The 243,793-nt window shown below is 56.2% G+C and overlaps 2 protein-coding genes across 5 annotated transcripts; one reads left to right on the forward strand and one right to left on the reverse strand.

Moving 5' to 3' along the window:
- Window positions 1-54,333: 54,333 nt before the first annotated feature.
- Window positions 54,334-187,441, forward strand: PPP2R2C (protein phosphatase 2 regulatory subunit Bgamma). 4 transcript variants are annotated; one of them, XM_012747682.3, is made up of 9 exons: window positions 54,334-54,511; window positions 124,341-124,438; window positions 126,463-126,628; window positions 128,418-128,530; window positions 134,226-134,403; window positions 152,747-152,911; window positions 169,502-169,671; window positions 173,650-173,741; window positions 184,004-187,435. In XM_012747682.3, the coding sequence occupies exons 1-9, from the start codon at window positions 54,442-54,444 to the stop codon at window positions 184,293-184,295; spliced, it is 1,344 nt and encodes a 447-aa protein (XP_012603136.2). In that variant the 5' UTR covers window positions 54,334-54,441; the 3' UTR covers window positions 184,296-187,435. The 4 variants fall into 4 exon arrangements, with proteins under 4 accessions (XP_012603136.2, XP_075849061.1, XP_012603135.1 ...); XM_075992946.1 differs by lacking the exons at window positions 54,334-54,511; window positions 184,004-187,435 and adding exons at window positions 76,317-78,562; window positions 183,612-183,997; XM_012747681.2 differs by lacking the exon at window positions 54,334-54,511 and adding an exon at window positions 76,321-78,562 and having other exon boundaries at window positions 184,004-187,441.
- A 12,716-nt stretch (window positions 187,442-200,157) lies between these two features.
- WFS1 (wolframin ER transmembrane glycoprotein) lies at window positions 200,158-224,574 on the reverse strand. The gene is made up of 8 exons (XM_012747676.3): window positions 224,452-224,574; window positions 218,018-218,243; window positions 214,505-214,587; window positions 212,562-212,706; window positions 210,167-210,337; window positions 209,645-209,725; window positions 207,271-207,416; window positions 200,158-202,835 (listed from the first exon to the last, which is right to left on the reverse strand). Exons 2-8 carry the CDS (start codon window positions 218,241-218,243, stop codon window positions 201,024-201,026), a joined length of 2,664 nt encoding a protein of 887 aa, XP_012603130.1. The 5' UTR covers window positions 224,452-224,574; the 3' UTR covers window positions 200,158-201,023.
- Between the last annotated feature and the right edge of the window lie 19,219 nt (window positions 224,575-243,793).

Consider the following 243,793-nt stretch of genomic DNA (forward strand, 5'->3'; position numbering starts at 1 on the left):
CTGCAGACACGGGCGCAGTGCGACGGTCACAGGGCTGCAGACACGGGCGCAGTGCGACGGTCAGGGCTGCAGACACGGGCGCAGTGCGACGGTCACAGGGCTGCAGACACGGGCGCAGTGCGACGGTCAGGGCTGCAGACACGGGCGCAGTGCGACGGTCACAGGGCTGCAGACACGGGCGCAGTGCGACGGTCAGGGCTGCAGACACGGGCGCAGTGCGACGGTCAGGGCTGCAGACACGGGCGCAGTGCGACGGTCAGGGCTGCAGACACGGGCGCAGTGCGACGGTCAGGGCTGCAGACACGGGCGCAGTGCGACGGTCAGGGCTGCAGACACGGGCGCAGTGCGACGGTCACAGGGCTGCAGACACGGGCGCAGTGCGACGGTCACAGGGCTGCAGACACGGGCGCAGTGCGACGGTCACAGGGCTGCAGACACGGGCGCAGTGCGACGGTCACAGGGCTGCAGACACGGGCGCAGTGCGACGGTCAGGGCTGCAGACACGGGCGCAGTGCGACGGTCAGGGCTGCAGACACGGGCGCAGTGCGACGGTCACAGGGCTGCAGACACGGGCGCAGTGCGACGGGACAGCCGGGCCGCACTCTGCGGGGGCGTGTGCCCGTGTTGGTGGCAGGGGCGCGGGAGCCCCCGTCCCTGCTGGGCAGAGCGCCGAGGTGCTGGGACGGGCTGAGCCAGCGGGCGCCGCGACACGGGAGGCGGCAGGAAGCTGGGGCCTGGGGCCTGGGGCCTGGCGTGTGGGGAGAAGTAACAGGCGAGCACGGCGGGCGCTCGGCGCGGGGCACGTGGGCGCCAGACTGCGCGGCGGGCAGTGGCAGGCCCTGGGCAGGCGGCCTGTCACCGTCCCTGAGCGCGGAGGCTCTAGCTCAGGCTGAACCGGGAGGCCCCGGGAGGCTGTCGTCGGTGGGGGCAGGGCCCAGTCTCCATTTCCACGGCACCCCTGAGGCAGACTCACCCGCCCCGTTCCCTTCCTCTCCCCTCCGCCCTCCCTCCCGCTCAGCCCTCTGCTTCTCCGTGAGCCGGCTGTGCATGCGCTAGTGCGTGTGTGTTGGCGTGTGTGTGTGTGTTGGCGTGTGTATGTGTGTGTTGGCGTGTGTGAATTGGGGTATATTTTGGGGTGTGTATGTGTGGGATAGGTGTGTATTGGTGTGTAGTCTGTGTATGTGCTGGGGTGTGTGTGTTGGTGTATGTGTGTGTGTTGGTGTGTGTGTTGGTGCATGTGTATGTTCTGGTATGTGTGTTAGGGTGTGTATGTTGGTGTATGTGTGTGCATGTGTTGGGATGTGTGTTGGGTGTGTTTGTGTTCGGATATGTTTGTGTTGGTGTATGTGCTAATGTGTTAGGGTGTGTGTTGGTGTGTGTGTTGGGTGTGTGTGTTGGTGTAAGTGTATGTGTTAATGTGTGTTAGGGTGTGAGTGTTGGTTTCTGCATGTAGAGATGTGTGTGTTGGTGTATGTGTGTGTCTGTTGGTGTGTGTGTTGACGTGTGTGCGTTGGTGTGTGTGTTGGTGTGTGTGTGTTGGTATGTGTGTGTTGGTGTGTATGTTGGTGTGTGTGTTGGTGTGTGTATACGTGTGGGATGTGTGTGTGTTGGTATGTGTGTTGGTGTGTATGTGTGGGATGTGTGTGTTGGTGTGTATGTGTGGTGCTGATGTGTGTGTTGGTGTGTGTGTATGTGTGGGATGTGTGTGTTGGTGTGTGTATAGGTGTGGGATGTGTGTGTGTTGGTATGTGTGTTGGTGTGTATGTGTGGGATGTGTGTGTGTTGGGTACATGTGTGGTGCGGATGTGTGTGTTGGTGTGTGTGTTGGTGTGTGTGTGTGTGGGATGTGTGTGTTGGTGTGTGTTGGTGTGTATGTGTGTGTTGGTGTGTGTTGGTGTGTATGTGTGGGATGTGTGTGTTGGTGTGTGTTGGTGTGTATGTGTGGGATGTGTGTGTTGGTGTGTGTTGGTGTGTATGTGTGGGATGTGTGTGTGTTGGGTACATGTGTGGTGCGGATGTGTCTGTTGGTGTGTGTGTTGGTGTGTGTGTATGTGTGGGATGTGTGTGTTGGTGTGTGTTGGTGTGTATGTGTGGGTTGTGTGTGTTGGTGTGTGTTGGTGTGTATGTGTGGGATGTGTGTGTTGGGTACACGTGTGGTGTGGGTGTGTGTGTTGGGGTCCACACACACCTTGTGGCCCAGGTCTCCTCACTGAGGAGCAGGATTCGTGGCGGCGCCAGCGCACGTCTGTGGACAAGTCGTCGCTCTTCGGACCAGTTTCCTGCCGTGGCACAGGCAGGGCGTGTCCGGGTCCAGTTTCCTGCCGTGGCACAGGCGGGGCGTGTCCGGGTCCAGTTTCCTGCCGTGGCACAGGCGGGGCGTGTCCGGGTCCAGTTTCCTGCCGTGGCACAGGCGGGGCGTGTCCGGGTCCAGTTTCCTGCCGTGGCACAGGCGGGGCGTGTCCGGGTCCAGTTTCCTGCCGTGGCACAGGCTGGGCGTTTCCGGGTCCAGTTTCCTGCCGTGGCACAGGCAGGGCGTGTCCGGGTCCAGTTTCCTGCCGTGGCACAGGCGGGGCGTGTCCGGGTCCAGTTTCCTGCCGTGGCACAGGCGGGGCGTGTCCGGGTCCAGTTTCCTGCCGTGGCACAGGCGGGGCGTGTCCGGGTCCAGTTTCCTGCCGTGGCACAGGCGGGGCGTGTCCGGGTCCAGTTTCCTGCCGTGGCACAGGCTGGGCGTTTCCGGGTCCAGTTTCCTGCCGTGGCACAGGCAGGGCGTGGCCGAGACCAGTTTCCTGCCGTGGCACAGGCTGGGCGTGTCCGGGTCCAGTTTCCTGCCGTGGCACAGGCTGGGCGTGTCCGGGACCAGTTTCCTGCCGTGGCACAGGCTGGGCGTGTCCGGGTCCAGTTTCCTGCCGTGGCACAGGCGGGGCGTGTCCGGGTCCAGTTTCCTGCCATGGCACAGGCAGGGCGTTTCCGGGTCCAGTTTCCTGCCGTGGCACAGGCTGGGCGTTTCCGGGTCCAGTTTCCTGCCGTGGCACAGGCGGGGCGTTTCCGGGACCAGTTTCCTGCCGTGGCACAGGCGGGGCGTTTCCGGGTCCAGTTTCCTGCCGTGGCACAGGCGGGGCGTGTCCGGGTCCAGTTTCCTGCTGAGGCACAGGCGGGGCGTTTCCGGGTCCAGTTTCCTGCCGTGGCACAGGCGGGGCGTATCCGGGTCCAGTTTCCTGCGGTGGCACAGGCTGGGCGTTTCCGGGTCCAGTTTCCTGCCGTGGCACAGGCGGGGCGTGTCCGGGTCCAGTTTCCTGCCGTGGCACAGGCGGGGCGTGTCCGGTTGCTGTGAGGTATAAACAACGCCTACCGCTTTGCGCGTGCAGTTCTGTTCAGGCGCAGACAACATCTTAGAGTCTGGAAGCCCCCGCCCGGCATGGCAGCAGAGCCCAGCACGGGCTGTGGCCTCCGGGCGCCTTGGCAGCCTGGGTCTCAGGCGTGGACGACACCGGCTTAACGCGCGGTCCTGCAGGCCCAGGATGGCCGGTGGCGGAGCTGTGGTGCCGCGCCCAGCACCCCGCAGTGGGTCTGCTGTGCTGGCACCTTCCGTTTTGGGCAGGAGGACAGGTCTTTGCGTAGAGTTACGAAGGGGACTCCCTCGGCACTGGAGAGAGACCTTTTCTGTTTCGTTTTCTTGGCCGCGGGAGGCTGGGAGGCCCCGTGGTTCAGATCGGACCTAAGAGGCTTTGGCTGTTAGCAACCTGGCTGACATTCATGTTTGCTTGTAATCCTACCATGTTCTCTTCCAGGGCAGGGGAGAGTGTGCTCATGATTTCTTTCATTACAGACTAGGACGCCTCTGAATTCTTCAACTGCACCCACCTTTTAGATGTGGGGGAGAACTCCAAAGTCATGTTTGCAGCACAGCTCTCTGATACTGTGTCCTTGGCTCATGCCCAGGGGCTGTCCCTCATCCTCCTGCTCACCCCTGCCCTCGTGGGCGTGCGGCTAATGACCAAGGTGGCCATGAGGACCGAAGATGCCCCTTATCATGGCCGTGCTGCTGCCAGGGAGCCGGAGTCAGTGTCACGGGGGAGCTCAGGGGACAGGGCAGACACTGATCCAGGTGCCACAGCCCCAGATGGCTAACCCCCAGTGCCACCAAAGGGCCAGTCCTGGCTCCTCCAAGGATAACTTGCACCCTAGAAAATGGAATGCATGCTGGGTGCATCCCAGCAAACGCGGCCCCACGGGGTCAGGGCTGAGAAAACCCCTGTCAGTAAGCCCAGGCTAGGGCACCCTGTGTCTGCCAGCTGCTACCTGCTCCTGCCCCTGGGCCACTGACTTCCCTTCCGCTCCAAACGGCCTCACTTGCCCAATGTTAACCACGGCGTTTTTGTCAGCCTTTTTGGGAGAGTGCTGGGGGGAGACCCTGGGCTTGACCTTCAAGTGGACATAGGTGGGAACTGTGACTTCACCCCCAGTGATGACAATAATGATATAATGGCAATAATCTGAGAAGAGCGGTGTTCACGGAGCACCTGCCCTGGCCAGGCATGTGCCAAATACCCCATGAATAGCACGCAGGAATTTGGGGGGAAGTTGTGAAATATGGATGTGATGGACACTATTCCTCACACTCCCGTTCTGCTCCCCCAAGTCCCTCACACAGGGTGTTACCCGGGTGACCAGGGACCGCTTTGTTCCCTGGTTTGTTGCCCGGTCAGAGGTGTGCATCATCCTCACTCGAGCAGCACGCCGCAGCGGCCGTGAGAGCTGCGTGACGCGCGGAGCCCGTCAGCTGGGCAGTGCTTGGTGGCGCCCGGTTGGGAGCCGCCCTACCAGCCTGCGGCAAGGGGCTGATGTCTTGTGTGACATTTAGCAGAAGGGACAGTCTGCGTCGGGAGCAGGCGCCGTCGCGAGGGCTCCGCGCGTCACGCAGCTCTCACGGCCGCTGCGGCGTGCTGCTCGAGTGAGGCGGGAATACGAGGGCGAGAGAAGTTAAGCCCCCCAAACGCCCGGCCTGTTGTGGGGGAGCCAGGGCCCCAGCCCGCAGCGGGGCTCTAGTCACACCCTGCTGTCATGCATTTCCATGGGAAGTGCCCGGGACAGAGCAGCCCGAGCAAACGCGAGCAGGTGCTGCCCACCGTGCTGCTTTCCTGGAGCTTCCTCAGAGCCAGGAGCTGTGCCTAAGACACCAAGGGCGGTTGGCGAGCCGCGGGCACTCACACCTGCCGAGCTGTCCTGCTCAAGGTCACCGTTTACTACAGGAAGAGGACTCAGATTAAACCAGCCAAGGCGAGAGGCAGACGGAGCCCAGGAGAGAGCAGGCGTGACCTTCCGGTTCCCTCTCTTAGTGGTGGCGTGGCCAACACTCGTTTCTCCTGACACTGCTGTGTGCCACAGGGTGGCACATTGGGAGAGTTTTCACTGGGCTCTGGCGCCGGGGTGCCCCATGCCCCCCCGTTCCCCACGTACCGCCCCCCCCCCCCCATGCACGGGAGACATCCTTCCCAAGCAGGGTCCTGCACACAGGCACGAGCTGTCCTCATCCACTGTTCTTCATCCCACATGCATTTACTGAGCACCTGCTGTGTGCCAGACCCTAGGCCAGTCACTAGGGACACAGCCGTGAGCCAGGCAGACCCAGGGCTCCAGGCTAGTGGGCAGAGGGACGTGGATCCTCTCAGCCTCACCCACTTTCCCTCTGGGGACAACTGTGCCGGGGAGGAGGGAAGGAGCATGGGGCGGGGTGGGAATGTGGCTCTCTAGTCCATGGCGCTGGGTGTGCCAGGCTGTCACGGGCAGGTGGCTGAACTCAGGAACCCCTCAGTTTTCTCGTCTGCAAACTGGGAGTGTTAATGCCACCTCGCAGGGCTGTTTGGAGGCTACTGTGAGGTCACACAGCTGGCCTAGCACAATGCAGGGCTCACAGTGTGCGCTTGAAGAATGCAAGTCCTCCCCCCCCCAGCTTGGCTGCCGGGGTGGGCAGCTCCAGTCCGCAATCGGCTGCCCACAGCCTGCTGGCGCCGGGGGAGGAAATCGGCCTGGAGAAGAGATAGGGAGGGGTGCGGGAAAGACGGCACGTCTGAGGTTCTTCGGTGTTTGTTAAATCCCGGGCCCTGCCAGAACTGGCTGCGGGACTTCCCTCGACCCCGAGTAGTAGGGCTTTTGTTGGCTGACTTGGAATTTGCTCTTGCTGCAAATGACAGCGTCTGCTGCTGGGAGTTCAGGCCCTGGGCTGCCCCCGCCCGTCCCTGTGGGCTCCCAGCCAAGCCACCTGCACATGGGGACACGGCCGTGCCAGCTCTGGTCCGTGCTGGACCCTGGTGAAGGCAGGAAATGCAACAAAACAAAGAAGGGTGGCTTGCTGGGCTTTGGTGGCTGAATCTGTCCCTGAGCCTTGCTGGCTGTCGGGACACAGCGGCACTCAGGCACCAGTGTCACGCTCGGTGGGGCTCCAGGCAGTTTTGGTCGAGCGGATGTCAGTCCTCTAATGGCTTGTGAGGACTTTGGGCTGCAGGATCTTGACCTTGGAGCCAGGGCCCTCGCTGCTGGTGGTCGAGGCAGCCACCCTCCAGTAGTTGGGCAGTTGGGTGACGAGCCCATCCCGCTTCGTCAGGGCCTGACTGTGGGTGCTGGCAGTCCCGGTTCCAGGAACCCCAAGTCAAGGGAGGCAGGACAAACTCTCAGGCCTGGTTCACAGGCAAGCAGGAAGGGCCTCAGGCCTGGCCAAGGCCCCTGGGCTCCCTGCACAAGCTGGCCCTCTGGAGCCAGGGTGGCGTGCAGGCCCCGAGGAGGAGGAGGGCGGGCAGCTAAGGGCTTCCCAGGCCTGGGGTACAGGGCACGGAATGGCCCAAGAGCAAGGCAGGCTTCACGGCTTGCAACCAGGGCAGTTTCCCAGGTTCCCACTCAGAAGGGCCGGTGCTGTGTGCCGGTGTTGATGCTCTGTGACCCCCCCAGCCTGAAATTCTTAATCATCTTATCCAGGACTTGGTGTTTTGTAAATGGGGTCAGTGGGGCTGTGGAGCAGGCCCTGGGGCTTGTGATTGTCCCTCTCTGTCCCCTGCCCAGTCCCTGAGACCCTAGGATGGGGCCTCAGCTGCCTGCATGCCTCCCCTGGGGTCCCTGGCCCCTTCTGGCGCCCCCCTGCCCCACCCACCTTCCTTTCTGGGGTCTCAGGAGGGCCTGCACCTCACCATTGCCTTCCCACTCTGCGGGGCTGCCTGCGCCCGGGGAGGGCCAGGGTTGGGTGCTCATGCCGTGGCATTTCAGGGCCGGCAAAGCAGGGCCACCCTCACCCTGAACTGGTGGCCCTGGTATGTGCTTGGGCGACGAGCCAGGGGCAGCCCTGTCCGGGCAGCGATGAGGTCCGGCTCCGAGGTGGCTGTCACTCAGGGGTGGCCAGTCTTTTTGGGACCAGTGGGAAGGGGTCAGCTTCTATCTCCCTGGCTGGGGCCCCACCTTTTGATTTTGCACTGAGACCTGAAAACTGTGGGACCAGTTCTGCCTGAAGAGCCCATGGCCAGAGCACGAGCATGGCAGAAGAGGAGCCCTGGGCGTGGGGCTGGGGTCGTGTGGGGGCAAGTACTCGGCAGGCCGCTGAGGGTTTGACGGGTTCTCATCAAACATGTTGGGGCACTTGCCAGGTCCCTGCATCTTGACTGTGGTGGCCGTAGGGCAGGGAGGTGACTGTGACCATCCTGGGCGCTGGGAGAAAGAGGGGTGTTCTGCCCGCCGCCCTGGTGAGCAGCCCTGCCCGGGCACATCACGCACAGGGCTTTACATGGAGCCAGAGACTGGCAAGGATTGGAGTCGCCTGTCCACTGCATTCCTTCTCACAGGGGAAACCGAGGACCTGAGAGGGTGATAGTCCCCTCTCCCACCAAGCTGAGATCCCTCAGGGAGTTGGTAGCAAACAGCTGGCATTAAACGAGTTCGTTTGGATTTCTAGGCAGAAATAGAAATGCTTCAACAGCACAGATGGAGAAACTGAGGCTCAGAGTGGCCAAAGCTGCCACTCATTAACAATGAGTGTCCTGAGATGCGAACCCGCGGCTTCTGGCACGAGCACGGGCTCCTGTGCTTTGTGGTGGAGCCATGGCCGCTGTCACCTGCACCTTGCCCCTGGAGTGGGCTGGAGAGAACGGGCTCGCGTGGGTGGGGCTGTAACCACACCTACCCATGCGCCTGGCTCCTCTGGGACCAGGCTGATTGCACAGGCAGGGGGTGGGGGGTGGGGAGGTGTTGAGTTTGCGTTTCCTGTGCAGTGGGAGGCCGTGATGCATATTCATTTATGCAAAACAGCCTCCCTTTGCTCCCTCTGCCTTTCCCTCTTCCCGTCTGGACACTGGAGCCTAAAACTCAGGACCCTCTCTCCTCTCGCTGTCCCAGCCCAGATGACAGCCACTGGGAGGACAGGTGCTCCCGCGCCGTCCGCCCTGGGCTCCTCGAGCAGGGAGGGCTGTCTGCCGTCCGATTCCCCCCTTTTTCTGCATTGGGGAAAACCCACATAAAAGAAAACTCACCGACTTACCCATTTTAGAGCGTACTGTTCAGTGGCATTTAGTGCCTTCACATGTCATGCAACTATCATCACTGTCGAGGCCCGAACATTTCCACCACCCCAAGGAGAAACTGTTAAACTAAGCTAGATCTGGCCTGAGATGCCTCACACTCGGGTCCTTGTGTAACAAACCGCACCCTAATGTCGTGGGAACGAGGGGCGCCTGGCTCGCAGAAGGCTCTTTACCAGGCGCCGAGGCGGCAGCCACAGCAGCCAGCAGATTGCAGGCGACCCGCCGACCAGCCCGCGTTCCGGTGAGCCTGCGGCCCTGCCGCCAGCCGCGCGGTCTTTGGCCTCATGGCGCTTTCCTTCCGTCCGTGCTGCTGCCACGTTGCCGGCGGGGACTCTCAGAGCCTGCCCTGGTTCTGAGGGCTGCCCGGGTCTCAAACTGTTCTCTGCTCAATTCGACTCGTCAACTGAACTTGTCCAAGGTTCTTCCTTTTATTAATAACAAAGCCCCACATCCAGCAAGCGGTCACGCCCCGTTCCCGTTCCCGTTCCGCAGGCGGCTGGCAGCCACAAGCCTCCCTTCTGTCTCTGCGGATTGGCCCGCTCTGGCCATTTCACGTCGATGGAGCCAGACGATACGTGGCCCGTTGTGACCAGCTTTTTCCACTCAGCTCAGGGTTTCCGAGATTCGCCTGGGCTGGAGCACGCATCGGTGCCCCATTCTGTTTTATGGCTGAATAATATTCCATGGTATGGATAGACCACTTCTGTTTATCCACTCATCAGTTAATAGATATTTGGGTGGTTTCTACTTTTTGGCAATTCTGAATAATGCTGGTGTGAACATTAGCGTACACATTTTTGTGCGGATGCAGGCTTTCAGTTCTCTTGGGTAGATGCCTAGTAGTGGAATTGCTGGGCCATAGGTTTCACTTTGGTGAGACACCACCAATGCCACTTCACCTTCCCCCAGCAGTGTAGGAAGGTTCCGGCACTTACTACTTTTGTATTTCCATTCTGGCCATCTTAGAGGGTGTGAAGTACCTCACTGTGATTCTGATATGCATTTCCCTAATGACTAATCACGTTGAGCAACTTTTCATATGCCTGTTCACCATTTGGAGAAATGTCTACATTTGAGTCCTTTGACCATTTTTAAATTGGCTTGTTTGTCTTTTTTGTTTTTGTGACAGGGTCTTGCTCTATCAATGAGGCTGGAGTGTAGTGGTGCGGCCACAGCTCACTGCAGCCTCGAACTCCTAGACTCAGTCGACCCTCCCATCTCAACCTCTGGAGTAGCTGGGACTACAGGCACATGCCACCACCCCCAGCTGATCTTTTTATTTTTTTGTAGAGACAAGGGCCCTGCTATGTAGCTCAGACTGGTCTCAAACCCCTGGCCTCAAGTGATCCTCCTGCCTCGGCCTTCCAAAGTGCTGGGATTATAGGTGTGAGCCACCAAGCTGGCCTTGTTTGTCTTTTCCTTGTTTTCATTCAAGAGGAAAACAAGGATCAAAGAGGGCGAGTGACTTGCCCCAGGCTACACAACAAGAAGGAGAGAAAACAGCTTTTGAAACCCTTGTTGGGGCCTTGAGGGGGCTGGATGAGTGGCACCAGCTTCTAAACCACTGCAAGATCCCTGCGTTGAAGCCCCAGCTTGCTGGCTAGATGACAGGACGGGACCGTAGCGAACTAGAAAATCCAGACTCGCTAGAACTAGAAAATACAGAGCCGGCATCTAATGGACAGCGGCTGGTGTAAACAGTGGTTTACGACTAAGTGTGCCAGGAGACAGCACCCCAGACCCTGCACAGCAGGGCTGCCTGGGGGCAGGGGTTTGGAACTGGGTGCTCTATTGGCACGTTAGAAGCACCCCCTTCCCTCAGACCACCTGGAGCCAGGGCACTGGGTTTGGAGTCCATGCCAGCTCTGCCTCTGATGCTGTGTGGCCTCGGGCTAGTTACGTAACCTTTCTAAACCTTACTTTTCAAGTTTCCAGACTCTGCTGATTGAGGGAGTTGGATTTGCTTTTTACCTAAGCGAGGTGATGTGAGCCAGAGAGGCCCCGCCGTGGTAATAAGAATGCCGGACTACGCAGCATTGCACAAAGAATATGGACCTGGGCACACCTGGATCTCACTCCTCATTCTGCCACTTCCCAGCCGTGGGTACTTTGCCTCTCCTGCCTCAGTTTCCCTGTGTGTAAAACAGGCTAATAACACCAGCCTTGAGGGCGGCTGGGCGGAGCACGTGACCCAGCGCTGGCCGGTCTAAGCACTCCAGACACCTCGCGGGCTGTCCAGCTGCAGCAGCTACACCTGGGTCCTCAGGCTCCAAGTCGGGGGCTCTCCTGTGCCCACCCACCCCTTGCATCCTGTCCCCGACGTGGGGTGAGGAGGCCACCGCCAGGGAAGGCAGCGGCAGCTCGTGTCACAGGCCCCACGGACCGGAATCACATGGTGCTGCCAGTGTTTATCTGCGGTGGGTTGTGCGTGGGCCTAGGGACACCCTGTCGTGGCCTGACTCAGCCCCCCCGCCTGTGTGACACGGTCATCTGTCGCCCCGACGGCACTGACAGGGCTGCTGCCGGTGTGGGCGGAATCTACTCCCCTCAAGGCAGCGAGACGTGCGGATGTGGGAGGCCCGAGGACGGCTGCTCTTTTCCTGGGGTGGCGGAACGGCCACTGCCCTGGTGACGCTGGCGGCTGTCGGCTGTGAGGGGTGCTGGGCCAGCGCGCTGCTTACCCTTGCTCACCCCGTCCGTCCTCGGGGTTCCACAGGAGAGGCCTCGCCCCCGGTCTGGCCCAGGCCCCCTCTGAAAGCATCGCGAGGCACTTGGGAACACGGCTTGAGCCGAGGCCCTGCCTCAGTCCTGCGACAGGGCTGGGAGCACGGACCCTGCCCGGCCCTTCCGGCCCTTCCATGGAAGGTTGGCAGAGACGGGAGACTGATCCCCTTTGGCGGCTGTTGTCACAGCCTGGCTGCGGGTGCTGGGCGAGCCGTTTAACCCCTCGTGTTCCCGCCTGTAGAATGGGCGCTCCCGCCTCCTTCTGAGGGCCCTGTCGGGATGGGTGGGGGCGTGTGCCCGGCACCCGGGAAGGGGCTGTGCCGGCTCCGAGGGGTGTCATGACAAGGCGGTGCAGGCGGTGCTTGAAACAGGAATGCATGGTTCCGGAGGCCGGTCTGGGCTCAGCGTCACGGGGCCGTCCCTTCTGCCTCTGAAGGACGGTCCGCCTCATGCCTCCGTCCTGGCTGCTGGTGGCTTTGGCCATCCCTGTAGTTCCTTGTAGTTGTGTCACTCCAGTCCCTGTCCTTGCGTGGTGTCTGCTTTGTCTCATCTCCCTCTCCTTTTCAAATCCCAAGACCCTTAACTTCGTCACATCTGAAAGACCCTGTTTCCAGACAAGCTGAATCCCAGATAAGGCTCTGGGGCTGGACACGGACACATCCTTCCAAAGGGCCACCCGCTGACCCCCGCAGGCCCTGGCCGAGAGCTGCCCGGCTGTGTGCTTAGATTCAGTTTAAAGGTCCACGCTGGCGGGGGCAGCGGGGCCCGGAGAGACTGGGGAGGCCCCTGCCCCGCTGCTTTGGGAAGGGCTGTGGTAGGGCCCGAGGGCCTCTGGGCGACAGTCCGAGGCGTGAGAGAGGGGCAGCCGGGGGATGAGGGAGCTGCTTTTGGGGCGAGCAGCTGAGGCAGCCTCCAGGGCTGGGGACAGAACAGGGGCAGGTTTGGGGGCCGCCCCCGGCTGTGGGCAGGCAGGTCGGTGCCTGTTTGTCCCTGTTGGACGCACTTTCGGCTGAGCAGGACCGGGTGCGCTTGGCCAGTGAGGATCTCTGGAGGGCTGGAGCCCACCCAGAGGCGGGCAGTGCCCGAGCCTGGCAGTGGCCCGGGCGGCTTTCCTGAGGGTAAGGGGCGTCCAGGCTGAGTCCCAGAATCTGCTGTGCCTGCCACCCAGGCCCAGGAGGCCCTGCACAACCCAGGCCTCCTGCCACGTCCCAGGGCTCAGGCCAGGGCGGGACAGAGGCCCCGGGTACAAGGGAAGTGGGCGACTCGCACCCCAGTCAGAGGGCGACGCCCACTCCAATGGAACGGGGGCCGGGTGGCGCCCGACGCAGAGGAATGGCTGGGCGCAGGCAGCCGGGCGTGTCCACACAGCTTGCTGAGTGTCCCCTCCATGCCTGCCACCTCGGCTCTGTTGTCCTCGAGGCTCTTACCCCCAGAGTCCCTCTTCCCCGACCTTGTCCCTGTGAGGCTGCCCTGGGAGTAACATCCAGCCCATGTCTTCACCCCTCTGTCCCCTCTGAGGGCACTGTGCCCACATTTCAAATGGCCAAGTGGAGCTTCGGAGCAAAGCAGCTGCCCGTGGCACCTGGAGACAAGGGCTGAGCTCCCCGCACGGCCTGGCCCTCTCTCGGGCCACACCGCCGCCTCCCTCCTCCTCTCTGAACTGCTGGTCTCCGCCACCACTTCTGGGTCCTTATTGCCCCTCCAGATCCCGCCCCTCCTGGGCTTTGGGGGGCTTGGCTGCTGGCACATGGCATGGATATAGGTAGCCTGAAGTTGGCAGGGCTTCCCGCCCTTTCCTGTTAGCTCCCCTGTCACCCAGCTTGCCTCTTCATTCATCTAGTGAATATTTGCTAAGCTCTCCTTCTATGTCTGGTTTGTTGATAGGTGCTGGGGATGCAGAGTGGGGCTGAGTGAACATGACTTACCACCTAGTAGGTGAGGTACAGAATTGTCAACCGGGCCAGGGAGCAGCAGGTGCAAAGGCCCTGTGGCAGGAGGCAGCATGGCCCAGACGCCTGTGTGGCTGTAGTGGAGATGGAGGCACATGATGGGAGCAGGGGCTGGGGAGCTAGGCACAGCCTGTCCCGTGGGGCCTGGGTGGCCTTTTAAAGATCCATGCTTTCCAGTAGCTCTCCAAAGCATGGAGCCCACAGGGACGATTTCACCTTGCGCCGTGACTTACCTCTTCCCTCCTCTCACCATGGTCACACTCCTTCCTAGAGGCCATGGGGCTGTCATATGACCCCAGACCCAGGCATGCCCTGTAACCTAAGACCCCTAATACTTTTCCTGTTAACACACCTGGGGGCCCAGGTGTCCTGGGGGAGTCAGACGAGTGGATGCCCCTCAGGGGTCTGCCTGCTGTCCTCCCACTCTGCCTTCTGGAGGAGACCGTGGAGAATTGCTGTGATTCTTCCCTGAGTATTTGTTAGAATTCACCAGTGACCCCGTCTGGGCCTGGTGCTTTCTGTTTTGGGAGGTTATTAATTGTTGATTCCATTTCTTTAATAGCTATAGAATTATTGAGACTGCTTCTTCTTGTGTGAGTTTTGGCAGATTGGGTCATTTAAGGTCCATTTAATCTCTTTTTTTTCTGTATTAGCCTGACTATAGGCTTATCAATTTTATCAATCTTTTCTAAGAACTAGCTTTTGATTTCATCAATTTTCTCTATTGATTTTCTATTTTCAATTTTATTGATTTCTGCTCTAATTTTTATTCTTTCTTCCTCTTTTTTTCTTTTTGCTTATTTTGGATTTAATTTGCTCTTCTTTTCCTAGTTTCCTGAGGGGGAAGCTTAGATGATTGATCTTAGATCTTCTTTTCTAACATATGCATTCAGGGCTATAAATTTCCCTCCAAGCACTGCTTTTGCTGCCTCTCGGATTTTGGTGAGTTGTGTTTTCATTTTCAATCAGTTCAAAATGTTTTTAAATTTCTCTTGAGATTTCTTCTTTGACCCGTGTGTTCTCTGGAGGTTTGAGCCCTCTCCATGCCGACTGACTCTGTGTCTCGGGTCTTTGCTTTGTTTACGATCTGCACAATAAGCTCCCTTATGCTTGGGGCCAAATTTGCTGGCTTTACCCAGGGCTGTGCACAGATCACTCAGCTGAGCCTCAGTTTCCTCATGTGCAGAGCAGGGAGCACAGCACCAACTTTGCAGGTAGCATGGACTGAGAGCTTGTGAGGGGAGCTGGTTTGGAAGCCCTGCCTGCCGGGCTCCCAGCCCCAGCACCTCCCTCCCTCCCCCCTGGGCTCAGCATAATGGACCCTCCTGGCAGGTGTCTGTCAAAGTGAAAAAGGAAGGGAAGGAGGTGCATCTGGAGGGCGCATCCGTAGCAGGACTCCCCCGACCGCAGGCAGGGTCGCTTGTCCTTGCCTGTTCCTAGGGGCGCGGGCGGGCCAGCCGCATTGCTCTCGGAACCTCGGTGTCCCCACACGCAGCAGGGATCGCGTGTATCCGGAGACCATGACAACAACAGCGTGTAGCGAGTGCTCTCCCGAGCCGTCTCCCACCTGCACCGTGGCTGTCACAGGGCTCCCGGGAAGCGAAAGTGCTCACTCTCGCAGTCTCCGTTTCAGAGAGGGCGTGAGGGCCAGGGCGGCTGAGTGACCTGCCTGGGCTCTCCCAGCCACGAGTTGCCCAGCCTGGCTGTGGAGCCAGGTAGGCTGACTCCAGGCGACCTGCGGGTTGAGCCCGGGGAGCCGTGTGCCCGGCGTGGTGCCACCCGGGGGACAGGCGCCCGGTGCCACCCGGGGGACAGCCCCAGCGGGAAGGGCGGCCCTGCCCCACCCGGGGGTTGGCGGGCTAGGCGGAGGGGCCGTGCGCGCCAGCTCTGTCTCCCTCTCGCGGCGAACGGGAAGCCACATGCGGTTATTCCTGGGAGTGCGGGCGTCGGGAGGAGCCCTCTGCGGCAGGGCTTTTTAAGGAAAACTCTGCCTTGTCTATAAATATCCCCTGACGTGTTCTGAGTTCTGGCACTCCCAGGACAGCAGGGCAGCCCGGCCCACGCCTTGGCCTTGCTCGCGGCGGCTGTTGAGTGACTTTACGGCGGGAGGGACTCTGAGGTCAGCCAGCGCAGGGTTCCGAGAACCACTGGCATCTTCCAAAGACGCTCGGGGGCAGCATTCTACCAGCTGTTTATTGTGCTAGATGAAGACTAGAAACAGGATCACTAGACACTGTTGTCATTATCAAGTCAGAAAGAAGTGCCGTGCTGATGTCACAACATGCGGAAAGGATATAATCTCAGAATAAAGGGCAGGGCAATATATGAAATATATTTTTGTGAAATGAAAAACTCACTGTGGGGTCCTTAGTGTTGTGATTCTTCCAGAATCACCAAAAACAGCAGCACATGCCCACGGCCTGGCAGTGAGGGGCCCAGGGCCAGAGGCGCAGCTGGGGGAGGCCGGGCCAGGAGCCTGGGCGTTGTGCCGGGTCCCACGGACAGGGGCTGGCAGGACGGCCAGTGCCTCTGAGATGCTGTGTGCTCCCCTGCAGGCAGGTGGTGGTCCCGCCTCGCTAAGCAGCCCTGCAGGTGAGACAAGGTGAGACTCGCCATGTGGCTCTGCTGTCCACATGAGGGGTCCTTGTCATTGTCCCCTCTGCAGCCTGCAGAGCCAAGAAACCCCCTCGCAGCGGTCCTGGAGCCCCTGGGGCAGGGTCTGGGGGTGTGTTGGGGACACCGGGCAGCCAGGAGCACCCTGAGGTACACCCTAAGGACACCTGCCTGGAAAAATATCATGATGCTGATATAAGTCGAATTGTGTCCTAATCCCAATACCTCAGAATGTGACTTTACTTGGAAATAGGGTCTTTACAGACATAATTAGTTGAGATGAGGTCATGCTGAAGCAGGGTGGGCCCTTCATCCAACATGACTGTGGTCCTTCTAAGAAGGGGAGAAGAGACACAGAGACACGGAGATGGCAGAGCTGCAGTGACAAGCCAGGGAGCACCAAGGATTGCCGACAAGTACCAGAATCCAGGGACAGGCAAGGAAGGACTTTCCCCTGCAGGGTTTGGGGGAGTGTGGACCTGCTGGCATTGGATTTCAGACTGCTAGTCTCCAGAACTTCATTACAGCAGCCCTGGCAAACAAATACAAGCGCCTACTTAGTGCTAGCACACAGTCAGAGTTTGATAAATGTTTGCTGACTGAATGATGTTTATTGAGTGCTTATTATATACCAGGCAATGAGCTAAAGGATTTGATGATAGTGAAAATCCACTGTGTGTTTTTACATGTGAGGCATTCTTATAAACATGTTAGAAGTAACCACTCATTTAGTCCACGGGGCAACACCACCCCCAGCCCAGGTGAGTGCTACTGTGGTTCTTGTTTCGTGCTAGAGGAAACCAAGACACAAGACATGCGTTGCTTGCCCAGGGTCATGTGAGCAGCTGAGAGGTGACTCCAACCCAAACGGTGTTAACCTCAGAGCTCTTGCTGGTCGGCACTGCCGTGCTGCCTCCTGTCTGCTGCCTGACATACAGTAGGTGCTTGGTAAACGCTCACTACCCAACACTTATTGATCGCTTTTCCCAGCTGTGCCAAGAATTTTCTGGTATTCTGTGAGAGTCCTCAGTTGTCAAACAAGAGAAGTATTTTGCATTCCTTCCCCAGTCTGCCAGAGCCTCTGGCTTGCTGGTTAGGGTTTACTAAACAAGGGCCGATGTGATTCTACCTCTAAAATGGTCATTTCCTCCAAGAAACCTTCCCTGACCAGCCCCACCTATAGCAGCACCTGTCGTGGGTTGAATCGTGTTCCCTAAAATGATATATTGAGGTCCTAACCGCTGATACCTGTGAATGTGACCCCATATGGAAATCGGGTCTCTGCGGATGCAGGCGAGTTGAGCCGAGGCCCGATAGCGAGGGTGGGTGCTAACCCATGACTCGTGTCCTTACAAGAAGAGACCCAGGCACGCAGGAGACGGCCGCGTGGCGATGGCAGTGACGGCGGTGCACCCGCCAGCCGGGAGCGCCCAGGACCGCAGGCAGCCCCACAGGGAGCTGTGAGGCCATGTGGAGCAGGCCTCCCTAGGGCCCCGGGCAGGGCGAGGCCCTCCGACACGTGGTCTCAGGTTTCTGGCTTCCAGAACTGTGAGAGAATAAATTTCTGTGGTTTATGCCACCCGGTTTGTGGTATTTTTATATGGCAGTTATAGAAAATGAATACATCCCCCAAGCTTTGCCTCGCCTACCTGGGCCCTTTTCGCCTCTGCCCCGCATTCTTTGGGCGTATTCTGGAACCCGGAACTTCCCCAGTGGAATAGTTCAGACCCGGAGCGATCCCCTCATTGCGGGCTCTGTGCTGCAGCAGCGTGGCCCCGAGGGGAAGGGGGGCTCCGGGCCCAGCTTCATCACCGGTGCTGAGACCTTGGCAGCCTGGTTACATCTTTGATCTCCAGTCACCTCTTGCACAGAAGTGGCTGCACCATACTGCCCTGAGAGGTGTGAGGGATGAATGGGAACAGGTGTGAAAATACCAGGGCAGTGACCGATCCTACCTGGTCTTCAGTAAATCTTGCTTGTCTTGAACTTAAGAGAATAACAAATCTTCTACTTGGTTCATTCAGTAAATGAAATTAAATTTCTGTTAGTCTCATAGGTTCACAAAATTGAGAAGATTAATTGCACAATATTTTCACCTGTGATTTAGATACATAGGCAAAGAATAACTCGATTATACTAGGTTTTGTACTTTCTGAAAAGAAGAAAAAGGTCAAATTATTTTCTCCTTACATAAGACGAATTCAGGCTCCTCAACGTGCTTCTGCTTTTGTATTCCTTCCTAAATATAAGAGGCCCAATTTATACACCCCATCTGTATTTGAACATTTTTAGCATGCCTCAAAATTACTGTTGATTTAATTTATTTCCCCCAGAGATTTGCAAAATATTTTTCCCTAAGTTATTCTGAACCGGAGGTGATTCATTCAAAGAGAGAGGGGGTGGTTCTTCAGAGCGGGTGCTCCGGGTGCACACCACGGAGCCAGGCGGGAGGAGGGGCCTGCAGGGTACCTCCTGGCCTGCCCACCCTCCAGGCTGTTGCCCCACGAGCACCGAGCACCGGCTCCTGGAGTCTGCGTGGCCCTGGGGAGGAGGTGACGCCCTTGGCTTGGCCGGGATAACTTTGAGAGCTGGGCCCGCCTTGTGTACCCTCACGCTTGACCCTTCCTGCTCCCCCACTCACCCGGAACCCTCCAGCCCGGCGGGAGCCGCGCACGTGGGCCTGTGTGCAGCCTTCGCGTGCCCACGCGCACAGTGCCTGTCAAGCCTCTGGTTTCCTAGGAAGCCTTTCTTTGGCATGCTTCTCATCCCCTTCCCACTCCAGGGAGGACCCTCCTTGCCGTCCCCAGCCACTGTGCTTCTCTCTGCCTCTGCTTCCGTCCTGGGACCTGCGCACTCTCCTTCACGGCAGAAGCACGTCTCTGGACCGCCCTGGACAGGCCCCGTTGCGCTCTGGAGCTGTGTGTCATGTCGAATCAAAAACCGAAGCCTGCGAAGCTGTGACTGATCCGTTAATATTGTAGGTTCTCAGTATTAAGCAGTGTTAACCGAGGAGATGCTTATTAGACGTTTCTGAAGGAGTGCGTGAGTGAGTGAAGGACCGAGCCAGGTGTCGTCCTTGGTACCTTTTCTAGCTCTGAGATGCAATCTCATTACACAAGCTGCAGCAAGTCTTTTAAAAACCCTCACACTTAGAGCAAAATTAGTCATATTATTAAGTAAAATTCCCCAAGACGCAATAACATGAAGTTCTTTCTATAGTCCTGATACATGGGCCAGCTGATGCTGTTCAATCAGCGTTTTTAATGTGTGGTTTTATTGGATCAGATTTCACTGGGTTTTATCATAAGATCACTCATTTGGTTTTGAACTGAACTGAGCGGAACTGAAACCTGCAGCTATTAGGCACTTCCCACTCCTCGAGCCCACCCTGGGCACTTTGATAGCCGTTGCATCGTTGTGCAGAACGGCCCGCCCAGGTGGGACCTCATCATCTTCATTCCTCGTCAGTGGTCACCATGACCACCCCCACCGCTGTCCTGTGTCACCAGTCCTCTCGCCCTCATCGCCACCGACAGCAGAGCCACTGACATCTGTGCAGCACTTACTCCCCGCCAGCCGCCATTCCAAGCATTTCACATGTTTTTCATGCAAGCCTCACATAATCCCCATGTGATAGGTGCTGTGTTATTCCCATTTTGCAGATGAGGAAATTAAGAGTAGGATAAATTCAGTGACTTCCTCAGATACACAGCCAGTGAGTGCCAGAGCAGCTAGAAATCAGACCAGATGCCCGGTCCCATTCATTCACTCAGCAGATATTTCCTGAGAGGGCCTCCTCTGTAGCAGGCCCCACTGCAGGCCTTGGGGCTGCAGGGCTCAGGAGACAGGCAGGAGGTCCACATTTGGTGTGCAGGTGTGTGGGGACGGGGACACAGACAGTGAAGAGTGAACGAATACACAGGAATAATCTCAGGTAGATATAAGTGCCATGAATAAATTAACACTGGGTGATGGACAGAAGGTGACAACAAGGCAGGAAGAGCCCGAGACTGTATGTCCAGGGAAGATCTGAGTAGGTGACATTTGAACCGAAACCAGGAGAACTGGGGGCAGGTCTCTGGGGGAGGAGCGGCAAGCGCCAAAGCCTCCAGCCTCACTCTGGGAGCAGGAAGAGGCTGGTGAGTCTCCAGGGTCCTGAGCGGGGGTGGGGGCTGGGGGCTGGGGGGCCACTGTTGGAGTTTGGGTTGACACCCACCGCCCCGTGAGATGGGAGGGGTTTTCAGCAGATGAGTGACATGATCCTGCTTAGGTTTTGTAAGGCCATGTGGGCTGCGTGTGCAGAATGCATTGGGGCAGGCGTGGAGACAGGGTGGCCAGTCTGCAGGTGCCTGTCACCATCCAGGTGAGAGTTGTGGTTGGCCAGACTGGGATGGTGGGTGTGGCATCAGAGGAAGTTAGCGGCATCTGGGAGGCTTCTGGAAGTGGAGTCAAGAGGGAAAACGGATCAATTATTCGTGGAGGGTGCAGGAAAAGAAGGGCTAAGGACGCTGGTGACAGTTCTCACCACATGCCACCTAGTGCTCAAGTGCATTGTGTAGAATCAGCCTCACAATAGTCCCTAAGGTGCTGCCATTGTGATCACCATGGAAACCACAGGAGGGAACTGAGGCAGGAGAGCGAAGGTAACCCAGCTATTTAACATTACTAGAAGGTAGCAGACCCAGATTCCAGCCCCGGTGTTCTGCGGACGTTTGCTAACTGGGTGGTGAGTCCAGGGGCGTTGCTCATAGCTCCCCACACGGGCACCAGCCGGTTCTGAGCTCCCTGAAAGGACGGTTTCGTTGCACTAGAGGCAGTCGCCGCCACATCAACGCGCTTGCAGGAGGAGTGGGTTAGTTTGTCGGATTTCTGGGCAGATTCACTAAACATGCCGTTCCCCTGGCGTAAGGCTTCACCTCTCCACCCACTCATTTTTTTGCCAGAGGCTCAATTGATTTTTTTTCATGGCACTTATTGATTTCTAAATGACATTTTGACTTTTCCCTTGAATATCTCTTGTGTTTTAGCTCCTAAATCATCGACACATTGCCCTGGCCCTGTCTCTGGACGGCGGTGGGAAACACTGAGATGCTGCTCGCCGCTTCCCGGGAAGGGCTGAGCGTTGGAGCCTGTAGCTCTTCTCCTTTGCTTTCAAGCTAGAGGGTTTTAGCTTTGCCGCTGTCTTCTCTCAGCCATGGGAAGATACAGTTTCCATACAGTTTGTTATCTGAGAAGTTCAGTGTTTCAGACACTGAAAACAATGGTCTGATTATCCTTCTTAAGAGTCTAATACTACATCATTGTTCTTTTCTGTTCTTTTCCTTTTCCCTTCTTTTCTTTTCTTTCGTTTTTTTGTGGTTTGGTCTCACTGTGTCGCCCAGGCTGGAGTGCAGTGGCCATTTACAGATGCAATCACAGCCCACTGCAGCCTTGAACTCCTGGCTCGAGCAATCCTCCCGCCTCAGCCTCCCAAGTGGCTGGGACTACAGGTGTGCACCACTGTGCCCAGCATCAAATACTACGTCATTGTTTTTTGCTCTAAAGGTCACTGTAACTTTGATTTGTCTTTTAAAGTTACTGGATTTTCAGAGTTGAAAGGTATTTAGCAATCATGTTCAACCCTCCCATTTCATAGTTGAGGAAACTGAGTTCTAAGGAAGGAAAATGATTTGTCTAGAGGGTAAGGACCGATCTTGAGGGAGACCAGTTTGGTGGAGAACATGGGGAGTGGACAGTTGGACCTTATGCAGTGTATCAGTTAGCTATTGCTGTGTAACAAACCACCCCAAAACTTAGTGGTTTAAGAAAACATTCATTTGCTTGTGGTTCTGCTATATGGGCCAGGGTCAGATGGGTGGGTCTTCTGGTCTCAGTGACTTTCTTTCAGCAGTCCTCTGGAACTCGCCTGTGCCGGAGTGATCCGAGATGCCTCCGGCGGGCTGGTTAGAACAGCTGGAGGCTGGTAGAGCCTCTCTGTCCACATGGGGAGTCCAGCAGGGGAGCCAGCCTTTTTTACAAGGTGGCTCAGGGCTGCACGAGGGTGAAAGTGTAAGCGGCATGGGCTCTTAAGTCACACAGGGTCACTTCCTTCTCTTTCAAGGCAAGTTACAGGTCAACCCAGATTGGGATCCTAACAGGTTCCCCAGTAGGAAAACAGACTATACATTTTGGTGGAAAGGGTGGCAAAGTCACTCTTCCCACTCAAACTACAAAAGGGCATGTAGGCCGCCAGGGATTGTTTTGAGGTCATTCATTTCAAATCTCTGGGTTCTAGCACCTCACCTTGACCAGGGCCCAGGCACTGTCTGCTGAACTACACTGAACTGCGAGAGAAGTGGCTGGAACCCAAGATTACCCGACTCCTGTGCAGTGCTGGCTGTACACCTAAAGACCTCAAGGGCGTAGGCCAGACCGCCCATGACAGACGATATCACGTCATTATGGAATGGAAGTCCTAACTCACCCCTTACCAGCTATGTGATCTTGGGCAGGTTAATCAAACTCTCTGAACCACAGTGGCCTCACTTGTATTCTGAGTCTATTGCACCTACCTCAAGGTTGTTCTGAAGGCAAATGGTTTAAAAATGTTCCGTGCTGGCCCATGAACATCCGACAATGATAGCAATGAGTATCAGTGTCATCTTTTAAGTTACCAGAGCTTTGGGATCAGAAGGACATAATAACAGTGGCCAACATTTGTCGAGTGCTGCTCCGTCCTGGCCCCCGCGGCAGGCACTTGCTATAGGCTGTCTCATTCAATCCTCAGTAACCTGAGATAGGTGCTTTTGTTGACCATGTCGATATGAAGAAACCGAAGGTCAGAGAAAGTAAATTCACGCCAGATCATTGGCAATGAAGCAGTTTTTGAGCCAGACACTCTCACAAGGGCCTAAACTTTTAACAACCAAATTCAAATATATGGACAAATTATTTAAGCTCTTTGGGCTTTTGTTCCCCAAGTTCTGTTTAAAAACATAGGGTTTACACATTTCTTAGTGCAGAGCCTGGCTAGAGCATGCCTTGATTTGCTGCCCTGCCCAGCTCCTGCCTCTGCAGCTGGCCTGGGCTGGCCAGCACAGTGAGCTGGAAGGGCAGCGCTGGCTCTCTCCCCACCCTCCCTGCCTCTCCCCACCCCTCCCCGCCTCTCCCCACCCCTCCCCGCCTCTCCCTACCCTCCCCGCCTCTCCCCACCCCTCCCCGCCTCTCCCTACCCTCCCCGCCTCTCCCCACCCCTCCCTGCCTCTCCCTACCCTCCCCGCCTCTCCCCACCCCTCCCCGCCTCTCCCCACCCCTCCCCGCCTCTCCCTACCCTCCCCGCCTCTCCCCACCCCTCCCCGCCTCTCCCCGCCCCTCCCCGCCTCTCCCAGCTGGGAGTGGCTGTTTGAAGTTTTAAGCCAAGGGCAGCTGCTGGAATAATTGTTGTCCTGTTTCATAATCTATTGTTTTTCTTGCTCCTAGACGGCCAGAGTGCTCAGTGGCCGTCTTTGTCTAGGGGAGTTGGCAGCAACGACCTTGGGCTTCGCAGGCAGAGCCCTACATCAAGCCAGCACCCCCTTCAGGCCCTCTGAGGCTGACTCGGGCTGGTGGCCTGAGGTCAGTTCAGAGAGGCCAGCTCAGAGGAACGACGTGTGATCCAACCTTGGGCAGTGTGCAGTGCGGCTTGCCATGGTGTCTCTACAGCAGTGACATGTGTGCCGCAGGCTTGATGCTCCTGGTGTTGTCCGTGGTCAAATAGAAAGGTCCTCCAAGATTCCCCGGGCCAAGCCCTTTAGTTCATGTTTGAGGAAACGGGGGCCCAGGCCCTGTCCTGAGTACCTTTGCTTTTGTTCCCAGCTGTCATCCTTGATCCTCCTCCTAGGACTTCAGAGGCCGCATCAGAAGAGCCGTGGAGCCCTGTCTGGGTCTCTTGAGTTGGCTCTGAGACGCTAACCGCAGGAGAGCCAGCTGCCACGGTGTGAGCATCACAAGCCACTGGAGAGGCCACGTGTGGGTGCTCTCGTGGACTGCCCCACTGAGCTCACAGCTGACAGCCAGCACCAGCCCCCAGCCGTGTGAAAGAGCCATCGCGGACCTCCAGCCCAGCCGGGCCTTCAGAGGACTGCAGCCCTGCCGCTGTCTGTCGCCCGGCGGGACGCCAAGTCGGCGCCAGCACAGCAGACCCGCACACGCCGTCGTCCCGGGGCACCAAACACCTTCACTTGCCTGTCTCCTCACCTGGAAGGTCTTTCCTGACACTTTCATGGCTGACCCCTTCCTGTCACTGCTTTTGCTTCGAAAGTCCCTTCTCACAGAGGCTCTTGCAGCTTCCGATGTGGTTTCTTTTGCAGTTGCTTTGTGTTCTGTTTTCGCGTGACTAAGACCTATTACGGAATGCTGGCAGGGCTGTATTGCAGTAGGTGATGTTCGTGTTCTATCTAAATGCCCAGTAGAGACACGTAGAAACTTTTAGCATTTAATAATTGAAGTATAGGTACATACAGTGAAGTATATAGATCTTAAGCGTACAATTTGATGAGTTTGAACAAATGTTTAACCATCATACAAAATAGATATTGGACATTTCCATCACCTTAGAAAAATCCCTGGCCATTTTCTAATCAATTGTCCAACCCACCCTGAAGAGCCAGCCATTTCTGATTTCTGAAGAGCCAACATATCAGTTTGCCTGTTGCAGAATATCCAGTGAGTGGAGTCGTGCAGTATGTACTGTTGTGTTTGGCTTCATTGGCTCAGCACATCTGTGAGATTGAACCATGATTCAGTATTTCATTCTCAGATTTTCTTTTTTTTAGAATTCCATTTTAATTTATCTATGAGCTTTTCAATCTTTGCCTTGGCATTATGTTTTTAATGGTTGCTCTAGGGCTATACTATGCATCCTTAACTTTTTCATTGTATTCTTAATTTTGTAAGAATAGGTACATGTACTCCCTCCTTCATTCTTTGTGCTACAGTTATCCTGTGTATTGTGTCTATACGCATTATAAACCCCACAATACAATGTAATGATTTTTGCCTTAAATAATCATATGGATTTTAAAGAAATTAAGAGAAAAATAGTATTTTATTTTTATTCATATATTTACCATCTTCAGCATTCTTCATTCCTTCCTAAAGATCCATTTGCATTCAGTCTGAAGAACTTCCTTTAGTATTCTTTATGGTGCAGGTCAGCTGGCAATGAATTCTTTTAGATTTTTTAAAATTTGAAAATGTTCTTGTTTAATCTTCATTTATTGAAGGATATTTTCACTGAATATAGCATCTGGATTGACAGGCTTTTTTCCAGAACTTTAAAGATGTCATTCCACTGTCTTCTGGCTTCCATAGTTTTAGATGAGAAGTCAGTGATCCTCCAAATCATTGTTCCCTTGTTTGTAATGCATCATTTTTCTCTGGCTGCATTCAAGAATTATTCTTTGTCTTTGGGTTTTAGTGGTTTAACTATGATGTGCTTTAGTGTGGTTTTCTTTGTATTTTTCCCTGCTTGAGATTTGATGAACTTCTTGGTTCTGTAAATTTATGTCATTTATGAAACTAGGGATATTTTCAGGAATTGTTATATTTTTCTGCCCCATTCCCTGTTTTGTAACCTTCTTTGACAACAATCACACTCATGGTAGACCTTTTGGTATTTGGTGCATTAGTTCCTGAGGCTCTGCTATTGTTTTAACTTGCTTCCTTTTTTCTTCAGATAGGATGAATTCTATTGATGTTTCTTCAATTTCACTGACTCTGGAATCTGTAATATGATTTTTAGTATATCCAGTGAATTTATTATTTCAGATACTGCATTTTAAGTTCTAGATTATCCATTTAGTTTATTTAGTGGTTTCTATTTCTCTGCTGAGATTATCTGTCTTTAATTATTATGAATGTATTTTCCTTTACATTCTTGAGCATAGTAAAAATAGCTGCCTTTAAATTCTTGTCTGCTAATTCCAACATTTGGGGTCAGTCTCAGGTGACTTTCTTTTTTCTTGAGTTGCGTATCTTCCTATGTGAAGTAATCAAGTCAGAAAATAATTTTGATTTGTATCCTGAGTGGTATGTTGTAGACACTCTGGATTCTGTTACTCTTAAGAATATTGTTGGTTTTTTGTTTGTTTGTTTTATAGGCAGTGAACTTGTCTGAACTCAGACTGTAAGATGTCTCCCTTTTAGAGGGTAGCAGCTAAAATCTCTGTTTAATTCTTTCAGCCTTTGCTGGACCAGGAAGACAGAGATTTAGGCAGAGTTCATACACAGGACTTGGTGTCCCTCATCTCTGCTTTCTGCTCATTCCCCTGCTAGTTTCCAGCAGCGGAGATTTCTCCATGCTCTGTCAACTGCTTCTGAAAGGCACCACAGATTTCTGCCGCAGCTGTAGCAGTTGTGAATGATGCAGAAGGAGAACTGCCCCCAAGCCAAATGCCATAAAATATGGAACCGATTTGGTACCTTTCCCTTCTTACAAAATTAATCTCCTTGAATACCTATCTGCTGTGATTGTCCTTTGGTGCCTTCAGATGGTTACTTTTTTTCTTTTTTTAGCATATAGATGGTTACTTTTTATATTTTGTCCAGAGTTAATGGTTGTTATCTGTGGGAGCTTGGCCTGCTAGGAGCTAGCTCGCATTACTTAGCCTTGCCATTCTTAGTGCTTCGTATTGCTGAGTAGGTTCCACTGAAGGCGCACAGCAGTGTGCTCATCACCCTTTTGTCGAGGGAGGTCTAGGGCACTCACAAGGCTGCGTGAACGTTCACGCACGTGTCTCTGTGTGGACGAGAGTTTTCTTTCTCTTGGGTCAGTGCCGAGGACTGGAACGGCTGGGTCATAGGGCAAGTGTTTCCTGTCACACAGAACAGTCAGGTTGCTTATTTGTGAGGTGTCCTGTGAGCCTCACGTTGCTCCAGGCGTAGGGACGCACTGTGAACGAGACACGCAGTCAATAAAAATGAGCCTCGTGAGCGCCACCTCATGGCGTGAGCAGAGGGTGCGCTGTGGAGAAGCGGCAGCGAGAGACCGCGGCGGGAGTGAGCGGGGGTGGCTTCTACTTCAGACCCCCTGGTCGGGGAGGGCTTTGCTCGCGGGGCGTGGGAGAGCATTCCAGGCAGAGGGAACAGCAGCTACGGAGGCCTTGAGGTGCCGCTGAGGGAGGAGGCTGTGCGGTCTGAGGGGTGCTGGGGCAGGTCATGGGGCATGGCCTGGCGTTCCTGGGTCACTGTATGGGTCTGTAGTTTACCCCAAGCAGGACGGGAAAGCAGGAAGGTTTGGAGCAGTGGTGTAGTTGGGAGGTTTGGACATTATGTCTCAGGAGAGCCACTCTGGCCTGGTGTTGAGAAGAGACAGTGAGGAAGGCCTGGGACATGGGAACTGGACAGGAGACACCTGGGACCTGCAGCCCAGGAGGGGGCAGCTCAGTGGGAGGGCACAGGGGCAGTGACACCAGGCCTGCAACATGGTCTGAAGGCAGAGCCGCCTTGCAGACAGATTAGATGTGGGTGGGAGAGAAAGAGGCACTGGGGACGTCTCCCAGGTCCTGTGGCCCCAGTGACGGGAGGCACTGAATGACGTAGAATAGTGTAAATGCCGAATAGCGATCTAATAAAGTGGTGAGAGACGCTTATTGGCAGGGTGGGGTCAGGAAGTGTGTGCAGTCACTCTGCCTGTCGCCCTGCCTGGTTTTCTCCAGAGTATCTGGAAATGATTCTATTTCTTATTTGCGTATTTATTGCCTTCCCAGCCCACCAGAAGAGGCTCCAGCACGTGGCACAGGTTCCGGCGTATGTAGGAATGTGATGCACATTATGGAATGAAAGGGAAGACGGGTGGCAGAGTGGAAGGAAGCAGGGCAGGGAAGGAGGAGGGAGAGAGGAAAGAAGGGAGGATGGAGGGGAGGAGGGAGGGGAAGTGGAGGGAGGGGAGGAGGGAGGGACTCATCTGTGGCCGGGGCTACACCACAAGCATGGCCTCCGGACACCAGCCAGCGTCTGCTTGTGCACTGTGCATCACCGACCAGAGGGGAGATTTGCTGTTTCTTTTAAAGCAAAGTCCCCAAGGTTTCCTTGGCATAGGGAGAGGCCCCGTGGGCTTCAGGTTTAGGTTCAGGCTTGCCCCTAGCTACGGTCCCCAGTGACCGAGTGGTTCCCAGGCTGAGAACTCTGGTTTCAGGAATGCTTATTCTTAGGTGGAAAAGAAACACGTAGTATCCATTTGTCTTCATCCCCTAGAAAGCCACTTCCCACCCTCTCCAGACCCCACGTCTGCTGCTCTGCGGGGCCCTTCAGCGCCTGGATAGCGACATGTCCCTGAGGCATCTCTTTTCCAGACCAAATATTCCTTGACTCCTGAGTCATTGATTCACTCAGCACATGATTTCTGAGCACCCTCTGTGTGCCGAGCTCTGGGGCCAAAAAGACAAAGATGCCCCATCTTCCTCTTCATGGGACGAGCGGTCTCCATGGTGGAGGCTGGTCCAGTGGTTCAGAGAGCAGACCGATGGCCCACAGAATGGGGCAGAGAGCGAGTCTCCCCAGGCCGCCCTAAGCCTCAGCTTCCTCATCTGTAAAATGGGCCAACAACCATGGCTTCCTCTTGGGACAGGGATACAGCTCCTCTCCCCCACTGCTTCCTCCTCTTTGGGCAGCCCAGTGAAACCAATGAATGGGTGAATGAATGGAAGTGTCAGGAGGGCAAATGGCACGCCGACACACATAAACCCACGCATGCACACGAGAGTCTCCTCCACGGGGCTTTTCAGGAGCACCACGCGCCTCTAGCCTTGGGGGACAGAATCCAGCCCCCATTCCTGGATCATTGGGGCTGATGTTTTCAGGGTCTGCCCACCCCTGGTGCAGACGAGGCCTGTTTGGACTCAGGGTGTGTCCCGTCCAGGCCTGTCCTGTGCCATTCAGAGCAGCTCTGGGGCCCGATTGGAAATTGCCCCATCTGTTCCGGGACTGCCGATTACGTTCGTGGCAGCAGCTGGGTTGGACGGTCGGCACTCGGAGAACAGCATCCCGGGCACGGTGCGAGGGAAATGCAGAGTTTGGGCTTATATTTGTCAGAAAATAGCATCCCAGACCACTGAATAATTTATGGTTAATTATTCCAGCTTTAAAAAGCCTTGGATCACAATGATTATTTCTCCCTCCAGAGTTTCGCGCTCCGTCTCGGCAGCTCTGGCTCTGGCGGGCGGGCACGCTGCCGCCCTGCCCACTGGCGCTCCTGATTCCCGCTGGCCCCGCGGACGTGCACCGTGTGAGATGGCTCCGCGGCTGCGTGGCTAATGTGACCGTTCTTCCCGTGTCAGCTCTTATTACCATTAACAGCCGGCTCCCTCGGGGCCCTGCGGGATTTCAGATGATTCCTTGAATTAGAGCAGTTTGTCCTGGCGTCAGGGCTTTTGAACCATTAGCCCCGCGGTGCCTAGAGGGCGAGCACCACGCAGGCCCCCGGGCACTTTGTCACGGGCGGCCAGGGCCTGATGCGCCCCAGGACTCAGTTCAAGTGCACCCCCCTTTCCTTCCTGGTCACACCCTACTGTCAGACCAGCTCTTTGGTGAGCTGAGGCCTCCGGGGACGGGGACGACCGGGCCCAGCGGGGGAGCCTGGCGGTGAGGGCCAGGTGGGACCATGGTGACTCCTGTCCTCTCGCCTGCGTTCTTCCACTGAAGAATCCTAGAGCACCTTCCGTCGAGGCAGCCTTGATTCCTGTATCGTGGCTGGCGCAGTTCCAGCCTGGGGACACCGCGGCGAAAGACCCTGGAAGTTGCCTCCTCCTGCAGCTCACCCTGGGGGAGGAGACAGACCCGCGAGAACGCTCGCGGTTCCCGCGTGCAGGAAGGCCACGCTGACTGACCGTGAAGCAGAAGGAAGAGAGGAGGGAACCTGGAGGGAGGAGCGTGCACAGTGGCCAGGGGCTCGCCCTTGCGTGGGGCGTCGGGAGAAAGTGTTTCCCGAGCCAGACCCTGGGCGGGCCTGGAGGCGGCTGGGTTAGTCCTTCCTCCCAGCAGCTCGGGCTGGTTTCTCATTCAGCCCCTCAGCATACAGCGTGGGGCCCCAGCCCTGGGATGAAAGCCAGAGTCACAGCTCCCGGGGCCCAGTCTAGTGCGGGCACCTGAGGGCGGGAATAGCCACCTGGCCTGCCTCCCCTTCCCCAGTCCCGTTTGGTCACCGCATCCTGCTTCCCACCTGCCAGCTGCTCTGCCTGGTCCTCTTTGCCTGGAGCTGTCTAACCCACTCAACTTTCCCATGTCGGGTGAAATTCTGGATAATTTTTCTGTCACCCAGATTATTAGGGACCTAGATTTTAGGACACCTGTTTCAACACCAGCCCCACTAAGAAACATGGTGATGTCCCCCTGGGATGGAGAGAGGAGATGAGAGTGATCTAGAGACGGCTCGGGGAAGAGCCCTTGCCCCTGTGGGTGACTGTTGGAGTGGCCTGTGTCCCCATGCAGGGCCTGGCACGGCCCGGGAGCCCACTGGGCTCCACAGGGATGTGGATGTTTGCTGCACAGGGGAACATGCAGTCTGCTCCGGAGGCTCCCGCACTGGCCACCCTGGTCCCCTGGGCCTGCACAGACACTGGCTCTTCGCTAGCTTGGACCGCAGGGTGTCACCTCCATGGTCTCCTTTACAAACTGCTGTCTGTCACTAAGATCAACATGGCTCACCCAATGAGTTATCTCCACCTCACTGCTATTTTTTTAATCCTCAATATTTTAATTTCTATTGTTATGTGCATAAAACTATGACATATTTGATACATACAAAAGAACACATTGTAATGTGTGTGTAGATTATGGTGCATAATAACAAGTCACAGCACCTGTGGACTCTGCTTACTATATAGTGTATTATTAGTCTATTACTATTATTTGGGGAGTGACCCTCCTTCCCAAATCCTCCCCTCCCTCCCCACAAAGGTAGCCACTATCCAGAACATTAGTGCTGTCCTTGCCAGGTTTTAAGGTGTAGCACAAGCATGTAGTCCTAAACCAGCTAATGTTCCCTTGAGATGGCTTTTGGGCTTTATTTTATAAATAGAACATTCTGTGTGTTCAAGAGCTTGGCCGCCTTCCCTCAGCATTGTGCGTTGATGTGTGTGGCGGCTGTGTGCGTGTTTCCGCTGCCCTGTCCCTTGTTTGAACGCACCAGGATGGAGCCACCCTCTCGTGGATTGGGTTGTTGCCCATACTTTGTTTTCGTGATGATGTGCTGCTGCCATTACTGCATTATCTCTTGAGATGTGGGCTCTAGAGGTTTCTCTAGATTGTTTGCTAGAGAGGCGTTGCTGGGGGTTGGGAGCGCACATCAGGGGCACTGCATGCTCACACACACCGTCCCCACCCGTTGCGCTAGGACTGCTGTCAGCAGCACGTGGGCGCGACGCGGCCCCTCCCCAGCCCTCTGCATTCCAGGGCTGTTTGGATTTTGCCAATCTGGTGGGTGTTAATGGTTTTTCATGTGATTTTAATTTCTATTTCCCTGGAGATCTTTCCACATGTTTCTAGGCACTTCTCATGACCTCTTCTAGGAAACACTGTTCTCTGGTTTGTGCAAACATTTTTATTGGGTTCTGTGATTTCTTGTTGATATTTAGCAGTTCTTTGTACATTTTCTCTCTTAATCAGTTGTTCATTTTATATGTGGCAAGTGCATTTTATCTGCATCTATCTTGTCTTTTCGCTTTGTTTAGGGTGATTTTAAGGTAGTAAAATGCATTGATCTTTCGATAGTTTGTACCTGGGACTTAAGAAATCCTATCCTACCCCACAGCCATGCCAACAGTCTTCTATTGTGTCTTGCAAAAGTTTTTAAGTTTTGCTTTTTATGGTCAAACCTTTCATTTACTTAGAACCTATTTTTTGTTTTTTTTTTTTTGAGACAGAGTCTCGCTTTGTTGTCCAGGCTAGAGTGAGTGCCGTGGCGTCAGCCTAGCTCACAGCAACCTCAAACTCCTGGGCTCAAGTGATCCTACTGCCTCAGCCTCCCGAGTAGCTGGGACTACAGGCATATGCCACGATGCCCGGCTAATTTTTTATATATATATCAGTTGGCCAATTAATTTCTTTGTATTTATAGTAGAGATGGGGTCTCACTCTTGCTCAGGCTGGTTTTGAACTCCTGACCTTGAGCAATCCGCCCGCCTCGGCCTCCCAGAGAGCTAGGATTACAGGCGTGAGCCACCGCGCCCGGCCAGAACCTATTTTTGTGTAGGGTCTGAGGTAGGGATCCAAATTTATTTTTTTTCCAAAAGGAAAACAATTTTCCAGCACCACCCAGTGAATGGTCTACTTCTTACTGTTCTGACATGTCCTCTCCGAGTTATGTCACGTTTCCTTGTGTGCACAGTCTGGATGCTGTTTTGTTCCATTGATCTGTGTGTTTATCCTGTGCCAGTGTCACATGGCCTTAAGGGTTACAGTTTTGTGGTAAGTCTTCATACCTGTACTATAGTTAGGGCAAATTCCCCATCACCCCCCCACACCCCCACCCATTCCTCTTGCGAGAATACGTAACTGGCTGCTCTATCTCGGTTCCTGCAGTCGTGGGCACATCCAGCTGCTGGCCAGCTTGCCTTTGCTTGTGGTGCCCTGATGGCTCATGGCTCTCCTCCTTCCTTTGGTGACTGCTGCTCAGGTGTGGACTCAGACCAAGCACTGAGGCTCCTGGGAACTGCCCCTCCTCTGGAGCAGGCCCCTGTTCCCGTGGTGCTGTTGTGCGCCTCACACCGTGGCACTGGCCCTGACATCTCGCACCTGCACCTCCCAGCACCGCCGGAGTCTCCCGCACAGCAGGTGCTCAGGGAACGCCCATCAGCCCAGATGAACTTCCGCCACGACTTGCCTCTTCTCACCCCACCCCCGGCACTGCTTTCACTGCCAGGGCCTGCATGAGCCCGGGTCTGACCCCTCACTCGAGCCTCTCGCCTCACCCTCTGGGCTGAGTTCTGGGGCCCAGCCAGCCGCCCAGCCTCTTGGATGGTCGTGTGGCATTTGCTTCACTGACACCAGCTTGCTGTCCCTTGGGTCATCTTAGGTGTGGCAGATGGGCTGGGCTGTGGGTCGGCCCATCTGTAGCCTCTGGGCTGTCACCCATACTCGTCCCAATACGAGCTGCCATCTTCAAGGACTCAGTGCTGGCTGTGGGGCCCAGGCAGCCCTGCGCTGGGGCAGGCTGAGCAGGTGGGAGAGTCAGGGCCGGCGGCCTGGTGTGGGGGGTTCGGGGAGCCATACCCACCTCTTCCCCAACATGCCCTGCCTTCACGGGGACAGCAGGGTCCTCCCCACTTCCTCCCTGCAGTATGTCCCTGGGCCAAGCCACCACCAGCCTGGCCGTGGCAGCAGCCTCCTCAGCCACCTTCTGCCCTGACCTGGCCCCAGGTAGCCTCTCTACACAGCAGCGGGAGTCTCTGAATAAAACCCTCCTGCTCCGGCTCAGCTCCGCACTGTGCAGTGAGCCCCACACCCCCAGCTGGGCTCCAGCGCGGGGCTGGGTGCTTGGCTCCCCTCTGCCCATGGCTCCTGTTCTCTGTCCCAGGTGCCCACCTGCCCAATCCCTGCTGACACCTTTCTGCTCCTCCAGGAAGGCCTCTGCCCTGCCTGGTCACGCGGCCTGCCTCCTTGTGCACCTGTGTACCCGCGCACTCGCCCGGACATGCCACTTGGCGCCCGGTGTACTTGCCGGCCTCGGCTTGGGCTGGGTGCTCCCTGAGTCAGCAGTGGGGTTTGTCTCGTTCCCTCTTGTAGCCTGAGCATCTGGCACTGAGCCTGGCCCAGGGCGGCCCTGTCTGGGTCGGGGGTCCTGCGTCGCCACATTATGTTATATTCAGTGCCCTCCCCATGTGGGGTACGAGCTCTGGGAGGGCAGGGCCCTGAGGGGGGCTGGCACCAGGCCTGGCATGCAGGGAGTGCTGTGTTCCTGTCTGTTGAGTGACCGAATGAACGAGCAAGTGAGTGAACGAATGTGTTACAAGGGCCAACGTGAGAGCTGCGGGAGGGAGCGGAGTCCCCTGTGTCCAGCCCCTTTGCAGGGCCGCCCCGGGCCCCTGGCTTTAGGGCTGGGAGGAGGTGTCCAGGCTGGACGGATAGGGTCCTGCTGCAGCCATGCCCGGCAAGCCTGCCTGGTCCCGTCCCGGGTGCTGGCCACGGTGCCAAGAAAGCACAAGACTCCCGTGGAACAATTCGACAGACCATGGGGGTTTAACGATGTACAAACCCAGGTCCTCCGTGAGGCCGGGAGGCTGCAGGCGGGGTGCAGCCTCAGCGCGGGGCAAACGAACACGTGCGGGTTAGAAAGGCAGACACCTCTCACAGCCGGGGAGGTTTGCTGTAACATTCTAGCATGTTCTGTTGATTTATGGCTGTTGCTAGGTAACAGTACACCAAGGCTGTTGTGACTTTAGAGCTGCTGCTCCCTGACCAAAGAGTGGACAGAAAGCGAAAACCATTAATCGGGGTGGGTCCTGGAGCGGGTTAAACGCAGCCCAGGGGACCGGGAACTGTTGGAAGCAATTAGAGCGAGGCCGGGCATCTGCCGCTCCGTGTTCACTGTCCTTCAAGGGCGTGTTCAGGGTGATGTGGAGAGCCGGCTGCTGACACGGGCTTCTCCTTCCAGAAGGCCCTGGCGTGAATCCACCCTTTATTTTGCAGCAAATCTATTCAGTGCGTGCCAGGGTCCTAGCGTGGTCCTAGCGTGGTCCCGCAGCACAGCAGGTGCGCAGGGTGGCACCCCACGGTCGGGACTCACTGTGCTGTCCTTGCGTCACACACAGCGCAGCCTCTCTGCCGCACGAGGCTCTTGCTGAGCATGCATTGATGCCACTGTGTACCCTGCTTGGGACACGACAGTGAAGAAGACAGAAGCCCCCTGCCCCTCCCCCGCCCATGAAGCCAAGATTCTGAGTCGGGAAGACAGACAATAAGTAGTCGTGATAAACAAGCGGATTATGCCTCGTGTCGTTCAAAAGAGATAAATGCTGTAGGAAAAGAACAAGCACAGCCCAGTGAGGGGAGCAGGAGCTGGGGTGTGCGGAGCTGCTGGTTGCAGTTGTGGGTAGGGGGAGCCAGCTCGGCCTCATTAGGAAGGTGATACTTGACAAAATCTTGAAGGAAGTGGGGACCACATCTTGCGGCTGTCTGAGGGAGGAACGGCTGGGGGGCGGGAACAGCAGGTGCGGAAGCCCCGAGGCAGGGCCTGCCTGTGTGGAGAGGGGCAGCATGGCCCTGGCCCAGCCCGCCTGCTCAGCCCCCATGGCGGAAGGTCAGTGGCCAGCCTGTGCCACCGTCCTGTGGGAGGCACTGCCGAGTCAGGGACAGGGGCAGGACCAGGCTGACCACCGAGTCGCTTGCTCGCCCCCCCTCATCCATCCATCTACTAACTCATCGGCAAACACGCGTGGCTCCTGCAGCGTGCCAGGTGCTGGGGGTCCACGCGGTGGACAAACAGGCAAAAACCCACCCTTCGCGGAGCTGACCTTATAGCACGGGGGAAAAAACCAAGGTAAGTTGGTAAAATACACATGTTAAGGATATGTGCTAAGGAGAAGACCAAGCCAAGCAGGGGTGTGGACGTGGGGCGGGGACTGGCGGTTTGGACAGGGCAGAGCCCCACACGGCGTGGGAGAGGGTTGAGCCCAGCTCTGGGGCCCGGCTGCCTGTGTACAAGTCTCATGCACTGCTCACGTGTGACCCCCAGAGGCTGCTTAATCTCTTTAAGCCTCAGTTTTCCCATCTGTGAAAGGGAGACACTAAAAGTCCCTACCAGGGGGGTTTTGCAGGAGAAATGATGGATTTGGAGCATTTGCACAGTGCCTGGGGTGTGAGTGGTGTGTCAATCTGAGCTTGTCTCCAGGGCTAACAGTCCCTGTCGGGCCTGACACCTGTGCCCTGATGCTTTCTCTCTCTCTGGACTGCCCCGCTGGCGGGCAGGAGGCTGGGGGGGGCAGACCTCATTCATTCTTGGGGATGTGGCCCGTGAGGTTTGTGATCACATGTACTCATCTGTTGTCCCATCTGGTTGCCTGTCCACCAGCCCCTCAGAACCATGGTTTCCTGGAGACCTGAGGGCAGGAATGGGTGCTATCCATTGGTTTATGATCCAGGCTCTCCTGATGCTTAATTGGTGATGAATCATGTTTTAAATTAATGAATGGTGAAGAAATGCAGTAAGGACTTAGTGATGGCTTCATGACCTGAAGTAATCAAGGAAGGCGCCATGGAGGAAGTGTCACTGGGAAATGCCAGTGGGAAATAAGAATGCCACCTCACTGACGTCGGCTGGGCAGGGCTTCTCCACTGCAGCCTCTTTATGGATGAGGAGCGAGTGTCCCAGATGAGACAGCTCTGCGCTGCCCTCAAGAGGCGTGGAGTCTTATCCTCCTGACGTGGCCAGGCCCAGGCAGGAAGTGGGGCCGCTGGGGTCCCCCTCGAAAGGGCAGGGCCAGCTGGCCGGAGGGACGGGTGAGTGCAGGCTGCGCGCTGGCCAGTGCTGCGGGTTAGTGATCGCCAGCGGGCAATGTGGAGGCCGGGGCTTAATTGCCTCTTTCCCAAATTTCCCCAGGGCTGGCCTCCGGGAAGGGTTAGCTCTGCGCCCATTTATTTTGCTTGAATCCAGTATATGGGGTAAAAGGGACAGCATCCAGTTCTCATTGGTATTAAGTTTGGAACAGTGGACGGGATTAAGTCAGGGGCTAAGGGCGGCTTTTGTCTGGTACCTGGCATGACACAAAGGTGCTGCTCTGTGCACTCCAGTCCATCAAGACTTGACCCACTTGTTTAGGTGGTGGGCTGGCAGTATCTGAAAAAGTTAGGACAGTATATACTCCCTGAGCACCTGTGATGTGTCAGGTGCTAGATATATCCTTTAATTTTCACTGAGACCTCCAAATAAAATAAATGTAACACACGAAAGCGATTAAACAGATGAAGAAACAGATTTTCAAAGAAAACTGTCAAAGCTGGTTGCAAGGATTCTTCCACCCCTGCAGACAGGCAAGGTATGAAGGGGGGTGGGTAGCAGACGGAGGTCTGTGGGGAGCCCTGCCTTGGGGAGGGCTGTGCTGGGAATGGCGTCTCTGCTAAGGGGAGGAGTAGGAGGTGCCTGCCCCTTCCCTGAAGCCCAGAGTGGAGGGGTGACTCCAAGTTTCAAATGTAGCTGCCGGGCTTCTGGCTGAGATAGAATCATAGGGAGCAGACTTACTTCCCCACCTGAAACAACTACAGAATGAGACAAAGCATATGCAACGGTGGTTCTCAAGCAGCTGAACATCAGGCAATGAGGAAAGTGATCACTGAGAGATGAGAAACAAGCACGGTGAGGCCAGGGATCCTCTGGCTTACTGGCCAGTCACTGATGTGACTTGGAGAGGTTGCCCCCCAGAGCCTGCTGGAGCCCCTGAGTTGAGAAGACCGAGCAGATAATCTGGGGATATCAAGGCGGCCAGAGCTCACGGGGTGGACTAATGAAGGGGAGAGAGCTGCAAAGGAAGAGAGCTCCGAAGACACATGGGGGTCCCACTTGGGTACTCAGCTGAGTGCTGATGAGCATGGGATTACCCAGAGTGAGGGAAAGTCTCCTGAAAGGACCCGAGGGAACAATGCTTAGAGCACACATAGACGGAAATGGTGCCTGCTCTCACGAGCCAGACTGGAAAACTTGTAACTCGCAGGGCATTGGGTAGCCTGCTCAGGAAAGGCTTACCTCAGTAGTGCAGAGTAATTAGTCCTAGATTGAGAACTCCTCCAAACATGCCTAGCAAATCATCAAAGCAAGATTTGAAGGGATCAAACTGTTTCTAAATGAGTTGACTACATCTCAGAACAAAGCTCAAGAATAAACAAGGTAAAAGTCACAACGTCTGGGATCCATAAAAAATGAGCAGCCATGTAGAGAAGCAAGAAAATACAACCCATAATGGGGAGAAAAGTCAATCAATTGAGACTGATTGAGAATTGGCACAGATGTTAGAATTAGCAGACAAGGATATCAAAAAAGTTATAACCATAGTCCAAATGTTCTAAAAGCTAGGGGAAAGACTGAATATATGGTAGACATGGAGGATATAAAAAGACCTAAATCAAACTACTACAGATGAAAACTACAATGTGTAAGATGAAAAACACATTGTATAGGATTGATAGCAGAGAGGACATTGCAGAAAAAAGATTAGTTAATTTGTAGAGAGCAATAGAAACTATCCAAAAGGAAACAGAGAATAAAAAGACCAAAAAAAGAAGAATTTAAAAAAGAGATAGAGACTCTCAGTGAGTTGTGAGACAACTTCAATAGGCCTAATATTATATGTAAAATTGAAAGGGAGGAAGGGAAGGAACGAAAAAATATCTGAAGAACTAATGGCTGGCAAATTTCCAAATTCGATGAACACTTTATATCTGTGAGTATATACTTGTACTCACAGATACAAGAATTTTAATAAATGCCAATAACAATAAAAATGAAGAAAAAACACAGTTGAGCACGCCGTAATTAAATTACTCAAAATAAGCAATCAAGAGAAAAATTTAAAAGTAAACAGAAAAGGGGGGGAGGGCGGCAAGAAAGGACATGTTACATACAGAAGAACAAAGATAAGGACTACAGCAAATTTCTTATAGAAAATAATGCAAATGCAAAGGCAGTGGAGCAATGTCTTGAAAGTACTGAATTAAAAAGATAGTCAACCTAGAATTCATACCCAGGAAAACATCTTTCAAGAATAAAAGCAGGCCGGGCGCGGTGGCTCACACCTGTAATCCTAGCATTCTGGGAGGCCGAGGTGGGAGGATCGCTCAAGGTCAAGTGTTCAAAACCAGCCTGAGCGAGACCCTGTCTCTACTAAAAATAGAAAGAAATTAATTGAGCAACTAAAAATATATATACAAAAAATTAGCCGGGCATGGTGGCACATGCCTGTAGTCCCAGCTACTCAGGAGGCTGAGGCAGGAGGATCGCTTGAGCCCAGGAGATTGAGGTTGCTGTGAGCTAGGCTGACGCCACAGCACTCACTCTAGCCTGAGCAACAAAGCAAGACTCTGTCTCAAAAAAAAAAAAAAAAAAAAAAAGAATAAAAGCAAAATAAAGAATTCTCAGTCATATAAAAGCCGAAAGAATTCACCATTAGCAGGCCTTCAGTGCAAGAAGTGTTCAAGGATGTGCTTTAAACAGAATGAAAATGATACTACATAGAAATATGGATCTATGCAAAGGAACAAAGAACATCAATCGTGGTAACTACATAGGCAAATATACAATATTTTCTCTTATTATTTTAATCTCTTTAAAGTATAGTTGGCTCTTGAAAGAAAAATAGCCATGTAGTGTGAGGCTTATAACATATATAAAACTAAAATGTATGATAACTATATCAAAAGGCTGGGAGGGGAGAATGGACACATACTATTGTAAATAAGTTTAAATCTCTTAAACTATATGTGAAATGGTATACTATCACTGGAAAATAGACTGTGATAAGTTAAGGATGTATACTATAAACCTTAAAATGACTACTAAAATAATAAGACAAAGAGTTATAGCTAAGAAGCCACAAATAAAATGGAATAATTAAAAATGCTCAATTAGAGTTCAGTTCTTCCAGCACCGTCTGTTGGAGATTGGCTTTTTAGGCTCTTTCTGAGCGACAGGGTTCCTTTCAGGTTTCCCTGTCGTTCTGCTGAGACCCAAAGATCCAGGAGGAGCTTACCGCTCTGACTAGACTGCGCTGGGCCTCTCAGAAATGCCTGACTCAACCTTGACCCAGAGTCTTACATGCTCACTGAAGAAAATTCTCAAGACAATTCAGAGTCTCATAACTTCCCTGAAACTTTAATAAGGAACCTTAGTCAGTTGACTGTCAGCACCAATATCCGTTCCCCTCCACCAGAGGATTTACCCCAACCCCAACCACTGGCTAGAAGACAAACAGTCTCCCAGGCTATGAGAGGTGGCGTTTTTATGCCTTACAGGAGAAGAGGAGTGAGGACGCTGTTATCTGAGCAGAGAAGCAGGCTGGCAAGACTGCGATATGTTTTAATCAACAGATTTGCTCCGCCTGAAAGATAGCTAGCAGACACTGGACTTAAGGAAACTCAGGGTGAATCAAGAAGTAAACCATTCAGATGTAGGTGTGATTTCTGCGTGCTTCACAAATGGGATCCTTCGGAAAATGCTAGAATAGGGAATTGTGATGACATCATGCCAATTTTACCATGAACCTTATTCTTATGCTTTTCTTTTTTTGCTGGTAATTTTATGAAGCAAGTTGAGAAAGCTACTTTGTTAGGATAGACTGTAGCAATAATCTTGAGAATTATATAATCTATAATAATCTAATTAATCAATAATAACTATGATGAATTCTGATATCTTTTTCTTGTATCTTTTCCCTATTACCTTGATACTAGTAATTTATAAGGGATCTGTGTAGTTTGAATGTATTTGAATAACTCCAGTATACTTTAGCTCTACTTTTTGATTTCACCCAAAGAATCCCCAATACGTCTGAAGTATTCCCATGTGTTTTAGTAACCTAAAGTCAGTGCGATAAAACTCAACATCAAGAATTTGCAGCCATGACTTGTGGGAGAAGAATCTGAAGGAAACATTGGGTAGTTTTGGCTAGAGATTAATTGATTAGATTTTCTGGTTTTCAAAAATTGCAGTGAAAGGAAATTTTGATGTGCTGTATTTTTACTTCCTTTACTTTATTTTTACTTTACTTTATTTTACTAGAAAATAAATGTGTGCATAAGCAATAAAATTGACATTTGAGTACCTTTTAAAAAAATGCTCAATTAATCCCAAAAAGGCAGAAAAAGAGGAAGAAAAGAACAAAGAAAAGATGGAACAAATGGAAGATGAATATCAAGATGGTAGATTTAAACCTAACCATACCGATAATCATATTGAGTGACAACAGTCTAAATATCCCGATTATAAGGCAGAAGATGGTCAGACTGGATAAAAAGGCAAGATCCAAATATATGCTGCCTACAGGCAACCAACTTTAAATATAAATACAGAGGTTAAAAGTAAAACAATGAAAAAGATTGCTAACTATGCTAACTAATATAATCAAAGGAAAACTGCAGTAGCTATATTAATCTCAAAGTAGATTTCACAGTAAAGGACATTACCAGGTTAAAGAAAGTAATTTCATAATATTAATGGAGCAATTAATAAAAGGGCTGTAACAAGCCTTAATGTTTATGCACCTAATAACAGATCTTCAAAAATACATGAAGCAAAAACTGATAGAACTTGCAAGAAGCAATAGATTAATTTACAATTATAATTGGAGATTTAAATAACCCTCTCTTAATAATTGATAAAACAAGTAGACCAAAAATTTGTTAGGACATAGAAGATATGAACAATGCTATCAACCAACTAGACATAGTTTAAATTCTACTCAACAATAGCAGAATAGACATTCAAGAACACACCACAGAACATTTATCAACATAGACTATATTCTGGCCATAAAACAAGTCTCAATAAATGTAAAGGGATTCAAGAAACAAAAAGTATGTTCTCTGCCATAATGGAATTAAATTAGAAATAAGTAACATAAAGAGCTCTGGAAAATCTCCAAATATTTAGAAACTGTGAAAGACTTTTATATAACTGATGTGTCCAAGAAGAAATCAAAAGGGAAATTAGAAAGTATTTTTACTTGAATGAAAATGAAAACACAATGTATCAAAATCTCAGTTATCACTAAAACAACACTTAGAGGGAAATTTATAGCACTAAACATCTATATTGAAATAGAAAAAAGTTCTCAAATCAATGGTTTTGGGGTCCACCTTAAGAAACTAGAAAAAGAAGAGCACATTAAACTCAAAGTAAGCAGAAGAAAGGAAATAATAAGGAAAACAGAAATAAGCAAAGTATAAACAAAAATAATAGAGAAAATAAATTAACCCAAAAGCTGGTTATTTATTGATAAAAAGTTCTCTTAAGAGTTTTTAAATCAATAAATCGATAAATCTCTTGCTAGACTAACCAAGACAATAAAAGAAGACAAAATTGCCAATATCAAGAATGAGAGGGTGACATCACTACAGATTCTGCAGCTACTAAAAGAATAATAAGGGAATATTATGAACAACTTTTTGCTAATAAATTGAACAACTTAGATGGAATGGGTGAATTCCTTAAGAGACAAAAACTATCAAAGCTTACTGAAGAAGAAATAAATATCCTAAATAGTCCTATAACTATTAAAGACATTGAATTTATAATTTAAAACTTTTCCACAACAAAATTCCAGGCCCAGATGACTTTTCTGATGACTTCCACTAAACATTTAAGGAAGAAATACTGCCAATTCCACATAAACTCTTCCAGAGAGTTGAGAAGAGAATAATTCTCAAATCATTCAGTGAGGCAGTATGACCTCGATATCAAAACCAGACAAATATATTATGAAAAAATACCAATATCAATATCCTTCACGAACGTCAATAAAAATTCTTAATAAATTCAATCTAACAATACATAAAAAAGATAATACATCATAACCAAGTGGGTTTATGCCAGGAATTTAAAGTAGGTTTAACATTCAAAAATTGATCAATGTAGTTCACCAAATTAATAATCTAATAAAACACTATACTATCATCTCAACAGACACAAAAAGCATTTGACAAAACACAACCTTTCTTTCTGATAAAATCTCTCAAGAAATGAGGAATAGAAGTGAATTTCCTCAACTTGATAAAGACCATCTATGAGAAAAACCTACAGACTTACTGGTAAAAGACTGAATGCTTTCTCCTGAGATCAGGGACAAGGCAAAGATGTCTGCCCTCATCACTTCTATTCAGCATTGTACTGGAAGTTATAGCTAGTGCAATAAAGCAAGAAAAAGCAAGATAAGATGTTCAGATTAGAAAGGATGAAGTAAAACTGTCTTTATTCACAGATGACACAATGATCTATGTAGAAAATACAACGGGATCTACGAAAAAGCTACCAGAATTAATAAATGAGTTTACCAAGTTTGCAAGATACAAGATCAATTAGAATTGAAATTTAAAAACTACTATTTACATATGAGATAGGGAGGAATAAATCTGACAAAAGATGTGAAAGATCTATGCACTGAAAATTACAAAACATTGGTAACAGAAATTAAAGCAGACTTAACTGAGTGGATATACATGCTATGTTAGTGGGTTAGAAGAGTCAATATTGTTGAGTCAATCCAATATTGAGATGTCAATTCTCCCCAAATTGATCTATAATTCAACACAGTGCAAAAATTATATCTTAACAGAGTTTTTTAAAGAAAGTGGAAAGCTGATTCTATAATTCACATGAGAATACCTAGGATAGCTAAAACAACTTTGAAATAAAGGAACACAGTTGGAGGGCTAACACAATCTGATTTCAAAATTTAGTATAAGATTTCAGTAATTGATACAGGTAGCATTGGTGTCAAGATTAACAGATCAATGGAACAGAATACAGAGTCCATAAATAGACTCACACACATATGGCAGTTGATACAGCTGATTTTGACAAAAGGTTCAAAGGTAGTTCAGTGGAGCATATTTAGATAATGGGTGCTAAAACAATTGGACATATGTAAAAAATGAACTTCAATATCTTGCACCATATACAAAATTAATTCCAAATGGATCACAGATCTAAATGTAAAACGTAAATCTATGAAACTTCTAGAAGAGGAGGTGATAAGCTTTTTTCTTTAAGCACTAAATAGTATTTTAGGCTTGTGGACCATGTAGTCTGTGTTCCTGCTATACAGCTCTGCCACTGTGGTGTGAAAGGGGCCATAGAAAATACACAAATAAATGTGTATGGCTGTATATATAAAAACAGGCAGCTGGTCTGCAGGCCATAATCTGATGATCACTGGTGTTGAAGAAAACAGGATGAAACCTCTCTGGAGTTAGTCAAAGATTTCTTAGATATGACACCCAAAGCAAGATGCCCAAACTGGGAGAAAATCTTTGCAAAGCACATATCTGCTAAATGGCTTGCATTTAGAATATATGAAGAATTCTCAGAATTCAATAATAATTCTTCAGGTCATATATGGTGATAGAAAAAAACAAGACAAAACTCAATAATAAAACAACCAAATTAATAAGTAGACAAAATTCTGAACAGACATTTCACCAAAGATGATATAAAGACATCAAAAAGCACATGAAGAGATAAGCCACACCTCACTGGTCACGGGCAAGGCACTAAAACCACACGAAGTCCTGTCACACACCCGGTGGGATGACTGACATTAAAAAGGCTGACTATGCCAAATTTTGGAGAGGTTGTGAAGAAACTGGAATTTTTATTCCCTGTTGATGGGAATTCAAAATGGTATAACCACTTTGTAAACAGTTTGGAGGAAGTTCTCTATCATATACAAGCTATTCCATAAAAACATAAAAAGAGAAAGTTTTTCAACTCATTTTATGATGTTAGTATAAACTAGCTAGAAAAATGCAAGAAAAGAAAATTATTTACCAATGTTACTTCTAAACATAGATGCAAAAACTCAAAGAAAAGTGTTAGCAAAACAAATATAGCTCACTCAATCTATCTATTTTTAGTTGTTGTTGTTGTTAAGAGACAGAGTCTCCCTTCCTTACCCAGGCTGGAGTGACTACAGTGACATGATTACAGCTTATTGTAAACTCAAACTCCTGGGCTCAAATGATGCTCCCACCTCAGCCTCCCAAGTAGCTAGGACTATAGGCATGTGCCACCATGGCTGGCTAATTTTTTTAAAAAAAATTCGTATAGAGATGGGGTCTCCCTGTGTTGCTCAGGCTCATCTTGAACTGCTGGCATCAAGCAAACCTCCTGCTTTGGCTTCCCAAGTGCTAGGATAATAGGTGTGCACCACTGTGCTGGGCCTGCATGTCTGTTTTATGACCACGTAGGGTTCACTCTAGGAATGCCAGGATGGTTAAAGATACAACTGTTAATTTAACTCACTCCATTGGTAGATTAAAGGCAAAAAGTCATATGTTCTTATTAATAGATACAGCAAAACAAAGCAGCCAGCCAAATAAAAAAGCATTTACCTTAGATAAATGTTAATACTCATTCTTGGGAAACTCTCTCAGAAAACTAAAAAGGGAATATTCTCAACCTGAGAAAGGGCATCTATCAGAACCTGACAGCAAACATCAGTTTTCATGGTGAAACTAAAAGCCTTGCTAGACCTAAGAAAAAGATGCCTTTTACTACTACTGCTATTTAATACTCCCTTGTATTAGAACCAATTGGACCAGACAACAAGCGGGTGAAGAATGCAAGGAAAAGTCAAAATTGTCTTTAATTGCAGACAATATGATTGTCTACATAGAAAATCCAAGAGAGTCTGTTCTTAAACTATTAGAAACATATGACAGTTCAACAAAATTGCTGGACATAAGACAACATAGTAAAATCAATAGCATTCCTGCTGAACAGCAGTACCAACTAAAACCTATAAGAAGGGACAAATATCATTTACAGGAGCAGCAAAATGTATAAGGTACTTAAGATTAAGTTTAACAAAAGATGTACTAGCACCTTATGGAAACCAGTATAGGAGAGTGGTTCAGTGGTTCAGAGCAGACTGCCTGGTTTCAGATCACAGCCCTGCTGCTTTCTGACTTGGGTAAATTATTTGATCATTTAGTACCTGAGTTTCCTCATTTATAAAAAGGAGATAATAATAATATCCACCTCCCGGGAAAGTTGGAAGGATTAATCGAGTTAAATATAAAATGTTTAGAACAGTAGCTGGCACATAATAACTTCTATATAAATGGTTGCTATTATTATTATGACAAAATAATAAAATTTAATCAAAGGACATGAAAGATGATCTGAATAAATATAGATAGGTATAAGACCATTAGATTCACTATCAGAAAGATGTTAATTTTCTCCTGGTTACTTACAAACTAATTGCAGTTCCAATGAAAATTCCAATAGGATTTTTAATGGGATCTGAAAAAATGAAAATTTATATAGCAAAAACAAGGGTCCAGGAATAGCCAAGACAACTTTGCAGAAAAGTGAAGACCATGCCATTTGATGGACTTGATGCAGAAAGACCAATGGAACAGAACAGAGAGTCCAGAAATAGACCCACATGTATATGGGAGCTTGGTATGGAAGAGACGTGGCATTATAAATCAGTGGGAAAAGGATGGGTTATTCAATTAGTGATTTGGGTATTAGGTTCTTTGTATGGAAAAAGTACATAATTAGATCCCTACCTCATCCCAAACAGAACAGCATACTCTAAATGAGCTAAAGCTCTGAATATATGTCTTAAAATGTGAATGTCAAGGAAGGACATTCTGTAGACCACCTTTATAACTCAGAGGGGAGAATAGTATTGACCAAGCAAGATGTAAAATGCAAAATACTTAAAAGATAAATATCAATACATTTCCTACATCAAAATTAGCAACTTCTGTAGGACAAGAGTACCATAAACAAAGTTAAGAGAAAAGCAACAAATTAGAAGAGAATGCTTGCAGCACACATAAACGACAGAGGACAGGTAGATTATATAAAAGCTCCAGAAAACCAGTAAGAAGAAACTCAAGCAACAGAGACATGGGAAATGGGATGGAAGAGGAAATTCAAATGGCCAAATGGAAGGATTCCCAACCACACTGGGAATCAGTGAATATAAATTAAGCAACCATCACATGTCAGCTAGTCCATTAACTTCACATGAATTTACGTCTATTCCAAGTGTCACTGAGAATGTGACACACTGCTGCAGGAGCATAAATTGTTTCTTGATTTGGCAACAAGTAAGAAGTGTGTACATTACATCAGTATGTCTGACCCAGAATGAACAGCCCGGTGTGACCCAGTAGTCTCCCCTCCACCTGTCCTTTCTAGGAAACCCTTACACCCGGGAATGGGGAACTAGGTAAAACGGTGTCACTGCAGTATTGTTTGAAATTCCAAAAGGTTGGAAACAAATATCCTTTCAGCTGGGTGAGGATGGGGTGGGAGAAATAATAAAATAATTGTAGGCTGCACTTTGCTGGTAAATGTTTGACAATCTGCTGTCTAGGGGAATAAAAGCCTTAGTCTGTAGCATTTTCGGGTTTCTGGGATGTGAGTACTCCGCCGTGGCTGGTCTCCAGCTGCCGCTGTGGCAGCACTGAACACAGAGTGGGGAAAAGACACGAATGATCGGCTCCTGCAGAAGGTTCTCGGAGCAGGCGCTGGCACACCGTCAACTGTTTTCTTCCAGCATTCAAGATCAATGAGGAAACTAGGGTATAGCTGAAAAAATAATGCTCAGGAAAAAAGCAATTTGCAATACAATGTGATCAAAATGATCATGTTTATATAAATTTTAAAATCATGTGAAATTATGTAGTGCATGTATATGTGTCGAAGAACAGAACGTGAATGGGAAGAAAACAACAATTGGGGATAATGTTGCCTTTGGAAAGAGAAGAGGAAGATTAAGATGAGGAAGGGATGTGCAGCAACTTCAGTTCTATCTATGTGGTCTCATTTCTTAAATAACAATTGATGAAGCAAATTTAGGTGGCAGCGCAGTGCCTGTAGTCCCAGCTACTCAATAGGCTGAGGTGGGAGGATTGCTTGAGGCCAGGAGTTCAAGGCCAGCCTGGGCAACATACTGAAACCACCTGTCTCTGAAAAAAAAAATTAAAAGAGAAAAGATCTAAGCAAATATGTCAAAGCTGGTAAAGGAATCAATATTCAAAAGGTGGAAGATTATAATATATTATAGCCTTTGTTCATTTGAAATGTCATTAAATAAAATACAAAATATAAAGAAGATATGACATTGATCATTGATTATGTAAAAACAAAACTCTACCTTGAAAAGACCCTGGAATGACACACTCTAAATAAGTTTTTTAGCAAGTATGTTTGGATTCAGGACTAACCATAACTTTTCTATTTTCCTTTATTTCTGAATTTTCTATCACAAGTAAGTATCATTTGTGCAGCAGCAGAAAGTCACCACCCTTGTGAGTGTTGGCCCAGATCATGGCTCTGGCCCTTCCATGCAGACTTCATCATTTGCTGGGTCTCGCCACAGCTCAGAATTCTAAGGCACTCTCCATCCAGAGCCGTGGGGACCTAGCTTGGGGGAGGGTGGGTATGTTTTTGCTCTTTTCTCCCTGGAGAAAAGATCCACTGCACGGTCTCGGCCAGCCTCTATGAGGTAAGACAGATGGCTCCCAGCGGTGGAACGAGCCAAGACACCCACCTGGAAGCTCAGCCCTGCGACCTGGGCGGTCACGGAGGGGAACAGTGGCAGAGAAGTAGTGGTATTAGTACCAGACAGTGTGGGCTGATGCTACAAGCCCTGGATTTGCAGACAGAGGTAAATCTCCACGCTACCACTTGTGAGCTGGGTGACTTGGGAGAATGACTTAGCACTTGTGTTTTCATTTACAAAATGGGTACAGTGAATGGGACTGTGTTGTTGTGAAAAGTATTTGCCTTGGAGGAAGATTGTACTGCACTCCATTGAGGTCATGTGGCCATGTGACCGAGAGTGTCTGTCCCTGGCTTTGTTGAACTCATGTGACTTGCTTGGGCCAATGATGCTCTGTTACCTCTGCTGAGCCCAGCAATGTCCAGATCTAGGGCTGCTCCATCAGCCTGGGTCCTGGAATGGGGATGACAGGGATCAGAGCTGTAGCCAACATGCGATAGACATGCAGCAGGAGTGAGAAATGGGCTTTGTAAGCCACTGGATTTGGAGGGTCATTCCTTGCTGCCCTATAGCCTAGTTCATTCTGGCTGAGACAGATTTCTCATGCTTTGAGGACAAAATGGGATAACATATGAAGTGCTCAGCCACCATCTGGCACAGAGGGATATGGCAGTCAGGATAGGGGAGGGTATGCTGCAGTGACAAACCACCCACAAATCTTAGTGACCAAACACATTACATGTTTGTTTCTTGCTCACCCTATACATCTAATAGGGGTGTCTGTTATCAGTAGTCATTTAAGGATCTGATAGAGGATCTATCTTACTGGGTGCTTATTCAAGATCCCAAGTCAGAAAAAATAAAAGAATCCAGCAAACCATATAGTGGCCCCTAAAGCTCCAACTCAGAACAGACACTGGTCACTTCCCTCATCTTTTACTGTTCAAACCAAATCTCATGACTATGTCTAATTTTAAAAGGAATGGGGAAGTGCAAATCTACCCTGGGCACAGAAGGAGGTGAGAAGCAGGATATGTGTGGTGTGTACTGATGAACTCCCCTGTGGCCATTCAATGAATACTAGCTGCCACCCTAGTCATCGATAATCATGACATTTAGGCTATTTCCAAATGGAGAAACGGTGGGACACCGGGATGGCATTCCAGGTGGGAAGACCAGCATGTACAGATGCACAGATGCACGGAGTCTGGAAGGGCCTGCTCTGCTCAGGAAAGTGCAGATGTTCAGGGAGGAACCCATGGGGCACACAGGGAACTGGCTGGAGACACAGGTGAGGCCATACCGTGAAGACTTTTGGATGTAGATGATGGCATGTGGAGGCGGAGATCTTGGACACGGAACATGGGCCGCGTGAGGGTGGGCTGAGCCCCTGAATCAGTGGGCTGAGGAGGCTGGATCGAGGAGGGGAAGGGTACGACAGCACTGTGTGAGGGTGGATCACCAAGACTGGCAGGTGGACAGGCTGTGTGGGGTGGGGGCGAGGGAGCAGCGGACGGCGCCTGCCTGTCCTGATTGCTGATGAGAGGGGGACCACCAGGCCCAGTTTCCAGGGAGGATGCTGAGTTCAGTGCTAGAGGTGTCGAATGGCTAAAATCACAAACAATGACAATGACAGTACCCTCTGTGACCACCCAGGTCCCAGGGCTTAGCTTCCAGATGGGTTTCTTGGCTCATTCCACCACCATGAACCGTCTGTCTTATCTCATAGAAGCTGGCTGAGACCGTGTACTTTTCTCCAGGTAATGACAAGAAAAAGAGGTTCTGGAGCAACAAGAACTCTCTTTCAGTACCTCTTCGGTAAGCTGTTTGACATCCGTTACTAAAGCTAAACACACACAGGCCGCCCTCTCGGCAGCTCCTGGAACTACATCCACGTGGTGCTGAGACAGCAAGTGCTGCTCACAGCGGCCTCCAAACTGAACACGCCGCCAAATGTCCACCAGCAGTAAGGGAAATTGCAGTGTATTTCTACAGTGAAATATACAACAATGAAAATGAACAAATTACAGCTACATATGTGTATAACGACATGAGTGAATCTCCGAAATGTAACGTTGAGCCAAAGAAAGCAGATACAAAAACATTCCTACCTTGTGATTCTATTTACAGAAAGTCTCTAAGTCAGTAAGATCAGCGTGTTAGAAATCAAGATGGGGCTTATCTTTGGGATGATGTCTTCGTCAGTTTGGACTGCTTACCAACTGTAGACTGGCCGTCGTAGACCACAGTCAGTCCTTTCTCACAGTTCTGGAGGCTGTGATGTCCAGGATCAAAGGACCAGCAGATCTGGTGTCTGGTGAGGGCTCACTCCCTGATTTGCAGACCGCCGTCTTCTCGTGTCCTCACGTGAGAGACGTGGGTGGGGGTGGGGAAGCAAGTTCTCCGGTGTCTCCTCCTGTGAGGGCATCGCTAGTCCTCGTTACAAGTGCTCCACCCTCATGACCCACTCGCCTCTCAAAGACCCCTCCTCCAAAGACCATCATGCTGGGGATTAGGACTCCAACACATGAATTCTGGGTGTCTGGGTAGTGAAGGAGAGTTCAAGAGGTTGGCAGTTACTGACTTAAGTGGCAGTTATATAAGTGTTTATTCTATGATAGTTCTTTGGGTTGAACATTACACTTTTGCATGTATTAGTCTGCGTGGGCTGCCATGACAAAATACTATAGACTAGGTGGTTAAACAACAGAAATTTACTTTCTCACAGTTCGGGGAACTGGGAAGTCCAAGATCAAGATTCTGGCCAATTCAGTTCCTGGTGTGGTTTTTTTCCTGGTTTGCAGGTGGCCACTGCCCTGCTGTGTGCTCACGTGACCTTGTGGAGAGAGAGCAAGCTCTCTGGTCTCTTCTTATGAGGGCACTAATCCCACCATAAGGACCCCATCCTCATGACCTCATCTAACCCTGCTCACCTCCTAAAGGCCCCCCACACAAAGGTTAAGGCTTCAACGTATGCATCTGGGGGTACAGTTCAGTCCACAGTGCCCTTTTCTGTGCTTGTACCGTCTGTCAAGTAAAACACATTGGGGGACACAGAAACACCGGGAGACACACCACGGCAAGGGCCATGGAAGGAGCAGGTCTCGTATAGCAACTGAGAAGCAGCCGCAGAGCAGTGGGCTGGCTTCCAGGGTGGAAGCTGCTGAAAGGCCAGCTAAGAGAGGGGGCCTGTGACAGGTCTGCTGGTTCCAGGAATAGGAAAGTCATTCTTGCCTCTGGTGAGGCCAGAGTTTCCGATTTTAGGAGGAGGGATGGGATGTGGGGAGAAGCCAGGCTGGAGGCTCTGGCAGGCAGCCAGGAGAAGAGACCGAGGAGATGGCACATGAGACATGTACTTTTGGCATTTTGGTTATGAAGGGGAGAAGAGCAATGTGCTGGCAGCTGGAAGGGACATGGAGTGGGGACAGTTTTTAATGTGAAAGAGACTCAAGCAGACTTATGCTGCAGGAAGCATCCAGAGTGATGCCAACAAATTCCCTTGCCAAAGAGGTCCTCTCCACTCGCCTGTATGAACAGACACTCCCACCAGGCGTCTCTATCCCTGCGCTCCACTTTCTCTTCTTCACCCATCATGACCACGTAACACATGCTCACTCTGTATTGTCCATCTCGCCCCCCAGGAGGTCATGCCACGGGCATGGGGAGTTTCCCACTCTACTCCAGTGCTGGGAACATGCCTGCATGTAGCAGGTGCTCCATAAACACTCCTCACGAATGAAGGACAGGACAGGAAGAGTCCACACAGAGAGAGGCTGCAGGGGACAGGGTCCGGAGCTTAGGTTCCCACGGTTGCGGGCAGGGATGTGTGCAGAGACAGATGAGGAAGCAGGGACTGCGTGGCTGAGTGGCTGTGGGCAGGGGTTAAGGGAGGGGCCTTGGCTCTGATTGGGGGGTGTTGAGAAGAATGGAGGAGACAGTCCAGAGGGGTGTAGGACACTGCTCTGGGGTCCTCGGCCCAGCTCAGAATCTGGAGAAAGAAAGGGGTGTGGGCTGTGCCGTGGCAGTGTGGGGCTGTTTTTACTGTGGTCCAGGCATGTGACAGGTGAGGTTGATGCCAGCCTGATGTGGGGTTTGGCAGAACTGACAGATGGGGAGGATGGGAGAGGGGATCTCTGCAAGATCATGATGGCACCAGTAAGACTTTGGAGACGCCAGGCCCTGCCAAGCACATGAGGCCACACCTGCCATCACGCCCATTTTAGGAATGAAGTTGTGCTTGCCCTGGCCCCCTCGCTGTCAGGAGTTGGACCCAGCGTGTCTCTCAGTGTCAGAGGCCGAGCCATTTTGTTCTCCTGAGCTAGAGAGGTGAGGAGGGTATGGGTGCAGTGGGCTGCTGGGTCTAGGATGTGAGGTGTGGGGCATGTGAGCAGGCCAGGTGGGAGAGAGAGAGGAGAGCATGCCCGGCAGCTGGGTGGGGGCTGATGTGCATGTCAGTCACCTTCCTATGAGGTAGAAGTGATGCCCAATAAGCACAATCTGTGGGCCCTTGCATTTACCTGTCCTTGAATGGAATCTGCACGCCCGGGCGTTATTGGCTTGTTCCCCAGAGAAAGGGCTGAGTCTGGGACAGGTCAGGTGCTTGTCCTGGGCTACTCAGCAGGCAGGTGCTGGCAGAGCCCCCACGCCTCTCCCAGGTCCAGCCCTTTCTATACCTTCTGCAGGTGCTGGCAGGGCTGGTGGGGGTGGGCTTTCACCACCTCGTAGGTCCATTCTGGGCATTTCTATGGAATGAAACACAGCTCTGGCTGCAAAAACTCCCTCCCACTCACCAGCGAGACACTTCAGGGGGCATCCACATCCGCCTTCCCCAGTCTTTCCCACAACCCCACCTTCCCTGCCCCAACACCTGCTGGACTCTCCTCCCTCCACTGCAGTTTGGGGAACTGCCTGCAGTCCCCCAGAAACCAGCTGAGAGAGGTGGAGGGCATTACAGAATTGCAGAACCAAGGCACCCCACTAACATCTTGGATCCAAAAGCTCCTGTAGCCTCTGTGACCCCTGCCCTTAACCCGCCCAAGGCAAGCTCCAGCCTTCCTCTGCCCCTTCCCAAGCAGGTTTTGCTGAGCACTTGGGAAGGCCTGAGGGTCCCTCACCGCCACCTCTGAAGCCAGCTCTGGGGCTTCTGCTCTAGGCTGGGGACATGAGATTCATCAGGTAAGGGGTCATCTTGGAGGAGGTGACGGCTTGACCAAAGAGGCTGCAAATATTTTTTGAGGGCCCCCCTATGTGACAGGCACCATGTATGATGCAAGGGACACACTCATGACTAAAGGAAGGAAGCAGGGGAGGGACAGAGGGAGGGACAAGGGAAGGAGGGAGGAAGTAAGGCCGGTTCTGCTTGGCAGAAGCCCTGGGCTTGGAAGGGAGGGAGGTGGGATGTGCACTTCTAGCCTGGCTTCGGATGTACCCAGTGCTGTTTCTCCAACTTTATCTCACCTGTTCAGTGGAGAGGTGGGCATGAGGGGAGATCCTGGAGCTCTGCCTGGGAGAGACGGCCTCACCTGCAGCCATTAGGGTGCTGATGCCGCCCCCCCCCACCGCCAGCTTCTGCATAGGGACCCAGCTTTGCATTGGGAGGGGGGGAGAACTCGCCCTACCCATCCTCTTCTACTAATGAAGGGGCCCACTGTCCTTCCCCCTTGCCCCCCAAGTCTCCCATTCTCCAGGTGTGCCCTGTCAGCTGCCCCCCTAGTCCCTTCAGTCCCTGCCTTCTGCCCTCCTCCTCCCCCATTTCTGGGCCCCTTGCCGGTTGCTCATCTCTTCCACAGTTAGAGCACCTTGGCACCCAAGGTACCCTCCCCCAAGCTGGCGGTCTCCTTTCTCCCTCCCGCGAGGCGCACCCAGGCACCCAAGGTGCCCACCGCTAGGGCCGGAGCGCGGCGCTGCGGCCTCTGTTAGGGAGCCGGCTCCACCTGCAGGGTGGCTCGGCGGCGGCCGCGGGCCGCGGGGGCGGAGGAGCGGGCGGCGCGAGGGAGGGGCCTGCGACAGCGGCGGCAGCGGCAGCCCCAGCCCGCGCAGCCCGGCTCGGCCCCGGCTCGGTCGGCGCGGCGCAGCGCGCGTCCCCTAGCCGCCGCCGCCACAGCCAGGCGCACCGGCACCAGCCGCCGCCGCTGGGCGCACGGACGCAGCGCGCACAGGCCGGCCGGGATGCGCGCCCGGGCGCCGGCCCGCCCCAACCCACGGCCGCCGCCCGCCCGCCGCGCGCTCCCCTGAGCGCGGCGCCCGCCGCCGGCCGCCCCCCAGTCCCCCGCCGCGATGCCCGCCCCCCGGGGCCCCGGCGGCCCGCGCCCCTGCTAGGCTGCGGCGGCATGGCCCGCGCGCCCGGCGCGACCTCTGCGGATTGCATCGGTGTGTGGCGGCGGGGCATGCCCAGGGCACCGGGCACGGCCTTCAATGGGCGAGGACACGGACACGCGGAAAATTAACCACAGCTTCCTGCGGGACCACAGCTATGTGACTGAAGGTAACGTACGTGTTGTCTGAGACCCCTCCGGCCCGCCGCGGCGTGGGGATGCCGTCGCACCGAATGCCCTCCGAAGGTTTGGACCGCGCGATGTGTGTCGTGCCCCCCCTCCCCGGGCCCTGCAGGGAGGGAGCCCGAGGGCACCGGCCCCCAGTGCCCAGCGCCCGGCCAGGGCAGTGCCCTCCTCCGAGCCGCCCTCTGGGAGGCAGCTGTCTGCTCCCTGGTCGGTGGAATCCTGATGCGGCCCTGGCCATCATGTTTTCAAAAGCCATGCTGTGGCTAATCTGGTGAAGAAATGCTGGGGAAATGTAGTGGCTTAAAATCCTGGATTTGCCATTTAAGTTCTGCCCAAAGCCCGCAGAATTTTCTAGGCTGCCCACTCCCTGAAGAATAGGGGCCCAGAGCAAACACAAGCATTGCCAGATGCTCCTGAGAGGCTCGCCTGCCCTGGGCCCCTCCTGCGCCCCCAGAGACAGGGTCCCCTGGTGGGAGGGAGAGGGCGGCTGGTTTGCGTCTGGCCTTTTATTCTTGGTGAGTTATATTGGGGCAGGAGCAGCTAGGCTAACTATCAGGATTTCCACCCAAAAGTGGGAGATGCCACCCCTAAATTGGCCCTACAAGCCCACCCCCATCCCAAGGGTGGTGGTACCCACAGGGTCAGGGCCCCTCTTACAGGCCAGAACTTCGGGGGTCCCTCTGCTCAGCCTCGCTCAGGGAGCACTGGGGACAGGCCCGTGCGCAGGGCAGGTGGGGCCCGCACGGTGAACCCCGAGGGAGGGCGGGCCGGGAGATCTGCCGCGGAGTGTCCGCGAGCCCGTCGGCCGCCGGTGCTGCAGCCCTGCCCAGGGGTGGGGACAGGCAGCACCTTCCCCAGGGGCTGCCGGCCTGGCAACAGAAGTGTTTGTGGCTTTTTCGCAAGAGCTCGCCCAGGTGGGTGGCCCCGTGGGAGGAGCCCTGGGCACTGCGTCCCGCGAGGCGGCGCGTGTGGGCGCCTGTGCCGGGAACCCGCGTGGGCCCGGCGGCCGCAAGGCCGGGCTCCGCCGGAAATGAGGCCGAGCGGACCGGAGCCCGCGGAGGCAGAGGCCGGGCGTGTGACCGGGGACGGAGGCCGGGTCCGCGCCCGCGCCCGCGGGAGAACCGCTGAGTCATGCTTCGCCGGCGTGCGCGGGAGAGGGGGCAGGGCCCGCTGCGACGCTCTGCCCGCTGGGGGGCTGGAGCGGCCCTTTGTCGCGCCTCGTGAGGCTGGGGAGGGGTCGCGCGTCCGGTGCTTTTCTGCTCGCAGCCTGCCCGGGTTGAGAGAGGCCCGGGCTGCTGGCAGGTGCCCGAGGCCTGGCTCCGGCGCGAGCGGGGCTTGGCGGGGCTCCTCTGGCTCCGAGGACGCCGCTTCTCATCTGCGCCTTGGGGAGGAGGGGTAGGGCGCGGGCTCGTTCTTGACTGGAAGTGAAAAGCCCGCGGTGGACATCTGCGAGCGTTAATCCGGTCCCCACCCTACCCACCCCGCTTTCGCTGTCATAACGCGCCGGCTCGCAGCGCGGCGAGGGCAGGTGCGGTTGCGGGGGCAGAGTTGTAACCCTCTCCGTCCGTTCACCGTTCACCGAGTATTTGCTGAGCACCTGCTGCATCCCAGTCACCGTTATGTCCCTGGGGCTGGACAGAGGGTCCCTGCTCTTGTGCAGCCTGTGTTCTACCGGGGAGCCATGTGACCTTGAGGGGAGTATCCTCTCACCACATCTCAGTTTCCCCGTCTGTAAAATGGGAGAGACTCCGGCCTGCAAAGGCCTGGGCCTCCTGTGAAGACCAGGCGGGATGGCGATGAAGAAGCGACCTCGGAACTGTCACCCTAACGCAGCCAGAGGGTGTTGAGCGCCGCCTGTGTGCCGAGCCTCGGGCAGACCTCGCGCGCTCCCTACCCTGCTTTTTAGATGAAGAAGCCGAGGCTTGGCCTTGCGCGGCCCAGAAGGAATGCCAGTGAGTGTAGGGCAGAGGGCTCAGCTGCTAGCCATGCAGAGAACAAGATCAGAAGGGGAAACACCACCAGTAATTATTATAATTAGAATATATGAGAATTCTGTCCTCCCTGAATAAAAACAGACTTCCACACGGTTGCATCTTGACTGCATCTTATGCTCAGAGCCACAGGGTAGGTCACATATTTGGATGTCAGGCAGACCTGTGTTAAAATTTTGCTTCTGACCCCTCACTTGCTGTGTAAATTCGGACAAGTACTAAACCTTCCTGAGCTCCACTTTCTTTCTTCATAGAGGGAGAAATAATAATGGCTGCTCATGCAAAGTTGTTGGGATAATCAGTGATTATGCTAATATGGAAAGTGCCCAGCGCAGTGCTTGGCTTATTGGAGGCATTTGATTAATGACACGTATAATTTAAAAGTCTTATAACTGGAAGAGCCTTATGAGCAAATAGTGGATGCTAAGACTCAGTTTGCAAAAGACCTAGCTGCACAAATTCCCATTGCACCTGGTCCTTGGGTCCATACTCACTTCTTGTACCCCAGCTGCTCCTGTCTACTGCCTGTTCCTTAAGTGGGTGACTTCTTCCCTGCCTCAGGGCATTTGCCTGCTGTCTTCTACCTGGAACACCTTCCTCCTGCTTTTCTCACGACTGACTCCTTCTCACCCTTTGGGTCCCAAATCAAATGTCATCTTTGCCATTGGGAGTCCTACTTGAATTCCTAGGTCTCTTATAAAATCTCAAATACCTTGGGAAGAGTTGAGGTTTTGTTAGCTGTTCACATCTTGGGGTGAATTAGAGCAGCTTGGGATTTTGGGGGGATGCTGACTCTTGGCTGAGCTCAGCTGTCTTGAGGGTTGTGATTATGCGGTGTGCATGCAGGCCACCTAGGGCACAGAGAACTTTGCAAGGACAGGGACAGGGTGTTGAGAGAGCAGTGCCATTGACACTTTTAGGACCATGGAGGGATGCCAGGGTTGGGAGGGTGCCAGAAAGTCTCTGTCTGTTTAGGCAGTTCTTAAGAGCTAGACGTGATTCTTGAAAGGACTTTTCCTGGCTCTGTTCTCTTTCGCTGTAGGCCCCAGGACTTCTGAGTTAAATAGCTGTTTCTAGGCTACACTGGACATGCAAAACCCATGCACCCTTCCTTCACTGAGCACCATTTACCAAGCACATCCTTCTCTGGGTCTGGCTGAGGCAGGCAGTGATGGCCCAGACACAGGAGCTCGGCTGAGGGGAGATGGCAGAGGCTGACCGAGTAGATCTGGCAGTGACTGTGTCTCTGTGGGAATGTGCCTGACAGGTGAGGCACTCAGGAACCCATTTCCCTGCTGGGACTGGAGCTCAGCTTCCATTCCCTGGAGCATCTCAGCCACCAGCCTCTGTCAGACACATGTGCCTCTTGCATCCGTGGAAATGAGGCAGTTTCCCTACCCCCATCCTGGGGTGTCACACCCGATTTCAGACCAGTCTCTTTATCTCCACAGAGTTGTCCTGATTTAATGGTTGAGAAAATGCAGGGGAACTCCCACCGCATGGAGTTGTCTTCGGAGTCTGAACTGGTTGGCTCTGGAAACTGTATGTTTTCCACCCAGGCCTAAACCGCAGCGGAGAGCAGGTGTGTCGTGGGAGACCCAGCATGCAGTGAGATGTGCACTCTCACATCGAATGCTGCAGCCGGTCTCTCCAGCACCCAGCCTCCCTTCTCCCATGGAGAACACACGTGGTTCTGGCAAGAGCTCTCAGACCGCTTCTAGGTCTGAAGGTACAGGGGTCATCTTGTCCCTGTGCAGTGACTGGTTCCAGCATGGAGCGAGAGTCAGTTCTGGAGGTCGAGTGGGAATTAGAGAGCTGTGGCTAAGCTGGTCCCTCTGTTGTGATGGGAACGTGGATGTCCCGTGGTTGCTGGCAGCTGTCCTGGCACCATGACAGGCAGAGGGTGAGTGAGAACTGGGTACTGTGGGCGACATTCAGGCCTGATGTCCACCCCAGCTCTGGGCTCCCAGTCCATGAGCTGGTACCTGTCCTTGTCGCTACACACTCTAAGCCTGGTCTGTCACCACAGCATCGGCACCGGCTCCCACAGCCTGTGCTGCTCACCGAGAACCAGGAGGCTGCTCTGTAACTCCCAACCAAGAGCCCGGGACACAGCACTGAGGGGGCTTTTTGTTTGTTTGCTTTCTGCTGTAGGAATCCTTTTTCATCTATTTTTTTTTTTTTTCACTCCAGTCAAGGATGCCGAGTCCAGTTTTCTCTCCGCGGTTCAACTGAGGGCAGATGAGAGAGCCTAAGATCTTGCATGGGAGACCTGGGGCCCTGGCGGGGTCTGGGTCTGGGTCCGTGGTCTTGGCAGGCCACACAGTCTCTCTGAACATCGGTTTATTCTCTGCGGCGTTGCTTAGATCACTTGAAACAGGTATACGGCTGTGTGATGTCTTATCTTCTCCGTGAACTGCCCACCTGCTTCTCGGAGGGAATGGCTCAGGAAGCTCCAGGGAGCTGAGGGCACATGCCCGGCCAGCGCCTGGAGCACAGACAGCACTTTGTGAATGTTACCCTAAATGATGATGTCCAGGGCCAGAGTTAGACTAGCCCAGAGAACTATCAGACTGGCTAGCCCATCTCCCACCCATCCCACGGGGAAACTGAGGCTAGGAAGGGGGAAATTAGTTGGTGGCACTGACCACCATGGGGAGAATGGGGGAGCCAGCTTTGCTCTCTGAAATCCGGATGTGGACCACTCTGATGCTTTGTTCCTTGCTTCCATTTGGGAATGCCACTTGCATAAGCTTCCCTCGGGCATCACAAGCCAGTGTGGGCTCCGTTTCAGGGGTGGGGGAAGGCAGCTGAGGCTGGGCCTGTTGGGTGTCCTCTAGCCAATCACACCGCCTCTCTGAGCCTCAGTTTCCTTGCACAGCACGGTGCCCTGGGTTGTCGCAAGGCTGTGTGGACACTGAAGTTGCGTACTCTTGTCCATTCCGCACACCTTTGTGTGGGCCATCCCCATGCCCGCTGCAAGCGGGAGGCTCCTTTATTTTTAATCAACCCTATCTTAAAGCTTGGTGCAGTCACGGAGTAGGGTTTTTCTCATTTTCTTTCTGGAGGATGGAAACCAAATTCTAATAAAATGTTTCCACTTCATCTCCTTGTTGTTGTTACTTGCCACAGCTTTTGGTTTTTATCCTTAAAGCTCCAAGAGCTAAGGGATTTTTTTGTAGGAGGCATTTTAGGCCTTGAGAACTGGAGCCCCTGCGTGACGCTGGGGGCTCAGTGGAAGGGTCACAGGAGAGCAGCGCAGTGAGAGGAGGACCACCAGACAGATCCACGCTGGCAGCCACTCGTGGTATTGCCGTCCAGTCTTTTTTTAATGCCCGTGTCTGTTTTTAATAAAAGCCACATTCTCTCTGTATAAACAATTTTGAAGGCACTTTTCTAGTTTAGTGTGAGATTATTAGAACTTTCCAGAGTTTTGTGGGTGTGTAACCTGCGCAGTCATGTAGGGACCCCACACTCAGACGGCCCCTGGCGTGGGTTGACTCTCTGCTGCTGCCAGCTTGAAGATTGTGAGCATTTCATCTTGGAGCTCATGCTTTGTAAGCGGAAGCGGGCTGGGACAGCAGAGCTGGGGAAGGAGCGAAGAACACATGCAGCAGGCGTGTCCGTGCTTCTTGGCGGCAGCTCCCGGAGCTCACTTACCTCGTCCGCTTGAGTGTCCCTCAGCTCCCAAGCAGGGTGGGGCCACCCGTGTTCCCTGGCAGCACGTCTGTCCTGCATAAGCAGGGGCCATCTCTCCACTGATGCTCCAGGGCACTGCTGTCCTAAGGCAGCGACTTCTGAGAAATGTGAATGACCCAGACCCAGGAGCCCTGTGGTACCCTTTCTTCTTGCTGTTGTGCCCCTGTATGAGCCAGTCACCGATGCTGAACATGGTGACACAGAAGGAAAGGGAAATAGGGCAGCATAGTTCCTTTTCCTGTTAGTCCTTCTTTATTTACCATCGAGCCCGGCTAGAGAGCATTGGTAGAACGTGCACATGTTCAAAAGTGAAATAAACACAATTGTGTTAGTTTCCTAAAGTGTCCACTGCCCTGGTAAGAACAAACTACATACTACGCAAAATACGAATTATGCATCTACATTCCGGTTAAATACTCTGATGTTTACATTTAAAATTGGAATTGCACAATTGGGTGATGAGTGATGAAATGAATGCTAAGAATTTAAATTTTTCTTTTTTTAAATTTCAATTGACATTAAATAGCAAATAACACCATGACAAGATATGGAAGACATAAAAAAGTATTTCAGTATCTTTAATGGCACTTTCCCCTGCTTTTTGGTCAAGGGGCTCTGTGTTTTCATTTGGACTTGGCAGCACAAATTACACTGCTCTTCCTATCTTGAGGTAACTCTGGGTAGGGTGGACCCTTGGCTCTGCCTCCCATCCCTTTGGCTTTTGTGATTGGTGGAAATGGTGAGGGCCTGCCATCCATTGGGCTACTTTTTCCTAGGGGCCGGGGTTATAGTATTTAAAGGTTCCTCTGGCACCCACTGGGCCCCTGCAGGGCTCCTGACCCCCACCCACTGGACCTCTGGCTCCACAAGCTGTTCTACAGTTCTCTTATTTTATACTTTAAACCTCCCACTCCCCACAGGCCCAAGGAGGGAAGGTGGAGTATGGGTCCCTAACTCACTTTTTCCACTAGGTTTACGATTAATAGAGCAGATTTTTTGGCTCCTATCTTGCCCATCTTTCCAGTGTATTCTCAAATCCTAGCAGGGAGGAGGGGTAGCTGGTTACCTGAGCCCCTTCCCCAAACCCCACAGTAAGATATTTAGAGCCATCATTTTATTGGTTGCATGATAGTCCTATGATAGATGTGTCATAATTCAGTAGTTCAATTAACCACCTTCTTGTCGCTGGACATTTAGGTTGCCTTTCTTTATGTCTTTTCTGCTTTCATTGTGATCGCTGACCTTTGTGTGAAGCTGTTCCCTAATCCCATTCTCCCCAGCTTTGTAATAATGTGCTTAAGAGGGGGTCTTATGCTTGTAATTTGATGTAAACATTGTGAATGTTTTTAGTATTCTTGACACATATCACCAAATTATTCTTCGGAAAGTGTCTCTGTTTTACCACATACTGATTGACATTAGGCAGTCTAATTTGTTTGACCTTTGCAAATATCATAGATGAAAAATATTTGTTTTAATTCATGTGTGAATACCAATGAGGTTGGACTTTTTTTCCTTTTGTTCAAAAGACATTTACTGATCCCTGTAAGTGCCAGGGTGATGTTAGTTGCTGGACATGCAAAGTGGAAGAGCAAGGTCATGACCTTCACTCATTCATTCAACAAATATTTCTGGACCTCCCATTATGTGCTAGGCCCAGAGGAAGCCCCTGTAGCTGGAGCTGGGAGAGTGAGGGTGGGGGTGGGAGTTGAGGCCGGAGCCCCGAGGTTCACTGGCATCTAGGGGAGGAACAAGGACAGACAAGGAACACACCTGTGGCAGGGACAGAGGGAAGGGTCGGCGAAGTAGGAGGCAGACGGGAGGGCTGTGGAGTCACAAACCCGAGAGAGTCCCAGGAAGGGACTGGGAGAGAGGGAGAGAGGACAGAGGAGGGCGGGGAAGAGGGTGGGTCAGCAGCGTTCAAGGCTGCCGCACTGTCGGCTACAGCAGCACCCGCATGCACCACCCAGGCTCTTCCGCAACCTCTCTGTCCAGGTACGTGCCCCTCGGGCAGCCAGGCCCTTGGGCTCTGCTTTGGTGATGTTGTCTTTCCACAGGCCTAGATCTCTGTCTTCACTGCCTGCTCCCTCATCTCCTTGCCCAGCACGTTGTGGACACCAGCCAGGCTGTGTCCGTCTTGGAATGTGGACTCTCCTGTCCCAGGGTCTTGGGTGCCATTGAGAGACCAGGCTGTCTCTGGAGAGGGTCTGGCGTTGCTGGGGGAATCTACACGCCCCACAGCACCCTAGTGGGTCCTGTTAGTTAAATCAGGCCCTGCAGAGGTGGACACCTCATCAGTCTGCCCTCAGGCAAAATGACCCATGTGGACTTTAGGATTAAATAATTGTAAAACATGTGCAATGGGCATCACTGTGATTCAGCATTTATTGGGTACATACTATAATACTGTATGTCAGACATGAGGCTACATGTGTCTTATTGGATACTCACAAGACCTGATGTGTGTATTTTCTCCCTATTTTACAGAGGAGAAAACGGAGGCTTGGGTACTTGCCCAATGTCACATGGTTTGGAAGGGAAGGAGTTTGGCAGGGTTTTGAATGCAGGCCATCTGCCTGCAGAACCCACATTCCTGACCACCACTTTGATTGGCTGGGACCCACAAGGCAGGGACATATTAATAGTTCTGACTATATGCTGAGCTTGGGAGGGTTTTGGGATTTGAACCCAGACTGCCTGGCTTGGTGCTCAGCCTGGCTGTGCAGCAGCTAAAGGCAATTAGGATGTGTCAACAGGAGAGAGCGGCCCTCTACTGCACAGGTGGGTGGTGGTGGTGGCCATAGGCGGTGGTCTGCAGAGGACAAGTGGTTCAGGCACTGAGGGTGGAGTGGTATTCCCAGGCCATGGAGTGATGGTGTGTTTGGATGTGGCATTCTAGTGCATTCTGGGCAGGAGGAACAGCGTGTGTAAAGTGACTTAACGCTTGTCCCCAGGCAGTGTCTAGAGTGCTCTTCCTGAGCCCAGGGGCAGTTCCTTGCTGGCTGGCCTGGAATGAAGACACACCTGGGAGCCTGTGCCGGCCCCCTTGCACAGCCAGGGCCATTGTCCTCCTGGGCCCTGGGCTGAATGGTCCATTGAGGCAGAACAAAGGCTGCTCAGAGGTTCCCAGTGGGGGTGTGGGCTGCCCCAAGCAGGGATGGGATCTTCAACTGCAGGCCAGGGGCCTCCTCTGGCCAGGCCTGGCCTCCTGCATCCCCTCTCCACCCCTCCTGAGAACAAGGGCGGCTACTGCTGGAGGCCTGAGGTCTGGCGCTGGTACCCGTGGTACCCGTGGTATCCGTGGCAGCTTCTGGCCTCTGAACCAGCTTTCCTGTCTACAAAGCAGGGAGAGAACTAGAGCTACATTTACTATTAGCTTTTGATTGTTTTTTATAATTTCTTTTTTTTTTTATTTTTATTTTTTTTTATTTTGGCATATTATGGGGGTACAGATTTTAAGGTTTCAATAAATGCCCATTTCCCCCCTCCCCCCAAAAGTCTGAGTCTCCATCATGACCATCCCCCAGATGGTGCACATCTCACTCATTATGTATGTATATACCTACCCCCTCCCCCCTCCCCCCTCCCACCTGCCCAATACCCTATTACTGTAGTACCTATGTGTCCACTTAGGTGCTAGTCAGTTAATACCAGTTTTCTGGAGAATATATCTGGTGCTTGTTTTTCCATTCTTGGGATACTTCACTTGGTAGTATGGGTTCCAGCTCTAACCAGGAAAATATAAGATGTGCTATATCGCCATTGTTTCTTAGAGCTGAATAGTACTCCATGGTATACATATACCACATTTTATTAATCCATTCTTGGATTGATGGGCACTTGGGCTGTTTCCACAGCCTTGCAATTATGAATTGTGCTGCTATAAACATTCGAGTGCAGGTGTCTTTTTTGTAGAGTGTCACTGGATCATTTGTTTTTTATAATTTCAAAAAAGTTTTGATGAATACTTTCAAATATGTACCAGAGTAGAAAAAGTAGCATATTGAATTGCTCTCAATCTACCCTCTGGCTCCAAGTGCCATCAGGATTGCGCTGCACTTCATCTATGCTGCCCTGCTTTGGCTGATGAGCTTTCAGGCAAATCCAGGATGCCTGTCATTTCACGTGTCTCTGAATGTGAAGGGCATTTCTTATCCCACCTAAAATATGAGTACTAGCCTTGTTATCTATATTCTGATCCATTTTATCAGCGTCCTCAGTTGTCTCACAAATGTCTTTTATGGTTGGCTGGTTTGACCCAGGCCTCAAAATCCTGCACCTGCATTTGACTGTTCTCTCACTTACGTCTTCCCTGACCTAGACCTGTCCTCCATCCCATTTTTAGACCCCTGACTGTTTTATGAGAATTGTTATTGTTCATGAGGATTACAGTGTCACCCCACAGTCCCTAACCTGTGCCTGGATCCCAGTCACCTGGTGGGTCTGGGAGGCTGACAGGTGGGTGCCGGGACTCTGCCCCACAGAGGGCGCCGTGCCAGCCTCACCTCTTCCCAGCTGAGTGATCTCCGGCAGGTTGTCCAGCCAGGTCACGCCTGGTGACCACGTCTGAGATGGGGTGAGCGTGGCAGCACTGTCCTCTCAGGGCTGTGGTAAGTGTTGAATGAGATAATTAATGTGTGTCCCATGAGTCCCTGTCCTGCTCCCCATGACGCGGATGGGGCAGGAGCCGTGTCCTGCTGGGGACACTCACCCCGGGCTGGCCACTGTGTACAGTGGGGCGAGCAGTTTCTGAGGAAGAGGATGTTCTCTTAGGTGGTTTGGATGCTGAAGACCATTTGTTACAGCTGCTGGCAGCACTCTGATTACTGCTAGTTACAAAGAGCACCCCAAGTCCCAGTGATTTAGTACCCCGACGTTTGTCTCCCTGTAACAGTTCATGGCGGGTGCTCCTGTGCGGTCGGCAGTCTCCTCCACAGAGACGCTGGGATCCAGGCCCTTCTCCTATGCTGGCTTCTCTCCTATGCTTCTCCTGCGCTGGCTCCCCCATGCTCGCCACCCTCTGGGAAGGAGGGTGTGGGAAGGCACACTCCCTTCTCAAACACACAGCCCAGAAGTGGCATGTGCCGCTCCCCTCAGGTCCCGTTGGCCAGAACTAGTCTCATGGCCCCACTGGATGCAAGGGCAGCTGGGAAATGTCGCCCCTGGCTGGGCAGCCGGGGGACAGCTCTTCCGTGCGCAAGAGAGGTCGTGGATCTTCTGGTGTGGGACTCAGAGGGGACAGTCACACGCTGGCTGGGGAGGTCGGGGTGCCTTCCTGGGAGAGGCGATGTCTGACCCAAGTCCAGAAGCCAGAGGTCGTGCATGGGTAGATCAAGTAGGAGGGGCATTCTGGGCATCAGCCTGGGGTAAAGGCCGGGCCTGGGAGAGGACATCCTTTGTATGGAGTGGCTTTTGCGCCCTTGAGACTTAGAGGGGTCGGGAGGGGCCAGGGCAGGAGCGAGATGGGAAGAGGGAGGGAGTACCGTCTGTGAAAGGCTTTGAGTGCTGAGATAAGGAGTTTGGATTTTATCCCACTGACAGTGGAGCCATGCAGAAATAAGGTTTTTCCTTCCTTTGTTTGGAAGTATTTTGATTTCTGTTAGCTTATTGCCTCGCTACAAAAAATACATGCATCCATTCCAGAAACTTCAGAAAAAGAGATTCCTACCACTGAAAATCTTTTGGTATATTTTTCTTTCTTTGCACGTTTGTATACATGCTATCCAGGTACATACATGTTCCTAAGCAATTTTTCATTCACTGAAAAAAAAGCTTTCTGAGCAATCTATTGTGCAGATTTACGACACTTGAAAGAAGGAATTGGCCAGCAAAGATGGTGTTCGTCAAAGACATGAAAAGTGACAATGCTGGGAGTGAGATTTGGATTGAATATAAATGGAGTTATAGGACAAACTGATGCTCCTGGGAGTGTTGAAGCTGCTGCCCTTTGAGATGCCCGTATGCAGCCCGAGGAGCTGAACGAAGGTGAACTTATCGATATAAACAAAGAAAGGGCTGTGCCCAAAAGGATGGAGATGTCCCAGAAGAAGTGACACTGGGAAAACACTTCACATTAAAGGAACTCTTGGAGATGTTTCACAATGTTGAAAGCAGAAAGGATAAAGTCTTGGAAGCTGATCTGAACTCAGAAAGATAATTCTCCGAAGCTTAGAAAAGATGCTTTCTCAGTATCCTAAGGCATACAGTAAGCCAGGGGTCTTTTTAAACAGGGGGCCAGTTCACTGTCCCTCGGTCCACTGGGGGGCTGGACTATAGTTTTAAAAATCAATGAACAAATTCCTATGCACACTGTACATATCTTATTTTGAAGTAAAAAAACAAACGTGCAAAACGCCCGCATGTGGCTGCGGGCCGCGGTGTGAGGACACCTGCTGAGTAAGCAGGAGCAGCACTATTCAGACTACTCTTGATGTCTTTTATACAGAAACAAAACACTTGAATTCTCAATGCTTCTAATGTTTTAAATTATGGTGTACTAAATAAATATTTGTTTTGCTATTTTTAACTTTCTCTGTACGTCTGTAACCATTGGTAAGATAGTTTTTAATGTCTTGGCAAATTTTAAAGGTCACAGAACCATTGTCATTTCCTCATTGATTATTAAGATGGCTTTCAATGGTTTCAGCCTGCTTGGTAGCTTCGTGGCTCCACACTGCTGTGCAAAGCGAGAACTGCCTACACTCCTTCCAAGCGGGCAGTGTCGGCACTGCGTGCCACCCCGAGGGCAGAGCCACGGCGGTGTTCCAACCTGGCCACGGGCTGCAGTCAGTGTCCTCCCTATTGAAGGTGGCAGCTCAGGAATATTAAATAACTCACATTCCTCCAGGAAGCGGTTAGGCAGCCCGGGGCTCGCTGTGAGAGGAGCGCAGAGGTCTCCCGCCAGCCTGTCTGCTTCGCGGCCAACCCGTCATGGAATGAACCGGCTGAAGGAGTCAGGAGCTGACGATAGTGGTTGCTGTGCCGGCTTGCAGTGTGCGAGGTGGCAGAAATAACCCTGAATACTCTGTAGCCCAAGGAGAGGTAAGGCGCTTTATTGAAGCTGTGAAAATACAATCCATCATCATAATGTGCCCCATATTGTCAAGACTCTGGGAGCTAAGTTGTGTGTATGTTAACGTGCCCTTTGCAAGAAGATTTGAATTTTACTTCTCTATTTATTTCATCTCACTACAGAAATGTTGGAAAATGCAGAAAGTAGAAAAAGAGGGGAGAAATAACATCCTTGACTTCACTACTCCAGAAACACTGTTCACATTTTGTTATATTTCCTTCTAACTGCCCCCATCCATGCTGGAGATTCTAATATAGTTTTGTGCACTTTAAAATATTGAACACATTGTAAATGTTTTCCTATATTAACTTGCAGTCTAAATAAACAATTTTATTGGCTGCATAATATTCCACCTTGTAGATGTAATTATTCATTCAGTAACTGTGTACGGATTCATTCATCAGATTAGTGTCTATTATCTATGGCAGGTGTGTGGGTGGGGTAGGGCGATTCAGGAAGGATGAATAGAGTGCAGCCCCTCTCCCCAGACTTTCTGGGGCCAGGGAGACATGGCAGATGGTCTTAACCCAGTGTGAGGGGCAGGGATGCAGCGGGCCCTGCCAGCCTGGGAGCAGGTGGCAGAGAGGGGAGGCTGTGGCGGAGGGGCAGTGGGTGGTCCACAGTGGCAGGAAATAGGGGAGGGGCGTTCCAGGCAGGAAGGACATTATGGGTGAGGCGAGGACGTAAGAAGCAACGTGGTGTGTTCAGGGTTGCTGGAGCGCTCACTGGCAGGGCTTACAGATCCTGCAGGCATGGTGACCTGTCCCGGCAGGGGAGGAAAAGGGAACTGTCCGTGGCCAGAGGTCTCCGGGGGTTTGGGGGGGCAGCATAAGAGATGGGGTGTGGGCGCTTCCAGCAGAAATGAGAAAGCTCCCAGGGAGGCGCCCAGAAGTGGAGATGAAGGTTGTGGGGTGGAGAGGGTGTCCGGGCAGGCTGGGAGCGGGGAGCCACCCTGTGTGCTGGGGAGGCTGGGTCTCCTGTCTTTGGTAAAGGCAGGATGGCAGGAGTGTGGCCGAAGGCGGGAGGTGCAGGTGGTGGTGGGCGGAGCGCAGAGAGAGCTTCTCCCCACTGTTGGACACCGGCAGTCCTGCCTTTTAGTGTTTGAGATTAGGACGGAGGAGCGTCCTTGTGAGTGTACTTTGTTCTGTGTCTCTGATTATTCTTGGTTCTGGCTATCTAGGAATGCAATTTTTTGGTGTAAGGGTAGGAGTGTTTATTTATTTATTGATTTATTTTTGAGACAGAGTCTCACTTTGTTGCCCAGGCTAGAGTGAGTGCCGTGGCGTCAGCCTAGCTCACAGCAACCTCAATCTCCTGGGCACAAGCGATCCTCCTGCCTCAGCCTCCTGAGTAGCTGGGACTACAGGCATGCGCCACCATGCCCGGCTAATTTTTCTTTCTATATATCTTAGTTGGCTAATTAATTTCTTTCTATTTATAGTAGAGATGAGGTCTCGCTCTTGGTCAGGCTGGTTTCGAACTCCTGACCTTGAGCTGTCCACCCGCCTCGGCCTCCCAGAGTGCTGGGGGTAGGAGTGTTTTTAAGGGCTTGAATAAAGATTTGAATATGATGTTGTCTACTAAACTAAAAAACAAATTTACCGAAAAATTGTTTGGGTGAATTTTAAGAGTAAGTCCACCTGTGCAGTGCAGGGCTGGAGTCGTCTGTACGTTACAGCAAACCCATCAGTCTCCATCTCTCTTGCTTAAAAAAAAAAAAGAAAAGAAAAAGAAAAAGAAAGATTGATTTCAGCTCCAGCGCGCGGGTGCCTGCTGTGCTCCTCGTGTCCGGACGGGTGTCTGAGGGGCGCAGGGCGTTGGCTGTGCCAGGCAGGAATGGTCCTGTGAACCTCCTACGTGTGCGGGCATGACTGCCGTGTCTTCATGGTGAAGTGACAACGGCGATGGTGACAAGGAGTGACGCTGCCGTGTCTTAACTGCGATGTGTAGTGACAGGCTTGGGGGCTCGTTAGGACGCCATCCCGCCCTGGGAGGAGGTTCCCCATTTGCACATCAGGACACGGAGCCTCAGAGAGCTTGGGTCCTTTGGCAAAGGTCACATGAGAGTTACGGGGCCATTACTACATAATGAAGGACCCTAAATCTTAGTGATGTGCTGACAGCCATTCTATCCTGTCTCCTGGATTCTGTGGGCCAGAGGCTCGCTGGGCAAATGCTCTGCTCTGCACCGCAACCGCTGAGTCTTCCAAGTGGTGGGCGGGCCGGCCTGGAGGGACCAAGACGGTTTCACTCGCGTGTTTCCTGCGAGACAGGGATGGCAGGGGGTGGGGTGGGGTGGGGGGTGGGGTCCAGCATGGCAGTCTCAGGCCTCATGGACTCTGGAGGCCTCTGGCTTTCCCAGACCACGTGTCCCAAGAGAATCAGGCGGGAACCACGTGGCCTTCCCTGACTCCCTCTGATGTGTCGCAGTGTCGGTTGTGTCTCGTCTCTCAGTGTGGTGAGTCAGAGGCTGGCCCAGCTTGGAGGGGAGTTAGACTCCACCTTGGACGTGGGAAGGGCCCAGGCTGCAGAGGAGCAGACGGGACAGGAGGTGGTGCTGGGCTCCCGCTGAGAAGTGCAATCCGCCCAGATGCCTGGGCGGGGCTGGGACCCGCACTGGGCTCTGTCTGACCTGGGAGCCGTGGCCCCTCTCCTGAGCCACACTCTCTCCTGGAGTCCTGGACAGTCCGAGCCAGCACGGCTCTCCGTCCATACTACTGCCTGTCCCAAAACAGGGAAAGCACCCCGTATGTTTGCTCATTTAAACACAGAAAAAAGGAGGTGAATGACAGCTTTCTCTAGGGGGCAGATTAGATTCGCAGCACGCCTGCCACCCCATGTGCCCCAGGTGGAGATTATCCGTGCAGTGGGATCGGGGTGGGTACAGCCTGCCGTGCCCCTCTGCCCATTCTCCTCTGCGGGTGGTTTGGAGGTGCCCACATCAGGGAACATGGCTCTGGGTGGAGCCATGCTTGCCTTCTTGCCAGGCCACCACGGCGAGGGAGAGGAGGGAACAGAAACAGGTGAGCTGGGCTGGCTTTTCTGCTTGGCCAATTCGATGCAGCCCGACTCCAAGAAGGCCAGTCATCCTATTTGTTCAGCTGCACAGAAGTGGTTTTATTGGAAGCGATTACAGCTCCGGTGTACTCTCCGCCCAGGGATGACATGCATTGCACTCCCCTGCTGGGGAGTGGGGACCATTCTCTGTGTGACTATGGTGGAAGGGAAGGAAGCAGCCCTTCCGTTTGGTGACAGCCCACCGTGTGCCTGCTGTTGGGCAGGGTGGCAGGTTCCAGGCATTGCCTCTGGGGTAGGCCCACCTGGGGGCTCCCCTGCCAGAGGAGGCATAGCTGGGGGCACTGGGCTACGACTACCGACACCTCTCCTTCCTCTTTGAAGACTGCACCCCACACTTTGTCCCTGCAGCTTTCACATCTGCAGGGTGGAGGGTGTAGGGTAGAGAGGGACTCAGACCACCTTGGGGACAGCCTTCCTCTGTGTCACTGCTAGTGTGCAAGTGACCTACCGTGGCCCCTCTGGCAGCTCTGTAGCTTTGGCTCTAAATTAGGGACAGGAATATCCTCTGGGAGTCTCTTCAGGGGTGGACAGAGGTAAGACATGTGCCTGGTGCTCAGAAAGGCTGAGCCTATGCTGATCTTTGTGCTGAGCAGTGGGGCCTTGGATAGGGGAGCCACGCACATCTGTCCGCGCTCTTCAGTGTCAGAGGGCGGGGTGCTCTGGGTGTCGGGGTGCTCTGACCCACCCCATCCCAGCCTCACCCTTTAACCAATGGGGTGTCCTGCAGTGCAGCCATGAGGAGCTGGAGCCCGGGACGGGGGCAGCCCATCCAGATGGCAGGCGGGGGCGGGGGGGGGGCCTGCAGGCTGGCAGAGCACAGCCAGCCCAGCCCCGTGGTCTCCTGCAGTACTCTGGTGTCCTGAGGAGGGGCCTGCACCACGGAGCTGGGCCAGCGTGGTGGGTGTATCTCCAGGAGAGCGCTGGGCTGGGATTCCTAGCAGGACAGAGCTGCCCCACGGACCCATGTGGACTTCCTGCCAAGGACTCAGTCTGCTTTGCTTCCAGGCTTGCGGCCGAGCTGGGAGTCCCAGGTGTGCCTTGCTGACGGCACCTTCCGGGCAGACGACCCCATTCTCACAACCCTACCTGGGATGCCATCTGGCCACATGGGCAGGCCCGCATGGGGACGGTGGGGGTGGCACGTGATGGATCAGGTCAGTGGCTGAAGACCTGGTGGGGGTTGCTGTAGTTGTATCACACTTCTAAGGGCACGTGGAGTGGGCCTCTCTGGGTCTCAGTTTCCCCTGTTGTGAAGTGGAATGAGGACTCTGTCTTGGGCCACACAGCCAGTGTTTCTGGAAGAAACGACGTCTGCGGAAGGCAGCGGCACGCAGACGAGAGCAGGCCCCAGGCGGGGCCCCGTGAAGCCTGGAAACCCATCCAGAAGGATGTGGACGGGCGGGGGCACGCCAGGTGGGGGTTGGCCTCGAACCTGAAGGGAGGAGGGTCCAGCTGTGCCCTGAGAGTGAGGCTCCGTGTCACATGCTCTGGGTCTGAGGGCCTGCGAAGTCACTCTGAAGGGAAGGTGGCCCCAGGCCAGGAGAGGTGGCCTGTGTGTTTTGCAGCCTACTTGACACCAGAATGCCCCTGGCGCCCACTTCCTGTTCAGGCCGCCCGGCCTCCTCCCCAGCCCTCTCCTCCCTGTGCCCCACCCCATAGGCTGCTCCGGGGGCAGAGGAGGGTGCTTTGATTGGTGGGGTTGGGAGAAGTTGGAAGCATAGTGGATAGGCCTGGAGGGGTGAGGGTTGGGGGTGGGGACGGGCAGGGGGTGGTGACCGCCCGCGCCCCATCCTGTCTCAGGAGCTAGGGCTCTACGGAACCCCCCATTTGCGAACTGCACATCTGACCCTCTCCTCTTCCCCCTGGGGTTCAAGCTCGGACAGTAACAGGGTGTCATTTTTATTGGGCCCCAAACAACCCAACCACGTCCCTCAGAGGACTGAGGCTGGGAAGGGGAGAGTGGAAGGGGAGGGGGCTTGCTGCACTTGGAGCGTGCAAAGGATTGAGCCTGAGGAGGGTGTTCCCTTTGTCCTCCTCCCTCCCTGGCCCAGGCGGCTGCCCAGTGGGTGCTGTGTCCGTGGCCCATGGCGTTCCTTGGGCTCCTCCCCATCGCTGGCAGTGCCTGTCCCCTGGACGCCTGATGGCCGAGCCCCTGACGGCCGGAATCCCCCGAGCTGACCCTCTGTGCAGATCATTTGGCACTTTCCTTCTAGCACTTGGTGAGCTTTGAGAGTGAGGGGAACCGTTGCTCGATTTTCTCTGGCCCAGATGAAGCACTGAGTAACCATTTGCCCAATGGGGGAGAGACCCCATGTTCAGGGTAAAATGAGGCAGTTGAGGGCCAGCAAGGGGAATAGGTGCTGGACGCTGGCCAGAAGCACCACCGTCCTTATCTCTGCCACCATCTGCAGTTGCTGCCGTTGCCCCTGCCCCCACCAGGCAGAGGAGAGACCCGAAGCCCAGAGAGGTCAGGCTGCTTGCCCAGGGTTGCACAGCCAGCAGGGCTGGTGGAATTGCGCTTTGCCCCCAGCCTTGTCTGACTGCAAAGCGAATGCTATTTCCGCCATACGCATCGTCCCCCAGAGCTAATTTTGCTGCTGGGACTCCGTCTCTCAAAGCTATCTAGGACAGGCAACCTGATGGAAGAAAATTAGGAGGGAATCCCGGAAAAGTGGGGCTCGGCAGCCTTCGGGGAAGACCTGAGAGGAGGCGGCGGGGAAGCCTCTGCCAGCCCACCGGGGTCGGCTGTCTTCCGTCCTCTCTCTCCTGGCGTTTCAATCCCCCCCTCCTGGGAGCCCCGTCCCCCGCCCAGGACTGGCTGTTTCTCCGGAGACTGTACCCACCAGCGTTTGGCTTCTGGTGAAAAGAGAAGACTCTGGCCCCTCAGAGAGGCGCTTGGGGGGACGTGGCCCATTTCCCCAAACTCCCAGGGGAGGGGACAGGCAGCTGGCAGCGGCACGTGACCTGGCACTCGGGACTTAGATTCCTCACCCTGCTGAATGTCTCGCCCTGTCACGCCCACTTTGTGCAACTCGCCGTACTGCGCGGGCTGCGGGGCGAGGCCGCCCAGACGCGAGCGGGAGCCCCACGCCGGGCGCTGGAGGCCCGAGGTTGCGGGTGCGAGGTCTCACGCCAGCACAGCTCTGTGTTTTCATTCCTCTCCAGTCCATATTTAGTGGCAATGAACCCATTTTATTATTAAGAATTAAAGTCCTGTATTCATATGGTATGAGCTATCAAGAGCATGGCAGGGGTCAGGTGAAAGAATGGTTCTTTCTGAGTTGGCTCTTCAGGGCGTGCCCATTCTCCGTGACAGCTGCGGGCGGAGCACAGCTGGTGACACCAGTCACCCACCGAAAGACTAGGGTGTGTCTGGCGCTGGTTTCTCCCTGTTTCTCATGAGGTGCAGGTTGATGCTGGTGCCTGTGCGTGAGGTGGGCGCTGGGGAGTGGCGGTGTCGTCCTGCTTGTGCTGGAGTGCTTGGGCAGGGCTTCATGCTTCTAACCCTTACAGAGCCTTTCCTCCTAGAACATTCTGGAAGCCCCTCAGTGCCCACCAGGTGTGAAGTCCTGAGCAGAGTGTGACCCAGTCCCTGCCCTCAGGTGCGTTGAGGAATCAGGGTTTCCTGCTGTTGAGGATGGAGCCAGTGATTTGGGGGCCACAGGGATGTGCCAGGCATTTCTATGTCAGAGAAAATGGGGGCTCTGAGAAGTCCAGAGGCTTGTTTGAACCTGGCCAGGGTCCCAGAGGACACAGCCCCCGGGCACGGAGATTGGCCAGGTGGCTCCTCAGGCCGCACCAAGGGCTCTGAGTGGGAGTGCCATTGGTCCCCGCCACCTCCTGTGGTCAGCCCCGGCCCACCCAGGACTTCAGCAGGACCTCAGCGAAGGGCCCTCTCCTTGCATGGGTGGCCTCTTGCAGCATGTCCCTTTGGGGCGGTGGCCACTGGCTGCGACTCCAGGTGGTGGCGGTGGGGAGGTGAGTGGGCTCTGGGAGTGGAGGGAGAGAAGGCTGATCCAGATGCCAGAGGCCTCCTCAGCCCCCCGCCAGTGACGTGGGGCCGTGGAGTGCTGTGCTGACCTGAAGGGCCCGTTTGGGAGCTGACCTGAGCACTGGGCGGCAGCAAGGAGCTTGCAGGGGTGGGGCCAGCCCAGGCGGGGGCAGGGGGGCGCCGAGCAGCCTGTCAAGTGGGCCTTGGACAGGTGCCAGGAGGCCTGGCCTGCCCTCCGTGCGACCTCTCAGTGCCGCAGTGTTCGCAGGAGTAAAGCAGGGATGATGGCAGGTCTCAGACGCGAGGGTGGCTGTGAGAGCCACGTGAGGACGTGGGCGGGAAGGGCTTCCAGCGTGCCTGTCACGGGGAATGTGTCCAGTGCGTGTTCGCCGTCACGGTCGTCCTCACCACCTGGACGTCCTCGGAAACCCCTCTCAGCCGTGGTCTCCTCACTTGTCCCTGTGCGTGGGGACCCTTCACACCTGGGGGGGCTACCACTGGGGGTTGCACAGGAGCCTCCCCTCCTCCTCCCGTGTGGGAAAAGGGCTCAGGAGATGTTTGCGGCGGGAACCACTGCGCGAGCCGAAGAACTTTCCCGTGAGTGCAGTGCGTGCCGTCCCTGCTGTGGCTGACGGAGCCGGCCATCTCGGCCCGCAGGGGCCAGGCCCGCCCGCTGGGGGCTCCCGGAAGCTCAGCGGCTTGTCAGGGTCTGCTGCTCCTGTGAGGTGGACCCTGGATCTGACCCCGCACCCCGTCCCTGCCACGCTTGCAGCCTCCTCGAGGGAGGCGGGTGCTGCTGCAGATGTGACTGCCGAGGGGGTAGTCGTGCCGCGCCCCAAAGCGGGCGGGAGGGGATGGAGGTCGGGCCGTCGTCTCTGTGGGGTGTGTGCGTGGGGTGCAGCTGGGGATGCGAGGCTGGCCGTGGGCCTTGGCATTTCCAAATTTCTTTGGCTTCCGGGTGCCGTGCGCACTGCCTGTCTCCCTCACGTGTGTCCCAGCCCTTCTCCGCGCTGGAGCGCGCAGCGCCAGGGGCTATTTCAAGGGGGTTCCCATGGAAACGGAGAGTGCGAGGTTCCTCTCAGCACTTGTGCAATGGAGTTGGCCAAGGGGGCAGCGTGTTCCGACTGAGGGTGCCAGGAACCACCTCTGCACCGCAGGGGGCCTCAGAGTCACCAGCCCTCCACGCCCCGACCTCCCTGCCCAGCTCGAGCCCCCAGGGCTCCTTGGTGCCGGCTCCAGGCCTGGCCCTCGCCTGGGCCTCTCTTCTCCAGAAGGTCTTGGGCTGCCGCCAGCTTTGGCTTCCCAGGTTCTCCTGGGAAGAACTCCGTGCCCGGAGCCACTATTCCTCTGCCAGCCCCTATTCCTCTTTCTCCCTGCCGGGGCCTGACTGCATCCAGCGCCCTCAGTTCTGCGCGGTGGCGCTCTCCTTCGTCCACCCACTCCTTTACCCAGCGGGTTTTCCCACAAGCAGAGCCTCGCCTTCCTCACCTGGGAGACGGGCCGGTGGGGCCTGCCCTGCCCGGCTGGTGAGGACCTGAGCAGGAGCGAGAGGGTGGGCCGTGGGCAGCGAGTGCCACGCAGGCCTCATCCATGTGTCCCCAGCTCCTGGGCCAAGGGCTGATGGACAAGTTCTCGGAAACAGGGAGGCCATGCGGGACCGCAGAGACCTGCCCATGTGCCCTGGGACGATGGAAGGTGGCAGCCCTACACGCTGCACCCAGCGTGTCCCAGTGGCCCCCCCCATGACCCAGTGCTCGCCCGGCGTGTCCCAGTGCGCGCCCGGCGCGACCCAGTGCGCCCCCGGCGCGACCCAGTGCGCCCCCGGCGCGTCCCAGTGCGCCCCCGGCGCGACCCAGTGCGCCCCCGGCGCGACCCAGTGTGCGCTGGGCTTTCCTGGGTGCAGTTTTATTTGATCCTCATGCTGGTCCGTTAAGGCCAGTGATATTCACCCTCATCGTACAGGTGAGGAAACTGAGGCATGGGGACAGTGTGATCTTTGCCCACGCCTGGAAAGAGGCAGAGCTGGGTTCAAACCCCGGTCTGGCTCTAGCTTCAGTGCTCTTTGCCAAGATCCAGCTGTTCCCCGACCTCCAGCCTCTGCCCCGTGGCCTGGCTGCCTGACCTGGCAGTGGGGTGGGGTGGGAGCCACAGAGGGAGAGAGATGAGTCTCAGTGCGGCTGGGCTGAAGCGTGACAGCAGGTGCTCCCCAAGTCAGGGTGTGCTTGGCACGTGGGGATGCAGTCCTTTTGGGTGGTGAGGGGCTGTTGAAACTGCAGGACACCTCTGAGTTCTAGACTTTCAGAGTTACAACTAATATTTCTAAGTTCCTGGGTGTTAGGCACTGTTCTTGGCACTTTAATCTTAGACATGGCCCCAAGGATAGGTGCCATTGCTACTGGCTCCCTACAGATGAGGAAACTGAGGCACAGAGAGGTTATCTAATGTGCCCAGAATCACTCAGCCTGGATTTGAACTGGAGCCCACACCCGTGAGCGCCAGGAAACACTGGCTCTCGGGCCTTAGAGAGCAGGCGGGCCGTCGCCGGAGCTGGGAGACCCTGGGCTTGTCTCAGGCCACGCGGCCACTCAGGGCAGGAGTCCTTCTGCATCCGGTGCTGGGACAAGGGGAGGAGGTGGACGGCCCCAGTCCCCTCAGAATGTCATGCTGCTGTGGGGAGGTTGGGAGCAAGCAGTGTCTCAGTGCTTAGAAAGCGCCTCTTGAGTCACTTGGATTAGTAAAAGTTATACGTTTAAAGCTCCCTTTTTGAAAAACTTTAACTTTGCAATCTCATCAGTCGATTTATGAAGCTGTGCCTTTGTGAGACGAGAGCAGTCACTGTCACTTGCTCTTTGAATATTTAACAGGGAAACAGCCTGAAATCTCTTTGGCAGTCCATCCTTCACGCCTTGGTTAAATTCCCTCAAATGGGTTCCGGGAGGATTAATTAAATACCTGGCTGCTGATACGTGTGTGCAGATGATCCCAGCAGGTCGCACCTTAGCTGGTTAGTGAACACGAGGATCTAGAATATTCTTAGCTGTTGCAGACAGATTACCAGAAATCACTCTGAAAAGGCTGAGAGGTTTTGGTGCACGGGCAGTGGGTGAGGGTGCCCGCACAGAAGCGGGCTGTGCAGTCTGCTTTTCTGTCCAGTGGACGTTTCTCTGATCTGTCAAGATCGATCTTGAGTGCGAGGCCGTCTGCCCAGCGAGTCATCACCCGGAGACGTTTTGTTATTCTGCACTGTGATTCTTTCTGTGTGCAGCTGCCTTGATTTAAAAGAAATTAAGAAACTAGTCCCCCCTTTGTAGCCCCTGAGCGCACAGTCGCTGTCTTTGAAGCCGTGGTGTGGAGAAAAGATGGGATCTGACAATTTTGAGAAACCTTGGGGGATTCACGACTGGGCTGTGTGAGGACCTGGCGTGCAGAGTGTGTTTGGAATGCTCAGTGGCCTTGGCGTTCATATCCAGGGGACCTGGGGCAACTTACATGATCACTCTAGGTCTCAGTCTTGCTGTCTGTAAAATGGGAGGAGTCACAGCTAGGCGTTGGTGTTGTCAGGAAGACTGAATGAGATAATTGGTGTGGCAGTGGCTGTCATGGTGCCTGGCCCTCCCTCTCCCCTAGGCTTACCGTGTGGTCCAGCCACCCTGGTCTGTGCCAATGCAGACCTCCTGCAACAGGTATTGGGCCCTTCTTGTTCTGTTTATCTGATTTTTATTCCTGGGAGACTATTTCTCGCCTGTGTTTGGCACGTGGTGTCTATCCCATCAATCCTTGTCAATTACTTGGTTCCAGGCCAGAGTTTTCCTAATCAGGCGTTTTACCTGATTGGGCCCCAAACTCTGTCATAGGCAAAGGGCTGCAGGCAGCTAAATACAGGCCCAGGGGTGGGTCGCTGTGCTGCTGTCGTGTTGGGCCAGCCCTGCACTTGCCTGTCAGTCCCCTGTGGGGCTGCGTGGGCCGAGACAGCCAGATAAGATGGACTGGGAGCCATCTGTTTGCAGCCCTTGGACCAGATGGTCTGCAGGACTCCTGGGGGCGGGATGGGGAGGGAATGCATTTGCTGAGCACCCAGCATATTCCAGAGCCTCCTTACAGCCCTGCCAGCGAGGCGCTGCCATCCACGCTTACACAGACCAGGAACACGGGCACACAGTGGCTGAGTCACTGGCCAGGGTCACACAGCCAGGAAGTGGCAGAGGTGAGTTTGACCCCAGGGCCTCCTGACTCCTAGGCTTGTGTTCTTCGCACCAGGCTGCTGAGATTCCAGCTGAAAGCTGCGGCCAAGCAACTTCTGAAACACCACGCATGGAGGGTGATTCACGCAGGCATGAGCTGGGCCCTCTGCATGACGACTGATGGTCCCAGGGCCCTCTGCATCCTCAGGGTTTGCCCCGCAGTCTGGACTGGCAGGTCGTGTCTGGAGAGCACCCTGTGTGCCCCACACGGTACCCTTCGCCTATAAAACCTTCCTGATGAAGTTGGTGAGAGATGGAGGAACCAAATCCAGTTTTCAGAGATGACAGTAATCCTGTTAAGGTTGATGCGGCCAGAGCCGCGTGGAATTAGTCCTGCCAGGAGGCTGCTGGGGGGCACCCGCTGGGGAGGCTGGTGGGGGTCCTCCCGAGAATGGCGCTGGGCCTGGGGAGGGGCCTCATCTCTTCTGAAGTTTAGAAACTGGGGCCACTGTAGGACGTTGTTCTCCAGGATGCCTGGGCTGGAGCACAGGGTTTCCCACCGTGTGTGAGAATGGGACGTGGATGATGGTCACAGAGCAGGGAGGCAGGAATGTCCAGTGGCTGAGGACTCGGGCTTTGGAGCCCAGCTGGGCAAGCCCTGCAAGCTGTCTGAGCCTTGGTCTCCTCACTCGTGGTGGGGGTGACAGGTGCCTCCCTTGGGTGACTCCTGGGACCTGAACTCATTACACAGGCACCAGGCAGCCTCGCAGTGTGAGCAGACTCTGGAATCAGAGCACATGCACCAAAGCCTCCTCACCGTGCTAGCTCTGTGGCCTGGGGTGAGGTGCTTAACCTCTCTGTGCCTCAGTTTCTTCATCTGTAGAATAAGGGCAGTAAAACTATACCCACACCCTGGGGGTGTTGGAGGCTGAAATGCGCTGGTTCACGTCAAACACTCAGTGAACACCTGGTACGTGGAGAGCGCGCAGTTTATCTTGGCGCCCGTGGCCATTGCCATAATCATCACCATTGTGACCACGCCTCAGCCCACTGGGGTGGTGCTGTTGGTGGGGCCCCAAGCCACCAAACTAAACTGCACCGGATGGTCAGTAGGCCACCGTGGCCATGGGTTAGAGTCCCTAGGGGCTGAGCAGGTGGCCAAGGCTGGCTTTCCCTTCCCTGTGTGTCTAGGTAGGTTGGGCCTGAGCCCGGCCATGGCCCACTCACCTGCCCCTGCAGAGAGCGGGCCCGGGCGGCGCTCCCGTCCAGGCAGGAGGGTCATCTGCAGCCCGTGGCTGCGGGAGGCCAGGCCCGCTGCTGGGGCACAGATGGTGGGGAGCTGCAGGCCAGGGCCCTGAAGCCAGGGTGGAGACGGCACATTAGGCACAGTCTGGTGGTCTCCTCAGAGCTCAGGCCATGCAGTCCTCGCTCTGGGTCCACCCAAGCTGCTGGCAGTTTCCAAATCAAGTCAGAATGTGACAACCAGAGCCTAGCAGCCCAGAGAACAGGATGGGTCCCAGAGTGTCGTCTTGGCCAGCTGCCTTCTCCCACCCATGGGCAGTGTATGGCACTGGCTGGGCCGTGTCCTGCGTCTGACCCAGTGGTTAGGCGCTTCTACCGCGCCCGGTGGGATGTGCAGAGGGGAGTAGTAGGGTGGAGAAGGAAGGGGCTACTGGGGGCCCAGAGCCGCCACTCGGCAGGCATGTAGTTCTGGCAGCAGTTCTGGGAGGAGGGCCTGCGACCCCCGAACAGATGAGGTGCCGAGATGCAGGGGCCATTGCTTGCCCAGAGACACGCAGTGCAGAGTGGAGTCATGGTCTCCCGTGGGTGCGGGTGGCTGTCTCCCCTCTCTGTCCACAGCACTGCCTCTTATTTCTTACTGAGCTCGCCTCTGAGGTCCTTGGCTCCTTGCTGGGACAGTCACGAGGGAGCAGGGGCCTGGGGTCTGGGTGGGGGGGTGGACCGGATGCAGAGTAGAAGGTGCTGCCGGAGCTGCCAGCCCGGTGGGCAGGCCTGGGGAGGGCCGTCCAGGAAGAAGCCACAGCCTGCACAAAGGCAGGGCAGGGAGAAAGCGCATGTGGGGACACAGGGCGCAGGTGCAGGGGACAAAGGCAGGACGCTTGTCATAGGCAGGCTGGTCGGGGCTTGGCTCTGCCCTGCTGCGGGAGGGGCCGGGGAGGCTGTGAGCTGCCCAGTGAGAGAGCAGGGCGGTTTCGGCGGCCCTGTGGCGTCAGGGTGGAGGGGCTTGAGGGCTGGGGAACAGGGGTAGGGACACTGCCCGCGCCCCTTCGCTCTTTCCGCCCTCGAGACCCGAGCATCCTCTCCCCCAGAGCCTGCGCTGGGTCCCTGTCCGGGCTGCCTCAGGCCGCGGGAGCCCACCTGGCCAGTGCCTGAGAGCGGGAAGTTCCCGTCAGGGCCACAGGCGTGGCGGTATGAATACCCCAGCTCCGTCCCTCTGAGCGGGGCGCTCCGAGGTGTGCCCTGCACCGTCCTCAGAGCTCCCGCGGGCTTGCGCCCAGGTTGCCCCCCTCGGGCCTTTCCTCGGTATCGTGCCCCATGCATCCTTCCTCTCTGGCCGCGCCCTTCGTGGCTTCCTGACAGCCCTTCCTAACCGCGTCCACACACGCCCTGCCGCGAGGCGGCTTCCAGAGGCGCCCCTCGCAGAGGGCATGAGGGCGCCGAGGCGCTGGGAGAAGTACGGCAGCTCTGCCCCTCCACCCGGGGGCTCCCAGGGCAGAGACGGGCGGGCAGTGCGGGGGCCACAGGCCAAGCCCGAGTGGGAGGTCAGCACCCAGACGGCGCCCAGGCCGCTCGGGCCATTGCCTTGTGTCTCGCATCGGCTGGGCCTGTCACATCCACCTGTCTACCTACCTGCGACTGAAGGCCTCTGGTTCTGCCACGGTGCCCGAGGAGCTTGGGCCTCCCTTAGGGAGTCGCCAAGTCCTGTGACGGGACGGGCATCTGGCCCCACCTTGCCAGGACGCGGCACTGAGTGTGTGGGCGCGAAGCTCTAGAGATGGATCCCTTTTCTGAGGAGCCCCAGGAAATGAATTCACGGAACGTGTGCTCGCCTGTGCTCTGTCCGCCGTCCGTCCAGCGTGCATTGTGTGCAGGTGTTTCTTGGCCCCGTGCTAGGTCCCCATGGTCACCTGCGTGGAGGGAGATCCAGGTGGACAAAGAGACAACCGTAATGTCATTGTGGCCCATTCCAGGAAAGAGTGGGCCGCAGGGGCGTGGGCCTCTGTGCAGTGGCGGAGGGACGAGGAATGGTGGGGTGTCAGGGGGCTTCCGGAGCCCCGCCTTGCGCCTGTCTTGGAGGAGAGCGGGCTCTCCGCACGGCGAAGTGCGGCTCAGCAGCAGGCTGGCGTGGGGCGGCGCCTAAGGGCCGAGAAAGGGCACGGGCGCAGCAGGCGGCTGCAGTGGTCTGAGCTCGAGTGCCGAGACGAGCCTCCGCACGGGTTTGGTGAGTGAAGACTCCGGGAAGGGCCTAGCCCAGGCACACGGACGTGCCCTGGAGTACAGCCGTCCAGCAGAGGCGTTTCCGTAGGAGTGTGATGCGGTCAGGTCTTTGATTTAGGAAGCCGTCTCTGGGCACAGTGGGGAGCGGATGAGGTGAGGGGCCCTGGAGGCAGGAGGGCAGGGGAGACGTGCAGGACCTTCTAGGAGACAGGCGGGGGCGTGGCCCGAGGCCTGGCGGTGAGATGCTGTTACCAGAGCTGTCCATCAGCCCCGATGACGTTTTCCTAATTTAGAAGAAAATGAGAGGAGAGGTCCTTTTCATCTCTGCCTCTTCTGGGGTGGAAATGAGCTATTTGGAACCATGCTAAAGCTAGATTTCTAATTTTCCTTTTAATCTGTGTCTCATTCAGAGCATTAGAGACTGGAACAGCATCCCCGCATGAATGTAGTGCCATAAATCAGTGCTCGACACAAACAGCACCACGTGTCATTTCTACAAGAGTGCACAGCCTTGCATTTATAATAAATCTAATTCTTTATCTTTTTAGGCTTCTGACTAGAGTAATTAGTCATTTCTGCTGATACTGGCAAAGCAACGCTTGCTCAGGGTTATTGGAAAGCAAATTTATTTGAACTGCTCTTACTGTCGCTTGTGAGCATTGCTGTGTCTCTTCCACCTGTTTCCAGAGGGGAGACAGCCTTTTTATTTCATTCCCGCCCTTTCTAGAAATAGGCGGTAGTAACAGTGACAAGCAGCATGTGTTGGGTCCTTACCACAGCCCTGGCACTGCTGAGAGATCCGTAAGACGGACCCTTTGTCCCAGTGGAGTCTGCCCTGCGTGTTGAGTCCTTCGACTGACCCGACCACATCCGTCTTGTGCCCTGGGCACATAGGGCCTCACCGTCTGCCTCCTGAACTCTCAGTCGGGCCACCTGTATACCACTCATGTTTTATTTACCTGCGAGGTTTCTTTAGAAGTTGGCCCTTTACCATAAATGGAAAACCAGCAAATCAGGCCCAAAGCAGAGGTGACTAAAGAGAAGTGCAGGAGTTTCCACTCTGATGCGATACAGGCATTCCTGAGAAACCTCTTTATTGGCAAAACCCCAGGGCTGATGGACAGAAGGTGGCGGGGACAAACCACTGGAACCCTGTGCAGTGTGTCACCAGACACCAGCAAAAATAATAACACTTCTAGAAAAATCTGGCACAGTCTTTTAAAAAAAATGTCAAATTCCTGATAAATATTCCAGGAATGAAACAATCTTATCCTGAAATAAAAGGTGAAGGTCGTTTGATGGAAGGGGCTGAAGTGCAGTTACGGACGTGGCCCAAGTGCGGGGGAGGGCCCCGCAGCAGACCCCTCAGACCTGGGAGGGCGCGCTCCTGGCGGCTTGCGGTGTTCAGCTGTTGGGCGATTCGTGTTCAGCTCCATCCCCCGGCCGGCACGGACATCCACACGCCGAGGACTGTGTGGACCAACCCACAGACGTCGGCTGTGCGTGGTGCCGGATTGAGGGAAACGTACGTGAGGCAAGCACGTAAGACGCGGGCGCGAAGTTAAGACAGGGAACTCGAGGGGCAACGGAGCGGCGGAGGGACAGGCTGTGTGGCGGGAAGTGTGCGGCGCCGAGCGCACGGTAGGAGGCTGCAGGGTGGGACTGGGGAAAGCAAGGCAGACTCACGGAGAGGTGATGCGATTACAGAGAAAGGGACGCAGGGGACAGGCAGGGACCCGCGCACACAGAACAGGCATCCCAGTGGGATAATTAATAAAACAATTTCTAGGTATAAGCAGGAGCTTTCTAGAGAGAAGGTTTGAATTTATAGGTTGAAAGGGAGCGCGGTGTGTGAGAAAGGTCAACACAAACACGTGCCACAGGACTGGTTTCCCCGCCCCCACGTGCAATAGAAAACTGGAGGATGTGAGGAGACGGCTCACGTAAAGGAAATACAGACGCCTTGCAAATACGCAAAGGCCCAGCCTCGTAACGAGGAGCGCGGGTGGGAGTGAGTGTCCCGTCTGCGGCGGGCGAGGACGGGCGTCTGCTGGGGCTGCGTGGAACTGCCGCCTGCGGAGCGCGCACGGTGAGAGCACCAGCGGTCCAGGAGGGGCTGCGTGGAACTGCCGCCTGCGGAGCCCCTGCCGCCTGCGGAGCGCGCACGGTGAGAGCACCAGCGGTCCAGGAGGGGCTGCGTGGAACTGCCGCCTGCGGAGCCCCTGCCACCTGACGGAGCGCGCACGGTGAGAGCGCCAGCGGTCCAGGAGGGGCTGCGTGGAACTGCCGCCTGCGGAGCCCCTGCCACCTGACGGAGCGCGCACGGTGAGAGCACCAGCGGTCCAGGAGGGGCTGCGTGGAACTGCCGCCTGCGGAGCCCCTGCCGCCTGCGGAGCGCGCACGGTGAGAGCGGCAGCGGTCCAGGAGGGGCTGCGTGGAACTGCCGCCTGCGGAGCCCCCTGCCGCCTGCGGAGCGCGCACGGTGAGAGCACCAGCGGTCCAGGAGGGGCTGCGTGGAACTGCCGCCTGCGGAGCCCCTGCCGCCTGACGGAGCGCGCACGGTGAGAGCACCAGCGGTCCGGGAGGGGCTGCGTGGAACTGCCGCCTGCGGAGCCCCTGCCGCCTGCGGAGCGCGCACGGTGAGAGCGGCAGCGGTCCAGGAGGGGCTGCGTGGAACTGCCGCCTGCGGAGCCCCTGCCGCCTGACGGAGCGCGCACGGTGAGAGCGGCAGCGGTCCAGGAGGGGCTGCGCCCTCGGCGGCCATGCCGCAGAGCGGACACGCCTGCGACCCTCACCAGGGCGCTGCTGGCGTAACGGGCCGCAGAGCGAGGGAGTGGGCCGTCGCGGCAAGAAGGTGCCAGCCGGCGTGCGTCCGTCTAGAGTAAGGTGCAGGGTAGTGGGTGGTCTGTGACGCCATCTGTGATTAAAATAGGGCCCACCGGTTGCTGTGTGGGGATGCGTCTGGTAGGGCGGAGCGCCTGAAACCCCCAGTGTCTGCCACCAGGCAGGAGGGCAGGGCAGGCGTGAGGAGGGCCTCAGGGAGACTTATTTTCACTGTTAGCTTTTTGTGCCCTTTGCATCTTATACCCTTTGCTTAGCGCAGCTTGGGGAGGTTATGACCAGAAGCTCTGGAGTCGCCTGTCCAGACCCAGGCTGGGCCACCGACGAGCTCTGTGACCCTGGGCAAGTTACTTCTCCCCTGTGGGTGTCACAGGTGTGAGATGGACACAGCAAAAGTGCTGGCCTCGCAAGTTATTGAGGATTAACTGAGTTAATTCAAGTGAAGCAGTGAGGACAGACAGAACCTGGCACAAAATGAGTACACTCAAGTTAGCTCTTGTGATCGCCATGTGCACGGTTGAACCCAGGTCTGGATTCAGAGCCCAGATCCCTCTTGGCCTGGTGGGGGGGCAGACCTGGCAGTGGAGCAGCCACGGCCAGGTTGAGGGACACGGGGAGGGTGTCGGGAGCTGCCCGGGGGTGGGGTGGGGGCGATGCTTACTGCGTCTTAAAGAATGCATGGGAAACTAGACGGAGATCTGCAAACCCTTGATGCTTCACGATGCCCAGTGCACGCCGCAGCTGGGGAAACAGAGGCGCATAGATGCCACCGCTGGATGTGGACCGGAGAGCAAACCATTGTCCTTTGCCAGTACCTAGAAATGTTAACAGTGTCCAAGGCCCACCACCCTCTGTTCCCCTTCTAGGGAAGGAAAATAGAAAACCTTGCAGCTGTGCACAGAGAAACCCATTCAGCAATATTCTAAAATCCAGAAGCCTCTGAAAGCCAGAATATTTTTCCTAACTTGTTTGGCAGCAAAACCAGACCTAAATTGCTGAGAAGCTACTTATAGTCTTTATTTATCCCTGTAGTGTGAATTTTCATGTTTTGCTACAGAAATGTAAGTGTGTTTGCATGCTGCTCCTGGTCTTCTTGGGGTGATCTGGACAGATGACCGCGTGACCTATATGACTGTCCTACAGTCTGAACACCCCCGCCCCAAGGGTTTTGGGTAGTGACTGGAGACCTAGCATGTGCTCAGGGAGGCAGGGAGACTCAGTGGTCCTCACACACCCTGCTAGGACTTTGGGTGCCTCAGAAATGTGTGTTGAGTCGGTCAGGCAGCCTTCAGCGCTCTGTGAGTGTGGAAGGCAGGGCCGCGGCCCCGTTTGACTTGGATCTCAGGAAGATCACTTGGCAGCCGGTGAGCACGGCCCAGAGGAGGCCGAGGGGTGGGGGCAGGGGACAGGGAGGAGGCTGGAGCCATTCACTGGGCAGAGACGCAGCTGCGGGGATGGGGAGGGATGGGGTAGCTGGCAGGTGGTCACCAAGGCTGGGTGCAGTGGTCTGAGGTTCACGTTCCCCCAAATGCTCACGTCGAAACCCCCAAGGTGACGTGTGAGGAGGTGGGTGCACTGGAGGTGGTCAGGCTGGGAGGGTGATGGCGTTTGTGCCCTCACCACAGAGAACGCGGAGCTGCTCACCCCTGCCATGGGAGGCTGCAGCGAGAAGATGGCCATGGCCCCCACCAGACACCAGATCTTCCTCACCTTGGCTTGGCCTCCCAGCCTCCAGGACTTTGAGAAACAAATGTGTGTTGTTCAGAAGCCCCGAGGCTGTGGGGTTCTGTCAGGGCAGTGGGAAGGACCGAGCCCCACCCAGCCTCTGCCCTGGAGCTGCACACCTGGGAGGCGTGCCAGAGGTGGGTTTGAGAACTTGGGGACCCAGGCTCTCTGGGCCCACCAGGCTCCCCACAGGCAGGCACTGAGGTGAGGACCAGAGCACAGTAGTTTGTTGGGGAGGAGTGCTGGGAGCCAGGGAGGAGTGCCCAGGGAGCCAGGGAGGAGTGCCCAGGGAGCCAGGGAGGAGTGCTGGGAGCCAGGGAGGAGTGCTGGGAGCCAGGGAGGAGTGCTGGGAGCCAGGGAGGAGTGCCCAGGGAGCCAGGGAGGAGTGCCCAGGGAGGGAGGGAGGAGTGCCCAGGGAGGGAGGGGGAGCCAGGGAGGAGTGCCCAGGGAGGCAGGGAGGAGTGCCCAGGGAGGGAGGGGGAGCAAGGGAGGAGTGCCCAGGGAGCCAGGGAGGAGTGCCCAGGGAGGGAGCACCGCATGGAGCAGTGTCCCCTCCACGGCTTCAAACTCAGCCCCTCGGGGACACAGGCCAGGCTGGCGCTGGGGGTACGAAGTGATAGGGTGGGTGCTGGCCTATCCTCTGGGGGGCCCTGGTCCCACCCTGAGCTCCCCCTTTGAGGAGGGTCCTGGACACCTGGGGCCTGTGTCTGGTTTTGTCCTGGGAGGCAGGTCCATCCAGTGGTGTTCTGGAGGCAGCTCTATTGCTTGTGAGGCCAACTGCTTACTTTCTAGTTTCACCAGCCAGTGGATGTCTTGCTGGGAATTTGAAATTGGCCAGCGTAGGAGTGTTTACACCATGGAAATTGGCAGGTGCTGCCTTTTGGAGCCCTCCTTCCTTCCTCCAGCTGCGGGGAAGCTGTTACCAGCATAGCACAGCTGCTTGTCAAGCCTTCCCCTCCCCAGGCACCTCCTCTCCCCGCCAGGCCATCCTGACCCTTGGGCTTGCAAACAACCCCTGTGCCACCCACAGTCTCCCCAGGAACCCAGACCCAGAAGCGGGTTCCCGTAAGGGCATTCGAGTGCCTCAGGGTTATGGGAAGCCACTGACAAATATCCTCCCCTTTTGATTTTTACATTAAAACATGTAGCATTAGGCATCCACACAGTTGTTATTTGTTGAAAGGAGTGAATAGATTACAAAATTGGCCTGATTCTTCTAAATGACTGTGCCAACAAATGCCCTCTAGATGAAATGATCACTGCCGCTATGGCTCCAGCCCTGTCTGGGGTAGGAGTTCACGCTCCTCTGAGGTCAGTGGACCATTGGGAACCTCTGTCTCTCCGTCTTTCGTCACACTGAGACTCTGCAAGCCAGTTCTCCTTAGCACTCTGGGGTGAGGAGGTCCCACAGGGAAGCCACCTCTCATCTTGGACCCCTGGCTCCCTTTGGACCTCTCACTGATACAAGCAGTAAAGTGGAGCAGAGAAAACAGAATTTGGAGCCAAATGTCTGTTGCAGGCTGTGTGGCTTCAGGTAACTTTCTTCACCTCTCTGGGCCTCAGCTTCCTTCTGGAAAATCACAGTGCTCATGCCAGGGTTTTGTGGGGGTCAGGTGAGACGTGCAGGTGGCAGGTGTGAGCACCATCTCGTCAAAGGTGCATTTGCGGCTGCACTCATTCATCTCTGAGAAAATGCTGCCTATTTTCAAGGAAAAGGAAATGGATTTGTGTGGCCACTCCTTAAATGGGAATTAACATCCCCAGGTTTGATCTTGGCCCATATACAAGGTGGTGTGATCAGTTGGGCTCTGGGTAGCATCCTAAGATTATGACACTGGAGCATTCAGGTAGGAGTAAGACTTCTGCTGACATGCTCTGTGACCCTGGGTGAGATGTTTGTCTTCTCTGTGCCTCAGTGTCCAGCTGGGGCAGGGCACCTTCCAAAGGCTCTTTCTTAGACCCTTGTGCTGCGGCCGGGTGCAGCTGGCCCTCATCCACACCTGGCCTCAGTGGCAGCTGGCCTGCGTGCTGAGACCCTTTCCTCTCAGGTGGGACTGGGCACCTGCTTATCTCTGATGGTGAAATGCCGTGGACCAAGAGTTGGTGGCCATGGTGTTAGTGCACAATAAAGCTTCTAGAACTGGTTCAGCAGTGTGAATGGGTCATACCTTTAGCTTTTCATCCCTGCTAGAGCTTTCTGATTACAGAGGATGAGAAGCAGCGCGGTAGATTCTGCTTCATTGGGAGACTCGGTCTGCCTGGAGTCTTATGCTGCACCACATCCTGGGGACAGTGCTGAGTGGACGATGCCAAACTCATTTGACAACCCAACTGCCTGCTTTTGGTTTCCTAATATAATTGGTGTTTTAACTATTTTTTTATTTCAGCATAATATGGGGGTACAAATGTTTTAGGTAACATGTGTTGCCTTCCCCCTCCTTCCCCCCAGAGTCAGAGCTTCAAGCATGTCCATCCCCCAGATGGTGCGCATCACACTCATTATGTTTGTACATACCATCCCCTTCTCCCCTCCCACCTGCCGGACACCCGATAAGTGTTACTCCTATATGTCCACTTAGGTGTTGATCAGTGCAACCAATTTGCTGGTGAGTACATGTGGTGCTTATTTTTCCATTCTTGGGATACTTCACTTAGTAGAATGGGTTCCAGCTCTATCCAGGAAAATACAAGAGGTGCTATATCACCATTGTTTCTTGTAGTTGAATAATACTCCATGGTATACATATACCACATTTTATTAATCCACTCGTGTATTGATGGGAACTTGGGTTGTTTCCACAACTTTGCAATTGTGAATTGTGTTGCTATAAACATTCGAGTGCAGATGTCTTTTTTATAGAGTGTCTTTTGTTCTTTTGGGTAGATGCCCAGTAATGGGATTGCTGGATCAAATGGTAGATCTACTTGAATCTCTTTAAGGTATCTCCATATTGCTTTCCACAGAGGTTGAACTAGTTTGCAGTCCCACCAGCAGTGTAGGAGTGTTCCTATCTCTCTGTATCCACGCCAACATTTATTGTTTTGGGACTTTTTGATAAAGGCCATTCTCACTGGAGATAAGTGATATCTCATTGTGGTTTTGATTTGCATTTCCCTGATGATTAGAGATGTTGAGCATCTTTTCATGTTTGTTGGCCATTATTCTGTCTTCTTTTGAAAAGTTTCTGTTCATGTCCTTTGCCCACTTTTTGATAGGGTTGTTTGATTTTTTCTTGCTGATTTTCCTGATTTCTAAATAGATTCTAGTTATTAGCCCTTTATTGGATGTGTAGCTTGTGAAAATTTTCTCCCATTCTGTAGGTTGTCTGTTTGCTCTCGTAACAGTTTTCTTGGCTGTGCAGAAGCTTTTAAATTTGATCAGGCCCCATTTATTTATTTTTATTGTTGCTGTGATTGCCTTTGGGGTCTTCTTCATAAATTCTTTGCCTAGGCCAATGTCTAGAAGAGTATTTCCAATGTTTTCCTCTACAATTCTAATAGTTTCACACCTTAGATTTAAGTCTGTTACCCAGAGTGAGTTGATTTTTGTGAGAAGTGAAAGGTGTGGGTCCTGTTTTAGTCTTCTACATGTGACTATCCAGTTTTCCCAGCACCATTTATTGAATAAAGATTCTTTTCCCCATTGTATATTTTTGTCTGTTTTGTCAAAGATTAGATGGCTATATGAGGATGGTTTTATATCTGAGTTCTCTGTTCTGTTCCACTGGTCAATGTCCCTATTCTTGTACCAGTACCAAGCTGCTTTAATTACTATTACCTTGTAGTATAGTTTGACATCTGGTAAATTGATACCTCCCATTTTGTTTTTATTGCCTAGGATTGCTTTTGTTATATGGGGTCTTCTCTGGTTCCATACAAAATGTAAACTTAGTTTTTCTGTATCTGTGGAAAATAATGATATTTTAATAGGGATTGCATTGACTCTGTAGATCACTTTCAGTAGTATAGACATTTTAACAATGTTGATTCTGCTGACCCACCAGCATGGTATGGTTTTCCACCTGTTTACGTCATCTGCTATTTCCTTCCTCAGTGTTTCATGGTTCTCCCTGTAGAGATCTTTTACCTCCTTAGTTAAATATATTCCTAGGTACTTTATTTCCTTTGTTGCTATTGTGAAGGGAATTGAGTTCTCAGTTTGGTTCTCAGTTTGACTGTTATTGACGTATATGAACGCCTCTGATTTGTGTGTATTGATTTTGTATCCTGAGACTTTACTGAATTCATTTATCAATTCAAAGAGTCTCTTGATTGAATCCTTGGGGTTTTCTAGATATAATATCATATCATTAGCAAAGAGTGAGAGTTTGATCTCTTCTGCCCCCATTTGGACGTCCTTAATTCCACTCTCTTGTCTAATTGCAATAGCAAGGATTTCCAGCACTATGTTGAATAGAAGTAGAGGTATAGTGGGCATTCTTGCCTTGTTCCAGTTCTAAGTGGGAATGCTTTCAATTTCTCCCCATTCAGTATGATGTTGGCTGTGGGTTTGTCATATATGGCTTGTATCATTTTTGGGTAAGCCCCATCTATGCCTATTTTGTCAAGCGTTCTTATCATAAAAGGGTGTCGAATTTTGTCACATGCTTTTCCTGCATCTATTGAGAGTATCATATGGTCTTTGTTTTTGCTTCTGTTTATGTGGTGAATTACATTTATAGATTTGTGTATGTTGAACCATCCCTGCATCTGTGAGATGAAGCCCACTTGGTTGTGATGGATTACTTTCTTGATAAGCATCTGGATTTGGTTAGCTAGGATTTTGTTGAGAATTTTTGCATCTATATTCACAAGGGATATTGGTCTGTAGTTTTCTTTTTTCATTGCATTCTTTCCTGGTTTTGGTATCAGGGTTATGTTGGCTTCATAAAATGTTTTGGGGAGACTACCATCCTTCTTGATGTTGTGGAATAATTTCTGCAGGATAGGCACCAGTCAGTTCTTCTTTGTAGGTATGGTAAAATTCAGGTGTGAAAACATCTTGTCCGGGACTTTTCTTTTTAGGAAGGTTTTTTATTGCTGTTTCAATTTCAGTACTTGTTATTGGTCTGTTCAGGAAGGTTTCAACATGCGGATTTTGCAAGGAGCAATGGTTCAGTCTGCGATAGTACTTAATTAGCCTTTCCAACACTAAGCTTTAGAGGTGGTTGCTGCCAGGTTCATAAGAGAAGACACATTGTCAGCTCCAAGGCACAAAAGCACTGGGTTGGGAGCCTTTTGCAGCACTCAGGTTGGGGTTCAAACCCTCGCCCTGCCCTTCAGGAGCAGAGTGACTTGGGCATTCCTTCATTTTTATTCAGGCACACAGTGGCATCTAGGGAGCACCTGCTGTGTGCCAGGGACATGTGAGGAGCACCTGCTGTGTGCCGGGGGCATGTGAGGAGCACCTGCTGTGTGCCAGGGTCGTGTGAGGAGCACCTGCTGTGTGCCAGGGTCGTGTGAGGAGCACCTGCTGTGTGCCGGGGGCATGTGAGGAGCACCTGCTGTGTGCCAGGGTCGTGTGAGGAGCACCTGCTGTGTGCCGGGGGCATGTGAGGAGCACCTGCTGTGTGCCAGGGTCGTGTGAGGAGCACCTGCTGTGTGCCGGGGGGGCATGTGAGGAGCACCTGCTGTGTGCCAGGGACCTGTGAGGAGCACCTGCTGTGTGCCAGGGACGTGTGAGGAGCACCTGCTGTGTGCCAGGGGCATGTGAGGAGCACCTGCTGTGTGCCAGGGACATGTGAGGAGCACCTGCTGTGTGCCAGGGACATGTGAGGAACACCTACTGTGTGCCAGGGACATGTGAGGAGCACCTGCTGTGTGCCGGGGGCGTGTGAGGAGCACCTGCTGTGTGCCGGGGTTGTGTGAGGAGCACCTGCTGTGTGCCGGGGGCGTGTGAGGAGCACCTGCTGTGTGCCGGGGACGTGTGAGGAGCACCTGCTGTGTGCCAGGGACATGTGAGGAGCACCTGCTGTGTGCCAGGGGCGTGTGAGGAGCACCTGCTGTGTGCCGGGGGCGTGTGAGGAGCACCTGCTGTGTGCCGGGGACATGTGAGGAGCACCTGCTGTGTGCCAGGGACATGTGAGGAGCACCTGCTGTGTGCCAGGGACATGTGAGGAGCACCTGCTGTGTGCCGGGGTCGTGTGAGGAGCACCTGCTGTGTGCCAGGGACATGTGAGGAGCACCTGCTGTGTGCCAGGGACATGTGAGGAGCACCTGCTGTGTGCCAGGGACATGTGAGGAGCACCTGCTGTGTGCCAGGGTCGTGTGAGGAGCACCTGCTGTGTGCCAGGGTCGTGTGAGGAGCACCTGCTGTGTGCCAGGGGCGTGTGAGGAGCACCTGCTGTGTGCCGGGGACGTGTGAGGAGCACCTGCTGTGTGCCAGGGGCGTGTGAGGAGCACCTGCTGTGTGCCAGGGGCGTGTGAGGAGCACCTGCTGTGTGCCGGGGGCGTGTGAGGAGCACCTGCTGTGTGCCAGGGGCGTGTGAGGAGCACCTGCTGTGTGCCGGGGGCTTGTGAGGAGCACCTGCTGTGTGCCAGGGGCGTGTGAGGAGCACCTGCTGTGTGCCGGGGGCGTGTGAGGAGCACCTGCTGTGTGCCAGGGGCGTGTGAGGAGCACCTGCTGTGTGCCAGGGGCATGTGAGGAGCACCTGCTGTGTGCCGGGGGCTTGTGAGGAGCACCTGCTGTGTGCCAGGGGCGTGTGAGGAGCACCTGCTGTGTGCCAGGGGCGTGTGAGGAGCACCTGCTGTGTGCCAGGGGCTTGTGAGGAGCACCTGCTGTGTGCCAGGGGCGTGTGAGGAGCACCTGCTGTGTGCCGGGGGCGTGTGAGGAGCACCTGCTGTGTGCCAGGGGCATGTGAGGAGCACCTGCTGTGTGCCAGGGACATGTGAGGAGCACCTGCTGTGTGCCAGGGGCATGTGAGGAGCACCTGCTGTGTGCCGGGGGCATGTGAGGAGCACCTGCTGTGTGCCGGGGGCATGTGAGGAGCACCTGCTGTGTGCCGGGGGCGTGTGAGGAGCACCTGCTGTGTGCCGGGGGCGTGTGAGGAGCACCTGCTGTGTGCCAGGGACATGTGAGGAGCACCTGCTGTGTGCCAGGGTCGTGTGAGGAGCACCTGCTGTGTGCCGGGGGCATGTGAGGAGCACCTGCTGTGTGCCAGGGACATGTGAGGAGCACCTGCTGTGTGCCAGGGACATGTGAGGAGCACCTGCTGTGTGCCAGGGACATGTGAGGAGCACCTGCTGTGTGCCGGGGACGTGTGAGGAGCACCTGCTGTGTGCCGGGGGCGTGTGAGGAGCACCTGCTGTGTGCCGGGGTCGTGTGAGGAGCACCTGCTGTGTGCCCGGGTGCATGTGAGGAGCACCTGCTGTGTGCCGGGGACGTGTGAGGAGCACCTGCTGTGTGCCGGGGGCATGTGAGGAGCACCTGCTGTGTGCCGGGTGCATGTGAGGAGCACCTGCTGTGTGCCAGGGGCGTGTGAGGAGCACCTGCTGTGTGCCAGGGGCATGTGAGGAGCACCTGCTGTGTGCCGGGTGCATGTGAGGAGCATCTGCTGTGTGCCGGGGGCGTGTGAGGAGCACCTGCTGTGTGCCGGGTGCATGTGAGGAGCATCTGCTGTGTGCCGGGGGCGTGTGAGGAGCACCTGCTGTGTGCCGGGTGCATGTGAGGAGCACCTGCTGTGTGCCGGGGGCGTGTGAGGAGCACCTGCTGTGTGCCGGGGGCGTGTGAGGAGCACCTGCTGTGTGCCGGGGGCATGTGAGGAGCACCTGCTGTGTGCCGGGTGCATGTGAGGAGCACCTGCTGTGTGCCGGGGGCGTGTGAGGAGCACCTGCTGTGTGCCGGGGGCGTGTGAGGAGCACCTGCTGTGTGCCGGGGGCATGTGAGGAGCACCTGCTGTGTGCCGGGTGCATGTGAGGAGCACCTGCTGTGTGCCAGGGGCGTGTGAGGAGCACCTGCTGTGTGCCGGGGACGTGTGAGGAGCACCTGCTGTGTGCCGGGGACGTGTGAGGAGCACCTGCTGTGTGCCAGGGGCGTGTGAGGAGCACCTGCTGTGTGCCGGGGGCATGTGAGGAGCACCTGCTGTGTGCCGGGGGCATGTGAGGAGCACCTGCTGTGTGCCGGGGGCATGTGAGGAGCACCTGCTGTGTGCCGGGGGCGTGTGAGGAGCACCTGCTGTGTGCCGGGGGCGTGTGAGGAGCACCTGCTGTGTGCCGGGGGCGTGTGAGGAGCACCTGCTGTGTGCCGGGGACGTGTGAGGAGCATCTGCTGTGTGCCAGGGACGTGTGAGGAGCACCTGCTGTGTGCCAGGGGCGTGTGAGGAGCATCTGCTGTGTGCCGGGGACGTGTGAGGAGCACCTGCTGTGTGCCAGGGGCGTGTGAGGAGCACCTGCTGTGTGCCAGGGGCGTGTGAGGAGCATCTGCTGTGTGCCGGGGGCGTGTGAGGAGCACCTGCTGTGTGCCAGGGACGTGTGAGGAGCACCTGCTGTGTGCCAGGGGCGTGTGAGGAGCATCTGCTGTGTGCCGGGGGCGTGTGAGGAGCACCTGCTGTGTGCCGGGGACGTGTGAGGAGCATCTGCTGTGTGCCAGGGACGTGTGAGGAGCACCTGCTGTGTGCCAGGGGCGTGTGAGGAGCATCTGCTGTGTGCCGGGGGCGTGTGAGGAGCACCTGCTGTGTGCCAGGGACGTGTGAGGAGCACCTGCTGTGTGCCAGGGACGTGTGAGGAGCACCTGCTGTGTGCCAGGGGCGTGTGAGGAGCATCTGCTGTGTGCCGGGGACGTGTGAGGAGCACCTGCTGTGTGCCAGGGGCGTGTGAGGAGCACCTGCTGTGTGCCAGGGGCGTGTGAGGAGCACCTGCTGTGTGCCGGGGGCGTGTGAGGAGCATCTGCTGTGTGCCGGGGACGTGTGAGGAGCACCTGCTGTGTGCCGGGGGCGTGTGAGGAGCACCTGCTGTGTGCCAGGGGCGTGTGAGGAGCACCTGCTGTGTGCCAGGGGCGTGTGAGGAGCACCTGCTGTGTGCCAGGGGCGTGTGAGGAGCATCTGCTGTGTGCCGGGGGCGTGTGAGGAGCACCTGCTGTGTGCCAGGGGCGTGTGAGGAGCACCTGCTGTGTGCCAGGGGCGTGTGAGGAGCACCTGCTGTGTGCCAGGGGCGTGTGAGGAGCACCTGCTGTGTGCCAGGGGCTTGTGAGGAGCACCTGCTGTGTGCCAGGGGCGTGTGAGGAGCACCTGCTGTGTGCCAGGGGCGTGTGAGGAGCACCTGCTGTGTGCTGGGAGCAAGTAGGCGGAGGTGTTGGTCACTGATGCTTGGCAGGCGGCTCCCCCTTCCCGGCTCCACCCTCCCCTCCTGTAGGGTGGGGACTCTTACCCACCCTGCCGTTCTCTCTAGGGGCCAGTAGATGAATGGTTACAGCCCCCGAACACCATTTATCAATAAATACCCTGTTCCATCCTCTCGCCTTCCTCCTGCCTGGTTTTGACTGGCAAATAGTCACCACCTCTGAAGTCATCTAGAGAACATCTTTTCTAACTTTATGATGACACCATTGAAACTTACCTTTTACCAAAGGTGTCTTTTTGTGAGCTTGTCATCCAGTGAGGGTTTGCTGGGCTCCTGTGAGATTGGTCCTCCCTGGAGCCAGGCCCCGGGAAGTCGGGACACTGCTCGGGAAGTGTTTGCTCGTGTGAGACACAAGCTTCTAACAGGCGTCCTCAACCTACGGCCTCAGCGGCCAGCCAAGGACGTTTATCCGGCCGCCGCTGCCTGTCCTGCTTAGCAGCCCACTGGTCCGGGCCCACGGTGCACGTGTGTGGAGTGCGCCGCGCTCTCCCACGGCCCTCCAGCGTCTGAGGGACAGTGAACTGGCCCCCTGTCTAAAAAGTTTGAGGACCCCTGTTCTAGAATCTCAGGGACAAGGGAGACCAATGCCTAATTGGTGCTTCAGTCTCCCTCTACAGCATTTTCTACGAGGGAACCTGCACCTTCTGTTTGCACACCTAAGGTGACAGGGAGCTCACTACCTCTTTACCATTCTACCTTTAGCTTTGATTGTTAAGTTTGTCCACAAACTGAGATGCATTCGTCACACTGAGTTACCACTCACTGGGCTGGCAGGCATTGCCGTTGGCTGCCTAGGGCCTGGACCACTGGCTGGGCTTCCAGGGAGCTCAGACACCACCCTGGGCGGCGAGTTTCCACTGAGCCTATGAGTCAGCTGCACTCCAGCGAGTCTTAGGCCAAGGTGAGATTTTTTTGTTTGGTTTGGTTTTGACTTTCTCCTTCTTTATGTGCATATATTTTAAGCAGAACTGTATTTTAAAAATAAGAGTTCTTTATAAAATAATGCCTTAATTACACTCCCACAACATAGCCATTATTTTATTATATAGTGCCAGTTAACCTGTATTTGATGTAATAAAGTAGACCGATGGCTGCTACAGAATGCTGGGTGCCACGGGAACATGGACTGCTACCTTCCCTTGGATCATTCCTTTTAATCCCAACCATGGCCTTCTCTGTGTGCTTCTACTTTGTTTGCCTAAATCTCTATGCTCTTACCCTCTGGGGTGGTGAATAAAATGCAACAGTTGGCAATTTTTTTATGTTAAAAAACCCAAGAAGTTTTTTTTTTGAAACAGAGTCTTGCTCTGTTGCCTGGGCTAGAGTGCTGCAGCAACCTCAAACTCATGGGCTCAAGCAATCCTCCTGCCTCAGCCTCCCGATTAGCTGGGACTACAGGCATGCGCCACCATGCGTGGCTAATTTTTTCTATATATTTTTAGTTGTCCAGCTAATTTCTTTCTATTTTTAGTAGAGACGGGGTCTCACTCTTGCTCAGTCTGGTCTTGAACCCCTGACCTCAAGCAATCCTCCTGCCTTGGCCTTCCAGAGTGCTAGGATTACAGGCGTGAGCCACCGCGCCCGGCCAACAAGTATTTTTTTCATAAAAAAATCTTAATATTTGTAATCCCTAAAAACAAAGGCCTTGGGATCCTTTTGAGGACCTGAGACAGCAACACCCCTGGCAGGCTCCCTGTTCTTTACCCACCAGCATCTTTACCCACTGCCCTTGGGCTTCTCAGGGGGACCCCACACAGCTCACTCCATCCCACCACCTTGGGAATCTTTCCTGCTCCACGGCCAGTGGGCACCGTCCAGATTCCTGGGAGAGAAATGTGATTGGATCAATTCTCTGGGTGGCTTGGTGATTGGCTGCCGCTAGAAGGGGGTGGCTACCACTTGATCCAATCAGCAGAGGACAGCGTGGGGGTGTGGTCACGTGGTGAAAAGAGGCGGTAGCTCTAGGGAGTTGTGGGTGGGGGAAGGGGACAATGAGAAGTCACTGCTATTAGTATCAGTTGACCTAACATCTGGCCTCTTTTGAGTGGTTTTGCATCCTTTTGGGGATCCTGATCTCTTCTGCCATTTTGTTGGCATTTTAATTTCTTGTTAACCAATCAGAGGGCACATACATCTTAATTATTAATTTCCCAATAATTACCAGATTTTCAGCATCGTCTAAATCAGTGCTGGGCAATGGAGATGTAATGAGAGCCACATGTGTAATTTAAAACCTTTTAGTAGCCATGTTATGCAAGTAAAAAGAAACAGATGAAATTAATTGTAATAGTTTGTATATCCAAAATATTAAGAATATATAATCAATATAAAATTATTAATGAGATATATTAGACAGATATTTAACAGATATTATATTATATATTATAACGGATATTATATTCTGTTTTTCATATTAAATCTTTGGGATCTGGTGCGTTTTTATGCTCACAGTACATCTCAGCTCAGATTGGCCACATTGCAAGGCCTCAGATTGGCCACCTATGGCTGGTGGCCACCTCCCTGGACAGTACAGCTCTAAGTGATGATTTTGCTTTATAGCCTTGGGGAAGTATTTTTGAATCTATTTTACTACTCTTAAGTAGTTTAAGTCCAGTCCATTTGTCTAAGGGTCTTTGACTTCTAAATGTTGGGTTTCCACCAGTAAATGCTCATAAAACCTGCAGGAGTTTTGGAGGATTAAATCCATTCATCCTGCGTTGCAGTGTCCTGTTTTCCTGGGTCATTGTTGACTCTCCTACCTTCCCACCCCGCAAACGCTTTAAGGTCCGATAGCCCACCATCAGCATTCATGTCTGGTTAGTGAACATATTAGTTTCCTCTGGCTGCCGTAATGTGTTGCCACACATTTGGTGGCTTAAAAATCAGAAACTTAGTCTCTCACAGTCCTGCAGTCCAGAAGCCCGGTCACAGTGTTGGCGGGGCCGTGCTCCGCGGTGGCCAGTCGGGCGGACCCTCCCCTGCCTGCAGGCCGCCAGCATGCCTTGGCTTGATGGCCACATTGCTTCAGCCTTTGCCTCGGTTTCCACATCACCTCCCTCCTCTTCTGTGTCTTCTCTGTGTGTCTCTTATAAGGACACTTGTCATGGGATTTAGGGCTTTCTCGAGTAATCCAGGATGATCTCCTCATCTCCAGAGGCTTAATTACATCTTCAAAGATCCTTCTTCCAAATAAGGTCAAATTCAGAAGTTCCAGGGATATTAGGATGTGGACATATCTTTTGGGGGACATCATTCAGCCCATGACAGTGAGTTATTAGTATTTTAACAGGAAGTCGAGGTGAAGAAGGTGTCAGTATGTTATACTTCTAAACTATGAAATGGTAGTGGATGATGAAAGGCTGACTTCCCAGTGGAAAGGGCTGGGCCGCATTGGCTGGGGTTGGATCCCTCCGGTCAGCACTGGACGGGAGTTAATTTGATGAATGGGCACATCAGGTGCATTCAGGAAGATAAACCTAAAGACAACAGAAAAGCAAGAATGTCTTAAATTGCTCAAAAGTAAATATGTTAATGCTTGTAACATGCTCAGAAGAGGGCCAGGCTCAGCACAGCACTTCATAAATGCTAAGTTTCATCATGATAATTGTAATTATAATTTTTATATATCAAAAGCCATATTATATACCTCTATGTTATTAAGGAGGATGATAATAGTTAAACTAAGGGGAAAAGAAATAGCTGCCAGGATACAAAACAAAGAATTGAGCTGAATCCATAAGCCACCAAATGGGTTTCCACGACAAACCCCGCCTCTATGCACTCTCACCGCTCCTCTGTGGCGCCGGTACCCACAGTCATGCCTGTTCACGGCCAGCTTTGTATGCCCGTCCTTCTCTTATGTGATTATCAGGCTGGCGCTGATTTGGGTTTGTGAATGAGGTTTTTGTGATGTTGTCATGTCAGCATCTGGCTGCAAGAGGGGCTGCTTCCCAGCCCCTGACCTTGCCACGGGGAGCAGGCCCAGCCCCTCCCCATCTAATCTTCCCCAGGAACCTGGGGCTGTGCTCATGGGCCAGGAAGCCATCAACAGTAATGAAAGTGCTGTCGCTGCACAGCATGGGCTTGCCCCTGGGTCCCTTCCTGGTAATTAAATTGGGAATCCTCCTGCCTTTGAGCTGGAAGAGAAAGTTTATCCTCCCTGTGGTTCATTCATCCCTTCATCCCCCATTCATTTGTTCACTCACTTATTCATCCGTTTATTTGTTTATCAAACTATAGTTGAATGCCTGCTGAGAACCAGTTTAGAGCCCTCACTTCCCATGCCCCACAGGCCAGAGGGACAGGGGTGGCAGCGGCAGTGGGAACAGCAAAGCTGGCTGGGGTCCCTCGGAGTCCCAGCTCGGGGGAGCTTTCTGACCTGGGGAGATTCCCTTAACCCCTCTTGTGGGGCTCCCTCATCTGCAAAACAGGGAGGGTCAGGTAACACTAACAGTTGCTACCTCCCAGGGTGGCTTCGAGCTTTAAAGGAAGAATGGATAGCAGCTCATGCACGCTGCCTGGCAAAGGGCAGGAGTAGCCACGATAGAGCCCCAACTCTATGTCACGCTTACTTTGTGCTGGGCGCGTTCTGGGCCCCTTACCTCTATGAACTCATTTAATTCCCCCAGGAGCTCTATGCAGGAGGTCGTGTTCCATGGGTCTCACTTTGCCTATGAGGCAACCGAGGCATCCACAGGCGCGATGACTTGCTCCGGATGGCTCAGGCAGAAGGGTACTCGTCCTGGGCAGACATGACCCCAGAGCTGGCCCCCCTCTTCCTGCCTCTCAGTGCACACGGGACTCCCACTCTCCTGGTCTGCCGCCTCCGTGTGGGACCCCCACTGCACTTGGTGCCCTGACTCCGCCTGGCTCTTCCATGCCCCCACCTCTGTGCTTGCAGGAGAGCCCCGCTGCCTCCTTAGGGCCCTCTTAGAGCCCGATAGATACAGATTCCCGGGCCCCACCCCAGGCCCCCAACTCACAATTTCCAGGGCCCATCCTTTCCTAACAAGCCCTCAGGTGATTGCTTTCTCCGCAGGCAACTTAAGGCCGACCTCTAAGTCTCCGGGTTGATGAATGCGCTTCCTGGGTGCTTCACGGTTGATGGCACCAGCGTTCACCCAGCACGGGAAGTGGCGCTCCGGTATCTGCCGGTGCTGTGCAGATGGGTGGGTCCGGAGTGGCTGCTGGTGCCGCAAGTGAAGTGTCTACACAGCTGCCTTCCTGGCTGTGGAAGAGCAGGTTCAACGTGCACTTACAGGGTGTCTTCCGCGCGCCTGCTCCTTGCTGTGCTCAGGGACGTACGCTGCAGGGAGATCGAGGCACCTCCAGCCAGAGCTTGGGGAGCGTGGATGTGGGGAGCAAGGACCTCCCCTTTCCCAAAGAGCTCCCAGGAGCCTGTGCCCAGCACCCTCCCACTAGCACCTCAGCCTCGTGGTTAAGTTCGGGAGTCCCCGCAAGTCCCTTTCCGGGGACACCAGCTCCCCTGGCAGAGACAAGTGCAGAGCCCCTAAGCAGGGTGGTGGGCCCGCAGCAGGCTCGGATCCCAGCTCTGCTGCTTAGAGTTACTGAGCCCCTCGGAGTCCAGCTCCCTGCTGGCCTCGAGCCACTTGCTCCCCACTGCCACGGCGGCCCGGTCGTGGGGTCAAAAGCGCGTGCCTCCTGCTGGGCAGGGATACACGCTGACGCTCCAGCCACCACTGTCTCGGGGAAGGAGCGCCCGGTGGGGTCGCGCTGCACCTAGCTGTGTGGCCTTGGCTCTCGTGCTTGACCTCTCAGGCCTTTGTGTGGCCATCTGTCAAGTGGGTGGGGTGGCTGGCCTAGGAAATCAGAAATTCTGCGACTTCACAGTTTCCCGAGGTACCCAGGGACTAGGACTGACAGATGAAAGACACATCTCCCAGTAAAATTTGAATTTCATGTAAATAACCAATCATTTATTAGTATGAGCAGATACCAAACATTGCACAGGACATACTTACACTAAAACATTTTGTTTTCTGAAATCAAATTTAACTGGGCATCCTGTATTTTTATATTCCAAATCTGGCAACTCTACCGGGACACAACCTACCCTGAGCAGACCGAGTAGTGGTCCCACCGGGGTGGGGGGTGTGGCGGGGGGGGGGCAGGGAGTGCACGGCGGCCGGGCAGACTCTCCAGGTCAGTCCCTGCGCCGAGACCCCCGCCGTCACCGCCCAGCGGCGAGCACAGCCCCGGGCCGCCCGGCTGTCCTGCGCAGCGCCCGGGGCCGCGTTGGGCTCCGTGGTAAAGATGAGGGAAGGGAGGCCAGGGGGACCTGTCGAGGGACCTGCCCAGGCTCACGCAGCCGGTCCAAGGCCAGAGTTTCTCCTCAGAGGGATTTAAATACAATTTTGTTTTTTTCTTTTCTTTTTGCTTTTTCTAATCAAATGAAACACTTGGGGAGCGGGAAGGGAGGAGCCATGGGAGAACGGGAAGGAATTCGTGCTGCTGTTTATTCTTGCTGCTGAACCAGCCCCTGAGCGCGCTGCTCGAGGGTTTCTGTCCCCCACGCTCTGGCCCCACAGATGAGCCGCTGCCCGGTGCAGCCAGACGAGAGCTGCTCCGGCCCCACCTTTCCTTAACGTTTCGCTCGGGAGCCACACCGCGGAGGCCGCAGTCCAGTCATCCCGCCAAAGTGGGGAGGCGCCGTCTTGCCGCGTGTGTAATCGAAGTCCTAAAACTGCTCGTGGTTCTCATTAGCCCAGAGTGGCTCCTTCTGCCCCCCCCCCCCATCCCACCAGCTGGGCCTTGAAGGCGTGAACCAGACAGGAGACACGGGAAACACGCCAGCATTTCCTCGGCCGAGTCCATCTATCCGGTGGGTTTTCAGGGCCTTGCAGGGGGTGGCCTTGGAGGCCCCTGTCTGCCGTCAAGGCCCTGCCTCCCTCCACTCTGCCACCACCTCCATGGGGTGGGTACTCTAGCCATGCACACGCGTGCCCCTTCCCGCCCAAATGCCTCCCACCTGCGGTGTCTACTCCTGCTGATCTTGCAGGGTGCAGCACCGCCTCTTCCAGGAAGCCATCCCTGATGGCCAGGACACACCCACAGGGTCCCTGTGCCTCCTGTCTCACAGCACTGACCACAGCACCTGGTGCTCGTTACGTGGCTGACTTCTGGTGCAACTAGGAGCCTCTAGGGGCCACTTCGTGTCTCAGCCACTCCTGCCCCAGGGTGCCGGCACAGTGCACGTCTGCTGAAGCGCAAGGAGCGAGGGTGGGAGGGAGGGAGGGAGGCAAGGAGGAAGGAAAAGGGAAAAGGAAAGGAGAGATGGGAGGGAGGGCAGGTAGCACTGTGCCCATTTTGCAGGTGAGAACGCTGAGGACACATAACCTGGGCATGGCAGAGCCAAGCACACCCCTGCTAGCTCACCATACTTTCTGTCCAAAACAGCAAGGAGGAGCTTCTGTTTGCTTTGGTGAGACGGGGCAGCTTATATGACGGGCCGTAGGCAGCGTGGAAAGTGCAGGGGCTGGAGGTCAGAGAGGGTGGTGCAAAGCTTACCTGAGGGTACCACTTACCTGCTCTGAGAGCTTGGGCAGGGCTTGCAACAGCGAGTACAGCAGCGCCAGGAGGTCGTTGACACTCGCCCAGTCATTAAGCGTAACGTACAAATGAGGACGCCAAGGCACAGAGAGGTCGAATAACTGCCCCAAAGTCACACAGCTAGTGACTTACAGAGTCAGGATTTGAAGCTGGGTCCTTGGCTCTGAGATCAGTGTTATCGTCTTCCCTGCTCCACTGCCTGAGGCACGGGAGCGCCCACTCCAGTGTCTGGCGTCTTGTGGGGCGTCGGCGGAAGTCCTGTCATTGTCATCCCTGGCACCTTCCACGGCACGTCCCTACTGCCGAGTCTGTCGAGGTGGCCGACGCCGCCATGGCTCCTGCTGTGGGGCACTGGAGGACAGGCGCTGCTTGTCCCCGTCTCACTTGTGACTTTCCTCGGTGAACTTGTCACCAGGGTGCTTCGGAGCTGATCCGTGAGCACCACACCCTGGAGCCACTTGGGAAAAGTCACGATGACAGAGGGCTGTCGGGCTCACAAGACCACACAGAGGAGGGTGGGGTTTGAAGCCCCGATCCAAGGGGTCTATCTCAGACCCGACGCACCAAGGTTGGGGCCTGGCATCCTGCTGGCCCCAGCTGCTGTTTTAGGCCCTGGCCTTCCCTATGGTCTCCGGAAGGCCGAATGGCTGCGTGTTCTTCACCCAGGAACTGCCCGGGATCCGTGATTCTCGGGGCGCGGGCGTGGCAGTCACAGCCGTGTGCAGAACAGCTTCCTGGACAAGCGTGCGCAACGATGCTAAAGTCGGCACATAGACGCGGAAGGCAGTTTGAAGACTGGTCCCGAGCGTACTCAAACACCTGCGTTAAGCACTGGCCAGAGCTGCCATTTGTAAGGTTGCTTTGGTGAAACTTTGTCCTTATTCGAGGCCAGGAGATGGACGGAAAAGTCTTCACTCTGATCAGTTTTTCTTAGCAGAGCGAGAGCTCTATAATTTGAGTACTAAAATTTCTAATAAGATGAATGATTAAAACATTGGAAAAACTTCAGACTTGTTTTCACGTTCACAATCATAATCTGGAAGTTCTTTCTATGATGTCCTCATAGACGTTGTATTTGTGCAGTGTCCTGCCATGTGCCATTGGCCAGAATGTGCCCAGGACACGTCTCTGCCCTTGCCGGAGCGTGTGTGAGCTGAGGCCACTCCCGGCGTGGGGCCCCTCACAGCCCTTGCCCACGGCCACTCCCGGAGCAGAGGCACGGCCACGCGTGTGGCTTCAGTCCGATTCTGGGATGTGTGTGCTCAGGGCTCCCCTTGGCAGACTTTAGCTCATCCTTTGGGTTCTGGGCGTCTCATGACAAGTGGCACCAGACTCAGCACAGGAGCGTGCTCAGTGGCTGAGCTCTGAGCACGAAGGAATGTCGCTCAGGTCAGCGAATGCGTGGCCAGATCAGCCAAGCCCAAATTGCCCACCGTGCTTGTAGGGCAGCAGTCACCGAACTTTCTGGTCTTAGATCCCCGTTTTATACTCTGAAAAAGTATCGTGGCTCCCAGAGAGCTGTGTGTGTGCTCTATCCTTCCGTGCTTGCCATATTGGAAATTAACACTGGGTAGTTAAAGAGATCTATATATGAATTCATTTAAAAATAAATATAGGCCCATTACACGTTAACATAAAAAATATTCTTTGCTGAAGAATAACTATGTTTTCTGAAAGAATTAGAGAAAAGAGTGAGATTTCTGTAAGCCTCTTAAGTGTCTGGCCTAGCAGAGGACAGCGGCCCCTCCCATCAGCTTCCGCACTCAGGCCCCGTGACACAGCGTGGCTGAAGTGTCGTGGGACACCTGGCGTCACAGATGTGCAGTCGGAAAAGGCAGAACCCCAGGAACCCCTGAAAATGTCCTGGGGACCTCCAAGGGGCCATGGACCACAGTCTGTGGTCTGATGTTGGTGGTTTATGAAGCTCAAGATGAAGACAAAAGAGAAGTCCTGGTACGCCCAGGTGACTTCTGGCACTGACAGGGAATCTCAGGGTCTTTGACCCTAACCAGCGAGCCAGTGTGGACATGCAGCAGGAGACACCGCTCGGCAGGCCTGGCTGCGGGCTCCCTCAGACCCCAGCCTGTGGCTGAGCGCCCCCAGCGGTTTCAGCTGTGGCCTTCTCCTGACCGCTGGCCCGGACACGTGTGCAGCAAGCTCTGCTGCTGGAATGCCCTTTGCTCTGCCCACCCGGCCCCTAATGCCACGTCTACACGGTCCTCACTCTGCCTCTCCTCTGCCCACCCTGCCCCTAATGCCACATCTACACGGTCCTCACTCTGCCTTTCCTCTGCCCACCCAGCCCCTAATGCCATGTCTACACGGTCCTCACTCTGCCTTTCCTCTGCCCACCCGGCCCCTAATGACATGTCTACACGGCCCTCACTCTGCCTTTGCTCTGCCCACCCGGCCCCTAATGCCACATCTACACGGCCCTCACTCTGCCTTTGCTCTGCCCACCCGGCCCCTAATGCCACATCTACACGGCCCTCACTCTGCCTTTGCTCTGCCCACCCAGCCCCTAATGCCACGTCTACACGGTCCTCACTTTGCCTCTCCTCTGCCCACCCGGCCCCTAATGCCATGTCTACACGGTCCTCACTCTGCCTTTCCTCTGCCCACCCGGCCCCTAATGCCATGTCTACACGGCCCTCACTCTGCCTCTCCTCTGCCCACCCGGCCCCTAATGCCACGTCTACACGGTCCTCACTTTGCCTCTCCTCTGCCCACCCGGCCCCTAATGCCATGTCTACACGGCCCTCACTCTGCCTTTCCTCTGCCCACCCGGCCCCTAATGCCATGTCTACACGGCCCTCACTCTGCCTTTCCTCAGCATCCGGGAATGTCCTGTAAAGGGCTCAGTCCGTGGAGTGGGGCAGCCTCGGGCCTGCTCCAGGGTCAAGTCAGCTGCCCCCGCCGGCTTCTGGCTCCTGTCGGCGTGCACCTGGGAGAGTGAGGCGACGGTTAGTTGGTTCCACGTGCAGTCAGTGAATTCTCCCACATGCCGGCGGGACGCATTTCTCATGCCGGGTAGGATCTGACTGCCTTGGACATACCTGGCTGAGTTTGCGTCTTGATGAACAACCCTCGTTGATGAAAAATGCACTGAATGTTGTTTCCCTTGATGTGATTGCTGGTGGCCGAGCCGATTGCCTTAGGGGATCCCGTCGGCAGTTGCTGGAGGCTTCAGGCAGGGCAGGTAGCTGCCGTTGGCTTCTTTTCCCCCTTTCCCCTTTACTGCGAACTAAGACTTCTTAGAAACTTTATTAGGTACAATAAACTGCATGCACGCAATGTGCAGGGTTCCAGTCTTGACAGCTGCGTGCACCAGGAAAGTCACCACCGTCAGTCAGGCTCAGGGCATGGTCGTCACCCCTAAAAGTTTCCTTGACCCCGTGTGGTCCAGTCCTGTCTCTCCCTGCACTCTGGGAAACCACTGATTTGCCTTCTGTCACTGTAATAGTTTGTACTTTCCAGAATTTCACGCGCACGGAGCGCACAGTGCATGCGTTTTTGGTCTGGCGTTGGTAGGCATGTGCTTGTTTTACCTCCTTAAGAAACTGCCGAGCTGCTTCCCAAACGGTCTCTGCCATTGCGCCTTCCCAGCTCTGTTGCTCTGTATCTGCAGCAGCCTGTTTGCCATTCTGCTGGGCGTGCACTGGTGTCTCATTGTGATCGTAATTTGCACTTTCCTGATGACTAGTGATTCAGGCATCTTTTCGTGTGTTTACTGGCCATTCCTATATTTTGGTTTGGGAGGTTTCCGTTCATGTCTTTTGCCCACTACTAATCAGATTGTGTTTTTATTATTGAGCTGTGAGAGGTCTTCACACATTTTTGGATACAAGTGGTTTGCTAGGCACATGTATTGGGAATATTTTCTCTCATTCCATACCTCACCTTTTTGTTTTCATAACAGTTTCTGTCAAAGAGCAAAAGTTTTAACTTTTTATGAAGTCCAGTTTGTCCATGTTTTCTTTTGTTGTTCATGCTTTTTGTGTCTTGTCTAAGAAGTCAAAGTTGTAATGATTTTTCTTCTATTTTCTTCTGGAAGTTTCCCAGTTTTAGCTTTTATGTTTAGGCAGATGACTCATTTCAACATAATTTGTATATAGTGTAAGGTAAGAACTGACGTCATCTTTTCCCACATGAGTGTTCATTTATTGAGAAGATCATCGTGTCCTCACTGAATCGCCTGGTGCCTTTGACATCAGTCGACTGTGGGCTTGAGGTCTAGTTCTGGATTCTCTGTTGTGTTGAGCCAATGTCTGTCCTCCGATAATACCACACTGGCTTTATCACCATATCTTTATAGTAAGTCTTAAAATCAAGTTGGGTTAGTCTTTCAACTCTGTTCTTGTTTTGGTGGAGTTATTTTGACTATTCTAGGTCCTGTCCTAACAGGAACACATATTCACTCACTTAATCTTTACAACTCTTAGAGGCAAGTGTGAGTATTAAGCCCATTTTACAGGTAAGGAAACTGAGTTCAGAGGGATAAATAACTTTCCCAGATAGCCAAGAGAGGGAGGGAGCATTGCACTGGGCAGGTCTGGCTGCAGCACCTGCTCTTAAGCACCAGGCTGTCCCGCCCCGTCTCTGGGCCACCCGCTGCTAGTATGGACCTTTAGCCCAGACCCTGTGAGGCTGAAATGCATGTATTGGTTTCCTTGTCTGTCTCGCTCTGAGGCACGGACCCCATGAAGGCAGAAGGGCCCAGGTGGCCCTTGCTGAGGGTCCAGCTGGGAACTGCTGTGCTGGTGAGGAAGAGGAGGCCGAGTCCTACGACCTGAGCTGGCAGAGGGCCCCAGGGAGGGCTGTGGCTCTCCTAGGGACGCCTGGGTCACCAGCATCGGGTCCTGTCTGGGGGCTGGCCTGCTTGCCTCCTCTGGCCGGCGCTGCGCGGGCTGGGCGGGCCAGGGCCTCTGGAAGCAGCGGGCACAGGTGTCCCTCCAGGAGGGCAGACGAGAGGGTGCAGGCTCCCATCTGCGTCTCCTCCAGCTCCCCACTTCCTGCACAAACCAGGGCAGCCCCGGAAAAGGAGGTCGCGCGGGACCCCTGAGGCCGGCTCAGTTACTGCTGCCTGCACCCGGCCGGCAGGTGCGCCGGACGCTGTCCCAGTGCTGCTTCCCAGGCAGTGCCGTCTGCCTGTGCGGCCAGGCTCCCCGGCCTGGGCGAGTCTCTGCGCGCTGTGCGGCTCTGGCTGAGCTCCCGTCCTGGCTCTGCAGCGCGGCCTGGGTGGGGGCTTCTTCTGTCACAGGGTCCTGCGGACGGACGGAGAGGTGGCCTTCCCAGGGGCCAGCTGCCCTCGCAGGGTGCTGGCGGGCCGTGGGAAGTCTGAACTCAGAGGTTGAATGCTGGGATTTAGACCCTGACTTAAGGATTCCTGCCAGTATGAACCTGGGTGACTCACTGGGCACAGGGTGAGCCAGAGCTTATGTCAGTGAGTGGGAGCCAATTGTTAAATTTTAGGAGTTTTTTGAGCCAGTTGTTAAACCATGGGTGGCTTGGAGTCAGCCCTGGCATGGATATTCATACCATGGACTGGGCAAGTGCTGCAAATTAGGGCCCTCTACCTGCATCCACTCCCACCCCCACCCCAAGACCCAGTTGTTGACTGTACATCAGCATACCACTGGCTCTGCCTCCTGAAGCCTCAGTTTCCCCATCTGTAAGTGGGGGAGAGTAAAGCCCATCCCTAAGGGGTTGCCCTTAAGTGATGTTGCAGGTGTGAAACGCTTGCATGTGGTCTGAGCACAGCACCAGGTCTGAGGGTGCTCACTGCTCCCCCCTCGCCACTGCCATCCACACAGTGGAACCTGGGTAGCGTGCCGGGCTTGGAAGTTTGTGTCTCCAGGAAAAACCGGGGAGAGGATCCTGAGAACCCATGGGCAGCAGTTGGGGCAGCGAGGGCTCCATACCTACAGTCTCTGCCAGCCCTGTCTGGGCGTGCCTCGGTTTGCTCATCTTTATAATGGGCACAGTGATCCCCAGGCAGGAAGGGGTGTGGTGTGGTCAGGGGCGCAGGCTGTGGGGTACAAGGTGTGGCCTGAGGAGACTGCAGCGCCGTCAGTCTCCATGGCTTAGGTGCACGGCTGTCCTGAGGCGCAGGGACCTGGGCCGGCCTGACCCACACCCCACAGTATCAGGAGCACGGGCCCTGGAGTCCCCAGGTGAGGGGGAGCCATGGTTTCCGCACGTGGAAACGGCAGAATGCCGCACACCTCCTAGGGCCGTGCGGAGGTTGACGCGCACTGCGTGTGCGGCTCCCGCGTGTGCGTCTGCCCGCTGACCTCGGGGTGGCTGGTGTGGAACCAGGGTAGGGACATCTCCAAAGCCACTTCCTCGTTTGCTGCCTGGCGGCCCAAGCGGATGTCTGTGCCTGCAGGGTGCCCAGTCCGGGAGGGGCGCCCGGGAGGCCGGGACTGGTTCTGACACAAGGCCGGGAGGCTAGTGGCCACAAGATGCCCCGCGCCCGAGAAGAGGGCCGTCTGGAGAGCAGCAGAGTCACAGTCAGAGAGGCTGCCGTGTCACAGGGAGGAAACCGAGTCCCTGAGCGGGCTGAGCTGCCAGGGGCCACACAGCCAGTGCAGAGCTGGAGTCGGCCCCACTGTGCGCGCGTCCGCCCATGCTCAGCCCTCCGCACGGTGTGTGCCCCCCCCCACAGGAACGGACTGTCATCCAGAGGCTGGGACAGGCCTGCCAACCAGGAGAGAGGAGAAGGGGCTGGAGACCAGCTCCGTCCTATGCAATGTGTGCTCCTTGCTGTGCTTGTCTGAGACGTGCCCTGCCTGGTCAGACCGGCCTGGAGGCCTGGACATGCCCACGTGGGCCTTCTCTAAATTCTTGTTGCCTAGCATAAGGCCTGGCACTTAGCAGGTGCTCAGTAAACACTTCTTGATAAATAAATGGCCTCCTTTGGGGAAATGAAGGATGCCGGCTGGCTACAGGGAAGGGGAGTGGTGGGGATGGAGAGAGAGAGATGAGCCAGACAGGTGAGGCCTTTATTTGAAGGGCAGTGGGGAGCCATGGAAGGCTTTAGGGAGGGTCGTAGGATGAGGTTTTAGTTTCAGAAAAGTCCCTCTGGCTGCTGGGTGGGCGGGGCCTAGAAGAAGACCGCAGCCCAAGTAGGGGCGGCTGCAGTCTTCCCGGTGAGGTGGGCGGGACAGTGGGTGGAGGGGCTGGGCTGGCTCTGCCAGCAGTGACCTCAGCACCTCAGCGGGGGGCAAGAAGGCCAGAGGGGAGGCAGCTGGAGCCTGAGCCCTGCCGGAGCAGCCGGCCGGGGGCGCTCTGATGGGCGCTGATGTGATAGGACTTGAGAGGTCTTCTTGTCGTGGGGCCTGTGTGGCCCCACCTTGCCCGCCTGCTGGCTGGGGTCTAAAGAACTGGCTGCAGCCTGAGCAGAGGGGACAGGGCCCCTGGGACCCCAGGTGTTGGGAGGACAGAAGCCAGCCCAGGCCAGCTGGCCTGGCCAGACCGCGATCTGTGTTGTGTGAACCAGTGCCAGGCCTCTCCCCCTCTCCTGGCCGCTGCAGCGGTGGCTCTTGTTACCATTTTGCAAATGGGAAAACTGAGACTCAGGGATTAATGACTTGCCAGGACAGGTGACATTCGAAGCCTGGTCCCCTTGGCAGCAAATTCACCGCGCCTCAAACCCTTTCTCTCTCTCTCTCTCTGTCTCTCTCTGCCTTTTATTAATCTTTCTTTCAATATCCGATGGTTCGCGATTTGGCTGCATGCATAACAATATGTACTACTCATTGTGGCCAACTATTTTTAGCTGGTTCCAGGCATTGCTATCTTTGTTGCCTCACTTAATCCTCACCACCAACCCTGAGTGTTATACCCATGGTAGAGATTGGGAAACTGAGGCTCAGAGACTGGATGTAACTGGCTGAGAATCAGGCAGCCTTCCCGAGGCGTGGCCCTCTCGCTCCCAAGCCTGCCAGCACTTTGCCAGTGGTTCTCCAATCTCAGCACACTACAGGGGAACCTGTGAACGTGCAGATTCCAGGCCCCAGCGATTCTGGTCCAGTCAGTCTGGGCAGGGCCTGGGAATCTTCACCTTAAGGAGAGAATCCCAGGCGATTGTCAGGGGCGCGTCCGAAGCCTGTGCTGCAAGAAAGCATGCAGGAAGCAGAGGGTCTTCTTCAGTCCCCTTCACCTTGACCCTGTCCCAGGGCCTGGCCGCAGGCCTCCTGGCCACCTTGGAAAGCCCAGCCTGGCCTAGAGTCAAGCAGCAGCTTGACCGGATTCTACTGACCGAAGGCGGACCCTCAGCGCCCGTGCACCCTCCGCCAGCCCATCTGCCTCTGCCCCCGCCGTGCCCACAGACACTGCCAGGCGGCCCCCGTCTGGCCTGGGCAGGGAGGAGCTGGCAGCCACAGTCCCTGCCTCCCTGTCCCCTGTGCCCTGTGCAGTGCCCGTGGACGGGTGGTGCTGTCCCTAGCAGCAGAGCTCAGAGGGCCAGGGGCGGTCGTAGGCTCACGCCTGCCCGCTAGTTCTCTCCTGGGGACTGGATTTCTGCTTAAGGAGAAAGGGACCAGTCTTGAAAACCATCGTGGTTAGAATGGGGTATTAATTATTTCAGCTGTACAAAGGAAGGAAGTACCGGCATGCACCGCCACACGGATGAACCCTGAAAACCTTCTGCGAAGGAAAGAGGCCAGACACAAAAGGCCACGAGTCTTGTGATTCTATTTATATAAAATGTCCAAAGTAGGCAAAATCCTTGGAGGTGGGAAGTGGATTAGGGGTTTCCAAGGGCAGGGGAGGAGGGACGGGGAATGGCTGCTGGGGGTGTGGAGTTTTTGGGGGGTGACGGAAATCCTGGATTAGGTAGCAGCCAGGTTCCCCTGCACAGAGAACACTGAAACACTGGCGTGCGCACTGCTGCTGAATTTTGGGTTATGTATGTTATGCCCCGACATAAAAGATGCTAAAATAAAAACAACAAAGTCATTGTGATGCTGACACGGGACCGAGTGAAGCCCAGAGAGGGAAGCCACGTCAGGCAGGTGAGTGGCAGGGAAGTGGCAGGTTCCTTCCATGCCGTGCTCCCCTCCAGCACTTACTTAACAAGCCTCTCCCGAGAGCGCTCGTGGGCGAGGCCCTGGGCTGGGCGCGGGGCGTCTCTGTGCCCAGCCCTGCGAGAGCTCATCCGTGCGAGAACATCAGGTCAGCTCACTTGGAGCAAGCGCCAAGGCCTTCCCCTGGCCTGCCAGATGCAGGGCTGTGGCCTGGCCCGCCTCTCTGGGCTCATGTCCTGCCCCATCACCCTCATGCACACACTGGCCTCCACGCTGGCCTGCAGCAGATCAACCCACTCTGCCTCAGGGCCTTTGCATGTGCTGTTACGCCAGATACCGTCATGGCTGCCTCTCGCACATCCTTAAGCTCTCTGTTCAAGTACCCTCCTCCAGCAAGTCCTCCGGGAAGTCCTCCCTGACCTCCCCAACTACAACAGCCTCTCCCACCTTCCCATGCACATTACTATACTGTATTTCCATCTAAACCCTTACCTCTGCCTCCAGAAGTATTTCCGTGAAAACGTGCTTGTTGTCTGTCCGTTCCAGTAGAGAGTAGGGAGCCTTCTGCGGGGAGTGTGCACTGCTGAATTCCCAGCGTGTGCAACAGTGCTCGGAATACAGTGGGTGCTTAACTAATGTTCTTTTTTTCATTAATTTTTTTATTGTATTAGAATAAATGTAACATAAAATTTACCATCTGAACCATTTTTACGTGCACAATTCAGTGGTGTTAAGTACCTTCACACTGCTGTGCAACCATCACTGTTTCCAGAACCTTCTCGTACCCATCAAACAAGACCTCCCCACTCACAGATATTCTCTCGAGTGAGTGAGTGAGTGCGCGTGCTAGGAGACGGGCCAGGACCTTCCGACCCCGCCGGGGCTGTGTGTTGCCATCTCTGTCCCACAGGAGGACAAGGCAGCTCAGAAAGGCGAAGGCCAGGGTCACACGGCTGCCGGTAGCCAGAGGGGATTCCAAGGCAGGTCTTCCCCGTTCTCCGGACAGCGGCAGTTCAGGGATTGACTGCGTGGTGAGGGCACAACCTCTGGCAGCTCCTGGCCGCTCGCCTCACCCTCGGGCCTCCTCTGCCATCTCTCCTCCCCGGTCACTGTGTGGGCCAGACGTTCCTGGTGTGCTCAGCTCTGGGGACCCTTTCGCCCGGCGCTCGTGGGGCGGGCGCGGGATGATGGCGTGCTGCCATGGAATTCTTTTCCTCAGCCGTGGACATGAGTCAGTGCCAGGCCCAGCTTCAATGTTTGGGTAACTTCCGTCTGCTAGCTGTCCTGCGTGGGTTTGCTTTTCTCTTACAGACCCAGGGAGGGAGGGTGTTGAGCCCAGGACTCGCCGGCCGGCCGTGGAGAGATTCAGGGAGGTGGCACGGGCAGGTTCCCAGGACAGTGCCGGCCCTCGGGGCTCCTGTGCCTGCCCCCACCTGCCTCTTGTCCGCTGTACCACGGGAGGAGGCGCAATTTTGTCACACCTCCTTCATGGGTGAGGGTGGGGAGGCCCAGAAGTGGAGGGATGGCTTGTCCAAGGGCACCAGCCACAAAGACGTGGGACCACATCCCACGTGTGGGCTGGGACCAGGCTCCGGTCTGAAGGCAGGGCGGCGTCTCCCGCCTGTGGGCGGCTGGGCTGCACGCACGCCTCCTGCCCTCGCCTGAAAGCTGCCCTGGCAGGCAGAGCCTGGGCGGCCCCTCCAGGCTGCAGGGCCGGGGCAGGTGGCAGCTGGTGCCCACTCCACGGAAACCCCCAGATAACGTCCCACAGCCCATCACTTTTCCCTTTAGCCACGGGACCCCGACACCCCTGGGGAGGCCTTCTGCCCTGGCCTGGCCGCAGCGTCCCTGCTCTCCCCGCCCGCCTCTGGCCACAGGCCGCGCGGCCCCATCACAAGTTCAGGCTGCAGGAGGGAACTGCTCACCAGGCCTCTCAGGGGTGGTGTTATGAAGTGTGGGGCTTCCGCAGCAAGGGTGAAGTTCGGTAGTAACGTGACCACAGCTCCCAGAGGGTGCCACGATGAGACAAGTGCTCCCAGGGACAGTGGACCGCCGGGACCTCAGCATGCCTGTGGTCTGTCTCCCATTTTCAGAAGACCCTCCTCAGAGAGGTCCCCTTCCCCGGCCCTGGGTGAGGTCCCACCCTTCTGATCATGCATGGAGAGCTCAGCGACCTCTTGTCGTGCATTCGGTAATGACATCCAGACCTAGTGACAATCAGCCTCTGACCAGACTTGGCATTTGCCCCCTGGGCACCCCAGGACCTGCTCCAAGCCGGAGGGCGGCCGTGGGGAAGGGGCCGGCCACCTCCAGCAGCTTCAGCCCCTGCACTCCCACTGGCTGGGCAGGGAGCCGGGTGGGCCACCTCCCACCTGTGGTGGCTTTGCCCTCTCTGGTGGGCCCGGAGGGTGGACACAGCTGCGCGTTTGGTACTTCCTGCAGAGCCTCCTCTGACAGCTCTCACCTGTGGAGGCCCAGCTGCATGGCCAGTGGCCAGTGGCCCCCGTGGCTTCCCCCGACCCCTGGGCACCATGCTGCCCACCTCCCTCTGCTGTGTCCTCCTCGCTTCTCAGACCTGAGATGACCCTAGGAAGCTCAGGGAGGGAAAAGCCTCATTCCCGGCGGAGCCAGACCCCGGCCTCTCTACTCGGAGTCTCAGGCCGGGTCTCCCCACTTTAGGAAGCAGTTTGGGGCTCTCTCGGGTCTCCCTCAAAAGAGGTGGGTGGAGACTCTCAGGTTAGCACCTGCTTCTCCTTCCCTAGCCCTCCAGCCCTTCCTCCACCTCTGACCCCTTTAAATGTCTTGAGAAGAACCAGGCCAGGGGCCAAGTTCAAGGACACAGGAGCCAGCCTGCCTGGGAATAAATCTCCACTCTGCACTCACCAGCTGGGCAGCTTTGGGCAAGTTACTTAGCCTCTCTGTGCCATTTTCTTCCTCTGTAGAACGGGGGTAATAAAAACACTTCAACAGCAACTGGAGTTGCTAAAAGGACTGGATGATAGGTGTAAAGTGCAGAGCAGGGCCGGCTCCCAGGATGTGCCAGGAGGGTGGACTGCTGTAACCTGCTCTGTTCCGGGGGGTCCAAAGCCGTGAAGGAGGTCCTCAGGCCACTTCCTTTCCAGTCCTGATTCCTAATCTGTCACCCACCCCTCTTCTTCCCAGCTCCACTCCGATGCGCGTCTGGGAGGCCCTCTCGGATCCCACCCTGCCCTGCCAGGCCACCTCACCTGCCATGTGCCCCCTGGTCCTGGGGCGCCCCTAGGGCAGGCGGCCTCCCTCGTCTCCTTATGCCAGGGTGGGCCCAGCTCCTCCTGTAGAGCCCAGAGAAGATGCCAGATGCCGACCTGCGGAGCCCCTTCCTCCTCCCAGCCTCGGCTCGGCAGCAGGGGACGCCTTGCTCCCCACCTCCGTCCTTACCGGCCCTGCCACCTCTGACAACTCTGCTAGACGCAGCAGTCGCCTCAGGAGGACCAGGCTGGGCTCGCGCACGGCCCCCTGCGCCCTGATGCCGGCTGGATCACGGTGGTGTCGCCGCACTTATGGAGACACGCGGGCAGGGGAAGTCCCTGCCAGCTGGGGGGACGTCCCAGACAAGCTTCTTAATCTCCTTCCTGTTTGCAAGCCTGGGGCAGAGTTTCCAGGGAATTTTCTGGTCTGCAGAATCATTTGAATTTCACATGCGCCCTGGGAGAACTGGGTGCCCTCCTAGAGGCAAGGATGGCATTGCCCTTTCGTGCGTGAGGCAGTCTGGGCTCAGAGAGCATCTCACAGCTAGTAAGTGACGGGGCCACGACTGGGACACCGTCACCTTGATGAGAGCCATGGGGGCATCTTCGAGACCCAAGGCAGAGCCTCCCCCGCCGCACGGTGGGGAAGAAACCCAGCAAGAGCCACAGGCCGGGGTGTGGCCGTGTTCTTGCGGGCCGGTGCCCGCACACCTTGTTTCGGCTCTGTGTTAGTTTTCTGGGGCGGCCATGACAAGGTGTCACAAACTGGGTGGCTTAAAACATTGAAATTTAATCTCTCACAGGTTTGGACTAGAAATCTGAAGCCCAGCCGTCGGCGGGCCCACTCCCTCCGATGGCTCCAGGGGAGAATCGTCTGGGCCTCTTCCTGGCTCTGGGTGGGCGAGGCGAACCTTGCACCCCACCGGTGCCTCGCTCTAGTCGGCCTCCGTCACCCTGTGGCCTTCTCCCTGTGTCTGTGTGTCACCGTGTCTTCATATGGCCTTCTTATTAGGACACCAGTCATTGGGCTTAGGGCCCGCCGTGTCCGGTACGGCCTCATCTTAACTTGGTCATCCGCAAAGACCCTATGTCCAAATAAGTTCATTCATAGGTACCGGGGCTTAGGACTTCTGCGTATCTTTTGGGGGGACACAGCTCAACTCACCCTACCATCTTTGACTGCCTGTCTCTGGCTCTGGCATGCAGGGACCTGTCACTGGGATGGTCACTTGGGACACCTTCTCACTCCTCCAGGCGGCCACTGCTAGGTCTGCTGTGCCTGGCACCAGGTGGCGGCTCATGCCCCTTGTCTGGCGGTCCCTGCGTGCCTTCAAGGGGCCCCTTAACGCTGCCTCTCCACCTGGAGGCTGCCCCAGAGCTGCACAGAAGGAAGGCCGGCCTCACGGGGGAAGGACAGCATGGGTTTTCGCGGGCTATCTCGTCACCCGCCGAAGTGACTTGCAGACCGCATGCAGGGGCTGGCCTGGGACCCTGAGCCCGAGGATCAATGCCGTCAAGGCCCCGCAGGGCGAGGGCACCAGCGAAGGCTCCGCCACCCTGTGGCTCTGGCCGGTTTGCCCAGTCTCCGTGCCTGTAAACAGCGATGATCGGACAGTGGGTTTTCCTGAGATTAAAGTGCTGGCCCACAGGGGACCTTTACCCGAAATGCCTTTATCTGCCCTTCATTCTTGAGGAATATTTCCACTGAATTTAGAATTCTGAGTTTACAGTTTTTAAAATTTCCCTTTGGCACTTTAAAAGAGTCTTTTGGACTCCATTATCCCAGCTGGGAGGCCGGCCGCGCTCCGCCTCCGGATCGGTGTTGCTTCTGCTCTAGCTGCTCAGAGCGCCCTCGCCTTCTTTCAGCTTTCTGCAGTGTGCAGGCTGGCCATGGCGGGCCTGGGTGTAGTTTTCTTTGCGTCTCTCGTGCTTGGAGTTAGGTGACCTGCTTGCATTTGTAAACTGATGTCTTCTACCAAGCTGGGAGATGTTCCAGTCATCATTTCTCCAGTTTTCTGTGAGTCTGTTCTCTCTGCTCTCCCTCGGCAACTCCGATTGCCTGTGTAGACCTTGTGCTGTCCTCACACAGATCCTTGAGATCTGTTCTTTTTCTTTATCAAAATGTTTTCTGTTCTTCAGATAATTTCTGTTGAAGGTTATCTTCAAGTTCATTAACTTTTCTGTTATCTCAAATTTTCTGTTAAGCAATTCATTGATTTTTCTGTTTCAGATATTTTATTTTTCAATTACAGAATTTCTAATTTGTTCTTTTATTAATGCTTTCTATTTCTCTGTTGAGGTTTTGTTTCGCTAGTATGAACAAATTTTCTTTACATCTTTTAACACAGTGATAACAGCTACTTAAAAAATAAATATCCATTTGCTGATTCCAGGAGCCGGGACATTGCAGGGTCAGTTTCCATTGACTACCTTTTACAGTAAGTGCGGCTGATGTTTTCCTGTTTCTGTGTGTATCTCCATAAAAGCGTGCATCACACCCTGGGTGTTGTGAAAGATAACATGACAGCGAGACTGGACTTTTATGGCTTTCCTCCGGAGATCATTTTGCCGCGCTTTGTGTTTGGAAGCGGCGGCTTGGCCGGACCGGCTGGACGCTGGCCGCGGAGGCGAGGACAGCGGCGGCCGTAGCTGCCGCGGCCGGGTCTGTCCCGCGCGTCTGTGGCGTGGGGTCAGGCTGGCGTGCGGCAGTTTCTGCGCCACTCTGGGGTCTCTGTCCGTGGCTCTCCCTCCCAGGACTTGCTCTCTCCTTTCCCAGCTGCCGGATTTCCTGAGGCTCCGTTTTGTGCTTTCCGGGCGGGAGGCGCTGTCTGCGCGCCCCGGAGCCTGCGCGCCCCGGAGCCTGCGCGCCCCGGAGCCTGCGCGCCCCGGAGCCTGCGCGCCCCGGAGCCTGCGCGCCCCGGAGCCTGCGCGCCCCGGAGCCTGCGCGCCCCGGAGCCTGCGCGCCCCGGAGCCTGCGCGCCCCGGAGCCTGCGCGCCCCGGAGCCTGCGCGCCCCGGAGCCTGCGCGCCCCGGAGCCTGCGCGTGACGCAGGAGGGGCTTGTGTTCAGGCTGAGAGCCACGAGCCAGGAAGCCCCTGCCCCCTTGTACCTGCGGGGTGTGCCTGCGTTTCCTCGCCCTCCAGTGCCTTCAGGCGGTTTGTCCTGCTGTCCTGCTGTCGGGGTTCCCATTCTACGGCTGTCACTCCGTCGAGTGCCCAGGCTGTCACCAAGCGTGTAGAGCAGGGCCTGGCAGCGCGAGCGCTTCGGAGCCGGAGTTGTCACGATTGACCACAGTGCTGCGCGGCCTGCCCTGGCCAAGGCTAGAGGCAGCGCGGACACGGGCAGCCCCATGCAGCAAGTGCTCAGTACCCTGCAAAGGGCACACAATGACCCCAAGACCATAGTTGTCGGAGAGGCCACTGAAGTGGGGTGAGGGGAAAGGGGCAGTCCAGGAAAGCTTCCTGGAGAAGGCGGTATTGGGGCTAGAGATGTGTCGAACATAGAGGATAGACTTTATCCACAGAGGTGGCCACCAAAACAACTGATTTTATGGCTTTACTGATGGGAACTTATGGCTCTGAGGGGAAGCAACTTTGTCTAAGGCAAACCCTGGAGACACTCACTTTAACAATGAGTTAAGCATCCACGGGCTCCAGGTATGGAGGCTTGGGCTTGTAGTCCCAGCTACTCAGGAGGCTGAAGCAGGAGGATTGCTTGAGGCCAGAAGTTGGAGGCTGCAGTGAACTATGATTGTGCCACTGCACTCTAGTCTGGGCAACAGGGTGAGATCCTATCTCTAAGAAAAAATTTAAATACGAAAAAATTTTAAAAAGCATCTACTCACCCTTTTCTGGGCCTAAGGAAGCAATGCCTGGCCTGGATAAGAAGAGCTGTGAAGTCTAGTGTTGACTCTGTGAATATTTGCAGATGGAGACTGGAGGGCTGGTGGTCAGGACAGTACACCAAGGCTGGACCACAGATCCGTCTCGCATGCTTCCGAGCTGGCTGTGCCAGTTCTGTGGAGGCCAGAAGCAAGGGTGGCAGAGCACTGTAGCTTTCTGCCCAGCGAGTGTTGGCAGTCCCTCTGTCCTCAGAGTCCTGGTCCTCACCCTCCCTCTTGAGCCCTTTCACCCCCATGTCTCACTTGAGCCTCTAATCCCAGGAAAACGCCACCATGAGCATGCTATAGACGACAAAATTGAGGCTCAGAGAAGTTGTACAATTTACCCAAGGGCACACAGCGGGGTCCTTGGAGCCAAGACTCCTACCAGAACTTCTGACTGTCTGCAAAGAGCTCATCTCCTGAGGAGAGAGCCTCCCTGTCTTCAGCTGCCACCAATAGTCATGTCCCCCCAGGGCCTGGTGTGAGGTTCAAAGGAGGCAGTGGATATAAATGGCATATAAATTGTCAATTTTCCACAGACATTAGTATCTGTTACTGTGGTAACCACCAGCATTTGTGGACTGCATTTGCTCTGGATAGCAATAGTTATGTTGGCATTTTAATTTAATAGCATTGTTATATTCCCATCACAAAAATCATATACATTATGCATATGTCCAAACTCATCACATTGTGTATGTTAAATATGTGCAGTTTTTTGCATATAGATTATACCCCCATAAAGCTATTAAAAATAATATACCTTCATTTCAGAAAATATAGAAAACACAGAAAAGTAGAAAGAAGACTAAAAATTACTTTATTTCAACCTAAAACGATTAACATTTTGGAGAATGCTTTTCCAGCTGTTTTCTTCCTCTCTGCCCAGTTTGTTTGATTATCGAACATGGCTAGGATCACTGGCCTATATAATTGAAAACATTTGATCCACACTTTTATAGCCTGTTCTTTCTTTCTGGGGGTTTTAATACTCAGCAGCAAAAGCCAGAGTCACCTCTGAGACCCCAGCTCAGCTGTGTTGTGGTTGTGGCTTCAGCCCAGAGGTGTTTGGGTATCCCTGGACCAGGGTGGGCTGCCCCATGGAGGGTCAGTGTCAGGGCAGCCAGGACATGGTCCCATTCCCAATTCTGTACCCAGTGGGCACTTGCATGTTCCCGTAGAGCAGATTTCCTAGTCTTGTCTTTTAAATGTAATGAAAGGTGCGTCTGTCCTGGAGTTGGAGGTGTCCAACCCACCGTCCTGCTCCTACCCAGCTTCTGTCTCTCCTCTGTTGCTATCCAAGCTGGCATGTACCCACGGGGGCTGGTGCAGGCCAGGAGCAGCCTCTAAAAGGTGTGGACTGGAACAAGAAAAGCATTTGATGGGTAGATACCTATGGTGTGCCTGCTGCATGCAGCACCATTCGGGGGCTTGCGAGGACAGCCATGAATCCACAGGACCAAGACCTTATCCCTGTGGAGTGCACCCTCTGGCCAGGGGAGAGAGCCGACTGGCGATAAAATCCCTACAGAGAAGCACCGTGGGCGATCAGGGTGTTCCGTATGGGACAGCGGGGTGCAGGTAGCAATTTCAACAAGACGGTCCAAGTCAGGTGCATTGGGAAGACCGCAGTTGAGCAGAATGGAAAGAACAGGAGGAGCTGCGCTGATATCTAGGGAAAATCACTCCAGGCCGAGAGAATCGGTCTTGGGACAGAAGGGAGCCAGAGCTCTTGAGAAAGGGCAAGGAGCCCCGGGTTTGGAGGGGAATACACGGGTGGGAGGCACAGGAGGCTGTGGGAGGGGCAGAGGATATGAGTTTCCTGTTGCTGAGTTAGAAACAGGAGACTTCGACCTCATGCATGTAACAATAAACATTTTTATCCCACATGGGCAGATTCCATGGTCCAGACTTGGCTGGGCTTGCCCAGCTCTGCAGGGCCCCACTAGAGGCCGGACCTGGTGGGGACAGCTTTACTCTGCTCTCTCCTCCTCCTCCCCGGGGACCACAGGCTGGCCCGGGCAGGTCCTCCTGGCAGCGGCAGAGGTGCAGGACGGCACACCCTAGCACATCAGTCCTTTCTAGTCCCTGCTTGCGGCTTGTCCAGTTGCCGTCCGGCAGGCCACGGCAGATCACAGGAACAAGCCCAGGGTCAGGTCAGGGGTGCCGGGGCAGGTTACCCTGCCCAGGGTGGGAGGCACTGCCGAGCTCCATGGACAGGTCACAGGTGCGGGGAGGGAAGGGCTGGCTGTGGGCATGGTCTACCTCCAGGGGCCGTTCAACTCGCCCACTCTTCTGAGGCCTTCACTTCACGCTGGGTATAACGTGGGCAGCGCCGGGGCTCTGAGCAGGGGAGTGAGCGATCGGTCCTGGGTGTCACCGGCTCCCTCCTGGCTGGATTGCAGCTTCCCCGGAGAAAGCAGGAGCCCTTAGGAGACTGGCACAGTCACCAGGTGAGAGGGGAGAAGTGGCCGGCCCGTGCACCTGCTGTGAAGGCCACCCAGCAGGAGTGGATGTGTGGGGAGAAGGGGAGAGAGAGAAGAGAGTCAGGGTGACTCCAGGGCTTGGGCCTGTGAAAAGAAAACCCAGAATGGAGACGTGATGTTGCGGATTCTGGCAGGAGCTGGGCGGGCACGCGGAGTCGGACCCATCACCCACACATCCATGTGGAATGTGGCCTGTGGGACGGCCAGACCGTAAAACCAGCTACATTGGATTGAGCTGTTTATAGTGGGCCTGGTCACAAACTGGATTGATCCGCAGATGTCCTAAGCCGCCAGCCAGCCATCCTCAGCCGCGGCTGCGCCAAACCCTCCAGGACGCGCGAGCTCCGGGGGAGGAGGGGGCCTTTGCAAGGCCTTGCCCAGCCTCACCCGGCGGCGGAGTGAGCAACCTCTCGCAAGATCCGGGTCTCCGAACTGCAGTCCCTAAGACCTGGATTAAAACGCCTTTCCTTTTTCCCCTGCCTGAACTGTTGGTTTTATTTCCTGTTCGTTGACGGGCCGAGCAAGGGAACGATGGAGCCCATCACCTGAGACAGGGCAGTGGCAGAGGAAGGGGTGAGGAGGGATCGGACTCCAGCCTGGGGGACCAGTGGGGGTGTTCGCGCAGAGAGACACGCTAAGACTCGGGACTGTAACCATCACCTCGGCCACTGTCAGAGCAGAGTGTGGGGCAGAGAGGCCCTAAGTGTCCTTCCCGGACCCCAGGGGGTGGGGACCGTGCTGGTCAGATCTGCAGTTTGTTTGAAAGTAGGTCCATTCGGCTAAAGCAGGGATCAGAGGATCTGGAGGCTACAGAGTCCAGGCCGAGAATTTGAAGAATGACAGAACAGGGCTGGCCCTGTTCCTCTGCTCCTGCCACCCATTGCTGCTTGGGCATATGGGGACCATGTCCTAGAACCTTCCATGTTTCAAGACATACTGGAAATGCAGATTTTTGTATAGGGAATCTTTCACTTTTCAAATATTAGGAATGAATTCAAATTAAAAATAAAGATCATTTTGGGGTTCCAAGAAAAGTTGTTAGAACTTTGTTGGTAGAACAGTGCTCAGGCCTTGGGTCAGTGAGCTGTCCTCCCGAGCAGCCCCTAGGTCTCCTTCTCCCAGGCCAGGTCCCGTCCTGGCCCTGCTCTCCCCTCCCCCTGGGGGTGGCCCTGGAATGTACAGGCCAGTTGTCTCTGTGACTCGTAGGGCCTGAGAACGTCGGGGACGGAAGGGGGTTCCTCTTGTTCCCAGACGCAAACACTGGGCTGGAGATGGGGCTGTCATTTCTCTCCAAACACTTGCCCGTGCAGGAGGGCCAGCCCCGGGTGCAAAAGACTCCAGGTATTGCGGTGACCCCATGAGGAAAAGTCCCCGAGTACCTTAAGGAAACGTGATTGAGAAGGACAGGGAGATCAGGTGTCAGGAGTGTGCAGGGCTGGGCTCAGCTTCGAGGAGCACAGATTGGGGCGAGATCCTGGAGGCCTGCCTGGAGGCAGGGCACCAAGCTGGGCTCTGAAGGGGAGGGCAGAGTTCACCCCCACCCTTACTGTGTGTGAAGCCCTGGGAGGCTCATTTGTCTAGAGAGTTGCTGGGGTGCACTGGCCAATCTGAGGTTGTTGGAGCACAGGGGCCCGGTGGGGGTTGGAGACAGGAGGGAGAGGCTAGATCCAGGTGGCTTCAGGTGCCATCTCCAGTCCCTATGGAGCACCCAGTTACCTAGAGTCGGCCAGCCATTGTGGTTGCCCCCAGGCCTGGGCCAAACCCTGCCGTGTGGGGGTCTGTGACCTCCCTGTCCTCTGCCAAGGTCACTGCCTTGGGCAGCCCAGCCCCAAACCCGCCCCTCTTCCTCTCAGGGGCCTTCCCCCAGCCCCACATCTGTCGGGTCAGGGCCTGTGTCCCCCAAGGGGATCAGGCTGCCCCCAGCCCTGGGCGCCCTCCTCAGCGGGCCCCTTTCCCAGGCTCCACCATTCGCCCCCACCCCAGCCTGGGGATGTCCCCCATGGGCCCCAGGCCTGGAACGTGACCACCTGCCTGTCCCAGGGCCGTGGGCGAAGGGTGGCTCCAGTGAGTGTCAGATTTGACCCCTGCTCAGCGCCCGAGGAAGCTTCAGACTGCTTCTCGAAGGAAGGGCAGCGGGGAGTGTCCTGCAGCCAGGGCGGGGCAGGAGGGCTAGAGGGCCGCGGCCGGGAGGGTGGCAGGCTGCCTCTGGGCAGCTCCTGCTAACCGCCTGCTGTCTCGCTCCCGCAGCCGACATCATCTCCACTGTCGAGTTCAACCACACCGGAGAGCTGCTGGCCACAGGCGACAAGGGCGGCCGGGTCGTCATCTTCCAGCGGGAACCAGAGGTGCGAGGCCCAGGGTCTGGGGTGTGGCAGGGTGGGGGCAGGGGCAGGTGGGGGGGAGGGGTGGGTCTGCTGGGGGGCGGGAGGTTGGCTGTGGGGACTGCAGCCCAGCCTGCAGGGGCCTTAACCCACAGGTACCAGGATGGCAGCTCTCAGGGGAAGCTGCCCCAACTCCACCACAGCACCCTGGGGTGCAGGGGCAGGGGTGTTTCTGCTGGGCCAGGGCTGCGAGTCCTTGGCATGAGCCGGCAAAGCCTGTCTGAGCCCCTCCACTCGGCGCTTCTTGCACATTGCCCTGTGGGCACGCTCTGTCCTAGAGCCCGGACCGCCAGGACCAGGGAGCCAGCTGCCTCCCGTTAAACCTTCCTCCGCCTGGGTGGCCTGGCGTTGTCCTGGCCAAAGCAGGGATGGGAGGGGGTCCACTCTTGTCTTGCTGTCCGTAACCCTCAGGCTGGGCGTGGCGGTTTTGCTTGGCACGAGTCCTTGCCCCCACCCTGCACCCCCAGCCCCACCCTGTGGAACACAGAAAGAGCCTCAGGACCAAAGCACCCTGACTGCACTCGGACGCCTTGTTAAGTATCCTACGTGCTCTTCTCATTGACTGCTCACTGCTCACTGTGGAGGGTGAGGGTCCTCACCCATTTTACAGATGAGAACACTCACAGAAGCCCCCCAGCTAGGGACCTGCAGACCAGGGATGGAACCTGGACCTGCCTGACTCCAAGACCAGGGTCTGTAACTTACACACCACCCGGCTGCAGAGGGGCGTCTGCCCGGCACGCCATGGGGGATTTGATGCGAGGATATCCCTGAAACCAGGGAGGGGCTGGGAGAGAAGAGGTGGGGGAGGGGAGGAAGAAGGGGAGGAAGAGGGGGAGGAAGAGGAGCTGCAGGATCATCTCCCTTCGTTCACTTCCGAGCACGGCCCCGAGGCTGAGCCTGGACCCTGACTGTGCCTTGGTCGCTCGTGACAACCCTGTTGGTGCGGTTAGGTGCTGTTACTGTGCACACTTTATAGGGGAGACAGAGCCGGAGGGTTCCACAGTCTGCCAAGGACCCCTGCTAGCAGGCAGCTGGCTGCTAATCCGTTAGCTGGCGCGTGTGGGTTCACACGGTGGACCAGGGTGTCTCACTGGGGAGGCCACGCCTTCCTTTTGCCAACTGCAGAAAGAAATTAAATTGGTGGATGCAAGTTTCCCAGTTTTGAAATTTTCTCTTAACCTTTTTTCCTTCATTTCGGGCCCACTGACCTTTGGCTTAGCAAGAGCTCGTAGGAGATGGGGTTAATTACGGGCAAAAAAATATTGAAGAACTTTAAAGCTTTTCAAAGGCAAGACAAAGACAGGAATATAAAAGTAGATACTTTTAGAAAATTAAAAACTTGAAATTCTGCTTTGTTGAATGTCTTCACTTGTTCCTGGGTGTAGTTTCATGTTGTCGTGTAAACTTGAATTGTCTCCCAGGAAACGGCTGCTGGTGCATGTGGTGGGCCCAGCACCGCACGTGTTTATTGTAAGGGGCTCTGCTCCTGACCCAGGTGCCACTGAGCAGAGTCGGGAGGTGACATTCTAGCCCAGGTCTGACGTTTGCGGCGTGTTCTGCTCCGGTGTAAAACCTGCGCATTTGTTCTTCGAGTGAGGCCTGAGTTGTACCGAGCAGTCATGGAGGCCACGTCCCCTCTGAGCCTTTGCTTGCCCGTCTGTAAAGTGGGTGAGTCACGGTGCCTGCCTCGAGGCCTGGCGCGGCAGGAGCGGTGGCGCGGCGGCACCCGGCCCACGCCGGGCACAGGGCGGCTCAGGGGACGGCGCCGGCCTGGACCTCGCTTATCGGACTGACGGGAAGGCGGAGCTCGGCCGCAGCTGTACAGCGTCCTGTGGGCCATTTCAGGTGGAGACTGTCCTTTGAGCCTTGTTGGATCCACTGGCACTGCTGGCACCTGGTGGCCAGGGCTGTGCCGGCCCCCCAGGTGGCAGCCGCGGCCCTGGCCTGTCGCGAGCTCAGGCCCCTTCTCTGCGGTTCCCTTGCAGAGTAAAACTGCGCCTCACAGCCAGGGCGAGTACGACGTCTACAGCACTTTCCAGAGCCACGAGCCGGAGTTCGACTATCTCAAGAGCCTGGAGATAGAGGAGAAAATCAACAAGATCAAATGGCTCCCGCAGCAGAACGCCGCGCACTCGCTGCTGTCCACCAACGGTGAGCCGCCCGCGGTGTCCGCCCTGCACAGGCGCCGTGCGGCCCGTGCTGCCGCGTGCTCGTGTGGGGCTTTTCTTTTTTCTTTCTTTCGTTTTGTTTAGAGACAGGGTCTCACTCTGTTGCCCAGGCTAGAGTGCAAGTGATCACAGCTCATAGCAGCCTCAAACTCCTGGGCTCGAGTGATCCTTCTGCCTCAGCCTCCCGAGTAGCTGGGACTACAGGCATGCGCCACCATGCCCAGGGGCTCAATATGTCGCCCAGGTTGGCCTGGAACTCCTGACCTCAAGCAATCCTCCTGCCTCGGCCTCCCAAAGTGCTGGGATTACAGACAGATACTTGGTTTAATACGTCACTTATCTTTTTTTTTTTTTTTGAGACAGAGTCTCGCTTTGTTGCCTAGGCTAGAGTGAGTGCCGTGGCGTCAGCCTAGCTCACAGCAACCTCAAACTCCTGGGCTCAAGCAATCCTCCTGCCTCAGCCTCCTGAGTAGCTGGGACTACAGGCATGCGCCACCATGCCCGGCTAATTTTTTCTATATATATTAGGTGGCCAATTAATTTCTTTCTATTTATAGTAGAGACGGGGTCTCGCTCTTGCTCAGGCTGGTTTTGAACTCCTGACCTCGAGCAATCCGCCCGCCTCGGCCTCCCAGAGAGGTAGGATTACAGGCGTGAGCCACCGCACCCGGCCCACTTACCTTGTGAGCATTTTCTAGGTCTGTGGAACTCCTAACAAATAACATTTGTGCAACCTGTAAATCCCATCAAGTGCCTCTGCCAGAGTTTCCTCACTTCTCCACATGGCCGGACTCAGGGCTGTCCCTGACTGTAAGCGGCATGGCCATGTCATCTTTGTGAGCACTTTTCTTTGGGTGAAGGGAGCTGGATGTTCCCAGCAAGGGGCGAGGTCAGTGAGCATAGTGGTCTGGCCTCTCGATCGCTCTGCCCAGGGAGGGACACGTGCCCCCGGGCCCCAAGCCAACTTCCTGTGGTCTGTGGTCTGCTTTAGGGAGACCGTCCTGCTTGGCCAGCAGTGGGTGGCAGCCCCCACAGCCGCTCCTCGGCCCCTCGCCCTCCCCACTCAGCCCCTGGTCAGAGGAACTGGGCTCAGGCAGGACACACCTTCTCTGACCTCTCTGCCCAGCCAGGGGGCCCTGCTGTGGCATTCTGGCTCCTCTCACCAGGCACCCGCCCTGTGGTGTGTGCTCCTTGAGGGCGGGTCCGTGTCCCTACGTGCCTGGTGCCGGCTGTGCCCAGCTGAGGAGCCCACAGGGCGCCCCCTGTGCGGGAGCAGAGGCGGTGACACGCCTCCCCAGCGACAGCTGCCTGGGCAGGAGCCTCTAGTGAGTGCTGAGCCCCACACGCTTTTAAAAAAATCATTTCAGAGGGACGGTCACTTTCTTCCTGCCTCTCTGGAAGAGAGGTCGTCTTCTGGAGCTCCCTGCACTGCCTGCGCACAGCCTCCCACCGTGGTTTTGAGTCCCGGTCCAGCCTGTCCCGGTGCCGCGGGCCCCGGCTGTGTCACCCACACACAGCCTGTCTGGGCTGCTGCGGCCGCCAGGCTCTCCGGGGAGGCAGACCCGCGGGGTGTGGGAGACGGTGGGTGTGGGCTCGGCCCGCCCACAGTCCCCGGGGCGAGGCTGGGGACCCCGAGAGTTGCAGTGGAGGCCCAGGGCGCCTGCCGGCAGCACCGCTGTGTGCCTGGGAGGGCGTCGCGCCCTGGCTGGGGGCGCACTCTCTGTTCCCTCTTCTCTTGGGTGATTGTGTGTCTCTGTGTTCTGTTTTGAAAGATAAAACTATCAAATTATGGAAGATTACCGAACGAGACAAAAGGCCCGAGGGCTACAACCTGAAGGATGAGGAGGGGAAGCTGAAGGACCTGTCCACGGTGACGTCACTGCAGGTGAGAGTGGGCACGGAGGATGCGGCAGGCGGGAGGCGAGCTTGTGCTCTTTCATTAATGGTGAGGATTTTAGGACTTGAAGGGCCTTTGAGATTTGAGCCAGTGTCGGTTCACATCTTGGCTGGCTGGGCATGGGCACTGGCCTTGGGCATTTCCCTGCCTCAGTTTCCTCACCAGCACAATGGAGGCGGTCATGTTTCTTCTGGGCATCTCGTGCACAAGAGGCCTGGTGGTGCCTGTCTGTGAGGTGCCCTTCACCTGCGGCCGAGGGTGGAGAGCAAGTCACATAATCCTGTGGTATATGAAGGGGGAAACTGAGGCCTAGGGAGGAACGGACATTCACCGAGAGGCACGCAGCTGCGTGAGGGGCAGGGCCAGCAGGAGAATTGGTCAGCCGGGCGCTGTGGTTCCCTTCGCAGAGGGCCGGCGGCCTGGGACTCCTGGGCCTTGAGGCGTTGGCGAGGGCCCCGCTCCAAAGATTGCAGCGGATATAAAAGAGCCAGGAAGGTTAAGTTGCAGAGCCATGCCGAGGCGAACTCTTGTCCCCAGCGGCATAAAAAGGCAGAAGGACTCGCGCTTCTTCGGTGGAGAGGCTGAGACACAGAAGAAAGAGTCCTGGAGTCACTCGGCCTGGGTTCAGATGCCGCATGTGCCACTTACTGGCAGCGTGGCCGGGGCTGTCTGAACAAGGAGGAGCCTGTGTCCTCCCAGCACTCTGGCCAGGACGGCTCATTTCGCTCTCCCACGTGGTTCAGAGCGGGCGCTGCCGCCGCGCGTCCCCGCGAGGAGACTGGGAGCTGGGGCCGCAGCCAGGAAGGCCTGGCTCCGCGGAGGAGAGCGCGGGGACGGTGAATGGCGTCCCCTGTGCAGACTGAACTGGGTCCCTTGCCTTCCCCGTCAGGCAGGAGCCACCTGGCGCCTCCTTGTCCATCCCTGGCTTCCAGACTGTGCCTGGAGCATGCGCTTTGCACGCGTTTGTCAGGGGGCCCGCTGGGGCCCGGCCAGTCACTCCGACCGAGCGCCTGTGTGCCCCACTGTGCTCTAGGCACGCGGGCCTCGGGGGACAGAGCCCTGTGGCCCTTGGGGGCAGGCCCAGGTCCCGGTCTTCTCGGTGCCCGTGCTGGGTCTGGCCTGCTCAGAGGACATGAGCCCGGCGGCTCTGAAGGAGCGGGGCGAGTGCGGGAGCCGTCGTGCTCCCGCGTCCTGGTGCCGGCGCAGCGGCCAGGCCCACGGCCCGCGGCGAGCCGCCTCTCCCAGGTGTCCCTGGCGGCGAGCTGCTGCTCCCGCCCTCCCATCGAGCGGCGGTGTCACCGATGGGGCGGTGCCCCCGCGCCTCCCCAGGCTCTCACACAAACTGCTGGCAAATGCACGCACTGCCAGTGGCGTCTGTGGCCGGCTCCCTGCTCCGTACCTCAGTTTCCTCACCAGCGGAACGGAGATGATAACTACTTCTCTGAGACAACTTGGCAGGCTCACACAGTGCCCAGCCTCACGTGCCCTTCCCTGAAGAGGTGTAGCAGGCGCACACGCTGAGCATCCTGCAAGTGGTCATGAATGTAAGCGGTGGTCTGTATTGTTCCCGAGAGGAAATAAATGTGCACACACAGCGGCCTCTAGGTGGCCGGCAGTTGGCACAGATCAGTGCCGAGGGCGTGGGGAGGCCAGTTAGCTTCCAGGTGGGTGACGAAGGGCTGGGCCTCCGCCCCAAGACAGCTTACGAGGTTTCGCTAGGAGGGACGTGGCGATCACAGCTTGATCACCTGGTGCTGGAGGCACAGCCAGCAGCCCGTGGGAATCCTGTCTATTTCCCTCCCAGCACTGGGGCTTTTTCTCTGTAAGTCACTCACATCCAAAGACACTTAGCTATAACTGAGCTGGAAGAGACTCGGGAAAAACTGGGGTGTCCTGGTTTGTCCTCTTCTTGCTCCTCCCTTGTTTGTGTCCTGTTTTACCTGAGCTGCCCCAGTTCTGCACAGCTTTCTGCCCAATCTGTGCAGTTAACACTGGAGGAAGCTCTTATTTACTGAGGAGCTTTGCCGGGCCAGGCCCTGGGCTGGGTCCTTAGGGTCCTAGAGGGGAGCAAGGTAAAGCTCAGTCCCTGCCCACCAAATGTTCCTGGTCCCCAGGGAAGCAGACATAGAATCACCAGCACAGTGCTGTGAGAGCCGCAAGAGGACTTTCACTACCTTCTCATTTTGGTGAGCTCCTATTCATCCTTCAAAACCCTACTAGTCTTCTCCTCTTTAGAGCCTTTCTACACAGGCCAGAAGAAAATCACTGTGCTTCCTCAGTGCACTCTAGCCATTTGTATCCAACACTGTTCTGTCCTTAGTGTTTATGTGTCTGTCTTCCTGCCCTCACCTTGACTAGACTGTGGCTTCTGGAAGTGTGGAGGGCACATGTTTTATTCATGAAACCGCAAACCTTCCAGGCAGGTTTCTTTTCAATCTTTCACTCTTTCTCTTTTTTTTTCTTAAAAAAAAAGTCTCTGAAACCTAGTTTGGGGGCAGCAGTGAATGACTGCAGCACTGGGCGAGCCGTCCCAATGCTGCCAGGAGAAAGCAGTGTGCTGGAAGGAGAGGGCAGACTGCAAGGCCGGGCCTTTCCCAGCGGCGCTCTGACTCGCTCCTCTGTCTCCGGAGAGTCCAGGGATCCCAGGGGCAGTGGCTGCTCCCTGAAGGGAGTGCGGGTGAGGAGCTGACCTAGAAGCTGACACACAGGGATGTGCGCAGGGAGGACCCCATGCAGGGGTCTAGACACACCAACACCGACTTCCAGTCATGCGGCCTAGAAGCACACAGACACAGAGACAGCAACACGAGGACCCCCTAGAGCCAGGTGGGCTGCACGTTGATGCTGCATGCACACTCACATCCACTGATGCGTGCGCACACATATGCACACGTGTCATTGCACTCACACATGCACTTACACAAACGCACACTCACACACTCACATGCACCAATGCATGTGCACACGTATGCATGCATGCACATGCACTTGCACAAATGCATACTCACACACTCACATGCACCAATGCATGTGCACACGTATGCATGCATGCACATGCACTTGCACAAATGCATACTCACACACACATTCACTGATGCATGTGCATGCATATGCACGCATGCACATGCACTCACACATGCACTTGCACAAATGCACACTCACACACTCACATGCACCAATGCATGTGCACACGTATGCATGCATGCACATGCACTTGCACAAATGCATACTCACACACACATTCACTGATGCATGTGCACGCATATGCACGCATGCACATGCACTCACACATGCACTTGCACAAATGCATACTCACACACTCACATGCACAATGCATGTGCACACGTATACACATATGTGCATGCACTCACACATGCACTTGCACAAATGTACACTCACACACTCACACACATGTGCTGGTGCTCTGGTGCTTGGGAAAATCCAATGTGGGCTGCAGAGCTGCAGCTCTGCCAGAGGGGCTCAGTGCCCGTTGCTCCACTGCAGCATGGAAGCTGTTACCTCCCATCTCAGCTGTGCCCCGTGAACTCAGGGACTTGGCCCACTCATTCATTCACTCACCCATTCACCCATTCACTGGAGGCCATTTCTTTGCTAGGCTCTGGCCTGAGTACCAGAGAGCCAGAGAGATACCCCAGAGAAGACAGGTCGTGCCCCTAACCTGGCCCACTGGGGACACAGACGGGAGAAGACAACAACCCCAGGGTTGGTCAGGGCTATGACAGGGCAGTGGGGGCTCCAGGGGCCTGCCCCAGCCTGAGCATGGCCTCTCCTCTCCCTCCGAGAGGAGGTTCTCTTCTCCTGGGTCCCATGTCGCCCAGGCGCTGCCACACAGCCCATCGCAGCCCCTTTTCGTGCCCCCTCTGGCCCGGCACCAGCCCCTGCTTCCCGAACCTCAGCTCCCACCAGGTGTGTCTTCACATGCCTATGGCCACCTGAGGTCTCTCTCTCACATGTGTGTGTGTGTCTGTTGTCTCTCTCCTCGACTTCAGTCCAGGCGGCCAGTCTGCTGTGACCTGCCCTTGCCCGGCTGTGGCTGGGTTCCCAGGGTCCTGTGTGGTGACTGCGGCCCTGTTCCACCACCCTGGGCTTAGCCGACAAAGGTCTGAGCAGCCGAGCCCCGGAATGGCCCTCCGCCTGCCCCCGAGGCTGGCCTCACAGCCTTTCTTGGGCTGTGTTCCCATCACCTTGCAGCACCCTGCCTGGGCTCACCAGGTGTCAGGGGCCTGACCAACCCAGCCACCGCATGGCCCCTCACGTGGACGGAGAACTTGCCACGTGCCGAGAGCTGTTCTGCACGCTTGAGCCGCATCTACTCATGATCCCTCTAAAAGCCCCTGGACAGGCACCATCATTACCCTGTTTACAGAAAAGGAAACTGAGGCCCAGAGAGGTGAAGGACAGTGGAGGTGGCAGCTGGCAAGAGCTGGAAGTCAGGGTTGGGACCCAGCCCCTTTCCACCATGACACCCTCGGGTGGTTGCACCTGGCAGCCGTCCTGGCTCTGTCACTTCCTAACTGTGCAAGTCTCCGGGTCTGGTACCCCTTGGCATCCAGTCTTGTCATGGTGATGTGGGCATGGCATTGCCAGCCTCCATTTCCTGAGCACCCAGGCCAGGCTCGGGAGAGATCAGAGGCTGCTGTCTGTCTGTCTGTCTGTCTCTGCACCTCCGAAGACCTCCCGGTTCACTGGGGCGGAGAGCCGTGGCCGAGGCACACTGCAGTGCGTGACGGGAGCCCCAGCAGAGATGCGTGCCGTGTGCGGGGGGGAGCAGGCCGAGGGACACCCCTGCCAGGCAGGCTGCACCCCAGGGGCTGCCGCCTCTGCGTCTTGAAGGAAGAGTCAGAGTTCAGTGGAGTGAACGAGGGAGAAGGTTCCGGGCAGAGGGTGTGGGGGAAGAAAGGCGCGATGTCCCATGCTGTCGCAGGGACCCCTGCGCCAGCTCTCCCAGACGAGTCTGTGTAAGGCAGGCCGCAACAAGCAGCCCTGCCTCCGGGGCTGCACGCGGAGACGCATTTCTCGCTGTGGACAGGTCCAGGGCCGTGTCCTGGTTGTGCGCGGCTCTCCTGTGCCCTCCCCGTCCCGGGCGCCTCCGCCCCTGAGGCTTGGGTCCTCGCCTTCCAGACGGGGAAAGCGAACCCCCTGCCTGACTGCCACCCACAAGCACCAGCAGTGCCTTGCTCACATTCCCACCGGTCAGAACTGGTCACATGGCCGCACCCAGGTGCAGTGGCAGCAGGGAAGTGGGGTCCCCACCCGGCAGCCACTTCCCAGTGACAGCACTGTATCACGGGAGGGAGACGCTAGGGTTTGAGGGACAGTTGCGGCCTTTGCCACGGGATCTTTGCATTCCATTTCAGAGATGAGGAAATTGGGGTGCAGAGGGCCCCACTCAATCACTCAATCAGAGACACACTTGTCCCTGCCAGGGCCCAAAGCAAGCCCAGGAGCCTGAGCTAAGGAGGCGGCCTTTACCGCAGGGCGAGGTGGGCCGTGGACGGCCACCCGCTGCCACTGCCTATCTCAGGCCTGGCAGGCTCAGGGCTGGCGCCCACGCCAGTGCTCCACCTCTAGTCTGCGTGCCACTGCCCGACGCTGCCGCCTGGCCCCGGCCGCCGCGCCGCCTCCCTGCGCGGCCTCCGCTCTGACCGCCCCTCCTGCGCAGGTGCCGGTGCTGAAGCCCATGGACCTGATGGTGGAGGTGAGCCCCCGCAGGATCTTCGCCAACGGCCACACCTACCACATCAACTCCATCTCCGTCAACAGCGACTGCGAGACCTACATGTCGGCGGACGACCTGCGCATCAACCTCTGGCACCTGGCCATCACCGACCGGAGCTTCAGTATCCTTGGCTGCGGCCCGCGCTGCCGTCTCCCGCGCAGGGCGGCTCCGGGTGGGGCGGGTGGGGGCTGCTGGGCTGTGAGCAGGCTGCTCTGGGGGCTTCTGTTTCGCTTCGCTTCTTCAATGAGATGCCTGCTGGCCCCCGGGGTGCGAGGCCCAGGTCTGGGATCATACGTTGCGTCTCTTTCTGAGAACTTTAGAGTCAGGGCTGCTGAGTGCTGTGTTGGGTCCGCTTGCCTCTCCCGCTGGCCCGGGTCCCTGTCATCCTGGTGCCTCACCAGAGGCCAGGAGGGAGGTGGAGCCCTGGAGGAGGGACAGCTGACACCCCTCAGACAGTCGGCCAAAGGCTCCTCGGGACCCTCTGTGGGGCCCAGGGCAGGCGCTGCTGAACAGCATTGGGGTCCTGCCTAGGGCTTGGAGTGACAGCAGGGTGTCGGAGGCCCAGCTGGATCGGGGTCCCAGGGCCCCGGCTCAGAGGTCCCTGTGTCAGGGCCGGCTCGAGACAATAGCACTGATGAGCCCCACTGACTGGCGAGGAAAGAACTGCTGACACAGAGCACTGGCCTGCGATGGGCGAGGCCTGGCCCCGGGAGCTTCTGCGGACGGCAGGGAAGGCAGGCGGTTGACATGCCACCACTCTGCAGAGCAGTGATGACGATGGTCACAGCAGTATTCAGTGTGACTCTGTGTGCCACAGCTGTGCCTGATATCAGCACGTGTTAATGTTAACTCATTTCATCTGCACAGCAACCCTGTGAGTCAGGTATTGTCACGATCTCCCTTTATAGATGAGGAAACTGAGGCACAGAGAGCCTGAGGTAACCTGCTCAAAGCCCACAGTCTCCGAGTGTCGAAGGTGGCTTTCAAACCCAGGCCCTCTGGCCCCGGAGCCCGCTTCTGACCTCTGCACCCAGCTGCCTCTGTGAGGGGCGCTGCCCGGTGTGTGACGGGGGCGGGAGGGCCCCCAAGAGCCTTGTGCCATCAGACGCCTCCCGCCGGGCGGCCCTGGCACTGGAGCTGAGCAGCTCCTGACAGTGGGGCGCCCGCCCGCTGCCAAGACGCCCACCAGTGGCCGCAGCCCTGGAGCAGCAGCCCGGACTTGCGGCGGGAGTGCGGAGCGGGGCCGTGGGGAAGGAGGGAAAGGGTCGCGGATGGCTTGGGGCTGGAGCCAGCATGGCCAGGGAGACCCAGGAACTAGAGGGAAGGGCCTGGGAAGGCTGGGAGCACAGCCCCGGCTGCGCCACGCCCGGCACAGGGCGCTGGGCAGACGCGGCTTCAGAGCCAGAAGCTTCTGTGTGAGTCGGCCGCACCCAGCAGCTCCATGACCTTGCGGTGTCTCACCTCTCTGAGCCGCGCCTTTTCGGCGCCCTTGCCTCGTCACGCGGGAGGGAGTGTGCGTTGTCGGTGAGCCCCATGTGCCGCGCCGCGCCGAGCCGCACTTGGCGCTGGGAAACAGGGCATCGTCTCCCGTCTCCTGCCCTCGAGGAGCGGCCCAGAGCCCGGAGGCGACCGGACGGGGTGGGCAGGGAGGTTCGGGACCGGCTGAGGCCAAGCCCAGATTTGCCTGGATGTGGAGGGCCGGGCCGGGCTAAGGCCTGAGCCCGTGTCCTCAGCGCCGGAGCGGAGCATGGGTCGGCCAGGACTTGCTTTGCCGCAGGGCATTTACGGACTTGCCCTCAGGGGAGGGCTCCAGGCATGGCTGGCGGGCGGACTGCTCCCCGCGCCACCTCCGTCCCCGCTCTGGCCTCAGTCTCAGGCTCCATGGGGTGGTCAGCTGGGGCCAGCAGCTTGGGCCCACCCTCTCAGAATAAAGTCCAGGAGAAAAGCGACAGTTCTCTCCGCTGTCCTGCCAAGACCCCAGATGGTGCCCACAAGCTCTGACTGGGCCTCGGGGCGCCCTCTGAACCCTGTCTGTGCGTTGCCGGGAGGGGGAAGGCGGTGCCTGATGGGCCCGGCTGCACTCGCGCAGCCTCCCTGCCCCCAGCATGGTGTCTGAGTGCAGGGCGGGGGGCGGGGGGCTTTGGAGGAGAAGCAGGTGCTGCCCAGGAGCTGGCGGCCTTTCTGTGGCTGTGTGAGCAGGTGCCCGCTGCGAAGTCCCAGGCTGTTGGCTGTGTTCCTGGCAGAATAAAAGGCAGGGCTCCAGGTCTGCTGGTGGGGAGGGGACTCACAGGGCTTCCTGGGCAGTGTCCTGCAGTTTACAAATCAGGTGCCACTCAAAGACAGTGGTAAGGTTATTGTCACCCTGGTTTACAGATGAGGAAATGGAGGCCCCAGAGACATGGGGCTGCCTAAATCCCCAGCTGCGAGGGGCAGAGCTGGGACTCATGCTCTCGGGCCTGCACCACCCTCCTCGAGGGCCGGCCTCCTTCCACCTGCCCAGTTTCTCTCTCTGGGCTGCTGTGAGGGCTCGATGACACTATGGCGCTGAAGCCTGTAGGGCCCGGGAGTGCACTGTAGGGCCCGGGAGTGCGTAAGGGGTGTGATTCCGTCGTTTATTCAGCGTCTAATTCCTAGCGCCTCTGCTGTCCTGGCTCGTGGGACGAAGGACAGAAACTTGGCCGTTCCCTGGAGGCCTCCAGGGCTTCCGGGGCCACGTGGGCTGTGTGAGGGATGCGGTCCTCGCTGTAGCCCAGGGTCCCCGCAGCCGCCGTGGGCTGCAGGGCGAGAGTGAGGGGGCGGGAAGCAGCGTGGGGGCGGGAAGTGTGAGGGGCTCCCTCCTGGGGCTCCGGACTCACAAAGCTCCTCCGCGGCTGTCACTGCCTCTGCGTGCCATGTGCTCTTCACCTCACTTTTCCTACTTTTTCTAATTTGTATTTTCTTTCCGTTACTTTATTTTTGCCTAAATAACTGTCTTGTGAAAGGGAGTTTAACTTCAGTGCCACGTGCTAAAATTAAGCGCACCACGTGCCGTGAGCAGGAGGCAGCTGTGATGGTGAAGGCCATGACAGCGGCGACGCTGACAAGAGCCATCCGAGCGGCCCGGCGGGATCCGTGCGGGCGACTGCTCGCCCTGGCTCTGCGCACGGCTGGGGCTGGGCAACAACTTCGCCCAGCTAATTCAGTTTTGACGGATCCAGACTTCAAGTCAATTAAATAGCCACGCATGGCTAGTGGCTGCCAAACTGGGCAGCTCAGGCGCTGCGTGCTGCCTGGCAGGCCCGGGCGGGTCCTGTCTGCAAAGATGGAGGCACGCATGCGCTCGGGCATCAACGGCGGGCGTGTGCGGAACGGTGGCCTCCTCCCTCTCCCCTCCCTCCCTTGTCAGAAGACTTGAACCCTTGCTTGTGTGTGTCTGCGTTTTGTGACTGAGGGCTGTGCCGACCTCCCACCTGACTGCTTCCAAGGAACGAAAAGCATTGTAAGCAGGGGGGCCACCTGCCAGCTCTGGGGGGCTACGTGTGTCATGGGTAGATCGGGTTCCAGGGAGAGAGTAGGAGCAGGGCCAGGCGTGGCCATGCACAGGAGGTGGTGGAGGAATGAGATCGTGAGGACAGACTTTGTAGATTTGGGCTGTATCATAACTGTTTTGGGACCAGCGTGGCCACAGGACATTCATACAGGTTAATCGTGGACAAGAAGAGAGGACTGATCCATCCCAGAACTGCAGACACAGTCCTTGCTAGTCACCACTGTCAGCCCAGCCTCCTCGTGCCACCCTGAACACATAGCTTGTACCCTGTCCACGTGTTGGAGAGCACGCCATTCACTTGCAGATATTTACTGAGCACCTACTGTGTGCCAGGCCTGTGTTTGGTGCTGGAACTAGATAGATACTGGTACTGCCCTCCAGGGATGGACAGATCAGAGACCATTAGTGGCGTATCCGGAACTGGAGCAGGTGATCAGTGCGGTGGAGAGTGACGGGGACTTTCTGTGGATTGGGGGTCGCTGGAGGGCCTAGGGGACTTCCCCGGCTGCAGACCCTGTAGTATACATCTGTGTCAGACCTCCTTGTACCTTCCAACTTTGTGGAAATGAATTGTTAGTTGATCAAAATATAAGCCATCCTGGGCGTTCGCAACAGGGAATGTGTATAGAACCCTGAGGATTCGGAGCTGGGCTCCTGGCAGCCCGGCCTGCAGACGTAGGGGTTCAGGGGTCTGTGGTTGTGGAACCTCTCCTGATTGTATTAATTCACCGGGAACCGCACTGCACCTGGCTGTCCCCACGCCTGCTGCTGCCTGGCCACAGGAGCGAGCAGACGCCTGGAGACGCCTGGAGCAGAGGCACAGTGCACGCCGGCGCGCAGCCTGCCTTGGCGGGCAGCAGTCGGCACGGTGGGCCGCAGGTGCCGGGCGGGGCTGGGAGCAGCTGAGTTATCAGAACAGGCATTTCCTTTCCGACTGGGAGGAGGCCAGCAGGCAGCTGTGGCTCCGCGCAGGGCTGGGGACGCCCTGAGTGTTTGAGGCCCCCTCGAGTAAGCCCCGCTGCCGAGGAGGAAAGCGGGCTGGGCCTGCCCGCAAGCAGAGGGAAGGGAGGCGTGGCCGGGTCGCGGGGCTCGCACTCTCAACGCTGGCCCTCCGGCGTCCCACCCGTGGGGTCGGGAAGGGCTCTGCTGCGTGACCATCTCCGCACGCCCAGTCAGCAAAGCTTTCCATCCCAGCAAAATCGGGTTTTAACAGCTGTGTCGGGAGAAAGGAAATGTCTGTAGTGAAGGAGACAAGAGGCAGCGTTCTGACTGTCTGACACAAAGAAAGGACTCAGAGGGCATCTCTGCCGTCACCCATGGCCGGCTGTCCCGAATCGAGGATCTCCGTGCTGCCCGGGCGCTCAGTCTCCAACGCGCAAACACCAGGACCCTCCCGGCTCCTTCCTCGCTCTCATCCGCAGGATGGGAGGAGGCCCCGAGCCCCGGCCCTGGCCCCGCCCGGCCAGTTGGCCTCTGCAGAGCTGCCAGGCGGCGGGTCGGGGCGTGTCAGCCCTGCCGCAGCTCTCAGAGGCCCCGCAGCCTGCGACGGCCTCGCCCAGCGCTCAGGTTCCTGCGCAGGGGATTGCGCGGGCGGGCTGGGTTCCTGTCTCGGTGGGGGCAGAGCCCCGCCCTCCCAGGCATGGCCACCGGGCGCCTCTGACCTGCCCTCGCCACACCCCTCCTAGGCTGGTCAGAGCCGCTCTGGGCTCCTTGGCCTCCCTCTGGTCGCACGAGTTTTCCGGCACTAGGAAGCCTGCCCGTTTTCTGGTGGAGGCCTGTCCCTGGCCCTGCCCTCCATGCGGGCCGGCTCACCCTGGAGGCTTGTGACCGGTTGTAGAGGGACAGGCTGGGACTTCACCTGTTGTGTGGCCCTCAGGATATAGATCCCCTGCTCCTGTCGGTCTGGCCTCCGGTGGCTTAGAGACCCTCGAGCCCAAACACCAGCGGGCGGGGAGGCCTGCGCTCGGCCCCACTGCGCAGCTCCTGGGCCACCAGCGTCGAGTGTGGGACGGCGGAATTCCTCATCATGAGGCCATTCATGAGGATTTGGGAATCCGTCACTCAAAGGGCCTGGTACCTGACTCTTAAATAACAGCCCTTCAAATATTTAAGATGGTGCTCATAAAGCCCCTGCTTCTCTGACCTAGCGGCCGAGCGCTTTCTCCCCAGCGCTCCTTCAACACCTGCTTAAGCAGCCTCTCACCTTTCCCGCCGGCGTTTCGACTCTGTTACGCAGTGCTGAGTGACTTCTGTTGAGTCCGATGTGTCTTAAAGGTGACAAACTGCACAGGAGGCCTCAGCCGATGGACCTCTGCTTTATTTTTAGCACTGGAGAATTTTAGAGATGGTTCAGTTGATCCCCCCACCCCCGAGCCATCTCTCATGGTGGAAGCTGGTGTCACTTCAAGCTTCAGCCGGGAATGAGTTCCTAATCCCCTGTACGGAGCAGGTCTCCGCAGCCAGGCGGGCTGGAGGGCTGTAGCGAGCGGCTGCTCAGAGCCTCGGCCAGCACACTGGAGCCTGCTTGTTCTCTGTGTTGGGAGCAAGGGGGGCCCACCAAGGCCACTCCACCTGCCAGGCCTGTGCTGGGCCAAGGAGCCTGGAGCCCGCGGTCCACCCATGTCTCTGCCACTGGCCCTGCCCAGTCGCGCAGGCTTCCTGGGCCTCACTTTTCTCATCCACGTGATGGGAGGTGCCTTCTGTACCAGGGCTGTGAGGGCCAAACGGCCTGTGAGAAGGGGGCCTGATGTGGTGTAGACCTGTGACCCTCACCCTCAGGCACCTTACAGGCTGCTTCCTCGTCCCACGCACAGGACCAGTCTGTAGAGAAGGAGACTGGGATGCACCTGCCCGGAACGCTCCGTCCGTAGCTTATTGGACAAGAACTGATGGTAAGAGTGGTGGCTGTGAGTAGGGACTCCTGGTGCTAGTTCCAGCTCTCCTGCTACCTGCCCACGGTCCTGTGCACTCATTCGCTCATGTGACAGTATCGACTTAGAGTCTGCTTTGTGATGAGCATTTGACTAGGTGCTGAGGACACAGGCAGGGTGTCTGCTGGGGCCTGCAAGCACAGTTGTATAGGTTGTGCACTGCGCGAAGGAGGTGGTGAGTGGGGGCAGAAATCCAAGCCAGGCATCCTGGAAAGAAGGGCATTTTTTTGCTTTTCCATCCTGCACAGAGGAGTTGACTTTGCGTAATTTGCACAGAGGCACCTTTGAGTGCATGAGGATCCTGATACTTCCCTCGAGGGCTTTCTAGTTGAGCAAGAAGATGGGTGCTGAGCAAAGCAAGCCTCAGTGAGCCCTGCGGCCCCGTGTCCTAGTGCATCCAGAGCCCAGAGGCCACCATCACTCTCACCCTGATGATGGCAGTGACCTACCTGGCTGCTCTTCTTAGTCTAGGAGCCCAGACTGCCAGGTCAAACCTTGCCCCAAGACATAGTGACTCTGTGTCCTTGGTCTGCCTACTCGGACCCTCTGTGCCTCAGCTCCTCACCTGTACAACGAGGAGGAGCCCTGCATACACCACAGGATGCCTCGGGGACTGGGTGTCACGACAGTGTCTGTCAAGCCTGGCAAATAATCGACCCCCATCATCACTGTCATTAGCTACGTGTCCCCTCTTGTCTCCTTAAGGCTTGTTGTCCAGCAGCAACAGCAAATTTCTTTTTTAAATGGGGACCAGATCACGTCACTCCCTGTTCAGAATCCTCCAGCAACTTCTGCCAACTTGGAGTAAACTCCTGTCCCTTTCTGTGGCCTCTGAGGCCCTGCACCCCTTCCCCCCTTGCTTCTTCCTCCTCCCCTTGCTCCCGGGGCTCGGCCTCCCAGCCCCCCACCGCTGCTGAGCAGCCTCCTGCTGCAGCGCACTGTGCCCTGGCTGTTCTGCTGCCCGCGAAGTCTCTCCACCCAGATGCCCTCAGCCGCTCGGTGCAGAGACAGTGCACCTCCTCAGAGAGCCCTTCCCTGCGCAGCCTGCTGGAGCTCGCCTCATGGGGTCCCTTGAGGTCCCTGTCCCATTATCTGTTTATTTCCATGTCTCCTTTGTGGGCTGCAGCTTCACGAGAGCAGGGACCTTGTCTGTGCTGCCTGGGACGGCGCCTGGTCCAGAGTGACGCTCCAAGAATGAAACAAGCGCAGCAAAGTGTGATGGGTGTTGGGAGGAGGGAGGAGGACTCTAGCCCTGCTAGAAGTCTCCTAGACAGACAGGCATTGGTGCTCGGGCTTCCGTCCTGGACCTGCCGCCTGGGCCCCTGGCAAGTGGCTTCGCCTTCGTGGCCCCAGTTCCCCTCCTTAGCCTGGCTGGCAGGCCATCTTTCACCTCCCAAGTCTCTCTTGGTCTGGCCAAGTGCGACCTGTGTTATGCCAGCCGCATGCTGCAGCTAGCTTACACCAGCTGGCAAGAGCCAACTGAACTTGTCTCTTCCCAAATCCATATCGTGGACATCACTTTTGGTAGCTTGAATTCGGCCATGGTGGTAGTATTTCCAGATTTCTATAAGCACTGCAAAATTGATTGGTTCCTTCCTTCCTCGTGGAGAGGCCGTTGTTCAGGTTATCAGCACACCCCTGCTTTGGGGCCTTAACAAGGCCAGGCAGGTGGGGATCCGTCTCCACGTGACCAAGCACCTCCTGTAAGCAGAGTCGTGTCTGTGGCGTGGACCCCTCGCCAGCCAGTGCTGCCTTGGGGGCAGCATCTCTGCCTCCCAGGCTGTTGTCACCTTTGCTGAGCACTCAGTCTGTGCCACACAGTGTCCTGAGCACACTGTGCGTATTAACTTACTGCATCCTCCCAACAGCACCATGCCGTAGGCATTAGCAGCGTCCCCCTTTGACAGATGAGGAAACTGAGCCACAGAAAGGTCAAGTAATCTACTCAACATCACACAGCTGGCAGGTACCAGGGCTGGGATTCAAACTTGGGCTGTCTGGGTGCAGAAGCCATGCACTTAAGTGTCTCGCTACACTGCCCCTCGTCATGGTAACAGCCCCTGTGACAGCCACTGTTTATGGCGCGTTCCAGTCTGCCGGGGCCTGGGCTGAACGAATGCACAGCGCAGCTAGTTGCATTTCACTCTCATGGTTGTACATTGGGGTGGCACCATCATGCTCCCCACTTTGCAGATGTGTGTTGGGAAAATATGATTGATGAATTAATGAGATGTAGCTCATAAGACCATTATTTTATTGTATCACCCTATATTATTATATTAAAGACAGAAACAGGAGTTTGCAGGGTTTTGCCCTGAAGGAATGTGTGGACTCAATGGTTCACTTATTAGAGACTGCTATCATGGAAAAGCTCTCAAATCTCTGGTAGGGATGTTTTCCAAAAAGGCTTTCTGGTATCTCAAAATCTATAAGCTTCCCTATGTCTTGAAAGACAAGACAAGGCAAATATGGCCCACAGGATGGGAGCCAGAGACAATGCTGAGTGCACTTTGCCCAAAGATGCGCCCCGGTAGTTATGAACAACCTGTTTATTAAAGATGGTTTCCTGCTCTCTCCTGTCTGTCTACCTTTAAGTTCATAATAACTAGATCAAAGAAATGTAGAGTCACTATGCCTCTTATGTTATTCCTTTGTTAATTGACAACTACCTCTTAGAAATTAGAAGTTAGCCCCTAAAAGACTTTGTACCTGTTTGTTCACCTAGATAGATTAGAGGCCCCTTGAGAGGACTTTTGACCCTCTTTGAGCCTCTTTTCAGTAACCCCTATGCTCAGAGCCCACGCTCCCCACGCTGAGCTGGCCCAGCCTCTCCCTCCCCTGCTGCCCCTCTTAAGTCCTCCTCTCCCTTCTGCACAGAGCCCAGCTCCCTGCGAGGCGCACGGGCCCCCCATCCTCCCCAGCCCAGCTCCGCCCGTCCACCCTCCTGCCCTCGTGCTCCAGCCACCTGCCCTCTCGCAGCCGCTCTGAGCCTGTGGTCTGCAGAGACGCCCTCCCCGGCACACGGCAGACACCCCCACAGACTCCGCTGGGTGACTGCCCCTTGGCTCAGGCCTCAGAGGACCCTTCCCTGACTCTCTGGCAGCTCAGGGCCTCGTGAGAACCCCCTCCCCACGTGCACCTGTGTGTCGGTCCTGGAGCATGGACCACGGCACTAAATCTGGCTCCCCTGCTGGGCTGGGTGCCCCAGAGGTCAGGACGGGCCTGGCCTGCCCTGCTCGGTGCCCTGGGCCTGCACCTGCCTGGGCGTGCGTCCGGCGCTGCCGCCCTTGGCTTCCCCTCCCGAGTCTCAGACACCAAGGCTCGCACTTCACAGCCCTCCACAGCCCTCCAGGGCTGACAGGCATTGCGCCTCTTGCAACCTGCTTAGTTTTAATTTTTTTTTCAGAGGGAGGGAGAGAAAGACTCTGATTCTTGATTCTGATTTAATTACCTTTAGCTTTAACCACGTGATTAGGTCTTTTGATACGTGTCATCTCTTGAAATCCTCGTTAGAACCCTGCAAAGCGGAAGGCGTCAGCCCATTCTACAGGCTGAGTCTGAGAGGTCGCCCAGGTGCTCGGTGGCGGGGCCGGCCTTTCAAGCCCTGGTCTTTGAGGTTCAGAAGTCAGCGCGTTCTTGCCATTTCATAGCTTGGCGGTTTCTTTCTAAGCACTTAGGAATCACGTAAGTGGTGGAGCCGTGTAGACTTGCGCGTCCCACGGAGAGAGGGCGGGGCTTAGTGGGCTTGTGCAGTGGGCCGTCACTGCCCCTCGCCCGTGGCCCCAGCAATCTGGGTTCCCCTCCCCAAGAAGGATCGTACCATCGTCAATAGGATGCTCTGAGCAGAGAAGGAAGGAAGCTGTTGCAGGCTAAATCGTGTGCCCCCTAAATTTATCGTGTTGAAGCCCTAACCCCCAGAACCTCAGAATGTGACTGTGTTTGGATACAGAGCCTTTAAAGAGGTGATTAAATTAAACTACAGCCCACAGGAGGGGCCCTGACCCAGTCTGACAGGTGTTCTTACAAGAAGGACTCGCAGGCGGCAAGGCGGCATGCACAGAGGAAGGTCTCTGTGAGGACACAGCACGGAGGCGGCCACCTGGGAGCCAAGGAGCCAAGCCTCGAAGGAACCAGCCTGTCGAGTCCTTGATCTTGGACTTCTGGCTTCCAAAACTGTGAGAAGCGAATATGGTTCAAGCCACTCAGCCTTTAGGGTTTTGCTGTGGCAGCCAGGAACCCCCGTAGCGCCTGACGCGTCTTGGCCTGGGTGCTCGCAGCCAGGTCATCTTTTGGAGAAAATCTGGTTCTGAAAATAAAAGCAGGTTTTCAAGACTGCCTGTATGCAGGAGGCCTTCCAGGGCACCTCCCCGTCCAGCGTCCCTGGTGAGCCTGTGTGGCAGACCTTTTGTGGCGTGGCCATTGGCAGGGCCGCCTCCATCCCTAGCTCCAGCTGCTTGGTTGCCATGGTAACGGCCTCCTCCATCCTGAGAACAGGCTCCTGCCGAGACCTCTGGATGAACCATGATTTGCTCAGTTAAATCAATGGAGTCCGAGGCTGTAGCCTTCCCTTTCGTGGAACCCTGGTCTGCACCAGCACCTGCCTTCCTCAGGACACAAACCTGTCCAGCCAGCCTCAGCCTTCAGACCTTAGGGGTGCTGCCCCGTGGGGAGAGCTGCAGATTGTGTTGCAAATGCATTTACTCCAGGAGAGTAGGAGGAACACTGGCTGGAAGTTCGGAAGCCAGGCTTCCAGTCCTCACTCTGGCATGGTTCCCCGCGTGGCCCTGGGCATGTCACTGCCCCGCCCAGGCTGCCTTCCCCTCCTGGGTGGGGTTGGAACTCAGGCAGCCCCTTCCTGTAGGCCGGGCTACGTGCCTGGCGGTGTGCACGGCTCTCTGGGTTAGTACCGTGTCTCAAGCTATGTCCTTGCAGACTAGTTTGCTGTGGTGTCTCCACTAAGACCCGTCATGACCTCCGAACTTGGCAGCGGTGCGTGGTTCTGGCGCGACCCTGGCCGGGCTTCAAGAGACCAGGTAATGCCCTTGGCAGCAGATGAAGGAGCTTCTATAAAAACCTCTGCAAACCTGATGACTGTGCAGACCTGTACGGATTATGTTTCTGCGTCCTTGACAGGGAGAACCACAGACCTCGTTCTTAGGCAGGACAACCCCAATTTCTGAGGCTTGTTGACTCCCCCGGGGGTGGGCTCTGAGCCCGAGGGACTGGTACGAACAGCTGAGGGCACTGGCATTTCTACTTGGCAGGGCGAGGGGCTCCTCATACTGGGGGTGTGGCGTGGACAGGACCCCACCTGCCCCTCCAGGGCTGCGCTCGCTCCATCTGGCACTGACGTGGGGGCTGCACGTGTGCAGAGGGCTGTGGGCCAGAAGCAAGATTGCTCTTTGCTCTAGACCTGGCTCGGCAAAAGTCCGCCCAGCGTGGGGGCAAATCCACCTACTTATGACGTTTTCTTGGCATGCAGGCATGTCCCATGTTTACATATTGCCCGTGGCTGGTATTGTACTACAGGAGCAGAGTGAGGGAGTTACAGTTGCCATAGAGAACTTGGGTCTGGCCAAGCCTGAAATACTCACTTTCTGGCCCTTTATAGAAACATTTGCCAACCACTGGTTGAGAGGCCATACCGGTGAGTGTGCACTCAGCCACTGAGAGGAAAAGGGGTTTCACTGTAAGACATGGGGACTGGGTGCAGACAGCTGCCAGGAACCAGAGGCACCCCCCAGGCCCCTGGGCCCTCCAGCAAGCTGGTATCCCTTCCCTGCCCACTGCCCCACTGTTCCCATCTCATGCTGACAGCTGTGATTTTCCTCTCCTGCTCCCTGAGCTGCAAGTGACACAGAGTCCAGGGAGGCTGAGTCACTGGCCCGAGGCTCCACAGCAGATCATAGGCAGACTTGAGGCTCTCTGGCAGCAGTCAGTGTGTGCCTGTGTCAGGCAGGTGTTCATTTGCAAAGCACCTGCTCTGTGCTGGGCCCTGTTCCCAGCATGTCACATGAACTACCTTAATCCTTACAACAACTCTAGGAGGTAAAGAATACAATGACATCCTGAAGTTGGGGAAACTGAGGCCCAGAGAGGTTCAGAAACTTGCCCACGGATACACAGCTAATAGGTGGTAGCACCTGGATTCACCCAGGTCTTCAGTGGTTAGTGATCACGCTCCTGTGTCTTGGAGGGTGCATTGCGCACTCTGGAGGCCAGCTGACATCCAGTCCTGGTCTGGACCCTTCTCTGCTCAGCCCTGAGCCTCCATTTCCCCATCTACAGAAGGGGTCACAAGGGGTGCACCTCTCTCCACAAGAGGTGGGGGATTGAATGAGCCACAGATTCGAGGTAGCCGTGCACAGGCAGCCTGCTGGGCATGTTAGCTGCAGGCAGGTACCAGGCGCTTGACTGGGCTTTGGGGATATAAACAGGAGCACCACCCAGACAGGCCTGCGAGCACATGCAACCTGAGAAGACGGTGCTGGCAGGCTTGGGAGCAGAGTGCAGTGGGGCCAGAGAAAGGAGTGTGGGAATCGGTCCTTCCCGATGAACTTCCAGACGCCAGACAAGCTGTGTGCTTCCTGGTCAGCAGTGCTCTGCATTCGCGTGGCTGCAGGAGGACAGCCCCTGCCAGTGGCCTGCGCCAGTGACAGTCCATTCCTGAAAGGAAGCCCGTTCGTGCCCTGGCTTCAACCTTGCTTCTCCACTTTAAGGGTCCCACTGTTTGAGATGGGTTTGCAATGTCTGCTCCCTGGCTCCTGATCAGAGGGGCCCACAGTGGGCCCACAAGTGATTCATTCATTCGGTCAGCAACTCTTTACTAAGCACCCACTATGTGCTAGGCACTGAAGGTACAGCAAATAGACAAGTCCCTGCCCTCACTGGAGAGGTGGCAGTAACAGATAAGCCAATAATGTGATTAACGCTTGCAGAAATGTAAAGCAAAAATCATATATCCTAAGCAACATAAAAGAAATAGGTTTATTTTGGGGGGAGGTGCAGTTTAGAGGAGAAGGCCACGTCATGAAGGAGCGTTTGGACAGAGATCTGAAGGACATAAGTGCAAAGGCCCTGCGGTAGGAGGGAGCCTGTCACACCCTGGAGTGATGGGACGCTGCCTCAGTGCGCTCACCCTGGCCGTGGGGGCTGGGTGAGGAGGAACCCAAACTGGATTTGCGGCCATGCAGGCTGATTCAGATGCCAGCTCTGCTGCTTACCAGCTGTGGGAGCCCCGGAGCCTGTCTCCTCCCCTAAGGAAGGCCAGGGTCGCACCAGCTGGCCAGGCGGGGTGGGGTGCGGAAATGCCTGTGAACAGGAATGCTAAATTGGAAGGCCCGTGCCCGAGGGAAGGCTGGGTCCCCTCATCTGACGTTCCTTCTCAAGTCTCGCAGCACACGTGCCCCAGCGCAGCTCTGGGCAGGCCATGGGGTGGGGCGGTGGTTGGGGCATGGAGGTGAAGGAGATAGGGTCCCTGCCTTGGTGCCACCCGCCAAGAGGGAGCGCTGGGCACGTAGGTGGCGTGGTGACACACGGGGGGCGAGGTCTGTGGGTGAGCAGATGGGTAAAGCTCACCCTGCTGTTCAGGCAGAGACCACCACGCCCTTGGGATGTTCTTGAGACTTCAAACGCTGGATGCGGCTGAGGCGGGGGGAGACGGGCCGGGCGGCATGCCGCGCAGCGTCTGCGGCAGGGAAGGCCTCGCAGGGCAGTGGGAGTTCAGCAGCTGTGGGGGAGCTTCGCTCCAGCTGGGCCTGGACACGGACTCCCTGGGGACAGAGATGATGGGGGCAGGGCTGAGGGGCAGAGCAGGAGGATCTGGAGATCGGGGAGCCCCAGCTCTGTGACACCGGTGACGTACGGGAAAGACTTAGAGAGAAGGACCAGGAAGCTGTCTCGATTACTGGGGCTCAGGGCTAGGGCTGCCAAAACAGGGAATTTTAGGGAAAAGCCCAGTCTGGGTGGACATAAAGACATCCGTGATACTAGCATTATGTCCCTGTTGTCATTTCCCAGCTCCCAGGGAGCAACCGGGGCTATCAGTGTCCGGTGGCTGCCGTGACAAATTGCCACAAACTCTGCGGCTCCAAACAACAGAAACGTATTCTCTCGCCGTCCTGGAGGCCAGAAATTCAAACTCAAGGTGCCCGCAGGGCTGTGCTGTCTCTGAAGTTTGGGGAGAGGGTCCCTGTCTCCTCTGGCTCCTGGTGGCTCCATGTGTCCTGGGCTTGTGGCCACATCTCTCTAGTCTCTGCCCCCGTATTCGCATGGCCTTCTCTGGTGTCTGGTTTCTCCTCTTCTGTCTCTTACATAGACACTTGTCATTGGATTTAAGGCCATCTCAAATTCCTTGACCAAATTTGGAGAGATCGCTTTCCCAGCTAAGGTCACATTCATAGTCTCTGGAGGTCGGGACATTATGGACCGCTGGTCCATAATGGGGGCCATAATTGGGGGCCGCTGGAGAAGAATAACTTGTGCTCTGCTGAGGCGTCTGGGGTTTGAGAGTGATGTCCCTTCTCTCTTCTGTCCTGTCTCCGGCATGCCTACCTGTGTCTGACAAGCTTTCCTGCAGAGAAAATGATTCTTAGCTGCCCAAGTACAATTGAAAGTTAAACAAAAGCCCGCCAGACAGTCGGAGTAGAATTAGAAAGAAAAACAGAATATGAATAATTCAGCCAGCTTTGCCGGGGAGGGGACTCCTGACTGCGTCTAATTATGCTTGTTCCCAAGGGAGGCTCGTCCAGAAATGAACCTTGTAAAGCACAGTTTTATGAGTGGGATTTATGTGGCGATTATGAAGCAGAGGACAGGCCACCTGGGGGTTAATCCTTGAAAGGGCACTCCGGGATCATGCCCATCCCTTTGTTTTGCAAATGGGGAAACCAAGGCCTGCAGCAAGGAAATGGTGCTCACAGGTGGCACAGCACACTTCAGAGAGAGCAGGCCCGATGCCCCGCCCAGGGCCCCCAGCTTCTGCCCTGGTGCTGGTCCCACCAAAGCTAAAGCTGCTGCTCATGGTCACTGTTGGCCAAAGTCTTAAATCCACAGGTGCGCGGCCGCAGGGTGTGAGCCGACGACTTCGCAGGGTCTGCGTTTATGGCATGATCATTGCGCTAGGGAGGGCTTCTCCACAGCTACTTCCCTCACCAGGAATCTGTCTTTAGGCTCCTGTTCTATTACAGGTGGAGAGAAGTCCAACGGGGACAGCCCCACTCAGCAGTCCCTTTAGCACACCTTATGGCACCAGCCAAGGGCCAGGCAGCGGGCCCAGGCAGGTCCTGTGGCCAGCTGAGCCAGACATCCTGCGGAGGCCATCCCAGGGACCGAGTGACCACGGGCCTGGTCAGATGCCCAGGCCCCGAGGGACGCTGCGCTGCCCCAGGTGGCTGGCAGGGCCTGTGCCCTGGGACTCAGAGGTGCAGACTGCCTGCCAGGCCCAGGGAGCTCCTGCCAGTGGGGACCCTGCTGAGTCGGCCATGACCATGACTGTCTTCCTCTGCCACGGTAAGGCGGGGACAACCTCTGTGTTTGACATTACTGTTTACCCAGCAGCCACTGTGTCCAAAGTCCGTTGCTGGAAACAGCAAGGGAGGCTTCCCGAGGGTGCTGAGGCTGTGGGAGCCAGGACTCAGAAAGCACCAGGCCTTTCTCCCCACTCTGCCTTTCGTGCTGTCTGCCCTACCACTATGGGCCTGGGCTGTTGGCAGCACCCAGGTTTGGGGGACTCTCTCCCCACAAACCGTACACCAGGCCCTTGACTCCTTTGCCTTTGGAGACCCTGTCTCCCCAGCCTGCACCCAGGCCTTCGATCTCTCGTCCTTGTCCCGCAGCCAGCCTGGGTCGCCATGTCGGGAGTGTTTGCACAGAGGGCTTCTCTGTGTGCCTTTAAACGTTGCAGAGCACCCCGAGCTGGGAAGGCCAGCGCTGGGCGGCCGCGGAGCCAGTCGGGAGGGCCGGTCACGCTGCAGTGACACCAGCCTCGGGGTCTCCGAGGCTTCAAACAGCCCCACTGGATTTCCCCTCCTGCCGCGAGCACGTCCTCAAGCTCGGCTCTGGCGCCGTCTTGCTGCGAGGGAAGAGCGAGGTGGCAGACCACATGCGGCTCTCCAAGTTCCATCTCGGAGCCACGTGCGTGGCTTGTCCCCTCACTGGCAAAAGCGGCGCGTCCTTGTGTTCAGAGAACCCCCAGAGGCCGTCCTGCCCCGCCCCGGAGTCATGACCCGAGGAAATACAGCCAGAACGAGTGTCCCACAGTGACACAAGCAGGACCCCTGTGGGACCGGCATCCCCAGGGCACTTCTGTTTCCAGCACAGCTTCCTTGGCTTTTGTTTGCTGCTCAAGTTCCGCAGAGCCGGTTTAGTCCCTGCCTGCCCTGACCCTTCGTGCAGAATGTTGAGCAGGTGCCGCCGCGCGAATGTGCGTGACATTCCGTACGTGACGACCGTGCTTTTCCTCCAGACGCCATTGCGGTGACGGTCAGTCAGGAAGCGCAAGCCGTTCCCAAGCAGGCAGAGTGTCACGGAGAGGCGCCTGCAGCACGCTAGCCCTGAAGCATGGGTCACCAGGGGGCGTCGATGACATTAGCAGGAGCCTGCCACTTTTTCGAGCGTTAGTATCATTTTTCATTTTTCAACCTCTGCTGCTTTTCACACCAGAAAACCGTAGTGACCTGGGAAGCCAGCCAGGCATTGGTGCCTCCGCTCGTTTCCCTGCCTCTGCGCACGCGACTCTGTTGCTGGTTAGCGCCGCTCCAGCAAGCAAGACCTGCGTGTGACAGAGGCCCTCCTTGGCGCCTCGGACTGCACAGCCGTCTTTCCTGGCCGTTTGTCAGCTCTGTGTTGACAGAGGTCAGAAAGCACTTTCTCACGGAGACAGGCAACAGCGCGGGCTGCGGGAGGGGAGGGCCAGGGGCTCACAGCAGGTGCGTCTCAGAATTTCAATCAGTATTTTCCAGATAATAAAAACAACAATAATAATAATGGCAACTGACATTCATTACACTTTGCAATGAGTCAGGACCTTGGGCTTTGCCTCTGTTAATCTTTACAAGAAAACTAGGAGGTTAGAACTGTTGGTCCATTTTGTAGATGAGGAAATGAGTCCCGGAGGGCTGGGGAACTCATTCGGGATCACATTGCCAGGAGGTGGCAGTGCTGGGATCCCAACCCCAGACCGCAGACTCCAGGGCTCGCATGCGTGGGCAGTCAGAGGGAACAGGCTGCGCAAAGCCCTCTGCAGGGCTGGAGGGACCAGGGACCAAGGCTGTCATTGTCAGAGCCCTTCAGGCAGGGTGACTGGCACGTAGGGCCTGGAGCTGGGAAGCCGGGCGGGCTGGTCTGCAGGGCTTGCCTGTGCCGAGGGCTCTGGTTTGCTGCTGGACAGCAGGGAAGGGGCGGGCTTTGGAGCCTGGAGGTTGTGAGGCTGGATCCGGCTTGACCGCCCACCACGGGTTCCCCGGACAGGTTGCTTGCCCTTCTGTGGTCCAGGGTATCTGTCAGGGACACTTTCTTTGTAGGCTATAAAGTTCTTGATGCTAAACAAAAGCTGGAAATTTATTGGCTCCCATATTAACAGTCTGGGAGGGTGGCTTCAGGTTCAGCTTGGTCCAGGATTCAGAAGTTAACACCAGGTCTTTTTCCCCACTCTGCCTTTCGTACTGTCTGCCCTGCCCTCAGGCCCGGGGTTTCCGCTTGTCACAGCAGCAGACAGAAGCCCCTTCTTTCTACACTGCTGGCCCAGCAGGGAGGACAGAGCTGCAGCCCAGAGCCTTGTATTCCAGGTCCCAGGAAGGGACAGATCGGAGCCCAGGTTGGGCTGACCGGAAATACAAAACCTTTGCCCAGACTCTCTGGGCTGGGTGTTTGGGGGTCCTGGGGGCAGAGCAGGGGCTCACACATCAGGCTAGACGGCTTTGCCTGGGCGAGGGGTGGAGAGCCCCAGGGGAGGCAGAGTGGCAAGGGCGCCTCCTACTGCCCCGTCCTTGACCGCGCTGCCCCAGACATCGTGGACATCAAGCCAGCCAACATGGAGGACCTCACAGAGGTGATCACGGCGTCGGAGTTCCACCCGCACCACTGCAACCTCTTCGTCTACAGCAGCAGCAAGGGCTCTCTGCGGCTCTGCGACATGCGGGCCGCTGCCCTGTGCGACAAGCACTCCAAGCGTAAGTGCCCACACCCGGGACCGTGTGGCCGGCGGGCGGGCGGGCGGGGAGGCGCCCGCCTTCTGCTGGACGGCAGGGGATGCGTGAGCCAGCATGTCCTAGACTGGCCAGGGCGGGTGATGCCATGCTTCTTTGGCGCTGGCGGTCGGCGAGCCTGGTCTTGCCTCCTGCTGTCCCCCAGAGTCCCTGCACAGCTAGGAACTGCGCAGCTTCCAAGGGTCGGGCCACTAGGATGAGGGTCAGGGGACCTGGAAGCTAAGGGGGCACCAGGCTTAGGTGTCACCTCCGCCGGGAAGCCTTCTCTGACTCCCAGTTGAGTCAGGACCCTCCTGTGTACCCCCATGGCCCCCAAAGCTTCCCTTTCTCACAGGACTGGCCACACCCTGTGGAACTTCCATGGACTGCCCCACTTCCCCCAGCAGCTGTGAGCTTCCTGGGGCAGGGTCTGTAAATGTCACCTCCTCGTCCTAGCACCCACCATAGGGCCTGCCATGAGGGCTCCCACGGGGGTGTGTGGGGAGGTCGGGGCTGAACGAGGTCCAGGGACACATTCTGCCTGTAATCCCAGCACTTCAGGAGGCTGAGGTGGAAGAATTGCTTGAGGCCAGGAGTTCAAATCCAGCCTGGGCAATAGTGAGGCCCTGTCTCTACAAAACATTGGCCGGGTGTGGTGGTGAGTGCGTATAGTCCCAGCTACTCGGGAGGCTGAGGCAGGAGGATCGCTTGAGCCCAGGAGTTCAAGGCTGCAGTGAGCTGTGATCACACTCCAGCCCAGATGACAGAGCGAGACCTTGTCTCTGGAAAAAAAAAAAGAAAAGTCTGGGTGCAGGTGGCAGAGGGCTGGTTGGGAGTAACAGGCCACATTCTTCCCCTGGGCAGTGGTTTCGCTGGGCAGTCAGAGATGGGGTGCTACACCAGGCCGGGCCCTCCAAAGCCGCTAGTTCCTCCTTCCTTGGCCAAGCCCTGGCCCCACGCCCCACCTCTCGTCTGCCCGGGGGCTGCCCATGCTCCGCGTGTCACGCTTTGCTGTCCAGGCCTTCAGTGAGTGCCTGTTCCCAGCATGGGGACACAGCAGGGCACGCCCAGGCAGAGGCCCTCCCTCGAGGAGCTTATGTCTGCGGCGGACAGGCAGTGGGCCTGTAAGTAGCCGATGTGATGCCAACAGCACCCCGGAACCGGAGCAGGGGTGGAACGTGTCAGGGAGGGTCGTCGAAGAGATCCCTGTGGAGCAGACACCATGAGGGGATGAGCCACGCCAACGTCTGGGAAGAATGTTCTAGAAGAAGGATACTGCAGGGACAAAGGCTCCTTGTGGCTAGAAGTGGGTGGAAAGGCAGGAGCCACGTCAGCTGGATGAGGCGGATGAGTAGGCCACTGCCCACAGGTCCAGGGAAGGAGCGGGTTTTTCTGAGTGAGCCGGGGACCTCGGAGGGCGCTGCAAGGCGGCATGAGGGTTGGGGACTTGGGAGCGGAGAGGATGCCCAGAGGCGTCCCCGTGGAGGGGTCGCAGGGCTCCTGCAGGGGCGCACTCAAGGAGCGATGGTGACCTGGGAGGGACAGGAGGCGGGGCAGAGTCTCCTGCTGCGCCCAGATGTTCCCTGAGGGTCGAGCTGGCCCAGTGGCGTGTGGCCATGCAGTGAGGGACTCTGTGGTTTGGTTTGGTGAAGAGGGCCATGGCCTGGGACAGCTGGGAGCAGGGTGGGCCAGAGGCAGGCTTTGGGTCCCTGCTGGGCTCTGAGTAGTGGTCCGGTGGGCAGCTGACTTGGGGTCTGGAGTCCAGCCCGGTGCCGATGAGCGCCTAAGGTGAGGCCCAGGTGCCCCGGCTGAGACGCCCTGGGTCGGGGTGGCTGGGGTATCCCCGCAGCCAGCGCCCAGGGCTGGAGCCATGCCCTGTGGTTGCCAGAGCAAGTGGCCACACACTCGGTGCTTTAAATGACGCTAATTTATTCTTTTGCAGTCAGAGGGCCAGCACGGGGCTGCAGGGCACCTGTCTCCCTGCCTCTTCAGCTTCTAGAGGTCTGTGTTCCTTGGCTCATGCCCCGCCCCACCCTGGAAGTGGACGTCAGCAGCAGCGGGTGGAGCCTTTCTCAGGACTCTGACCCTCCTGCCTTCCTCTTCCATTTATGTAGTCCCTTGTGACCACACTGGGCCTGCAGGGATAACCTAGGGTGATTTCCCGTCTCAAGGCCAGCTGAATTGCACCCTTAATTCCATCTTTGACCTTAATTTGCCCTTGCCAAGTAACAGCATATTCATGGGTTCTGTAGGGTGTGGCCGTTGCTAGGGGCTGTTGTTCTGCCCACCACGGGGCACTGCCCCTACCACCTTATGCCCACCACCTGTTGACTGAGGCCACTCGTGCCCCCAGGCTGTGCCTGTGTTGAGCTCTGGGTCAGAATGGCACGGATTAAGAGTGGGGAAGAGAGGAGAGGCTGGGTCCTGCTCCTGGGTCCAGCCCTGACCCGAGGGAAGAACGATGAGGCTTCATGGCACAGCCTTCTTTGCAGGGGTGGAAGTGTAGGGGCACCCTACACGCGCAGGAGAGACAATGGCAAGTCAACATTGATGACACCCATATAGCAGAATATTGCTCCATTGTTTCAAATATTGTTTTAGAAGATTCTTTTAATAACGTGGAAAAATTGCTATGCTAAAAGATTTAGTGTGGACACAAACCAAGGCAATGACTACCCAAAAATGGAAGTAAAGAAAACTCTGGAAAGAAATATGACAACATGTCCCTGCATGGTGAACTGTGAGAAAGGGGCTGATATTTTCTTTACGTTTCTCTGGGTATTTGTATTTTAATAATGGATTTAAATGGCGAGCCGGAGACCCGTGTGTGTGCAGGCAGGATGAGTGCAGGGACTCCCGCGCAGGACAGTTTTGTGTGCCCCACGGTGTCTGCACGACGTGCCTGGGGGCTGGAGGGAGAGGTCCACGCCCCTGGGCTCCTACAGCGCTGTCATCGCGTTCTCCAGCCCCCACATGGGCCATCACGAGGACCTTGCACACTTCCTGAGTGCGGGCACAAATCCTGGCCACGTAATTTCATGCTCCTGGTGGTGTACGAGCCACAAGCGAATCAGCCCACAAACTGAAGGGTTCGAGAAATGCGTGTTTTCGATGGCTCCGTTGTCATTCCAGGCCCCCATCTTCCACAGCTGCGGCGAGCATTGACTTCGGGGCGTTGGCGGGGTCCCCCTCTCCCCAGATTGCACTGAGCGTCCAGAAGGCTCTCGCAGGTGCTGGGGATGGAGGGAGGGGTGTGGGGTCTTCAGAACCTCCCTGGGCTTTTGACTGTGCCTGGGTGACCTTGGGGTCAGGTCTCTTGCTGAAAGCTGCCCAGGCCCCTTCCCTGGCTGCCTGGTGACCTGTCTGGGAGCTTTGACGGCGCTGGCTACGCGCCCGAGCCCGCCAGCGGCCCCGCGCCTGCAGACGCGCTCCTGCGCTTTGCTGGTGCTTTGTGGAAGCTTTGTACACGCGTGTTCACAGGTGGAGTTGGCCTCTGCTGTTCTTTTCCTGGACTCTCTTTGCCCAAGTTTAAGGTTATTCAACTCTCCTAAAGTGAGCTGGCAGATTTCTTTCTTTTCTGGAACAGTTAATATGGTACACCTGCTTCTTGAACTGTTAGTAAAACTCGTGTTTTACTAAGTCTATTCGGCGAGAAATTTTTTAAGCTGCCAGTTTAATTTCTTTTTTGAGTAAGGGTTTATTCAGGTTTTCTATTGGAGTTATTTTGTATTTTAAATTTTTCTAGAATGTTTTAATTCTCAAATTCAATATCCTGTATAGAAACTTTCTCTTTAATGTCAGTAAAAAGACTGTTTACCTGGCTTTTAACAAGCCTTTACAGCATCTATTTTTTCTCATTTTGATTAGCCCCAGATAGGCAGTGAGCAGTTGAGGTTCTGTCCCATGTGCTTTGTCCAGGCCTTGCTTGTTCTTGGTTCCCAGGAGGAATCCAGGGACCCCAGTCGGCAGGTGGCGGTGGCTGTTTTTAACCTGAACACATGGCTGTTACTCAAGCTGTATTCTTTTAAATAGACTTGGAGATTAGGGTTAGTTGTTGCCCACTTTCTTCCATTTGTCCCGTTACTGCTCAGAACTCAGGGAGCGGTTGGTAGTGACACCCAGAGGTGAGTGTTCACAGCGTCGTTTTCCTAACAGAATAAAACCGTGATTTCCTCTCTGCTGAGTGAAGCGCTCCCTGTCACAAGGGAACGTTCATTTCTGCCGTTGGACAGGTGAGGAAACTGAGGCTCTGCGGAGTGAGGCAGCCTCCCCAGACCCCGCCCCGTCAGGGCGCAGCCGGGGCACATGGGCCGCTCTGCTTCTGCCACGGCTCCCCGCCGCTCTCTGAAGCACTAGAAATCCAGGTCTTTTGTCTGCTTGGCATCATGACAGGGTAACCATGGAAACGATCATACATGGGTTCTCAAAATAGACAGTTATTTCTGCTTTTGACAGCGCGGAGTCTGCTGAAAGGACGGGCTGTGCCTGGAGCACAGAGGCGCCGTAGACTAGGGCAGTGACAGCAGAGACCCTTCGTGGGACCTGGCCATGTGCTGGGCCGGGCTGGGCGGAATGACAGCCATGGCTCATCCACTGAGCACTGAGGACACGCCCGTGCCGCTCTGAGTTTGCGTCTCATTAAGTCAGCAGCACTACGCGTGCTGGAGCCACTACATTATTTATTGTACAGATGAGGAAACTGAGTACGGTTGACCCTTGAACAACGAAATGGGGGGGTTAGGGGCCCCAACCTTCCCAGGCAGTTGAAAACCCATGTATGACTTTTATTTTTTGTAGAGTCAGAGTCCAAATATTGCCCCTGCTGGTCTCAAACTCCTGGCCTAGCCTCAAACGATCCTCCCTCCCTCCTCAGCCTCTAAAAGTGCTAAGATCACAGGCCTGAGCCACACATGTAATTTTTGACTCCTCCAAAAGTTAACTACTAATAACCTACTGTTGTCAGAATCCTTGCTGATAACGTAAACAGTCAATTAACACATTAACAGACTGGTATCTACATATATAGTGTGTGCATTTATGACATACTTAGCTTTTTCTTTCTTCTTTTTTTGATATTTTTATGCTTTGTGGTTAGTCTGAGAATTTTTTCTAATTGTGGCAAATCTCCAAGAAATTTCCAATATATTTATTGAAAAAAATTTGCGTATGAGTGGACCCCTGCAGCTCAAACCCATGTAGTTCTAGAGTCAGCTCTGTGTCCACTTCCTATTGCTGCTGCAACACGTTGCCACAAGCTTAGTGGCTTAAAACAACCCAAGCTATCACGGCACAGTCCTGCAGCTCAGAAGTGCAGGGTCGAGGTGCTGGCAGGGCCGGCTCCCTCTGGAGGCCGGGGGAGGCTGTCCCTCACCCCTCCCAGCTCCCAGGGGCGCCTGCTCCTTGCTGACGGCCCAGGCGTGCGCGCCACCTCTGCTCCCGCCAGCCCCTCTCCTGCCCATGTCTCTTTCCTTCTGCTCGTGAGGCCAGGCCTGCCCTGCCGTGCGTCAGCCCATGCACGTGGTCCAGGGCTCCTTCCCATTGCCACCCGCAGCTTGGTCTCAGCCGAAAGCCCTGTTGCCATGTGAGGTGACACGGGCACAGGTGCCGGGGAGTAGGGTTTAGGCTCCGGTAGGGTCGCTGTTGTCTACCATGGTGAGGCACAGAGAGATTAAGACGCTTGCTCAAGGTCACCTGGCCAGGGAGAGCCAGGTTAGAGCCTCACAGTCTCATGCCACAGGCCTGAGCTCTTTCTTAATCTTCACAGAAGCCTTGAGAACGAAACCCTTCTGGGAATTGGGGGTGAGCCAGGCTCACACAAAGGGGCCGTGTGGGGTGACTCCCAGGGCTCACCCTGGTGATAGGTCTGTGGCAGAAAGACCAGACCCTGCCCTGTCTGGGGGCAGAGCCAGGACAAAGTCCCCGAAGCGGCACAGCCAGTGCAAAGGCCCTGTGGCCGGTCCCCCGGCCGGATCCGAGGCCGAGCGCAGGAGCAAAGCAAGGGGGAGGCGGGGGCGGGGGCGGAGGGGCGTGGCTGGAGAAGGGCCTTCTCAGGAGGTGTCACGGCAAGAGCTTTGGGTTTATTCTGGCAGTGACGGGCACCACGGGCTGCGCGGGGAGGCTGGCAGTGTTTTCACAGGACCCCTGTGGTGCGAATGCGGGGCCAGGCTGGAGCACGGCCGGGAGGTGTGCGTGTCAGCTCGGGGAGCGACGCTGGCGGGAGCGGCGGGCACGCGGTCCGCACGGAAGGTCGAGCCACTGGGTGTTTGGCCACCCTGGATGGAGGCGGGGAGAGAGCATGGGCATGGCCTCGCGGGCTCGGGGGGAGGCACCGGGAGCAGGCGGGTCCATGGGGGAGTGCGGGGTGGCGCCTCTGTGCAGGGGTCACGGCTGCTCTGATGCAGTTGCCCTTCCGGGGGTCAGGAAGGCTCCTCTGAAGAGTGAGGGGCACCTGGGCACAGGGCGTGCGGGTGCCCCACGGGCTGAGAGGAGCCGGCTGGTTTGGGGGACGGTGTGGCTGGATTGGGGTGAAGGCTTTGGGGTGCAAAGACAGAGCAGGGGACAAGCATACTGGGCCGTGAGGCCACAGCCAGGGTTGGGTTTTGTTTTGTCCAGCAGGGTCCATCCCATGGGGCCCAGCAGAGGGCAGTATGAGCAGGGAGTGACAGTTGCCAGCTTCTCGTCAGTGAGCATTTGTTGTGTCCACCGGTGGCCTTGTAGGAACTCCGGGCCCTTCCCAGCCCTGCACAGCCCGGGGGGAGGAGGCCAGGCAAGGGCCCTCCCCAACAGTGGCATCCAGGCCTAACCCTAACCCTGGGGGCGGCTTGCCAGGGCTCCTGTGCTCGCTGCACCCACGCGGAGGCCCTTGTGCCACAACAGAGTGGAGGAGGGGCCCGTTGCCAGGGCAGCCAGGAGTCTGTCCCTCTGCTCCTCCAGGCGGCACCACCACCGTCTTGTCTCTCCCCACGCCCATCTCCCCCCCCACCGCCCTCTCCCCCCACCGCCCTCTCCCCCCACCCCCATCTCCCCCCCACTGCCCTCTCCCCCCCACCGCCCTCTCCCCCCCACCCCCATCTCCCCCCCCACCGCCCTCTCCCCCCACCACCCTCTCCCCCCCACCCCCATCTCCCCCCCACCGCCCTCTCCGCCCACCGCCCTCTCCCCCCCACCCCCATCTCCCCCCCACCGCCCTCTCCCCCCCACCGCCCTCTCCCTCCCACCCCCATCTCCCCCCCACCGCCCTCTCCCCCCACCGCCCTCTCCCCCCACCGCCCTCTCCCCCCACCAATGCCCTCTCCCCCCCACCAACGCCCTCTCCCCCCACCAACGCCCTCTCCCCCCACCAACGCCCTCTCCCCCCACCAACGCCTTCTCCCCCCCACCAACGCCCTCTCCCCCCACCACCGCCCTCTCCCCACCACCACCTCCCTCTCCCCCCCACCAACGCCCTCTCCCCCAACAACGCCCTCTCCCCCCACCACCGCCCTCTCCCCACCACCAACGCCCTCTCCCCCCACCACCGCCCTCTCCCCACCACCAACGCCCTCTCCCCACCACCAACGCCCTCTCCCCCACCAACGCCCTCTCCCCACCACCAACGCCCTCTCCCCCCACCAACGCCCTCTCCCCACCACCAACGCCCTCTCCCCACCACCAACGCCCTCTCCCCCCACCACCTCCCTCTCCCCACCACCAACGCCCTCTCCCCCCACCAACGCCCTCTCCCCCCACCAACGCCCTCTCCCCCCACCAACGCCCTCTCCCCCCACCACCTCCCTCTCCCCACCACCAACGCCCTCTCCCCCCAACACCGCCCTCTCCCCACCACCAACGCCCTCTCCCCCCACCACCGCCCTCTCCCCACCACCAACGCCCTCTCCCCCCACCACCGCCCTCTCCCCACCACCAACGCCCTCTCCCCCCACCACCGCCCTCTCCCCACCACCAACGCCCTCTCCCCCCACCAACGCCCTCTCCCCACCACCAACGCCCTCTCCCCCCACCACCGCCCTCTCCCCACCACCACCTCCCTCTCCCCCCACCAACGCCCTCTCCCCCCCACCAACGCCCTCTCCCCACCACCAACGCCCTCTCCCCCCACCAACGCCCTCTCCCCACCACCAACGCCCTCTCCCCACCACCAACGCCCTCTCCCCCCACCAACGCCCTCTCCCCCCACCACCGCCCTCTCCCCCCACCAACGCCCTCTCCCCCCACCAACGCCCTCTCCCCACCACCACCGCCCTCTCCCCCCACCAACGCCCTCTCCCCCCACCAACGCCCTCTCCCCACCACCACCGCCCTCTCCCCCCACCAACGCCCTCTCCCCACCACCACCGCCCTCTCCCCACCACCACCTCCCTCTCCCCCCCACCAACGCCCTCTCCCCCCAACACCGCCCTCTCCCCCCACCACCGGCCTCTCCCCCCACCAACGCCCTCTCCCCCCACCAACGCCCTCTCCCCCACCAACGCCCTCTCCCCCACCAACGCCCTCTCCCCACCACCAACGCCCTCTCCCCCCACCAACGCCCTCTCCCCCCACCAACGCCCTCTCCCCCCACCAACGCCCTCTCCCCCCACCAACGCCCTCTCCCCACCACCACCACCTCCCTCTCCCCCCACCAACGCCCTCTCCCACCACCAACGCCCTCTCCCCACCACCACCGCCCTCTCCCCCCACCACCGCCCTCTCCCCCCACCAACGCCCTCTCCCCCCACCACCGCCCTCTCCCCACCACCACCGCCCTCTCCCCCCACCAACGCCCTCTCCCCCCACCAACGCCCTCTCCCCACCACCACCGCCCTCTCCCCCCACCAACGCCCTCTCCCCACCACCACCGCCCTCTCCCCCCACCAACGCCCTCTCCCCACCACCACCGCCCTCTCCCCACCACCACCGCCCTCTCCCCCCACCAACGCCCTCTCCCCCCACCAACGCCCTCTCCCCCCACCAACGCCCTCTCCCCCACCAACGCCCTCTCCCCACCACCAACGCCCTCTCCCCCCACCAACGCCCTCTCCCCCCACCACCGCCCTCTCCCCCCACCAACGCCCTCTCCCCACCACCACCGCCCTCTCCCCCCACCAACGCCCTCTCCCCCACCAACGCCCTCTCCCCGACCAACGCCCTCTCCCCACCACCACCGCCCTCTCCCCCCACCAACGCCCTCTCCCCACCACCACCGCCCTCTCCCCCCACCAACGCCCTCTCCCCCCACCAACGCCCTCTCCCCACCACCACCGCCCTCTCCCCCCACCAACGCCCTCTCCCCACCACCAACGCCCTCTCCCCACCACCAACGCCCTCTCCCCACCACCAACGCCCTCTCCCCCCACCAACGCCCTCTCCCCACCACCAACGCCCTCTCCCCACCACCAACGCTCTCTCCCCCCCACCAACGCTCTCTCCCCCCCACCAACGCCCTCTCCCCACCACCAACGCCCTCTCCCCACCACCAACGCCCTCTCCCCCCACCAACGCCCTCTCCCCACCACCACCGCCCTCTCCCCCCACCACCGCCCTCTCCCCCCACCAACGCCCTCTCCCCACCACCACCGCCCTCTCCCCCCACCAACGCCCTCTCCCCACCACCACCGCCCTCTCCCCACCACCACCGCCCTCTCCCCCCACCAACGCCCTCTCCCCCCACCAACGCCCTCTCCCCCCACCAACGCCCTCTCCCCCCACCAACGCCCTCTCCCCACCACCACCGCCCTCTCCCCCCACCAACGCCCTCTCCCCCCACCAACGCCCTCTCCCCACCACCACCGCCCTCTCGCCCCACCAACGCCCTCTCCCCCCACCAACGCCCTCTCCCCCCACCAACGCCCTCTCCCCACCACCACCGCCCTCTCCCCCGACCAACGCCCTCTCCCCACCACCACCGCCCTCTCCCCCCACCAACGCCCTCTCCCCACCACCACCGCCCTCTCCCCCCACCAACGCCCTCTCCCCCCACCAACGCCCTCTCCCCACCACCAGCGCCCTCTCCCCCCACCAACGGCCTCTCCCCACCACCACCGCCCTCTCCCCCCACCAACGCCCTCTCCCCCACCAACGCCCTCTCCCCACCACCAACGCCCTCTCCCCCCACCAACGCCCTCTCCCCCCACCACCGCCCTCTCCCCCCACCAACGCCCTCTCCCCACCACCACCGCCCTCTCCCCCCACCAACGCCCTCTCCCCCACCAACGCCCTCTCCCCCACCAACGCCCTCTCCCCACCACCAACGCCCTCTCCCCCCACCAACGCCCTCTCCCCACCACGACCGCCCTCTCCCCCCACCACTGCCCTCTCCCCCCACCAACGCCCTCTCCCCACCACCACCGCCCTCTCCCCCCACCAACGCCCTCTCCCCACCACCAACGCCCTCTCCCCACCACCAACGCCCTCTCCCCACCACCAACGCCCTCTCCCCCCACCAACGCCCTCTCCCCACCACCAACGCCCTCTCCCCACCACCAACGCCCTCTCCCCCCCACCAACGCCCTCTCCCCACCACCAACGCCCTCTCCCCACCACCAACGCCCTCTCCCCCCACCAACGCCCTCTCCCCACCACCACCGCCCTCTCCCCCCACCACCGCCCTCTCCCCCCACCAACGCCCTCTCCCCACCACCACCGCCCTCTCCCCCCACCAACGCCCTCTCCCCACCACCACCGCCCTCTCCCCACCACCACCGCCCTCTCCCCCCACCAACGCCCTCTCCCCCCACCAACGCCCTCTCCCCCCACCACCGCCCTCTCCCCCCACCAACGCCCTCTCCCCACCACCACCGCCCTCTCCCCCCACCAACGCCCTCTCCCCCCACCAACGCCCTCTCCCCACCACCACCGCCCTCTCCCCCCACCAACGCCCTCTCCCCCCACCAACGCCCTCTCCCCCCACCAACGCCCTCTCCCCACCACCACCGCCCTCTCCCCCCACCAACGCCCTCTCCCCCCACCAACGCCCTCTCCCCCCACCAACGCCCTCTCCCCCCACCATCGCCCTCTCCCCACCACCACCGCCCTCTCCCCACCACCACCGCCCTCTCCCCCCACCAACGCCCTCTCCCCCCCACCAACGCCCTCTCCCCCCACCAACGCCCTCTCCCCACCATCACCGCCCTCTCCCCTCACCAACGCCCTCTCCCCACCACCACCGCCCTCTCCCCCCACCAACGCCCTCTCCCCACCACCACCGCCCTCTCCCCCCACCAACGCCCTCTCCCCCCACCAACGCCCTCTCCCCCCACCAACGCCCTCTCCCCCCACCAACGCCCTCTCCCCACCACCACCGCCCTCTCCCCCCTCCAACGCCCTCTCCCCACCACCACCGCCCTCTCCCCCCACCAACGCCCTCTCCCCCCACCAACGCCCTCTCCCCACCACCACCGCCCTCTCCCCCCACCAACGCCCTCTCCCCACCACCACCGCCCTCTCCCCCCACCAACGCCCTCTCCCCCCACCAACGCCCTCTCCCCACCACCACCGCCCTCTCCCCCCACCAACGCCCTCTCCCCCCACCAACGCCCTCTCCCCACCACCACCGCCCTCTCCCCCCACCAACGCCCTCTCCCCCCACCAACGCCCTCTCCCCACCACCAACGCCCTCTCCCCCACCAACGCCCTCTCCCCCCACCAACGCCCTCTCCCCACCACCACCGCCCTCTCCCCCCACCAACGCCCTCTCCCCACCACCACCGCCCTCTCCCCCCACCAACGCCCTCTCCCCACCACCACCGCCCTCTCCCCCCACCAACGCCCTCTCCCCCCACCAACGCCCTCTCCCCACCACCACCGCCCTCTCCCCACCACCACCGCCCTCTCCCCCCACCAACGCCCTCTCCCCCCACCAACGCCCTCTCCCCCCACCAACGCCCTCTCCCCCACCACCACCGCCCTCTCCCCCCACCAACGCCCTCTCCCCACCACCACCGCCCTCTCCCCCCACCAACGCCCTCTCCCCCCACCAACGCCCTCTCCCCACCACCACCGCCCTCTCCCCACCACCACCGCCCTCTCCCCCCACCAACGCCCTCTCCCCCCACCAACGCCCTCTCCCCCCACCAACGCCCTCTCCCCACCACCACCGCCCTCTCCCCCCACCAACGCCCTCTCCCCCACCACCGCCCTCTCCCCCCACCAACGCCCTCTCCCCACCACCACCGCCCTCTCCCCACCACCAACGCCCTCTCCCCACCACCAACGCCCTCTCCCCCACCACCGCCCTCTCCCCCCACCAACGCCCTCTCCCCACCACCACCGCCCTCTCCCCCCACCAACGCCCTCTCCCCACCACCAACGCCCTCTCCCCCACCACCGCCCTCTCCCCCCACCAACGCCCTCTCCCCACCACCACCGCCCTCTCCCCCCACCAACGCCCTCTCCCCCCACCAACGCCCTCTCCCCACCACCACCGCCCTCTCCCCCCACCAACGCCCTCTCCCCACCACCACCGCCCTCTCCCCCCACCAACGCCCTCTCCCCCCACCAACGCCCTCTCCCCCCACCAACGCCCTCTCCCCCCACCAACGCCCTCTCCCCCCACCAACGCCCTCTCCCCCCACCAACGCCCTCTCCCCACCACCACCGCCCTCTCCCCCCACCACCGCCCTCTCCCCCCACCAACGCCCTCTCCCCCCACCAACGCCCTCTCCCCACCACCACCGCCCTCTCCCCCCACCAACGCCCTCTCCCCACCACCACCGCCCTCTCCCCCCACCAACGCCCTCTCCCCACCACCACCGCCCTCTCCCCCCACCAACGCCCTCTCCCCACCACCACCGCCCTCTCCCCCCACCAACGCCCTCTCCCCCCACCAACGCCCTCTCCCCACCACCACCGCCCTCTCCCCACCACCACCGCCCTCTCCCCCCACCAACGCCCTCTCCCCCCACCAACGCCCTCTCCCCCCACCAACGCCCTCTCCCCACCACCAACGCCCTCTCCCCCACCACCGCCCTCTCCCCCCACCAACGCCCTCTCCCCACCACCACCGCCCTCTCCCCCCACCAACCGCCCTCTCCCCCCACCAACGCCCTCTCCCCACCACCAACGCCCTCTCCCCCACCAACGCCCTCTCCCCCCACCAACGCCCTCTCCCCCCACCAACGCCCTCTCCCCACCACCAACGCCCTCTCCCCACCACCAACGCCCTCTCCCCACCACCAACGCCCTCTCCCCCCACCAACGCCCTCTCCCCCCACCACCGCCCTCTCCCCACCACCAACGCCCTCTCCCCCCACCAACGCCCTCTCCCCACCACCAACGCCCTCTCCCCCCACCACCGCCCTCTCCCCCCACCAACGCCCTCTCCCCACCACCACCGCCCTCTCCCCCCACCAACGCCCTCTCCCCCCACCAACGCCCTCTCCCCACCACCAACGCCCTCTCCCCCACCAACGCCCTCTCCCCCCACCAACGCCCTCTCCCCCCACCAACGCCCTCTCCCCACCACCAACGCCCTCTCCCCACTACCAACGCCCTCTCCCCACCACCAACGCCCTCTCCCCCCACCAACGCCCTCTCCCCCACCACCGCCCTCTCCCCACCACCAACGCCCTCTCCCCCCACCGGTGTGCCGACCTGCTCTCTCGTCCCTGGGGGTGTGGCTCAGGCCTGTGCCTTTTCTGCCATGGAACCCTGATGTCCCCTCGCGTGGCCCACCGCCCACCTGCTGGGACAGACTGGCCGCTTGCTGGCAATGGCAGAGCAGAGCGGGGCGGGCCCCTCAGAGGGACACGGCGAGTGCTGGAGCGCTCGGGCCACTTCCGGCCGGGGAAGGCTCGCGCTGCGCTGGGAACTGGGGTGAAATTGCATTGGGTTGCGGAAGGAGAAGTCAGGAAAGGACGGAGGGCGACGCGGGCAGCACCCGGAGGCCCTGTCTGCAGGGTGCCCGAGACCGGTGACCAAGGCGGGATCCTGCCCAAGGGCGCTCGCCGCCACATGGGGCGGCGTGCCCCTCGCCCACGCCACGGAAGAGGTTGTCCGGGGCTCGCAGGCAGCACACGAGCATTTGATTTGTCTGGAGAGCATCTGAGCGACACGCTCAGAGAGCAGGGTGTGCAAGTCGGGGTTCTGAAGTGTATATAGGAGTTAGCAGGAAAGATGGGCTAAAAATGGGAAAAGGAACTGCAGGAAGAGAAAATGAAAATATGAAAACATAACTCGGAATACTATATGGTTTAATTGAGCAGCTACTCCGAGTCCCACACTGGGCCGGGTGTCTGCAGGTCTTACCTCTGGAGGTCCCATCATTTTTGTTCTCCAGATGAGGGAACTTGGGCTCAGAGAGGTTCAGAGACTCTCTTGGGGTCACACAGCATGTTCTGCTCTGCTCCGCTCTGCTGTGGCAAGGCAGGGGCTGGGGGGCCCCCCGTGGGCGAGGCGCTGGGCTCCCCCGTGGGTGAGGCGCTCTGGGCTCCCCCGTGGGCGAGGCGCTCTGGGCTCCCCCGTGGGCGAGGCGCTGGGCTCCCCCGTGGGCGAGGCGCTGGGGCTCCCCCGTGGGCGAGGCGCTCTGGGCTCCCCCGTGGGCGAGGCGCTCTGGGCTCCCCCGTGGGCGAGGCGCTGGGCTCCCCCGTGGGCGAGGCGCTGGGGCGCAGGGCCGGGGCGTGGGCGGGAGGCGCTCTGCGATCAGAGGCGAGGCGGGGCGAGCTCTTCAGACCCGCTCAGGAGGGAGGGCTCCCTTCCTTCCTGCAAGGATGTTGTGGACCCCGGAGGACAAAGGCAAGCACAGGAGCCTTTTCCTGCCCTGTAAGCAGCTTCCCTCCCCTCCCCACGCCCAGGGGCCTGGGGTAAGGACAGTGACGTCTGCTGTGCAGCCCTGGCCCCTCAGTGGCTCCCACCTGCCTGACAACGGCGTTCTCACCCCTCACTGTGGCCAACAGGGTCCTGCATGGGGTGGCCCCTGGCACCCCCCTCCCCTTGCTCACTCCTGTCTCTGCCTACACTGGCCTGCAGTCTGTCCCTGCCTCAGGGCCTTTGCACGTGCTCATCCTGCTGCCCAGAGTGCTCCTCTGCAGGTGTCTCCACTGTTCTCTCTCTCACTTCAGATCTGTGCTCACACTTCACCTGCCACCGGTGCCCGTCTAAGTGACCAGCCCCCACCACTCTGTCTCCTCACTGGCCCCAGGTCACTTCCCTGCACCGACACTGCCTAGCCGTGTAGTTTGTCACTTAGTTTTATTGTTTGTCTCAGTGACATGGGGGTGGCGGTTTTGTGATGGTCACTGTGTCACCCAAGGGCCTGGGACAGGGTAGGCAGGCACTCAGAGAGGACCGTCCGTGAGTGAGTGCGTGGGCATCTGTGGGCATCCGACGGGCGCGGAGTGTCTCCAGCCGCCCTGCGGAAGGGAGCTAGACAGGAGTTACACTAATATTTCTTGGAAAGGTGGTGGCCAGGAACAGCGTCTGCCTTGGGCAGGAGGGATGACGGGTGACAGGCCCCCACTGAGGGGCTGGGACAGGCCTGGGAAGCAGGACACGAAACCCCGTGACGAGGGGCCAACAGGGAGGGGCTCTCGGAGCCCTGGGGAGCTGTGGTCAGCTCCGCCTCCCCATTTCAGGCCAGAGACACAGAACAGGCCACTAGGCCGGGCTGCCCCCAGCTGTTTCCAGGGGACACCGGACAAGTTGTCAAATGTTGAAGTCCTTCCAGATTGGCTGGTAACTGGCAGCCAGCCCACCACCCATCCTCCTCCAGGGGTCCCTGGGCCCAGCCCACCACCCATCCTCCTCCAGGGGTCCCTGGGCCCAGCCCACCACCCATCCTCCTCCAGGGGTCCCTGGGCCCAGCCCACCACCCATCCTCCTCCAGGGGTCCCTGGGCCCAGCCCACCACCCATCCTCCTCCAGGGGTCCCTGGGCCTCTCCCTGGCCCAGATCTCATCCCCACCCCCCACCCCCGGCCCTAGTGGGACAGACAGAGACAGCACTGCTTGTCCCCTGCGTGGGGCCCTCCCAGCTGAGCAGGGCCGGGCTGTCGGGGGCAGCGGGGCCGGGTGCTGCGCGGGAGCCCTGGCTGTGCGTGGCCCGCGCAGCTGCCCCTCGGGGCAGCAGACTTGCCTTCGGGGGCCAGGTGAGCCACTTCCCATGTGGAGCAGCTGGGCCCAGGTAACAGGAGACGGTGGCAGGCGGCAAACAGGACACGCAGTGGCAGTGCAGTTTGGTGTCATTGATAATCGTGTGGCTGCCAGGCCAACCTGCCTGTGCCCAGGGTACCGTGAACTGCCCTGCTGGCGGGGTCCCAGGACTCGCCAGGGACACCGTGTCCAGCACGTCCGAGAATGCCAGGCGCCCTCGCAGCGTGGCACCCGCGCCGCCGGCAGGCGGAGGGCAGCACGCCGCGGACAGGCCTGGCTCCCATCTCCGCCTCCCGCCCTGACGCCGGCGTGGGTCTGCGCTGGAGCGGGAGCCGGACCGACGGGGCCTGCAGACGCGGCTCCGCACAGAGGAGCCCCCCAGCCACGCTGCCCCCGGCCTGGCGGGAGGAGGGCTGTCTGGACAGCATGAGCCCCGGAGGACGGGGCGTCTGTCGTCCCCACCCTGCGGGCGGGGCAGCCAGTGACCGTCATTGCTTCTCTGTCCCCGCAGTCTTTGAGGAGCCGGAGGACCCCAGTAACCGCTCCTTCTTCTCAGAGATCATCTCCTCCGTGTCGGACGTGAAGTTCAGCCACAGCGGCCGGTACATGCTCACCCGGGACTACCTCACGGTCAAGGTCTGGGACCTGAACATGGAGGCACGACCCATAGAGACCTACCAGGTGGGTGCCATGGCGGGAGCCCCCAGGTCTCCCTGCCCTGTGCCGAGGCTCCGTGCAGGGCCCACACGCCCGTCTGCAGGAGACAGTGAGGCTCAGCCCGGCCCCGCAGGGGCATGGGGACAGGGCAGCGCCAGGCGGTGCGGGCGCTGGCGGCTGCCCTCCCAGGAGCCGGCGTGCACGGTCTCTCCGCCGAGCGTCGAGGCTTGCCCTTGGTGGACACGAAAACAGCGCTTGGGGAGGGACTGCGAGCCTGTCACGTTGCTGGACCCTCAGCGCGGCTCGTGAGCAGGCACAGGGGACAGCCGGGCACCTTCCTGGAAAGTGTTATTTATTGTTTTCTGTTACGATTCCTCCAGACGTGTCAGGGGTAGAAAAGGAAAGTCGTGTGATCTTAACATAAAACACGGACTAGGAAGGACCGTGGGACTGCTTCAGCGCTGGTCCCAGTCTTGCCTCTAGCCGGGAGATCAGGGAGGCTTCTTGCAGGAGGCGGCATTTGTGCTGGGCACTGAAGGGTGAGCAGGACCTGGCCATGCAGAGGTGGGAGGGGAGGCACCACCGGAGCAGGGCCACGTGCTTTCCATCCCAGCTCCACTGCTCGCCGGCCTGTTGGGTGGGGGCAGAGTGGGAGCACTGAGCGGTCCGGATACGAGGGAGCCGTCTCTCAGCTGGGCAGTGACACATTCAGAGCCCGGGCTCAGGTCCTGCACGTCCCTTCCCTCCAAGGCCGGGGTGCTGAGCCTGACCCGGGCCAGGTGTGAACGTGCGCTCCTGGGAGCCACACGCCCACGAGGGTGCCTGCTGGCGCCAGCCCTGTGTCAGACGCCTGTGTTCGCTGGAGCCCTGTGGCCCCGCCCTCGGGCCCCTCCTCACGCTGTGCACCCCAGGCCGGGATCAGTCCCTCCTCCGTCCCTCTGGAAATGGCCCAAGACTGGGGCAGGAACAAGTAACCCTCGCTCAGGCCTGCAGGAGTGACTATCTCGCTGCCTCCGGGGGACAGCTCAGGGCACGACTGTCTCCGTGCCCCCAAAGCCTCAGCCTGTCAAGTCCCTTCGTCCGTGAAGGCTCATGAAGCCTGAGACCACTCGAGCGTTTCCGTGGGGCTCCGTGGGAAAGGCTGTGAGCCTTCAGAGAGTCTTCCGAGGGCCCAGGAAGCATGTGAAGACCTGGCAGGTGACCGGGGAGGGCGAGGCCCAGAGCCAGGCGCCTGGCCTTGGCCCGGCTGGCCTATTGATTCTAAGGCAATAATAATAATCACATGAAAGCAACACGCAGCTAACATTTTGGTGACTTATTATGTGTAGGAATTGTGTATAGCAGGGCTATGTTTGGTCTACTTGCCGACTTAAATTAGGGCTATTTTCTTCCCATCGTGAGGAGTCTGGAGGAAGCAGCCCAGGAATGGTGAGTGGCTCCATGACCTCATCAGTGTCCCAGTGGTTCCTTTTGTGTTCCAGTCCACCATCACTCGGGTGTTGGTTTTCCACCTTCATGTGTGGGACCTCATGGTGGGAAAACAGCTGCCACATCTCAGGCACTTTGCTTGCATTCCAGGTGGGAAATAGGAGGAAATGCAAAAGACCACACCCACTGGGTCTGTTGCTTATTATACTGGATCAAAAAGCTTCCTCAGAAGACACCCTACAACTCATTGGCTAGAATGGGGCTGGCTGGGAAAGTGAGTTTTCCAGCCTCTGTGGCTAAGGCAGGCGGGTGAGGGATGGCGACGGGTGTTGAGCGGGCTACACTGGGCTGAGTCTCTGGCATACTTGCATCACCAGCTGTCCTTGGAGGTGGGATCAGCATGCTCCCCAGCCCATTTTATTTGAAGACAACTGAGTCAAATGGCATGTGGAGACAAAACTCGCAAGCAGCGGACCGAGATTGGCGCAAAACGACAGAACACATTCTCTCACGGCTCAGGAGGCCAGCGGTCCGAACTCAGCCTGCCTGGGCCAAGCCGCGGTGTCAGCAGGGCGGCACCTTCTCTGAAGGCTCTAGGAGGATGGGTCCTTCGTCCCTTCCAGCCTCTTGTGGCGCTGGAACTGACGCTCTTCCTCACCCTGCCACCAGGGGGCAGGCGCCGCGTGGTCACCGGAGAGAACGGCGCCGTGTTTGGGTGTGTGCGTCACCAGGGCTGCTGGGACCAAGCAGGTGGACGGAGCAGGCAGGAGGGTGCCAGCACTTGGGTGTCAGCGGTCACACATATGCAGCGCGAGGTCCCCGGCCTCGCCACAAGGGTCCCAGACAGGCAGGAACCCAGCGGACCCAGCGTGGGGACCCGCAGGCCAGGGCCGAGGGCCGGGCACAGCCCTGGGGAGGGGTGAGCAGGGCCCGGCCCGGGGGCTGCGTGGCCCCTCCCGCGCCCGGCCTGCAGCAGACAGCAGTGGGCGCGCGCCGTCTTGCCCGGACTCCACCGCCCGCCGTGTCCCTGCCGCGGAGTCGCGCTTGGGCCAACGGAACCAGCAGGATGGGGAGAGGGCAGGTGAGGGAGGGAGGGAGCGATCTTAAGGAGTTGGCTCCCATGGCGAGGTGTGGCATGTGCGAAATCTGCCGGGCAGGCTGGCGACCCGGGGCAGTTTCAGCTCGAGCCTGAAGGCCGTCCACTGGCCACACGCCCTCCCCAGGGAGGGAGGTGAGTCTTTGCCTCCTCAGGCCTTGGACTGACCAGAGGAGGCCCAGCCGCACGGTGGAGGGCCGTCTGCTCCACTCAAGTCTCCTGATTTCAGTGTCCATCTCATCTAACAAATACCTTCACGGAAACAGGCCGGGCGCGGTGGCTCACGCCTGTCATCCTAGCACTCTGGGAGGCCGAGGCAGGAGGATCGCTCAAGGTCAGGAGTTCGAAACCAGCCTGAGCAAGAGCAAGACTCCGTCTCTATTAAAAAAATGGAAAGAAATTAGCTGGACAACTAAAAATATATAGAAAAAATTAGCCGGGCATGGTGGCGCATGCCTGTAGTCCCAGCTACTCGGGAGGCTGAGGCAGGAGGATCGCCTGGGCCCAGGAGTCTGAGGTTGCTGTGAGCCAGCCTGATGCCATAGCACTCTAGCCCGGGCAACAGAGTGAGACTCTGTCTCAAAAAAATAAAAATAAATAAATAATAAGAGGAAAAAACAAATACAAAATAAATAAAAATGCCTTCACAGAAACATCTGGAACAGGGCTTGGCCAAGCATCTGGGCACCGAGGCTCAGCCGAGGCGACGCGTGGAATCAGCCGTTGCAGGGCCTCACATTCCCTGCGACCGCCGGCCTTGCCCCCCAGGCCCCGACGTCAGGAGCGGGAGCCAGGCCCCTGCGATGCGGAGCGGGTCCCGGCAGCCCCAGCCTCAGCAGAGCGGCACGAGAGGCCCTCGGCACAGAGCTCGTGGGGTCGGGCTGCGGCCAGGGGCGCAGGGCCTGGGCATGCCCGTCTGTCTTGTGGCGCCCGGCGGTCCTGGGCAAGGGCCTTGCTCAGCCACTGACGCGCTCTACGGCCTTGGGCCAGTCACCTAGCCCTTCTGAGCCTTGGTGCCTCACGTCGTGGACGGGCCGAGTCCCGGCTTTTGTGAGGAGCCCTTTTCTTGGTGAGGGCTGCCCTATGTTCACGGCTCCGCACAGTTGTCACCCTCGAGGGCTGACCCATGCCGAGCACTGTCCCGCACTCGGGCCCAGGGCAGCCCAGGTTTGCTGTCGGTGCTTCAAAGGTGAGGAAACAGAGGCTCAGAGAGGTGAAGTCACTCGTCCAAGATCGCACAGCTGGGGAGGGGCGGCAGGTCCTGGCCCTGTGCTGTGAGTGTTCCCTTTGTCACGGTGTATGTAACAGGTGCTGTCCCCTCTCTGGCCACAGCAGAGAGGTTGGCGGTGTGCTGTGGGCCCTGCGGGTGAGCAGGGCCCTGTGGGATGCCACCCAGGCCCTGCTGCTCTTCCAGACCCTGCTCTCGGAGGGCAGGGCAGCCGGCACCCTGCCACTCACGTCACCCCTTCCTTCGCCAGGTCCACGACTACCTTCGGAGCAAGCTCTGTTCGCTGTATGAGAACGACTGCATTTTCGACAAGTTCGAATGCGCCTGGAATGGAAGTGACAGGTAACCCCCAGGCTTCGGCGGCCCCACCCTCCGCACGGTAGGGAGAGCTTCTGCCCCCAGGAGCCTCCCTGGTGACCTGGGCACGGTGCATCACGGGTTAATAAGCCTTGATGAATCGAGGTAGCGAAATGGGGCGCACCCCTGCAGTGGGCGCGGCGGAGTGGGGCGCACCCCGGGTAGCAGGTGTCCACTGTCCGTGCTCTGGTTCAAGGTGCAGGAAGTGGAACTTTCCTCATCTGTAACTAGACAGAATGCTTTGTGGGTGGCAGTGGGAACATGTTCAATCGGTTCGGAGTCCCCACCGATGTGCCCTCCCCAGCTCGTCAGAGGTGAGGGCTGCATCCCAGCACCTCGTTCTCCATGGGGAGGAAAGGATTTGTCCCTTGGCCACTGTCATCTGTCCCCACCTGTGTGCCCTGAGCCAGCCTCGCTCTGCAGACATTGGCCCACTGCTGCGCCTCCTGCAGTCCAGCTGCGCGCTTCTTTCTGGCGGTGGCCCTGCTCTGCGCCTGGGGCCCCGGCTCCGCACAGCCCTGCCCTCGCTGGGCTGCCGTGGCCCACAGGCCCAGCTGCTCTCCCAGCCCAGTGGCCTGGGGCCCAGCCCTCGCCACCTGGCGTGTGTGCCCGTGCCCCTCGCCTGGGCTCAGCCTCACCTCTGCGTGTCTTCTCCCCGCGCAGGGACTTCTCTGGCCTGGAGGCCGGAAGCCCCTCCTTGGCCGTCCCTTCCAGGCCACGGCAGCTGCTGCTCCTGCCCTGCAGGGCGTGGGGTCCGAGCACGCAGCGGGCTCCTCCGGAGCTCCCAGCCGAGGGGCTTTGGGGCCTCCTCCTGCTGCCACCTTGAGGCCTGGACGCCTCCCGGTCCGGCTGCCCGAATCCAGAAGGGGTCTCCAGGTGGAAAGGCGGCGGAGCACAAAGACCACACTGGTGCTGGATCAGAAGATCCCCCACCGCGTTTCCTGCAGAGGGGCCGCTGGCGTCGCCCCCGCAGTCGGTCCGGCCGGTGGTCAAGGAGGGTGGGGTGAGGGCTGCAGCCCTGACTCAGGCGCCACCAGCGTGTGTCTGCCCTGGCGGCATCAGTCAGCTGACAGGCCTGGGCTCCCGGGGACTTCTGAGGGTGGCCGGTGCTGCCGTGGTCACGTGAAAGCTGCCACGCTGTGGTCCTGTGGCTTTGAGCAGCACACTGGGACCGTCAGGGTAGCGTGTGGGGGAGGGAGGGGCCAGACACGGGAGGGCCAGTGGGAGGGGCCGCTGGGGCAGGGCTGCGCCAGGTGGGGCCAAGCTGTGTCCAGGGACGGGGGTCCCCAGAGTCGCGCCATCCTAGCGTTCCCCAGACCCGTGGGGTCTCCACGCAGGGCCGTGCTCAGCCAGCGGGGCCGCCCTGCTAGCCACGGGTCCACTGAAGGTCACTCAGAAAACCAGGGGCCTGAGACTGGGCCGGCACGGCTGCGTCCTCCTGGACAGGACGCCCTCCGGGCGGACGCCCCGGTGAGGCTCCGCACACTCCTGAACTGCAGGCCCCGACTCGACCGGGCCGGCGAGCAGTGGCCGTTAGAATTGCAGGAGAGGGACTAGCTGGGACTAGGTGGTTCCAGCCAGCTGCTGTGGGTCAGCTCCCTGTTGGCTGGGACTCGCTTCCTGGCCTTCCTTCAGGTAGCCACCAGGGGGCGCCCGGGGCCAGGCAACGCCTGTTCCCAGCGCCAGGAGAAGCGGCCGCCCTGTCCTGCCTTTCGCGGGCCACCCCGGCCTCGTCCTCCCAGGCTCTGTTCTGCCCCCCAGCACACTGCCCGGGCACACTCCACCTGACTTGCCTGCCATCACCTCCTCCAGGAAGCCTTCAGGTCCTCTCTGCCTCGCCCCAGCCTCCTGGGCTTTCCTCCCATGCCCTGGCGTCGGCCGCGTTTTCTCCTCGCCTCTGCCTCCCCACAGGGTGGGGTGGCCTCTCTCAGGGCCTGAGTGTCGCGTGATGGCTGTTGACATCTCCGGGAGGCGTAGACGCCTGCCACCACCTTCCACTTTATTCTGAGCCTGGCGCCCCGTGGACGGGGATCCCAAGATAAACAGGCCCTGGGCCCTGCCTTCCAGGAGCTCAGAGGCTCAGGGCAGAAGCAAGTGGTGCCCCGCACCCCACGCCCTTGCAGACAAAGCACGCCTTCCGAGCCCTGACCGGCTCCCGGTTGGCTCCCATGTATGTCCCCGTGGACGGCGGCCCTCACCCGACTCCGGCACGGCGGCTGGGGCAGCCTGGCGGGGGAAGGGCAGCTGCGCTGCGCCAGGCCCCTCAATTTCTGGCCCACATTCTACCGTCTCCCCGCTGTGTGCTCCAGTAAGTCTCTGGGCCTCGCTGTCTGCTTACCTGGAAAGTGGTTCTAATCAACTGTGACCTTCGTGGCTGTTTTGAGGAAGAGAGAGAGTGTGTGAAGCCCTTGGCAAGGTCCCGGTCCACACTGGCAGTAGGTGCTCCGGTGCTTTTGCCCCTCCCTGGGTACCCACCTGACCCTCCAACACCAGCTCCAATGGCCCCTCCTCCCTGAAGCTCTCCTCAACCTGTCCTCCTGCGTGGAAGGGTTTGTGCCAGCTGAGCATCTTCAGTTGCAGAAGGGAGACAAGCCTGAGCTTGTGCCGAGAAGTCCCAGCCAAGGACTCACACTGTCTCTTTGGGGCCATCTCCTTCTCTCCGTCCTTTCCCATCTTTGATCCTCCCTGCTTCTCCTTATGCACTGGCCTATCCTCACCCACTGCAGATGGCATCCCCTCCGTGCTGGGATGATGGCCCCAGAGAAGTCCACTGTCCATTATCCTCAAAGCCCCCAACCCCGCCCTCAAGTCTACGTAAAACTCTCATGGAAGGATCTGATTGGCTCTGTTTGGGTCATATGTTCACTTTTTAAGCCAATCAGCATGGACATGAATATCACATGCCACAGGTGGCCAGGCCAGGGGGTGGGGAGAGCACTGTGATTGACAGTCCACAGGGATGGGGCAGGAGGCTTTCCCCAAAGGAAAGAGGAGAACTGGGTACACAAGCGGCCGGCATTGTGACCCCCACATGCAGATGGGTAAAGCGAGGCTGGGAGAGGTGAAGCAGCCTACCCAGATGCAAGCTGTGGCAGGGCTCCCCTTTTCCCTGTTAAGGGGACCTTCTGGAATTTAAGAGAACATTTATGAATATGAGAAATGGGCCGTCTTTTCCTGGCGTGGGTTTGCAAGGTGCTGGGCCGTGGTGTTGCACCATGAGAACAGGCACCTGTCAGCCGAGTCTGCACCTGAACGCCCGGAGGATGAGTAACTGGGCTTGCAACGACTTTAATTATCTCACTTTTTCCACTAAATGGAGCAGAAGAGCCAGCATTGTGCCAAATCACCCGGCGTCAGGCTTTGTTTTGTGGACTGTTTCCTAAAGAGCAAAAGGAGGGGACGCCTTCCCCCTTCGCTGGGTGTGGGAGGGACTGTGGCCTCCGAGCCAGCCCCCAGTGCCTGGGCAGGGCCCTGCCCCGAGAGTCGTCCCTCTGTCCACTCTCTGTCACCCACTCGCCTTCCTCCTGCTCCCCTGTCTCCTCTCTGAGTCACAGCCCACTCGGGCAGGGCCGCAGGCCACACACACCATTGGAATCGGGAGTACCTATTGGCACTCAGTAGAGGAGGGAGAGATGTCACGAGCTCAGCACTGTCCGTGCTCACCGGGGCTGGGCTCCCTCATAGGCCCAGCTTTTATAGATGGGAAAACCGAGTTTATAAAGTGCGGGGTAGGGCAGAGCCCGAGGTCTGACCAGTCCATCTGAGCTCAGTGTGAGCCTTTGTCTTTCGGCTCTGAGCAACAGGCAGGCAGAGCGGTCTCCATCCTCATTTTAACAGTGAGGTCAGCTGGGGGAGTAAGCCAGAGAGCAGATGCCAGATCAGATGGCCCCGAAGCTCAGGTGGGCCAACGCTGCCCAGCTGTGGGCCCTTCTGCTCCGCAGCAGCTACCTGGGCCGGGGAGGGAAACCTGGGCCTGTGGGGCTTTTGACAAACATAGCTGCTCCACCTGCAAGCTACTAAGTCCACAGCCTGGGCCCGGCCAGTGGGGGCCGTGGACTCCTCAGGTGAGAGCCCTCCTGACCACAGGCTCTGGGAGGGACCACTTCATAAGGCCATCATAGAGCTGTCCCCCAGTGGAGGTCACAAGGGAAGTCTGAAGGGGAGAGGGCTGCATGCCCTGCTGCTCTGGGCTGTCCACCTCTGCTGCTGCCCGTGCACTGCGGAATTTCAGCACGTGTCCTGGGCCTGGCCCTCCACAGATGCAGGATCCGCCCTCCGACAAAACAGGCTGCAAGCCTCTGGCCCCGGCAGCACTACCACCCATGTGTGATTTCCCCTAGGATCCTGGCAGGTGTCCCCCACCCCACCCCTAGGACAGAGCCGGAGCCCAGTGGATGCTGTTGAGAAGCAAAGTTGGGGCCGGGGCATCTGGCAGTCTCCAGACAGGTCCCCGCCTGGCAAGCTGCTGAGCCGGCAGGACTGATGGGGTTGTGCCGCCGCCAGGAGGCCTGAGCTCATCCCAGCTGGTGGCCCTGGGTCGTCAGCTGCCTGGGGTCTTCAGATTTAGGTCCCAGCATCCCTCAGCAGAGATGGGACCCGGTGCCTGCCCAGAAAGACCTGTTTGTGGGGTGCAGTCCTGTGAGGCTGGGCAAAGGGAGCTGGCACAGAGGGCAGCCCTGGGAGGAAGGGAGCGGGTGCGGCCATCCGTGGAGGGGCTTGGGGACAGCCTCCTGGAAGAATTTTCCCAGAGAGTGGAAGGGCATTCAGATAGAGGGAACAGCATGTCAGAAGGCTCTGAAGTGAGGAAGAGTGAGTGATGTGGCCACAGCTTCGTGCTGAGGCAGAGGCAAAGTCACAGGGTCAGTAAGTGCTCCTGGCCTCCCCATGGGGTGCGGTGAGGGAGTCCAGTGTGGGAATGCCAGGCTGAGGGGCAGAGCAGAGAGGCAATCAGCAGGCGAGATGGTGGTGGTGCGGACAGAGAGGGTGCAGGGAAGGGCTGGCAGGAGGAGGGCCGTGCACGCCTCGGGTGGAGCTCCCCGCACTCTGCACCCCGCCGTTGCCCACGACGCCGCTTAGGATTCCTTCTAAACAGTTGAGACGTGGCCGAGCGGGAAGGCGCTTTACCCTGGGAAGGCAGGGACAGGTTTCTGGGGCTTTCTGCCTCGGCGCCCCACCCACAAAGCTGTGGGTTCGCAGGAAGTCACCCCTCCTGCGCCTGTCTGCAGACTGGGGACACTGGCAACGCCCCTCCATCGAGCTGTGAGCCGCAGCCTGGCCCCCTGCCACCCTCTCACCCTCCTCAGGAACCCAGGGTACAGGCGAGGAGCTGGGGAGGGAGGGGACTCCCGAAGGCTGGAGGCCCAACCGTGTGCTCACCCGCAGGCAGCTGCTGGGGGGCCTTCCCTGAGCCCCACCCTGCACCCCCAGTTCTGTCTCCATCTGTCTATCACTGCTCCCTCCCATCCTCTTCCCTGTCTCCGTCTCTCCCCGTCTCTCTGCCTCTCTCCTTCGCTGTCCTTTCTCACGCACCCCCTTCGGCCTCTCCTGCGCACCTCACCCACTGAACCCATGAGCCCTGTGCACATGACCCCCCGACCTCCGCCTCCTCTCTCCGTGCACCTCCGGGAGACGCCCGTGTCTGCTGCCGCCCACCTGCTCCGGCTCTCTGGCCCCACCTTCCTGGCTCCGCGCCCGCCCGTGGACCTGTTTCCTCCCTGGGTCGTGCCTCCCGTTACCTTGGGGACAGGAACGGGGAAACCTCAAGGCCTCTCGTCCCTCCTGGTCCTGACCAGGGCACATTGTTTAACCCTCCAAGCCTCAGCTTCCTGCCCTGCACGCCTCCCTCCCGGCGTGTCAGATCCATGTGAGCACGCACAGTGCTGGGCCGGCGTGTCCATGTGTGCTCCAGATTGCCAGGGCTAGCCTGAGGAGCCCTGTGCCTGCAGCGCCTGCTTCCCTGGCTCCACCGTGCCCAGCCTTGGGACGCTGCGGGACACGGGCGGCCTGGGCGGCAGCGGCACCAGTCCGCAGCTCTCTCCTCTCACAGAGCCTCGTACGGGAGCGCCGGGAGCTGCCAGCGTGGCGCCACCAGTCCCAGTGGGCCGGACAGGATGTGGGCGCCCTCATGCTGGGCCATGTCATTCACCCTTGAGAACAGCCTCGTGCTTCCGTGTTTGCTGTGGGCTCCTTCCTTTTCGAGGCCTGGCCTTGGTCCCGAGCTGCTGATAAAGGTACAGGGCGCTTGACCTGGCCAAGGGTCTCAGGAGCCCAGGTGGCAGCACTGGGGCACACCTGTGAGGCTGGGTTTGGGCTCGTCCCGGGTCCTCCCTGGGACAATGGCTTCAAGATGCCAGATGGCCAGTTCTGGGGCATTTGTGGGCTCAGCCCATCCTTGCCCCTGTGCCGAGTGCTCACGTTGTAGTGAGGTCCCCTGTCGTGGCCCGATTGCAGAATGGAGGATGGACACAGAAAGACACACAAAAACACACAGACACAAAAGACGGTACAAGACTACAGCACTTAAAGCACCAGTCGTTTTATTTTTATACTGTTCAATTTGGCAAGTGTCCCTCAGCTACTTTCTCAGCTACTTTCTGGTACGTGACTTCCCACGGGCCAACAGCACCTGTTCCTCTAGACATAGCACAAGAGATGCCCTTCACCGTCTGGTGCCATTTGCAGGATAACAAGGCGCCTGGCTTGCTTGCATAGCACAAGAGAGGAAGATGTTTGCATCCTGTCCTTCACCGTCTGGTACCGTTTGCAGGATAACAAGACGCCTGGGTTGCATGCAATTCCACAGGTCCTTGGCCGTTTGCCCTGAGGAACAGTTCTTTCTGCACGTCCTGCTAATTCTGGGAACAAGCAGTGTGCTCCCGTTCTGCTGACCTTGGGTCTCGTCCAGTCTGACCCAGGACGTCTCCTACCTAGGTCATAACGTAGGTGGCAGTAGACCCAACCCCAGCCTGCCCCAGGATGAGCCAGTGTCGAGGACAGGGCCAGGTGGGAAGGCAGGATGCAGCGGGGCGCTCTCCCCGTCGCCCCTCACACCACCTGAGCGCGCCGGGCCAGGCTGGGCAGGGGCTCCCCACGTGCCATCTAACTGGCTCTACAGCAAACAGGTCTGTTCACAGGAATTAAGGTTTTAGATGCGGACTTTTAGAACAAAAGAATAGAGCTGGAAAGTACATTTGAATTCTCCACACACCCCCTTCACCTCCAGGGGTTGGGCAGGTCTCTTCAGAAGGCAGAGCTGCGGGACGACCCCCTGTGGGCCGCCCCCACCGCTCCCCCAGACGGCTTCAGGGAGGCCCACTCCGGTCTCGGGCCCGCCCGCCTCAGCCTGCGCAGGATCATCTGGGGCCTCGCTGAGATGTCCGGTGGCTGTGTGTGACTTCCCACGGCATCCGTCCCCGTTCACCGCTCCGGCACCTAGAGAGCACCTGCAGGGGACGGGCACCTGCGCCTGCAGGCCCAGCAGTGGGCGAGAGAAGCTCCAGCCTCCAGCCGGCCGTTTCCGAACCAACTGTCGCGCGGTCACGGGGGCCAGAGCCGCCCTGCCGGGCCGGGCTCTGCGCCGGGGTCCACTCACAGAGCACTGGGCCACCGGAGGCCGAGCCGGGCTCTGCGCTGGGGTCTGCGGGGCTGCCGCTGGGGTCCCCGTCCACTCACAGAGCACTGGGCCACCGGAGGCCGAGCCGGGCTCTGCGCTGGGGTCTGCGCGGCTGCCGCTGGGGTCCCCGTCCACTCACAGAGCACTGGGCCACCGGAGGCCGAGCCGGGCTCTGCGCTGGGGTCTGCGCGGCTGCCGCTGGGGTCCCCGTCCACTCACAGAGCACTGGGCCACTGGAGGCCGAGCCGGGCGGGGGACACAGATGGGGCGGAGCCGCAGGCTTGGCGAGCCCTGTGTGGGGCAGCGCAGTGCTCAGCGTCTCCCACCAGTCGTCATGGCCACCGGGCTCCTGCCCCGGGCGTCTGGCTGGGCCCAACCAGTGGGGCCACAAAGGTGCTGGGGTGGCAGGGGAGAGGCCGGCGTCCGTTCCTCGCGGTCTGCTGCCTTGGGGCGACCGCAGCCTCAGTGACAGCTCCTGATGGTGGCCTCGTCACACGGCGTCACCACTCTCTCGCCCCTCAGTCTCTCTCTAGCTCTGTCTTTCTCCCCATGTCTCCCCCTCTCTCTGTCTCTCTCTGTCATCTCTGTCTGTCTCTCTGGTAACGCTTCCCTCCCCTCACCCCTCTGGTCTGGGGTTGGCGGGTGACAGAATCCTCAAACTTACCAGCCCCAAGGCATTGCACTTTCCCTTGTGGTTCCCTTAGAACCTTCCAGAACATTTGTAAGTAGCCTTTTCATGGCGCTCTTCTGCAACCGCCTCTGGCGTGCGCTCCCTGCCCTGATGGGCTCCCTCTCCCTTGCGAGCCTGGGAGCCCCAGACGCCCAGAGAGCCCTGCTGGAGGGTGTCTGCCTGCCGGCACCCCCCTCCTAGAGGGGCCAGCGCTGCAGACCGTGGGCTCCAGGGACCACACGGGCTGGGCAGGAAGCCACCAGAGCCACTCTGGGCCAGGCTGAAACCCTCAAGTCACCTCAAGGGACTCTTGGCCAAAATTTGCCAGTCCCCAAGCTGAGGAGAAGGTTCTTTCCATGAGGAAGTGAGCAGGCCAGAACTCTGAGCGCGGACTTGCCAGCAAGCAGGGCGTCTGGGTAGGGTCCTTTCTTTTCGCAGCGCCGTGCCTTCAACCTTGGGAGATATTGGCCGTCACCCCACCCTCTGCCGGGGAGACGACCGGGGCGCAGCTCCGCGAGCCGGGCGCAAGGCCCTTCCCAGCACGCCCATCCAGAGGGACGGCGAGAACCGGCCCACAGGCGGGCGAGGGGCACCTTCCCAACCCCCGCCCGTCCTCGTCCTCGTCCTCCCGTTCCCCAGAGACGTCCCAGGCGGGGCCTTGGGCACCACGCTCTCCTGACGCCACTCCTCCCACGGGAGGAAACGCCCGTTAAGGACACAAACGTGCCGCCAGAGGAGCAGCGGGTCTGCGCTCCGTGCGCGGTGGGGCTGTTGTCAGCTGCAGTTTATTGTATATTTCAGAGCGGCTGGGAGAAATTTGAAAGGTTCCCAACACAAAGAAACGGTAAATGTTCCAGGTGATGGATGTCCTACATACCCTGATTTGATACACTCATTGTTCGCCCCATGAATATGGAAAGGAAACCTTGTTACGAGGGAATGTGTCCCCTGCAGCCTGTGACAGGGCATCGTGCAGTTTCCCCGGAGCCGGTCCTGGAGCATCTGAGCCCCGCAGGCCCCAGGTGCCTGATAAGATGCCCTGTCCTGTCCAGGTGGGCCGGGCCTGCTCCCCCGCCGTGCGGTGTGGCGCGGGTGGCGCGGATGACGCGGAAGCCTTGTCAGCAGTGACCCTTGGAAACCCAGACCCACGTGGTCCTGTCTCCAGCAGTGTCACCCCCAGAAGCACAGCTCGGCTCCAAAGGAATAAAAGGATTTCCACTTTCTGGGGACCTCTGTGAAGCACCTTAAACAGAACCACTTCTTCACCCTCATTTTTGCTTTCTGGACCCCTCTTCCTCAGCCCCCCCAGGTGCCTTGCACCCCACAGCTGCTCCGGGCCTCACAGGGGTCACACCCCAAGACCCTTTGGGCGCAGGCCCCCTGGCTGCATGTCCTCTCCTGCCCTTGTCGTGCACATTCGCTCACCCTTTCTCCTTGGGAGAGGAGGGGAGAGGCGGGACGGGGAGTGCACAGGTGGGAAATCCTTGGTGGGGCGGGGGTCTGCGGCCACCTGCACGCGAGTGCCCCTCTCCACGGCAGTGCACACTCACGGCTCACCCATCTGCTCGGGCAGGCGAGTCCTGGGTTCCTGGAGGGAAGGACGGTCCCCTGGACCCCGAGGCCTGCCCTGTGTCCGCCGCGGAGCTTCTGTCCCGGTGACGCCTGTGTCTGCTTCCCCGTGTGGTCGCACAGTCTCTGAAAGCCGGGGGCCGTCTCTCCGGGGCTAACAGGGAAGTACAAGAGGGTCTTTTTATCATGTGTGGGGCTGAGCATTAAAGCTGTCTTAGCTCCAAATCCGCGTGGTGATGGCAGCTGGAACGTGAGGGCACAAGGGACCGAGCGGCGGGCACCGAGGCGGGGTGGGCCCCTTCCAGGCAGCGATGGCCCGAGGGCTCTGGGGCTGTTTCTTGAGAAGAGACAGGTGTCTATCGTCCTCCCGCCTGATGCCTGTCCTTCTCCCGCCAGCGTCATCATGACAGGAGCCTACAACAACTTCTTCCGCATGTTCGACCGCAACACCAAGCGGGACGTGACCCTGGAGGCCTCTCGGGAGAGCAGCAAGCCCCGGGCCGTGCTCAAGCCCCGGCGCGTGTGTGTGGGCGGCAAGCGCCGGCGCGATGACATCAGCGTGGACAGCTTGGACTTCACCAAGAAGATCCTGCACACAGCCTGGCACCCGGCCGAGAACATCATTGCCATCGCGGCCACCAACAACCTGTACATCTTCCAGGACAAGGCGAACTCCGACATGCACTAGGTGTGCAGAGGCGTGTGCCCTTGTCCCCGACGCGGCCGCGCGACCCCGGCGCGAGGAGGGGAGGAAATCCGAGTGGCGGTAAGGACGGTGGCAGAGGTGGCAGTGTGCGGGCCTGGGAAGCTTGGGCCTGGCCCCGCCAGCTTCTCTGGGCCAGCACTGCCTTTGGCAGTGGCTGTCTAACAAAGAGGAAAGGCAGGGTCCACGGCTGCAAATCATAAAATGGACTGTCGAATCTTGCAGTTCAGGGTTCCTTCATTCACGTGCCCTCTGACTCGTCTGCGGCCCCATATCCATGGGATTTTTACATGTCCAGGTTAACGTTTCACTCCAGGCCCTTGGGCGGCCGGTCGGGTGGGTGTGGAGCTGCTGGAGCTGCCCCCACGCGCCTCGCAGGTCAGGGCCCCGTAAGGAAGCTCAGCCAGCCAGGGCTCTTTGGATTATACATGGGGCTGTTTGCCCTGTCTCAGAGCGGATTTTGTCACCTTTGTTTTTGGATGGTGAATTCACGCTGAGAAGTTGCAGCGGCGATGCAGGCCTCTCGCTCAGGTTTCCGAATGTCTTTCAGTGTCCCAGGGCCCAGGACTGGTACGGTTTCCTGAGAGGAAGGGTAGAGAATGGCTCGGCCAGCGTGGCTGTGGTCCTCACCCGGTTTCACCACCATTCGCTGAGCCTCTGCCAGGTGCCGGGCAGTGCTCGGCCTGGAGCGGGTTCACCCCACCCGCCGCTCTCTGCAGGAGCTCTCCCGCGGTCCTCAGCGCTCACTGGGCACCTTCCGGAAGCTGACCCCGGCTCCCGTCCACCTCTGTGCAGCCCTCTCACGGCCATGCGGTGGGCGTCCACTCATCTCCATGCACACCAACCGCTCGCTCCTGCCAGGCTCCGGGCCAGTGCCAGGGCAAGAGGCAGACACTCCTTATCCCCTGCCCACGTGCGGAGACCAAGGCTTTGAGCAGACAGACAAGTTGGTGGGCAGGCACCAGCCGCTCGGCGGAGTCCAGAGCCCTGCCCAGGTCCTCGCACGAGGCTCTTCCCAGTCCAGCACGTTGGTGGCTCATATTAAAGCAACATTATACGGAGGGTTCTGGAAGCGAAACGCTTCCTCCTCTTGTGAAGTGCAAGGGTCCTGGGAAGCTGGAGAAGACCCACAGGTGGCCCGTCTCCGGCTTGGTGACGTCAGGAGTTCGGCCCTCTCTGGGACTCCTGGCTTCGCCCGAGCCTGCCCCGGTGCTCCTTTCTCAAATGCACTGAACTGCGCCCGAGAGGAAATTGCATGTTAGGGTATTTTAGGGTATGTTTTCTTTAAGGACCACGTAGTCCCAGAGGGTGCTGTCGAGGGGGAGCTCTTCCCTCTGACACGGAGGGCCACAGAGAGTGTGGCTTTTCCACAGTAGACCCTCATGTCCTGGTAAGACCAGGCCACCCACCCCGTGTCATCTTTGCTCGTGGAATCTCAGCAGAACCACCTGGCCTGGCATTTTGATTCGGAAAGCAGAGTGCAGAGGCCTGGCAGAATCCAGCTTATTTTATTTTATTTTTTTTACAAGATGAAACATAACCCAGGAAATAGACCCAACTGAGAATGTTCTCAGTGGATCATGGCATGCTTTGTGTGTGTAAAAGCACACAGCACACGTCCACTCACTTCCGGCCACGCAGCACCCGCACAGGGAAGTGGATCCATTTTTTTTAATCAACATGAATGAAGAATGTTTGTTTATATATCACTGTAAAATCCAGGTGACCTGGACAGTATTATATGTACATATCTATTCTAATTAGATTTAACAATCAAAGGATTGGATCAGTTTTTTCCCCATGTAAAGAGGTTCAAGAATGTGGTAAATTGTATAGAAATCTGTTGAAGCCAAAATCCAGCTCTGAGGGCCTTACACAATTTCTTGGATATTTGGCATGGTCATTTCCCTTTGTGAGTCAGATTTGTTAAGAGAGGAAATTTACATTTGCAGCTAGAGGTTACTGTCAAATTGTAGATTTAACATTTATCATCTTAAAAGTACAAAGCTCACAGTCTTCAAAAGGAGTTTCTAGTTCCTTACTTCTGTTTTAAACTTTGGGTACCAAACCAAAAAGGGAAAAGAAAAGAAAGAAAGAGATCTTCTCTGAAGAAAAGTATGTCTTTGGACTTTGGACTCCTGGAAAATACTGGTGTCCAAAGCAAGCTGCGAAGATCAAACGCTGCTGAGAGAAGACGTAGGGGGGCAGGCCTGGAACTCGGGAGGGCCGGTATGTGGTCGCAGACTCCGCATCGCACACTGCTAAACTTCCCAGCCGCCTGGAGCCTGCGGGCGCTCGCAGGGTCGTTGTGAAGTTGTGGGGTTTCCTCGTTTCTGTTTTAACTCAGCTGGCCCCAGGATGGCGCTGTTGGTGGTGGCAGTGGGGGCGTGGCGGCAGGGCTGTCAGAGCCCGTGGTTCCGGACCCTACCTCCTAGGTGCATTCTTTTTTCTTTGATGTCTCACGAGTTATTCAACTGTTGAGTGAAACTATAAATATGTTAATACCAGCTTTTTCCAATAAAATAACAAACGTTCCGTCTGCAGTGAGGCTCCGAATGCTGCTGTTTTCGGTGCGGCACACCGCAGGGGCGCGCGGAGTATGGGGCGCATGCTGCCTTTGTCACTGAGAGGCTTGGCTCACATCTAGGCTTTGCCACCTGTGGCTGCTGGTGCAACTCACAGCCTTTCTGAGCTCTGAACTCACACCTGAAGAAGGGAGCTGACGGTCCCCCCACCGCCGGGTCTGGGGTTGGGCGCGCAGGTGAGCGTGCCTGGCACCGCGACGGGCACACAGCAGTCCGCAAGCAAGCGGGAGCCGTGCTGCTTTGGAGCGGTGAGCAGAGCCCACCGTGCTTTCCCGACACTGCACCCTCCACGGGGGCACGGCCCCGATGGAGACGCTCAGGTTCAGAGAGGGTAAAGGTCACACGGGTAGGACTAGCTGGAACCAGGGCATTTCCAGCTTGGGCCGGCTAACCCTAATCCAGCGCCCCACCCAGCAGCACCACCATGCCATGCCTGAGGTCCCAGGGAGTGGAGGTCTGGGAGGGGACACCGGGGCCCTCCGGACGCCAGAGAGGCCCAGCCTGGCCACCGCTGCTGCTGCGGGTGCGGCTGTCGAGGGAGCAGGAGAGGGCGTGGGGACGAGCTCTGCACACCCGCAGCTTTTCCCAGACCTTCCCCAGAGCCAGGCCCTGCCTCTGGCTCTCACGGGGGCGTTTGGGGCTCAGGCTCCGCAGCAGGATGGCAGGAGCTGTGCTGGCAGCCAGCTGGCAGGGGCCTCTGCCAGCCCTCCGTCCCCCACAGCCCAGCACGGGCAGGAGGAGGCCACCTCTTGGCTGCATGACCTGGGACACTGATCAACCTTTCTGACTGCCTGTATCCATAGAGGGTTCACACTGCTCAGCGTCACAGGGTGACCCGCCAGGTCACGAAGCCCGCCTGACGGGGTCACGAAGCCCGCCTGACGGGGTCACGAAGCCCGCCTGACGGGGCCACGGCGCCGCCCGCCGTGCTGGGGGTGACACGGCCTGTGCTCACCGCCCCGTCCAGGCTCCGTGTCGTCCTTTCTGCAGCACGTGGGGCAGCACTGTCGTTATATCCATTCGACATATGGAGACACTGAGGCTCAGAGAGGTCAACTTAGCTTATGCCGAAGCCCCAGGCACGTGGCCGATGCTTGGAGGGTGGGCGCTAGGGGGCCTCAGCCCCGGCATCCGGCTGCAGCAGCGCAGGCAGAGCACGGCCCTGGCTGGGGTTTGCACGCGCGATGGAGCCGCGGACTAGACGGGGAGACAGAGCACCCCGACTCTCCAGGTGGGACCCATCTAGTCACACGGGTCCTTGAGCGTGGAGAGCCATTCTGGCTGTGCTTAGAGGGAGATGGAACAATGGAAGAAGGGTCAGGGAGACGTGATGTGGGAGTGTGGGGACTGGCCCGGCCACGGCTGGCTTTGCAGCTGGAGGGAGGGGCCGGGAGCTGAGGGGCGCGGGGCCCCTGGCCGCTGGGGGAGCTCAGCTGCCGGCACCTTGTGCATCCCAGTCAGTGGGACCCATGTGGGACTTCCAGCCCACAGGCTGTAAGGGAGAAGATATGTGCTCCTTTAGGTCACTAAGTTTGTGGTCATTTGTCATGGCAGCCTCAGTGTCCCTGAGCACCCGCATTGTGATCTCACGGCTGCGGCTTCAGGTGGGGAATGGGCCCCATTCACCGACAAACACCTGCCTGGGCCCCGAGGCACATCGCGATCAGCACAGGTGGGCTGAGCCCCTGGGGACACCTGCCTGTCTCGAGGGTGGCAAGGTGGGGCTCTTTCCTGCGGAGATCCGGCAAGACTTAATGGGCTTCCGGGGGACAGAGGAGCAGCAGCCAGGTGTGGCCAAGCAGGCAGGCAAAGCTCCTGGAGGGCAAGATGCAGGCGGCTCGGAGCCCGAGGTCAGTGGGGAGCGGGCCTCTGGGTGGGGCGGCCAGAGCTGCTCCAGCCAGGTCCACACGCGGCAGGGGCCCCTGCTGCGCGCCAGACCCTAGCCCCACAGCTGCGCCGGGTGCCAGAGGGGGCGTCCAGGTACGGTGGGCTGCATGAGATGTTGCCCAGGTTTTGCCTGCCTCACCCGGGCCTGTCGGGATCTCGCCTCTCCCCAGCCCTGCGAGCTCTGAGGCACCGACACCGCCAGGGCTACGGCCAGGCCTTGTCCTGGCATGGGCCCCGCGGTGGTGGCCCGCCTTCCTCCACGCACATCATTACTAGCATCAACAGGGGCCGCTGCTGAGCCGTGGCCCACACTGCGCATCCTCTCCTTCATCCACAGTCACCCTCTGAGAGGGCACTGTGGGTCCCCCAGTTTATCAGTAAGGAAACTGAGGCACAAAGAGGAAAGTGACTCACCCAGGGCCAGGCCTGTCAGTGCTGGGGCCAGGATCCGCGCCCAGGCATCGTGTCCCCAGAGCCCAGCGTGTCGGGGACTCCCTGGCCACCTGCACAGCTCCGGGTCCCTCCAGGCCGTGTTCGGGGGGTGTTCCAGCCGCTGCGCATGTGCTTCCCGCCTGGAGCCACTTCCACACCCCGTGTCCCCAAGAGACTCCTGAGTGAGTCCAGCCTCCCACCCTCAGCCCTTGCCCCCCGCCGCCGCACTGGCCCCTGGTGCCAACACTGACAGGAGCATGGCGACCATTGTCCACTCACTGCCGAGTGCCCAGGCTCCAGCACAGGCCTGGCCCTGACTCCGTCTTTGGGACCCACTGGCTGAGTGAAGCCTGTTTGGACTAAATATTGGGTTCTGTGCAGGAGCCCAGAGAACCCTGGTAAACATCGTAGACCGAACGCCCTCTCACCCAAGAGCCTGCTGAGGTGTCAGTAAAAGGTAAAACACAAAAACGCACGGAGGCAGAAGGACAGGACGTGGATCGCGTGGCTCTTGGGATTTCGGAAGCCAGAGGTAGATGGCGCTGGGAACTGCTTGGAGCCTAAGGCAGCAGGGCTTCACTCAGCGAGTGGTTCCCAAAGACGGGCACCCACAGGGAAACTGGTGTGCGCCGTGGAACCCAGGCGGTCTGCAGCTGGAGGCACTCGCCTCTGAAGAGGGGGTGCAGACAGGGAGAGGGTTGCGGGTTTCTGAAAGTCTGTCCCAGATGCCATGGGAGCAGGTGACACCCACCCGTCCACACCAGGTAGACGACCAAAGGCTGCCTGACGAGCCCAGAGAAGAGACCAAGACCCTGACGCTCGGAGGCCCTCCAGGACATGGCGGAGCAAGGCGTCCTACTGGGAAGCTCGTCGTTCGCCAGGCAGCCCGCGCCGCCACTCACGGCTCCTGCGGCCGCGCCCAGCTGCGCCGACACACCGGCAGGCAGCGAGGACCCTGGCGCGGAGGACGGCCGAGACCAAGACGGGCAGAACGGGAAAAGGCTGGAATCTTCAGACACAGCACAAAAATGGAACGGAGTTTTTAAAACGTATGTTAATGAATGTCTGCACAGAGATAAGAGGATATGGGAAACGAGAGCCCTCAGAGAGTAAAAGGAGACCCTGGAAATGAGAAGCGCGACCACCTCCTCTCGGCTGGCGCCCGCCCGATGCCAGGCCACGCCTTCTCCAGGGAGCGTTTCTGCTTGCTTGCGTCAGGAGGCTGTCCCCTTCCCGAGGCTATTTGGATCTCAGCAATCGTAATTTCTTTCAGCAGAAAGCAGCAGAAATTTCCAGGCAGGCACTTCTCACAGGGGAGTAAAACACCGAGAGGTGTATCACCCACTCTGTTCCCAGGAGGAGTTGAGACTCAGGTTATCGGACAAGCCTTCCGAAGTCCGGTGACAGGTGCCTGGTGGCACCAAGGCCTAAGCGGCACCCAGGCCGCCCTCCAGCTCCCCAAGCGGGGATCAAGGAGCTCCAGCCCAGGACAGACAGGGATGAGAGTGCACAGGAGCTCAGGCCAACAAGGTGACAGCACCACAAGGCCGTTCAGCTCGGCTTCACTCTGGGATGCCTGAAAATTGTTGCAGCCCTGGACGCAGACAGTGGCCGCCGCCCTGAAGCTCCTTAACCACTTCGGTACGAGCGTGGACTGTAGTCGACAGCCACAGGTGGACGCGCACAGCGACTGTAGCCGACAGCCGTGATGTGAAGGCGCAGCCGAGCGCCACTTTAGCTGACAGCCGTGATACAACTTTTCTAATCTTTCATTTATCAAAATAAAATTGTGAACACTTAAAAATAATGTAATGAAAACATACATGTATATGTTACCTCTTCTGATTTACATGACAAGGAAAGCTGCCTGTGAAGTACAACAAGCTCTCGGTGCTTTCAGGCTTTCCTCGTCACACGAGAGCAAGACCGACGCGCCGTCAGTGCGCAGCGCAGGCCCCGTGCGACTGTGGGTGCCGCCGTGGGCGAGGCGTCGCGGTGGGTGAGTGCGCAGCGCAGGCCCCGTGCGACTGTGGGTGCCGCCGTGGGCGAGGCGTCGCGGTGGGTGAGTGCGCAGCGCAGGCCCCGTGCGACTGCGCGTGCGGCTGTGGGCGAGGCGTCACGGTGGGTGAGTGCGCAGCGCAGGCCCCGTGCGACTGTGGGTGCCGCCGTGGGCGAGGCGTCGCGGTGGGTGAGTGCGCAGCGCAGGCCCCGTGCGACTGCGCGTGCGGCTGTGGGCGAGGCGTCGCGGCCGGTGAGCGCCGGACCGAAGTGGTTAAGGCAAGCAAGTCGGGAGGGATTGAAGCATCTGCACAAGCAAGACTGATTCCAACGGTGGCGTGTCCTCCACAAATCTGACAGCCTTGCAGACTTCCCAGAACATCCCAAGGCTCCTGGAGACTTTCAGAGGGGTTGGGGAAAGAGTCCTCAAGGGCCACGATGGCTGGCCGAGTGGGGGCCAGGAGGGGATGCAGCAGCAGAAGACCTGGGCTTAATCCCAGCCTTGTCCCTTACCTGTGTTGGGACTCATCGCTTATCCCAGGGTTAGCAGCTTAAAGCAGCACCGTCATCTCTCACGGGTTCTGGGCGTCAGGAACCCAGGCGCAGATCAGCCTGGTGGCTCCAGCCTGGGGCCTCCCACGAGCTGCAGTGAGGCTGTGGCTGCTATCTCACCATGTGGCTGTGGGCTTATGGCCCCTCATGTCAGTGCCAACAGGACAGAGGGCAGCCAAGCCAAAAGCCACAAGCCTTGGAAGTGGCGTGGCAGCACTCCCGCCACTTTCTGTTGGTCGCACAGACAGATCCTGCTTCGGTGGAGGAGGAGCAGCAGGAAGTGGTGGGGACCCTTGTGGCACCGTAGGCAACACACTGCCCTGCCCTGTGCCGCAGGTCCCTGAGTGTCTCATCAGCCTCACGAAGTTGTCGTGAGGCTGAAGAGTGACGACACCCAAGAGCAGCCCGCGCGGCGTCCGGCGCGGGGTAGAGGCTGTGCGGGAGGCGGCCAGTCAACGGCCCCCCTTCCCCGGGGCAGCTCCCTGCTATGGCGAGCTGATCTCAGGGCTCCATTCGTGCAGCTCCTGCAGGTCCGGGGCTGGGGGTGGAGTTTTGAAACTCCCCAGGGGACTCCACTGTCTTAGAAGGGCAGGTTATTCTGTGAATTAAATGGGACCAAAAGGGCCTTTCTGGCTATTTGTAGAAAAAGTAAATTATCTAGTTAGTTGGAGAAAAGTTAGAAACAGTGAGTTTGGTCAATGGATCTTATCACTTCTGGAAGGAAGAAGAGGGAGGCCGAGTCTTCACACTGCAGAAGTTCAACCACTTGATGAGAAACTTTAACAAAGGTCCACCAGCCTCCGGGGAGTGGTTTCCTAGCAACAGGGAAGTGTTTAGAGCTGGAAATAATTGCTGGAGTCCTGAGCGATTCAAACAGTCCAAGGTCCTTTTTAAAAACACAAAGCACCTCTTTATCTTTACCTGGATGCTGTTAGAATTACGCAGGGGCCTACAGTCAAGTGACATGATGACTTTCAGAGAGGGACCGAAAATCTGCGAAAGACAGAAACATTAGGGGGAAAGTAAAAACGAAAACTGTAAGGACCCCATTACTAAATCTATGCCTCCCAAAAGTCCAAACATGCAAAATAGAGACGGCTGTTTGGAGAAGTGAGCTTTCACTTACTGTATTTGCAAAGCCTCAGAAAGATCACCGTTTACCTTTGCAAATCTGCTTGCTCGTCTACTCAGTCAACAGAAGTTTTCTGAGCGCCTGCTCTATGAGTGGCAGCACCCAGACTCAAACCCTGGCTTTGACACTCAGTGTGGATCTTGGGGGTCAAGGTTACCTGACATTGTCATGCCCCACTTTACGCATTGCCAGAAGGTGGGGAATACCAGCACCGTCCTCGTGGTGCTGTGTGGATTAAACAAGGTAATCCTGCACCCACTGGATTTGGCCACTGTGACATGGGCTGCTCCCGGTTCGGTGGCGTGCACGCCTGCCAGATGGCTCTCCCATGGATAACAACTACACGCTCAGGACAAAATGCCAAGCCATGGCTTCCTGCAGGCACTGGGCAGGGGGCAAGAGTCAACGCTTGGGGATATCCAGGCTCAGCCCGATGGCAGGCACAGCTGTGGCCACAGGGGCAGCTGAAACTCCAAGCAAAGGCTGCCCGGGGGGGGGGGGGAGCAGAGGCCCGAGGCGTGGGCCCGCCTTGAGCTAGAGGGCCACACACACGCACACACACACAGGAACCACTGCCTTGGAGCCTATGGGTGTCAATGACCTGCCCAGAGGGGCCCTTCAGACCTCATGCTGTGGCAAGACCTCCAAGGGGGCAGCCCCTCCTTGATTGGGGCAGGGGCGGGTTTTGATAAAACCCCACTTTCAGGGATAAGAGGCTGAGAGCAGGAATCCAAGAGTTTTCCGGGAGGCACCTCCCAGAGGGCCCTAGCAGCCCCGCAGCGGGGCAGTGGCGTGGGGGTCTGTGGGTCCGGGACTCTGGGCCTGGCATTGGCCCAGTCTGATACCCTGTCACTCCGGCCATGGCGCTGTGATAAGATGAGAACTGTATATTTGGTCTCTGCCCCTGGTTCCTGGCAAACAACTCCTAAGACCCTTGGAATCTCTAGAGTGATACGAGAGCCTTGTGTGCTAGTGAGACAGCTGGGGACGGCTGACCCCTAGACAGCATCAGGATGGGCTGTCACCCAGAGAGACCAAGGCAGGACCAGAGGCTCGGACTTGCAGTCTCCAGGGAAGAGAGGGGCTGAAGGTTGAGTTGCTCACCAGTGGCCAGCGGTTTAATCCACCGTGGCATTACGCTAAAGCCACGGTGACGGCTTTCACACAAGGAGGTTCCTGGCGGGTGGTGCACCCGGAGAGGGCGTGGGGGCCCGCACACCGTCCAGTGTGCCCTGCCATATGCACCTCTTCATCCGCTGTTCGTCTGTAGCCTTTGTAACATCCTTTTAATAAACAGGCAGACATAGGTGAAGTGTGTCCCTGAGCTGAGAGCCACGCTAGCACATGAACGGAACCTGGCTGACCCGGTCTGGCAGGAGCACGGGGCTCCACACCTGCACTGGCGTCCACAGCGGGGCGTCCCGGGGGACGGAGCCCTCGGTCTGGGGGAGCTGAGGCCACAGCCGCAGACAGTGTCAGAACGGAATTACCTGGCAGGACGCCCCGCTGGCCACCGCTGGGGACTGCTTGGCTGGCGTGGGGGGGACTGCTCCGCTGGCGTGGGGGGACCAGAGGTGACGCGTCTGTGCTGCCCACGCAGGACGGGGCCAGGGACCTGGGCCTGTCTCATCAGAGCAACAGGGCGGGGGAGGCGGGAGGGAACAGGGACTCAGGGATAGCCCAGAAGTAAAAAGAAAAGCAGCAGGAGCGCTGGCCCAGGGCAGGGGAGCAGGTGCGGACGCGCCTGGCATGAGAAGTGGGCCCAGGCAGAGGCGGCGGAATGGCAGCCCCACAGCGCTTTCCTCGGCTGGCTGCGGGTGGGGGCAAGGCCCTTGCTGGGACCGGTGGACCAGGTGGTGCTGCCGGGTCGGGAGGCAGGGACTGGAGAGCCAGCCGGGCCCACCCAGGGCTCGTGCTCTGCCATGTGGGGCGTGGAGGAGGAAGGGGTGGGGGGAGAGGGTGGAACAGCGAAAGAGCTGCGGTCTCCTGTGTGTGGCGGTAACTTGGGCGGGCGCTGCTGCGGCAGTGACAGCACGCCGTGTGTGACGCCGGGGGTGTGGGGAGAGGCCTGACTCAGCCCCACCGTGGGACCGCCGTGGCTCGGGAGGCCGAGCCTGCTTCTTCTGGAGGACCAGACTGGCTCTCGACACTCGTGCGCTGTTCCTGGCCGTCCTTCCCCAGTCCTGGCCGAACGTCTTACCTGGCTCAGGTGTGTGACAGGGAACCAAGGGGATGTTTTGGTCCAGGCTTAGGTCAGAGAATTTGAAGGGATAAAAGTTCAACAGCAGAAACTGGCCAAGAAGACAGAGCACTGTGAGCAGCAGGTGCAGCGTGTGGGACCCCGAACCCTCCTGGAGCCTCATCCCACACAAAGGAGAGTTCAGGTGTGTTTTATTTTTAAGACAGTGAGTTAAATTCCCAAGGATGCTTTTTAAAATTTGGGTGGTTGGGTGTACACACAGGTAAAGATTATTTGGTACTTCTCTTCCCAACATTTTACTAGAAAAATGTGATTGAGTACCTTTTAAGAATATCCTTATATATTCTTTTCTTTCTAAAATTGATGACTGTCCAGGCTTTCTCACCTATTCGTCTTCTCACATCACGCACGCCCCATCCCACCCTAGTGCCAGGAAAGGTCAGAGGCCCCTGAGACTCCCCGCTCTCCGGGCACCTGCACCAGGACGCTCCGCCCCCACCCCTGCCCCCTGCCCCTGCCACGACAGTCACGGCATCTCAGGAGACCAGCTCCAGCCCCTCGTGTTGACAGGCTATAAATGTGCACTCCAGCTTCAACTGAAAAGAACGAATTTTGGCCAAGGTGGAAGAAGTTCGAGACCAGCCTGGGCAACATAGTAAGACCCTGTCTCTACAAAAAATTTAAAAATTAGCCAGAAATGGTGGCACACATCTGTGGTCCCAGCCACTCGGGAGGCTGAGGCAGGAGAATCCCTTGAGTCTAGGAGTTTGAGGCTACAGTGAGCTACAATGACACCACTGCACTCCAGCCAGGGCAGCAGAGTGACACCCTGTCTCTTAAAAAAAGAAAGAACTTTGGGCTCCGTGTCAGCAGGGTGGCTTGGACCGCACCCCCATCGACACTGAGGTGTCTGGTGTTGGGAGAACACGGCCCTCCCCACACCCATCTCATCTGTGCTCACTCCCTGTGGCTCCTCTAGGGAGTGACCACACTTAGCAACTCAAACCAACACAGCTGTATTCTCCTAGCAGTTCCAGAGGCCAGAAATCTGGCGTGGGCCTCACTGGGCTCGGATCCAGCTGCCGGCAGGGCTGGCTCCTTCTGGAGGATGCAGGGACCATCTCCTCGCCTCTCCCAGCTCCCGGCGGGGCCTGTGCTTCTCGGCTCACGGCCAGCAGTGCGGCGTCTTCTGGTCCCTGCCACTCCGGCCTCCTGCCTGCCGCCGACAAGGACACTGGCGACCGCACTGGGCGCTCACGGACAGGGGAGCCCGGACCCCCTCCCCACCGCAAGCCTGTTAGCTGACTCCATCTGCAGGGGCGCTTCTGCCATGCGGGGGACACTCACGGGCTCGGGTCAGGGCGTGGCGCGTTCGGGGCTGCGGCTCTGCCAGCCGCACTCTCTGAAATGGACCTTCCTGTCTCGCAGCAGCGCCGCGACGGATAGACAGGAAGACGCTGTGGCGTGTCCAGCGTCCTGCAGGCACCCACTGATGTTCACGTCTGGACAGGGCATCCAGAGTGTTCGCGACGGATAGACAGGAAGACGCTGTGGCGTGTCCAGCGTCCTGCAGGCACCCACTGATGTTCACGTCTGGACAGGGCGTCCAGAGTGTTCCTGGGAGACACCTGGCACTTTTCTCCAGTCACTTACTGGCTGATGGCCCAGGTTCCCAGAAACAGCCCCCAGGGAGGGCCCCGCCCTGCCTGCTGCCGCATCCTGCGTCCTGGGAAAGCAGAACACGCAGCAGGCCCTCGATAACTTTAATGAACGAGTGTTGATTTTCTTTGCATGGACAGGAAGCACCAGCCACCAGCCAGGCCCGGCCGCCGAGGCCTGCTTTCCCAGTGCCTGATGGGCTGGGAGAGGGACGGTGACTGTTTGTGTAATCCCGACACCCCACTCTGCAGGTCAGCAGGCGGGATGGTTACAGATCTGTCTGCAGGTGGCCCTGCATGGTGGGTGCCTGTAGAAATGAGGGCTTCTGTCACTTGGGGTGTCCTCGCATGGTGCGTGCGGGATGAAGTGGCAAAGCCCGTGTCGGGGCCCGGCCCCCGCACAGCTGGTGCGGAGAGCACGCGGAACAGGTGGGCTCTGAGAACCCACCCCCCAAAACGGATGGTGCAGGCTGCGAAGAGCCCTCTGGGGTGCTGGGAAGGGCACTTCCAGAGGGTGTGGAGACTGGCGCCAAACCACTCCGGGGGTCGAGATGGCGCCACTCAGCGGGGTCCTCCCTGAGCCGCTCAAACACTGCCACTTCACGGAAGCAAAGTGAGATTCCCACACGTACCGCAGACCCTCCCTGGGCGGCCCCGTAGCCCCATGGGGTAAAGGCCCAGCCCAGGGTGCCCAGCACCTGGTGTCAAATGATGGCTGTCCTCGAAGACAGCAGGTTCTTTCCTGGGAGGTCCCCGAACAGCCTCTCTGTAAGACCCGGGAAAATGTTGATTTCTTCATGTCCCGGGAGAAAGAACAGGTCCCATCCCAGCCCTGCCACCTCCCAGCCATGTGACTCTGGACAAGTTGCTCACCTCATGAGCCATTAGGAATCTTCATTTGGAAAATGCCAGGGACCCAGCTATGAGGGCCAAATGACCCAACATAAACAAAGTGCCAGACCCAATGCGTGCTCAGGAGCCCATCCCCCCTCCCTGCGGGGCCTGGCGTCGTTCCTGGAAGCACAACCAGGGAGGCAGCGGCCTAGAGCCCAGGAGAGGACGCCGCAGGAGCAGCACAGGGCTGAGGGCACCGCCCCACTCACTGCTCCGTGGAAGCTGCCGAGAGGCCGTCCCCGAACCTCGGCTCCCAGCATGTTCCTCCCCGGCTCAGCCCTGACCTTCCCAGGGCCCTGGTTTGAGTCTACAGGACAAAGGCCAAATTCCTTACATGCCTCCTCAGCAGCTGGCCTTAAATACTAGACGTCCTCATCCTCATCACCCCCCACCAGGCCCCGTTCCCCCCTGGCTCCTCCCTGGTACCCCAGGCCAGACATCTGCTCCTCCTCTGGGCTCCCCCAGCATGTCTGCTCTGAGCTAGGCCGTGGTCCTGTCTCACCTCCCCACCCCACCCTTGGCTGTGATTTTCCTGAGGCTGGGACCTGGTTTGACTCACACAGGAATTAGTGTCTTGGTAAATATTTGTTCCAGGACAGCAGTGACCGCATTTGAGGCTGACTAGTCAAGGTAAACAAGGAATGCTTCCAATGCCAAGTCCCAGGTGCTGGCCAAGCCTTTCTGCACGTGCAGCCTCCAATTCCTGATGCAGGTGAAGGGCAGGCCCGCTGCGTTCTAGGGTGCAGCGGGTTGAGTGGACACCACAGCGCAAGACACCCAGCCCTGTTTGGACTCAGCCACTCTGATCGAGATCGGTTCCAGCCTAAATGGGATTGTCATCACAAAGTTTAAGTTCTTCCACAGCTAGCAAGGACTTTACAGTTCTTCTGGGGAGGGACCGACCAAAGGTTCTTAGTTAGATCCTAAGTTCCACAAATGCTTTTTCAAAATTAGCAAACGTTTATTGAGCATTTACTAGTGCCAGACACTGTTCTTACCCCCTCATTTATCCTCAAAACAACCGATGAGGTAGCTATTATACCCCCATTTTACAGGTGAGGAAGCTGAGGCCTGGAAAGTGGGGACTTGCCCTAGGTTACAGAGCTGGGAAGGCACAGAAGTGGCAGATTCAGATCCAGGCAGCTGGACTCCTCATCTGTGTACGCTGCACTTAACAGCCCTTTTCTCCAACAGACCGCAGCTCTATACGTTTCGTTTCTTTAAAAAGGTGACACTGCTAACAAGTTTTGAAAACCACTGACCCAGCCCAGACTTCCCACTGCACTGAGGCGTGGGGACGGGTGCTGAACGGTTCCTGTCAGGCAGGGGTGTGTGGCAGAATGAGATTTAGAGGCTGGCCCCCATGCTCAGTCCAGGCCTCTCCCCATGAGACTGCAACACGAGAGCTCAGGGGGCAGAGTAGCAACGTGGTGGCCCACCCTGGCCCTGATGCTAACGGGCACCGCTCCGGACCTGTTTCCTCCTCTGGACGAAGCTGTCAGGCGCCTCCCTCCTCTCTGGACGATCAGTGAGGAGCCCAGGGCCGAGGGCGGGGGAGAGTCCAGTGGTGACCACCATTCATGGCCTCAGGTCTACAGGACAGGGAGAGGGCATCGGGCTGAACTTTAACCTCATCTTGTTGCCTGGGAAAGAAACCCAGGAGCAAACACACAGCACAGAGTGATGACATCTCCTGGCACCCAGCACATGGGACTTCACACAGACCCCCCAGGCAGAGGGGTAAACCAGGATGAGTGAACAGGGCGGGGTGCAGCTGCCACCCACCAGGTGCTGTGAGTGACGTCCGAGGAAAATGGAGACAGCCACATGCTGAATGGTCAAGGCAAGGTGGCCAACTGCAGCAGTGTGTGACAACCCTAGTTTCCCAACCACAGCAGAAAAATGGGACCCACTGTGGGGCAGCCAGCAGGGGGGGGCGGGGGGTGGGCCTTATCCTCACCCCAGGGAAGAAATTGAAGAGCTGAGCGCCTATGGTGGACACACATGCCCCCGAGAGGCGAAGTCTGCTCAGGTGCCCCCAGCTGCTCCAGCTCCCCCCAAAACAAGTTCTAATTGTAAGTCTATAGGGTCACCACCGTACGCTCTGACTGAATGCAGGACACGGCTTCATAAACACGTTTCTGTACCCCGTGGCAGCCCCCAGCTATGGATCACCACGATGGTCCGTTTCATTAGTGATTAGAATTTCAAAAATTGTGACTATGTCCTTCCCATCCAGTAAGATCTGAGTCTACAGTGGGGCTGACTGTCCGTGGTCACCTGCAGCACAGATGTGCTGGCACAGGCAGCCCAACGGTGAGGGCAGGCACCACAGGCCCCTCGAGCTGGAGACGGAGGCAGGCTCTGCCCTCGCAGGGCCAGCTATGCGAACGGCAGTCCCGCTCTTCTGTGGCTCACACTATACTTGCATTTCATTCAACTGTGTGTAGACAGCATTGATTCTCATGCATGTACAAGAAAGCCTTCTTTTAAATAAATAAAAGAACTGTAGATTTCACCAGAGGCTTTTATTTCGGCCACTTTAGGAGCCTGACTTTCTGCTCTGTGGCACGGAACACGTAGGCTCCTCTGGGCGCTGGAGAGACGCCCAGGGTTGTTGCCCGAGCCCTGGTGGGCTCGGGCAAGGCCCTCACAAACGCACCCTGCACGCAGCACAGGAGGCCCCAAGATGGCCGGGGTGCCAGAGCTCAGCTCGGACGCACTCTCAGCACCCAGAGACGACCCCTCCGGCCAGCAGGTGCGTCCTCACACTGCAGACAGGACAGAAGTCGTCGATGCACCCAGAGTCCGTCACCCAGCCTCCAACGGGCAGGATGGGGCCAGCCCTGGACCACGTCACAGGCTCGGGCAGCTGTGCACATCCCCCGGGAAAGGCCAACAGTTGTCAAGGCTTAGCAGTGACCAAAAAAATAAATGCTGCCGTGCAGTTTACACAGATGCATATTTGGTTCTTAAAAAAACCCCAATCCAACACAGGAGTAAAGAGGGACAGCAGAGTGCTCAGAGGTGGTGGGGAGGAGGGAGAAGCTTGTCTGTAAAGTGCTTTTTGGGACACAGGAATCTTTCTAGCCTAGCCTGGCACACCTGCTTCGCTCGGAAAGGTCGGGGTTGGGGTGGAGACTGCATGCACTTCCCAGCCACGCCTGGTGTCCAGAGTGGACAGCTAAACAGTGTCACCCTTCACTGGTGGGGTCTGAGCAGTCTACACACGAGCAAAGGTCTCCGAAGCCCTGGGTCTGCACACGCGAGCACACACACACAGCATTAGCGTGCTCCCACTGGCTGGGGCCACACTGGGGAAGTCCTCACAGCAACATGCACTGGGACAACCCCCTCTGGCCAGCAGGTGCGTCCTCACACTGCAGACAGGAACGGAAAGAAGAAGAAATCGAAAGCGAACTTGATGGCACCATGCACAGTGCTGCGCCAGTCGTGCTCAATTTTCACGTGCCGCTTGGCTGGTGAGAGCTGGGCCATGCAGTTGAGACAGCTGATGGCCTTGAGCTCGAAGACGGGCCACTTGCTACCCAGGCGGCCCTCGAGGATGGTGCTGAACTCGATGAGGCTGCCCTGGCGCAGGTTGAGCAGCACGCTCTTGAATTCGCTGCTGGCCCGCAGCACGATGTCCTTGGTGACGTCATCTTCCTCCCGGCTGCGGCTGCTGTTGGCAGCACTGCTGTAGGGCATGCCCACGGTGATCTCGAACTTGTAGCGGTCAAACCTCTTGATGTGGCAGGGGTGCTTGGCCAGGAGCTTGAGGCGGCACAGCTCCTCCTCCGCCGTGGAGGCGTTGCCAGGGCTGCAGACGGGGTAGGCCTCGCCGTAGAGGCAGCGCATCCAGTCGCCAATGAAGAAGGGCAGCATGTTGATGGCCGACTCAGCGCTGTTGTCGATTTCAGTCACCCGGACATACTTGAAGCGGCCCGTCCATGTGACCCTGTGGCCCTCCAGGTGGCTGCAGAGGATCTGGGTGCGGGCCATGTTGGTCTCCTTCCAGGCCCGCGGCCCGCACAGGGCGCCGTACTGCTGCCAGGTCAGCGTGGAGTTGTAGACCTTCATGCCCTCCGAGCGGTACACGTAGAACCAGCAAAAGAGCACAATGGCCGTGAGCCACACCAGGATCAGCTTGACGATGGAGCTCCGCGTCAGGGACTTCACCATCCCCACCACCGAGAAGTTGGCCTTGGTCCACCAGCGGATCAGCAGGGGGACGCTGCAGACGGCCATGGTGACTGCGATCTTGGTGAGCTCCAGGGACACGAACCACCGGGCGAACTGCAGCACACCCACAAGGGTCAGGCCGGCCACCAGGATGGGCAGGGCAAAGAGGAAGAGGAAGTAGCCGATGGATGCTCGGACCAGCCCTAGCGCAGTGGACTCCAGCAGGATGACCACGGAGAGCTCGCACCACATGAAGCAGACCAGGTAGGGCACCAGGTAGCAGTAGGTGCCCTTGAAGTTCCGCAGCTGGGCCATGCGGAAGAAGAGGTAGAGCAGGTAGACATACAGCAGGCAGGGGACGCTGATGTTTAGGACGACCAGGTGGCCGACGGGCACAGTGAGGAAGGTCTGGCCAAGGACCTTCAGATAGTGCCCGTCCAGGGGCACTGAGGGCAGCAGGGACAGCAGGCCGGCAGCCACCTCGGTGACCAGGGCCCTGCGGGTGTAGGGCTCTGCGTGGGTGCTCAGGCTCAGGTAGCTGGTCACGGTGAAGAAGGTGGCGATGACGGCCAGCTCCGAGCAGGGGATGCAGTCCTTGCTGGCCAGGGGGAAGGAGAAGATGACGAAGAAGACAGACAGCAGGAAGTGGGCATAGGGCTCCAGGTGGTTCCAGCCAAAGTTGACCTCGGCCTGCTCCACGTCCAGGTTGGGCTCGAAGCGTAGCAGCAGGTCCGTGAGGGTGCGGAAGTTCTCCCAGGCCTTGCTGTCCTGGAAGACCTTGAGGGTACAGATCACCATGGAGATGAAGGACAAGTAGAAGACCACCAGCGGGATGAAGAAGGCGAAGAAGTCGATGGTCAGGTTGCTGATGATGAAGAAGAAGATGAGGGCGTTGATGTGGTGCGTGGGGACAATAGTGGACAGCCAGTGCATGCCCGCTCGGGAGGCCACGTCGATCAGGTACTCTTTGACCTCCATGATGGCGTGCAGGGGGTACTTGACCACCTGCAGGGTGCAGATTGCATTGGAACCAGGCTGGGACAAACTGCACCCAGTCGTGTTCAGCTGCCACCCCCTGCCACACGCCTCCCTCCAGCCACCCTGGCTCTGGGGAACATGGACCTACCCCTGTGTCCCCCCAGTGCCAGCCTAGTCCCAGTGATCCACTTGTCACACCCTTCCCCAGGTGGCCCTCCCCATGCTCTGCAGTCCTTACAGTCCTTCCCTCAATCTACCCCACACTGCAGGTCAGCCCACCCACTTCTGGGCCGGGGACCTTCCTGACCCCTCCCCATGCCTGGCTCCCCACCTTCTGCCAGGGTGACCAGGCTCACATGTGCTTGCCTCCAGCACCTGGAGGGACCCCCCAGCTTCCCGCTTCCCTCCCCTCAGGGCCTCTTGCTTGAAGAGACAGCAGAACCCCAGGCTGCCTGTCTGGGAGCCGGCTTTGCATCTCAGCTGTCCACCGCAGCAAGGATGTCACCTCCCTGGTGACCATCACTGCACAAGACTAGGCTGGACTCAAAGAGGGGCAGCTGTGAGCAGTCCCAGCAGGGGAGGCAGAGCAAGCACTGAAGGAAGAGTTCAGTGCAAACATGGACAGAGTGAGGGATGCTTTGGCTTCTCCAAACAGGGCAGCTGGATGAGCAGCTTTCACTAGAGACGAGAAGCAGCTACCCACCACCGCCCATTGCTACATGCACATGCACGCTCACAGGCACACCCATCCCCCCCCCACACACACACCCTACATGCATGCACATACACACAAGCACACGTCCCCCATACTACTTACAATAGACACACAACCCCACACAGCTGCGTTCAAAGGCAGCCCTCCCCTCCCCACCTGTGAGTCCCCCTGCCCACTCTATAGGCTAAGCAAAGGTCATTACCATGGCAAAGGGGGACGAGGGACTGCACAGAGCAAGAGGGAAGCAGCCTAGGAAGGAGGTGGCGATTCTGCATCCAGGGCAGCACCCAGGTCCGCATGGTCTGTGCAGAACTCTGGGGACCCTTGGCCCTGCCAGGGCAAGGGGGAGATGGGGAGACTGGAGGGGTGAGATAAGAAAGCAGCGGTGGAAGGTGCCAGTTGTCATGCAGTGTGCTGTGCAGTGCAGGGCTGTGTCTTCAGAGGGTCAGGAGCCTGGAAGGGCTGACCCTCCAAGCGGAGGCCTTGTGCACCTGGAGCCCACCGAGGGGCTATGTGACAGAGCCGGCTTGAGCATTGAGGCACAGGAAGTGGCAGCCGGACACCCTATCAGTGCAGGGCCAGGGGCAGCGGCCTCTCCCATCCCTTGGGCAGGCTCCCTCCACCCAACAGAGGGCCAGGAGGAATTTCAGGTGAACGGTAGCCGGGTGCACCAGAATGTGGCCTCACCTGCCAAGAGCCCTGGCCACCAATTGAGACGCCTAGAATCCCTGAAAGCAGCTGGAGGACTGGGTTTTCTGGAGATGAGAGGGGCTGGGCTCATGAAGACCGAGATGTTTAGGGATGAGTGTACATGCACATGTCTCCACACACGTGTGGCTGAAGAGCTTCGCTGCTTCTTGCATGCAATCCACTTAATCCCTGCTTCATAACCAGCAAACAGACGACTGGACCAGCTAACGGTGCCCCAGCTCTCTCTGGGGCCACCAGCCTCCACAAGCAGAGCTGCGCACGCTGCGGGGTGTTGATGAGAACGAACTCCTCCAGCGTTTCTGGGGGGAGCGCCTTGGCCCTGACGCCAGGTCAGACGGCTGAGACCCACGGCTACGGAGTGAGTTAGTGCGCGTCAGCACCGCCCCCTCGGTCAATCCCTGTGGCAGGGGCCTTGCTAACGGCAGGACAACCAGACGTGCGCCCGGCCTGCTGTTCAAGTTGTCTAAAATCCTGTCTGACTCAGAGCTGTGCGCCATTTTGACTGTGGGGCCACATAATCATCTGATTAAAAGATGGAAGATAGCAGAAAACTTGGTTCCTTAAACAAAAAGATGAAAAAAAAAAAAAAAAAAAAGATGGAAGAAAGCTTCCTTTAAAAGAAGAAAGCTTCTAGAACATGATGCCCAATGGCATCCAGCCTGCTGGACAGAGTGGGGCCGGCCCCACACCTGGGCTGGGCGGCCAGGAAACGGTCTCCTTTGTAAGGGCCCAATCTCTGCACCCTGCGGCTTCCACCCAAGCCCTGCACTGATCTGTGGGACTATAAGGCTTTGTCCCCTTTCCTGCAGAGAATGTCCAACAAATTAAAATAAACTCTTCTTTGAGATAGAAGAAAAATGAAATTAAAAGAATCTCAATAAGGAACCTGGCTCCACAAATAGAACAGTGAAGAGCAGTCTGTCTGGGCCGGAGGTGACCACCCCTGCCGCCACAGGAGACCGGGAACAGTGTCACCGTGGGCCGTGATGCAGGGCCTGTGGCAGCCACCACCGGGGCCGGAGACCTAAGCAAGATGCTCCCAAACCTGTTTGCAAAATGCTCACGTTCCATTTTCCAATAGTTTAATGTAAAAAACATCAGGATTTTAAAACATTACTGAATTTATTTCTCAGAGGGTTTTAGCTGTCAAGGCACCTGTACTTCAGGCTTGAGAAGAGAACTGCCTGCAGTCTAGAACATTCTCTGTGGGTGTAACGTCAGCTCGCTAAGAGGCGTCTGCCGTTCTTCACTTGGGTGAAGAGACCTCTCAGAAGTGTGTTCCCTGTTCTTTGATCTCGGGGCTATTACAAGCTGAAACGGCTTTCCGCTTGGGAGACGCTTCTGATGATTCTTTATCTCCCTTTTGCAAAAGTCTTTTCATGAGATGAATTGCAAAATGGATCAGAGTGCTCTGACAGCTTCAAAGACTGAAACAGAGCCTTGTTTGTTTCTTGTCATAATACTTTAAGTCTCGCCCTTCTAAAAAGGGCTTTCAGGTATTTCACGGCGCTGAGCTCCTCGCCCGTCAGTGGGTGACACGGACTTTCCCTCCACGCAGGGTGCGCCTGAAGGAGGCAGAAAGAGTACGAGCGCCGGGGTGTGAGGCGACACCGGGGCCACGGCCTCGTGCCCAAGGGTCTTCTACGACTACCCTTTCACCTTCGGCCTCACTGGCAAGCGGGGGCGCCTCCTCTCTGCTGACAGCCATGGCAAGGCTGCAGCTCCCTTCCCTCGAGCTGGCGAGGAGACGGCGGCACCTGTCTGTGGGCGCGCCTGCCAGGGCCAGCTCAGAAGGGACCATCGGTGGCGTCCACCAGCTTCCTGGCTGCAAATTCTTGGCCTTCCCGGCTTGCGTCTCAGAACCCCACGACAAGGCCAGTTTCTCACCCTGGACACGGCTGTCCCCAGGGGGAAGGCGAGGCTTTCCACTTTTGCTCTGGGGAACTCAGTTTTGGTCCTCGGCCAGGCTCCGAGTCCCGGCGCGCGGCGTCACGCCTGCTGCTCCGGGCTGCAGCCCTTCCCGAAGCACTTTGGTTCCTGCCCTGCCCACGGCAGTGCGGCCTGCCTTGCCCCTCTCCACACTCCCGGCTCTGGCACGGTGCCCTCTCAGCCGACTGTCCCAACCCTGACTCACGCGCCCCATCAGACACTGACTCCAATTCCTCCAGGGCCTCAGTGAGTTAAGAAAGCAGAGGCCATGGGACGCCTGCACGACTAACGCACAGGCGGCGTGACAGCTGTGTGCTAGGGCCCCTGCACTGGCCTCAGCCTTCTTGGCCACAGTGTGCTGCCGCACCTGTCTGGGTCGGGCGGCCGAACCTCTGAAAATCTTGGTGTTCTCCAGAGTGAGACAGAGACGCAAAATTCCTCCAGCTGAGCTGAGCTGGGAACTTGTGAGAGGCTGTGGGGCCACATCACGTGTCTGCACCTGCAGCCCAGCCGCACAGCCAAGAAGACAAGCTGGCGGGCCTGGGGCAGGGTCTGTGCCCTGGGCATTCTGCTCCTGCCTCACTCCCGACCTCACGGCTACTCATGTCCTCCAGGTGCTGCCTGCCACCTCCCCACACTTGGCCTCTCTCGCTGCGCCCTCACAGACTGGGGGCAGCAGGCGCCTCCACATGTCCTCCCAGGCCTAAAGGACACCAAGCACTCTGTTTGGGGTGAAGGTTTCTTTGAGGCACTGACCTCCACTCTGGGCCATAAACAGGTAATTTTTCTAAGTGACAAAGTCCAAATCAAAGTCTGCCTCTGATCCTCCCAGCCTGACTCCCACGCTGCTCTCGTGGGAAGATCAGAGGGCCCAGTGCTCAGCACCCCAGGTTTCTGGGCCTGACTGTAAGAAAGGCCCCCTTCCTGAGGACGTGTCCTTACATGGGGACAGAGGACGCCTCGAGGGACAAGAGGCACAGTCCAAGATGCTCTCTTAGGCAAGGACCTTCCCACCCACAGCTTCCAGGAAAGCCCCAGGGGTGCTTGGCGGGGACAGGTGTGTGCATCCGGGAGGCGAGGGCTGGCGCTGGGGTCTCACCCACTCACCCTCAGGCGCAGCGGCAGGTCCTCGGGGCTCTTCCCTGCCAGCTCGTCGTCATCGTCGTCCTGCAGGAACAGGTTGGTGGGGATGATGCCCTTAGCATACTTCTTGGTGATCTCCACAAAGTCGTCCAGTGCGACGTAGTTCTTGGCTGAAGCACAAGAGAAACAGCGTGGGGTTCCCCCAAGCTGCGAGCCCCCTGTCACCACCACATGGATGGATGGAGTGGGGAGTGGGTTCAGACCAAGCTAAGGAGAAGCTGAGTGAGTTCAGGTGGAGGAAACCTGCCCTGGGTAGCCTGATGGAGGGAACCAGGCTGGCGGGGAGGGAAGGGGCAGGTCTGCCAGGCTCCAGCCTCTCCCCACATCCCCAGCCCTGGGGCCCCACCTCCAGCGCCCCTCCCTCCCTGGCTACTGTCACCTAGAGCCCACCTGCACCTTAGCCCAGCCCCCCTGCCGAGCCTTCAACAGCCTGCACCTCCAGCGCTTGCTGACACCCATCTCTCCCTCGAGATAGCCCTGGCGACAAGCTGCCCTGCTGGCCAGCCACCTGCTAACCCCTCCACCCAACATGATCCGCCGAGGGCCTACTATACGCCCACTAACTCTTCCACCCAACACGATCCATGGCAAGAGGCTGTCCCAGAGGGCCTCTGTGGGAAGGCTGTGGGGGTGGGGGCGGGGCAGAGGGACACCAGCAGGGAGTGCGGCAGAAACCCTGGGAGAGGCCACAGGCTGGGTTCACGGCGGTGGCGGTGATGAAGGGGAGCACATGGAGCTGACGGGACCTCCCGAGGGACCGGGCTAGGTGCATGCAGTACGCAGTGCCCACAGACAGGCACAGAGCCTTGGGGCCCACTTGGGTGGCAGGTGTTGGGGGAGGCCTGGGCGGGGCTGTGTGCTCAGGTCTTGTAGCTGGCACCAGACACAGAGGACTGGTCACAAGGCAGCAAGTGTGGATGTGTCCCTGGGGCGGCACCCACGTCCAGAGGGTGAGGAGACAGGAAACTGGTCTCAGGACACCGAGGAAGAGCAGCCAGCATGACAGCAAGGGCCCTGGGCCAGGGAGCCTGCAGGCCAGGTAGAGAGGGCTTTAAGGAGGAATGGTGGCCTGGCAAGGAGGTCACCGGTGGCTTGGTCAGGCCGTGCAGTGGGAGGGCAGGGGAGCCCAAGCGAGTGAGGGAAGAGAGACTCTGAGGGGTGACACAGACGGCCCTTCCCGGCATTCACTGATGGCAAGGCCAGGGACACAGTGACAGCGATGGAAACGCCCCCATCAGGGGACCGACTGGGGTGCTGGAGCCACGGCTTGAGCGCTGGCCCTGCCACGGCCCTGCCACGGCCCTGGCCCCGCAGAGCTGTGACCTGGCTCATCACACGCCCCTCGGGGCTGGGATCCAAGCCCAGCCTCCAAGTGGCCCCAGGACAGGAGACGCCTTCGCCTCAGGCTATTTCAGCCTCCCCGTCCCTCTGGCCCGTCAGCCACAGAGCCCGTTCCACATCAGCGCAACCTGTTTCTTGCTCCCCAAGTGGAGCAAGAAAGCAGCAGCCCACACACCCCGCCTGCCCACTCGGACTCGAAGTTTGACTGTGCTGTGACACTCTGAGGGCTTCCTCCTCGGCCCAGAGGAAGGTGGGGTCTGTGTCCCTACCTGGATGCAGTGCCCTCCCGCATCTCCCCCGCCCTACCACAGCAGCTCCTGGGACGGGTGGGGTCCTTTGGTCCTCTGATCTGACCAGCTCACTGTTTAGAAGGGGAAACTGAGGCCCAGAGACAAAAACAAGACCTGCTCAAGGTCACAAGAAGAGTCCGTGGCAGGCCTGGTCTTTGCCACAGCTCCCCTGTTAATGCTGAGTGATCCCTGAGTCCCCCCCACCCCCGTTCTCTTTGGGATGGGGGCCCAGAGTCCCCTAGACCACTGCACACCCCACATGGGCGAGCGATGCTCAGGCTGGCAGCTGCACATGGAGGGTGCGAAAGTCTCCTCTAATTTTTTGACCCCAGACATCCCAAAGGCCGCCAGTTCATTGTGCCCCAAGCCTCTGTCCCCCTGACACATGCTCCGCCCTTCCAACCCCTGCCCACAAAAACCCATGGCTGTGCTCCTGCCATTCCCTCCACCTGCAGCTCCTCCCCTTGCCATCCAGGGAGCCAGTGCCCCTCCCCAGCATTTCTCTGCCCAGCAGGGACTGTCACCCTGTGGTCTCCCATGTCTGTCTTCCCCTCCTGTATGTGCACTCCCAGCAGGCCAAGCCCAGACCCCAGCACGCAGAACACCGACACCCAGATGCACTGAGACCCTGGCGAGACGCAGGCCTGGGACACACAGGAAGGAGCAGACACTGCGTGGGTGGCGGGTGGGGGTGGGGCTGGACTCACACTCGCTGCTGACCAGGCGCTCCAGCATCCGCCTCTGTTTCTGCAGGCACTTGGGGACAGGGCCTGGCTGCGCCCCTCCATCTGCAGGGGACAGGGTAGACTGAGAGTCAACACGCTGATCATGCCCTCATTCTGCCCTGCAACCCACCAAAAACTGGACTGTAGGCTCCTAGGGCGTCCTGAGTTCTGGGGGCCACAGGCCTGGGGCCTCCACTGCATCCCTCGGCAGTGCGAGGCCACACCTCTGTGCCTCCAGCCACTACGCTGGATGCAGTGCCCGCTGGCTGCCCCCACTCAGTGACGGACACAGCCCGTCCATCTGCGGGTGTGGTCAGGGCAATGGGCACACCACCCTCTTCGGTTTCTTCAGTGAATGAGCACCTGGGCCAGGCTGATGCCGCCCTACTGTCAGTGACAACCGCCCGGCTCCCTGCAGGGGCCCAGTCCCTGTGGGAAGGGCCTGGTCATCACGCGAGGCCCTGGGACCCATGGGATGGCGTGCACCGAGACGAGGCTGCGTACCGTGCTCGTTGACCTGACCAACGTTCTCCAGCAGCTCTGACACGGCCACCTGCTTCTTCTTCTTGGGGTTGAGCTTCCAGTACATGACCAGGGCCGCCTTGCGCACGGCCCTCTCCAGGTCAGTCTCGGACGAAAGCTGCCGCACTTCCTGCTCGTTCTCAGACGTGATGCCTGCCAGACAGGGGCGGTAAGGGCCCCGCCCCCCGCCTGCTGCCATCAGTGCTGCTCCCCGTCCCAGCCAGCTCTGCCTGGAAGGACTTGGGAGGGCAACTGATGAGAGGTCTGTCAGGCCCTTTCGTTGCCAGGGTAGGATGGACATTTGACCCAACAGGACCTCTGTGCAAAGCCCCTGCCGGTGCCCACACCTCAGGCTGGAGGCCCAGCTGGCCTTGCAGCAGGCGCCCGTGCGTCCACTGAGTGCAACGTGTGCGAGACTTGCTGTCTCTTCTGCTCCTTCCCCTTTCATCCCCATGGGACCCTCACAGGAGCTGCGGCCACCCCCAGCGTGCAGGTGCAGACACTGGGGCACGGTGGTGGACTGGCTCACCGGGGCCAGAGGCAGAAAGAGGCTGTGCTATCTGCACCTGGCCCAGTCTCACTGCAGTGACCACCCAGTGCAGTGGCAGGGCTGTCCCTGTGCCTCCCGCGCTCCAGGGGCTTGGGCCCGCCACACGGAGACTGGCCACGGGGGGAGAGGGGAGCAGGGTCTCAGGCAGGCCTGCAGCCACCTTCCTGGCTTCAGCTCCCAAGGCCTGAGGCGTCAGCACAGCTCACCCCAGAAGGCAGTTAAGGCCTGGCACGGAGGACTGGATGTTTTTCTCCTTTCAACATCTTCCCTAATTTTCCATATGAGCTTAATATTACTTGTTTGATCAGAAAGCGCTCGACTTAAGAGTGTGGGGCTGTGAGGAGCATGTGAGGGCCTGAGGGCTGCCCTGCCTTCCCCCTTGTACTCTCGGGCCGTCTGCCTGGCACCTCTGGGAACCGCTGGCTCCCAACTCCAGCTGGGAGGGCCGCTCCAGCCAGCGCCACGCCACTCTACCTGCCGCGGAGCCGTGCGGCTGGCTGGGGGAATTCTGGCTGATAGAATACAACTGTTCTCTTTCTTCAAAAACATCAGTATAATTTTCAGAGAAAGAAGATTCCATGTAATGAATGTAACTCCTAAAATATTACGATACAAAACCAGCAGGAAATATACCAAAATATGGAGAGCTCTTCTCTGGCTTTCAAGATTATGAGTAATTTGTATTTTTATGTTTTCTATATATTCCAAGTTTTCTATGATAAGCATAAAAGACTATTATAATCTGAAAAGATATATATCATTTAAAAAAAAACATACCTGGGTAACAAGCACTTTCATCTTTCCCTGAGGCTTGAAACCTTAAGGAAGCACAGTGCTCCTTGGCCCCAGGGACGAGCCACTCCCTTTGGGCAGGATGATGTCATAACTGACTGCATGTGGCCCGGGCTGCATCCCCCCACCACCCTGTCCCCTGCCCTTAGTCACCCACTCCCTTTTCTTCCTCCACCCACTTTTGTTTTTCTTTTTTTTTTTTTTTTTTGAGACAGAGTCTTGCTTTGTTGCCTAGGCTAGAGTGAGTGCCGTGGTGTTACCCTAGCTCACAGCAACCTCAAACTCCTGGGCTCAAGCAATCCTTCTGTCTCAGCCTCCCGAGTAGCTGAGACTATAGGCATGCGCCACTATGCCCGGCTAATTTTTTTTTCTATATATATTAGTTGGCCAATTAGTTTCTTTCTATTTATAGTAGAGACGGGGTCTCGCTCTTGCTCAGGCTGGTTTCGAACTGACCTCGAGCAATCCGCCCGCCTCGGCCTCCCAGAGTGCTAGGATTACAGGCTTGAGCCACCACGCCCGGCTGTCCACCCACTTTTGAAAGGTCAGTCCACTTCATTCCACGGTGAACACACCTGTACAGGTCTTTGTGGGCCCTTGGGTCTGGTCTGCCCAGACTGGATGGAGAGCCAGCTCCAGGGGATCAGCCACTGTGACAGCAGGCCACACCAAAGTTCCCAGCTTTACCACTGTGAAGCTGACCCTCCTCGATGGCTCTGGGATCTATTGCTCAGTTTGGACCAGAACCCAGCAGAGAAAGGGGCTATAACTTCTTGTGTTGGAGACACCAACACAAGCCAAAGAGAATGAAAATAGCTTAGTTTGTTAAAGATCCCACGTTAGGCCCTAGAAACAGTATCTAAAATGACAGAGCCACTAGCAAAACAGAGAGTGTGCTTATTTCCCAACAGCATCACCAGCATTAGGCTTTCCTGTTGTTAATATTTTGTTGTTGTTCAGTGAGCAAGTGGCATTGTTCAATGAGCAAGGGCATCCCTCAGGTGGCTGCTCTAAGTAAGCCTCATGCAGTCCTACCTTTTCTGTCCGCCAAGCACCGGCGAAGCAGCTTGACGGCCTCCCGCCGGCCCTGCTTCGCAGCCATGATCAGCCAGTCCACGGCAGTGCAGTTGTTGAGTTCTTCATCTGCATCGTTGGCCAACTGCAGGTAGTGTTTCCCCACCTGCAGGCCAGACACCGTTCTACCTCCAGCTTCACAGACCTCTCCTGCCCCTGATCCCAGCCAGTCCACCTCCTTTCACCCCCCACCCTGTGTCACCAAGAAGAAAGGGGCAGGAACGGGGTCCCGCTGGGCATCTATATTGGGCTAGGCCCTACTGAGCCTCCAGACACTTGTTCTTCCTTAAAGCACCGTGGCGCAGGCGTGGCCACCCCCTTCCTCAGAACGAGGGGACTGCAGGCTCCAAAGTCTACTGATTTTCTCCCTTCAGCGGCTCCGCCCACCAGTTGCTGAGGCATACTGCCAGTGGATGGAAGTAGCTACAGCAGAGACAACCTAGAGTCCAAATATGCACCACCTGGCCCTTTGCAAAAAAACACTTGCTGACATGGTCCAATCCTCTCGTTCTACAGATGGAAAAAGTGAGGCCCAGAGGAAAGACAGAACCCACAGAAGGGCTGTGCTCCAACCTCTGAATGCCTGGGCAACAGGCTGTAGAAGGAACTTTAAAGTACAATATGGCCATAAGGTAGGAAAAAGAAACTTTTAATTTATGGTCTTATAGGAAACCTTCCCCCTCCTTAGGAAAAAGGGAGGGCAGGAAATTGCTCCAGATGACTGTGGTCACCTGCTTGAGCCACTTATACAAAAGGACAGAGTGAGGCAGTGAGAAACAGCTGCTCAGGACCTATCTATACAGCCTCTGAGCCCCTGGACAGGGGCATGGTCACCTCCCCAGGCTGGCCCTGCAGTGCAAGCAGAGGTGGGACGCAGAGGCACCAGGCACAACACTGCTGTCTGGAGCTCACCCCTTCCTCCTCCTGGGCCTCAGGTTCCCCATGTGCCACATCGGGGGGCTGGACTCTGGGGTCCCCCCACCCCCTCTGGTACTCTAGGCTATAAGCTGAGAAAGCAGCAACAGCTCTGCACACTGACACGGCTGGAAGGCAGTGCCAGGGGCCAGCCTTAGTTTCATCCCAAAAGTGGGCATAGTAATTATTGCCTCAAAGACACACTAACGGTGACACGATGATGACTGTGCTGAGGTCAACATCCATCCCTCCCTCCTCCCATGCACTTGGGTTCCAGAAACCCACCGAGGGCCCCCTGCCTAGGCCTCTGCCCTTGACTCTTCTGTCTGCCCAGGCGTGCAGGGTCAGCCCTCGGCTGGGATGGTCCCCACAGAAGGCAACAGGCCCCCTGCCACCTCCCGGCTCGGTATCCTGTGAGTTTCTCTCCTTAACATAATTTAGCATCATTTCATTTATGTGTCTGTTTACCTGGTGCTGTCTGCCTCTTCCCCTAACCTGTCACCCTGTGAGGACAAGGCTCACGTCTGTGTGGCTCAGCATTGCATCCCAGCACTGGCACAAACCCTGGGCCCTGGCAGACACCCAGGTGAACAGTCCCTGCCCTGGGGCCCTGTGCACAGAGCTAATGCCCAGGTGAATGGACACCCAGGGAGACAGGAGTGTGCAGCATACACAGTGGCAGGGGTGTGTGCACCGAGCAAGCCAGACATGGGGAGGACAGGCAGGAAGCAGGGTGGGTGACCAAGAGGAGGTAATGCCCAAGACGAGGTGTGAGCTGAGCAAGGGATGAGCACTGCTTCCCCCAGGGCTGCAGGGAGAAGAAGCAACAGAGCGAACACGGGACCCAACACGGAGCTCGGTGCACTGTGGCCACACAACGCTCCCATCTCTGCTCCCAGGCACTGACTTTTCTGTGGGCTGCAGAGCTCCTGCCAGGCCCGCCGTGCCTGGGGCCAGTCCTGAGTTTCCTGCTGACACCGCACCCTCACCTCCGTCTGCGCCTTCGAGTCGCCGGCCTTGGCCTTCTCCAGGACTTCTTCAAAGGGGATTCCCGCATCTCCCCTTCTAAGCCCTTCAACATGGAAGAGACAAACACGATGTCACAAGCCAGACCTTGCCATATGTCAGAGGAGTGGCGGGACAGCAGGCGGGGTCTCCAGAAGCCCCGGTGCTGCTTCTCCTCTAAAGTCCAGGCCAGGAGCACGAGGACAGACACAGGGACAGAAAAGATGCCTAGAAAGCAGCCGCCTGCCTTCCAATTTACAAACAGCCCCAGAGCAATGACAGCAAATGCTACCCAGGTTCCGCCACAACCCAGAGCTCTGAGGGTGGGAGGCGTGGGAAGGAAGGGCACAGACCCGAGTCCCACACCACCCCTGGGCTTAGACCTGTTCCAACCAGGGCTCTAGAAAGATCCAAGGGCTTGTTTGAAAGCCCATAACCGAAGTAATAAGAACCTGCATCCAATGCCCAGCACCCCAACTAGTCAAGTTTATGTTTCCAGGACTGTGTTGTTGACAGACATGTTTTTTGGAGGTTACAATCAGCGTACGTACATCTTGATATTAACAGTTTTTACTTAAGAGTGGACGTCTTCATCCATTCGGGCTGTTATAGCAAAAGCACCGTGGACTGGGTGGCTTAGAAACAGCAGAAATTTATTTCTTTCAGCTCTGGAGGCTGGAAGTCCAAGATCAAGGTGGCAGCAGACACGGCACATGGCGAGGGCCCACTTTTGCTGATGGGGCTTCTCGCTGTGTCCACACACAGTGGGAGGAGGACGGTGCCCTCTGGGGCCTCTCTTTTAAGGGCACTAATCCCAGCAAGAGGGCACCACCTCGTGGCCTGGTCACCTGCCAAGGCCCTGCTTCCTGGCACCACCACACTGGGGGTGAGGATTTTGGCACATGAACTGGGGGAGACAAACGCCCAGGCCACAGTGGCCAACTGTTCCCAGACTCCCACGCCGCACTGCAGCCGGCTCGCCCGCCCCGAGCCCCACCGGGCGACACAGCCGGCTGCCGGGCCTTTCCCCCGACAGCCCTCCTGCTGTCCTCAGTAACCCCTTACTTTATAAAATGGTGCCACAGCCATTTTGTGTGCACACTTTTCCTCTGAGAAGTTATTTCCTAGCATAGGCTCTCCAGCTGGATTACTAAGCCAAGCACCCAGTATCATTATGGCCCATGCTCTATTTCACTTTCTAAAAAGTTATCCCAAACACAAAAGCCTCATACAACCACACCCGTTGCACTGACCTTACTGACAACAGGAAATGACATATGATCCCCAGGACCAACACACCAGGAACCAGCCTTCTTTGTCCCACTCATCAATGGATTTCCCAGAACCAGCCTGTGCCAGGCTCTGAGCCAGACTCTGCAGCACCAACCGGCACCTGGTCCCCACAGGGCAGCCACGTCTATGGGACACAGGACTGCAGCGGAAGGTGGCACGGGAAGTGGCTGGGACAACACAAGCTTGCCAGGCTCAAGGCAGAGAGGCAGGTCACATCTGCTCTGTAGACGGCAGAGGGAGGCGGGGCTGACTCAAAGGTGCAGGCAGCAGGTGAGGCCCCACAGGTAAGGTGTGTGTTCGGGGAGGAGGAATTCAAAGCATCCTTCACAAGCCCTCACGGGTGAGGCACACATACCCCGGCCTGGGGACACCTTGCCAACAGGGAGGGGTGTCAGGCTCGACTTCCTTGGACATTCCTGGGCGAAGACTTCAGGGCCCACAGAGTGGCACTGAGGACACCTCCCCTCTCAGTGGCCCAGTCCTTGGTGCTGGTGCTCCCAGCCCGTCAGGCCAGGTCTCCCTTGGCTGCGTCGTCCCCAGCCCCTTTGCGAGCCTCCTGGCCACGGGCTTGGCGGCAGGCTGGCGTAGCCGCAGACTCAGAGCCCCCGGGCACCGAGCCAGGGGAGGCTGCTCCTGTGGGCTCACCGAGGGGTGTGTGTGTTCGAAGTGGCACTGACACACTCGTGACTCCACGTGTCCGCTCAACGGGAAGGTGCCGCGTGACCTGGCACAGGTCTCGTCACCACTCTGGAGCAGTTCCAATCCGGCGGTTGCCGCCAACCCGACGGACGGTCTATGACGGAACGAGACGCTCTGAATTAGGCGAGGGCTCTCCCTGCCGACCTCGCTCTCAGCCGCCCCCAGGGCTGCCGCTCCTCTGGGGCTGTACGTCCCAGGCCTCTCACGAGTTCAAATCTCTTTTCTTAACTAAATTCGTAAGTCACATTATTTTTTTCCCTTTTTTAAAAAAGTCAGAATATAAGATTCAAGCCTACATCTGTTGGCTAAAAAGATTCTTCTAGTCCGTGATTAATTTTTCACAGAAGTTATTCATAGCCTGACATTTCCAGAAGTCTCCCCAACATGCAGTATCTCTGGGACACACACAACACCTTCTCTGTTATTCCAGCTTCCATTTGGCGGCAGCAGAAATGTGTCTACAACCACTGGTGCTGGGCTCCTGCCGCAGGGGAGGTCGAAGGTCCTGGCTTTTCTGCCCATGTGAGCAGGAGCCTCCCCGTGCAGCAAGCCGAGGTCACCTCCTCAGTGCCAAGGTCGCCTCTAGACGCCGCTGAGTCAGTGCGGACCACTAAGGACCACGCAACACACACTTTACGTGCCCAGCCTCCACTCCTTGATGCCCCTCTAGGGGAAAGCGGAGGATGGCAGAGGCCTGGCTGAGCTGCAAAAGGTGCCAAGGAGCTGTCCAGGGCAGGGGGGCTGAGATGCCCCTCACTCAGACCCACCACCCACTGCCTGGGGACAAAGCCTCCTGTCGGCCAGCCTGTGAACACCAAGGATCACAGCGTCTCACCTGCAGGTGGGGTAAAGGACACCCACACGCCTCCTTGGGAGAGAAGAAATCCAGCACCGAGGACTTCACCCAAACCAGGCCTTATCCCCAAAAGTGCAGCTGTCTTCTTTGTGGCCAGCCACCCTGGCCAGGCACAGCCCAAGGAATTCACTCCACAGCAAACGGAACACGGCCTCAAGCAGAAACTGCGAGGCCTGGCACTGTGGCGCACGCCTGTAATCCTAGCCATCTGGGAGGCCGAGGCAGGTGGATCACTTGAGCCCAGGAGTTCAAGGCTGCAATGAGCTACAATGACGCCACTGCACTCTAGCATGGGTCACAAGAGAGACTGTGTCTCAAGAAAAAAAAATAACCCAAACACCAGACACTATAAAGTGCTGCACAGGAGCCGGGAGGGGCTGATGGGGGAGGAGGGGAGGAGAGGTGCCTGCTCACCAGACTCGGGAGAGTCTACCGGTGCCCTGAGGAGCTGCACCTGCCATGCAGGTAAAAGGCGAAAGGCCCTGAGGAAAGCGGGTGGCCCCACAGCAGACCCTGATCATACTTGCTAGGAGCTACAAAGCCCTAAAATGCAGGGGACCCGGTGGGAGGAAGACGCAGGGTGGCTGGGCTTCTTCCCACCCTGCTTTCCCTACACAGCCCTGCCTGGGCTTCCCGCCCCACCACTTACCAGTTGCTCTGTCTCGGCTCCTGGTGCGCTGGGCCTGGGGCTCGGCTGGGGCAGCTGCATCTCCCACACCTGGGCCAGGGCCAGCCTGGGCCCCAGAAGCTCGGGGTGCTTCGCTGTCCTCCTGCTCCACTGAGGCAGTGGCATTGAGCCGGGAGCGGGCCTGGGGCTGCGAGGCTGGTGGGGCCTGTGGTTGGGAGGGGCCCGGCAGAGGGGCGCTGGAGTCCATCTGCAAGAAAAGCCATGGTCAGACACAAGCCAGGGCTAGCAATGGAGCAGGCCAACCAGCTCCAGCTCTTGCTGTTTGGTAAAGAGAGAGGAAGCAAGGGACCACTCCTACGGGATCTCACGTGAGCCCACCGCAGCCCGTCCCCAGGGCTAGCCCCGCTGTCCAGATGAGGAAACCAAGGGAGGACACTCACTCACTCAGAGCACCCAGCTAGACAGATCGCACGTCAGTTATGGTCTCAGGCCCTGACATCTCGAGGCCTGGAATCCCTGCCTAACTGGACAAGAGCCATGTGACCTTGCTTTGGTGTCTTTGAGAAATGTGGATGATGACAACGCCCACAGGTCATCACGTGGAGCCCTGAGCACAGCGCCTGGCTGTGGGGGGCTGAAAGGGGCCCCCAAATGATGTGCCAACCAGTATCTGTAAGCCTGACCATATTTGGAAAAGCACGGCTTTGCAGATGTATTAAGGACCTTGAGATGTCGTCGTCCTGGATTAGGGCAGCCCTAAATCCAGTGACTGGTGCTCCTGCACGCAGAGGAGGGAAGCGGAGGCAGGGAGAAGGCCGTGTGAGGGCTGGAGTGGTGCAGCTGTGCTGGCGGCTGCCCGCCACCACCAGATGCCAGACAGAGGAAGGGACCAATCCTGCCTGCCTACACCTTGATTTTGGACTTCTACCTTCAGAACCATGAGAGAATAAATTTCTGTTGTTTTAAGCCACCAAGTTTCTAGTAATCTTATGGGAGCCCTAGGAAACGAATACACAGGTGCAGAATAAAATATAAATGTGAGAAGGGGAGGGTAGACTGGGGGAGAGGAGGCTGGGGGAGCCAGGGGAGCTGGGCTGGGGGAGCCAAAATCCAGATCGGCCCAGTCCAGAGCCCTCCACGCCAGGCCCAAAACACAGGACAAAAGTCACAGAACTTCGATGCCCCAGATATCAATATATACTAAAAAGCAAACTAAGGCACACAGTGCGTTGGGTTAGAACAGACTAGAGTGCACAGAGATTCTGACACGTGTCAGGACAGGGGAAAGGGCTTTGTTTTATTCAATACAGAGCTCTCACGTGCTGCTTAGCAACATGGAAAAACACCACCATCCACCTAATTTAGGGCAGAAGGGCAGCCATGGGCCACAGACCATGCAGCTGACAGCTCTGGAGGACCACAGCCCCAGGCCCCGATGCTCTGTGTGGGGGCAACCGTGAAACTGTCGGACCTCGCGCGTGCTGTGTGGGCACAGGAAACTCTTCCTCAGATTCCCAAATGACCCTCCCCAAACTCAAGGCTATGTCCATCCTTGGTGCTTCAGAGAAGGGGGAGACTGGAAGTTAAAAATCTGCTCCTAGCCCCAACGTGCCACGAACCTGTGCCCGCCAGCTGTGTGGTCCTGACAGGCCTCCTCCCCCTCTGCCCCTCAGCTGTGATGGGGACCATCACTCCCAGGGGCAACGATGGTGAGCCTTGAGACCAGGGACCATGAGCTGTACCAGGGAGCCAGGGTGCTGGCCACCTCTGAACACCCAGACCTAGCACCAAGCCTTGCCCCAGCAGGTGCCTAAGGGACGTTTCTGGGGACCGTGGCCACTGGAAGAACCAGGAGCGGCCCCAGGCTCCCTACACAACAATTTCTGCTCCATCCTAAATGGGCCCTAAAGATCAGATCTGTGTCCACTCAAGGACTCTGCAGATTTCAATCTGGACATTCCTCCCTCAGACGGACTCAGCCCTTATTTTAAAACATCGCCCAGATGCAAACCAAAAGCACAGCTGAGCCTTGTGAGCCTCCCGGTCTGTTCACTCCACAACACTGGCCACTCTTCAGCACCACGTGCCACTGCTGACTACCACACTTCTGTCTCGGTGCCTTCTGCCCTCCTGTCTCCCTTCCCCAGTCCAGAGCCTAAACACCCTTCAGGTCAAGAGCTCAAGAGACACCTCCTTTGCAGGAGTTTCCAAGCTGCCCATCTAAGTCCTGGGGGTCAGGTAAACGCACAGCACTCAGGCTGTCACCTCCCCACCCCCACCCGAGCCCTCCCTGTGTGAGAGGTGTGTGAGTACAGCACCCACCTGGCCAACAGGAGGCAATTTTACAGCCAGAAGCAACATGCGGAGTGAAATACCCCTTACTAGTAGCTCCTGGACCTCACTTTGTTTCCCCACCTGTGAAATGGGGACAACACATCCCACTTAGGGGTGCTATGAAATTAAGGGCATGATGGAAGAGAAAGCAATTGGCAAACTGTAAGGTGTTAAAAAAAAAAAAAAAGCCCTAAGTCAATACTCCCAGATGCTAAATAAAGGCATGCTTAGTTGCAAAACACTTCATAAAAGGAATTTTAGGAAAACAGATTCTTTTATAGCTGGTCTGTTGGGCTAAGTACTATGCTCATCACCCTACACTCAAAATAAAACTGTTTAAAGTAAAATCTCTGGTTAGTAAGAACAGATGAATACAGGAGGATTAATTTTCGGGCTCCCTGAGGGTTGGCCAGGCCTGGTTTGGATCAAAGGGCTTGTTATTTCAGAACAAAATGACTCCTGGCTGTGGTTAGTCACAGGGACAACAAAGATTAGAAATGGGCTCCCCGGCAAGGGCTTGCAGGGTATCTCGTCCTGAGTCCTGCCTATGACATGGAGACCTGAGGGCAGGGCCTGCATCTCATAATGCCTGCTACCTTGCTGGGCACATATTAGGCACTTGATGTGTACAGGGTGGAAGGCTGAGGCAGCCTGGCCTAGGAGCACTATCTGGGGAATGCTGCTGCTGTGTGACCCTAAGCAAGTCCCTCCCCCATGTCACCGCATCCGGCATACCTGGCTGCACCCACGCTCTGCACCTCCCCACCCCAGCGCCCCACTCGCTGGGTCAGCCAGCCCCAACTGCCCCCTGACGACCAGAGCAGTGACTTGGAACCCATCATCATGTAAGATCCAAAAAAGCAAAGTGGCCAGCATTCTTTCCCCATGAGCACCCACACGTATTTTTATCCCATCCAATCACAAAGCCAGAACCGAGAAGCTTGGTTTGGAGGCTGCCACCCTGGGAGAGAGCTGCACAGGCCACATATCTGCTGAGGCCAGAAGGAGAATGACCTCACGTGGCCTTCTGTCCAAAGCCCTGACCCTCACCCAGGCCGACCCTGTTCTGCTCTTCTGGGTGCAGCCCCACCTCCCAGCCAGCTTCTCAGAAATAGGCCCCCGAGGGACGCCGAGATGTCTTTGGCAGGATGCCAGCCTAGGGGAGTCACCAGAGGTGCCCTCAGGGCTCGCACACAGGGTGACCATCACAAGGCACTTGTCAGCACTGTCCAGAGGGACTGGTTATAAAGCTTACCCCTGCAGGTGGCATAATGCTACACAGCTGTTAAACACGATCTTTGCACATGAATGTTTAAACACAAGGAGCATGTTTGTATAACACTCTTAAAGCAAGATTTAAAACAGCCTAAGATACTATCCTGAGTCTGTTTAGGATGAAAACAAAAGTTATCTGCAGAAGAAGATGGGAGAAAAGGCCCCCCAAGAGATACTTCCTGTCTCTGAGTAAAGATTATGGGTGGTTTTATTTATTTTTCTTTTAAATGTATTTCCCTAATTATCTACAGTGAGTGTGTAATGTTTTTGGAATTAGAGCAAAATGTTATTTTAAAACCCATCTGTGACCAAGCCCTAAAGGAGTGGGACCCAGTAGGTCCTGGGCCTGTGATGGCTGCTCTGGCCTGGCCTGACCCAGCCCCCTGGCATTGGGCTGCTCCTCAAGATAAGGGCACAAAGCTCTTGGTGGCTTCCAGGTACCTATTTTTGCACAGAGTATTAAGGGCCAAATGAAGGAACATTCCAGCTCCACTCATGTTCACATTCCTTGTGGCACATTAACAGAGGGAGTCGATCTGGGAATGTCCCGGATAGCAACAGTGACAGCCGGCATGGCCAAACCCCTACTGCACACCTGGTACCTGCTCCATGCCCGGACTGAGGGTCTATCTTGTGCCAGGCACTGTACTGGTCACCTCGTCCTAGAGAGGACTCATCCAGGGCTGGCCTTTGAGCAGTTTGGTCTAGGCTGAGAGTGGGCAACACCCAGACAGACACCCACATGGACCAGCGGAGAGGCCTCACTCAACCGAGCAAGGGGCAGGCCAGGAATTCTGCAGACCTCGACCAAGCCTTCAGGACAAGCAGGCAGCAGCAGGCAAGGGCCAGGGGGAGGCATCTGGGCATTTCAGCACAGAATGTGCCCAGAAGAAGTGGCAGAGGGACAACGAGCTAGCAATGTGGTTAGGAAAGTGCAGGTGGCCAGGACATGACCACTGGGGAGGGGACACAGGAAGGAGAGAAGAGGCTGAGTGAGCCACAGAGCAGGTCCCCAAAGGCCAGAACTCGTGCCAGCTTAGGAGGCAGACTTGACCCTACAGGGCAGAAGGAAGTGGCAGTTAAGGAACCATCAGGGCTGCGTGGGGACAGGAGAAGGTTGGGGAGACCAGGGAGGGCTGGTGGCCCTACAGGTCTGAACAAGAGTAGACAGCTGAGTGAGGCTTGGGAGCCAGGGGAGCCAGGAGAGCACCTACTGGATGTGAGGAATGAGGAGTGCAGGGGGTGGCCTGGTTTGTGGCTGGGGGCTGCAGTGGTGGTGCCAATTCCTAAGGGGGGGAATGGGAGGGGAAGGTGCTTTACAAAGCATAAAGCCCCTATTAGGATGCTCATCACCAACATTATGGACAGGTGTTTCGGGTCCGTGCTGCAAAGCAGGTGTTTCTGGCATTCTCCTCTGGGACCAGCCTCTAAGGCCTGTCCAGCCGTGGCTGGGATGGGCAAGAGAGACCCAAGTCAGGGAGCCCCCACCACCCCTACTCTCCCATCCTGAGGAAGGAGGTGAGATGGGTCTCTCAGCCAACCTTTCCTGTGCCTGGGGGAGGACAGTAGGGCAGGCAGGAGGAAAGGGGCTGGAATATAGAGCAACGTCACCCTAAATCCTGGTCAGACACAAAGGGGCTCATGTGGGGATCACAGCCCCCTGGAGACAAAAGTAAACAGGAGGGGGCAGTGGAAAGGGTGGTCTCTGAGCTTCCCGTGGGGTCCCTCATGGCGCTGCAGAGAAGAGGCAGCCAGCACACGGGGTACCCAGGGCACAGCTCTGGGAGTGAGTGATGGATCCTGGCAGAAGGGAAAGCCCTTTACAAACTGTGAAGCCCTGGGCCAAATGCCAGGGGTCATTGTCCAAGGTGAGGGGAGGCGGAGCACTCTGGGGAGAAGGGAGGCAGAGGTTTGGCACCAGGCTCTGCCAGGACAGATACGTGGTCCTGGGCAAGGACCAAACCCCGCTGAGCCTCAGCTTCCTCAATAACTCCTACCCCTAAGACTACTTTGAGGGTTAAATATGGGGGTGGGGGAGTTGTGCGAATGCTAGTTCCTTGGAATTTCATAACATCAACTACAAAAATTGGGGTGGGAGGACCGGACTCCATCGCACCGGAAAGGGCTGGGTCAGACTCTCCAGAAAGTTTCCATCTATCAAATCAAAAATTAACGATCCCCAGGGCTAGGCTCATCTCAGGGCGGGGTTCACACCAGGCAGGGTCTAGGGGCTGCACCCACCCGCCATACTGAGGAGCCCAGAGCAGGGGAGGAACTGTCACAGAGCTGCTAAGTGGGCTGTGCGGGTTCAGCGTGACTCAGAAGCTGCCCTTCGGGTGGGCCGGGTCTCCCTGGGACTGAACCCCATCCCCGCGCTGCCACCTGGGGGCCAGACACCTCCCAGGGGCACGGCGGGCACAGGGGAAGGGCAGCCCTGGGTTCCGATGGCCGTGGGGGAAGGGCATGACGGCGCACCTGGCAGGGCGGGCGGGTGCTGGGGCGCGGGAGGGGACCGGCCTGCCACCGCCGGCCCAGCCCGCCGGCTGCTCGCCCTCAGGGCCTGCTTCCCGCCCGCACGGGGCTTCGCGCCGAGGCTCGCGGCTCGGACGTGCTCGGGTCGCGGCGTCCACGACCCCGGGCAGGACCCGGCCAGGGGTCTCCCCGGACGTCGCGCAGCGAGCCGGACCCCCGGCCCTCCAACTTCGGGGAACTTGCCGAGGGCTTCGGGACCAGCCACTATCAGCTCAGAGGGGAAACTGAGGCCCGAGACGGGCGGCAGCTTCTGCCCAGCCCCTGCGCGCTGCCCACAGCCGCCGCGCGACCGCCCCCGGCCCCGAAGTACTCACCGGCCCGCGAGTGCGCCGCGCGCGGCCCCACGACACCCTCGGGCCTCTCGCTCGGGAGCCGCCGGAGACACCGGCGGAGGAGCGGCCGCGGGAGCCGAGCGCGGACCCGGGCGCGCGGGCGGGGCGGGGCGGGGCGGGGCCGCCGCTGCCGGCCACTCGGGACTCGGCCCCAGGACGCGGCGCCGGCTCGGCCCGCTGAGCGGCCGGCGTGCCCGCCAATCACCGCGCCCCCGCCAATCGTGGTGCGCCTCGCCGGGCTGCGGCTCGCTCGGCCCCTGCGCAGCGGGCCCGGAGCGGCGGGGGGGCGGGGCGGGGCGGGGCGAGGGGCGGGGCGGGGCCGCCCGCCCACAGCGGAAGTTTCCGAGCGGACTCGGGCGCCGGCCCGCCCCGCCCCGCCCCGGGACGACCGGCCGCTTGGAGAGGCGGGTCGCCGCAGCCTGCAGCAGGTGGTAGGACACGGGGACAAGCCTCTGGCCTTTGGCCGGCCACTGCGCCCCAGGGGCCCCAGATTCGTTCCGCTAGCTGTGGTATTATTAACGACACGTTAGAGCGCCTCCTGGGTTCCGGCGCTGCCAGAGGTACAGAGGGCTCCCCTGATAGGCAGCAGGGATGGAAAACTTGGCCCATCTAAGTGTGTACCTGCAGCCAAGTGCTGCTTCGAATGCACAAAATCAACGTAGCAAGCTTTTCACAGGGTAATTGTGGGATTCATTTAAAAGTAGATGTTAGCCCAGGCAGTGGTGCAAGGCTCAGGCAGTTTGGAACCCTCTTCTTTCTGTCCTGTTGGGGTGCCTGAGAGGCGTGGTTTGGAGATGAGAGTGCACGTCTATCCTGTGACTTCAGGCCCTGTCTGCTATATCTCTGGTCCCCTGGGGAACCTGTCCTAGGTGTCACTGCAGAAACTGCAGCTCAGAGTGACTGCCAGGGATAGCACTTACTAACATGTTGGGAACAAATATTCCAGAGGTTTTGGAGGATGAGTTCTGTCCACTGTACACACTACCTTAGGGACTTTTGTCAAAGTGGCAGTCACCTCATTTGATTGTCCAGCTGCCTCCACAGCCCCTTCCCCTCTTCCCATGTAACTCTGTGAGGCTCACAGAGGGGGAAGGAGTCCAGCCCTGGGCAGCCCCAGCTTTGCCAAGGTTGGTTTGAGCACCTTCACATGTTTCACACATCCAGGTTTTCCATTTCATCCCTAGCGACCCAAGGAGGCAAGTGGCATTGGGCTCATTTAATTGATAAGAAAATTGAGGCTCAGACATAGTTATTTGCCCAAACTTCGAAAAGACTTCTTTCCACTCAATTGTAAAAAAAAAAAAAAAAAAAAAAAAAAATGGAGAATTACAGAAAGTAGAAAGAAGAAAAAAATTCACTCAAAGATTGTCACTGCTCACATCTGGGGGGCCTATGCATATTTAAGAAAGGGTTTCCAAAAGTCAGTGTGAGTACACTTGTATGACTATGTCCTTAGGGCGAGTCCCAGAAGCAGAAGGCCTGGATCCTAGTGGCTTTTTCAGAACTATAGATACATTCTACCAAAACAAGTTTCTCACAGTAGTTTCCTCTGAGAGGGCACACACTGGATTGGGAATTCTTTTTTGTTGTTGTTTGTTTAATCCTTTACCAATATGAAAACTACAAATGGCCTCTGCAGTTGCAACTGCACTTCTGTGGTAACTAATGAGATTGGACATCTCATGCTTCTTAATCTTGAGAAGGATTTGCTTTCTTATTCATCTAGTGTTAGAGCGGGAGACCGTAGGACCACAGAACAAAGAGACAGGGTCACTGAGGCTGAAATCATCAAAAGGAGATTTATTGACTAACTCGAGCTAGGGTCCAAGTCCCAGAGCACCGACACAGCGGCCTCTATTCCAACAAAGACCCGGCGCACTGTGGGACCGAGCCCTTTATGTCCTAGGTGCAGAACCTGTCCACGCGCTGGCCCTTTACATTGATTGGTTGGCCCCTTGTGTCCATGCACTTACCCTTTTGTTTCATCCCAAAATTTACTGCGATCAGCCTGCTCAAACAAACTTCCTAAAAACAAACAATATACATAAGCTAAAAGAAAGCAGTTAGCCTGAGGCTTCATGCTAGTGGAACTTAGAGACTCTTTGAAAACCAATTAGATGAGTTTCTTTTATTTTCAAAGTACCCGTCATTACCCCCATCCTCTCCTTTGGCTCCAGGGCTGGGGCTCACCTGAGCAGCTCCCTCAGCCCATCCTGAGATGAGCCCTGCTCAACCTGCGAGTCTGAGAGCAGAGAGGATAAACTTGTCAGCCACCACCTGCTGGTTGGCCACTGCCCAGGAGCCCACATAGCCTGGTCCTCAGGGCACTGACCACACAGCCCCAGAGAGGCTAAGACTCCTCACAAACCCCCTGAGGGGCCTCAGTAAGCAGAGGGAAGAGGACAGATTAAACAATTCCTCTTGGAGAACACTAAAAGAAGAGAAGAATTCAACAAAAATGCACAAAACTGCTTACAAATCCTCAGAGCACAGGAACATTTCACATCCGCCGTGAAGCTTAAAAACTAAAAGAGTAGCCAGGTGAGGTGGCTCCCAGAACTCTGGGAGACCCAGGCAGGAGGATCGCTTGAGGCCAGGAGTTCCAGACCAGCCTGGGCAATGCAGTGAGATCTGTCTCTACAAAAAAAGTACAAAACAAAACAAAACAGGCCAAAAAACTGAAAAAGCAATAGGCAAGTTCAGAAAGAGAACAGTGGAGGCAAGGACTAATTAGCAAACTGGAAGCTAATATGGAATAAATACCATATAGTATGTAGAAAAACACATGGATACCATCAGGAAAAGAAGGAGAGACCCAGAAGACAGTTCTAGGAGATATATCATCTGGACAGGAAGTCCAGAAAGAGCTGAAAGGGAAACAGATGAACAAAATACTAGAAGAAAATGCCCCTGGGCTGAAGCTGTGTGTGAAGCGCAGAAAGCAGGGATAAAGAGAAAATCTTGCAGAGTTCAAGAACAAACAGGTCACCTACAGAGAAGGAGGGTCAGAGTGGTATTAGGTTCCTACAGGACTTTGGAACAATGTCCAGGGACTCTGATTATATTGTCAAGTACTCTTTTCCAGCTAGTGGGATTCATCTGTCAGGACAAAGGGAAGAAAATACCCACCCTGGCAAGACAGAGAGAGGCCCGCAGCCATGTTCCCTTTCAGAGGAAAATACCCACAGAGTTCCCCTTTCTCCAGGATGGTCAATCACAGCGGAGATCTCAAGCTAGAGCAGATGCCCAGAACAGGAAACTGTGGTAAGCAGTGAACCTTGCAAAATATACAGTATGGTTTCCTCTGAATGTGCCTGTGATTTTCTACTATAATTGCCAAGTAAGGATTCTGGAAACATAAACTGCGTACTATAAGCAAAATTCGTATTATCCTGCAGGAAAGCCTGGTAGGGGAAGTCATTACACTTACTTTTAATACATTCACAAGGAGATATCAGTTTGCCTGCGACTGTCAGGAACTGGAAAGCAGCAGCTGGCGGAAAAGGAGCAGAGCGGGACTTCTGAGTCAACGGGTAGAAGGCGGGGTGGGGGGAGGGAAGCAGTAAGGAAGCAAAATTGAGGAAGGGGAAATAGCAGCAAGAGCACAGCTTCATAAAATTACACATGCAATGAGATGAAATGAGTAAGACCAAGGCTGTCAGCTTTCATTATGTGAATGGACTGAATTCTCCATCCAAAGCCTGTAAAATTGGGGTAAAAATCAAAATCCAGGTAAGTGCTATTTACAAAAAACACACCAAAAATGTTGACAAACAGAAGCTCAAAGTGAACATTCAAAAAGAAAAATTTTAAAAAATGGCAAATTAATATTGGATAAGGCAGGATTCAGGGCAGAAAATATTCACAGGAACAAAAGGGGTATGATGTAATAATGGTGCCAGATACAGTCCACAAAAATTTAATTGTCGTAAATCTGAATGTGCCAGAAAATCTAGACACCAAACACAGCAATAATGGTTAGAAATAGTAGGAGAACTCTGTCATCCTGGCACTCTGGGAGGCTGAGGTGGGAGGATCACCTGAGGTCAGGAGTTAGAGACCAGCCTGAGACAGAGCGAGACCTGTCTCTACTAAAAATAGAAAAAATTAGCCGAACATGGTGGCTCACACCTGTAGTCCCAGCTACTCAGGAGGCTGAGGCAGGAGGATCGCTTGACCCCAGGAGTTTGAGATTGTAGTTGAACTAGGCTGATTCCATGGCACTCTAGTCTGGGCAACAGAGTGAGACTCTGTTGAAAGAAATAGTAGGAGAACTTATTAAAACCCAGTTCTGGTGGAAGAAAGAGCTAGCTGTTCAATATGTTCTTTTCTAGGAAACCTGTCCTCAACCCCCCACAGAGCCGAGCCCTGCACATTGCTGTTGAGTATTGAATGAATGAATGAGTCACCCTGTGCAAGGACCTCATACAAGCTCTTTCTTGCCTACAGGACAGTGTCCAAATTCTTTAACATGACATCCAAATATGATTCCTTCCCACAATTTTCAGATTCTGTGTTCATGTTCTTGTACTGCTTCCTTCCCTACTCCTAGTTAGAGCCACTTCTGTTTACTCAACAAACGTGTATTGACTTCCTCCCTGTTCCAGGTACTGGGCTACATACATGCCCAAGTGTCTGGAGAAAACAAGACAGAGGCTTTAGTGAATTATCTTCTGAAGAATAGTAGAATTGGGGGCATTTGGGCCAAATAACGCCCCCCAGGGATATCAGGTCCTAGTTCCTGGAACCCGAGGATGTTACCTTATTTTGACAGAGGTTTTGCAGATGTGATTAAATTAAGGGTCTTGAGCTGGGCAGTTAGCCTTGATTATCCAGGTGGGCCCTAAATCTAATCACAAATGTCTTTGCAGGAGAGAGGCAGAAGGAGATATGACCACACACAGAGAAGTGGGTGTGAGATGGAGCAGAGAGAGATTTAAAGATGCTGGCCTGGAGATTAGAATGATGTGGCTATGAGTCAACAAATCCTGGACGAGGCAAGAAACAGATTCTCCTTGATTTTGGCCCAGTGATAATGATTTCATACTTCTGAGTCATGGCAATGTGTTACAGCAGCCACAGGAAAGTAATATCATCAATCTGAGAGGTTGTGCTGGGACCACGGTCTTGCCTGGTCTGGTATCCAGCCATGGTCCACCTTGGGTGGGTCGTGAAAAATCCCAAGTCTTGGCAAGGGCCACCTTGGGGTAAACAAGGCTTGGCATTTAAGCAGATACTCATCAAAATCAATGAATAAAGGTGCCAAATCACGCTTTTGGTGGTCCCTAAAGGATAAACAATATTGAGAGTTGGGAAAGTGGCCCCAAAATGACCAGGTTGAACATTGCAGAGACTCCACGGCGAGGCATTTACAGCACTTAGTGACCCAGCACAGGAGGTTTTAGCTCACTGGGTTAGTGAGATGAGAACAACACAGTGGGGGCATGTCAGCCACACTGTTGGACTCCTAGGACAGTGCAGCCCTGAGACCAGGCCCAGCAATCTGCATTTGAACAGGCTCCCCAGGGACTCTGTAACACTGGGACATTTGCAACCCATGGCTGTCAAGCAGAGTGGCTCACCTTGTGACGGGTAACCACACTGGTGACATCAATCAGCACCCATAAACATCCTTCAGGCGCTGGGGCGCACGTGAGACATGCAGAATCCAGCTGGGCATGGTGACTCGCACTTGCAATCCCTGCACTTTGGGAGGGCCAGGCAGGAGGATCGCCTGAGCCCAGGAGTTCAAATTTATAGTGAGCCATGATCAGGCCACTGCACTCCAGCCTGGGTGATAGAATGAGACCCTGTTTCAAAAATAAAAAAATGCGGAATCCCATGCCCACTCCAGACCTCCCTAGTCAGAATCTGCACTTTAACACGATGCTCCTGGGGTTGGCATATGCAGTAAGGGTGGAGAAGCCCTGCTCGGAGCCAGAGGCTCTCAGCCCAGGCCGCGCACATGTAGAGCTCAGAGCGCTTGCTTGTCCCACCCAGGCCAGCTAGGCCAGAAGTGTGGCTTCGATGGAGAGTCCTGGACAGAGGTGGAGCTGCAGAGCTGCATGGGTGCCTTTGGGAACCTCTCCCCAGACTCCCTGCCTTGACCAGTCCTAAAGTAGGAAGCTCTCTTTGCTGTTGCGTCTCAACAGATCTTCCTAGCACCATGCGACCGCCCTCGTTTCTAAGGTGACGGAGCCTTCCTGGGGTCACACATTCCACTGTTGCCACTGGGCTCCCCAGCCCCTTCACTCTCCTACCCCACCTCCTTGCCATCCCCTGCTCTGGGCCAGCAGCTCCTGCTCCCTCCTTTCTCATGTCCCCTTTATAAACCTAGCTGCCTGCCCACTCTGCAGTTTCCTTGGAATCGCAGCGCAAGTGGCCAGAATTCTGAGAGTGTATGGAGCAGTCTTGGTGCTGGTCACATGGCTCTGTGTCACCAGGGCTGGTGCTGCCTTGGGGCCCATGCCTATCAACGCCTCCCACTTACATGGGCACACGCCCACGTGCCCATGCCCACACGCACACCCACTGCATTGTCATCAGGTAGCTCCGAGCCCTCCCATGGGTCTGAATCATGATGTGCTCATCTCTGGAGGCAGAGAGTGAGTGCCACTTAACAGCCTGAGATGAGTCACCAAGTGCATTGAAAAGTTTCATTTGGGGGCAAAAAGCATCCCGGTTGCAAAGGCAACTTTGAGACAGAAGAAGGACAAATGGGGAGAAGTGCACAGGAGAAGTGCTGCTCTTTTTAAAGAGACTTTATTTCTTAGGGCAGTTTTAGATTCACAGCAAAATGGAGTGGAAAGTACAGAGTTCCCGCATACCCTCGCTCCTTCCATGCAAAGCCTCCCCCACTGTCAACACCCCACACCACACTGCACACTTACAGCTGGAGCCTTCGTTGTCCCCCAAAGGCCACGGTTCACATGAGGACCTGCCCTCGGTGCTGCTGCACACTGTGGGCTTTGACAGATGTACCATGACCTGTGTCCACCACAGTGGGGTGGTGGGGAGTAGTTTCCCTGCCCAGAGGGTCCTCTGTGCCACACGTGCATGCATCCCTCCGCCTCTGCCCGTGGCAAGTGCTGACCTGTTTCCTGTCTCCATAGTGTGGCCTTTTCCAGAACGTTACATAGTGGGAATCGTGCAGTATGTAGCCTTTTCACACTGGCCCTTTCACTTTGCAATATGCATAGAAGCTTCCTCCCTGCCACTTCATGGCTTGATAGCTCATTTCTCTTTAGTGCTGAGTAATAATTCACTGTCTGGAGGTACCGTGGCTCATTTTTCCACTCACCTACTGAAGGACATCTTTGCTTGCAAGAGGTGCTGACTTTAAGTCAGAGAGCCAGGCACGGAGGAGTCATTAGGTAGTCTGGCTCAGGGGAGGCCATCAGACCTTGAGCAACTGACTGGGCCTCTCTAAGGGTATATCCTGTACCCCCGGGGCTGTCAGGAAGATCTGAGAGCTAACCACGTGCAAGTGCCCAGCATGGCACCAGTGCCCAGTGGGATGGTGGGCGCCAGGTTCCTCCATAATCATGGCAGAGATCACTGCCACCCCTTCCTGAGTGCTTGTTACACACGGCGGCTCAATAAATCCACACGACAACCCTGGCAGGTGGGTGCTATCCTCAGGCTACAGACCAGGAACCAGAGGCTCTGAGGGTGGAGGGATGTGCCCAAGGCCACTCTGGGGCACCCTTCAGTCTGACTGTCCCCAATCCCTGCTGCAATGCCAACACACCCACACACACACATTCCTTTTCTGAAACCCAACAGGCGTACTTCAGGGGCTTCAGGTGGGTGTGAAGAATAGAACACGCATGTCACAGAGAATGTTCTTATACAAACGCCCCCAGGATGTGGGTGGGGGCATTGGCAGCGACCCCTCCCTGGCCTCTGAAGTGAGGTATTCTCAGCCCCACATCCCTCCTGTCATCTTTACAGAACCCAGAGCTGGTGGGAGAGGGGACTTCTGGTTCAGCTCAGCAGGAAACAGCAGAACAAAGTCGCAGGCATCACAGTACCTGGGACAGCGGAGACCGCCCCGCTCAGCCCTCCCCAAGGAGAGGGCTTCCCGACACCTGTGTGCCTTCCCGACACCTGTGTGCCTTCCCGACACCTGTGTGCCTTCCCGACACCTGTGTGCCCCCAGCGTTGAGGCCAGCTCAGACCCGTGCACGTGGAGAGGCACGGAAAGAAGGGCGCAAGGAGCACTTGATGTTTGTGAGAGCGATTTGGACACTTTAGCAAAGAAAATGTTGTTTTTGAGAATGTTTAGGGTTGTAAATTACCCAGAGGCTTGCTGTGATCCTGGATCCTTGTTTTCCTTAAACTTTCCGTAGGATGCAAGCTGTCAGACTCCAGTTGCAACTCGCTCTGAGAAATGCCAAAGAGCTTCCGGTAGGAGAGAGGGAAGAAACCTGGTGTAGGAGTTGCCTCCAGGTACTCGCTTTAGGGTGCGGGCGGACACAAAATGCCACATGAATTAGTTGAATTTCAAGTTTTCTTTAATATATAGAGAAAATGTAGTCCTGGTGGCCGCTCTCAACCCTGCTTCCCTGTGTCCTGTCCCCATGCAGGGGCCGGCTGCCACCTTGAGAGCTCACCTGTCCTTTGTCCCCGAGCAAAGGGGGACCCCTGGCCGGACCTCAGTGCAGACATCCTGCCTGGATTGCTGCTGGGCCCAGCGCCGCCGAGCCACGGGGCAGCGCACAGTCATGCTCAGAGTCAGGTTTGGGATGCCACGTGCACAGCAGCCATCTCCATGAAGGACTGTGGCGCCTAGAGGTGGCCTGCGGGGAGCTGGGAGAGGCTCACGCTTGGGCTAGGCCTTCAGGAAAGAGCAGCTATAATGGGCACTGTTAGTCTCCCTGTTTTGTGGTTGGGGAAACAGAGCCCTAAGTGACTAGTCCAGAGTCACACAGCCCTAGGTGGCAGAGGCAGGGTTCCTACTCAGCAGCCCAAGCCACTCTTGACGGCACAGAGCCTTCTTCCTCGGCCTCTTGTGAGAACCAAATGACATCCCTACTTTGAGGCTCAGAAGGATCAAGACACTTGCGTGAGGACACAGAACCAAGAACCAAATCGATGTTGTCTTTTCCCTGCTGACAGGGGCCTCTGTGCTGGGGGCCACACCCAGACCACCAGCTCTTTATCTGTTTGCCAGGCCAGAGCGCTGCCCACGGTCTGCCTGGCTGGTACAGTCGAATGGCGACTGGACACCTCAAGGCAGTGTACCGGGGCGTTTGTCTTCATGTTTGCTTCTCTCTGGAGCTTGCACAGTGGCTCTCTTGCATGACTGGCTGGAGTTCGTCCTCTCTGCAGGTGAAATGAGATCTGTTTGTTGCCTGCCTTCCCCCAACAGCTCAGGGCCCAGGGCAGGGCTGAGGAGCTGAACAGCAGGAGGGCTTTGTAAATTAAGAAGTGCTTATAAAACTTTGTGATTGTAATGGTTGTAGAGCTTAAGATGGGTAAGGCCAGGGGAACAGTTGGGCTCTTTGATAGAAAGCTAAGAGCATCACGGATGAAGATTTCATCACAAAATGGAAAAGTCATCATGAGAAGTGTCAACAGAAAAAAGCCAAACTCTGCAAAATAAGTTTAAAGAGATTTATTCTGAGCCAAATTTGAGGACCATGACCCTGAGCCACTGCCAAGAGGCCTTGGGCAAGTGGACTAATTGTGGCTGGGTTACAGTTTGGTTTTTATACATTTCAGAGACAAGGGTTCCGGGTAAAGCCATCAATCAATACGTGGGAGGCATACATTGGTTTGGTCCAAAAAGGTGGGGCATCTTGAAGTGGGGGCTTACAGGTTATAGGTGGGTTTAAAGATTCTTGGGATTGTAATTGGCTAAAGACATGAAGCTTTGTCTAAAGGCTCGGAATGTTTTAACATTAACTGTTTACCAGAGATAAGCCTCCATTTGTTGCCACCATTTGTTGCATAAACTGAGGCCCTGCAGGTTTGTCTTGCATACCCTTAGGCCTGTTAATGGGTTACAAAGGAAGTCTCCAAGAAGGGAGGAGGACAAGATAAAGCATGTCTGACCTCCCTCCTCCTGGCAGGCAATTTTGCTTTAGGATATTCCTTTGGCCACAAGGGGATCCATTCAGTGGGGTGTGTGTGTGTGTGTGTGTGTGTGTGTGTGTGTGTATTTTAGTTCACAATCCCACCTTTTGGCCAAGATCTTCAGAGGCAGTATCTATAGCCAAACTTTTATTTTGCCCCATCCATTGCCAGGGTGGTGTGGCTAACTGCCCTCGGTCCATCTAGTCCCTCGGTGGGACCCTTGTGGCCAAGAGGACTGAAGAGCCAAACTGGGGCTTATAGCCAATTAAATAAACCAAACAGGATTGGAGGTAGACAGGCACTCATTAATACTCTAAAATCCTTTAGATGACATAAGAATAAAATGCAAAATATCAAAGGCAAAGCTACAAAACTAATTTACCTACAAGTATTGAGATATTATATTCTTGGGTTTAGTGTTAGACTTGTAGCAAATATAAGCATCATTAACATTTAAGCTAAGGGAATTTAGTAATTTATACTAAGGTGGCTGATAAATTACTCATTATATTTTCTTTTGTATAATCTATAACTGATAAAAATTACACTCAGTAAATTCTAAGTCTATAAGAAGCAGGAACAAAACTTTTATGATTGGGATGGATTTTTAAGCAATGTGGCTTGAAAAGACAAAGTATTTCATTTAGTATTCCTTTAGACTTTTATGTGTCCCTCCTCTATCTGGAGGGTCTAAACTAATTTACAATCTGGCACGCCCCCTCTTCTGCGATATTCCCTGGGCTTAGAGGGAGGATATTTGAACAGGGCTTTGGCAGATTCCATGGTTTTAAGGTCCCAGAGATCAGGTAAACTTGCTAATTATCTAAAATTTGTCAGGACTCTGGAAAACAAACTAAAAAATTAGTAATGTTTTTTTTTTTTTTTTGAGACAGAGTCTCACTTTGTTGCCCAGGCTAGAGTGAGTGCCGTGGCATTAGCCTGGCTCACAGCAACCTCAATCTCCGGGGCTCAGCGATCCTACTGCCTCAGCCTCCCGAGTAGCTGGGACTACAGGCATGCGCTACCATGCCCGGCTAATTTTTTGTATATATATTTTTAGTTGGTCAATTAATTTATTTCTATTTTTGGTAGAGACAGGGTCTCGCTCAGGCTGGTTTCGAACTCCTGACCTTGAGCAATCCGCCCGCCTCGGCCTCCCAAAGTGCTAGGATTACAGGCGTGAGCCACCACGCCCGGCTAGTAATGTTTTATATAAAGAGTCTTTATATGAAAATTTAGTTCCGTCTCATGAGGTTTGAGTTAGCTATACTCGTGGTCATATCAGATTTTTAATTAAAGTTAAAAGTCTTGGAACTTTGTTTTGTTTTAGTCCAGTGGTATATATAATCTCCAAAGTTATTAGAAACCAGTATTTAAGTGGATTTGTTGGTCCTTTTTATGGCCTTTACTTGAAGAAGCCAATTTTAGACTTAGCCAGAAAGAACCACTTTCTGAGATGAATCAAAGTAAAATAATAACTTAAAAGATGATAAAAGTTGACCAGCCATGGTTAGAGACAGTTGACAAACCAAATTGGTTATTTTGTGACATATAGCAATTTACATAATAACCATAATTATTACTGATAACACATACCAAGACATGTCGATATTTTACAATACTAGAATATATTAATAACATATTTATACAAGTACAGCCCAAAGAAAGTTAAACACCATTTTATATTTGACAACGTCCCCTGGATGGTTTTGACACATCAAATAAATCTAATGTCTGTCTTAGACTTTTAAGTGATTCTAATGTATAAAAAGCTAGTTTAAGGTCAAAAGGCTGGATTTAGAATTTAAGTTTTGGAAAGGTTGTTAAATATCAAAGGTTCAAAGCATTTGTTTATATATAATCACAAACCACTATAAAATAATTTAACCAAGAGAGATAGCCATCAAAAGATTTTAAAGGTGATAAAGTTATATGAGTATAAATCTGAATCCTTTTAAACTTTAGTTATTTCTTTTTAGTTAGTCAAAACCTAATAAAGAGAGCACAGGGATTATCTGACAAAGCATAAAACCTTTGTTTTTTTTAGGCCAATTACCAAAATTAAACAAAACCTTTTGTACTACATTACTTTTTATATTAAAAGGAAAAGAAAAAAAACATTTTATAGAATCAAAATGAGTACATCGTCATTTTATTAAGAGTAAATTAATATTGACAGAAATCTTTGTTTTAGCCAAAATTCTTTAATAAATTTCCTTTCATAAACTTTATCCCAACCTTCATGTACCACACACCATCTACAAAACATACCTTAAAACTTTCGGTTTTGTCCTAACATTTCCTTTTTCTAAATAACCAGTCATTTTAGGACAAACATTTTATGTAAGATCCTTTCTTTACATTATTCTTTCTGTTTAACCTTTCTTACCAAAAATATATTTCTATATTTATTGCCCCTTTACATCTTTTTCTTACACAAGTGGAATTTTGTTTTTATTTTATTTCTAAATTTATTTTGATTCAAACCTTAAATAAACTCTGAATTAGACAAAGTTACATATATTTTAATAAGAATATTCTGTTTTATAATTTTTCTTATTAAAAAATCTTATTCTTTGGTACACCTTATATATAGAATTACATGCATTGACTAGAATTCTTATTTTTAGTAACTTTAAATTTTAGTGAAAGCTTAAAAAGTAGGAAGTCATGAATTTACAAGACACTTGTCATGAAACAAGATTGTAGATTACTATAAAATTATAGCCAAATTAATAATTTAAATATATATATTTTTAAATGCCAAAATCCTTTTTTTTTTTGAGAAAGGAGACTCAGTGTCTCAAACGAGCATAAGACCTAATAGACAGACTGCAGTACAAGTTAATAAGGAAGCTAAATCTGTGTCTTTTTTTTCTTTCCCTCCTTTTTGCAGTTTATTAAAAGGTGAATAAAAAATCTTTTGTTATTCCTATTAATATCATATGACAATCTAGTTGAAAAGAGAAAACCAAATTTCATTGTATTACTGTGTTAATGATCAAAGTTAATTTTAATAAAATCTTACAAACAAATCCTTCTAATTTTAACCAATTTGATTATAAGTTAAGACTTTCATAAACCTTTTATAAACTTTAACTTTTATATCTACTTAATTTTTAATGATCATTTACATATTGAATAAGTAGTTTCAAAAACCAATAAATTAAACAAAATAATGGACTTAAACAGAACTCTAGGACAAATAGGACTGACTGACATTTATAGGACATTTTACCTCAAAACCACTGAATATACATTCTTCTCATCAGCTCATGGGTCATTCTCTAAGATTGACCATATCCTAGGACACAAAGCATGTCTCAAACAATTTAAAAAATAGAAATTATACCATGTATCTTTTTAGACCACAATGGAATAAATGTAGAAGTCAACCCTAACAGGAACTCTCATTTCTACACAAAGTCGTGGAAACTAAACCACCTTTTGTTATAGTCTGAAGTGCGAGAAAAGACCACCTTAGAAATCGAATTGTGCCAAATTGTGAGTCTTTATTTACTGGCCAGGACTACTCCTGTCCTGCAGAGCAGCAGGCACAGAAAGTAGTAGTGAGAATGGAAAAACAGCCCCTTTTAAAGGCAAAACACACTCTAAAAATCTGATTAGCAAGCACCTTTACAGAAGTGAGAGAAAGCATCAATCTTACAGTCTTATCTCGTTTTAGCACAATGAGGGGGGTTGGAGCCTTGAGATGGCTGTGAGAGTCACCCACTGCAGTTAAGATTTAGCCCAGAGGACGCTCCTAAAGTACCCTAATTTACGGACAGCATCAATCTTGGTTGAAGTACATCCTGCATCCTGTGATCTAAGCCAGAACGCATTCCACTAGGAACACGAAGTCATGTCAGGCGCCTCAGGGGTCCAGGACGCTTCGACCCTGGACTAGAGGCTATGTTTTGTGGGCAGTTGTGCCATGCACCACCACCCTTCTCCTTAGTTTCTAAACTTAATCGCACTAGCAGAGTCAGGATGGTGGGTGTGGAGTCAGATAAGGGTCAACTGAAAATTTCCCACTCTCCTAAGCAAGCATAATACGGAAGCAAATGGCTGGTTATTGGCTACCTATGGGCCCTAGGCCCTAACACTTATGCTAAATGATCACTTCATAAATGAGGAAATCAAGATGGAAATCAAAAGATTATTTGAACTAAATGACAAAGGAGACACAGTTATCAAAACCTGTGGGACACAACTAAAGCAGTCCTGAGAGGAAAGTTTATTTCCATAAATGTCCATAAACAAAATTATCTTTTAACAAAACTCATACTTATGTCATATAACATTTTTATTAAAAGAATTTTTGTATAGAGTTGTTTCCCTTTCATCTGGAAGTTTTAATTTTACATACTAATCATAATGTCAACTCTTAGAAAAACCTAGGAAGTTAAAGTAACTTTGAACTGTTAGCCACCAATTTTATTAGTATTCCTAAATATAAAGCTATGAAGGTATAAGCTTAAACTTATATTTAAGAACTAATGTTCTAGTATTTTACCTTATAAATGACCCATTTATAAGGGACATATAATGACATTTTATGATTTTTTTAACTTAACATAATGACTTTAGGATTTTAAATTACATGAAAACTTTATTTGTATTTATTGCATTTGTGTTTACCTAATTCATCTATCTTAGCAGTTTACTTAGATCCTAGCTATTCAAAGTTTAAGTTACTTTTTTATTAAACATTTTTATACCCTGTAAATTAGATATATATAACAGAACACGGATCAAAATATAAACTCAAGTCTTATCAAAAAACAATAAATAAGCATTTCAATAATACTTGTTATTTTAAACAAATATAACATCACTTCTAAATTTTGTAAACATAGTAGTCATTTTATAATATCTTGTTTAAAGGTATTAGTTAATTAGATCTTTCCAAAACATCACATCACCAAACAAAAAATCTATTGGCATTATAGGATTTAAAGTGTCTCTGGCCCCCAAAGTTTGGGAGCAAAGGCCACTGTTCTCATAAAGGCTTTATGAAAATCTATTGACATTGAGATTAATAGAAGACTTAAAACTTATACATGGACACCTTTAGAAATAACACAAAGATGCAGGGGAAATTGTCCATTATTTTTTTTGTTTAAATCATGGACAGCTGTGTAGAAAGATGACTGGACAAAAAAGAGTATGAACTAATTCTAACAGGCTTAGTGGCAGAACCAGCAAGGCATTTTATATTTAGATTCTTCTTGGCCTCTTGAGTGTGCATTTTTCCTTTTTGGCATGAGGTTTTATAGTAAAACAAAGTAAAAACAAAGTAGATCAGATAATTACTTTATGGCCATGTTACATAGAATAATTTTAGGTTTTATGGCTAGCTTTAGGGAAGAATTGGCACAAGAGGCAGGCAAGGTCAGAAAATTTTGCTTCTGAAACCTGTAAGTTACTTTTATTTTTTAAATCCCATCTACATAAGATCTCCTGGCTGTAGACTGAGGAAAAAGACTTTCAGCACCAATTGTTAGCACCTCAAACAAGGATACAAAGTGGTAACATGCTTTTTACATGAGGATCAAGATTAAGCTGCTTTTTAAAAAAAAAAATCTAAATAGTGTCAAAACAATTTTTTAGTGTATAAACTTGAGCATATTTATAGAGTAAGATTGCTTTGAGATTCTCATGGATTTTAACCATCATTCACTTTTTATCTTAAATTGCTATACAAAAATTAATAATTTAGAAATTTATTTTCTAGGCAAAAACTCTGTTACAGTAACATAATGTACATATAACCAGCTAGCTTGTAAAGAGTAGGAAAAAAATGGACAAGACCAAGGTAAAACTAAAGCTTTTAATTTAAGTTCTTTACAACTTTTAGGACAACTTTGAATTCCTAACAGTATTGTTAACATTAGATGATAATGAGTTAAACACACCTTGCGTACCTCTCTACAGGCATTAAATCAGTGGAAGTAAACTATATCTGCAGTTAGGATTAAAAGACCAAAACCAAAATGTTTTTTATAAACCTTTGACGATTAAATTTGGTTTTTTGCTCTACTTGGTGTTTTATTTATTCTAATTTGCTGACACTTAGGCACATTTGCATTTTTACCTTAAAGTTAAACACGTAAGTATTTTTGTTGGTAACCCAGATTTAGTGATTATCATTTGACCAAATATTAAATTTACTTTACTTATCAAAAATCACACATTACTTTGTCTTTGGCTGAGTTTACATTTTTATAACCTTTATATCAAATTTTTACACCTCAAGAACTTAAAAATATCCAGTAAAACCCAGGCAAAAACAAATGAATGCTGACTATTTGAAAGCATTTTTACTGTTACTTTACTAATAACACCTTTTAATTTTTTTAATAATAACACAGCTTACTTACCAAAGATTACTAAATTCACGTGAAACACTTGGGTTTAATTTATGAGAGCTCCCTTAATTTTAAACCAGTCCAGAACCATATAAGCACAAACACGTAATACACGGACAGACTTAAAACATACCCAAACGTATACACTCTCTCACACACATACACACACAAAGTTCTAATACATTTTACCCTAGAACTCTAGCCATGAAATGGTAACCCACACTCACCAGTCTGTAAAAGAAAGCTAGATCTAAATTTCTTCTGATGAGACTGGAACTTATTCACATGGCAAACTTTAGTTGCTTTCCCTGATAGATAACCTAATTAGGCCTGTGGCTCAAAGTTTTGGATAAAGCAGTTTTTATAGCAGTTTGATTTTTTAAAAAACCTTTACCCTTTTTTTTTTTTTCAGTTCAAAATGAGTTTTCAGTGTTAGCATTTTAGCTAGAACTGGCTGCAAATTTTCCAGGTAGCCTTTCAATTGTAAATACCATAAACAATGAGTTATCTTAACATTGGTAGAAAAAGTTAGCAGGTTTTAGAGTAGCCAAAGAAGAGAGAGAGATAAGCTTGAGACATTTTAATAAGTGGTAGGTCGACCATTTCAGCTCTGAATTTTCCTTGATGTAATTTTGCCCTTTTGTAAAAACTTGTGCGCAAAATTAGCTACAACCACCTGGAGCCCTAGAAAACCTGGCATGCCTTTGAATCTTTTCATTTACAAAAATACTTGCAAGTAGAGGCGCCACAAACCAACTGGGGTGCCCAATAGTCATTCTCTTTGTTTTTACTCATTTTTAAAGGATTTCCTATTTTTCTTACAGAAAAGCCAATTGAGATTAATTTTAGGATAAAAAGACAATGGAGAAGACCTTTTAGAATGCACCTCCAAACCTAAATTAGAGTCCTAAACAACAATTCCTAGGAAAAGAACCAGCTCAGAATAAACCAAGACCATCAACCAGAAACCGGAGGTCCGGATCTCTGGAGGACTTACCAGTTCCCGCCAAAGGAGAAGCTCGGAGTCGGAGCCCTAAAAGGGCCATGCCGGTACCTGGCGCCGAGTCCGCGCTACTGCTTAGGCGGTCCTGAGTCTTCTCCGAGATCCTGCCGACTACGGCAAAATTGTCAATGGAAAAAAGCCAAACTCTGCAAAATAATTTTAAAGAGATTTATTCTGAGCCAAATTTGAGGACCATGACCCGGAGCCACTGCCAAGAGGCCTTTTTTCCGTTGACAGAAGTAACTGCAGGGACCACAGCGCCCAGCCTGGAGGGGAGAGGACTGCGCAGGCTCCATCTTGCCAGCCGCCTGTGCAGGTGCACCTGCCGCCTGCCTGGAGCGCCTCCCCGCCCTGCTCCAGGCTCATCTCCCCGTGGGATTCCCTGACAGCCCTGGCCACGCAGGCCATGCGCTCTCGGCCATGTCTGGCCCTCCACGGGCCCCTGGTCCTGGGGTTGTTCGTATTATTACTTGTTGAATGAATGAATGTTTCCGTATCCTCCACACAGCAGTCAAGACGACATAAATCTGATCGTGTTGTTTTCCTGCTGAACCCCCCAAAGGCTTCCTGGCCCATTTACAAGGAACGCCCACTGCTCCCCAGCCTCTCCAAGTGGCAGCCCTGCCCGGCCCCTTCACACCTGCTCAGCTCCGTTCAGCCACACGGGCTCCTCTCTGTCCCTCGAGGACACCAGGCTCCCTCTCCCCTCTCCCCGGGCCTTTCCCTCCGGAGTGCAGAGTCCCAGGCAGAGCCCTGTCCCCAGCCCTGTGCCTGCATCACGCTTCTCTGGCCTGGCTCTAGGCGCCAGCTGCCCTTATTTCTGAGCTGGTGGCCTGACGTCTGCATTTCCGTCTCTCTCCCTGGCCAGCCTGCAGTAGCTGAAGCAGGGCCTGCTCCTCACTGTGCTCCTGCACGGCTGCGGCAACACAGCAGCGCGCAGCGGCGACACCACAGAACTGCGTTCTCCTCACAGTTCCAAAGGCCAGAAGTCTAAAACTGAGGTGTGGGCAGGGTTGGCTCCTTCTTGGGGCCTCCCTCCTGGTTTTGGTGGTCATAGGTGATCCTGTGGCCACGTCGCCTCAATCTCTGTCCCCATTGTCACATGCGGTTCTCCCTGTGTCTCTCTTTATGTGGCATCCACTTCTCTGTGTCTGTGTCCAAATTTCCCTCCTCTTATAAGGACCACCTTATAAGATTAGGGCTACAGTAATGACCTCATCTTAACTTCATTACATCACCAAAGACCCTATTTCCAAATAAGGTCCCATCCTGAGGTTCCAAGTGGGTATGAATTTGGGGGGACACTATTCAACCCAGGACACCCACTATCCTCACCCACCAGTCCACGGTATTCTTTGAATCAATCAATAAATGAAGTGATCGGATATTCACTGTGTTCTGAGGAGAGTGCCCAGATGTGTTCTGGGCAGTTCCAGCAGCAGGACAAAGGGGGGAAGATTTCACCTCAAAATGAGGAAGAAGCAGAGGTGACTAAGGGGCCAGCACCCACATTTCCTCGTTCCTCTAACACTGGGCTTCCCTGTCTACCTCAGGTCAGCCTGGAGGGCTGCTCTGCTCTGTCAGCAGTCCTGGAACGCTGGTCCCAGGCAGCAGCCTCGCCAGGGGTGACTGCGGGTCACTGGCCCACTGTAGCCTCCTGTCCAGCAGAGGCTGGGTGACCATCTTGCCAGGGACTTTGCAGAGGGGCTTCGGGTGCCCGATGCAGGAGCGGCACCCAGGAGCCTCTCTGACCCGAGGCTGTGTGGTTGATCAGGTTGCAGCTGAGATGCAGTCTGGGCATGCGCAGAGAGCCACGTTGCGTGCACCTCCCCCAGTCCAGGGCCCGGGGCATGGGGGTATGGCTGCAGAG

The sequence above is a fragment of the Microcebus murinus genome, chromosome 16 (assembly GCF_040939455.1).
Source record: "Microcebus murinus isolate Inina chromosome 16, M.murinus_Inina_mat1.0, whole genome shotgun sequence".
NCBI lineage: Eukaryota > Metazoa > Chordata > Mammalia > Primates > Cheirogaleidae > Microcebus > Microcebus murinus.

Excerpts from the sequence above, each read along its gene's own strand:
- PPP2R2C (XM_012747681.2), top strand. The coding sequence starts at position 78,340 with ATGGACTGGGAGCCATCTGTTTGCAGCCCTTGGACCAGATGGTCTGCA. Across the intron at positions 78,563-124,340 it reads ACAGCCAGGAAGTGGCAGAG|CCGACATCATCTCCACTGTC; the intron begins GTGAGTTTGACC and ends TCGCTCCCGCAG. Across the intron at positions 169,672-173,649 it reads GACCCATAGAGACCTACCAG|GTCCACGACTACCTTCGGAG; the intron begins GTGGGTGCCATG and ends TTCCTTCGCCAG.
- WFS1 (XM_012747676.3), bottom strand. The coding sequence starts at position 218,243 with ATGGACTCCAGCGCCCCTCTGCCGGGCCCCTCCCAACCACAGGCCCCA. Across the intron at positions 207,417-209,644 it reads GCGCCTGGTCAGCAGCGAGT|CCAAGAACTACGTCGCACTG; the intron begins GTGAGTCCAGCC and ends CTTGTGCTTCAG. Across the intron at positions 202,836-207,270 it reads ACCTGCCGCTGCGCCTGAGG|GTGGTCAAGTACCCCCTGCA; the intron begins GTGAGTGGGTGA and ends TGCACCCTGCAG.